The following is a 288,199-nucleotide window of genomic DNA, read 5'->3' as shown; positions in this document are numbered from 1 at the left end:
GGAGAACATATACAGTGAGGGGGGAAAGTATTTGATCCCCTGCTGAATTTGCCCACTTGCCCTCTGACGAAGAAATGACCAGTCCATAATTTTAATGGTAGGTTTATTGTAGCTGTGAGAGACAGAATAACAACAGGAAAAACCCCAGAAACCCAGAAGACAAAAGTCAGAGATTGATGTGCATTATAATGAGTGAAATAAGTATTTGATCCCCTATCAACCAGCCAGATTAGGGTTAGGGTTAGGGTTCTGCTGTCGACAGAAGCAATCAATCCATCAGATTCCAAACTAGCCACCATGACCAAGACCAAAGAGCTGTCCAAGGATGTCAGGGACAAGATTGTAGACCTGCACAAGGCTGGTCTGGGCTACAAGACTATTGCCAAGCAGCTTGGTGAGAAGGTGACAACGCTAACCCTAACTGTCAACCTCCCTCGGTCTGGGGCTCCAGGCAAGAACTCATCTCGTGGAGTTGCAATGATCATGAGAACGGTGATGAAGCAGCCCAGAACTACACGGGGGAAACTTGTCAATGATCTCAGGGCAGCTGGGACCATAGTCACCATGAAAACAGTTGGTAACACACTACGCCATGAAGGACTGAGATCTTGCAGAGCCCACAAGGTCCCCTTGCTCAAGACAGCACATGTACAGGCCCGTCTGCAGTTTGCCAATGCACATCTGAATGACCCAGAGGAGAACTCAGTGAAAGTGTTGTGGTCAGATGAGACCAAAATCGAGCTCTTTGGCATCAACTCAACACGCCGTGTTTGGAGGAGGAGGAATGCTGCCTACGACCCCAAGAACACCATCCCCACCGTCAAACATGGAGGGGGACATATTCTGCTTTGGGGGTGTTTTTCTGCTAAGGGGACAGGACACCTTCACCGCATCAAAGGGACGATGGACAGGACCATGTATCGTCAAATTTTGGGTGAGCACCTCCTTCCCTCAGCCAGGGCATTGAAAATGGGTCGAGGATGAGTATTCCAGCATGACAATGACCCAAAACACACTGCCAAGGCAACAAAGGAGTGGCTCAAGAAGAAGCACATTAAGGTCCTGGAATGGCCTAGCCAGTCACCAGACCTTAATCCCATCAAAAATCTGTGGAGGGAGCTGAAGGTTCGAGTAGCTACACATCAGCCTCGAAATCTTACTGACTTGGAGAGGATCTGCAAAGAAGAGTGGGACAAAATACCTCCTGAGATGTGTGCAAACCTGGTGGCCACCTACAAGAAACATCTGACCTCTGTAATTGCCAACAAGGGTTTTGCCACCAAGTACTAAGTCATCCTTTGCAAAGGGATCAAATACTTATTTCACTCATTATAATGCACATCAATCTCTGACTTTTGTCTTCTGGGTTTCTGGGGGTTTTTCTGTTGTTATTCTGTCTCTCACAGCTACAATAAACCTACCGGTACCATTAAAATTATGGACTGGTCATTTCTTCGTCAGAGGGCAAACGGGATCAAATTCAGCAGGGGATCAAATACTTTTTCCCCTCACTGTAAAGCTGAAAACATGATATTAGCTTTATTAACTGTAGTTGTTTAATACAGTTGTTATACTATACTTATTGTAACCGTAGTTCTTAAAGTATTAAGTTGCTAGTAGAATTAAATGTTTTACATAGATTGAATTACTAATACAACTGAATGTTGTAATAATATGTCAATTATGGTACTGAGACAGTAAAGTGAACTCAGTGAGAGTTACTAAGAAGTGTTTTAATGAAGCAGCTTTGACTGTGCAACCTTGACTGTTGCAGCAGCTGAACTGCAGCAGTAATTTCTGGTCCCATATTATTTAATTAATATTGAAGACATAAATATAGGTGTAGAAACACAGGAAAGTTAGATCTCTCCAGTCTTTGCGTAGACTGGAGGTTCTCAGTAGATACTGGATTTGGTGTGTATATCTATTTACTTGTATGCTATTCTAGATATTGTGAATCAGATTCTTTTAACTAAATCAGATCTGTTTAACTGTTATATTTTAAGTTTTGGATTTTAAGACTACTTAGTATATAGCATTTGCTTGTATTCTTGTATTCATTTTTAAGACTTTACATACATGCATATACACATATTCTGTTTGAAGCTATACAATAAAAAGAGCTTACTTGCGTACGTTAAATAAGGTGTCCTGCTTATTAGGTGATTATCTCAATAAGATAACAAACCACTTCTTAGGAAGGGGTCGCTTTTAAGAGAATAATCACTGAAAGGCACTGACCTGCTTCAATTGGACCTCAAAAAGTATAATTCTGTTACAATTGCCCCATGACATAAATTATGTTGCCAGACAAAAAAATGGGAAGTTAACTGCATTTCAGAGAAAAGATTGATTACTATGCAGATATCACTGAGGCTGGAAGTGCACACACATGCAAGTTAGTTCAATCAAGTTCAAGGGGATTTCTTTCCAGATAAATGTGCTCAGCATTGGGGTGTTAGATCATAAGTTTGGAGCCTAATTCATATTTTTTTTAACATATGAGACGCAGGACGTGTTGATTTGACAAGAGGTGCAGCCTGTAATTCTGTCCCCACCCCCCACCCCAGTTGTATGTTTGAAGATACTAAAATCATTGCTTCCTGCCAGGTCAACTTTCCATATGCAAGGAGCTTTTGAGGTGGCATCAACTTCAAATGAATGATCCTTCATGTACTTTCTGAGGTCTACTAATAGGCCCCAAAAATCATATATTGCTTCAGAACCACTGAATGTCCTCTTGGGATCAAATTATATCAGATTCCGTGGGGAGTGGGGGACTAACATATTAAATTACTAAAATGTAGTAATGAGTGAATTCCAAGATTCAGCACTGATCCAAATAAATATGATGGAAACTGGCAATCCTCAGAACTGTAGTAAGCTTTACCTTTTAGTGGATATTCCTTTAAAGCCTGTAGTCATGCTGCTTATACTCATATTTTAAATTCTGCATACAATAAATAGCTCCCCTAAAAATCAATGTGATAACACATGTGCCTTGTTTCACCTATTGTAACTATACTATCAACAAACCACACTGCCATTATTTAAACATTTATGGCTACAAATTAACACACTGTTATAACTCATTAAATCTCACTGTATAAAACAAACATTAAACTTGCAACTATACATTAGATGACTGACTGTATAATCTTACATATATAACTGAAATTGTTATTTTAAGATGGAGTGAACATAACTGTAGAATTTCAGCCTGAATCTGATAGTGATAATTTTTTGATCAGGTTAATACCAGTTTTTCAAAGATTGTATTAATATAGGTTCCATATCTACTAAAATGGTTTATTTGCTTTCCTGGTCTTCTGTCTTTTATTAGTTGTTCATTTTCTACCATTTACTGAACAATTGGGTCACTTTTGAGGGATTCTTATGGAGACCCCAGAGAGAAAGTTGCTTTAAGCTTCTTAATAAAAGACAGACTGCCTTGCATAGCATTTATGGAGTTGCCATAAGTCAGATGTGACTTAACGGCATTCAACCTTGTTCTCCATACTTAATTGTATATGTTACAATGAGTTGTGTCCTCCAGGCTTCATTTAGGACAAATCCCTATGGCTAAACTAGTTTTCAGTTCTGGTGCATATATATCCTCCAAAGGTTATACTCTTGTGTCTAATTTTTAGAGGCCATTTCTGGGTTTATGAAAATTGGTAATTCTCCAAAACAACCTATACCAAAAATGTGCCATATTTAGGCTATATGTCAGGCTTTTGTTCATTTGCTCCCTTTTAAAAAAAAATATCTCCACCCACCACCACACCCAGGAAAAGTCCACATGGCAAGCCAAGTGGATGATTTATTACTGCAAGTCTCCACCTGTGATCTGCAATTCACTTGACACACCTGTGATGTAAAATTAACGAAAATCTGCATTAGTAAGCACAGTATACACACACATAAACACACTGAGAAGAGAACTGGGCACAGGGCCAGAATAATAGCTAGAAGCTGCAGGATGCAACTGCAAATGAAAAGGGTTCAAACTACATTTTTTGAAGTTTCTTACAGTGCATTCCTATGCAGTTACTCCAGTCTACGCCCATTCATTTCAGTGGACTTAGACTGGAGTAAACTTGCATAAGATTGTGCTGTTTCATCATAAACTCGTTTTCAGAAACCATCTTAACACTCCATGTAAAAGTGCACACAGAATGATGAGGAAAAATCAATTGAACTACATAATACCAAAATTAAGAATTCTCGTGCAACTTCGATCCAGCTCACTTGAACATGGCAGGAAGGGTGCATTTTGTTTTCAGGACTACATGCACAGGCAGCCAGGGTTTTATGCCACAAGTGAAAGTCTAGATAGAAATACCTTAGTAAATAAATTTACATGCTGATGGACCCAGATCTCACCATAGGCCAATCCAGTTAAGAGATGAAAGGGATAGGAAAGAGCCATGCCTGGTACCTGAGAATGCTACTGTCAGAGCACACAGTACATACATGTGCCATGCCATCAAGTAGCAACCACGTTATGGTGACCCCAGCAAGGGGCTCTCAAAGTCAAGTGACAACAAGAAGTGGTTTGCCATTGCCTCGCTCTGCACAGCTTTCCTTGGTGGTTTCTCATCCAAGTTCCAACCCTGCTTAGCTTCCAAAGTCAGGCTTTACCATGCTACCTTCCCTTCCTGAGCAGACAGTACTAGGAGTTAGATGAACAGTAATCTACCTAGGGTTTCCAACCTTCAGGAGGTAGCTGGAGATCTCCCGCTATTACAACTGATCTCCAGGCAACAGAGATCAGTTCACCTGGAGAAAGTGGCTGCTTCGGAGGACGGTCTCTATGGCATTATACCCCATTGAAGTCCCTTCCCTCCCCAAACCCCTCCATCCTCAGGCTCCACCCCCAGAATCTCCAGGTATTTCCTAACCTAGAGCTGGCAACCCTAGATCTGTGTGCATGTGTAAAGTGCCATCAAGTCACAGCTGACTTATGGTGACCCTGTAGGGTTTTCAAGGGAAGAGACTTTGGAGGTTGTTTGCCATTGCCTGCCTCCGCATGGGTTGAGAGAATTTGGAGAGAACTGTGACTGGCCCAAGGTCACCCAGCAGGCTTCATGTGGAGGAGTGGGGAATCGAACCCGGTTCTCCAGATTAGAGTCTGCTGCTTTTAACCACTACACCACACTGGATCTACCCCCACTGTAAAATATTTTCAGATGCTGCTATAAAACTGGCCACCTGAAGTAGTTCTTACCAGTTAATAGCAAGGTTAATAGAAAATCATAATAAGAATTTTTTAAAAAAATACAGGATAGCCTTATTAATAAGCTAGCTAGGACAGAACAATGGAAGGAACTTTTGCTTGATGCAATTCATTAACAGAGGGGGATAAAAAAAATAGAGGACCTGAAGCTGTGTGTGTTAAATGCCATCAAGTCTCTTCTGACTCATGGCGACCCTATTAATCTTCCAAAACCTCCTATAGTTAACAGCCTTGCGCTACCAGGAAGCAAACAAAGATCAACAACAGGAAAACGGGCAACAGCAGTTGTTGGCAACATCCATTGACAAAGAATTCAGCTGCCTCAGGGCTGTATGTGTTATACTGATGGGGAAGATAGCAGCAAATCCTCATGGCCCCAAACACCCTAGAAACTGTCCTACACGGATGGATCAAGCCAGGGAACAAGAATGACAAAACATGGCCAGGTAGAAAAGCATAAGAAATGGACACTAGTTTATTTAATGTACTTTATTTAACACATTTAATGCCCCTCCTTATGGCTGCAAACTCAAAGTGGCTAACAAAGCAGCAAAAGCTGTAGGGCACGGACATCATAAGCATCCAATCAGTAAAAACCAGCACTGAATTAAAACACAGAGTTAAAAGCTACTACACAGAATGAGCACAGCTAAAACCGTTTACCCTCCACCAAATGTCCTCTGGATCAGAACAGTCTTGCATGGTTCCCTGAATGTGGTAAGTGAAGGTGCCAACCCCACAAAACTGGCAAGTGATTCCACAGGAATGAACCTACCACAGAGGTTGCCAATGGCCAGATTGTTGCCAAACACATCATCCTTAGGTGAAGGTACTACCAGAAGAAGGCTGTCTGGGGAACAAAACTGGCATGTGGGTGTATACTGGGGTAGACCAAGTGCTTCCTTACCAAAACTTCATCCCCATGTTTTGTTAGAGGCTTCAGACTGACTGGAAACAAAGCTGGAAAACGGCTACCTAGTAGGGACCCTGCTTTAGAATCTGGCTCAGCTACTTGTTTTGTTGGATCTGAGGGAAGAACAGGAGTAATGAAGGCCGCTGAGAACTAAAAACGACTGTACAGAAGAAGCATAACCACCTTCCTTGCGTAAGTAGGCGAGAGCAAAGGATGGGAAAGTATGGGGATTTTCTGACGCAGATATGTGGGTAAGGCTCTGCTTATCTATCCTGCTGTGTCAAACAAGGTCCAAAAATGATCAGCCATATTTTCTCCCTTGCACCCAGTCCTGGAACATCAAAGGAGCAGAAACTGATCTTGTAGTAGCAAGAAAAACGGCTACAACTGGACCCACAAGTTGACACATACAAGCCTGCTGTTAATTATGCCGAACTGTATACACAACCAGGGGTGTTATCATCTTACGTGGTGGTGGTGGAAAGTGCAGTCAAGTTGCAGCCAGCTTATAGCGACCCCTTAGGGCAGGGGTCTCAAAACTGCGGCTCCAGAGCCGCATGCGGCTCTTTGGCCCGCTTAGTGCGGCTCTCCGAACTTGGTTCGGAGCCCCTGCTCTTGCGCCTGCTCGTGCCGGCAGCCGGGCTGCGGAGCTGGCGCGCCTGAGAGAGAGCGGGCCAGCGGGCGGAGCACTGTCTCTCCTCCCCGCCGCCGTGGAGAATGGCCGGGTCCCCCTTTCCCTTGCCCTCAATGGTTGGGAGGCTAAAGCCTCCCCTCCCCTCTAGCCGCGTGATTGCCGGGCGGGCGGCTCGGTGGTTCCTGCCCCCCCCCCGCCTATCAGCTGTTGGGCGGGGCGGGCTTCCTTTGGTAGACCTGGTCTCCAGCTGAGTCCCATTGGGAGGCCATGTCTACCCACTGGCTTTCTTGGCGGTAGACCTGGACTCCGAGGAGGGGAAAAAGTTCCCCTTCAGAGGCCAGGTCTACCCATTGGCTTCTAAGGGCCTCCGGAGGCCAGGTCTACTGCCAAGAAAACCAATGGGTAGACCTGGCCTCCCAATGGGACTCAGCCGGAGGCCAGGTCTACCAATAGGCTTTTATGGCGGTAGACCAGGCCTCCAGACGAGGACTACGGACGGGGAGGGGGAAATGGCAGGGACTTACAATTTATTTTTTATCAATAAATAAGATCACTATTAAGTATGATATCAAGTTTTAGTCAGTGTACCTATAGTTTAATTAAGACTTAAAACTTTAATTAAAGTTTATTAAGTTAATAAACAGTGTACCTACCTATATAGTTTAAGTTTAAGAAATTTGGCTCTCAAAAGAAATCTCAATCGTTATATTGTTGATATTTGGCTCTTTTGACTAATGAGTTTGCCGACCCCTGCCTTAGGATTTTCAAGGCAAGAGATGCTCAGAGCTGAGTTACCGTTGCCTGCCTCTGCGTAGCAACCCTGGCCTTTTTTGGTGGTCTCCCATCAAAATACTAACCAGAGACAACCCTTCTTGGCTTCCGAGATCAAGCTAGCCTGGGCCATCCAGGTCAGAGCTATCATCTTATAGGTGCTCCAAACATCTAAGCAGTCTTTGCTACAGATATATCATTTTTAAAAACCTGCTTAACTATCATGGCTTCATCCAAAGTATCCTGCGGCTAGGTGTGAGTGTTGATGATGCTCCATTAAAGATACCACCACCTTTCATAAAATGCAAGGTTAGCTGGATAATGTCCATTGAGCTTTGTAGTGTTAAGCCTTAAAGTTCCACCGCCACCCTTGTTCCCTTCCAGCATTAACCACTGCATTTTTGTGCATGCCCAATCTGTAATTATCAACTATATTGGCGGGAGGGGGGGTGCTATTTTCCAAGTGCATATGGTTTTTTTTTTTGCAATTTTCCAAGTCTCTGAACTGTTCAGAGATGACAGCTGCTAATGCTGTAACATCTCTTCATTCAAGCCTCATCTGAATGTCAATTCTAAGCCTACATGGAAACAAAAACAGTTGCCCTTTTGTGTACCAAGCACCCACCACCTGGACAGAGTGACCCACACACAGGGAACCTGACCCACCCACTGAAATAGTATTTCCTTGTTAACAAAAGAAGCAGTTGAAGCATGTTTTATATTTTCAGCTTAGCAGTTAAATGAGTCACACACTTGATGTCAGAAAGCTGCTATTTTCTTGGTTTCAGCAAAAGGGTGTATCATTACTAGCATTAGCAGACAGTATTGTTGGAAGTTGGGCAGGGAACATAATGAATGCCCCCAGTGTGTACAGCTTTTAAACCATCTAGAATTAAATGCACTAGCAAAGCAGTCTGCAAAGAAGCTGCATGCGCAAGCTGCTTAGGTTCAAAAATAAGCCCTTAAGAGGAGAACGGTGATTTTTTTTAAGGAAAAAGAAGAACAAAGCTTAGTATTAATTTTCTCCATCGGGAAACTACATGCATTCAAGGGCTGTACTATTTCTCATCAGGATTTGAGAGTGTTTGTTTCCTTAGTGAACCTGCAATTGAACTACCGAAAAATCATGAATACTGGAGAGGCCCTCTCTTTGTACACAGTAGAAGAAGAGTTGGTTTTTATATGTCGATTTTCTTTTAAGGAGAATCAAACCAGCTTACAATCTTCTTCCCTTCCTCTCCCCACATACACCATGTTAGGTAGGAGAGGCTGAGAGTTCAAAGAGAACTGTGACTAACCCAAGGTCACCCAGCTGGCTTCATGTGGAAGAGTGGGGCATCAAACCCAGTTCTCCAGATTAGAGTCCACCACTCCTAACCACACCACCACGCTGGCTCTCAATTTACAGGTAGGCAACCTTTTTTGCCAGAGTGCTCAGAAATCTACCTGCAGAGATATTGATGTATTGGTTAAAAAAAAATGAGGGGAGGTGACACGGGGTATATTCAGACACAAACACTGAGAGCAAACAGGACCCCAGTGGCACTCCCACTGATGTGTGCCTGCATGCCCATGTGTTGCCTAGCCCTGCTGTAACGTATTGTTAAAACAGATACCATTTGCCACCTCTATCTGAAGCCTCGATTCTCATTATATAGCTTAGCTGCCTGCAGCCACCCTTTATACGCTTTTTATACATTTGTAGGGGATGCCAACCTGCTGCTGAGTACCATCAAAAGTATCTTCATCTCCCTGGGCTTCACATTCATGTCATGCATCAAAATGCAAAAATTACCTTGGTTGTACCCATCATTAACAAAGTAGCCTAAAGTGTCTGTGAAACGTATTTTGAAATTGCAAAGTTCTTCTTTCCTTGGCACCCCATTAAATTACTGAAATCAGCTTTTGGACTGACACATTCACGTACATTTTCCTCTTCTGCTGTCTGACTATATCTGTTTGTATACTGGCCAAGCATCAATGAAAACTGAGAAACAAACTTGAGTGCTCTTCTTCTGATCTGAACACGCAGTGTCACCCCAACTCTTCTCCAAGCAGGGGAATGGACAGTAGCTGCAACAGGAAACCACAGAGATGGAGCCTACCCGTCCTACCCTTCCACTGAACAAAGTGTACTATTTAAACATTGGCTCAAGTTTGAAGCCTTCCTTCAACCTAAGGGGCCTTCCTCCAACTTAAGTGTAAGTTGAATTGCTACTTCGAGGATGACTGGATCCACCCCACTATAAATGTGCCAGTCATCAATCATGAGAAGCCTGTGTGCGCGCAGCGGTCTAGTTTACAGCCATTACACAGGAGTTCCACCTCACCAACTGGAAGGTACTTCAGTGCTGTTACCCCAGTCCAGAAATGAGGATCCCCATACAGAAATGTGCAGTATAGTGCTCTCCCAAGTCCTCACTGAAGTGGACTGTTGCAACTAATGTGGATATGCACATTCATCTGGAGACACTGGTCACATATAATGGGTTCTTGCATTTGGCAGTGGCTTCTTATGGAGATTGTTATAAATACTGTAGGGCCAGACAACTGCACAAAGAACAACACAACTGAGGGCCCACACTTGTCATCTGGACAAAGCACAATCCACTTTTGGAGAGGGCAAGGCGAGTGTTATTTTAATACTAAATCATTCGTGCAAAGCAGTACTGGGACAATGAGCTGCAATACAACAAAGCTGTCTGTAGGGTGCAAAGGCACCTGCGCATGTAACTGGTGCTCTCTGTGGCATCAACAGCCACACACTAGGACAGCAAGTCACTAACTAGTTCTAAATCCAGCTTGCTTCTTTAGCTGTAGAAATTCCACCAGCGGACAATGACGAAATCTCCAAGTGTACATACATGTGAGCATTCCAGCTGCTGGAATCTACAAGACATTGGGCACTCCTGCTGTCATCTGCTTAAGGTGCATTCAGAACACAGAGAGGTGAGTCTTGATGTTCTGCCTAGGAGGCTCCGAAGCGCTGGCAATGGCTCCAAGCCGTGGCTTACTGGCTCCCAGTGCAGTTACTTATATGATAAAAATTTTACTTGGTGATGCATACCTTTGGGCTAGTGCTAATCTATTTCACAGATTCTCTGATGATGATAAAACGGGACAGTACTACCCTGAGCTCTTGGATGATACAAATAAGAAATTATTGTTAATAACAATAAAAATAAGAAGGAAAAGATGGAAATATAGGGTTATAGTTTTCCTAAAGGATACTGCACAACCACTGAAGAAACTTTATTCTTAAATTTGAAATAAGCACAGACAAAATGATCTCAATTATTTTAATACAGATAAATCACAACCAAAAAACTTACCACACAAAAATGGCATCATAACCAATTATTTTAAATTTTATCAACACTCATTTGCTATGTACATATTCTCTCCTCTGCAAAAGTGCAATCCAAACCTTTTTTCTTTCTTTTTTTTAAACAAAAGGCTTTTTCTGACAAATGTAGTGGGGCAGGCTTCAAATGTAACCTCACAACACTTTGCCCTTGAGTATCTTGTGCAATAAAATTAGAGATAAATGAAAATAAATTTAGTACATGTCTTCCTATCAACAAAACACACTGACAGAATCACATGTTGCCTTAAACCTTGCTCTCAAAACCCCATACATTTAGATGCTAGTTATCAATAGACCAGTGCCCCAATCCCACAAACAGGTTCTTAAAAGGTTTAAACTCCCATGTTGGATTGTGGCTACAAAATGCAATCTTAGAGGGCACCAAGTTGCCCAGGCTCCACTATTTCAGGTTAACTAGTGCTTATTAGTTTCATTCCACTTTTTCCTCAAAAGGAACTGCATTGTTTATTTGTTTGCATTTTAAATATACCATTCCTTTTTGCTAGGAAGCGTATGTCACCCTATTAGCTTTAAAAGTCTCTTGATAAATAAAAACAATAAATGCCTTGATAAATAAAAGCATCAGTGTCTGTAGAAAAAGGGACCTGAGAGAATTTAAAAGTTCTGTTGTTGTTTTTCTGCTATACGCTAAAATGAATAAATGGGAGAGCAGAAAGACTTCTGGGAGAGGGGCCTGGCTCAGGCACCAGCACTGCCCATATCATGATGCCTGGGATCCTCGCTGTGAACTACATCCATTCCAAAGGGGCTTGGCTAGAATAAGACCACACCTCCAGGCTAAGGAACCTGCATATAACCACCACACCCACACCTGGAAAACTGCAGATCAGCCTAGAGGCCTCTGAACCCTAGGAGAGTTACAGAATGACTACTTCCTACTAGAAGTAGTCTTGCTAGGCAAAAGCAGTACACAACTCTATTGTGTGCTTTTTTCACCTTAGTGGCATTGCCTCCCACACACACAAAAATGCTCAGGAAGCAGCACTGCTAAGGCCAAAGGCATCATGTGAAGAGCCTGTCATTTACCTGACGGGTCTCTTTTTCATCAAGGAATTAGATGTTGAATGAAGACAGAGATAAGACACTACTATCATGCCAAGTGCTGGATGCAGTTCACAGGCTACTAGCTGGACATCCCTGCCTAAGTATTACATGAAGCAATATAATTTGAAAGCCAGCTGAATTCAAATAGGTACAGATCGAGGGTGATTTTCTTTGGAAACCCATTTATGTTTTAAAGCTCAGCTGATTTCAAAGCAAAACTTTGTGTTTTAATCTTGATGCTAACACAATAGAATGCTACATACATTTTAAAAATCAATATAATGAAAAATGGAATTAAGCAACTGCATATATATTTTTTTTCTTTAGAAAATAATGGAATACTTTAGGTGCAATGTTATTTCTTATATCTGTTGTACACAAAGCCCCTATACATTTTTTTTGCAGAAAAAAAATTAATGTTCTTTGCTGTATAATACTCTTGGTTAGGTCTCTATCTTTTTATAATGCATCCTTTACGAATCACTGGAATTCTGCCAATACTCTTTATATGCAGACATACCAACATAATTATGCAGAGATATCTTGGCTATTATATGAGCACCCTAACCCACAGGCTATAACATGCCAGCTCCAGGGCATATATAGAGCTCCACATTAACAGGATTTCTCCACTTTCTTCAACCCCATCAATGTTTGAATTCTAGGCCATAACCATATATATGTCTTTTAATAAAGGCAAAATAAACTCAGACAATACCTCAACCCTGGCCTGAATCTCCCTTACCAATTACATTTGTAGCTTTAGAAGCAGAGTGCAGTTCTACTACCCTGATTTACACTGCCATTCTAAGAAGGGTCTTATACCCTTCTAAGCCCAATGGTCTTAGAAGAGTGCAACTCTGTTTAGGGTTCAAATTACTTTAAAGTAATTCGCTTCTAGAGGCTCTACAGCTAAGTCTGATGCCAACTCTGAAACACCACAAGTGTTCAGGTGGCTACCACAACAGGACCTAAGGTCTGCTTTGGAGCACGAGAGGGCAAGTTTGGCCACCAGTTCTCATATGGCATTCCCAGGAAGGTGGTTGCCTACCAGCCTTGAACGTTCAAGCTGCAGTGTGTGTGTGTGTGTGGGGGGAGACATCTGCAGTGCATGTGATTGCGAATGCACCATAAATATTTGTGAAACTAATGTTTAAACACACAAGTGCTTAAGAAGACCACCTTAATAAACGAGATGCAAACCCAGAAGGAACTGCAGACGACAAGCAATGAAAAGTATGGATCTAGGACTTCCCAGAACTTCTCTCCTCCTATGTTAAAAACATGAATGCAACATGATTTGAAATTCATGCACAATGCCTAATTGTGTGCAGTAAGAAATTAGAAGATCAAGGAAACCTAAAAATGCTTTTGCATAAATATCTACTTCAGCTGAACTCAACTAAATATATAGCTGCTGAGTGTACAGGTGACCCCTTTTGAACATTTTAAAACAGCATTTTAGAAGTTTAGGAGATAAAATTCTAAGCAGCTGTATTTTCATTGCAAACACATGGTGCTTTATAAGCTTAGCAAGCAGTTAAAGATCTTGCAGGGATGGGACTCTAACATTAAACGTAAGTGCTCTGTGAGTTTCGCATTATTGTTGTTGTTGTTTTTGCATTCTTTTGAGAATGTACAACTCATTTTAAATCCCTACTTGCAATAAGTACAATGGAGTATTCTCCTTTTAGCAAATGATGTTTTGCCAAGCTACACAGTGGGCATGATTCAGCAGCGAGCTAGGGACAATTAAACCTAATCATTTCAATGTGGCTTAAATGCACGTACATTGGATTGTGGCCAGTGTTGTACTCTACTTTATAGAAAATAATTTAAATCATTCCCCTCAAAGAGTCATTTTAATGGCTCTGGCCCTCCAAAACTGAAATCGCTCTCTAAACAGATCTCTCATCTCCTAATGCCAAGGGATCTGTGCTGGAATATACTTAGGTCCACCAAGATAGTATGGTTTGCCTCCCCCTAGGTTTATTTTAGTTTCATGCATGTAAATATTGATAAGGAAACTATTTAAGAAAGGAGTACAACCAAAACCATCCTAGATTTCTTGGGAACACAAAAATCTATTTGTTCAATCATTTTAAGTCTACCAACCCAAAGTTAAATGTGATGATTTACAACAAGTAAAAAAGGGTCATTTCAAAACAGGTATAGGAAAGGAGGAGCCTACTGTTTTAAAATAACTCCGCAACTTTCTTGAGATTACCTAAAACTAAAAAAAAAAAAAAAAAGCACCACCCTACATGTACCAACTCTGATGAGACCAAGGGGAATTCTGACCCTTTTGCTCCAAGCAGCAGCCCTCCCCACACCTCTCAGGCTGCACAGCAAAACTGCTTTGAGAGCCAGGGGAGGGGGATTTCAACAGCAGGATGCAATGTGGTGTTAGAAGAAAAAGAGTTCTACAAATCCACTGGATTAATACAAGTCTTCCAAAAATGTAAACAACCCCATGGATCCCGGTCCATCACTTTAAACTGCAGGTTTTTAAGGGAGGTTTATAGTTTATAAATCATATATTTCTTCACAGAGATGGGCAGCCCATTCCTGGGGGGGGATGGCTGGCCGTGGCACAGCCATGCTGCTGCCAAAGAGGCTTCCCAGCTGCCACGGAGACAAAAATCCCATTTTTAAATAATAAAAAATAGAAGAAGGGCGAAAAAGCCACAGCGCCTTTAGCAGGGCTATACCACCAAAAAAGGTGGCATAGCCATGCCACCGCACCAAGGGGCTTCCCTGGGCTGAAAGGGGTGAGAAAGCTGCCTAAAGGCAGCTTTGCCCCTGGGAACGCCACCCCCATGCTGGTGTATTCTGCCTCTTCCAGGATTTAGTTCCCAGAGTGGCAGCGCTGGCAGGGGAGGCCAGCGCAGCTCTGCTCCATCCAGGCACCAGTGTTAATGCCCTCTGCACCGGTGTGAGTGCTGCTCATCATTGGATAAGTGGGCGCTGGCGCAGGGTCATGCTGGCTCCTAAGGCGCTTAGCCCCCCCCCCCCACTCAGGAATGCTTTCTAATTCAGATGTTACTATTTAATGATAACAGGATTACGTTATTAGTTGAAAAATGTTTGTCGGCAGTAACTGAACATAAATGGGGGTAATAAAGTAATTCAAAATAAATGGGGGTGATGCAGCTTGTGGCCAGTTGGCCGTTAAAGCAATATCATTTAAGTGAGTTTTATTCTTTAAAAGGTTTGTTCTCTGGACTAGTACTCACATGTGATAAAGAAATTATCTCCCCCTTTTGCAAGTGACACAGCGGCATTCCGAACAACAAGTAAATCTATTCACTCCAGGGAGCCACTTGAAAGATAATCCATTTGCTTTGAACACTGCTTACTGCAATGAGAGACAAGGGTCACCCAAACACATAGGGATGCAACAGAGGTTCTCCAATTCAGGTGCCCCTTAACAGCTGGTCTGAAATGAGCTTACATGGTCCTTCTGAGCTTCAACAACACCTACAAAGCATCTGAAATTACATAGTTCTCAAGCTTGTTTTGGTAGAAGCACCTTTCCTGCTAGGATTAAAATATTAGTGGAAACAGTATGATCTGTCAGTGAGGATAGCTCTAATTATCAAATATATATTCCAGGAAGACGCTATGCAAAAATAAGTTCTTTAGGGAAAAAACAGTGCATTTTCTGACATAGCATTACATTCATTTGTCATAATGGTTAGGCTTACCTCCACAGACAGACTTTCAATGTATATCTGCTACTACTACTTATACTGCCAAGACCTGACTTTGTTCCCAAGTGATGACAATGGCAAATTCATAAAAGAATAATGCTTTGGGGTTTTATCATACAAGGGAGGCCAAACCAAGGCTTGCTGAAAAGCAGCGATGCCAATACAACTGCTGGCACCACAACCACCCAGTGCGATCCCTTATACCTCATCCAAGCACTACACGAATGCACGGAAAGGTTCTCAGCATGAATTGTAAGACCAGCTTGTGGATCCAACAGTTGAAAGATCACTGCAGCTTACATCCTAGAACATCTCATCCCCTCACTAACCCCACATTATACCAAATTGTAGGATCAACTTTTGTGGATCAAGGGCAAACATAGCGATGAATGTTCTTAAGTGGGGAGACAATCAACACATTCCACTGAGATGCCATCTTCCTGGTCAGGCTGCAAGAGATCCCATCCAGCTGTGCTGAGCTATTTATGAAGGTTTATCCTCTGTCCATGACATTTTCTATTTCAAACCAGGTATTAGTTTGGCCATAGCCTCCCCATATCTTGCAGTTTCTCTGTCCTAAATAAAATTTTAAACAAGGACAGAATGGAATTTTCTTTGTTGCTTGGGCAAATGTTGGCTGCCTCAACCCCCGCCTTCACTGAAACTGTGGCAAGAGGACCATGGTCTTAATGACATGCATCTACATAGGAACACATGTACACAAACACACAAAGCTGCTGCACTTCCTTTCAATTAAAAAATAGTTTTTTCCCCTCCCTCCCATCACAGAACAGATTTTATAAAAGATATGTAAAATAAAGAAACAATACTCATAAAATAGCTATTACTATGGCAAAGCTTTTGTCAATAAGCCTCCAAAACTTTAAACGAAGAGAATGGCTTCACAAAATGGTAGTCCAAGTTTCCACAGTGCGGACACTGTTGAACGTTGCTGTATTCTGAGAAATACTGCATCCCAATACGTACATCTATAACAGGTTTCCCACAGTGTTTACAGTTCAGTCGTGCCTGTAAAGGGGGAGGAGGGGAGGGGTGAGAGAAAACAGACTTCATCCTCATTTGCTTCTGTTGCTCATCATACTGTACCACAGACATTGTAGGTCACTCTCACATGTAGCATGCAGTTAACCAGGAAATGGACGCTGAATTCTCACTTTGCATTTTGCACTTGGGAATGCATTCCTGAACATGTAACACGTACATACTGCACCAAGTGTGATGGACATCCAAGGACATTAGGAATGTATCTCTTTTTAAAATTAAAAAGCAACTCTCCAAATAAATTGGATGTTGGCTTCTTGAGTGTTTTTGTTTGTTTTAAAAATAATCAACAATCCTGCTTCAATCCATGTGAATCATAGCTGCATACAATCTGTCCACACATATTCGTCCCCAAGGTCCCAAAAGTAAAAGGATAATAAGACCCACAGACTCTCAAGGTGTTTTATGTATATTTCATCTTAAATTTGGTCCAATTTCAACCAAGGCAAATATGTGCCTGATCAGAACCCTTGTCCTCAGCATCTAGTTTTCTATATGGAAGGGTTATTTGTACGAAGGAACATTCAATTATGTGAGTTTGATCTGCAGTGATAAAGCCCAGACAGGTTTACACCTCAGTGAGAACTAGACCTCTGAAAGTGGTAACAGACAGACACACACGTTTCTTTGTAAACATATCCTCACACCAAAGACAATCCACCCACTCTGGGATAAACTGGGTGCTAAAGTAACTGCTGGTACACAGCAAGTTCTCTTATTTAGCACTAATGTAAATGAATTAGCAGCAAACAGATTAGTAGCAAACTGACACCCATTTGGCTCTGACAGCAGCATCAATTATGGGAACTGCTGGCTAATTGAAATGGTAAATTCTATTAATCACAAATGCTAATTGTTGATTTAGAGCAGAAAGGGCCCAATCCTGAACAGAGTTACACCATGGAATCCTGTTTAGGAACGCACTGACAGTTGCACAATGCTCCAAACCTCTGGATCCCTAAAACAGATACCGAAAAAGATGGGCAGTGGTGCAATTCCCATTCCAAATCCAATGCCCATTCCTAACAAGCAACCTGCAACAGGATTTCATACTTATTGAATCAGGAAGTCAAGACATCACAGTTTAGGAAACTGTCCATCCCTCAAACAGTGATATGTTCCCTCATATGCTGGAATTCAGACACTAACCTGTGAGAGGGCATCAAGTTTGGAGTACAACAACATGATGCCCAACGATTTTCTGACACATCCCTCACAGGGTAGGGTGCACATTGCTGTGGGGAAGTGTCTAATGGTTTTTGGTCAGCCCAAGAGTCTGATCATGAGTTTCCAGTATCTTATTTAGCTGTGTCCTAAATCCATTTGATTTTAAAAGTATTTCCAGGTAAGTAATTTAAGATTACATTTGCAATCAGCAGGTCTCTTTTTCCAATAAATTGATTTTGAATGTAGCCTACTAAATTTCAGTGGTGTCCACGTGCCCTACAGTCCTTATGTTCATCATTCTGCACCATTTTGGTGTCACAGGACAGGCACTTTTTAAATAACGCCATGGCTGGGAGAAAAATTTCCGAAATATGTTGACTCACTTTTCTCTCGTCAAAAACCAATCTCCAGATATGAACTCTGTTGTAAAGACCTCACCGTTTTCTCCTGAGGGAGAAAACTTTGAGATTATTCAACCCACATCCTTCCTCCAAGGCGGCAAAGAAAGAATTAAGGGAAGTGCGCTTCCCCCCCCCCCCCCCCGTCTCATCACAGGCTCAGGCATGGAGCGGAGTGGGGAAAGAACACTTAAAGCAACAGACCTCGCTGGAAGCTCGCTAGAAGTCTCTGTGGCAGGCCTGCGCAAGTACAGTTGCCATGTGGGACTGCACAGAAGCCACGAAGATGAACATACAGATTTCATGGATTAACCAGCAGGTTTGGTGGAAGCACAACAAAAATTCACAACAGCTAACAGGTCAAATACCAACTACTGGTAATAGCCTAATGGTATAATAACTTTTACCTTTTGAGACAATTTTTGCTAACTTAGGTCACTAGCAATGCAACCCCAAACAGTATTACACCTTTTCTATGTCCATGGGCATAGTATTACACAGTATTACACCTTTTCTAAGTCAATGGGCTTAGAAGGGTGTAACTCTGCATAGGGCTGCACTGTAAAAAATGTAAGAAATGAAATATTATGTATCTATGAAGTACAATGTGTTGTTGCTAAGAGATTCTGTATTTAAATATTTTAACTTCACACTGCAAGCCGTGAAAATTCTGGCTAGTGCAATTCAATTTTTACTATCACAGTTTCTCAGTAAAATATGACATAATGCCATAAACACAGCTTTAAAACTTTTGCAATAAAAACACATTTATAATATTTATAACATTTTCCGAAACATCTTCAAAGGGTTACATATCATTAATAAACGTTATCAACCACCATCACCTCAGCAATTTTACTGGCACCAGTATAATAGAAGGCTAGGGTGAGAGGTTATGGCTGTACAATGAAAGCACCCTTAAACTGAGGAGCTGTTACTAACGGTAGCCAAATAAAACCAGGATTTTGCTTCTAAATTTTGAAGAAAGTAACATCAGCACTTGAGAGAACTCTGACAGGCAACTCAATCCTTAGGGACTCCCAATTAAGTTCATGGGCAACAGGTACAAGACATTTCTTTACTCAACAAGTAATTAAGATTGTGAAATCCACTGCCAGTGAAGGACATGATGGCCATGAGCACAGACAACTTTAAAAGGGGGTTAGACATATTCAAGGAGGGTAGGTCCATCAATTACTAGCCATGGTAACTGAAGGGAGCCTCAATCTATAGAAATCTTTTTGTAACAGAACTGCTACTCTTAAGTCAGCAACTGATGTCCTGGAAGGTTAAAATGATCCCCCACTGGTTTTTGAATATTGACATCAGAAACAACAACATTCAAAAACCAGTAGGGGGACATTTTAACCTACCAGGACATTCAGTTGCTGATTTAAGAGCAGCAGTATTCTTACAAAGGGATTGCAAAGGGAGATTACAACTAATAATGAAACTCAAGAAAATGCATTCTCCTGGACTGAATCGAGACCAAAGATTCCTGTCTCCATTATTTCTCCATGCCTACAACCCCTCTGCATATCACATCTAATCTAATTATGCTTCTTATTGTCATTTACCTGCTATTGACATTTACATGCTATTGCCCTTGGGTGTCTTAACTACTCTTCTCTAGTTAAGGACAGATGGACTCACATTCCAGCTGTATCTGAAGAAGTAAGCTGTGACACAGGAAAGCTCACACCCTGCCAGAAATTTTGTTAGTCTTTAAGGTGCTATTGGACTCTTGCTCTTATTGATCAATAATCATTTCACTACATTTGATACTTTCCGGATGTTATTAAAATTATTCTGTCTGCACGCATCATAAAATGTTTAGCTTAGTAATAACGAGATCGTATTTAGTTGATACTGTATTAGATATTAATAATCCTAAATTAACTAACTGAAAGGTACTTTTGTGATTATTCATTCATTGCAGAAATCATATTCCAGTACTTCTGCATATTAATGTACCCAGCTACCATTACAAAATTAGCATTTTATATTAGCTCTGATAAATCTTGAATTTTCCAAGAGGAAAATTATGTTACTATGTTAACATCTTGAAACAGCTCTCTCTAAAATTAAACATGGGGAAATTTGAAAATTTCTGGTGAAGGGAAGTTCAAATTACTCCCATTTTATCAAAGAACTTTCATACCAGTCATGTTTCAGCATAAGTAAAAGACGCTAAAGTTCTGAGATTTATTTCCTCTGCTGTAAATTTTCACTTCCTATTTAATATACTGGCAACAGAGCAATCCAGTTATACAAATGGTATAATTCTTCCATAAAATTATTACTAACAACTATCATTGCATTCCTGAGCGGAATGCCTGCATCGGGTTAGGAGGCAACATGGCTGCGCTGCCTCCAAAGGAGGCTTCGGCCCCGCCAAAACCTCCTCCCGGAGCAAAAAATCCATGCGACCCTCATAGGCTTGCACGGGAAATATGCCACCTAAAAGGTGCCCTGGATGCTGGCGCAGCTCAGGAATGCACTGAAAGCCCCTTATACCTGACAATTCCATATTTTCCCCATATACTTTCCTCTGTTGAGCTCAACTCTGTATCTCTGACTACTGGGGATACCAACAGGACACATATCTGGTGCCAACTTAGATCTACATTTATCCCATGTTATTCATACTGAAATGGTAATATATTTATCATTATGTATTGTTTTAAGCATAAAGGGACCCTAAATTCAATTAGCAATAAGGATTTTTTTCTACTGTATGCAAACCGATATTATAATAATAATACTGATTAGATGCACAATGGTATAATACAATAATACAAAGCTTAATACAGTCTTCTATCTATATTTGATTTGTATCCTACTTCTGGATCACAGTTCTCAAAGGAGTTCATAATATTCACAAATGCATTGGTCCATCTTACATGCAAGATATAAGTTCGATCTATTATTTTTCTCTCCACTTGGCAGTTACATACTGGTATGTGTTTCCTTCCTCCCCCCATATCTTTGCTATTATAAAATGTGACATATATAGCTAAGAACATAGAAAGCATCCATTAGCCATGTATCAAAAACATGAAACTATCAGTCAGACGTTTCAAGTTCCTCTTTTTGAGTAAAGTAATTGGTGACAAATCAGATAAAGGCTGAAATTCTGAGTCATTAACCTCGATCTCTGTTTTCTCTGGATTGCATACGTTACCATATTGCTCAACTTGAATAGTCCCAAACTGACCATAATTTTCTTTCGCTATTTTCTTACTTCACTGCACTTCTCAATGGATTTCATTTGAAGTACCAGTTAAAATCGATTTGTCTGAATAAGAACTCATTCGTAATACTAACCTGACAACAGGGAGAAGCGGCTAATATATCGTAAGTGTACATGGTGCCTAGTTGATGCCAGCTTCCATCCCACCGAGACTTGCACTTTATGCAGATAATTTTGTGGACCCCTTCCAAACAGTCTACACAAACTGCGTAGAGGTGCATAAGCCTTCCTGCAGAGAAGAAAACAAGCATTATTAAAAGGAGAAATTACTTAAAATTATATTATGCAGTAAGTGGCAGAACATTATAACACTATTAGAAATGTTGTAACCGACTTTAGTTAGAACACTGAAGAAATACAGCATCCATATTGAAAAGCAAAGATGCATTCTTGATGATCTCCTACATTTGTATAGATCATTTTTAAAAGATTTATGAAAGTTCGTCTATGAATGGCCGGCAAGGTAGAGTGGTCAGAGTGTCACACTAGGATCGGGGCGATGGTTTGAATCCCCAGCATGCCATGGAACTTGCTGGGTAAGCTTGGGCAAGTCGCACCCTCAGCATAACCTACTTCACAGGGTTGTTATGAGGTTAGCATGGAGAAAACTATGCAGGCCATCTCTGCACTACTTGGAAGAACAGTAGGATAAAAATGTACTAGATAGGTAGATACTAATTAACGCAGCTAAAAATTAAACTTCTATATTCAGACCCAGCATGCCTACTTCTCACTGGCAATCCCTTACTTTACAACTACACCCCATCCTTGTTCTAGGGTTGCCAATCTCCAAGTGGGGCCTGGAGATCTCCTGGAATCACAACTTATCTGTCATGAGTGAGTCTGAGCCACACCTGCCTAAGGTTGCCAGTTCCAGACTGGGAAATTTCTGGAGATTTTGCAGTGTAGTTTGAGGAGGGCAGGGTTTGGCGAGGGGAGAGGCCTCCGCCAAATATAATGCCATAGAGTCCTCCAAAGCAGTCATTTTCTCCAGGAGAACAGATCTGTCGCCTGGAGTTCAGTTGTAATTATGGGAGATCTACAGTTACCCCCTGGAGGCTGACAACCCTAGGCCTGCCAGCAACTACTGGATGACTTGATACTACTTCACTTGCATGACTCAACTATGCCTAGCTGCTTGCTACTGTTCAACAGCAGCCACTCTGCAAACGCCAGTGTGATAAGCGCTTCAGAGTAGGGTCTGGAAGATTCAGGTTCAAAACCCCATCTTGTGGAAGGTCACTGGGTCCAGTCATGTACTTTCAGCCTAACCAGCCTTTGCTCCCCACTGTGGAGAAAGGTGCTGTATAAATGAAGTGAATACTTAATAAATACAGCTGAAGATGCAAGGCAGATAAAAGGTTAGTGAATGGCTGAGAAGATGTGAATGAAGCAGGGAAAGGGGAGAGGATGGGGGTTGACAGGAGGGAAAGAGGAAATGGTGTAGGGAGTGGGATATAGGGAAAAGTGAGGTCCTGCCCCACAAGTCCTCAAGGGATCCCTACCATGCAAGAGGGCCTGCCCCAGTGGCCAGCACCACAAAACCGGGCCAGTTTTCCTAGGTAAAGGCTGATGGGGAGGGGAGAGAAGCTGAAGAAAAAGGGAAAGATAAATGTAGGTTGGCTGTTGGGTGGGAAGAAGAGACGGAAGCAGGAAAAAGGGAGAGGCTATGGGGGCTTTCAGCAAAGGGAAAGAATAGTGGGAGAGGGAAAATGAGATGCCTTCCACAATTCCTTGTGGGTTCCCACTTCTATAGTCTAATAGCGAAGTCGGCCAAATCTGAGGATACTTAAAATCCGGTGACTGGAGAAGTGAACAGGCAAGAAAGATCTCTCTACCAACCTGGAAAACGCCCCAGATTTGCAGAAAAATCTGAAATCTTTAAAAAAAAATACATTGGGGTTTAAAAAACTCCAAAATGATCAAAGGAGTGACTGGAGCTTTAACAAACAGATTCCTACAGTAGCCACTGCTAGGCAACCACAGTATTCCAAGGCTTGGTTTCTGTGAGTAAAAAGCAAGGGGAGGAGACAGGGTCCTTTCTAGGGAGGACTCATTGGAGCCAGACCCACCTGGCAGCAACCACTGGGTGACTTGATACCACCTAACTTGCATGACTCACCTAGGCCTGGCTGCTTGCTACTGTAACAGCAGTCACCTTATGAAAGCCAGTGTGGGGTAGCTTCAGAGCAGGATCTGGGAGACCAGGGTTTGAATCCCCATCTTGCTGTGGCAGCTGATTGATTTTGGGCCAGTCACATACTTTCAGCCTAACCTACCTCACATGGTTATTGTGCAGATAAAAAGGAGGACAGAAGAAGGGTGCAGTATAAATCAAGTAAATAAGAAATATAGTCTAAGATGGAAGGCTGATAAAAGGTAGGTTGGTGAATGGGTGAGAAGGAAAGAAGCAGGGAAAGGGGAGAGGATATGAGTGTTGCCAGGCAAAGGGAGAGAAGAAATAGTACAGGAAGGGTATACGGGAGAAAGTGAGGTGCCCCCTCCCAAATCATTGAGGGTTCCCTACCATGGAATTAGGCCTGGCCCAGTGGCCAGCACTATACAACTGGGCCATAGTTTTCCTGGGTAGAGTCCACTGGGGGGGGGGGAGAGGAAAAGCTGAAGACAAAGGGGCAGATAAATGTAGGCTGGCTGTTGGTTGGGAAACAGAGAAGGAAGCAGAAGGGGAGATGCTATGGGGGCTTTCAGAGAAAAGTAAGAGGAAATAGTGGTGGAGGGGAAAATAAGATGTCTCTTGCAAGTCATTGTGGGTTTTCCCTTGTTTATGTAATTTACTGCATTTTTATACCATCAAGGAGCTCAGGGAAGCATACACCTATTTCTCCTTCTCCATTTCATCCTCACAACATCCCTCGGAGGTAGGTTATACTAAAAAAACTGTGACCGGCCCAAGGTCACCCAGCAAGCTTTATAGCAGAGTGGGGATCCGAATTTGGGTCCCTTAGGCTCCAGTCCAACCTATACAATAAGCTGGCTCTCCAACAGAGCTGAATTTTGTGCCACTCACCTAAGAGTTGGGGAGTGTCATTTTGCCTGAATTTCCACTCCTTACTACAGTCTTCCCATGCCATGCCGCATATTGTTCAGGAAGAACACCCCTTCCAACCCTGAGCAGTGACTTTATGGAGGGCATAGGGGCCTGCCAGAAGAACTGGAAAGCAGTGAAGCAGTTTCTGCAAACTGTTTCTGTTCAGAGGGGTTTGCATTAAATCCATTGATTGGTTTGCTGTATCCAGTGTGGGTGTGCATGCATCTACATGCATGTGTGTGATTCTTCCCCCCATCAAGTCATTGCTGACTTATGGCGACCCCATAGGGTTCTCAAGGTAAGTGACATACAGAAGTGGTTTGCCACTGCCTGCCTCTGCATAGCGCCTCTGGTATTCCTTAGTGGTCTCCCATCCAAATATTGACCAAGGCCGATCCTGCTTAGCTTCCGAGATCGGGCTAACCTGGACTATCCAGGTCAAGGCTTACCCAATGTATAGTGGAGTGTATTAAATATATTTTAATAATATCTTGCTCCATTTACCTTCTAATTATTAATCTTACTTTAGCTTAGTTGACTTTGAAAATAGTTTTGCCTTCCTGGAATGGTATTAGGCATTAATTAATGTCATATGAGCACAGCTAAAAAGAAGAGATTAGCAGTAAATGTACGAACGCAGAAATGACAGATATTGAAATCATCTGCCAGACGACTATGTTTTTACCTTTTAACTCTCACTGGATAGCAGATTAATGAGGTAAAAATTATACTTTTTTGAATTCATTTAAAACATTTTTATGCCACCCAAATTGGGTCACCAAGGCTGGCGGGTTGTGAATCTATCATAATGTTCACTGGGAAACTTTAAAGCTATGTTCTGACATAACTATAAATGGTAAAATAGGAATACTTTTTTGCAATAGGCACAATGGTAAACTCATAAAGGACAATTCATGCCTCACTGACGACAGCAGAAATTCACAGAGGCCCAGTCAGTACAACTTTTACCTTCTATAGGCGCCTCTCACCTCACTTGGTGTCTTCCTTCCCCAAATGCCTCAACTGTGTGCAAATAGCTTTCTTGAGGCAGGTATACCATGATTAATCCAGAAAGATGCATTTCCACAACCCTTGTGGGCTTACCAGTTACTACTGTCAGCAAAGAGGCCTCTTCAATGCAACTATCAAAAAAGTTGCAAGACCGGCTCTTTTTGCTATAAAATATTAAGACATTTCTCTGACAGACAGATTTATGACACACAACAAGTCTCTGCAAGCATACTGCACTGCAGACTACAATCTTTCTCCTTATGTTCCACTATCCATGTGGAAAGCCTCACTAGCATAGAACACACAAGATAAAGTCAATTTTTAGACTTTCCAAGAGACTTAAATATGTCAAAACTTGTTTCAACAGGGTTTTGGGGTTTTTTGCCCAGTGATAATCTTGTCTATGCAAAGAAATGTATCATGGGTTGAACTACATTCAAAACCATGCCAAAAAAAAATTCCCTCTAACAGCCATTTCTTCTTACAAATGACCTTTTCCTCATCTGCTTCTTTCCCCAGTTGTTTCTCCTCCTCCAAAAGGTTTGAAATATATGTTTGCAAAAGTAAACTTATCTGGAATCTCATGGAAGGAAAAATGGAGGGAAGGATGAAACAAAGGGGGGAAGTGGAGGGCAAATGCTCAAGCACCCCATATCCCCACCCTCCACACATAAACTGCTTCCCAGTCTCACCCAACTTAGTTTTTCCTAAATTAAACAGCCATGAAGATTTAGCTACATGAGTTTGCAAGTAATATATAGTTCTACCTTCAAAAGCGTGGGAGGCAAAACGTAGGACAGTTGTTTAAAAACCAACAAGATCCATAATTAACCTGTACCTTGAAGGTGACAGGGAACATCATATTCAATTTCATCATGCCGTGATGGGCTAAGAAACAGGGTTCCATCCACCAATGGAAACTGTTCAAACACTGGCAGTGCCCTGTGGCATAACGCACAGTTGACAACATTTCGATGACTGGCACTGAGTGCTGCAAGGATGAATTTCCGCAGATCTTCTCCTTGACCCACTTGGGCATCATCTTCCATCCGAACGTGGAAAGTGTTCAATTTATGCCGTGGTATATGAGCAAGGAGTTCAGAGAGATCAAGCCTCCTCAAAAACTGTACAGGGGCATCAAAATGTCCTGACCTATGTGTTTGTAACCCAGACGTCCCATAATCAAAGTGAGCATTTCTAAACATGCCGCTATTGGCTATGTTCTTCCTGTGGGGTTCTAGGTGTACGGCATTCTTCAAAAATTCTCCTAAATATCGCGAAGAACGGGGCCCACTGAAGTGTGCGGGGGCAAGAACAGAGTAACCAGCTGGAGGGGACTGGCCAGGAGAACCACAGGGAGAACGGACTGCATAACTACCACTAGAGGTGCTTTTCTCTTGAGAGTTCTGTCTATCCATTGAATGCCGTCGCTGGATATCATGATTTAAACCTTTTTGTGGCTTGTTTGCAGGCCTGCACTTTTTAACATCTTCTGTGGATTCTGATGCTGATCTTCCTGTACTCTTTTCGGACAAAGACTTTTTCTTCTTTTCATCTTGCATCCGTTTTACCTGATACCAATCAGTGTCTTTCTTTAAATGGCCCTGTCCACACCGGCAGGAGCAAAAACGAAAGGCAAGATCATATCCCTTCTTGGTCCACATGTTTTGTCTGCACTGTTTCTCGTTCCAACTTCTTGCTCTCCCAATGCAGTTAAACTGGGCCAAAATGCTGCTCTCCCACTCATAAAAACACTGTAGGTGCATCCAAGTGCTATAGGGACAATGTTCATTGTTGCATACCACTTTCTGATAGTCATCTTTTTCTAGGTCAACAGGCCGTCCAAAGCTACATATCAGTGGAGTTGCACAAGGTGCTTCTGTGGGACACAGAACAGATAAGTTAATCAGCTGTATTACGGACAACCCAACATGTGCTATTTTTATTTTATTTTTCTACTACTGTATAGGAGAAGAATCCTGAGGAATCAGCCATGAATACAAACCAGAAGTTCTGATATGCATATGACTTCCACGTACACATGAACTTACTTTTTTCTGTATGTTCACAATTTTAAGGCGATCATTTTAATCATGGGATGTTTTTATTGATCTTATACCTTCGCCTATACAAGTATTCTGTAATTTTACTGTACAATACTATTGAGCTTAGATGTCTGACATATTAATATGTGATTGCTCATTTGACCATATTAATAAAACTTGAAACTTGACTTCTGTAATCTGAAGAAAGGTACAGAAGGGCAACAGGGAATCTCTTCAAAGGAAAAAAAGCCACTTTCCTTATAGGATTTTGTATTGCATTGCATTGTGTCCAAATTAGACCAGGAAGTCATACAGATCTGTCACTGAAAAAATGTTGATTAAGACACCAATTCTATGTTGAACATTATTAATTAAATACTGCTTTCATCCAACTGGTATCTCAAATACTGTAATGGGTTTTCATGTAAATCGCTGCCAGAAATCTGAACAAGTCTTAACAAAGGTTACATCTCATTACTGCAAAAAGATCCTCACCCCTACATATTTCTCCATTATGAAAAAGAAAAAAATGATTAATCTCCATTTCCTACAAACTGAACATGCCACAAAGAATTTACTAGCTTGTCCATTTGAATAAGTCCACCTGAATAAAACATTTACTCCTGTCTTTAGATACAGCTAAGCCAGTGTGTTTATACTTTTCAAACTTCCAGATATTAAAAAAAGTTCTAAATTCCAGTGTCAGAATTTCCCATGGCTTTTAATACTTTTAAACCTTTGAGCAGCTAACTTCTGCGGCTCAGAAACACACATCTAATTAATACTGATTTCTAATATTAAAGACTTAACAAATTAGCTTTCAGAAATGACACCTTTTGATGTGAAGAAAGTGGTACCTTCAGGGAGGCCTAAAGGATCAAGAAATAGTTTGGGTTTTTATTCTAAACATAACATAGCTCAGACAAAAGTAATTCTCTTCACCCCAGCTGACAAAAATGGAAGCCTCTGAGCACCTAAGAAGGCTCAGAAAGAATTCAGGTGTGTTTATAGTGGTCCCCAAACTAGGCATCTACGGCCGCAGTAATGAGGTACTGTAAGGCATCACTGAACACTAGGGATGTGCATTCAGCAAAGCCGAACCGGAAAAAAATGGTTTTTTAAACTGCAGCTGGTAATCCTGATCCCAAAAAGGGCAGAAACATTCAGCTTTTTCCCAGGATCATTTTGGGATCACTGGCTACAGCAGTAGAAAGGGAAGAAACCCCTTTTAGAAGAAAAAAACTCTCTGGCACATTTGCGCCAAACTCCACAGGGAATCTTTCTGCAGCTCTGGGGGTCTGTTTAAGGTAGAGACACCATATTTTCAGCATAGCTTCTGGTGACTCTTCTTAGAAGAATCACCAAGTTTGGTAAAGATTGGGTCAGGAGGTTTAATTTTATGGGGCCCCATTTTTCCTCCATTGGAAACAATGGAGGGTGGATGGAGAACCCTCTTTGGGGGCCCATAAAATTGAACCCCCTGACCCAATCTTCAACAAACTTGAGAATTCTTCAAAGAAGAGTCACCAGAAGCTATGCTGAAAATTTGGTGCTTCTACCTTAAAAAAACAGCCCACCTTAGAGCCTCAGAAAGATTCTCCATAGGCTATAATGGAGCTTTCCCCCCTCCCCAGATATTTTTTAAAAAACAACGGCGTGGGGTTTCAGTTTTTTCCCCAGAAATACTGAAAATTTTTGGGTTCAATATACCTAAATCTGAATCTGACTAGAGGCGCAAGATCATCCTGCCATGATGAGAAAGGAGACATGTCAGAAGGAACCGATTATGGAATAATTCAAATAAATGTTGCTGAAAAATAGTCAGTCATGTTTATAACGTAGATGAGATAACAGTCCATAAAATAGGAACTGAACATCTTATTCCAGACCTGGTAAACTTATTAACTGTGCCTTCTGTGGTGCTGTATGACAATTAAAGATATGTGTGCAACAAATTTGGCCCAGTGTAAATTATTTTGTCACTGGCAAGGCCACTAAAACACACATAGGGTTCATTCACCAATGCATAAACATCACTTGATGACTCCAAGTTGTGCATGTGAATGAGCCATCCTAGATCCCACAACACAGAAATAACTTGTCAACACCTCTATGCTCATTAAAAAGGAGTCAGTTCACACATTCAGGCGAATAACCAGACATTTAGTAATGCAATAAGATGTGAAATGCTCCATATTGTCACTAACTTCCATATTGTCACTAACTTCAACAGACTGGTATATATATTTTTATATATATATATATATATACACACACACACACACACACACACACACAACTGGACACAATACACGTGTTCTTCTGAGGAACAGGAGGAAAAACATTTTAGAAAATGTAAGATTACATGGAAACAAATCCTGTGTACATCAGAGGTTAACAGCTTCTTCATACTTTGAAAATGTATCCTCAGCTGAAAGGCTTGCAGCCAATTTCCACATTGATCTGCTTGTAATTATGCACAATGGGCACATTTTCATAAACAATGGGTGTCCAACTTTATTCTGTAATTCTTAACCAACATCAGCCCCACAAAATCTTGATATAAAATCCAGGCATCAACAAAAATCATAAGACAGATACTCACGCTCTCTATGATTCTTTTTAATCTTTTCATTATACCAGTGACTATAAAATCCCAAACTACGTTTTAAACACAGGGAGCTTAACACAGTTTGTCCAAGTGGATTCCGATAGTAAACACAGACATGTTCTAGTTCATAATGTTAAAAGTCAAAGAGCAAATACATCTGGGTCTCTTAATTTGCATCCACTCATTCCAAGCTTTTTGATAGAATACTTTAAAGCTTCTCTCTGCTACTAAGGGAATTCAGTCCTAAGGACATTTCCACAGAAATTAGCTCCACTGGATAATGGATGACTTATTTCTGAGTATACCTGCTTAAAATTGCTACCCCAGGGACCAGAACGCCTCATATATACAAACTGGGATTCTTTGAACTGTCACAAGAGCCTGCAACAGTGCCCCCTCCCCAATATTTTGATGCCCCCCAAGCAACCTGAAGGCTACTGTTGGGAGTTCGATCCAATGTTTCTAGAAACAAGCACAGTTCTAGCATCACAGCAGCTGGTATTCTATCACAACAAGCGCTATCAGAAAGAAACCAGCTTCTTTTGAAAACACATTGGTTTGGCACCAGTGCTTGAGACTGGAGGTTGGAAGAGGGCAAAGGGCCACAGCATCCATCTGATTTCTTTTACAGATATTTACTACAAAGAGTATATAAACCGTGGAGACAACCTAACCCTCTGCTGCCCCTCTCATTCTCAAATCCTCTGCCTGCTTTTTTTGGAGCCATTCTATTTGGTAACGTACTCAGGTGCAAAAATAGCTATTCATCTACACTTACAGTATCAGGCCACAACCAAATGCGCTGAACATCAGCATCCATGTCCTAAATTTAGTACAAACTATCCGATTGCTGCGTTTTGTCAGTCAGGGCATTGTGCCGATAGCGACTCCTGGATGAAAGCAGAATTTAAACCGAGATCTGCTGACGAACTGTATTCATAAACTGGATCTTTTTGGGGATGAGCCTGCCGCATCATGTAAGAAACAGAGTGTGTGTTTTGCCCATTTCTTTTGAACGTTTGCAAACGTTCTCAAACCAGGACCTGGAATAAAAACACCCGTGATCTGCTAGAAAATTCCTGCAGCCACGATTCCTATGTTTTTATGCATGGAGCTCACAAAAAGAAATCTGTTTATCGCGGCCACTCTTGCACACCAGAGTGTGCACACAAGGGTGTGCAAGGGTCCAAAGCATTTATCACTCGGCCCCTGCTGCCTTGCCAAAAAATACAGACTTCTGTGAGGTCCGTTTCAACCCAAGGCATCCTTTTTGTAAACAGCTGGGCCTGGGTGTCCTCCTCCAAAACAGCACCAGGAGGCAAGGGAAAGGACACACGAACACACGGTGCCAGCAGGGATCCCGTTTTCCCCTCCCTCCAGCATGCACGCAGGTATTGGGGGGGGGGGCGCTGAAGTCAGGTGAGGAAACCAAGAGGAAGACATCCTCGACGCGCTTCATTATGGGTGGAAGCGGCGAGGCTGGACCCACGGGCGTCTCGAGCGGCTTCCCGCCCCCGCCCCCCCCCCGCCCACGGGCCGCTCGGCTGGGTGCCTGCGGGGGGTTGGGGCGCGGCCCGCACTAACCGGGGGGGTGGGGGCAGAGGGGCTTCCTGCCCCGGCCCAGCCCCGGGAGGGAGGGAGGGAGGGAGGCCCGGCGCCTCCCCGCGCCCTCAGGCGCCTCCCCCGGGCTGCTGCGCCATCGGGAGGCCCGAGGGGGCCGCCCGCCCCGGCCCGTCCCTCCCTTTCCCGCGCTCGCCTCACCGTTCCTGGCCTCGCCCGGAGCCGACGAGGCCGCCGCCGCCGCCGCTCCGCCGCCGCTCCCCGCCGCCGCCGCCGGGCCGCTCCCTCCCGCGCAGGCGGCGGCGGCGGCGGCGGCGGCGGCCCCCGCGGCCAGGCCTCCTCCTCCTCCTCCTCCGGCGCCTCCGCCGCCCGCCGCCCCCGCCGCGGCCAGGCCGCCATTCTCCTGCTCGTCGCCGCTGCTGTTGGCGCGCCTGTTCTTCTTGCCCCGGCTGCTCTTCTGGTTCGGCATCGCCCGGGGACCGGAGGGGGGGGAGGGGGAGCGGCCCGCCCGCAGCAGCAGCACGAAGCTGCGGATGCCGCCGCCAAGCGCGGCTTAGTGCAGCCCCATTGTCATTGGCGGGCCCGGCCGGCCTGCCTGCCGCGGGAACGAGGCGCGCCCCGCTTGTTTTGATTCCGCTTCTCGCCCTCGCCGCGCCCCGCCCCCCCCGCCCCCCCCCGCCTCCTCTCCTCTCCTCTCCTCTCCTCTCCTCAGGCCGCGGCGGCGGCGGCGGCGGAAGCCCAGAGCGAGCGGAGGGAGGAAGTGAGGGACGGAGGCCGCCGGGGGGGGGGAGGGGGGGAGAAGAGGAGGCTTCTGGGACCTGGAACCCCGGGGGGTGGGGGGAGATCATACAGGGAGGGGGGACTAGATGACCCCGGGGGTCCCTCCCAACCCCGTGATTCTCTGGACTCCCCCGTTTGCGGGGTGGGGCGCGAGCCCCACCCCGCAAACGGGGGAGTCCAGAGAATCACGGGGTTGGGAGGGACCCCCGGGGTCATCTAGTCCCCCCCTCCTGCACAAGGCAGGGAATTCACAACTACCTCCCCCCACCCCCCACCCCCCCACACACCCAGCGACCCCCACAACATGGCCAAGAGGCCCTCCGCCCCGCCCACCACCCGCTTGAAGTCATACAGTCAGCCGTGCTGACAGATGGCCGCGTAGCCGCTGCTTAGAAACCTTGCGCAGGACCCTTGGGCGTAGCCCTGCTTGTAATGCCCAGGACCATTCAATAGGAGTCTGGCGGCACCGGCCAAAATCTGTCCCAGCATGAGCCTTCACGAATCGAGATTTATTTGGTGCGTCTACCACTAAGCCATGGTTTAGCGGAAGAGCCTCTGCGGGGCATGCAGATGGTCCCAGGTTCAATCCCCGGCATCTCCAGTTAAAAGGGTCTAGGCAAGGAGGTGATGGGAAAGACCTCCGCCTGAGACCCCAGAGAGCCATGGGGACGGGCCGTGGCTCAGTGGTAGAGCCTCTGCTGGGCATGCAGAAGGTCCCACGCTCAATCCCCGGCATCTCCAGTTAAAAGGGACTAGGCAAGTAGGTGATGGGAAAGACCTCCGCCTGAGACCCCTTGAGCCATGGGGAGGGGCTGTGGCTCAGTGGCAGAGCCTCTGCTGGGCATGCAGAAGGTCCCACGCTCAATCCCCGGCATCTCCAGTTAAAGGGACTAGGCAGTTAGGTGGTGTCAAAGGTCTCCGCCTGAGACCCTGGAGAGCCGCTGCCAGTCTTAGACAATACTGCCTTTGATGGACCAAGGGTCTGATTCAGTAGAAGGCAGCTTCATGTGTCCCGCAAAAGGTTATGCTGGAACAAGTGGCTACTACTTTAACCTCTTCAACCAGTTCTTCCCTGTTGGTGAGAATCAAGTGTAAGAGAGCAGACCCCCTTGTTTCCCTGTCCACTTTCTGGAATAGGAAGTTGTCAGCAAGACAAGTCAGGAATTTGTTGGACCTTGCATTTTTAGCAGAGTTGGACTTCCAACAGATATCCGGGTAATTAAAATCTCCCGTGCCCACCATGCCCCGTCTCTTTGAGAACTTTGTAATCTGGTCTAGGAGTGTCTCATCCAAGTCCTCTGCCTGGTTTGGTGGTCGATAACAGACCCCCACCATAATTTCACAATTATTTCTTACTCCTTTTATTTTTACCCATAGACTCTTGACTGAACTGCTATGCTCAGATTCATGTACTTCTTCACAAATGTACACATCTTTGACATACAATGCTACTCCTCCCCCCTTCCTTATCTGTCTATCCCTTCTAAAAAAAGTTCTACCCCTCAAACTTATCATCCCAGTCATGAGTGACATCCCACCAAGTTTCAGTAATGCCAATTAGGTCAAAGTCCCCTTCCAAATAGGACTGCCAGTAATAAAAGCTAAATTAATCAAATTCAGTCCTAAATAAAACTGTCTTCAACTGCCTCCTGAATATCAACAATGAGGGGACCAGGTGCACCTCCCGGGGAAGGTTGTTCCATAATTGTGGGGCTGCCACAGAAAAGACCCTCTGTCACAGGCGTAAACTAGGGGGGGGGGTCTGAGGGGCTCAAGCCCCCCCAAAAAAACTTGGCCAAGGGGGGGCTGTGCCCCCCCTGGGCAACCAGTACCCATATGAGGGGCTCAGTTACAATGGCAGCTGAAGCATAGTCCTGTCCTACTTTCCTGTTGTATCATATTACAATTTCCATGATTCTTTGGGGCTTTGTTCCTGTTTGCTAGTATGTATTTGTGTGTTTATTAAGAATGTATATATTGCCTTAAACAAAGGCCCAAACAAAGGCTCTTGCCACTGAACTCTGTAGGTTTGGTCTCACCCACAACTACTTCAGGTTTGGCGAGGAGTTATACCTTCAAATCAGACTGGTTTTTAGCATGCAACCCCAAACACAAGTTTTCAAACATTTTCTGTGGTGTTCAAAAACTGATCAGGGAGGCTCCAGTGTGTGCAGTTAGAATTCACGTTGCCAACACAAGGCAGCTAGGAGTCAGCAGATGCTGGCTGAAAACTGCAGCGAAAAATTCCACATGCTGAAACAGCCATGAGAACAGCCTGGGAGAAAACCTTTCTGTGATCTCTCTGCAGTGAATCTTGGGGCTGGGAAGTTTCAGCCGAGGAAGGCTTCTGCAAGATATCTTCAGATCTACAAAGAGAAGAGAAGGTTCTGTTGTTATTGTAAGCTTCTGAAAAGTTTCTTTTTCCGATAAAATACCTTGGGAGGCAACAGTACAGAAAATGAAAATGAAAAACGTTGCAAGTTTAACCATGAGAAACACTTCTGTTATCCTTCCCAAGTACCACATGTTTTTACTACCTATAAGGCAGAGATTAGTGGAAAACCCCTAGAAGCTGTACAAAGGTTTGAATGGCATGCACTCATTAAACCTAAATTAAGAAAATAAAATGAATTATATATAACTTAGCATTTATTAAACATAGTTGTACTGTCCATTTTGTATTTTTTTCATAAGTAAATAGGAAGAAAAAATAAAAGCTGAAAATAGAAAAAATGAAAACTATGGTGAACCATAAAGACTGTGTTGCCCTTTTAAATAGCATGTGGAGTTTAACAGATGGTGTTAAGAGTTTAACTATAGACGCTGAAGAGAAAGAAATAGAAAGCTTTTATGCAAGTGCCCAGGAAGTAGGGTTGCCAACCTCCAGGTACCAGCTGGAGATCTCCTGCTATTACAACTGATTTCCAGCCGATAGAGATCAGTTTGCCTGGAGAAAACGGCCACTTTGGCCATTGGACACTGGCATTGAAGCCCCTCCCCAAACCCCGCCCTCCCCAGGCTGTGCCCCAAAAACCTCACGTCAGTGGCGGAGAGGGACCTGGCAACCCTACCAGGAAGAAATTGATCTCACACCTCAACAAGACGTGCTGACTGGGATGCAAAAATAGGAAACAAAGCAGAAGCAAATGTTATCTGAAGATTTGGGCTAGGAGCATGAAATGAAGCAGGAGAGCAACTCACAGAATTCTGTGAAGGCAACAAGTTATTTGTTGTGAATACGTTTCAGGCAACCAGACAGACTATTGTATACATCACCGGATGGCCAATACAGAAATCAAATAGATTACATAACTGGAAGCAGATGGAAAAGTTCTGTTCTCTCCACAAAAACAAGACCAGGACCTGATTGTGGTACAGAACATGAATTGTTAATATCAAAAATTAGAATAAAGCTGAAGAAAAACGCCAAAACATTCATAGTGCCAAAATACAATCTAAACAACATTCCTGAAGAACAGATTTGCATTACTAAATTAAAGGGAATACGAGCTGGAAGAACTATAGGTTGAAACCAGAGATATTATCAAGGAAGAATGTACAAAAACTATTCCTATAGCCAAAAGGCATGAAAAGCCTCGATGGATGACTGGTGAAAGCCAGCCTGAAGGAAAGATTTGGTGAAACTATCCTTCCATTAACCAACCCAGGTCCCCAAATTTCTTCCCTTAACTGGGCGTGGTGAGAGAAAGTAGTATTACATTTAGAGGCATAGCTGAGATTATTCTAGGTTTGTGAGCGGGGTACACAGTGTGGCCTTTACAATGTGTGTGTTTTTTTTTTAACAGCTAGCCTTGATCAACAAGTATTTTAATTTCCTCCCACCCTCCTTAATTTACTTATTTAATTATGCTAACAACTAGGTTGATTAGGCAGAGAGAGTGGGAGAATCTTGATCTCACTTAGGGTTGGATCCAGGCTAAATTGGCAGTTTCCACCAGTTCCCCATTTCTGCTGCAGACCCCTCGTGTCATTTTTCAAGATCCCCAGAAACATCATTTCATGGAACTGGAGTGGAGGAGGCAGGAAAGTTCCATTCTGCCACTGAAAAATTTGGACCCAGCCCAAATATAATCAGGACCGTAGCTATAGGAGGCATTTGACAGCAACACCCCCTGTTGAAATATGTCATGCCCCACCTCCAAATTTCTAGCTTTCATTAACAATTTGTCTACCCCTTTTTGTTGTGGAGATAGAAGGAGAAACATACAAACAATTTTGTAGCGATTGCAATTTTGGAACGGAGTCAGTTAATCTCTTCATGTTCAAATTAATTCTCTCACCTTCCCTCCCTGGTCTTTTGCTTCTTTCATGTTTGTTTCTCCTCTCTTTAATGACCACAGAGACAAGTGAGAATATTGGGTAGAAAACTGGAGTGACAGTTATACCATTACAACTGGGAATGTGCGAGGCAGAACAGCAAAGCCTTTCCTACCATTTTCTTATTAAACTTACTCATACTCACAATATTTAAAGCATATTTTATTGTGTGGTTGTTAAAATTAATGAAAATAACTAAAAATGGTACACAACTTCTCATTTCCCCCCTCTGGTTTTGTGTCTAATTCCCATATTTATTGTGTTGAAAATCCTGATTACTGCTCTCTGACAGATGAGAAAACCAAAAGTTAAAATTACTAATATATAAATTTTAATAAGGTGCACATGTAGATTAAAAGCATAAAATTCCTAGTAAAAGCTAAAACTTACACATTCAGTATATACAAACATAAACAACTGCGATGTACAATCTTTCTTTGACCAATATGAGATCCAAAAAGGACCAGACGCGTTTCGGCCTGGATAGGCCTTCCTCAGTGGTCAATATAAAATTATAACTTATCACACATCCTAATATTATAATCATAACATAATGGGCAGTAAGAAATATCTAAAAACCCTTCTAGTACAGTGAAGCTCCCTGTGAATTCCTTTATTTCTTATATGTTAAAACCTGGCTTCACTGTTTCACCTTCTGGTGTATGCCGGCCGGGTTCTTAAGGATGTGGCTGCATCAAGCAGTGTATAAGGTCAAATTAGGTCCATTTGACCTAATACGCTGCTTGATGCATCCACATCCAGGCCGAAACGCGTCTGGTCCTTTTTGGATCTCATATTGGTCAAAGAAAGATTGTACATCGCAGTTGTTTTATGTTTGTATATACTGAATGTGTAAGATTTAGCCTTTACTAGGAGTTTTATGCTTTTAATCTACATGTGCATCTTATTAAAATTTATATATTTGTAATGTTAACTTTTTCCAGCTCAACCTCTTTGGTTTGCAATCAGTATTTTGGACCATGGTTGCTGTGCAGAGGAAGGCACTGGCAAACCACCTCTGTTAGTCTCTTGCCATGAAAACCCCAAAAGGAGTCGCCATAAGTCGGCTGCGACTTGACGGCACTTTGCACACAGAGCACAGCCATGTTAAAATCATCTAGGCCTCTCTGCCTTTCCTAGAAGCACAGAGACAGCCTGTCCAGAAAGAAGAGTATCTTATTGTGTCAGCAAGAGATAGCCAGGAGACTGACTTATCGCTTTCGAAGGTCACTTGTTTGTTACAGAGGAGTAGGACCCTCTGGAGACCTGCCCCAGGAGAACATACAGTGCCAAGAGCCCAGATAAAAACCCAGAAGGGTCTGCCCTGTTCTGTCCTCCCAAATAGAGTTGCCATCCTCCAGATGGGGGCTGGAGATTTCCAGGAATTCCAACTGATCTCAAGACTACATTTTTTTTAATATACATTTTTATTGGAGAACCACAATAACAATAAACAATAGCAGCAACTAAAAGAAGCAAAAAAATGACAATCTTCATGATTTAAAAAACAATATATCTATATACACAATAAGATAACAACAGGATTTCTATGCTACAGCTTATTTCTTTGTCTTCATATTAATCTTTCCGTCCTGACTAAGCACAGCACATTCCCCTTTTTCGCCCTTGTTTATAAAATTCTCTATTTTATTTATAGTTTGTGACCATAACTCATCTAAACTTATTGTATCTCCATTTTTCTGATATGTTGTTAGCTTAATTAAAACATATATTTCTTTAACTTTAACCAGCCATTCCTCTATCTTTGGAGTCGATTTTTGTTTCCAATGTCTGGCAAAGGTCGTTCTAGCAGCAGTTATCATATGTAACCCCATACAAAGTTGGTCTTTGGTTAGATTAGGTACCAGATTTAACAGGAATATCTCGGGTTTACATGGGATATCCATCTCCATTCCAACAGCTAAGCATTGATCTCCAGATTACATAAACCACTTATTTATTTATTTATTGGTTTGTTTGGTTCAAACATTTTTTCCATGACTCCTGAAGAAAATGGCTACTTTGGAAGGTGGACTGCATGGCATTATACCCTACCAAGGTCCCTCCCTCTCTAAACCTCACCTTCCCAGGCTCCACTCTCAAATCTCCAGGTATTGCTGAACCCGAAGTTGGCAACCCTACTTCCAAAACAACTGCAACATGCACTGAACATGCAAAATATACAGATACGCACATGTTCATCATAACCAGGGTGATGTGATGTAGGTGTGAGGGTTCATTAGTTTGAACACCCTACAAAAGGGGAACCTCCTCTGGCTAAGGGGAGTTGCTGCCAGCCTACCCTCTGACCCTGGGGCATCAAAGCCCTGATCTGATCTAACAGGAGAGGTATACCTTGCTTGTGGGGGTTGGGGCTCTGTGGCAGACACTTTCCTGCCTCGGGAGGCCAGGCAGGGGCTAACCTCGCTCTGATAGATGCTGCCATGTAATTTGATCTCTAACTGAATTCCCCTTGGGCAGCAATGTTAATTGCTGGGTCTATCCACTGCAAGGTGGGACAGCTCCGAGAAACATTCAGACCCCAATTTTCCTCTAACACCTCCAGCTGTGAGGGGAATAGAAACCCATTAACATCTCCATTATATCTCTTATCCTAAGTCGCTAGATGACTAGAAATGCATTGTTGTTTAATATTCCCCAATTTTTTTTTGTGTATGAAATGGAGAACTTCAACTTTGAAAAGAAAAAAAAAATGTAGAGCAACCGTGACGTGATCTGTAAGCCTATCTGCAAGCACACTTTTGCAACAGTTGTATAGTTTTGCTTGCTCTAAGCCACACTGCATACTGTGTTCCACTTTTATTGTACCTGTGTATTAAAGCCAGCTGGTTATCATGCCCAACAAACACAGCTAACCACTTGGTATACCTGGCTGTCACTAAGTTCATCATGTCCCTCCCCTCTTTCCTCTTCTGTTTTTGCCTTTCTCACTTGTCTTGTTCCTCTTTACAGTTGTTTTGGATTCTGTCATGCTGTTCTGTCCAGTGGCAGCCCCACTGCAACTACACCACTTCCCAGTAAGGAAAGACATTGCTCTCAGGTCAGGGAATAGCCATCCTGGGAACAGAGAGCAATATGGTGGTGCAACCCTCTCTTCCTTTTCTGAAGCCTATAGTCAGCAAAAGGCCAGAAATGAGAAGCATCCCACTTGGACCAGAAATGGGACGCATCCCATGTTCTCTGACTGGATTTGCCTTCCTTTCTCTGCAAGCCACTTCCTTCTAACCTAGAAACAGGCAATAGTGACCCAAGAACTTAGATTGTTACCCAGAGATGTCCTTTCTGACCAGTATATTTAATTACCCTAACTTGTTATGGACATCAGCTGCTTTCTCACATGGGAGGCAACATATACAATCTGAGGCTTCTTCAAACTCTTCCTTGCCGCTACAAACAACTCCAGAGGTTTTGTCAGAGTTCTCCCCATAGCTCCTCAGCTGCCAATTCCCATTCAAGATAAGAGCTAGGCAAATGCAGATACCTTTGCTTGCTATGTGTGGATGTGTTGGTGGCCAGAATTAGTTATTTCATGGTTTGCTTAAAACATGAGGATCGTTTTATGTATGCAATTTTTAAACTGTTGTTTTATGCTATTTTTATACCCCAGCTTGTTTTTAATGACTTTTTTTACGGTTCATCTTTTTGTGCTGACCGGGTGGAATATAAACTTTCTAAATAAATAAATAAACGCCAGTTTTGCAGAACCATTATTTGTTTAATGCCCGTTCCAGGCCATTCTGGGGTGTTCCGGAATCTTACACCCTCCTAAATTATTAGCCCGTGTGGCGACTCCATTTTAAGATCAGCCTAACCACAGACTCCATTTTAAGATCAGCCCAGATCACAGGCCACGCACTGGTCTTTGGGTTATATCTTCTGATTTATGTATCAGTGCATCAATATATAGTTACATTGATATTCCGACAAATCTGGGAGTGATAATACAGGCCTCAGGATCTAACTTGGCCCATTACAATTATATTGCTGATCGTGCTGAGAGCGCAGCCCATGCTATAATAAAAAATTTCTATTCCAAAGGAGGTCGATATATCCCGGCTGCCCTAAAGTTGTATCAGGCAAAGGTTTTGGCACAACTACTGTATGGTACATACTTGGGGTTTGTGGGCCCAGGCCTGAAGGTCTTGGAAAAAGTGCAGTCAAAATTCTTACGTGCTATTTTACAAGTACCGAGGTGTGTCTCCAATTCTATGATCCGATTGGAGACAGGCAGGATGAGAACTGAAGCCAAAATCCATCTCATGTCTTTACGTGTGGGCTAAACGAAGTATACAAAAACCTGACCTCCTTGCAATGATTAGTCTGGATGCACATCAGTCCAAATGGTCCGAGGAGGTGCAATCAAACCTAAGAAAACTAGGGTTTTCACCTCAGGCCCTACTGACACTGAGCAGAGATCAGTTTAAACAAGTAGTAAGGCATAGAGTGGAAGACACTGAGACAGCATGACCTCGCAAGGTCGCCTGGTTTCATAGCCTCAGACACCTGATGACGGCAGCCCCATATCAGATGACACTGGAGGTGAATAAATTTAGAAGGGCTTTCATGTTAGCCAGATGTGGAGCTTTGCCATCGGCCATCTTAGAAGGCAGATATTTAAAAAATCCTCTTTCTGAGAGAATCTGCCCGTGCAATGGTGAAGAAATTGAGACCCGCGAACATGTCTTCTTATACTGCCTTCTCCATCATGAGTCAAGAGCTAAGAGTATCCAATAAATGTTAAGAAATAATACAGGACTACCTGATAAAATTTGTATCCAACGACTACTGGAGGATAGCCACCCTCAAACTTCGAGATGTGTGGCCAAATTTTGTGTTGCTATATATAAGGCCCCAAAGGATGCAATTTATAGATAAAATCTGATAAACATTTTAGAAGCTAGTGTATTTGCCTCTTTAGATATGGGATTTTATTGATATATTTTACTTTATGGATTCTCTGACTGATTGATACAGTTTTTATTGTAAATTTATGTTACTTCTGATTAGATCTGTTCTTTTTTTGGTCAAATGACCGTAAAATAAATGATTGATTGATATTCCGACGAGAAAGAAATTAAAGGAAAAAAGGAAGTGTTCAATTATGATCTGCTGCCAGGGAGATTAATCCCTTTCCATTTACACGTTTATTTAACAATGCCACACTTGAATGTTTCCTCAAGCTGAGCAGTACTATATAAATGAGAATATTAATTTACTATGTAAATGAGAAGCATATTTTCGGCAACCGTAGCACCTACAGCCCCGGAACCGTCGTACATACAAAGAAGGGGGGGGTCGTCATAGTGAGTGTACCTGGGTGGGGAAATGGCTTCCAACAGCGTACGTTTTGCTCGTCGGCAAGGAGAGGGAGGGGAGACAACAGTGGGCGGGAGAAGGGCAGAATCACAGAACCCTGCGACTGTGATTCTTCATGATCTCGTGGGTGGCTGCTGCACGCTGGGGCCGGAGCAAAATAAAAAGGTAGCATTTAAAGAGCTCCCTGGAAATGGAAGACAACAGCACCCTGGCTTCGACGTGAAGTGAGGAGAAATCATGAAGAACTCCAAAAAAAGATGCAGGCCACTTCAGCCTGGAACGTGCAGGTAATTGCCAAGCATAAATGACCTAAGAAACATCCTAGATCTTCTGAAACTTTAACATAACTTTATTGTAAATTATATCTTGAAACAAACTGATGTGTTTTTATTGGGCCACTTCTGCTGGTGAGAATGTACAAAGCTGTTCTTTCCCTCCCCCCCCTGCACCCCAAATAAACTAGATAAAAATAACTTTCAGATTTGTGTTTGTTTAGCAAGGGAGTTCTCTCATAAAACAAGTTTGACTTTGATTCAATTGGAGGCAAAATGAAAAGACAAACCAAATCAAATGTCAGTTTCAATGGCACCTTTGCACCTTACCTTAAAGTTCTGAAATCTGGACTTTTTATTGTATTGTCACTTCATCAATGTAGCTGATGTTCCAAATTCCCAAATATTAGGATAGGCATGTTAGACTATTTCACTGAATGATTGACATGAACATGAAAAGCACCACCATTAATCTGAGCAGAGAACCAGATGCTCAGGACATGTACTTGCAGACAGCATTGGTTTGACCAGTAGAGCATTACCATATCAACTTCCTTCTTGAAGGAGATACTTTCACCCTTCCCAAATTTATGTCATCTCCTGTTATGGCCTCATCACCCTAGCTTTGCCTGTGCATGTTAGAAAGTATAGACCTTGCTCCATTCTCACTATTTGACTGACATAAACAGGCAACACCAAGTGGTACTGAGCATGCCTACATGCAACCTTTCTAGCCCAAGTGTGAAAAAACATGACACTGACCTGTGAAGATGTTGGCATGCCAGCAAACAAAATGGGGAGGGGGAAGTGAGCATTGTAAAGGTAAAGGTCCCCTGTGCAAGCACCGGGTCATTCCTGACCCATGGGGTGACACCACGGTTCCTAGGCAGACTTTTGTTTTACGGGGTGGTTTGCCAGTGCCTTCCCCAGTCATCTTCCCTTTACCCCCAGCAAGCTGGGTACTCATTTTACTGACCTCAGAAAGATGGAAGTCTGAGTCGACCTTGAGCCGGCTACCTGAAGCCAACTTCCGTCGGCATCGGACTCGGGTCGTGAGCAGAGCTTGGACTGCAGTACTGCAGCTTACTACTCTGCGCCACGGGGCTCATAAGTGAGCGTTGTACTTGGACAGAAACACTGCATGTGCTGGTTATAGATTTGTTAAAAAGATTAAGAGTGCTTCAGAAATGCCTATAGAAAACATCAGTGATTTTCACTTTAATGCACATATTTATCAATGTGATTGCAGTGGATCAAAACAATACTGTGTAATTTCTGTTTTGTGAGCTTAGTGGAGTACAAGGGGACCAGTGAGAGAGCTGACACCCAAACTTTCACAGTCAGAGCTAACCCATAGCTAGTAAATGGTAGCTCCTACAACTCCCTTGGAAAGAACAAAGTAGGGCTTCCCACTTTGTTCTCCTAAATGTGTCAGTACAGCCAAGTTCTGAATATTAAACTTCACATTAACTGGAATACATGGTCAAGGATAGGCCACCACAAGTTGTTTAAAATGGGGTGCTTCTCTCTCCAGTCTCATTCCTGAGTCTGAAATGGGGGTTATACATGTCCACAGTCCCTCGTGACTAATGAGCAGTTGCGACAGGGCAGGTTTCTACCTAGTGAAGTTAGAGGTTTCCCCAGTTTTCAAAGCATTGGTGGGTCCAGGTGAGAATGACATCATTACACAACAAAGAAGCCACACGGTGTAGTCTGTAGTCCTATGGTCCAGGTATGTCACATGAACCTGCGAACATCATACACTCCATGGTTGCATAAAGTTGTACATAGTTTTAGAGGTGGCCCCCTTGAATTTTAAGCACATGTACTAATCTTCACCCTCAAATCAAACTTCTGCTGACTTCTGTTTTCAGTAGAAGCCAGACTTGCACACAGCTGATAGGCTGTGCCCTTTTGCCGGTCATGAAGCACTGAAGTAAGCATCATGCCCCTGTGGGAAGAGCTGCTCGGCTGGCAAAGGCACGCCCCCCCCCCCCGACTGCTCAGAACTCGTTGTAAAGAATTTTTAATCCTTTTTTGAAAGAAGGCCAAATGCACATTTAAGCAGGTAAAATATGCAAAGCAATTTGAAAACAAAACAGAGCAACCCGCTCGCTGTGGGAAGAAGCCAGCACACGTGTTTAAAAAGCAATTACTGCCTTTGAGCTTTATATGTTTCTCTCTCTCCAGTTCTCTTTTACTACATTCATTTTGCCTACAAATTGAGAACAGCTCTATCACCAGCAGGAAGATAAATAAAAGCAAGACAAAAATATAAATAGAATTATGTGTTTTTATACCTTTGTACCAGACATTAGCTTGCAAGCTCTGATAATTTATTAGAAAGATCAGACAATACTTCAGACATTTAAAACAGTTACCTGAGAAGAACAGGAGATTGGCATATCTTGGTCCCAACAGTCATTTTGCAAACAATTTAGTCACAAAAGTTTAGTTTCCCAAAAGAGGAAAGTCTCATTTTGGCTAGAAAGATGTAAAGGAAGCTACACCTTCATGCATATTCACCTTGATCTGAGAATTCTCTGTTCATTTACCTGAAAAACAATGCAATAAAGACAAGAAACCTGAACTAATCTTGCAGTAACAAAATTTCAACATTGTCATGAACTCCTTGCAGAAGCAGCTCTCCAGGATAACTAACAATCTTTCTTCGTTTTGCAGCTTTAAGAGTACCCACTAATGCTTCAAAAAGGTTGGCACATTTTTCATCAGCAAAGAGTACCCCAAATGTCACACTCAATATCCCGTCAGCATCTAAAGAAAAGAAAGAGTATTAAAGTACAAAAACCATCCTTATCATGCAAAATAATTTGATTTTTTTTTAAATATCACTACCAGAAATCATTAGGCCTCAATCAAGATAAAGTTATTCATGACCGGCTGACAGGGTGATCCTATCCTGGAGTTATGACAGCTGGGTGGGGCAGGATCCCTGTTAAACCGGCAGCGCTTAAAAATATTCCACAGTAGAGAATTCACACCACTGCTGGGTGGTTGCTAATGAAGCCATTTTACCAGAAGGTTACTGGCAGCATAAGTTGTGTGTTGCTTTCTTTTTTGTTTTTACAAGGAGTTCCTGTGTCTTATTGTAGCACATGGCATGTGGCAATGTAACAGTTACAGCTGCCCTCAACCAAGAAGATACAATTACCGTAGCAGACGATTATGTCAGCTTTGCTCTGACCTGGATGGCCCAGGTTAGCCTGATCTCGTCAGATCTGAGAAGCTAAGCAGGGTCAGCCCTGGCTAGTGCTAGGATGGGAGGAATACCACCAAGGAATACCAGGGTCCCTATGCAGAGGAAGGCAATGGCAAACCACCTCTATTAGTCTCTTGCCTTGAAAAACCTACTGGGCTGGCATAAGTCGGCTGTGATTTGATGGCACTTTACGCACACATGTCAGCTGTTCCCAAAGGAAGACCACAAATCTTAGAATTCCTTCGTTGGTGAACACCAGATACTTTCAGGTGAGACAACAAAGCAGCATCCAATATTAACGGTACATGTCCGTATTTATTTATTTTATTTGCCAAGGCACCCACTCTCCCTAATCCAGATCTGGGCTGGTGAGTCAGCTGTGGGCTCACCAGCCAAGGCAGCCGCCACCCCCCACCCCCCAGTTTAAAAATTGTTTTCAAAAAATTAATGCGAAGGACTAGAGATCCTAACTTTATAGAAGACACAGGCATTTTATGGTATTTATTTATTTGGTACACAGTCGGCCCGACCAAGTGACATTTATGTTATCTCCGGCCCTCCTCACAAATGAGTTTGACACCCCTGATGTAAGGCTTTAAAGGTCAAAACCAGCTCCTTGAACCTGATCCGATGCTTCAGCTGGAGCCAGTGCAGTTGTTTCAGCACTGGAGCTATGTGCTGTCGTAGTGATGCCCCCAAAGGGAACCTCGCCACAGCATTTTGCACCAGCTGGAGCCTCCTGATCAGTCCCAAGGGCAGCCCTGCATAGAGCGAGTTACACTAGTCTAGCCTAGAAGTGACTGTCGCATGGATCACTGTGGCTAGATGGGAGTGGGAGAGATAAGGCACCAGCTGCCAGACCTGGCGGAGATGGAAAAAGGCTGCCTTAACCACGGCTATGACCTGGGCCTCCATAGATAAGGAGGCATCCAGAATCACACCCAGACTCCTGATGGCAGGCAAAGGTGTTAAACTCACACCGTCAAGAGCTAGGAGCCGGAACCCCATGCCCAGGCTGCCCCAGCCGAGCCACAGGACCTCCGTCTTCGATGGGTTTAGTTTCAGCCTCACCCAGAAACGAAAGATTCGAAACTGGGTGGTAGTTGGCTAGATCTTTAGGATCTAGTGATGGCTTTTTAAAGTGCTGTCATACCACAACATTCTTTAACACCTCTGGGAAGGTTCCAGAACTAAGGGACAAGTTAATGATTTCTCCCAGAGGGCCCCACACCGCCTCCCAACTGGCCTTAACCAACCAAGAAGGGCATGGGTCAAGGAGGTATGTGGGAGGCCTAACAGCCAACAACATCCTGTCAACATCAGCTTGAGAAAACTGGCTGAAATGGTCCATGGACCAGAATACGGGCAGGGGGGCTATAGTTCCCTAACTCTATCAAAGTTGGCAGGGAGGTCATGGGGGAGCAACAAGCCCTTATCCGCAAAAAAAGGCTCACAAATGTTTCACAGCTATGTGCCGAATTAGTAGTTAAATTTGGTTGTTCTTTCAAAACATCAAGGACCCAATTACTCCACATAATTTTGCTGGGTGAGAGCAAGCGGACGCGATTTCAGCAGCATAGTATTCTTTCTTAGCAGCCTTCACCACCATCTCATAGGCTTTCACAAACATCCTACAAGACGTTCTTGCAGCCTCATCATGAGTTCAACGCCAGACTCGCTCTAACCGTCTAAGCTCCTGCTTCATCACAAGGAGACCCTCAGTGTACCAAGGGACCTGGGTTCGGCAGGGGTGAAGAGGGCATCTAGGTGTGATTTCATCAATGACTACAGAGAGCCGGCTTTGCCAACCATCCACCAACGCATCGAGAGAATCGCCAGGGGGAACAGGATCCCACAGAGCCCTCTGGAGTCCCATTGGATCCATGAGTCTCTGCGGGCGAGTATAAACTGGCTCAGCACCCAAACGGAGGAAACGGAAAGTCAATCCAAGCCTTCAGGACTATGTGGTCTGACCATGAAGCGTCCTCTTTTGCCATCAGACCCAGACCTGCCCCTGCCACGAAGATCAGATCTAGCTTGTGGCCTCAGATCATGTGATGTAGATGCTTTCAGTGGCAAATATTCAGCAATGCTGAAATTGCTGATAACCTTTCTCTATGACGTATGAAAATTAAACATGTGGAAAAATCTTTACCAATATGTAAAGAAAATATAGTTTGAGAATGAGGCGGATATTTGTCTGAAATCTTGCTGCTATTGGTAACTATAAAAATCTTACTACTTACTTTTGGTCCCCAGTCGTTGAATCTCTTCAACTAAAAGACTGATTTCATGTTCAATGTTCATGGTTGCCTACAAAGGAATTATTATTTAATTAGTTATGACTTGCTCTGCTCAATTTTCTTTAATCTCTGTTCTATCCCAGCTGAGCCTGAAATCCAAAGAAATGATTTACACATATGTAACAGGGCACGCAGGGCTTCCTTTGAAGTTTTCTTTGAAGTGGCTCCCTCTCCCAAAGAGGCAAGCCACCATTCAGTTTCCTAAGCAGCTTGCCTCTTTAGGAGCCACTGAGAAAACTGCAAAGGAAACACTGATTAAGCATGTAGTCCATTCATTCACACATAAATTGATTCTTTGTACTGCAACCCATCATTAAACACACACACACACACACATTATAATATACAGTAGCCTTGCATATCTTGTTAACATGATGGTTAACTTCTTTCATATAATTCATCAACTCTTCAGAATATTTACCAAAAACATGATGGTTTTTAATATTTAAAAACTGAAGTGGTCTGAGAATGCAATGTAAAAATGTTTTCTACAGTAGTACATCCACATTTGTTTTCTACAATATCACCTCTATTGAAAGTGACTTAGTCCTGTCAAATATTTGGTATGCACGCACACAAATTTTTAAGGATCGCCTCTTCCTGGGGGGGGGTGATAACTGACCAGTTTCCAGGGTGTATAAAGGTTATTTATTATAATATCACTTGTACTTGGGTAGACATACAGTATATGTATGTTTAAATCGCCACTTTTCTTGGCAAACCCAGTAGCTCCTACTTTTTTCAGTAACTACTTCTACTTAGTTTGTACAAAAGCAGCCATTTAAACACATGTATGTACATGATTGAAGTGGATGCAGGGCATGTACATTTTGGTACCCCAGTACAGGCCTTGGCACCCAAGTATAAAATATATTGTAAATATTGTAAATACCAATAGAAAAGCTAGAAAATATTTTGAAGTGTAAGGATGTGTCACTGGCCACCAAGACTAGATTAGTTCATGCCATCGTATTCCCTATTACTATGTATGGGTGTGAAAGCTGGACAGTGAGGAAAGCTGATAGGAAGAAAATAGATTCCTTTGAAATGGGGTGTTGGAGGAGAGTGGTACGGATTCCGTGGACTGCCAAAAAAACAAATCAGTGGGTTATAGATCAAATCAAGCCTGAACTGACCCTAGAAGTTAAAATGACTAAACTGAGCCTATTGTATTTTGGTCACGTCATGAGATGACAAGAGTCACTGGAAAAGACAGTCATGCTAGGAAACGTTGAGGGCAGCAGGAAAAGAGGAAGACCCAACAAGAGATGGATGGACTCAATAAAGGCAGCGGCAGCCTTCAATTTGCAAGATCTGAGCAAGGCTGTCAAAGATAGGACATTTTGGAGGACTTTCATTCATAGGGTCGCCACGAATCGGAAGCAACTTGATGGCACTTAACACACACACACACACACAAATACCAACTACAAATCTGAGGCTAGAAATGGTTTCTTTCTTCAGGCCTGGTCTACATTACAGGCAAGAGTCATGATGAGAGTACTGGACTAGTATTTGGAAGACCCAGGTTCAAATCACCACACATGCCATGGAAGCTCACTGGGTGATCTTGGGGCCGGTCACACTCTCAGCCTAACCTACGGCACAGGGTTAGTATGGAGATAAAATGGAAGAGAAGAGAATGATGTAAGCAGCTTTAGATTGCCTTTGGGGAAAATGAATAAATCAGTTAAATAGGTGTAACAGTTGTATACATGTTACATTCGTATTTTCATGCAACATGTACAGCTTTCCGAAGTCTGAGAGTTTAGATTTTAAGACCACTATTTCAAAGTAGATTTAAATTAAAGTAGATTTAAATATAACTTTGTTGTAACAATGTGGTCATACTGTGCATTTCACCATGCAGTTGATGATGAAGATGTTGATGAAGAAGAAGAGAGTTGGTTTTTATATGCCGATTTTCAAGGAAGAATCAAACCAGTTTACAACCACCTTTTCACCATGTTGCCACTACAAATGTTTATGATCATTTATTCTGAGATGGAGAAATTGACCTATTTGCGAACTGAGTTTCTTCACACATATCGCTCACAACATGGAGATAACAATGACCTCATGGAGCAGTGTAAAAGCTGTGTAAACTAGTCTTTACTTTCAGGTAGGGGCAGGGAAAGAACATGTTCTTTTTTCAAGTATAGTAAGTTATAGTTGGTGAAACATGAAAATTGGTACCCTACATACATAATGTGGCAATAATTCTGCATTGGACATTGAATGTATACTCAATAAGGAGCTGTAGCTATTGGTGGCTCTCCGATTAGTGTACTATAGTATTTGTCTCATTTGTACACTACATGTTTAAAAAGTCATGTGTTGGGTACCCACTTGGAACAGTACAATGAAAAGAACAGATAATGATTTACCATAATCAGACAATAGGTTAACAAAATAGTAACACAGCACTGATAGCACATGCTTCAGCACTGCCGCCTCTTCAAAATGTGCCTGAGCCAAAAGGCAACACCAGAATCCCAGCTTTATTAACTTGTGGAATCAAATTATCTCTCTGCCAGTTGATAGCTTGTTTCTAATTAGCATGTTAATGAAATTATTATTACTGCACATGAAATCATATATATTTTCATAACAACCCATAAAAAGAACTTAGAAGAAGAAGAAGAGTTGGTTTTTATATGTCGACTTTCTCTGCCACTTAAGGGAGACTCAAACCGGCTTACAATCACCTTCCCTTCCCCTCCCTACTACAGACACCCTGTGAGGTAGGTGGGGCAGAGAGAGCTCAAAGAGAGCTGTAACTTGCCCAACATCACCCAGCTAGCTTTGTTTGTAGGAGTGGGGAAACAAATCCAGTTCACCAGATTAGCCTCCATCGCTCATGTGGAGGAGTGGGGAATCAAATCCAGTTCTCCAGACCAGAGTCCACCGCTCCAAACCACTGCTCTTAACCACTATGACCACGCTGGCTCTCTTAACAGGCATCTAAGACCTACTTTAAAGATCAAGCCACAAAATATTACATAGATACATCCCATCTGATCACCTTAAAATTCAGAACACTGCATGGGAAGCAGTTTCAGTAGACTGAAAATGTAGAGACCACCATTTCTTCAAATAACAAGAGAGATTCTAAGGCCATTTATGCATGAGAGGTTTTGCCTTGGATTTGCCACTCTTTAGATGCACGTTTTTCCCATCTGAATTCTCAAAACTAAAACATAAGCCCCCATGCACAGTTTTGAGAATTCAGATGGGAAAAACGTGCATCTAGAAAGCTGCAAATCCAAGGCAAAACCTCCCATGCAAAAGTGGCCTCAGAGTGCTAAATTCTATGCCAGAAAGATTCCTGTCTCCTGTTACAATAGTCATGCCATAAACATAAATATATTCCTCATCACAGGAGGGAACAATTAAAATAGAAAATTTCACAAATATACTTTAACTGTCAAATTAATCCAGTGTGAAATGGGCTTTCTAATGTGTGTGCAAAGTGCCATCAAGTAGCAGCCGACTTATGGCAACCCAGTAGGGTTTTCAAGGCAAGAGACTAACAGAGGTGGATTGCCATTGCCTTCCTCTGCACAGCAACCGTGGTATTCCTTGGTGGTCTCCCATCCTAGCACTAGCCAGGATGCTTAGCTTCCCTGCTTAGCTTCTGATTGCTGACAAGGTCAAGCTAACCTAGGCCTATCCAGGTCAGGGAGGAATTGCTAATATGTTTTAGCAAATGTGAGCATGGATCCTGACATAGGATGATGGTAGTCCAACCCTGCTACGAAAGAACTGGAAACTTGGCGGAGTTAGACAGAAACCTAACACATGCTCAGGTTCCTATCAAAGGTAAGAAGGGAAATCTGGCCTTTGCATTACAGGTTTATAGCTGCCTTTAGTGCACCACTCTGCAAATGAGTAGGAAGGGTGCATGAGTAACTTCCTTCCTGTACTACACCAAACCTAATTTGGTCATGGTGCTTCAAGGCACAGAAATTTCGTAAGCCAAACAAGCCTCACTTGGTGGTCTTTTTTTCCTCCCCTGCTTTCTGGAGTTCCCCATTTTGCTTACAGGCTGCTCCACGGTATTCACAAATAGCTTTGGTCTCTGGGACTCCTGCAAGCCACCCATTTCTCACGACACACAAGCCGGGTGTCTGGAGTACGATAAGCAAGCCAGTCTTGGGTACTTGCAGAGGAGATGGTGAGGGGTCTGGAGACTAAGTCCTATGAGGAAAGGTTGAAGGAGCTGGGTATGTTTAGCCTGAAGAGGAGAAGACTGAGAGGGGATGTGATAACCATCTTCAAGTACTTGAAGGGCTGCCATATAGAGAGTGGTGTTGAGTTGTTTTCTGTTGCTCCAGAAGGTCGGGCCAGAACCAACGGGTTGAAATTAAATCAAAAGAGTTTCCGTCTAGACATTAGGAAGAATTTTCTAACAGTTAGAGCAGTTCCTCAGTGGAACAGAGACTTCCTCGGGAGGTGGTGAGCTCTCCTTCCCTGGAGGTTTTGAAGCAGAGGTTAGATGGCCATCTGTCAGCAATGCTGATTCTGTGACCTTAGGCAGATGATGAGAGGGAGGGCCTCTTGGCCATCTTCTGGTCACTAGGGGCGTGGAGGGGGGAGGTCGTTGTGAATTCCCTGCATTGTGCAGGGGGTTTGTCAGGCTTCAGCACCCCATTGCGTCTCAGCAATAAACTTTACTCCAGATGTACAGAGCGTTTAAAGATTTATTAAGAAAAGCTAACGGGTCAGTAGGTCTAACGAACGTAAGGTCGGAATGCAGGCATGGGGAATACAGGGCATCTTTATAGGGAACAGACAATACATTTGGTGACGTCACTGGCAGGCCATGAAAGGGTAAGCTACATCAAAGGAGGAGTATTTGTCACCTTGAGAGCAGTGTTACCATCGGAAGGCTTACTTCGCAGTGGAGATGGCTGCCTCCCACGGGAAGGGAAGTGGCTTTGATACGAAGCATAGGCTTATCCCGGGGTGCGAATGGCTGCCCTGGCGGAGAGGGTTGGACTAGATGGCCTTGGCGGTCCCTCCCCACCCTGGGATGCGAGGGTTGTAGTCTATGCGGAGACGCGTGACTTGCTGCCCGGGCAACCCCCCAGAGAGAGAGAGAGGGGGGGGAGAGAGACCCGCTGCCCACCCACCCACCGACCCACCCACCCGCTGGGATGCCAGGCTCCTGCCTTTGGGGCCGCTCCGCCGGGTCCCCCCGCGTGCCAAGCGCGTGCGGCGTCACATGCAGCCCAGGACGGAAGGGCCGGGTGGGAATCCCCCCGAAGGAGACTGAGCCGGCTTAGCCGGCTCAGTCTCCTTCGGGGGGATTCCCACCCGGCCCTTCCGTCCTGGGCTGCATGCACCTGGAGCCCCCCCCCCCCTGGGGGCGCGCGCCCACCCACCCACCTCTCCCGGCGCGGGCGAGTCCACGAGGCGGCGGCGGCGGCGGCGTCCAGGCGCAAAGCGCAGGAAGAGGCGCGGCGGGAGGCGAGGCGGGGCGGGGCGGTGGGTAGGTGGGCGGCGGGGGCAGGAGGGAGCCGGGCTCGCCTCGGCCGGGGGGGGGGGTGCGGCTCCAGCCACCCGCTCCCGCTGGGGCCGGGGACGCGCAGGGCGGCGGGAGAAGCGCCGCTTCCCGGGCCGCCGGCACCGGCTCCAAGAGCGCGGAGGGCGCCTCGGCGACCCTCTCCCCCCACCCACTTACCCACCCCCCACGGGTAGCTGGCACCTTCAGCTGAGCGAGCTCGAGATGGACCTGCAGCTTCCGTTTTCTGTTGAGGCAGCAGGGTAGACTTCCCCTGACTAGGGGAGATCCACTGATGCAGCAATTTGCAATAATCTCTTTTCCTTTCTGTAAAATGTATTAGGACATGCAGGGAATAGCTTGTTGCTGGGCAGGATATCTCTCTCTCTCTCTCTCTCTCTCTGTGTGTGTGTGTGTGTGTGTGTGCTAAGGAATTGGGGCAAGAGTCACGGAGGGTCACAATGAACCATAACAGGAACTGGGTGAAACTGTTACTCTGCTGCCGCCTCCATGTCTGTAGTGCTATCAGCTTTACCCTGACTGTTGATGGGTCGTCATATCTTGAATTTGGATAAATATCCCTTCCTCAGTATGAGCGGGGCTCAGAGAAATTGAAATTGTTCAAGACTTTCTATTCCTTGGCTTCACCATCAACCAAAAGGGAGACTGCAGCCAAGAAATCAGAAGGAGATTGAGACTGGGAAGGGCAGCCATGAAGGAGCTAGAAAAGATTCTTAAGTGTAAGGATGTGACTCTGGCCACCAAGACTAGATTAATTCATGCCATCATATTCCCTATTACTATGTATGGGTGTGAAAGCTGGACAATGAAGAAAGCTGATAGGAAGAAAATAGATTCCTTTGAAATGTGGTGTTGGAGGAAAGTGTTGCGAATTCCGTGGACTGCCAAAAAAACAAATCAGTGGGTTATAGATCAAATCAAGCCTGAACTGACCCTAGAAGCTAAAATGACTAAACTGAGGCTGTCGTATTTTGGTCACGTCATGAGACGACGGCAAGACCTGAGCAAGGCTGTCAAAGATAGGACATTTTGGAGGACTTTCATTCATAGGGTCGCCATGAGTCGGAAGCGACTTGACGGCACTTAACACACACACACACAGAGATTTTTACTCGGTAGAGTGCTCTGGGTAGCAGCTGCTCTGAATAAATAACTGCTTTCCTGCAAACAACAGTCTCGGGTCTCCTTCTCCCCCACGAACCTTGTTTGCCATCAAGTCCGGGGCCATCTCAACGCGTGGGCCGGATGGGCACTTGCCCCGGGGCCCCCACAAGCATAGGGGCCCTATGCCGATCTGTGTATGTGAAGTGACTTGCCATAAATAAATACTACTAAACTATAGTCTAGACTATACTAAACTATAAAATAATATTTGCTGCAATGTTATAGAGGGTTGGACTTGATGGCCCTGGTGGTCCCTTCCAACTCTATGATTCTATTGTGTTACAAATGGTCATTGTGATTTGTCTCTGATTTTGTATCCCTGGGTTAGTATTGCAGTTTTGTTGAAGTGCCAATAAAATAAATATATGTTTAATATTATCAACCATTTACTTTTTTGCCAAGCTTCCATGGCACGGGTGGGGATTTGAACCTGGGTCTTTACCTTTACCTTACCTCCCAGGTCTTAGTCCGACACCTTAACCATTATACCAACTGTTACTCTTTAAGATGTCACAGGACTCTTGCTTGTACATGCATGTACATTCCAGCCAGCTTGGTGTAGTGGTTAAGAGCAGTGGACTGGGTTTGAGTCCCCACTCTTCCACATGAGTGGCAGACTCTAATCTGGTGAACCAGGTTGGTTTCCCCACTCCTACTCATGAAGCCTGCTGGGTGACCTTGGCCTAGTCAGTTCCTTCCAGACTCTCTCAGCCCCACCCACCTCACAAGGTGTCTGTTGTGGGGAGCGGAGGGGGAGGCAATTAATTGTAAACCTCTTTGAGACTCCTTAAAGGTAAAGAAAATCAGGGTATAAAACCCAACTCTTCTTCCATAAAAGGTGTTCTCTCCTAACACAAAGGGCCTTTTCGGATACATCTCTGTGGTTTATCTACATAAAACATTTTTATGCTGCCTTTTCACCCAATCAGGGTCCCCAAGGCAACACACATGAAAACATTAGATCAAAACCATTGATAAACATTCAATAAAATCACATAAACAAACAATACCAGACCCAGGGAGGAGGGCCAATAACCCTTACTGTGGGTATGCCAAATAAAACAAAAAAAGTCTTCACTGGCAGAAGACACCCAATAGAGGGAGTGAGTTCCAATGTTTTGGTGCCACGACCAAGAAAGTCCATTCTCAAGTCATACCCCATCCACCCATCTAGCTTCAGATGGTGGGGTAAATGAAACAGGGCCTTCAAAGATGACCTTAGTGAACTGGTAGGTACATGTGGAAGAAGGCAGTCCTTGAAATATGTTGGCCAACCAGCATCTTGAATTGAGCCCGGAAGCAAATTGGAAGCCACTGTAGATGGAACAAAATTGGAGTGATATGGATCCTACGATCCATTCCGGTCAATACTCTGGCCACAGCATTCTGTACCAGTTGCAGCTTCTGGACAGTCTTCAAGAGCAACGTCATACAGAGAGCAACACAGTAATCTAATCTAGATGCTACCAGGGCATGCACCTCAGTGCTAAGATCTTTTTCACCCAGGAAGGGTGGGGAAAGTATTATGGCTGCAATCCTAAACACAGTTATTTGGGCACAAGTTCTACTGTACTTAATGCTTCCAGGGGGCTAATACTGGGCACTGTGTCTCAGCAAGCCAGAAGAGGAAAACCAGATTAGTGCATTTTCTCAGATGACACATACTACTAAGCAACACTGTGCATTAATATAATGTTCTATTGCTGTACAGCAGGCTCAGAGATTAGAATCAGTCTGTAACGATGCTTAGCAGTTGGCTGTCACGCTGTGTGCATAACCACAGAATGTGATTACCTATGAAAGATATGTATATTAGCTCAGTGTGATGGGACAAATGTTTGTGCTTCTGATTAATGATAAATAAAAATAAAAGGCGAGGGGGGATGTGATGTTGCCATTATCAATTCCAATCTACGGGGGAGGTTGCAAGTCAGAAAGCTCCCCACATCAAAACAAACCAACAAAAACCCTATTATTTGGAAAACTATATACTCAGAAGAGCTTTTGCCTAGCTGTTCACCTGACATACCAGTTGTGTACAGGCAAGTTTTTTTGTTTTTGTTTTTTAATGTGGGGGTACATAACTGTATGATTCTTTACACCAGGAGTGGTTCAGCCCAAGGAGGACATAATTGATCTAAACTCTTAGAGCCAAGCTACAAGCATATTTTGGCTTCTTTTGTGCGCATGTGCCATGCAGTTCTCGCTATCCAAAAATCTCCTTTCAAAACCAGTTGTAGCTGAATTGCAAAAGTACGCTATCCTAGATATTCTTTCTATATATTCTTTCTTGTCTTCTTCCATGATGATCTTTATATCAAAAGAAACCTCACTTGTGAGGCAAAGGAAGTGGTGGTGACATCAATTAAGATTAATGGGTGATTATCATTTTTTAAGCCTCAGCGTGGCCAGAGGCATTTCTGACAGGCGAGGAAGTTGGGAAGAGCTTGCTAGCATCTAGTCTGACTTAGTTTTCTCCTCTCCTTGCAGATACATAAGCCTGAGCATAGTAAAAGGACAGGAGCCAAAGAGCTTATGGCCCTTGGCTTGCAACCTACAATAGCAAACCCAGAACAAGGAACCACCCAGGATGTTTGTTTTCTTTGTTGTCTTGTTTACTTATAGTGTTTAAACTGGTTGTTTTGGAAATTTCTATAAGCCCCTGCAGGTCAAAAAGCATGATAGGAATGCCCTGATAACATCCAAAAAGACGAAGCAGAAAAAAGATTAAACAAACCAAAGAAATGGGGTCTTCAGGACTCTCTTCACTGCTGAATTTGCATAGTTGGAGGCTGTCATCATCATCATAAGAGTTGGTTTTTATATGCCGACTTTCTCTACCACTTAAGGGAGAATCAAACCGGCCTACAATCACCTTCCTTTCCCCTCCCGACAACAGACACCCTGTAAGGGAGGTGGGGCTGAGAGAGCTGTGATAGCCCAAGGTCACCTAGCTGACTTCATGTGTAGGAGTGGGGAAACCAACCCGGTTTACCAGATTAGCATCCACCGCTCATGTGGAGACGTTGGGAATCAAACCCGGTTCTCCAGGGTTCTCTATTGCTCCAAACCACTGCTGTTACCCACCTCAACCCACCTCAACACGCTGGCTCAGAAGCTGCAGTCAAGTCTGTCTTTCTTGTAAAGTAAACAAGAGTATTTAAAAGCAAAGAAGTTTTTATTCTAGCAAAAGCTTTTGTAGGCCGGACGCCACTTCTTCAGATACAAAGCAGGAGGAAAGAGCAGCCAGCCTCTTAAGATTGCAGCTTTAAGCAACAAAGGAAGGGAAGATAGCCTTTAAAGGCAGTAGTAATGCTTCTTCTTCAGGCAGTGTTTGTGATATATGGATCTGGATTAATAGTTTGCCATGAACACTGTATCATTTCATAAGAAGTTATAAGGCCTATTAAACTGATATCTGGAAGAAGGACTACTAACCTTACTTTTGAGTAAACATGCAAAGCATTAGACTGCTGGGTTATAAATACACAACTGACAGTCTCTAGGTGTTCAGCCACTGGCTACCCCGCTATCAATGTCACCTAATAATCCCAAACACTTCCCTGTTATGCACATTATTTGCATGTTATTTCCTGAGCCAAGCAGGTTCTCCAGGATGAACAGCAACAGATAGGGCTTCATGATATCAAAGCAGACACAACTTGTAAACAACAACTGCACAGAAGACATGATGTAGCTTTCCCAGTCTTTGCATGTCAATTTGTCTCCCTAAGAAAACTGTTTATTCTATAGGATTGTTAAAGGTACAGAAACCCCATGCTCCTACTAGCAGGAGGAGGGAATTATGGAAAGATGGCTGCCAGCTTATAACATCTAGTCTGAGAGTTTGTCTCATTCCTGTCCAGGTGCTTAAGGCCAGGACATGACTGCAAGTTCAAGCCCTTAGGTGAAAGTGAGGTCTGCTCTGCATTTAGAAGGCTCCCTGGCTCCTTTCTCCTGTGTTTTTGTATTGTTGTAATTTTGTTGTTTTGAGCCTCTTTGAGTCCCTATTTGGGGAGAAAGGTAGTATACAAATGCATTGAAGTGTGGAGACAGATGCTTTGGCACAACATTTCCCTGACAAACACTAGAGGCACAAGCCAAATCTCTTTGCTTTTACCCTCATTCCTGCATTGAGAATGGTAACAGGCTATAAGCTGGGGGTGAGAGGGCAGAACTTTGCCAAAGCCCTTTGTTGCTATTCATAGGGGTGGTGAGTTTAAAAGATTCCTTTCAGAGTGCCTTTGAGAGAATGTGCAGATACCTCATTGCAGATCAGGAACGAACTACAAGATAGCTGTAAAATGGGATTTTAAAAAAGTAGCTGGGGGGAGGGAAGGTTTTATGCAAGGAAGCGGACAGAAATGACACTTTTGGTGGAAATGTGTAATTAGAGAGATGCGTCAGTGTCAATGTGACTCGCTTTCCAATTCAGGCCCAAACCCATACTAAAACAGCTGAAGCATAGAGAAGAAACTTTCCTTCCATAGCCTCTCACTTTTCAACCAAAAGAGCTTCTAGCGTAGATTCTGCACAAAGCTTAAAGATGCTCTCCAGTCCAGAATGTGGCCCACACTGTCAGTAAAGGACTTTTGACAGTGGTGGGGCACCAATGTAAGCATGGAAGGAATGCTGAGATCTGGATGGCATGCAAACAGAAGTAAAGTTTACTGACAGGAACAGTACACACATATCTGAAACGTGAAACTAACAAACTCAAGCTGTCAAATTTGTATCAAGCAATCAATAACAACACCCAATATTAGAAGCCCATATAAAGTGGTCCCAGCATCCAAACAGGGTGGAAATTACTCCACTTAGGAGAGGCAAGGGACCAAAGGTATGGGGGAGGCAGAGAAAATAGAGATGGCTGAAGCAACCAATCTATGAAGCTCCTAGTAGGGGGCACTGAATCATTCTAAAGGGGGAGAGGCAAAACATGTGTGAAAGCAGCCTTGGTCCCAAGTATGTACAGGACTTCAGGCTTAGAAAGCATCTGTGAAGCTGGAGTATAAGAAATTGAATGATAAATGAGTAGAGGTTATCAGCAGACCAGAGGAATCCCGAAGAACTATACAGAAGAGATGAAAGGATGACAGATTCCTTCCAAGAAGAATCTTTTGAAGAAGAACCTACTGTTACAGTCTTGTATCTATGGATCATATAGAAGCTTATGGGAACACATAGAATGGAAGAGTTTGTAGAATTTTCCTATTTAAAGTTCATAGTACAGCCTTTTAGAGGCTTGTCTTTCATTTAAAAGTGGATAAGCCTAAACATTCTCTTGCCAAAGACTTGTGTGCCAGAATTAGTATTACTGCATTCCCATTTATCTTTGTCCTTGAAGGACTACACTTTCAGGAATATATTTTTCTTTGGCCTTTCTCCGTGTACTCTGGGGATTTTTTATCCGGTAGCATTTTGACCCGGTGGTATTTTTGCTATTACCTAATGATGTAATGTGATATTATATTGGGTTTTAAGGTTTTAACATGAAAGAATGGTCTTAGAAAGTTAAAAAAATATTCATTTTTATCATGTTCCTTAGAAGATGGGAATGCTGGTAAAATCAACCATTATAGAAACATAACAAAGACACAAACTGACTATTTAGTATATATGGTCATGATCAACAGGTGACCTACTGGAAAAAGGAACTCCTTATATGGTAATGTCCAGAAAAACTGCTACCACATGGAACATACAGCAGTTGTGTGCAAACTCAGAGTATATTTCTCAAGATCAGATAAAATAAAGCCGTAAAATTAAATCCTGCCAAAGGCAGAGAGATCTTGAAATGATATAAAAGAGGGGGCACAACAGCAGTAGAGAGAGTTCCTAACAGGCCTAAATGGATCTCTCCATCCCTTGCGTGGGAAGTAAGCTCTCAGACTTTGATCCTTGCGTGGATTGAGACGCTTAGAACTTTTCAGTCATGGACTGGAGGAGCGTAGATCTTTCCAAGTCTTTGCGTAGACATGGAAGTTCTAAGAGCTCCCTAGCTCCCTTCTTATAGATCTCTCCATCTCTTGTATGGAGACACTGAAATCTCCTTAAGCCTAGTAAGGATTAAGGAGTTTTCACTAAGATCTATCTAACCCTTACATGGACACTCCAGTCCTTGCAGACATGGAAGTTCTTAGACTTCCCTTAGACTAAGGTCTCACACAGAACTCTTTAATCTTTGCATGGATTAAAGGTTCATGAAGCTTTCTAGTTCTTGCATGAACTAGGGGTTCACACACAGATCTCTCTGATCTTTGCATAGATCAGAGGCCTCTCAAAAAAATGGAGGAACTCATAGACTCAGTCCTCGCATGGGCTGAGAGTATTCTCTGTAGGCTCATGAATTCAATCCTAACATGCACTGAGAATGCTCAGAGATTTCTCTAGCCATTGCATATACTAGAGATTCTCAGAGACTCCAATAACAAATAGAGGACCTTAGAGGTCTACCCATCCTAAGCATGGCCTGGAGAATTCTACAGATGACATGATTGGATAAAGTATGCCTACTTATTCTTATGAAAATATTTTGAATTAAGATGCTTTTAACTAAATCAGATCTTATTAACTGAACTAACCATTTTTACAAGATTCATGTAACTATCATGTTTTCTGAATGAAATATTACTGAGTTAAGGTTTGAAACTCTCATATAAAGGTATAGAGATTGTTTAAGATTGCTTGCATCCATGAACATGTTTAAGACTCATAATGTCTAAACTTTGTAACATTTTAAAGACTTTGTAACCATCTACATGCATACATATTAAGACTGTACATACATATATATATTCTACATGTTTTTGAGGCAATTCAATAAAAAGCTTACTTCGGTAAGAAAGCAGTTGAGTTCTGTTTATTAGGTGTCTAACTGAATAAGATAACATACTTCTTCTCAGGAAGGGGTTGATTCTAAGAGCATAGGCACTGAAACGCACTGACCCGCTTCACTACAGTATTAGAAAGTGAAGTGAAAGCCGCACTGAGAGCAATTGGGAGAAACAAAGCACCAGGAGCAGATGGGATATCAATAGAGCTATTCCAATTGGTTTCCAATTGGCAAAGGTGTTAGACAAGGATGTATTTTATCTACCTACCTCTTCAATCTGTATGCAGAACATATCATTAGGAAAGCTGGATTAGATTTAGAGGAAGGTGGAGTGAAAATTGGGGGGAGGAACATTAACAATTTGTGATATGCTGATGAAACTACATTACTGGCAGAAAATAGCGAAGACTTGAAACGACTACTGCTGAAAGTTAAAAGAGAAAGCAGGACTGCAGCTGAACATCAAGAAGACAAAAAGTAATGACTACAGAAGAATTACACAACTTTAAGGTTGACAATGAGGAAAATGAAATTGTTGAAGACTTTCTATTCCTTGGTTCCATCATCAACCAAAAGGGAGACTGCAGCCAAGAAATCAGAAGGAGATGGAGACTGGGAAGGGCAGTCATGAAGGAGCTAGAAAAGATTCTTAAGTGTAAGGATGTGTCACTGGCCACCAAGACTAGATTAATTGATGCCATCGTATTCCCTATTACTATGTATGGGTGTGAAAGCTGGACAGTGAAGAAAGCTGATAGGAAGAAAGTCAATTCCTTTGAAATGTGGTGTTGGAGGGGAGTGTTACAGATACCCTGGACCGCCAAAAAAACAAAAGTGGGTTTTAGATCAAATCAAGCCTGAACTGACCCTAGAGGCTAAAATAACTAAACTGAGGCTGTCGTACTTTGGACATATTATGAGAAGACAAGAGTCACTGGAAAAGACCGTCATGCTAGGAAGAGTTGAGGGCAGCAGGAAAAGAGGAAGACCCAACAAGAGATGGATTGACTCTATAAAGGAAGCCACGGCCTTCAATTTGCAAGATCTGAGCAAGGCTGTCAAAGACAGGGCACTTCGGAGGACATTGATTCATAGGGTCGCCATGAGTCGGAAGCGACTTGACGGCACTTAACAGACACGCACATGAGGTGACCACTTATAAAAGGAACCCTGCAGGACCCCAGAAACATGAATGCACTCTGGCCCATCACCATTCTGTGGGTCTGGCCTCCCTGCCAGGAGAGCGAAGGAACAATACAACTTCTGATGGAAGTATTGTCGAAGGCTTTCACGGTCAGAGTTCATTGGTTCTTGTAGGTTATCCGGGCTGTGTAACCGTGGCCTTGGAATTTTCTTTCCAAGAAGGAAAGAAAATTCTGATGGAAGCTTTTGCAACTTTAGCCTTGCAAGTACGGAGTTTTAGAGCTTCCGTGCGCGACGTCTTTTGCCTGCCCGGCCCCCGCCCCGGTCCGACCACAATGCCCTTGAGCGGATGCCAGGTGCCGGGAGTGCTGCAGCTGGCAAGTCTCGCCCTGACGAAGAAGGTTCTCTTTGCTACCTGTTAAGCAAATGAAGGTGGAGTGAAAATTTAGATGAAGGTGGAGTGAAAATTGGAGGGAGGAACATTAATAATTTGAGATATGCTGATGACACTACATTATTGGCAGAAAATAGTGAAGATTTGAAACAACTATTGCTGAAAGTTAAAAGAGAAAGTGCCAAAGCAGGACTACAGCTGAACATCAAGAAAACAAAAGTAATGACTACAGGAGAATTACACAACTTTAAGGTTGACAATGAGGACATTGAAATTGTTCAAGACTTTCTATTCCTTGGCTCCACCATCAACCAAAAGGGAGACTGCAGCCAAGAAATCAGAAGGAGATTGAGACTGGGAAGGACAGCCATGAAGGAGCTAGAAAAGATTTTGAAGTGTAAGGATGTGACTCTGGCCACCAAGACTAGATTAATTCATGCCATCATATTCCCTATTACTATGTATGGGTGTGAAAGCTGGACAATGAAGAAAGCTGATAGGAAGAAAATAGATTCCTTTGAAATGTGGTGTTGGAGGAGAGGGTTACGGATACTGTGGACTGCTAAAAAAACAAATCAGTGGGTTATAGATCAAATCAAGCCTGAACTGACCCTGGAAGCTAAAATGACTAAACTGAGGCTGTCGTATTTTGGTCACGTCATGAGACGACAAGAGTCACTGGAAAAGACCGTCATGATAGGAAAAGTTGAGGGCAGCAGGAAAAGAGGAAGACCCAACAAGAGATGGACGGACTCAATAAAGGAAGCCACAGCCTTCAATTTGCAAGACCTGAGCAAGGCTGTCAAAGATAGGACATTTTGGAGGACTTTCATTCATAGGGTCGCCATGAGTCGGAAGCGACTTGACGGCACTTAACACACACACAAGCAGGTAACCCGAACCGGTCTTCCACGCCTCTAGGGGGCGATGCAGAAGGCGCCCCTATTCAGAGGAACACGGGCTCTACGTCATCCTAAGCTTCGCATCCGGGTCCCCCGCAAGCAAGCGCGTGCGCGCCTCCTCGGCGACGACTTCCCTCTCTTCCGGGGACAGAGTTAGCCGGAGAGAGCGCCTGTTTCCAGGGGAGTGGGCGTGGCCAGAGCCGGAGCAGGGAGGGAGACGCACAGAAACTTTTATCAGAAAGCCCTCGCGGGCGCGCGCGCGCGCGGTCACGCCCCCCGCCCCCTCTCTGAGGGAGGGCGCCGCGAGAGCAACCAGCGGCCGCTGAGGCGGCGCGCCCGGGAGAGGCCCCGCGCAGGCGCGCTGCGGAGGGCCCCCTCGAGCCGCTGCCGGCGCGAGGCGGTGGCGGCTCCGCGCGCGCGCTCGCCCCCCCGCCCCGCCCCTCGGCCCACCCCGCCCGGCCTCGGGATCGATTCCCCGGGTCGGTGTGAAAAAAAAATGGAGGGCCTGACCCTGAGCGAGGCGGAGCAGCGCTACTACTGCGACCTCTTCGCCTACTGCGACCCCGAGAGCACGAAGAAAGTGGCGTCCAACGGGCGGGTCCTCGAGCTCTTCCGCGCCGCGCAGCTCCCCAGCGAGGTGGTCATGCAGGTAGTCCGTCCGCGCCCCACCCCCACCCCCACCCCGGTACTCTCCTTGGACCCGACCAGCTCCCCTCACCTGCCAGGCCAGCCTCTGCCCACCCGGGGCGGACCCTCCTCCCCCCCCCGCCGCCCAGGAGGAGCCTCGAGGTGCCTGAGGGGAGGGGGAGGGGGAGGGGGAGGGGGGTCGTCGCCCTTCGACGGCAACGTCTCCTCAGAGCCGGGCACGGGGGGGGGCCTAGCAGTGGCAGCTGGAGGGCCGGGGCGGGGCTGGTCTTCTCTGTTCCCCCCCCCCCCCAGAAGCCCCTAACGCTTGATAGTATAACCTTACGCTTTCTTCTGAAATAGCAACTGGCTAAAACAGCAACACGAGTTGGTAGCTGGTAGCTGCTGTGAAATGATATTTGCTTGTCTTCCCTCTTCTTGCCCTGGAGTTGTGGAGGCAGTTTGGGCGCCCAAGAGGATAGGTTTATAAACCTTGAGAGGAAGGATTACGTCTCTGAAGAAGGGAGCTGTGGCTCACGAAAGCTCACACCCTACCGGAAAATATGTTTGTTAGTCTTTAAGGTGCTACTGGACTCTTGCCCTTTTTGACTACTGCAGACAGGCTAACACGGCGACCCTCTGTGAATTATAGACCCTTGGTTGAATTAAGCATGGATTAATTTTGGCCAGTGCAGTCCTGTTACAAGCACACGGCTACCTACTGAGTTAGAGGACTGTTGTACCAGCTTCGTGGAAAGGATGAGAGGCACAAATTGTCGGAAACACTGCTGTTTGGAGAAGTTAACTGGAGTGGAGCCGTTGATTTATCAGTGGTATCCCCAATGTGATTTTGTGGTTCTTACATCCTAATCGCACTTCTAGATCGTACAGTTGTGTGGTTGCCATGTTTCCATATGGCTGTTTCTGAATTTATAGATATTTATTATTTACAAAATGTGTATCCTGCCTTTCTGCCCTGACAAGGGCCACCAACGTGGCTGACAAAATGTGATTTTTGAGGGTGAATGTTGCTGCTTCTATGTCACTAGTTCACTTCAATGGCTTGCAGTTTTCTGTCCTGTTGCGTGAGAACCCCAAGGTACCACACAGCTCCTCAATTTCTGCAAGTGTGTGGACTTGAACGTGGAACTTGGTCATTGTGCTGATGCTGGGTCAGCAACCGAAGCAGCATATCCAATAAAAGAGTATGACATCAAGTAGTTTAATATCATTTTGTAATATTCATTTTCACACATTTGTTTAAAAGTTATGATAAAAACTTTAAGGGACCTAGCATGTTCTCGTGAACAGAAACTAGCAACTTCTAGTTGTTGGGTATGGCTGGGAAGTAAAAAACTGTATTACATTGTTCTAGTGTATGGTAAGCCTGAACTTGTTACTAAGCTATTGCTAAAATACACATACAGAGGAACTGCACTAGTACTGCCTTATTAGTAGCAATGTAGCTAGTGTAATGTGGAATGGCCTTGAAGCTTGACGTAACTGGGCTTCATGTAAAAGATGGCACCTTAGGCTGCCATTGACACCTTGGGCTATTTGCCTGTGAAAACAACATGTACAAAGAGGTTCAGGCTGCAGTTACAATGGTATAAGACCTAACATCTGTTTTTAAGCATAAAATCAGTCCAAGGTTTGTTTAATCTTTGTAATAAAAAAAAAGGATTGAGTTTATTAGGAAGTTTGAAGTGTTTGTCCATTGTGTCCAACAGAAGCAATAAATTGAAAGCGAAAATAACATAAATGCCTTCTGTTATGAACCCGAATAGTTTCTTCTTGCCATTGCTGGGTTGTTGTTGTTTTTTTAATTTGATTTGTCGTTGTTTGGGGTAATGCCTGTCATCAGTGTTACTAAAATTTCAGACAGTTTTTTTTCCCCAGAGCAATTTTCACCAGCAGTTAAGATCCATTCAACTTCCATTTGAATGTGGTGTTGGATAACTGTAAACCTGTTCACCAAAAGAATTTCAAGCTGCTTTGAAAGTCAAGCTCTGGATAGCCCAGGCCAGCCTGATCTTGTCAGATCTCAAAGGATAAGCAGAGTCGACCCTGACAAGTATTTGGATCGGAGACATCCAAGCAATACCAGGGTTGTGACATGGAGGCAGGCAATGGCAAACCCTCTCTAAATGTGTCTTGCCTTGAAAATCCAACCAGGGGTCGCCATAAGTCAGATATGACTTGACGGCAAAACCCCCCAACTGTTCTATGAAACAGAAACATTGGCACATTTCACATAAACTGGTACATTTTTCATTAGCAGCTACTTGATGGCTGTTTAGCTCAGTGGAAAGGAAGTGTGGCAGAAAGAGTTTCAAGACAAAGTTTCCTACATTGTTTGGGTCTTCCCAGGTCTAATGCTTGTCTATATAGCTCATGGTCTTAAGAACCATGTTTCCTTTCCTAAATGCATATTCATAGCTCTGTGTGTAAGCTGGTATTACCCGTTGTTGTGTGTCTTAAAGCCACCTTTTTATTATGTTGGATGAAACCCATAATCTGTTGTAGTATGCTGTCTAGTTCTTTATCCTTTCTGAAACTAACACATTTTGCAAAGTAGGATCTAGGATGCTTTGAATTCAAAACATTAACTTGTTTGGGTGCATAAGAAATCTTTGCCTTTGAGCCTGCTGATTGATCAGCCATGCTTTAGAATAAGTGCATAACTATGCTAAAAGAAGTGGTAGTACATTTAGTTCACTTTAGACATTTCCAACTAAGAGTTTGGTCTGTTTATATCTCCTGCTCCTACCTGTGATTTCTGGGCTGGTTGACAAAATGTCTAACCACATTTTAATGTGTAAACATGAAAGTATCTATTTACCATATAAAAGCTACTGGACATTCAGTGCTTTGTATATACAACATAATGGTCTTATGATTTTCACACACTGTGTCCATTTGTGCTAGGTCAGAAAAATGGTAGATGTGAAGTAGCCTTTAGACATAGCAAGACATATGGGGAAAGTCATGGAGAATCATGTATGGGAAGTCCCAGGATGGTCACTATACAAAGCGCCTGTTTTATTTCGTAGTCTAGATATTCTGGCTCAGTGTCTGTGATTTGTCCATTGTACAGATCATCTGACCAACATTCAGCTAATGCTGATTAATTTTACTGGATATCTGTTAATTCAAGTTGACTTAGACTCTGTCTCCAGAGTGAAGTAAAATCTGATATCAAGGCACAGTCAAATGACAGCCAGTGTTGCAACCCAGACTGAATGAAAGTTCATCAGAGCAGCATGAGAGCTCCAATGAACAGCAAAAGTTTCATCCAGTAGAGCTTTATAGCTGTCCCAGCAAGTGTAAATTTCTGTTGTTAAGTATAAGGCTCAAGGGAAATAGGCAGACATGGGAATTTTGGCTTCTGTTCAGTCCAGGAGAGTTTGTAGAAACCCTCTTAGGGTCACAGCTGAGCAGTATGAAGGTTAGGAAGTTGAGCTCAGCAGGTGTGTGGCCTGGTGCGACTGAAATTATTCTGGTGAGGTACATGGGCACATAATGGTGGTGGAAAGTGCCGTCAGGTTGGAGCAGACTTATCGCAACCCCTCATGGAGTTTTCAAGGCAAGAGACTTTCAGAGATAGTTTGCCATTGCCTGCTTCTGCGTAGTGACCCTAGACTTCCTTGGGGGGTCTCCCATCAAAATACTAACTAGGGCTGACCCTACTTACCTTCTGAGTTCTGGCAAGATCGGGCTAGCCTGTGCCATCCAGGTTAGGGCAGATACATAATAACAGATAGTAAAATAGACACACAACATTTCATTTATAATGTGTAACAGTGTGGTCCCAAACAGAGTTACTCCAGTCTAAACCCATTGAAATGAATGGGCTTAGACTGGAGTAGCTCTCTTTAGGATTGCACTATAAAGCAGTAAATGTTCTACATTTAAATAAGTTTATGTGAATTTAACCTTACATTCATTCAAAACTGAAGAATTTAGCTGAGTATTTTTAGAAAGTTACAACTCAAGTAGAGAGATGGATTGTGAGTGCATCAGATAAAGGAAGTAGTTTTTAAAAGTTCTGGGTCATGTTTATTTGCTCCTCATCAAACTGGAACTTTGTTATCTGTACATCAAAACATAGGTGGCACAGAAAGCTCACTAGGTATAGTTTCCAATTTTTGTCAAGCCACTGAAAATAAAATGTTAAAAAACCCTCAGGAATGTCATTATACTTTTAACATGGGTGCGTACTTTATATACCTACAGACAAAACAAGAACATAAAAATGGAGCTTTCCAATACACTCTTACAGAAGCTACTATTATTTTGCCACTTCACAGTTCTAATTGTATTGATTTTAACTGTGCAATCTGCCTTGAGTCTCAGTAAGAAAGGTGGACTGTAAATGAAGTAAACGAATACTGTACAGTACGGATTATAGTTTTGAGCTTTGGTTATTCCTTTCCTTTTATCCCTTAGAAGCTCCTTGATCAATTGATCTTGAGCAGCATATATCTAGTGTTGGAGGGATATAAGGACTGAAACAAATCTTGCCACTGACAATGTAGCCTTGGGGTCCCTGTCACTTAGTAAAAAAGGCATTATGTCAGTCACAGAGGCATTGGATTTGTATATTAAAAGGGGGGAAATATAGTGCGATCGAAGTTCCTCGTAAAAGCGGCATTCCAAAAGGGCATGGGCTAATGTGTCAATAGAGCCAGAAGAGCAAGGGCAGATCCTGTCTGAGTATGGTATATTCAGAATTTTGCCCTGCATTACCATAGAAGGATTAGCATTCAATCTAGCCAAGCAAAAAGCTCTACAGAGACGAGGAGTTGTCAGATAATATGTATAGGCAGGCAGACCACGTGGAGTGGGTATTCCGAAGAACTGGGATGAACAGACGCAACGAACACGGAAAGTAGTGCTGTTATAATCGAGCTCTTTAATGCGCTTTTGCTTTGGTTATTCATCTAAGTGAAATGTAGTAGAATAGTTAATCTAATTTAGTAATTGTGTTACAATGTGTGTCAAAGACCTTGTGGAGACACTTATGGATTCCTTTCTTGAGAATAAATGTTTCAGAGGTTTATGTTTAGGGCATTTTAATGCCGCTTTATCCCCCAAAGAGATCCAAATGATTGACAAGTGATTTCCAAAACAACATAATTTTAACAAGATAGATCACACACATCCTGGGTGGCTTCTCATTCACTGAGCTGCCTATTGTATGCTCCAGGCTGAAAACCAAGGGCCATGAGCCCTTGGGCTTGTGCCCAAGGCCATGCCCAGGCTTTTAAAATACTTGTGCTGACTTTGTTTCACCTTCTTCTTCCAAGTGGTATTCAGCTGCTATTGGCCAGCTAGCAGGTGTTTCCCAAATACTCCCCCATGCTTGAATGGGTGTAAGATCCTACTAATTGTATCTTTGCTATGGGTGTCTGTACTGGTGATTTATTGCACAGATATGGAACAGCCATGATAAATATTATGAAGTAGGTGCAACAGCAATGGCAAAATCTGTATTTTATGGTGGGGATATTTAACATGTTTTCTCCTTTTGGGTGAAGTTTTGAACAAGCTTAGGTAGGTCACTGGGTGTAGATTTGTTCTGTGGACAGTTGACCATCCCTGAACCTAAGCATCCCTTTTGTACTGCATGTTAAAGGCCATAAGCCATCACAGTTATAATGCGGGAGAGAGGAAGCGGAACTAAGCACAAAAGAACTAGAAACAAAAGAGCAAACAAATTATAAGGAAAAAATGTAGATAGGTAGTATTAAGAATAAAAGCCAGTAAAATTAAGGATAAATTACAAAAGAGGATGGGATTCTTTTCCACCACACAGTGCAGTTAGGGTAAAAGAAGTACAGATGTGGAATAATTAAATATAAAATAATGTATGCACAATTCTCATACATGGTGGTTGCTGGTGGCTGAGATAAAATTGATGAGATACAGTGCTCCACCAAAGTGCAGGTAGATATAGAATACAGTGAGTGGCTCAGGGCTTGCACATTGTGTAGTGTTACTTCAGTTTGGCTTAATAAAAGGTATTTGTATGGCTTGATAATGACTTAAAAGTTTAATCTCTTCAAACCTTTTACAAGCGGACATCACTAGTGGTCGTGGTGGAAAGTGCTGTCAAGTCACAGCTGACTTACGGCAACCCGGTAGTGTTTTCAAGGCAAGAGACTTTTGGAGGTGGTTTCTCATTGCCTGGGATTCTAAATCCAACTTTTTCTTTGAAACACTAGACTGCACATTTAGAACTTCTAATTGTCCATTATGTACACACAGACATTAGTATAGCATTTGTACAGAGCTGCAGAAAAACTATCCACAGTAATGGAAGAAAATGCAAACCCAGAAGTTGCAACTGATTTTATTACAAATATTATCAGTGGTACTGTGATGCTGTTGGTTTTGGTGAAAGAGCTTGAAGAATACCAAGCTCCATGCAAAAATATAATTTCATTTTAGACATTTTTGGTTTTCACCAGATCATGGAACTTTGTGGAGCAACAAGACTGGGATACTTTGGAAGAAGCCAATTCTACATTGCTCTGAAACTTATTGCAGTAGCTCAGTCTGGGCTTCCTCTACGAATGGAAAGCTTAAATACAGGTAAGCTTTGAAATCGTATTAAAACGTAATTTCTGGGTTATTAAAATGTGGCTGTTTTGCGACTTTGTCCAGTATATTCCATCTGTATTTGTGATCTCCATCTATATCAGCTCATACCTGTGAGGGTCTCTGTGTCTCTGACTCTGTGTCTCTGCTTTCTATCACCTGCTTTGTTATCAGTGAACTCGTAAAAGCAGTTCACACCTTCTGGTCCCAGGCGCCTGGCCTGATTGCCCCAAGTATCTCCCCCCCGCTGTTCTTCCTGTCAGTACTCCCTCAGGCCGATGCGGCCTTGGAAGTGTGATAGCTTCAGCAGACTTCCTGGGACTCGTTTGATGTTTTGTATTATGCCAAGCTTGTAACTTCCCATAACAATAAGTGTGAACCCCAGTGCCCCAGTGCCCTGGAGTCAATATATTCTGTAAACCCGATATGCCCCTCACTTGCAACTTTCTACCTGTGCCTGTCTCATCTCCTGATGTCTTCAATAAATCCTTTGTTTCTGTATCAACGTCTGAGCAATTGATTTGGAGAATTGGACTCAGAGAGAGGGAACTCTCACATTAAGTTGCAAGTCCTTGCCTCTCGGACTGCAGCTGTACCTAGTGGGACAGAATGTCAGCCGACGAGGAAACCACCCCTACCCCAGATGTACCGGAGGAACCAGAGGTGCCGGACAAACCGGACCCCAAGGAGGAGGGCGCCAAGCCAAAGAAACCTAGGGGTCCCATCCCCGACCAGGGCCGAGAAGGACGCCCCCGGGGATTCTTCAACAACTGGCTGGACTCTCCCAAAGGTTGGTCTCTCTCACGGACTGCGGCGAAGGAACGCCGGTTGGCCTTCCCCAGTACGGGACTCGAGGGGGATCCGGCACGCAAGGAGGCTGTTATGGAGGAGGAACGGCGGCAGTGGCAGGAGGACCGCCAAGCCATGCAAGAGCAGATGGAGACCATGCAGCGTGTGATGGGTGAGATGGCAGCGGCCCTCGATGCACTGAAAGTGCAACCGCCCGCCGGCAATCTCCCGGATGGGGCGCCGGCAGCTCCTCCCGCACCTCCTAGCCTCCCGTCCCGTCGGGACCTGAAAGTCACGTATGACGGTTCAGGGGATCAGTTGACCTTTTTTATGGTCCAAGTAGACATTTTTATGCGGGAACAAGGTCGGACCTTCACCTCCGAGGAGTCCCGGGTGCAGTATGTGGCTTCCTTACTGCAAGGGGAGGCGGCCGCCTGGATGGTGTTGCAGTATGAACTCCGCTCGCCGGTGCTGCGAACCCTGGACGAGTTTATGGTAGCACTCCGAAACCGCTTTGAGGACCCGACTCTGGGCGAGCGGGCTAAAGCCTCCCTGATGCAACTGCGCCAAGGGACCAAGTCGGTGGCGCAGTATGCAAGTGAGTTCCAGTCGCTGGCTAGCCGTATTCTGGACTGGAGTGAGGCCACTCTGGTACAGTGTTTCAGGGAGGGTCTCAACCCGGACCTCCAACATTGGGCCTTCATGCAAGGGAACCCCCCGGATGTGGAAGGCTGGGTTCGCCATGCTGCGGACATTGAGAATCGTAAACAACTTCTGAATTTGTCTAAGCAGCGCATCGGACGAGACCCGAGACCCCGGAGTGACCGGGGCCGAGACTTCCGACCGGGAGGGAGCGGGGGTCCCTCGGCCGCTGAACGCCGCAAGCGTTTTGAGACCGGTGTCTGCCTGACCTGCGGGGGAAAGGGACACTTTGCGTCGCAATGCCCCTCTCGTTCGGGTCGTCCCAACCCCCCTCGCCAAGCCCCGACCGAACCGCAGAAGGCGGCTGCCGAGGACCAGCCCCGCCGCAGGAGCGGACCACCGGGCCGACGTTCCGGCGCACCCTCCGCCCTCCATGCGCGCCCCCAGGATGTGATCTCCACCTCTACAGGCCCAACGGGGTCCCGGATTACAAATACTACTTTTGATTCGGACGGATCCCCGAGCGCCACCACTCCGTCCCCCTCTTCCAGCGAGGAGGAAGAGTGGGAACAGCCGGCAAAAAACGCCGTCGGTCTGCTGTAGAGGGGGCTCCGCAGCAGACCGCCCCTGTCGTTGTGCAAGGAGCTCCACCGATGGTAAGCGCCCAAGAGGACAATGTGTATGTGCGTGTTCACCTGTCCCTACCCATAGGGGGTCCCAGTTTAGAATTCCCCGCTTTGGTTGACTCGGGGTGTGCCCGCACCATGATTAGTGAGGAAGCTGCCAAGAAACTGGGAGTCCGGCGCAAGCGGCTTCCGGGACCCCTCCGCTTCTCCCAAATGGACGGGAGCGATTTTAAACGGGGCCCAGTGACCCACAGAACTGCAGCCGTGATTATGTCTGTGGGGGAACATTGGGAACGCTTGTATTTTACCATCGCCCCTATTGTAGCCCCAGTGGTGTTAGGGATGAACTGGCTACGGGGACACAACCCCTCCATCGACTGGGTTAAACGGGTGCTCTCGTTTCCCGAAAACCCCTGTGGGTTACATGACAAGGAACGGGTACTCAGGACTCCGGCCGCCGCATTGGTAGGGTCCCCCACCCCAGCCTCCGTTCCTTCTCAACTGCCCACCGAATACTCGCAGTTTGCGGATGTCTTTGATGTAAGAGAATGTGACGAACTACCTCCTCACAGAGAGACGGACTGTGCCATTGAAATTGTGGGGGAAGGCAAGCTGTCTAAAGGGAAGGTCTATCCCATGAGCCCTAGTGAGAAGGCGGTGTTACGGGACTATCTGGATGCCAACTTGGCGAGGGGTTTCATACGCCCTTCCAAGGCTCCTTATTCGGCCCCAGCCTTCTTTGTGAAGAAAAAGACGGGAGATCTAAGACTGTGTATTGACTTTCGTAGGCTAAACGCAGTCACCCAGTCTAACGCTTACCCTCTCCCTCTTATTCCCGACCTTCTAGCACAATTAAAGGAGGGCCGAATCTTCACCAAACTGGACTTGGTGGAAGCATACCACCGCATTCGCATTAAAGAAGGAGACGAACCCAAAACGGCCTTTCCCAGCTGTTTTGGAATGTTTGAATACCTAGTCATGCCGTTCGGACTTTCGGGGGCTCCCAGTGTTTTTATGCAATTGATTAATGAGGTTTTACATGATTTGCTGTTTCGGGGGGTGGTGGTATTTCTCGATGACATCCTTATTTACTCTGAAACCATGGAAGAACATGTGCGTCTGGTTTGAGACGTGCTCCAGCGGCTGCGGGAGCACAAACTGTATGCTAAAGTGTCCAAATGTGAATTCCACCAACCTTCCATTACTTTCCTTGGGTACGTGATCTCCCACCAGGGTTTGGAAATGGACCCCGCTAAGGTCCAAGCAGTACGGGATTGGGAAACCCCCACTACCCGCCGCCAACTCCAGCAGTTTTTGGGGTTCGCCAACTTTTACCGCAACTTCATTCCTAACTTTGCCCAAGTTGCGCTTCCCCTCACTGCCCTGTTACGTACCAAAGACAAGGGGGCTAGCGCCGCGCTTCCCTCGGCCCGTTTGCAATGGTCCCCCCAATGCCAGCAGGCTTTTGAACGTTTAAAGCTACTTTTTTCGTCCGAGCCCGTTTTGGCTCACCCGGATTGCACCAAGCCTTTTGTGGTGCAAGTGGATGCCTCGGATGTGGCCATGGGCGGGGCCCTATTGCAAAGGGATGAAGGGGGGCGGTTGCGACCATGCGCCTACTTCTCCAAGAAGTTTTCCCAGTCCGAAATCAACTGGGCTATTTGGGAGAAGGAGGCGGCAGCGGTCAAACATGCCCTCACCATATGGAGGCACTTTTTAGAAGGAGCCGAACTGCCATTTGAGGTGTGTACCGATCACAAAAATCTTGAGGCTCTCAAGGGAGCTAGAAAGCTCAACGCCAAACAGATTCGGTGGGCTCAATTTTTCGCCAAATTCCGGTTCACCCTCAAACATGTCCCTGGCAAAGAAAACGCCCTAGCCGATGCTCTGTCACGACTTCCCCAGTATCGCAACGATTTCGATCGCCCGGTCGACTCCCTGTTCACTCCCGAGCAGCGGGGGGAGGTCCCAAGCTTAGCCGTCACTACCCGGTCCCAAGCCCATCAACCAGGAACCCCCCCTACTCTCAAGGGTATCCCGGAAGCTTTCCAACAACGGCTCCAGAACGCCTCCTTACAGGAGGAGGAGCACCATCTCCTCCCCACTGGCATGGAACGAACAAACACCTGGTGGGTACAAGGGGGAAAGCTATATGTCCCATCTTCCCTTCGCAAAGAGGTGTTGGGACTCGTACATGGTGCCAGGTTGGCGGGTCATTTTGGCTTCATAAAGACTCTTCACCTAGTAAGGAGGCAATTCTGGTGGCCCGGTATGAGATCCGATGTGGAATTGTATGTGCGCAGCTGCCCCACTTGCGCCACAGCCAAGAAACGGATGGGAAAACCCCCCGGGCTTCTCAAACCGCTTGAGAACCCCTCCCGTCCCTGGGAAGTCATAGCCATGGATTTTATCACCGACCTACCCCCCAGTCGGGGAAAGACGGTTCTTTGGGTAATCACGGACCTTTTTTCCAAACAGGTCCATTTCGTTCCATGTGCGGGTCTTCCTTCGGCCCAGGGCTTGGCCAAACTATTTGTCACGCACGTCCTCAGACTACACTCGATCCCGAGGAAGGTCCTCTCCGACCGGGGGGTCCAGTTTGTAGCCAAATTCTGGCGAGCCTTCCTAAAATTGATGGGGGTGGAGGAACAGGGCCTCTCTTCCGCCTATCACCCCCAAACTGATGGTCAAACTGAACGTGTAAACGCGGTGGTAGAATGTTATTTGCGTTGCTATGTAAATTTTCACCAGGACGACTGGGTGGACCTGCTGCCATTTGCCGAATATGCGTACAACAACGCGCCCCATTCCTCTACCGGCTTTAGTCCCTTCCAAGTAATATACGGGACGGAATTCGGTCCTTTCGGTTCCGCCCCCGTCACGCCAGATCTCCAGTCCACCCCTGATCTTCAGGAGTGGATTCAGGTAGTTCAATCTACCTGGCCGTGGCTGCTCAAAAACCTTGAGAGGGCAAAAAGCAAGTACAAGGAACAGGCGGACAAACACCGGTCTCCGGGATGGGAACTTAAGGTGGGGGAGCAAGTTTATCTGTCCACCAAAAACCTCCGCTCTCTTCGTCCCTGCAAAAAACTCAGCGACCGTTATGTGGGACCTTTCCCCATTACCAGAGTGATCAACGAGGTTACCGTGGAACTAGACCTCCCAAAGACCCTCAAGGGAGTCCATCCCGTCTTTCATATAAGCCTCCTCAAACCCTATGTGGCAGCTCCCCAGTTCCACCCCCCTCCCGAACACGAGATTCCTACCGTGGTGGGAGGGGATACCCATTTGGAAGTGTCCAAGGTTTTAGATTCCAAATGGAAGAAGGGAAAACTGTATTACTTTGTTCGTTGGAAAAACCTTGGGTCCGCGCACGACGAGTGGGTGGCCGCACCCCACATGGCGGCCCCTCGCTTGGTCCGAGAATTCCACCTCGCTTATCCCGATAAGCCTCGTCCTCCCGAGGACGCGGGAGAGGGGCCTTAAGGGGGGCAGAATGTGAGGGTCTCTGTGTCTCTGACTCTGTGTCTCTGCTTTCTATCACCTGCTTTGTTATCAGTGAACTCGTAAAAGCAGTTCACACCTTCTGGTCCCAGGCGCCTGGCCTGATTGCCCCAAGTATCTCCCCCCCGCTGTTCTTCCTGTCAGTACTCCCTCAGGCCGATGCGGCCTTGGAAGTGTGATAGCTTCAGCAGACTTCCTGGGACTCGTTTGATGTTTTGTATTATGCCAAGCTTGTAACTTCCCATAACAATAAGTGTGAACCCCAGTGCCCTGGAGTCAATATATTCTGTAAACCCGATATGCCCCTCACTTGCAACTTTCTACCTGTGCCTGTCTCATCTCCTGATGTCTTCAATAAATCCTTTGTTTCTGTATCAACGTCTGAGCAATTGATTTGGAGAATTGGACTCAGAGAGAGGGAACTCTCACAATACCATAGATTTAGCAGCTTTTCATGAATAATTCTCTTATAAGGAGAACTTGTGAGAAACGTTTCTCATAATATGGCTGATTCCAAAACAATAAAAATTGTCCCATGCCAGTTTCTAACATGCTTAGGCCTGCTTCTATTTTATTTTTTACTTATTTACTTAATTTATAACTCGTCTTATTCCCCAGTAGGGACCCAAGGCAGCTTACATCATTTTCTCCTCCTTTATTTCCTCACAACAACCTCATGCGGTAGACTAGGCAAGCCCAAAGTCACCCAGCAAGCTTCTATGGCGGAGTGGAGATTGAAACCTGGGTCTCCCAGATCCTGGTTTGATACTATAATCACTATATGACACTCATGTAGAAAATTCAAGATGCTGTTATCTGTTTCTAAAAATATGATTACCACTAATTTTAATTACATCTCAATCTTTAAATATGATTTTCACTACCAACATAATATAAAAGTTTATGGGGACATTAAAATTAAGTGTCTTAACAGCAACTCTGAATAAAATCATATTTTTGGGTTATCTAAGCATTTTGTAATTTAAACATATAATAATTTTTATCATTATTTTAACAGTCAAGGACCTTCCCCTGCCCAGATTTGTCATGTCAAAGAATGAACAGGAACTGAGGCATTCGTCCTTGTATTCTTCAGATGCTGATAATTCCTCCTCCTATTCAGGTGCAATTCCCCCTCCTCCTCCAGGCAGAATACAAGTGAAAAAAGGCTCTGTGAGCCATGATGTAGTCCAACAACGTCCATCAACAGATCAACAGGTAATTAAATGAAGACCAGCTCTAGATTTTTTGAATTGTATTCTATATAGTAAAATACAAAGAACTATACTGCAAGCTAGGATCATAGAAACATAGAGTTAGAAGGGACCTCCAGGGTCATCTAGTCCAGCCCTCTAGGTTAAGTCTGTTTTATAGCATTCTAGAAATTTATGCCAAAACATAGCAGAAGTGTTGGATATTACCCTTGAAATAATTTCATTCATTTACTTCTAGTCTATTATTATTCTAGGTGTAAAGTTGTAATTGCTTTAATACTTCTGGTTAAACTAATATTCCTGTCCTTTTTTCTTTTTCTTTTAGTTGGCCTAGATGATTACACAATTGCATGAGTTGGAAATAGTATCTCTGTGTATTTTTTTAAACAGGAAATGTACTAAAATTGTTTCAGACTACTGCAGTTAGATTACCAGTAAACTTCCTTGAGGCATCTTGCTTAGTGCTTTAGATCTGTTTTTCTAAATGTTCTTAGATCTAAATATGTTCAAAGAACATAGGGGTATTTCTTATGTCAAATGTATAAATAAGCAGTTCTGTTCTTTACATATGTGTTTAGCTTTTTGCATTAAAATATCACTGTGGTATGATCTTTTCTGAGACATTTATCTGAAGAGCAGAGACAAATGGAATAATTGCAGATGCTTTTAGCCTTGAGTAAGGTATTTTCCGCATGGGGACAGGCTTGTGTAGTTTTTCTGTTGCTGATTGTGGCTCCTAGGACAGTACAGTGGTGATGGGGCTACTACACAGCAGGTTTCTTTGGCAGTTTTTGTTTAAATTGGAGATTGAATGACATTATATCAGTATACCAATATATATGTCTCAAGTTCTCTGAATTCTCAGCTTTCATTTTAAAAAAGTCTCTAGCTCCTTTTGTTGCAGAAATATTTCTGCAAGAGAGATTTTTTTAAAATGAAAGCTTGAGAATTCAGGGAGCCCACTACATAGATGGTTGCTGTTTGGGTGGGACTCGGAAATCTGTACTTTCCCACTCACATGGTAGTCATCCAGGTTTTGCTGCAATTTTACCCAAAACGTCTGAGAAAAGCAGGTTTGCGAAAGATCAGAGAAGAGCTGGGGAAATCCCAGAGGTTTTGTGGGTTTTGTGACTGCGTCACAATGCTGAGGGAAAGCAGGAAAAAATCTCACTTCTTATAGGTTCAGTGTCTGTGACACAGCAGGTAGCTTTCTATCGGTGATGTTGCTGGGATGCAGTTGTCAAGGCCCCAGGATTTGAGAGGTGTGACTGGTGTTTGTTGGGCTTAGGGGAAGGCATAGGTATTTTACCAGAAATTCAGAAAGCAAACCTTACAAAATTGTTGGCAAAGGTTTTTGAGGACTGAGGAGTCAGCCTGTCCTGGAGGGGGTTGCGCTGGCACTGAAGGTACAGGCTTCTGGGCGGGGGGTTCTGCTGGATTCTGGCCTAGGCCAAGATCTCCTATGTGACACATAGTGGCTCTTATCAGCATGGGTGATATGCTGGCAATGATAGTCCCTCAGAAAGCATGGTGTGGCCACAGTGATCTATGCTCTTATAACATCCAGGTTAGAATACTATAACGTGCTTTATGTGTGGCTGCCTCTGAAAATGGTCTGGAAAATTCAACTTGTTGCAAATACAGCAGCCAGACTATTGTCAGGGGCAGGTTACGGGGATTAGATAACACACACACCCCATGCTGAAAAATCTGCACTGGCTATTTGTTTCTGGACATAATTCAAAGTCTGGGTTCATATCTTTAATGCCCTTAATGACTTGGGGTCACGGTACTTGAAGGACAGCCTCCTCCCATAATGTACCACCTGCCAGTTAAGATCTACTTTTCAAGCCCTGCTTTCTGTGCCCCTTCCTTCAGAAGTGAGTAGGGTCTTAATGCCAAATAAAGGTGTGATTTGATTTGATTTGAAGTGAGTAGGGTGGCAACCAGAGGCAGGGCTCTTCCAGTAGCAGCATCTCATTTGTGGAATGCTTTTCCCCTTGAGGCTGTCTGGGTGCTGACATTTTTTTTTTTTTAAGCACCAGGCCAAACCATTTCTCTTCACCTAGGTTTTTAATTAAAGGGCTGATTTTTAACACTATTTTAGTCTGGAAATAGTTATTTTAAGCTGTCAGTGGTCTGTTTTTATTATTTGTGTTTTTCTGTTGGGTTGGTTTTTATAATGCTGGATTTTAATAGTGTGTTGTGTTATGTTCACTCAAGTTGCTTGTGACTTATGGTGACCCTATGAATTAATGACCTCCAGAATGTCCTATCATTAACAGCCTTGCTTAGGTTTTCCAAACTGGTGGCTGTGGCTTTCTTTATTGAGTCAACCAATCTCATGTTGGGTCTTCCTCTTTTCCTACTGCCTTCAACGTTACCTAGCATTATTGTCTTTTCCAGTTACTCTTGTTTTCTCATCTTAATGTTTTGTTTTTTTATTTGGTAAGCCTCCTTGGGCAGGTTCCTGGAGAGGTGGTATAAAAATGTTCTCAGTAAAATATATAGATAAATCTAGATGAAGACAATAAATTCCTAATTAGCAGTTACATGATCATGAGTCAGATTTTGCTTCTAAGCATATTCTTTAAGCATGGTTTTAACTTACGGTTGAGTAATATGCAGTGCAATCCTATGTAGTTACTCCAGTCTAAGCTCATTGAAATAATGAGTTTAAATGTGAATAAATTTGTATAGGATTACACTGTTAATTTACTATTAATATGGATATTTTTACCATTAACATAGACAATATAAAATGTGGTTTATACTGTAAGCCAGGAACTGTCTTAAATATTGCAATATTATGTGTCATTAAGGTATGGCTTCAGATTTTTTGGATGTGGGTACAGAACTGCTATTTATACAAAAGAGCTTCCACCTGTTGAGAGATGGGTTCTGATAAGCTTGTATGTGCCACAAGTGAAGATGAGTAGAATAACTCCTTTGGTGAGAAGTGCATACTCATGCTGTTCCTCCTGGTTTAATCAAAGTGGGTGAAAAATTCTGATCTCTGCTTGTTATTATAATTCCTTCATTGTTAGCAGGATTGTACATGTTCAAACAAACTGTTTACATTATTGTAAGCACAGTAAGTCTTCATAGAAAATTTATTTTATTAAATAGTGTATGGTATTTTTAAAAGTTCTTTTGTTTTATTAGGAGTCCACATCTCCAGTTGTTTCGCCACAGCAATCCCCACCAACGTCTCCACATTCATGGAGGAAGCACAGCCGCCATCCTAGTGGAGGGAATAATGAGCGACCTCTTGCTGGACCAGGGCCTTTTTGGGCTCCGTTTAGTGAAGCACAATCAGGTATAAATAAATACCTTGTTAATACTTCAACTGTTGCCTTAAAGTGTGGGCTTCTTTAACAAGGAGAGAGAAAACATTATGAAGCCCAGAGATTACAGACTTCTTCCAGGGGAAGTACAACCATAATCAGTGACAACTGCACTTCATCCTAGTCAGTGCAAAGTCAGTTTCAAGAAAAGTGCCCCGTTTTTTGCATTGATCTTCAGGAAAGCCCTTAATTTTACTGATGGCTGTTGACTTCCACAGAATGTTTCCCTGTGTGGCACCATGTTGCTCTGGCTCTGCATTTTATAAAATCTATGTGTCCAGTACCTTAACCTGTTGTAAAGCTGAATCATCTATCTTTTTGGTCATTTTTGTTGATACTGATAACAATTGAGCCAGTGACTTCTGAGTTGTGGTCCTATAGAACCAGTTTGAGATGAGACCTAACCATTGAGCCATGTACACACAATGTAAAATTTTTTACTTTAAAAACAATTTTAAGTGTCGCTGATGTGATTGTCACTGCATTGTTCTGAGTGCTCTGGAAGAACAAGGCTTTGGTGGTGTGTACAGAGATGGCTGTTTAAAAGGAGACTGTCTGGCATATGGTGATCCCTGGTAGGAGAGGACTTAGGAGATCTGCAAAAAAACAAAACAGTGGTCCCTGGGTTGCTAAAGTTTGAGAATCACTATTCTAAGAAATAGCATGGTAATATTTATTTCCCCCCCTGTTTTATCCTCCCCTTTCTTCTCAGTGCTCAGGGTGGTGTAGAAAGTTTCTCCTTTTCTGTTTTGGTCTCACAAATGGTGTTTTGAGTAGGTTTCTGACACTCTAACCCAGTGGTTCCCAAACTTTTCGGGCCACCTCCTCCTTGGTTCCACAAACTCAGCCCCAGCGTCCCCTACCCTATCCTATAAAAAGCATTATTCAAAATAGGGGTTTGCATGACTCACTAAAGAAGATAATAACAATAAAATTTCAAAACAATAACAATTAATTGCACATCTATTCAGAATCTAATTAAAACTTTTTAGTTGAAATTTATTCAAATAAACTGATGAACTTGATCCAGTGGTACCAGCTCTTCAAAGTCTGGAAAAAAATTCTGATAGTTTCCACCAAATTTGCCAGCATGGTGCCATAGCTTGATCTAGTCTAAATTAGTGAACAACACAGTTGAAGGGCCCCACCTCTAGTACCCCACTGCTGCCCCCTTGCCTCTTAGTGCCCCCCTTGGTAATCCCACTGCGCCCCAAGGTGTGGTACTGCCTGCTGTAGGGTTTTCAAGGGGAGAAATGAACAGAGGTGGTTTGCAATTGCCTGCCTCTGTGTAGCAATCCTGGACTTCCTGGATGGTCTCCCATCCAAATTCTAACCAAGGCTTAGCTCGCAGAACCTGATGGAATCAAGCTTGCCTGGGCCATTCAGGGCTGGCCGCTCTTAACCACTATGCAGGACATTATCTGGTAATACAGGGTTCCCATTTGAGGGTCTCTTGCTGATTGGCTTCAAACCTAATGCATTTAGAGTCCTCTTAAGGCCTAGCAGGAAATAGCAACTCCTAATTAAGAATGTGTTAAGCAGGACAAGGAGCCCCGTGGCGCAGAGTGGTAAGCTGCAGTACTGTAGTCCAAGCTCTGCTCATGACCTGAGCTCGATCCCGATGGAAATCGGTTTCAGGTAGCCGGTTCAAGGTTGACTCAGCCTTCCATCCTTCCGAGGTCGGTAAAACGAGTACCCAGCTTGCTGGGGGTAAAGGGAAGATGACTGGGGAAGGCATGGGCAAACCACCCCGTAAACAAAAGTCTGCCTAGGAAACGTCAGGATATGACGTCACCCCATGGTGGGATCTTGCCAGGTGGGATCAGGATGATTCCCCTCCAACAATTAATGATCAGATTTAGTCACTGCTTAAGCATCTAAGATTTCAGCAGCTGTTGTTCACATTATTCAAGCCTATCTTAGCAGATGTACGGCTAGAAATTTGCTTCATTAAAAAAAAAGAACTTACCATGTGAAAACTGAGAACTTTGCATCTAATATCGCATCTCAATATCACATTTGCTCTTGTGGATTCATGTGGGCTCCCAGAACTGGAATTAGGCTTCTGGATTAGCCTAGTACTGGGAATCTGATCTCCATCCTCCTCTGGGTCCTATGAAGCGGGTCAGTGCATTTCAGTGCCTGTGCTCTTAGAATCAACCCCTTCCTGAGAAGAAGTATGTTATCTTATTCAGTTAGACACCTAATAAGCAGAACTCAACTAATTTCTTACAAGAAGTAAGCTTTTTATTGAATTGCCTCAAAATATGTAAAATATGTATATGGATGTACAGTCTTAACATAATGTAGTATGTATGTGCCCTGACCTGGATGGCCCAGGCTAGCCTGATCTCGTCAGATCTCAGAAGCTAAGCAGGGTCAGCCCTGGTTAGTATTTGGATGGGAGACCACCAAGGAATACCAGGGTTGCTGTGCAGAGGAAGGCACTGGCAAAACCACCTCTGTTAGTCTCTTGCCTTGAAAACTCCAAAAAAAGGGGTCGCCATAAGTCGGCTGCGACTTGACGGCACTTTACACACACAGTATGTATGTATGTATGTAGATGGTTACAAAGTCTTAAAATGTTACAAAAGTTCAGACATTATGAGTCTTAAACATGTTTCATATTACAAGCAATCTTAAACAATCTCTATTTTATACCTCTATATGAGAGTTAAAACCTTAAAACAGTAATAATATTTCATTCAGAAAATACAACAGTTACAGAAATCTGTAAAAATGGTTAGTTCAGTAAATAATATCTGATTTAGTTAAAAGTATTTTAAATCAAAGTATCTAGAATATCATAAGAATAAGTAGGCATACTTTACCCAATCATGTCATCTGTGAAACTCTCCAGTCCATCAGGACTAGAGAGATCTGAGAGTCCCCAGTCCATGCGAAGGATGGGTAGAGACCTCTAAGGCCCTCTATTCTCAACCCATGTAAGGACTTAATAGATTTTAGTGAAAGCTTCCTAATCCAAGCAAGGATTAAGGAGATTTCAGTGTCTCCATATAAGGGATGGAGAGATTTATAAGAAGGGAGCGAGGGAGCTCTTAGAACTTCCATGTCTACTCAAAGACTTGGAAAGATCTAAGCTCCTCCAGTCCATGAGGACTGAAAAGTTCTAAGAGCCTCAATCCACGCAAGGTTCAAGGTCTGAGAGCTTACATCCCACGCAAGGAATGGAGAGATCCATGAGCATCCAACCTACACAAAGGTTGGAGATCTGGAAGCTCTAAGAACCTCTGACTGTAGACTAGAAAGCTCCTTCTTTTATATGTTTTTAAGATCAGTTTTTTCTGACTATCTGATCTTTGAGATGCACTCTGAGGTTGCGCACAACTGCTGTATTCCTTTGGCCCCAAATTTCCTGGATACTACTATATAAGAAGTTCCTCTTCCAGCAGCACATATACTAAACAGTCAGTTTGTGTCTTTGTTATACCTCTATAATGATTAGTTTTTACCAACATCTTCATCTCCTAAAGAACACGATCAAAATGAATATATTTTCAACATAATACTATAACTCTTTCATATTTAAACTTAAAAACCCAATATAACATTATACAACACCATTAGGTAATGTTTTTAGACAGCTGTTGCTGACTAGTCATTGTTAGGTAACAGTTTGGAAAAATACAAAAGCGTAAAACGACGGAAGCGTAATAATCCAGAAACATAATTTTCCAGAGATGTAATCAGAAGGAGTCTCTTGACCAGACATGCCTAGGCTTGTCCAGCTAAAAGGGAATCAAACCTATAAATGGCTTTACAGTGAAACTTTAAATAGGAAAATTCTACAAATCCATCTGCTCCATATGTTCCTATAAACTTCTGTATGGCATATAGGTACAGGCCCATAACTCCTACTTGAGAATCTAACTTCGCTGCTTAATTTCTATCCTCTTCCATCTCCATTATTCCCCTTTCAGCCACTGTTGTGTTTCTGTCTGCATGGCTCCAGGACTTCTCCCCCCCACCCCCTCCACCAGAGTGAACCTTAGAGAGGCCACGTAGAGCTCAAACCTGGCCTTGGCAGAGAGCTTGAAGAATAGATGTATTATTAACCTTTGGTTTTGCATGCTGTAGGATATAAAATCACTTGCCGGAATCACTGTTTATCTCATAGAAAGTGTTCTCATAGCTTCTAGTTTAACTGGTCAGCAACTAGGCTTCACCAGGGAGGCACAAAGAGGTAACAAAGAAAATCCATAGCTTGTTTGCCCTCGTGGCCAGATCTCAGAAGCTAAGCTGGGTCAGCCCTGGTTAGTCCTTTGAGGGGAAACCACTAAGGATGTCCAGTCACTATGCCGAGGCAGGCAATGGCAAATCACTTCTGTCTCTTGCCTTGAAAACTGTATAGGATCACCAAAAGTTGGCTGCGACTTGAAAGCGAAAAACAAACAGACCAAATACTGTGCACAAAAGTGCTATGGAAAAGTTATAGAGAAATGAGCAGGGTGGATAAAACTCAATGATTTTTTAAAATAAAAAAACCGTTTCTGATTTAAATCAGGTTTTTTTTAATTTAAATTGGATTTTTTAAAATAAAATGCTTTTTGAGGAAAAATCTATCTAAAGATAGTTTAAATAATGTCGAAGGCTTTCACGGTCAGAGTTCATCGGTTCTTGTAGGTTCCTACAAGAACCGATAGTTTAAATAGTTTGCTATTTAAGATACAGTATAGTCCAGAGGTTATTCATCTTGAAATAAGGATTAGTTTTTAATTATGTAGCATGAGGCTGTATATTCATGCGATGTCTAACTTCTTTGGTACATGAATTCCATTAATCCATTCACAATGTCATGCTCTTCCAGAGGTTTCTGTAAGACTATTTTGGGCATTTTTTCTATCTAGGAGACATCACAGATGCTTGGTTTTGCAATTCTCAAAACTGAATTTGTATCTGCAAAGATAACTTGCCTCTTTTTCACAGCAAAAATGTTATAAAATAAACATACAGAGTTGAGGAAAAAACCTTAATCCCATTGCTCCTTTGCAAATCTATATACACTTAATTAACCTCTTAAGTGCTAAGTTTCAAGAAATCCAGTGAACAGAAGATTGTTTGGAGTGGAATAGATCTGCGCAAGGACTATGTGAGAGGAGGGAGGGGCAAGCAGTAAGAATGAAAATGAAATCTTTAGAGCAGATTACTCCACAACTCTTGGGATCTTAGTGTGTATCGCTTGAGGTGTATCTATAATGGCAGCATTCTGTAAAAGAGACCCTGTTTGGGAATATTTTAATGAAGGTTCCTCTACCTGTGGGTAAGGCCGGCATACATGCAAAATTCGAACACTGCAACAAAGAAATGCAAGGCCTGGTGGCCCAAATGAAACTGGAGATAGTTCACCTCACAATAATTCCATAATTATTTATGTATTTCTAATAGTATAACTAAATCAGTAATTTCTGATATAACTGTAAAACTATTCTGAAAATTTATTATTAAGGGTGTGTATTCAGCAAAGCCGAACCAACACCCCCCCCCCCTTGAAAAATACCTTATTGGCATTTTTCCGGGAGGGGGGTGTTACCCAAAAAAAAGGTGGCAATTTAAAGGGAGCTGAAAAGTGGATTCCAGATCATGTCAATTTTTTTCAGCATGATTTGGGCCTCTTCGGCCCCACCGCCTTTTTTTTATCCCCTCTTTCCCCCTCCCCTCACTTACCTGCTAGTTGGCTCCACCTCAGCCTTCAGCTTTCATGTGGGACTCAGAGCCCGTGGTGGGTGCAGAGCTGCAAGCCCAGCCAAGCCAGACTTGCGGCTCTGCGCAGAGCTCCACCACCACGGCCTTCAGCTTCTACATGGGAATCAGAGGCACCCCCGCTGCCAGAGTTGAGGTAAGTGAGGGGAGGGGGAGATAGGGGCTACAGATGGGGAGTACATTCAAATTTGGGTTTAATAGTCCTGAATTTATTCCGTAATCCTGGATTTTCTGATATGGTGGTTTGGAAATATCCGGGATTCCCGAAAAAAAAATCAGGTCCATTAGATCTGAATTTTACTGGGCTTTTTTTGTGGGGTGGGGGGAACACCCCTAGTTATTATTCTAAAAATGAAAATTTAATCTGGTTGTAAATATTAAGATTATGCCAGCAAGAATGAATCTTTATGTTGAAAACCATGATTAAAATCTAGTCTTACTGACTAGTGATTTAAATCAAATCCACGCAGGAATTGAGCCAAACACTTTACAACAAACTAAGAAGGGAAGTATTCACTGTTTGTAGAGCTTGTGGACTTGGGAGACGCAAATTGTAATCTGGTTTCCAAGGATATTGTTTGTCCCAGTAGCTGGAAAACAAGACAGCACCTCGTTATTCACTTTTTGTTCCATGGTACTCTCATTCTTTCCACTGCCTAGAAGCAGATTTGTTTCTGCTATACATGTATGTGTGCATATGCTCACGTACACATGCACATAATGTGAGTATGTGGTTCGGATTTATGTACATACTGCTCCATAAATCGTCTCTCTGTAGGCCCTTGAAGTATGCTGAGTTTTAAACAATAGTCATGGTTCAGGGAGCAAAATGAATGGGAGGAAAGGATGGGGAAACAACAGGAAGGAAGGGAGGTGTGAGAAAACTGGTAACAGGTCACATTGGCCTACTGTACCTTCCTGACTCTTTAAGTACACTTAGAATAGAAGTTGTTTTGTGTTATTAAAAACCTAGAGATGCATAAGGGAAGTACAGGAAGAGAACTATTTGGAAATCCCTCCCACTCTGAAAGTCTCATCCTTGGGGATTTTTTTAAGACTGCAGGGACTTGAGCAGGCTGATTTCCCCTTCCCCCATCCCAATCACAGATACTCAACTTTTCTCAGCATTCTATAATCCAGGAACAAACTCAGTCCCCATCAGTCTGCTCTTTTTTGAAAGATGTCTTTTTTCTTTTGGTTACCAAGTCACATTTTTCTGCCCCTGAATCTGTAGAACTCCCTTATCTTGTTTGAGAGTGGTATGGCTGCACAGTTGATATAAGCTACTCAGTTTACTATTAGATACAGTGATTACAAGTAAGGGGAAGGGGGAAGTGAGAAAGATGTGTGGGCAGTCTCAAATTGTGGTTAATTGTTTCCAAACTATTGAAATTTAGATCTTATAAGTTGATAGTAAATATATATGAACTTCCGTTCCAGTGTCAGTCACAGAAAATTAAAACAAAGTTTAGATGCCTCTATTGCTGAATGAAAGGGTTTGTGATCAGTATTTTAGTCTGTTTCAAGCCTTGGTGGAATACTTTCACATATTAGGCAATGCTGTATCGCTGCTTTTTAGGTTTTTATTTTAGCAAATTGTTTTAAATGATTTGAGTTGCCTTGAATATCTGTTTGGATAAAGGGGTTTTTTAATTAGAAAGAATAAAGAAATCACTTATCTACATTGGCAGCAAGAATTATCATATCACTGTACAGGTATATCTTCAGGCCAAAGTGAAGAACAAGGTTGGCTACCTCTTAAATTAATAGTACCTTGATCTTGCCTGTATATAATCCAGGCGTGTAAAATATTTAAAGTATCTTCACTTAATTTACTGTTTTTGCATAACTCATTCATTTCTACAGGTTGGGTTCTAGTATTGTGTGTGAAGTGTGTATTAATGCTAAGATTTTAAACTGTAGACTCAATAGAAACTGAAACTGTTAATTACAAGGTGAGTATTAGGCTTGGCTTGTAGATCCAAGGTGCCTAAAACACTAACGCTGGTCCCCATTATACAGGTAATACTGGGAAGTTTTATGATAAGGTGACTTCTGCTCAGTTCTCTGTATTCTAGATCTAAGGAGAAAAGAGCTTTATATCTTTTACTTCCCCTGTTCAAATAGAGACTCTTACCAGAGGAGGATTAGTTTTCTTCTGTCATCAGGTGTCAAAATGCAGGTGCCTGTGTACAAAAACCTACTAAGAGTCATTGTGAAAGTTCTAAACTATTTCATCTGTAACATAAACATTAAAAACCTGAATCACTGGTCTTTCTGGCAAATATGCCACAAGTCCAAAGTGCAAGATAGTGCCACTGTAATGTGCAAATGTAGCCTCTTCTTCCGTGCTTTGGTATGCTTTGCCTTCAGCTTATTAGAAATAAGGCCATGGGCACAGAGGCAAGCCATATTGGAGGCCTTGTCAGGCCCATGAGCCCTTCTATCCAAAACTGCAGCAAGTTTACTGATTGGCCATTCATAGAATAAATGTAATGAGATTATACAAGCTTGCTGTAACCTAGAGGAACTTTTCCTTTTTTTTCTTGGAACATGCTTCATGCTGTTCCAAATGTTTAGTGTGGGAGTGCTGTTTGGGGATAAACAAGTCTAACGATGCTGTGAGTTCTTATAACCAGTTTCATTTGTTGTTGTTGTTGTTTTGATCCTGGTCAAATCATTTAAGAAAATCTTTATGTAGCAGTTGCATGTCCCTAGATGGGTTACTTCTTCATGGTCTCTGTGCATCACACTGGTGGGTTTTGTGCATACACAGAACATAATCCCAGAATTTTTTAGAGCTACAAAATAGGCACCCCAGCTGCCTTCCGTGCACACCAGCGTGCAAAGGTCTTCCACGTATAGTCATAAATCCTGTTAGTGGATGGTTTTCTGGCCTTTAGAATAGTAGCAGCGACCTCTCTGGACAGACCAAGGTCTAGGAGTCTTGTCCTCTCAATCTCCAGGCGGTCAACTGAAACCAGGCCGGGTCTGGATGAACGATGGGCCCTTGAAGAAGGAGATCCGGTCGTGTTGGCAACTGCCACAGTGGAGATATGGACATTTCCATTAGGGCTGGAAACCATGGCCTGCGGGGCCAGTTTGGAGCGATTAGGATGATGTCCGCTCTCTCGGTCTGAATCTTCCGGATGACCTTCGGGAGGGTCGGAAGAGGAGGGAAGGCGTACAGAAGGCCCGTGGGCCAGGAGGGCGTCCGCTTGTTCGGCTCTCTGGTGGTAGAATCTGGAGAAGAAGCGGGGTACTTGATGGTTCCGCTCCGAGGCGAAGAGGTCCACCTCCGGGACTCCAAATTGGTCCATCAATGTTCGGAATGTCAGTGGGTTGAGTGACCATTCCCCTTCTTGGATGGTTGGTCGGCTCAGCCAATCCGCCTCTAGATTGTGAATGCCTCTGATATGTTCCGCCCTCAAGGAGAGTAGGTGTTTTTCCGCCCATGTCAGGATGATGTTGGCCTCCTGACTCAGGGCTTTGGATCTGGATCCTCCATGTCTGTTGATGTAGGCCTTAGAGGTCACGTTGTCTGTTCGAATGAGTTTGTGGTGATTCCGCAGGATGTGCTGGAACTTGAGCAGTGCTAGTCTGATCGCTTTCAGTTCGATTAGATTGATGTGAAGCTTGGCTTCCGAAGGAGTCCATGATCCATGGGCGAACGTTCCCGGGGCTGTCGCGCCCCACCCTTCGAGGCTGGAGTCTGTGAAGACCTGAATTGGATCCTCGTGAAGGTAGAGCTGGCCCGAGGTTAGGTTGGTTGACTTGGTCCACCAAGATAGGCTGGTTCGACCCTTGGGCTGTAAGGTAATGCGTTTATCTATCTTGTGTGAGATTAGAAGTTGAAAGGGTTGAAGCGCTGTTTGAAGGGGCCTGGAGTGGAATCGCATCCAGGGACCCAAGCCGATGCAAGAAATCATTAAACCAAGAAGTCTTGTCATGGCCATGAGTCGATGATGATTTGATCTGAGGGCCGACCTGGCCACTGCGGCAAGCTTCAGGGCCTTGGACAGGGGGAGCGAGACCCTGTTTTGATTGGAGTCGATGACAGCTCCTAAGTGGACGATCTGTTGTGCCGGTGATAAGGAGCTTTTTGCTCGATTGATGAGGTAACCGTGAGCTTGTAGTGCCTGGATTACTCGGTTGGTGTGTGTTGTTGCAAGCGCCGGAGACGGAGCGCATATAAGAAGATCGTCGAGGTAAGGGTGGAGTTGGATGCCCACCCTCCTCAGCGACGCTACGAGGGTCACCAGGATTTTTGAAAAGACGCGGGGGGCAGATGTGAGGCCGAAGTGTAGGGCTCTGTATTGAAAGTGCCGGTCCGCATAATGGAAATGGAGGAAGCGTCGGTGCGATGGATGAATGGGGACATGGAGGTAGGCCTCCATGAGGTCGATGGAGGTCATGTATGTGCCCGGGTGAATGGCCTCTAAGACTGACCTAATGGTCTCCATCCAAAAGTGCTTCTTTAGGACGAAGCGATTGACAAATTTTAAGTCCAAAATCACTCTCCATTGTCCGTTCTTTTTTGGCACAGTAAAAAATACGGAGTAAACTCCGGTGGACTGCTCTTTGAAGGGGACCTCCTCTATGGCTCCTATCGTTATGAGATGTGAGATGGCCTCCATGGCTATTTGGTGCTTGGTGAGGGTGCGATACCTTGGAGATGTCATGAATCGATCTGGGGGTAGTTGGCGAAACTCGATTAAGTAGCCCTGTTCGATGGACTGCAGAACCCAGGCATCTGCCTGGGAACTGCGCCATTGTGGGAGAAAGTGCTGGAGTCTTCCCCCCACCGCCATGGATATGGCGTCACTGTTTGTTCCCCTTGGGGAACTTGTAAAATTTGTCCCCTCTGAATGGCTGGGATGGGGGGGGCGAATTTGTTAAATCTACGAAAGGAGCCTCGTTGGGATGACCAGGAGGGGCGCCTTTGGTCCTGTCTAAAGTGAGACAGTGTGTGTGAGGAACAAAAAGTTTGGGGAAAGTGGTTGTTTTTAAAATCTTTTCTTTGATTTCTGAGCATATATTCATTTTTGTCTTTGGCATCAGTTAGCATCTGATCCAATCTTTCCCCAAAAAGTTTTCCCCCTTTAGAGGGATGAGCTAAAAGAATGGCTTTAGAATGATAGTCAACTTGCCATGGTCTCAGCCAGAGGGCTCTTCTGATGGCGGTGTTAGAGGCTACAGCCCTAGAAGCAAAGGTTAGAGTATCTAGAGAGGCATCTGCCATGAATGACGACGCCTGCAATACCCTGGACAGGCCTTCAGCGACTCTTTTATCTGCTTCGGGTAGTAGTTTTATGATTTTCTTGGTCCAAGCATTTGTAGCTCTAGCAACGAGAGCAATGGCAATGGAGGCCTGGATGGACAGGGCCGAGGCTTCGTGAACCTTTCTAGAAAGGGAGTCCATTTTCCTATCTAGTATGTCCTTAATAGAACACACACACACCCATCCTCTGTGAAAAAATCAGTGGACTGAAGTGCGGTGATGGGGGCATCCACCACAGGTAATTGTAGCATGCTCATGGCATCAGGGGCCATGTCGTACAACTTTTTGGCCAGGCCTGAGAACTGTTTGTGATGTAAGGGTTTGTCCCATTTGGTTCTGATTATATTCTCAAAGTGTTCTGGCATAGGAACCTTCAGTACGTGGGAGTCCCCTTGGGGAAAATAATCCTTAGATCCCCTACGTTTTGCTTTGGGTTTAGGCTCTTCAGAGGGATTGGGCTCATCCAGGAGGTCTAGAGCAAAGAGAGCCTTGGCCAGAAAGGACTGGTAATCGTCAGGACTGAACAATCTGGGTTGTTGTTCCTGAACTACTGGGAGTTCTTCATCAGATATGAATTCTCCTTCCTCTAATTCATCAGCCACTGAGCCCCTGTTGTCTAAAGATACATCATCTCCCAAGTCTAAGGCATGAGTATTGGGAGCAGCTTTCAAAGCAGCTTTCGTTAGCCACTGCTTATTCCCTATGGACTGGGAGCAGCAAGGATCTACAGAAAACAGGGAAGACGTTTCTGAAGCAAGGGATTCCCCCCCCCCCCCGTTTCTGGACAGATAAAACCAGAGCTTGGAGCTTTTGGAAGTGGCTAGAGAAGGTGTGCTCAATTAAGGCATTCACCTTTTCCTCAGTTAGAGTCTGGGAAGGGGCCCCACTCTCTTTCGAAGGTGGGGTTACTTTACCCTCTGACGTCTTGTTAGAGTGCTTGGAGCTGTGTCGATCCGAGGAACCGGCAGAGACCTTGGAGGTCGAGGCGGCACTCAGTTTGGTATGGCGCCTGCGGCTTGTCCTTTTCCTGCTCTTTTTGCCGCCATTCGCGCCTGCCTTCTCCGATCCCTTTTTTCCCCTTTCCTTCTCAGTCGATAGGGAGGGCGGCGGCACTTTAACTAATTCCCCGTCTGAAAGACCGCCGGGGCAGCTAATGGGGGCTCGCTCGGGGCTGATTGCTGAAGGCAGCATCGTGATCGTTGTCAGAAAGGAGCTCCACTTCTTCCTGACGCGAAGCGGCGGCAGCCATTTTCCGTGCTCGCGCCCTTCCCACTCTTTCTCTCCCTGATCGGTGCAAGCTGGCAGAAGCCGCCAAAAAAGGCGAACGGGAGACCAAAAACAGTAACGCGGACCGAGACAAAAGGGAGGACGGGAGGGGAACAGGTTGAAAGGTCAAAAAAGGTATCTAAATCTCCTCAGCAGTCTTCTATCTAGGTCCCAGCTAGGGCTGGGCACGTCCTCTCTCCGACAAAGGCAGGAGAATAACTGGAAGTAGGTGGGCGTTCCTCGCCCCGAGACAGGAAGCTGTTTTAAAATTAGTCCTGCCTCTCCTAGCAAATGGGACGAGAAACACCCAACGCTGCAAGATGACCTTCGTTCAGAGTGGGAAATTCCAGATAGTTACATTCTGCTTCTACTACTGCCTTGGAAGTAGGGGGATGTTTGCATTCACAGACTTCAAGAATGCCAACTTCTATATCACAGTCATGCCCCAGCATTTCTGTTTCTTGCTGTTTGTGGTAGGTAATCATCACTGCCCTTTGGTTTTTCAACCACAAGGGTCTTCACCTAGTGCATGGCAGCAGTTGTGGCTCACTTGAGGAGCCAAGAAATAACTGTCTTCCTATACACTGATGACTGGCTGCTCACTGCCCCTTCCTTCCTTCCTTCCTTCCTGCCTTCCTTCCTGCCTTCCTTCCTTCCTTCCTTCCTTCCTTCCTTCCTTCCTTCCTTCCTTCCTTCCTTCCTTCCTTCCATCCATCCATCCATCCATCCATCCATCCATCCATCCATCCATCCATCCATCCATCCATCCAAAATGCTTTATACGTACTAGCCTCTCTAGGCCTGTATGTCAGTTGAGAGAAGTTATGTTTCAAACCATCCCATTAATACAATTCGTTGGAGTGATTCTCAACTCCACTACAACAAGAGCTTATCTCCTATTAGACAGAACAACTCCAGGTAGGTCAACTTGCTATTATACACCCATCAGTGTGATGCACAAAGACTACGAAGAAGTAAAGACAGGTTGCTTACCTGTAACTGTTGTTTTTTGAGTGGCCATCTGTGCTTTTATACAGCCTGTCCTCCTTCCCCACTGCAGATGTTTTGCTTGAAAGCAGTGTCCTCAAATGTTTGGAAAGAACTGGGGGAGGGGGAGGCACTCCTCCTCCTCAACTGTAGATGGTCCCTCTCCATGGGGGGGGGGGGCTTCATACCTAGCTGTAGAATTTTCCAAGTTTGTGTTTTGCCCAGGCCCAAAACCCATCAGTGTAAATGCATAGATGATCATTCGAAGAACAGTTACAGGTAAGCATTCATCTTTTCAAGTCATGCTTTTCTTGAAGTGGTTGTGTGGCAGTCTTGAAACTGAACTTTTCTGATTTCAGGCTCCTGTAATACTGGTGATCCAATGTGGTCTGGCCATTCTCCACCACCCCATCAAGAAAACTGGGTCAGTTTTGCAGATAACACACCAACCAGTACTATTTTACCCATGCATCCTGCTTCTGTCCAGGTGTGACATTTTATTGGTATTATTTTGATTTGCTTCATTGCTGTTGCATTTTTGTTATCACCAAACACTCATGCTATGAATGTGAACATGTTAAGTTCAGACTCTGATCCATTTTTCTTTATTTAAAGATGTGATTTCTCTTACTGAGCCAAAGTCACTGAAGATTCCAGACCAAGGACACTTGCATTAAAATCTGCTAGCATGTCCAAAATTAAAGCTTTTCTTTTTGCTTAGATGTTAAAAAATATATTATCTGCATAACTTTATGTTGCGTACATGAATGTTGCCATTTCTATCACTTAAATGTTCAGATTATATTTTTGGTTTCTTTATAGCCCTACCTAACTATATCATCACTCAGAGGTTTTTAAAAACTGCTTCAATAAACAACTGTCTTTTCCTTTTCATAGGCAAACATAGAAACTATAGGGCATCTGGTAAATTTAGATAATGCTGAAGAACAATATTTCATTACAGGATCAGACAACAGTACGAACTGTAGCATCAGCTACAACAGCTAATGAAATTCGTAGGCAATCGAGTAGTTATGATGATCCTTGGAAAATAACAGATGAACAAAGGCAGTATTATGTAAATCAGTTTAAAACCATTCAACCTGATCTAAACGGATATATTCCAGGTGAGTTCTTTCAATACAAGTTAACAGAATTGCAACAGGTACTCATTTCAATTTTCTTCTTATGAAGACAGTATTAGGGGGTCTGTAATGAGTGCTGCAGCATTACCTTTGGATTCCACAGTAATTTGCCTCCCATTTGCTGTCCTCTTTGTATACTGGTTAAGCATTTCTGCAGTGTATTAAGATGCATAAGACTATTTCAGGAAATCCTTTTAAACACCACTTTTAATATTTCAGGGTCTGCAGCTAAAGAATTTTTTACAAAATCAAAACTCCCTATTCTTGAGCTTTCGCATATTTGGTAAGTGTGTATAACTAAATAGTCCCTTCTTACGTGTTACAGTTCTTTAAGAGAAGTTGAAGTGTTCAGCAGGTCAGTACAGATTACAAAACATTATATTGCGGTATCTTGCATCTGAATTGTCAGTTACTTGGAGGCTTAGTCTTGGATTCAGCTGGCTTTTCAGTCAGCAAAAAAGGAAGATAGGAATCCCCCTTGATCACCCAAAAAGGCTTCATTGTGGATCAGGGAACTTGGATGTACAAGTCATGTGAAATGGGGGCTAAGGTAATGTGGGAAATTGGGCAAAATAACATGAAAAAACTGGCTGGGTCCAACCCTTAATTCTGTTCCCATTTAGGGCAAGCAATAAACTTCCCTTTTGACCTTATTTTGAGCACTAAAATTTTAACTGTATAGTAAACTAAACCCAGGAGTATTGTCTAGCACTGTCATGGTTGAAATTTCATGAAGTATGACGATTTGGGTCATGCAAAGGTTTCATTTTAGTCATCCATGCTTGAGAGATACTTAAGATAAAGCCCAATAACTTTGCTTTCTTTCTCTACTTCTCTGACCTACGGGTCTTGATTAGTATCAATCAATCCCAACTAGGAATAAGAGGAAGAAAGGAAGAATTCAAGCCAGAGAGGTTACTCTATACCATATTAGAGAAGATGTCTTGTCACAAACTGCCTGAACAAGGCAATTTAGCTAAAACAATTTAGCTAAAAAGAGTATTTTCTGGCTTAAAACCCATTAAAAGATTAATAACTAAAATATCTAGGGGAAGCTCATTTTGCTGGCACATAAGTAGTTTGATCCATTTCTCTCTAGCCTCTTTAAACTATGGACATTCAAATAAAACAACTTTCACAGATTCTGTGATCCCTAAACCACAACTACAATATCTATCCGAGAACGGTATACATATACAGCATTCAGAGATATACTACTGTATACATATTATACAGTAGTACATTTAGTCTTGTCAGCATACTTGTCTGTATCTTGGAACTAAAGGTTAAACAAGTATTTTGGGATTGTAAAGAGCGATGGGATACCCATATGGAAAGTAAAGCAAACGTGCCTAGCCCGGCAGATGGTTCTATTGATTTCAGTCTTCGTATTAAACTTACATAGTCTTACATCCCGATAACTACTTAAACACAGTGCTTTATTTTTGCTTAGTATTCCACTGCTACGTTGGGTACCTTGTCCACAAGAGATGTTATCTCTTTCAGAATTCTCAAATCAAGAGTGTCTAAAATAAATTTGTCTTACAGAATCTAGACCAATGTTGCTTGATAAGCAGATCTCTGTGCATATAGGTACACACTTACTGCTACAATTACGGTGGCTTCAGATGAAGCTACTTTATGGTATCAGGTGATCACCAGGCTCAGATTTGTCTCCTCTGATTGGCAGTCTTAGAGAAAAACGGTCTTGGATAGAGAAAGATATTTGCCACTTAAGATGATTTTTTAAAGCTGGCTATGCCAGGGATTGAAGCTAGAGCCTTCTGTACGCAAAACATGTGTTCTGCCATTAAGCCACTGCCCTGGGAGTAATCATGATTCACTTTTGCCAAGAGGTACCATTATACATGCAAAGGAATATACAGTTGGACCTGACACCTCTGTTAAAGTGAATGGAGAAACTGGCAAATTAGAAATGCTGGTTTGAGTTAGCTACTAGGAAATACAGCCTGCTGACTATAGTCAAGGTTGCTTCTGCATAATAAGCAGAATATGGACAAAGTTAATAGTGACTAAATTCTACTAAAACAAAATAACATATAAAAGTGTAAATGCCCATATCAGTTCTATTAATCTAGACGGAGCTACATCATGACTTGGACACAGAACGGATAAACAGCAGCTTCCAACCACAAATGGGAAACTTGATGTGTCCCTCATATAAAATATTATTTATTTGGGATATTTCTGTACAGTCTGTTCAGAATCCTTCTCAAGGTGGCTTGCAATTGAAATGTAGCAATGTTAAAAATCATTAAAAACAAGTCATTGGACACAAATATGTTAAGTCATATTTTTAACAAATATGTTAAAAAGTTATTGGACACAAATAGCATAAAAAACCTATCCAGAAAACCAAAGTAAACCATGTTAAGATAAAACTCCTAATTAAATGTAACGGTAAAAATATGTTTTAGCTTGGTACATAAAAGAAAGTAAAGTAGATGGCAGGAGAGCCTCAGGGGGGAGGGTGTTCTAGAGGCGAGGTACCACCATAGAAAATGTCCCATCTCTAGTTGCCCCTTAACTCTGAAGGCAGGGCACAGAGAGCAGCGCTGATCTTAAAATGTTCTTGTAACTAAAGCTGTAATGCGTCAGATACTTAAGAGTTTACCCTCCTCTGTGTTATACTAGTTTGTATTGTGCAGAGAGAATTTAAATATTCAACTTTCTACCTTCATTGTGAAGTGGTACATTCCATTAGAAAATGCATCATGTGGGGAACTGCTTACTTATTTTGCCTCCCAGCTTTTACAAGTGTGAACATAAGTTTAGAATCAGGGTGGCAGACTATCCAACAGTAGTGACTTAATGTTTTCATAGTTAAACAATTTGTTGTAAAACCTGGTCTTGACTAGAACTTTTCAAAGTATTCAGCATGTTCAAAGGATGTAATAAAAGAAACATTATTTTTCCAAGTTCAGAAATAATGTTTTTCCCCCCTTAGGGAACTATCAGATTTTGACAAAGATGGTGCATTAACGCTGGATGAGTTCTGTGCAGCTTTTCATCTGGTAGTTGCAAGAAAGAATGGCTATGATTTACCTGAAAAGCTGCCTGAAAGTTTAATGCCTAAACTGATTGATTTGGAGGACTCAGCAGGTATTTTTCTTCCAGAAATGTTTGTTTCCCTTTGCAAATATTGCTAGTGGCAAGGTATTAGCATATATTTAGCAAACTCAAAAATTAGTACTACTTGCTCATTTATTAGAATCTGCATTGTTTTCCTCTTTAAGACAGGAATTCCTCCCTTTTCATATATAAATCAATCATTAAAACAGCTGTGGGTCTGATCAGCTCGCAAGTACAGGTACAGGGCTCACGTAAATAGAATTCCTACAGGGTTCAGCGGAGCCCTTTTTCCTGTTCTCATTGCTCACTCACTCTGACAAACCTCTGCAGCATGAGAGCCTTTGCTGTCCATTTGTATTTCCTTATCCTCATATAGTCCTCCATTTGCTCTGAAGTGAATATCATGCACAGTAAGGGTTGACGTGTGTTCTCCAGTTGCTATTTGTATGGCCTGTGGTGTGGAAAGGGGCAGGGAATATAGAACCCTGTGTATGTTGTGCATCACTATGCTTGGACTAGATTGACCACTGGAAATATGCTGTCACTTTACAATGCATTTAAAACCTTGCTGTGTTCAGGAGTAAGAGATGGATATTTCTTGGTAGTTCTGTATGTTCTTTTCATTTTCAGCTGGTTGCAAATATGACGGCAATATAGTGAGAATACTCAGGCTAGGGAATATAAGTAGAAATGCATATAAAGTGCATTTAAGCTAGTAGTTTTCCTCTGTAACCAAGAACAATTCTGCCATTCTGGATAGTATAACTGAGTGGATCCTGTGAAAACTTGTAGTGCCACACAAAAAAGCAAAGGAAAAGTATATTGTTGAATCTGTATAATGAGCAGGTGCCCTGGAAGGTATGGAATATTCTGCAAGGTGCTGCTGCCAAGAGAGAAAACTGGCATCATTCCCACCCACCCCAGAAGTACTCTGCACATAGATACACCTCTTTGGATTCTGGCCATGAGCTGTGGCTGAATAGCCATCAAGTGAAATTAAAATAGGAAGCATCTGAATTTTTTACAATCCCCAGTATTTTATTTGGAGAGGCTGGTTGTTTTAACATCCGTGAAACATCAAATTGCAATAATGAAACTGCTAGAAAAAATGTTTGGAAACAGTATATGAAACAGTGATATGATAACCATCTTCAAGTACTTGAAGGGCTGTCATATAGAGGATGGTGCCAAGTTGTTTTCTGTTGCCCCAGAAGGTCGGACCAGAACCAACAGGTTGAAATTAAATCAAAAGAGTTTCCGTCTAGACATTAGGAAGAACTTTCCAACAGAGCAGTTGAAGAGGCTTCCTTGGGAGGTTCACAAGTTCACCAGGTTGGAAGAGACCACAAGGGCCATCCAGTCCAACCCCCTGCCATGCAGGATCCACAATCAAAGCACTCCCGACAGATGGCCATCCAGCCTCTGCTTAAAGACCTCTACTTAAAACCTCTCCTTTCCTGGAGGTTTTTAAGAAGAGGTTAGATGGCCATCTGTCAGCAGTGCTGATTCTGTGACCCCTGCATTGTACAGGGGGTTGGACTAGATGACCCTGGTGGTCCCTTCCAACTATGATTCTATGATTCTCTATTATTCTAGTACGCTTATGTTATCTTCCTTGTATCATGTAATTACAAAATCTCTACAGTGCCTGTTTGTATCAAATAAACATAATATCTTGTCTTCCAAAAAAACCCTTCCATAATGGTTAAATTAGGTTCATTTTACACAAAACTAATGATGAGTAAAACTTAAGTCTATGTTGAAAAGTTGTAAGACAATTCTCATAACACTGTGTTTTGCCTTTGTAGTGGTGCCTGTTTCAGAAGTGGGGGATCAGTCTGGTGAGGTAGGTTATGCAAGTTCACCAGCAGAAGCTCCTCCAAGCAAATCGCCATCTATGCCATCGTTAAATCAGAACTGGCCAGAACTAAATCAAAGCAGTGAGGTTAGCAAAAAACTTCTCACTACCTAATTTTAAGATCTACTGTGCACCATGGCCTAGGTCTGTGGACAATGTTTTGAGTTAGTCAGCAAATGTCTCTTAACTAAATGAGAATTTAGATTTCTTTTCACAAAATGGCTTACTTTTATAAATCAAGAGACAATCAGGGTATTCTATACTGAATTTAGCAGCTGGCTCATTGCTGGCTCATTTAGCTAGCTGGCTCATTGTAGTATCCTTTCTAGGTGTGACTTCGCAAATGTGATATGAAAGTCAAAAAGACATTGCCTGTGCCTGTACAAGTAATTCTGGAAGATTACTTGGGCTTAACTGTGTGTGTGTGTGTGTGTGTGTGTGTGTGTAAGTAAGTGCTGTCAAGTCACTTCCGACTAATGCGGCCCTATGTATTAACGGCCTCCAAAACATCCTATTGTTAACAGCCTTGCTCAGGTCTTGCCAACTGAGGGCTGTGGCTTCCTTGATTCAGTCAATCCATCTCATGTATATTACTTAACAATAGACTATCCCTTTTGGGTTGCTTACTGCAGAAAGCATATGGAGGTTTAACAGTGCTATGATCTGCTGCAAGAAATGATAATGGATAACAGCTTTAATGTTAGACAAATTCAGTAACTGTTAGTCATAATGACTTGACATGGGAATTGGATTGGGCATGCCACACTGCAGGAGAGGAACATAACCGTCTGTCCCCCCCAAAGCTGTTTTCCTGGTTGAAATCACTTCCAAAGCTGTTTTTAGCTGCACTAGGAGGGAAAAAGGCAGGTATCTGCATTGAGCCGGTCTCCCCCCTCCCTTGCAACAGTTAAATAGCAACTGGGATGAGGAGCTCGTTTTGTTTGGGGAAACGATGTTGGCCAAGCATTAATGTCCCCAGCATCCAAACCATGATCCTACTCCATCATCCTATGTGGCTGCATTGAAGGCTTTGCATTTTACATGAGCCCAATAGAGTTTTTTGTTTAAGTAGTGGTGCCCCCCCCACAGGCCATATGGCATACTGCTGTTAGGTCTGTTCACAGTTTCACAAGAAGTTTGACATGTAGAAGAAACACAATTCTGTAAAACTAGTTCCGTGGTTCTTTGGATCCTGACCATTAATCAGATGATCCTTTGGTTCCAACAGTATTTTTAGCTTCATGTAGACATAGAACACTTTTCTAAATGGAACACTAATGTATAATCTCTTTAATATTTGTCTTTCTACTTCCTCCTCTATATCTGTAAATACTCTCAGGATACAAATACTTAATTGTACAGTTGTTACTAGCAAAGATTTATTGCAAATTATTGCTAGTATCCATGGTATCTTTTACATGTGCTCTCAGCCATGAGGGAGTGACTATTTCTGTAGGAAAGACCTATGTGGTAGGGTTCACTTAAACAATTTCCAAGCTACTAACAAATAGGCAAATTCCAAATGGCTGGGAGAACATAGAGAGGAGAGGCTGTGGCTCCGTGGAAGAGCCTCTGCTTTGCCTGCAGAAAGTCCCAGGTTCAATCCCCACCTTTTCTATTCAAAGTGGTCAGGTAGTAGGTGATGTGAAAGATCTCCACCAGAAACTCTGGAGAGCCACTGCCAGTCTAAGTAGACAGTACTGACCTTGATGGACCAATGGTCTGATTCAATATTAAGCAGCTTCATGTGTGTTCATATGAAAGACATCTTAGAAGTTGTCTAGTGTTTTGAACATTTGACTAATAGTTACTTACTATTCTACTAACTGAGAAATATTAACAATCTTCATCTGAGAAGTAATCTGACTTTCAAATACTAGGCCAAATCCTTTCTTGCTTTGATGCTTGATTATTCCTGTTGTGTCTGAACTTTTGTTTTCTGAGCATGAGAAACTCATTTTGCAGTTATGACAAAGCATGTCCTGTATCCTGTTGAAATGATTGCAAAGGCAGACTTCCCTGTTGATTTACAGAGTTTGTACTTCTAATCTGTTACCTTGATTCAATTATAAATTAAATATTCTACACTTGTATAAAATGGGGTTCAACTAGTAACCTTCAGATATTGCACTGGCATTGAATTTTATCCCATTTGCAGATTTTGTAATCCAAAAGATATGTTCAAATGGTACTTTATAAAGAAAACTTCTCTGTTTTTTGAATAATAGATTGAGGTGCAATTTTCCCCCCAAATAGTTAAAAAACAAGGAACCGTCTTTATTTACACTGATCATCAGCAGCATTTTTAAAAGTTGTATTTCTATTTGTTTTATTCTGTTATATAAACTCTAAATTTGCTCATGCTGGTTTCTTAAACCAGTCAGTTCTTGAGACAATTTAATATACCTGGCTGTGCTGAAAGACAGCAAAACCCTTAAGCTTTCAGAATGAAGGGAACTTTGTCTCTCGAAAGCTTATACCCCAAAAATCTTGTAGGTCTCTAAGGTGCTACTGGACTTGAATCTACCTTAAACTTTTAGTGTACTTTTAAAATACGTATTGGCCAATTTTCATAAAACATCTGCCAGTGCAACCTCTGAACTCTTCCCCGGGGGAAAAAAAACCTTTTATTCCATCTCTTGTGCTGACTTGTCTCTCCTCTGTCTGTTCAGCAGTGGGAGACATTTAGTGAACGCTCCTCAAGCTCACAAACTCTGACCCAATTTGATTCTAACATTGCACCAGCTGATCCTGTAAGTCAATCACTTAGCTTGCTTGTTTGAAATTAATTTTATTAACTCTGATTTTTTGTTAATTGTGTTTTGCCTGTTAATGCATGATCCTGCTATGCTTGGTGGGGAGTGGTAGTAAGCTTGATAATTTTTATCTGTTTTTAAGTTAACCGAAATTTTGTATGTAGGAGCATAGAATATTGTATGAATTCAGTAGTGATATGGCAGTCATTTCTATAGTACTTTCAGTATATCACAGACATTGTGATACTTCTGCATTGTTCAGGTTGCTTTAAGAATAAATATTTTTAATTATGGTTGTTAACTGCCTGAGGCCAAAAATGAGATAGAAATGAAAATACAAATACAGCCTCTTTGTAAGTACCAGGGACAGCTAGGTTTTCCAGCTCTAGCCCTCTATCCATTGCATGCTACTGACACACACAGAAGTCTTTGTATTCGTGCTCATAATCATATGACCTAGCTATTTATCACCATTGCTCCTTCCTTCCATGTGTAACATCACATGGAAGTATCTAGCGTGCAGCCCTTCTATGGATGTGGTGTCATTAAGAGCAATCATGTACGCAAAATGAATGGATGGCTTGCACGTGAAAATTGGTCCTAAGAGCCTGTAGTTCATCTTCCATTTCCTTCTAGAGCAGAATTTCTCAAACGTCTTGAATTCAGGCATGGTTACAAACTGACTGTAACTCACTAGCAGCCCTCACTTTGACATGTTACCACATAAAATCATTGCACACAGTTTTATGTATGTAGGTCAATGCTGGGGGTGACAGGATAGGAACTCCTAATGCTGGATAGGAACTCCTAATGCTGGCATAAGACAAGAACTAGGACAGGGCTTCTCCTTCGTAAAACCAGCTAGCTGGGAAAGGAGTTGTTGTGGCCAAAAGGCAGTTACAGGTGACTGAAGCTGACCAAGGCTCAAGATTATGAAAGGCACTATTAAAATAATTTATGAAGTTTAATACTTAAGCTTAGCTTGCAAGTGTTCTGTTGGCTCACAGACAACCCCACATTCACTGTGGAATTGAAGATTCTTTCATTATGTACAAAGGTGAATCTGACTCACCATAATGTAGCTTCACAGTTCTTCTGTTTGTCAATACAACCCAAATCCCCTTTTTGGCAGCACTATATATGGTAGCATGGAGTTAAAGATTGAACCTGTTTGCCTCTTTGCATGGTGGGTGCACGACACAGACAACAAAAATGAAGGGTAAACCTCAGCATTGAGTAATTGGTTTAAACAATAAAAATATAATTCTTCTCTATCTTAGGATACCGCTATTGTTCACCCTGTTCCGATTCGAATGACGCCAAGCAAAATTCACATGCAGGAAATGGAACTTAAAAGAACTGGAAATGGTGAGTTTAATTGCTAGAAGTTGTTACTGTACTGTAATAAACAGGGGTCTGGTGGCACCTTAAAGACAACAACATTTTATTCCAGCGTAAGCTTTTGTGGACTAGAACCAATTCTGCAGATGTGGATACTCACTGGGATCTCATTTTAAGTAGTATGGAAGAAAAGCAAACAGTAGTAGGGTCGGGGGCCATGAAATGCATGAAGTACTGGATGAAATTTAATTACTCAAATGCATACCTAATAAAGAAAAACCCAAAGGCTAAACTGGTCAACATCTGTACTGGGTGAGAAAGTCCCAGGTTTTGCTTAGATATTTATAATGAGATGAAAAACCCCAATCCCTGTTGAATCCAAGGAGAGAAGTAGTGTTCATGCTTGTTTCTTCCCCCTCTTAAAGATACAGGAACAGTGGCAGCTTCCATCGTATTACATACAAGCAGTCAAAAGAAGATTTTCTTGGTTCACTACCCAAAGCATGGATGTGGTGAGGCAATTCTGACAGGTGGGTCACCCTCCCACATCCCTGTCTGGAGCTGTCTCACTGCTATTGAGGTACAAGACAGTCTCTCCCAACCTGTGGTAATGCAGGTCTGAGAAGCATGCTTCTCCTGCACCTGTGCTGATATTACCTGGCTGGGCTTCAAGATGGGCTGTAGAGGTGTGGCTTCTGCAGTGCAAGTTGAGAAAGTAATCTGTTGACATAGCAAAACTTTCCCACATTGGGATAGCACCCATGAGAGCAAGAAACCTCTGAAACCAAGATTTCTCAGTGCAGGATAGGACTGAGTGCCAGCTGAGTCAAATTCTAGTTGGTTAAAATAAACCAAAGTTTTCAGTTGTGTTTGAAATGAGCTCAAGCATCAGATTTCCATCATTAGCCAAGGCGTACTATCAGAATGGGAGTAGGGGGAGATGTATTATCATGCTCAAAATATTTTTTCCTTCTTTTTTAGATCCCACAAATCCCACAAGTCCTTTACTTGTGAAATCACCTGATCTTGCAGAAGAAAATAAAATGAGTTCATCTGTAAAATTTGTAGGGGGAAATACAGTTGGTAAGGACTTATCTTGATTTTCCTACTAGCACAGTGGTAATTGACAGTAATGGTTCGTTTACCTGTCAACTTATTACAGCATGAAGTTTTCAGAAAGCAACTATTTTGTAATGTTTGAATGCCATGTATGTGGCTTTATCTATAATATATACAAGATTTGAGAAGTTAGTACTTGGCAGCAGCTTCTCAATCATGAATATGCAGTAGGAAAAAACACTTTCTGCTAATTCAAACATTATACATCTGTTCTCACAGATTAATGTTTATGCTGGAAAAAATTAAATGTGTGAAGTAGCCCTCCGAGCATACTCAAGATGGAGGTGAACTGCCCATCACCACACTCTACCTTCCTTGTACATTCTTGGACTTAACATAATCCCAGGGTACGATTATACCAGTGCCTTCTATCCATGTAGTTGAACACATATGAAGCTGGCTTATACCAAGTCAAATCATGGTATATCAAGGTCAGTACTGTGTTCGCTGACTGGCAGTGGCTCTCCAGGGTCCCAGGGAGAGGTCTTTCACAACACCTGCTACATAATACTTTTAACTGGAAATGCCAGGGATTGCATTTGGAACCTGCTGCATCTAAAGCAGAGGCTTTATCACTGAGCCATGGCCCTCCCTGTGGGTTTCTTCCACTAAACAATGTATTTAGCTTATCACACAAGTAATATCCATCCCATTGGGAGTGTGTCTCACACATGTTATGCTAAACGCACTTTTAGAAAAGCCATGTCTTTGCGCGGAACTCAGCCACCATAGGAGCAGGAATGGAGGAAACAACAGCCAGGCCCCCTGGGATATGCATAAAGTGGACACTATGGTCGGTCTGATGAAAGTAATTAAAATGCGTTTTTTACTTGTCCAGTAGTGGTCAGGCTCATAATAGGAAATTGTTCTTCTAATAAGGCTGATCAAGTGTGTGTCAGTTACGTCCAGTATACTTTTATTTGTTGACCTTGTAAGCTTTATCTTGGTGGAATAATCCATATCTGTTGAATTGTGAAGTATTATGGCTTATTTTTTTTTCTTCTCACAGCAGATGGTTATAGCAGCTCAGATTCCTTTACTTCAGATCCAGAACACATTGGAAGCACTGTAACTAGGCAACGGTAATTCATTGATAAATATTAAAAGATGTTGAAATAGAATGCAGTGACCCCACTTCACAGACAGTACTACCCACCACCACCTCTGTCACACAGGTTTAGGGATACCAGGTAGGTCAGGCAGTCACCGTTCGCCACCTGTCTTGTCTCTTTTTAGCATACAGGGCGCCCTTACCCTTCTACACACCGGATCCCCTCTTTCGGTCAACATTTCTTAACATTTGAACTCTGTTCATTCTTCAAAGCATCTTTGTCACAAGTTATCTTCCTCTCAGCCAGCGTCAGGCTCCTGTTCTCTCCCTCCTGGCTCTAGCTGTTCTCTCTTCTCCCCAGCTGTAGCCCTCCCTTCAACTGCCTTAACGGTTCTAACTGCCAACTATCCTCCCAACATTCTGTTTGCTCCCATTGTTTTCTTTTACAGAGAGGCGCAGAACTGGACCTGTCCATCACATGGGCCCTTCCCTCAGCATCCATCTAACACTTAACATGCATTGGTGCACTTATATACACTATCCCCAAACATTATATGCCTTGACTCTCCAAAAACAAGTTGAATATCTGTTCATAAAATGTGTGTGCCTCCTCGCCAGAGAACAGCTTGAAACCACTCATTTTTTCACATATACTCTGAGATTATAATTCAAGGGAATACATAGTTCTGGAAAGAGACCTTTGCTAGCAATCTGATGGTTAAACACAAGCAAGTTATGCTGTGATGTGAAACAGGTGTTCCGCATGTAGAGTCACAGTTTTGTTATTTTGAATTTCTTTTTTACAAGCAGAGAGGAAAAAAGGGTGATCATATGCAAAGGAGGACCAAGTTCTGTTATCTTCAGTAGCTATTGTGTCCTAGATATTTTTAGGTCCGTGCTTTTCAATTTTTGAGGGACAATAACAGTAGATATAGTAATGGTGTGGGGTTGGCACATATTGCTCAGTGTAGCATTTATTAGGATTGAAAAGGCAAGGTCCAGATGTTAAAATGATTTTGTAAGGTGGATTTGAGTAATGTGGTCACTGGGTTCCCAGAAAAGCAAGTTGGAAAAAGCCAGGTCCAGTGATGGGAAAATCTCAATTATGACTTTGGACTAAATTTATTTCCTTAGAGTATTTATATCCTGTCTTTCCTTGTGGCTCAAGGTGGTTTAAATTACAAATGTAAATGTACAGAGCAAAATGAAACCCAGATTCCTCCACCTCCCGCATGCTTGCATTCTGTTCTCCATTAAAAGCCCTGGCAAATAAAATGGCCTTTTAGCACCTTCCAAAAACTGTTAAGAGATGGCACCCCTCCACACACATACCTCTTTAGGGATACTGTTGCACAGAGTGGGAGCTACAATAGAAAAAAACATGGCCTCTAGTTGTTGCCAGGTGGGGTACCTTAAGTGCATCGTAGTTGATGCACAGGGACCTATCGGTAGAGACGGTCCTTTAGATAAGCAAATCCAAACCTTGAAGAGTTTTAATGATCATATCTAGCATTATTAGACATGTTTTTCCCCCTGGGTTCTGAGAGTTATACTCACTATGCTTAAGTATTTTTGCAACCTGTACATCACTTATCAACACTGTTTGACGTTCATAGAATAAGATAGATTTCCTTTCGTCCAGCCTGGAATGTGAATGGACAGTATGCAGTCTTTGGGTCAGAGCAAGGGTGGCTGTAAGATTTTTTTTGTTTTTAATGCTAACTGGTAGAAAACCTTTGTCATATGTACTAGAAAACACTTTTGCTTTTTGTGGCAGTTTGACAGCTTGTTAATGAACCCACATCACAGTGAAACCCTGCAGTCTGAATAAGGTGGCTGTTTTCCAGCCTAGCAGACCTTAACCCTGGAGATCAGCCACCTTCATTGCATTGTGGCTGGCAGGTCACATAATTCAACACAATGTGTGTAAGTTATCTTTGATTCTCAGATTTCTGCACAAGCTTTAGCAGTAAGGAATCTGTCGCTGTTGCAGTCTAACAGAGGAGCACGTAGGAGTGGTGAGTTTGCAGCTGAATTTATATAGTGCCCATTTGCTTTTCAGGTCACATTCAGGGACATCTCCAGATAATGCAGCTCCACCTCCTCCACCACCAAGGCCTCATCCCTCCCACTCACGGTCATCATCATTAGATATGAATAGGACCTTCGCAATTACTCCAGGTATCTGTTTTCAGAAGCTCATGTTGTAAAATATAATGGCAATTCAGTATATTTTTCTGATGTGGGTTGAGAAACACTTGTATTGGTTTGCGATCTTTTTAAAAAAACCTGTTTTTCTGAATTATAACCACCAATTCCAGAGCACTACATGACTCATAAGGTAGACTTAACCTTTTTGAAAACTTATGCCACAATAAATGTGAATTTCATTTTCCCTTCTAAGTGGCCCCCAACATGGCTCCTTTTATGGAACCTGTTAGAAAGCGCTTAACTTATAAACCTTATAAAAATCTTTTCTGTTTTCAGATTTTAGGCTTTGCGGTTCAGAGGAAGCTGAGTGAAATGCTTTTTTTTTTAAAGGGGCCTTTGCTAAAAGGAATTTGCAGCTGAATCCGTCACATTTACTTGGAAGTATAAGTCAGTGGGATTTTCTTCCAAGGGCTGTAGCCTTAGGAATTTAATTCTTTCCATGCATTGACAAGTTTGACAGAGCAGGGTGTGTAATCTTAGAGTAGAATGTATTTGCGCAAATAGGCCTTCTGGTCCGATGGCAAATTACTTGTTTTTCAAACTTCGAAAATCATAGAAATGTTATCAAAATTTTCTAAATAAGCATGGCATATGCAGACTGGCTGTAGAGCGTGTGCCGGTTTATGCAGATTGTGGCTGGAGTTTTCATGCAGTTTTTAGCTATGCTTTTGTGTAGTACATTTTTAAGAAGACTGTTGAATAGGAAGTTAGTGAGCAGGGGATTGTTCTGTGGGACCAGCAGGCTTTGTGTCCTGTTAAACCTGTGACTGCATGAAAATATAATGGAGAAATACTGCCAAAGTTTGTATCTACATGACTATAATGGTTTAGAGAATATCTACAAGAGTAGCAGTCATATTTCAGCAAGCCACGAGCTACTATTTAGATTTAAATTTTCCACCCTCCAGGCCTTCCCTTTGCTGGGCAGTGCTTTCTGAAAGCATGTGCCACATATGCCCCATGCTTCAGTCCTCTCACATTCACAAAACAGTAAAGTAATACCCTTATTGGCTACACTGGAAAAGCAACCGTAAGAAAATGTTTTGTTGTCTTTACATAACCTTAAAGGTCTGATCTTGGAGGTTGCTGATTCTGTAGGGCCTTGACTCAAGTTACTATCACTCCTGCGCTTGACTAGACTTTGTACCAGAGTCAAGCAAAAAACTTCTTTCTTGATAGCTGAACAATAGGGAAGAGCGCTAGAAATACTTTCAGAGCTGCTCATAGAAAGCGATCAGTGTGAGGTATTTCAGTATTTGTCTGAAAACTACCATTGATGTTGTCTGTTACATCTGTTTGCTGAAATATTTTTTGTTGGATTATAAAGTGACAACCAGTCCAGGTTTACCAGAAGTAACTCTGATATCTGCATTAAAACTGTATCTTGTGGTCACTCAACTAGTTAGGACTGAGCTATTGATTATTAGCAACCACTCAGTACATTTTCTAGCTAATGGTCTAAGGTAATGTGGAAACTAGATAATTGCAGGCATGGAAGCTCTATGAGCTTTCCACCCTTTGAAAGAGGGGAGAAGCAGGTTCTGTCCCTTCCCCTGAAGTGGGGAGTCCCTGCCTGCACATCTGAAAAAGCAGAAAGCTCTCCATTTTCACTCTAACCAGATGAGCATGAGGTTTGCCCTTTGTAAAGACAAAGAACTCGTGGGTTTCCTAGCATATACCCTCAGAGACCCCAGTTTGAGAAACTTATCTAAAAGATAATGTGGTTGGCACACTTAGCTTTTCTCATCTAAATTTTATTATCTTACAGGTCAACAGCAAACTGGAGTGATTGCCTATCCCCCTGCAGTGCCTCCAAGACCTCAACCCTCACAGGTAATTATAGCAGTTTCTTCTAAGGTGCCATCAGTTCATAAGTTTAGTAGCTGTGTCTCTTACATGAGCCTTTTCGCTGTATTCTGAAGAGATCCAGGGTGGTGTAGTGGTTAGAACGTTGAGCTAGAACCAGGAAGACAGGAGTTCAGAACTCCACTCTGCTGTTGAAGCTTACTGGATAGCCTCTCACCCTTCCTTTGAAAAACTTTTTATCCTTGACAAGGTAATGAGGTGGGTTAAACTAAGAGATGAGCAATCCAAGGTTCTCTTAAGATAACTTCATGGCTGAAAAGGTGTAATTTGTACCCTAATCCAACACTTTATCCATGAAACTACTGAATTTGACCTGTATTGCTTTCATATAGAACTATTTGTGTGGAGAACTGTTTCAGTTGAAGCTCAGTTTGGCCTTTTTGTGATAGGATGAGGGTATAGCTATGGGATTTTTTTCTAGATTCTTTAAAACCTATAAAAAGGATAGGCAAAAGTACATTTAAATGAATACCCTTGATAACTTTTATTGGGCCAAATACAATATTACAGGCCAATAGTTAGACTTGTAACTGTGAGGCAGTTGAAGCATTCAGCAATGGTACGAGATAAAGTCCTCATGGACATATGACCTCAAAAGATCATAATTGTGTGTCCCATACTGAAGTATCTTTGCATGTGGCAAGCTGTCTTGTTGAAGATCACCACTGTCCCTTGTGAGCGCTGGTTTTCACCCTGTGGACAGTTTTTGATAAGGGATGCACTGAAGCAATCAGCCATATGTCTCAGGAGGCTGTTTAGACTATAAACATTGGTAGGATAGGTTGGATCCACACTGCTGTATGATATGCCCTTGTTGAACAGCAATCAGGTCTCCCAGAAGTGAGTCTTCGGCTTGGTCTACATATGCAGCACAGTGAGGTGGCAAACTACTGAAGTAGTAGAATAGGCTGTACCATGTGAGATTACAGGGGAGGAATCATATCTTTCAACAGCCACTTGCATTAATAATGCCCAATAAGTGGGAAAGCATTTATCTTTGATATGCTATTTTTTAATATGAAAGGCGTGAACATTAAAAATGTCATTTTTCCTACCTGCTGTTGAAAACAGTACATTTTATCTATTCTATCGCTTCAGAATTCTAGCACCACATTATACTGCATGTGTAGTCCTCATTTGTGTATGTGTGCCATTGAGTCACAGCTGACTTATGGTGACCCTGTAGGGTTTTCAAGGCAAGAGAAGTTCAGAGGTGGTTGCCTGCTTCTGTGTGGGCTGAGAGGGTTCTGAGAGAAGTATGACTGGCCCAAGGTCACCCAGCAGGCTTCATGTGGAGAAGTGGGGAATTGAACCTGGTTCTCCAGATTAGAGTCTGCCGCTCTTAACCACTACACCATGCTGGCTCTCAATCCTCATTTAGACTTCTGTGTTTATTAGGGGTGTGCATTTGGATATGCCGAACCAAAAAAGAGACACCAATATAATGGAGCAAAAAAGGCAAAGCCAAAAAGGTCCATTATCTTTGCAGGGCAGTTTTTTGAGGTAGAGGCACCAAATTTTCAGCAGAGCTGCAGGTGGCTCTCTTTTTGAGAACCCCCACATTTGGTGAAGATTGGGTCAGGGGGTCTAATTTTATAGGCCCCCAAATGGAGGAAAACTGGGTGCGTATAAAATTAGGCCCCCTGACCCAAACCTAACCACACTCGGGGGCTCTCATAAGGAGAGGCACCTGCAGCTACACTGAAAATTTGGTGCCTCTCCTTAAAAAAGCAGCTCTCCTCCCCAGAGCCCTACAAAAACTCCCTAAAGAGTGCATTGTTGCTTTAAAATTTTCCTACCATTGTGAGAATAGTGGGAAAAATTGTCTCAGCTTGATTCTCTGGTCTAAAGTTGCTTGAGAAAAACTAAGTGCTGGTATGGGGACTTGGCTTTTTTTGTATGTTCTGAAAATTTTGGGGTCAATTAAACCCGAATATGAAAAATACAGAAAGAAAATTGGTACGCACCCTTTCTGCTGGGAGACAGCTCACCAGTCACCACCCAGATCGCAAAATACTGTGCAGTAGCAATGAAACTACGTCGCCTTAATGGACATCCTTAATCTGTGGAAATGTAAAATTGGGTGATTCCTAATTTTGTTGGCCTTGGTTGTAAACATCTACTCTGTATGGTCAGTTTCTGTTTTACCTGTTTTATCTGACATACTAGCCACAAATAAAATTTGGTTATTATTATTATAAATTTATTTATTATTATTGGTGCAAACCCCTAATGTATACAGAGAAGAGGAAATGCAAATGCAAACATATGCCATCTACAGGTTGAAAAAAGGTGATTTCCTTTTTTTCCGATGCACTTGCTTAGTTTGGGTGTTCTTTAAATACTTGGTTTGAGAAATATTTTCAAGGGCAGATGGAATGCTTTCAACCACAGACTAGAACGAAGTAAAAGAAAAAGAGCTGTACAATAAGAAAAAAGTTCTTCGTTATCTTTGTCCGTCAGGCAAATGAGCTCAGCACCTGCACATCCTGAACTGTGAACCTTTTTAGCCTGAAATCCTCTGTGTTCATTATGTATGCTCAGGGGGAGGGTCAGCTCTCTTACTCAGGACGTAACTGTAACTGATGATCTTTGAGTGGTCATCTGTGCAATCACACAGCTTTCCCTCCTTTGCTGCAGCAGGCACCTTTTTTAACTTGTTCTCTTCAAAAGAAATGAGAGGAAATGAAGACTCCTGCCCTCTAGGCATGCGCCATGAGCGTAGACTCAGAAAAGTAGGAAGATGTTGCACCGCCAATGTTAGTTCTGGAAGTCTCAGAGTTCAGGCTGTGCACAGAGCCTGTTTGCGGGCCTGCACATACTACCACTCAAGGAACATCAGTTATAGCCAAAGACCTCCCCCCCTTTGCTTAGAATCTAAACAAGATTTTCAGAATAACTAAATTACTCTTCTTTTTTTTTTTTACTTTAGGCTGGAGGTCATGTTCATCGTCCATCAGATTCTGAAGGTTTAATAGCTCATACCAGTACCTCACCTCAACAAATACCAGAACAGCCAAACTTTGCAGATTTTAGCCAGTTTGAGGTTTTTGCTGCATCAGGTGTGAATGAAGAAGAGGATGAAGAAATTGAGAGAAATGCAGAGGTTTTGCAAGTCAGTATAAGCACTGATGTATAGCTCTTGATGTATAGCCCTTGAAATTATTATGTACTTGTCTCTTATGTACTGCCTGGCATTGCTGATATAGTAGTTGGTATTGACAGCCCCATAGATCTTGTTTTCACTCGTCTGCCAAAGTACTCCTTAACTATATAGCCACTGAAAGGAATACTGACAGTGTTAGTGGTAGTGTAATAGACACAGGCCAGGATCCAGAGAGTTATTTCAGTAAGCCAAAGGGTTTGGCTATGTACAACAAGGTAGTGGATTTCTTTAAGCAGCTGACTCCTGTGCTATACAGACTGTTCCTGGCAATCCTCTGAGTTTCAAAAGCAGCTTGCCATGTGACATGGAGGCTATTTGAGAAGCAGAAGCCCGAACTTCCTTAGATGTATGGAATTAGTTGGATGGTACTTTGGATTCCAGACTTCGTAAATATTGAATATCTCAAGCACAGTCTAATAAGCATTTGGTGTCATTTTTACCCTTAACCAGGTGGCAACGAGTTATTCTGTGGTCAAGCTATCATTTTGGAAGTGCATTTTTCATTTATTTCTATACATTTTTCATGTCACCTGGTTAAGGTGCAATGCAATGATTAACTTTGTAATCTTATGGCCTCTCTGTTTTCTTGATAGTGTTCTGGGGATCAGAAGTGGTTGGTTCCATAAAAGTTGGCGTCTTCTAGTAATAGTTGACAGTTATGGAGTACATCTGTATACCTGACTACCAGTGCCATTAACTAGTGCTGAACCACCTTCGCTGACTTTAGTTTGTTTCCAGGCACAATTTGAAGCGCTGGTTTTTGACCTAAGTTCTAAATGGACTGGGGCCAAAGTATCTGAAAGTGTTCTGTTCCTGTATATATATATGCCTGAGGATTGTCAGCTGAAGCCCAATTCCAGGTGTCTTAACCTTTGTAAGGTAGATGAGATGGTCCCAGTAAAAGGGTAGTGGAGCCACTACATTTGTTCTTAAGGTTCCAAGTGAAAACCCTGTTCTGAGCTTTGTAGAATCATGGAATGTTTGGGATTTTTACCTGTTGATTTAGACTGCTTTGTTTTGAGTTTTATTCTTGCATTGCTTTAATTTTATATGAAAGCTGCCTTGAGGGCAGAAATTGGAAAGGTGGACAAATTTATAAATATAAATGTATAGAAGTAATGTTGCGTACAAAATCACAAAGAGAGATAGAGTGGGGAAAATATCTTTGCAACTTGAAAATGTTGATGGGAGAATTACTAACAACAGAAAGTTGGCCATTCCTAACCTGCTGTCGAGGTAGAAGCACTCCAAACTAGTGATGGGAAGATTGTAGCAGCAGCCAGCTAGTGCAGTCGTGCTTTATAATGCAGCCTTTAGATAACTGCCTGGTAGAACAGAAGAGCATTTTAATTGTTGCTAACAAAATGCTTGTCCCTGCATTTCTGAATTATTTCTTTTGTAGGCAGAAAAACCCTCTGATTCTGTAGGAACTATTAGAGTTGCCAAAGTTGATGGAAGATTAGAGGACAAGGCAGCTTCTAGTACCCCTGCAAATGCGGTATGCAAAATAAGAATATAGTAACAACTTAAACAAATACATTTATTGTGTCATGGCCCATTTTATCATAAGATGCATGAGTTGTTTGACTCAGTGGGCAGAAGTGTTTATATGTGCACCAAGATAAGAACAGAAGCATTGTTGATACAAACTACTAAAATTTTTGAGATCAAATATTTATGGTTTGGGGAAACTTTGCTGTACTTTATCATGCTTTTGAAAAAAATATAAACTAGATGCTGCTGTTCCACATTGTCTCACAGTCCCTGTTGACTCTTACCGTGAGATTTAGAGAAAATAATTTATAGCAATATAACAAGCAGTATGTGTCAATGCCACATTTATTTTTCTAGAGCAAAGGCACCACACCTCTAGCTCCACCACCAAAACCCATACGCAGAAGGCCAAAATCAGAGGATGAGCTGAGACCTGAAGCTGAGGAGCATACACAGAAAACAGGTGTCATAGCTGCTGTTCTTGCTTCACAGCCATCTATTCCTAGGTAACCCAAGATGTGTATCAATATTGCTAATGGATATACTTGTTAATGAAAATGTCTTGCTATCATAGAAAGAAGTAGATGTCTATAATATTTTAATCGTGTTGCTAAATAAAGAGAGCAAACGATTGAATCCTAAACACAAGTACAATGGATTTTAGTGAATAGAAGTACAAACATAACTTGGTTAATATTGTGTGTGTGTGTGCGTGTGTGAGAGACACACACACAACTAACAGACTAACAGGTGGTTTGCCAGTGCTTTCCTCTGCACAGCAACCCTGGTATTACTTGGTGGTCTCCCATCCAAATACTAACCAGGGCTGACCCTGCTTAGCTTCCGAGATCTGACGAGATCGGGCTGTACCATGCTGTCTTCCCTCGTTTAATATCAAAAAGGTAAAGGTCCTCTGTGCAAGCACCGGGTCATTCCTGATCCATGGGGTGACATCACATCCCAACGTTTCCTAGGCAGACTTTGTTTACGGGGTGGTTTGCCAGTGCCTTCCCCAGTCATCTTCCCTTTACCCCCAGCAAGCTGGGTACTCGTTTTACCACCCTCGGAAGGATGGAAGGCTGAGTCAACCTTGAGCCGGCTACCTGAAACCAACTTCCGTTGGGATCGAACTCAGGTCGTGAGCAGAGCTTTTGACTGCAGTACTGCAGCTTACCACTCTGCGGCATGGGGTTCCTTGTTTAATATTACACTCTATGAATATTAGAATTTCAAATCAAATTGTTTAAAATTGTACTACGCCAAATTTAAGTACTAAGTGTACAGCTTATTCTATCACTCTTCCCTTGCTTGTTACAAGATTTGCTGCATGCCTTTGCATCCATGGGTTCACCAAGTAAACATTATTTACATTGGATTGGAATTTTTGAAATTCCCGGCAGCAACCTAAAGGGGATTAGTCAGAGTCTTTGATCTCCCTTGCTCTTTCAGAAAGTTACGTTCCAGTTGTTCTTATTTCCAAGCTGGTCACGTGTCTTCCTGTTGTGCTCCACAGAGAAACATATGGCAGATACAATTACTAGAAAACTCTGAACTCTGAAAAATTTGCAAAGTAAATAGATGTGTATATGTTTCATATAGTTGAGTACCAGCCCTCAGCCTTTCTCTGCTTTGAACCTGGATTATTTTGGCAAAAGGTTTTGGATATCAATTTGTAGTTATCAGTACAGAAAGTCATTTTTTATGACAGTATAATTCAGTACAACATTCTTATGCTAGAAACATGCTTATTATCTGTCTATGTATAACCAAATCAGTAATTTTTTATATAACTGTAAAAACTACTCTGAAAATTTATTATTCCAAAAATGAAACTAATCTGGTTGTAAATATTATTATACCAGCAAGAATGAGTTTTCTGGGGGGAAAATGATTTAAATCAAGTCTTACTGACTAGTGATTTAAATCTATTTGATTTAAATCAAATCCACCCTGTATACAATTTAGTGTATATACCAGCACTTTGACTTTTCAAAAGAGCTTTGAAGCATAATAAATTTTCCAAGGCAGTTTGAGGTGTCTTTTGGAAAGTTAGTCTACAGGCTGGCCATAGTAATGTGTAGTCAGTGGTCACTGACAGGAGAGGATGCCAAACATACCAAATCAATTCAACTAGAAAATATTAGAAGGCTAATAATAAAGCCATAATTTCAGAATAGCTACTTAATTGAGTCATTTGTAAACAAAATCAGCTATTTCTGATAACTGTTTTGTGATATGTCCCCTCAGATCGGTGGGTAAGGACAAGAAAGCAATTCAGGCATCAATCAGACGCAATAAGGAGACAAATACTGTTTTGGCCAGACTGAATAGTGAATTACAGCAACAGTTAAAGGTAAATAATATTTTGGAAATATTTTAAGAGAACAAGAGATTATTTGGAGACCTTATGAACATGCAATTTTCTTTTATGCTAGACCTTTGGGGGGAAGGTTTTTTGAAGGGGTCAGCTTCATTATCTTTGAAGGCTGAAAATATGAATGCTTTCCAAATGGGAAAACCCTGTTTGCAACATGGATCATATTTTTAGTCTTTGCCAGCTTTCTCATGTTCATTCTACTCCTTCATGTAGTGCAGGGGTGGGGAACGTCAGGCCCGGGGGCCGTTTAAGGCCCTCGAAATCATTTGGTCTGGCCCTTTGTGGGTCCTGGCAGATCTCTAGCTGAGAAGGATCTAAGACTGGTGATCCGCCCCCTCCCACGTATAGGAATAGCCTCTATTCAAGGTGGATGTGAGTTTGTTTTGCCGAGAATAATAACCCTTCCCCCCCCCCCTTGCAGAAGAGTCATTAGCTATGGAGCTGTTAGGACAGCCCAAGAAACTGTGTTAACCCTTTCCCACCCAAGCCATGGAAAAACGTATTCCCTCTGTACTACAAGAGGGCTGACGCCCGGCTGGTGCATCAGACCATCCTGTGTCACCAGGTGGGCGAGTGCGCCACCTGTTGGATGCCTTCCTGCTTGCCCATGCTGGGGGGGTCATCTGGGGCAGCTGCTTGCTTGGGGCTTGGTCGACTAATTTTTAAGTTGATAATTTTGTATGGCCCGCGAATGATGTTATAAATATCCAAATGGCTCTTGGCGGGAAAAAGGTTCCCCACCCTTGATGTAGTGTAACCAAGCTTTTGCATTGGTTAGCAATGCACAAGGGCCTGCCACCAGCTATTTTAGATTTCTCCTTTCCCATATATGTGTGACATAACATTGGTTAAAATAAGTAGTAGTAGTAAAATGTAATAGGTTGCATCAAAAGATCTAGACCGAAATAAGAACTTTGCATGATGAACGTTGATGCCTATAATTGTATCTTTAAAAATGTTCTAGTGTTCTTTCACTCTAGAGTATTAAAAAATCTTTCTTTCCAGGATGTTCTTGAAGAGAGAATTTCACTGGAGGTTCAACTGGAACAGCTTCGACCTTTCTCTCACTTATAAGCCGATTGCCGTTAACTGTGAACTAATTAACCTTTGAAAGGGGAAACTGGGTAAAAGGCGTAATTAAATACCCATATGGTCAGCTCAGTGCACTCTAACATTCTGTGATTGTTTTATCCTCTGTCCACAGTTGTATTTAAGTAGCTTTTATAATTTTAATACAAAGAATTGGAATCAATGTTTCCTTGAATATTCTATATATTGGCACTGCCATCCCTCCCATTTCTTGGGAACACACAGTCTAAGTTGAAGCCAGGTTTTTACAATTTCAGTGGCCTAAATCCCAAACTGGAATTAATTACCTGATGGATGTTTTTGTATTTCACATCATGAATAAAAATATTCCAGGTATCCAAATGGATACCTTTGTTACCAGTTACCTTAACTAAACACAAAAGTACATTTTTATCATAAATGTGTACTATACATGTGAAAGTGAGATTTACCTGCTGTGGTCATCAGTCAGTTTCCTCTCACCATTTATTGTTAACTACAATTTCAAACAGCCTTCCATTTTGAATAAACCAACTCCTTCAAGTGCCACACACTTGCATACTATGTTGCCATGCCAAATAGATTTGGTTATTCTTTTGTTTAGGTATCTTGTACAACATGACCACAGCTTCACAGTGGTTTTAATTCATGACCCTGATTTTGCAGCATGCACGTATACATCCCTTTTGTGAAAGGAACGGGTGTTCCTCTCAGTCAGGCCTATTTCCTGAACACCTGTAGTTGCATGATTTGCACATTGCCTTTTTTATTAATTGACACATTCACCAGACTCTCTTGTAAAAGAATCCATGGTCAAGAAATGTGTCAGCACGTCAGTTCTTTTTTTTCCCTTCCCCTCAAAATATGTGGTTTAAGAGGTTTGAGCTACACTTTCTCTTCATGTCTCCAAGCCTTATTCCTCTGGCTTATAGACAAGTTGCATTATTAACAGAAAGTTCCCTGACTGTATCCTGCTCTTCAGGTTGATGTACTGTATTAGGGTTTGTTGTATATTGTATAATACACACCTTTTGATCTCATATGTAAATTTGTATTAATGCTGACTAACAGCAGATATACTATTTAATGGCTTATTCTGGCTGTGGGATCATAGATGTTAAACTGCATGAATGTATCTCAGCAGAATCAGAACTAGCAATTGTGTGATTTTTACACCAATAAAACAGCACAATATTTTAACTTGGTGAATCCTTTCTAACTTTGGCTTAATGTAACAGGAATATACTGTCTTTTGTTGTTCTGTGAATACAATTATTCTGTGAAGTATTTTGGTGGCAGGAGAACAGCTGCTTCAGAAGTAGTTGGTCACCTTTTGAATGATGATCAGACCAGAAGCAATATCTGAATGCAAACCGTGCTCTTTATTAGACAATAAACATGTATTGTTTTACAAAAAGAGAACAAAGTGAGATAATAATACATATACTTCATATATCAAGCAAGAAAAGTAAAAACTTTAAATGGTATAATTAAGAATTGCTAAGTTTGGTAGTGATTCTTAATTATACTATTTACTGGTCTGATCATAATTAAGAATTGCTAAGTTTGGTAGAGAGCCAATGTGGTGTAGTGGTTAAGAGCGGTGGACTCTAATCTGGAGAACTGGGTTAGATTCCCCACTCCTGCACATGAAGCCTGCTGGGCGACCCTGGGCCAGTCACAGTTCTTTCAGAACTCTCTCAGCCCACAGCAGTCAATGGCAAAACGCCTCTTCCCTTGAAAACCCTACGGGGTCGCCATAAATTAGCTGTGACGTGATGGCACACACACACAAGAATGGTAAGTGCATTAATTGATACATATTTGTACATATTGTTTGACAGGAAAAGGAATATTAGTCACAGTAAATGTACTGTATTGTTGATAATGAAAAAATCCATTCTGTTCGTATTGTGTGAGTAATGTATATTCGGTCATGCATATGACAGGGATGCAGAGTTAGTCATGCAGAGCTTGCTTTGCACTGCCATAGTATAGAACACCCCCCTGTTTGCTGGGGTGGAGCAGGGGTGTGTAATTTGTATGACTGTTTTTGGAAGACTGTGGAAGGCAACGATGATACTAATCACCCAGCTGCCCCTTGCTTCAATACTGCTAGCACAATGAAGATTTTCTCCAGCATCATCAATATTAGGGGTGAGGTGAGGCCATCTTTCCAGCACTGACCCAAGGATAGGTGTCAGTCTAATATTTAAAAGACTTCTTCCTTGTTCTATATTCAGAATTAATAAACTTCTTGGAAGGAAGTTTTAGTTAGCAGAAGTTAGTAGAATTCCTATACGTACACAACTTTTTCATGTCATCTACTTAAAGCTAATTGTTAAAAGTGGATTTGAGCAAAGTATTTAGAAATAGGCTCATTTTCTGTGTCAAAGTTAGTAAGCATGAAATCATGTTGCTGGCTAATATAAATCTTAAAAGATGCTTCCATTCTCTTCAATGTTACAGATAATTGCTCTTTGCAGTGCAGAAAGCCATGGGAATTTGTCCGCTTCCTCTGTAGAACAAATCCACTGATGCCTGGGTCCTTGTAGAAGAAAAGCATTCTTTATATCTGTTAAATAGAAATGGTTGATTTCTTTTTCAGGATAACGTACTGCAGTTATTCATTTAGTTATTCAAGGATAGTAATAGGGTGACTCCTAAAGGTTTTCCTCTAGCCAAACTAGAAGTCAAATATGTGGTTATGACAAGCTACTTGACTTCCCTGGGTCGCAGTTATTCTCTAACCCAGCAATCCTGAATGTGGTACCTATGGTTGCCATGGAAACTGCCAGTGTGTTCCCTTGCATCCACTTGTTTCACCCCTAAAGCAAAGAGCCAGTCCTGGCTTGGAGTGGGAGGTGATTCATAAAAGTACGGGAAGTATCATCTTTGTGTGTGTGCGTGGAGCACTGATTTGAAATGGCAGCTTCCATCATAGGAGAATTGCTTGGCTTAGTATCTCCTAACATGATGTGATTAGACCCAGCCCCCTGGCAGCCATATTGTGGCAACAGCTATCTGCTCTCAGAATTGTGAAAGTGTGGGAACTTTTATTAAGCTTGTGGACCCCTTCTACTTAGAAATACCTAAGATGATTATAAACACTTTAGCTTTTACAATAGCACAGCTCTTCCATGCTAGTACTCATTGTCATCCTTCATTTTCTTCATCCTAGTCTTATCTCACTGATGTATATTTCTGCATTACTATTCTCCTATGCAGTGCCCACCACCCTTAATGCTGTGTAAGTTGTAAACCAGCAGTAGTTCCTCTACAAAGGAATGAATCCTACCGAAATCTATTCTCAGAATTATGTACACTGTTCACATATACATGTTCAGACATACAGAAATCTATTCTCAGAATTATGCACACTGTTCAGATATACATGACTGGAAATGACTTCACTTTTGCCTCTGATGCATTAAGATCACATGACTGGCTTAAGTAGGCCACTCGTTTCTGGGGTCTACAGTTCTTGTAGTTCAAAACCCCTTTTCTGTGGAACTGCTGTACAGCCATTTGCTGCATTTGTAGTTGGACATTCTCAAAGAACCCAGCTGTGCATAATGTGCAGGGGTGTTACATTTGCATTGACCCTAAACTCAAAAAAGCTAGTGCATGCCATATGATCATTTTTGAGGTTAACCTCTGCACAGTTTGCAAAAGTGATATCTACACATGGCTGTCTAGGCCTAAAGTGGGGAATAGAGACTTAGCCATCTTTGGTGGCTATAAACGACAGTTTCCCATTGTTTTAAATGTTATAATGCTTGTACTCTATGGTTAGTTATAGGATAATGCTGAATGCACCGAAACCATGCCATAGCACTTATTGGGAGGGAGCATCAGGTGAAAGCAAACCAAGGAGGCCATTCTTAAAAAGCAACCACTTGGGTATGATATGCTGCAAGACTAGTCTGCACTTTATATGGACAGGAAAGCTAAAATAAATTAATCTGAGGCACCTTCTAATGAAGGAAGAATAATCGGGATCCAAAGAACTGCACAACTAGTTCTGCATGCTTAAGGAAGTTTTAGACATGTTTCTTAAACAGCAGTACAGCATACATAGATTGGTTTTACATGTTTATATCAGTTGATGACACTGAAAAACGTACATTTGGACTCCGGAATATCTTCAACAAAGAGCTGATGAAGTGCCACCATCTCCAAGAACTGGTGAGTCATCTTTGAGCTCCGTTCAAAAGGCTTGTGAGAGATGCTACGTCGAGTGATAACAAGTATATCGTTGAAAAGGAAAAGGCTAAGGTCATGGGTGTGTTCATAGAGCCTGTAAAAATGAAAGCAAATAATCCATCTTCCAAATTATTTAAGCACAAGGGTATTAATGCAAGACTTCTTTGAGTACTTTTTAAAAGAGTAAAAATAATTAAAAGACAAACATACAGTAAGAAAAACCCAGAAGTGCCAGCACGATTGGTTACATTAGGATGCTGCTGTTTAAGATCACCATTCTAATATTCTATTTGTTCTCTAGTTAAGTATTAGAATTGGTTCAATATGGTGGCTTATATCTTTAAAGTGCCAGTGTCTGCATTTTACCTGTGTTCCTGTTCCCCTATCCTGGCAGTTCCTTTCTGTCCCTTGGAAGACTGTTTCGGGGGGGGGGGCGCAGTCAGGAGGAGCAAGGGCATGAAATCAGCCTCTTCTCTCCACTCAGTGCAGCTGTGCTGACACAGCAGCTTCACACTTTCTTCTCCCTGCAGCCCCTGAGGCATGCCGCCGATACACATTAAGTTGCCTTAGAGTGAGTTACATCACTGGTCTATCAAGGACAGAATAGTCTGTTCTGACTGGCTGTGGCTATCTGGGATCTTTCACATCACCTACTATCAGATCATTTTAAGTGAAGATGCCAAGTATTGAACCTGGGGCCTTCTGCATGCAACACAGATGCTGTGTTACTAAGCCATGGTTCCTCCCCTGGGGCCACATAGGTTGTACAGCCCCAGGAATAACCTTTCCAAGGGACTCCGGTGAGGTGGGATCCACCTGCCTTTTTAAATACCTAACAGGATACAAGGGGGGGATTAAGTAGTGTAAAAGAAATTTGAAACTAAGGGCAGCTACATGAGGGTCAGCGTGGTGTAGAAGTTAAGAGTGGTAGACTCTAATCTGGAGAACCGGGTTTGATTCCCCACTCATCACATTTCTCTCAGAACTGTGTCAACCCCACCTACCTCACAAGGTGCCTGTTGGGGGTGGGGAGTGATTGTAAGTTACTTTGAGACTCCTTAAAACGGGTGGGGAACGTCAGGCCCGGGGGCAGTTTAAGGCCCGCGAAATCATTTGGTCTGGCCCTTCGTGGGTCCTGGCAGATCTCTATCTCAAAAGGATCTAAGACTGGTGATCCACACCCTCCTGCAGACAGGAATAGCCTCTATTCAAGGCAGATGTGAGTTTGTTTTGCCAAGAAAAAGAACCCTTTTCCCCCTTGCAGAAGAGTCGTTAGCTATGGAGCTGCTAGGACCACCCAAGAAACAGTGTTAACCCTTCCCCCCCCCCCAGGCCATGGAGAAACGTATTGGTCAGCTAATTTTTAAGTTGATAATTTTGTATGGCCTGAGAATGATGTTATAAATATCCAAATGGCCCTTGGTGGAAAAAAGGTTTCCCACCCCTGCCTTAAAAGATAGAGAAAAGTGGGGCAAAAAAACCAACTCTTCTTTTTCTTGTGATTAATCAACAATTATCAGTAAGCAAATGAATATTTCTGTTTTTAACTGGAAAGAATTATCCTTGGGCTACTGATATAGCTCTACAACTTCAACCCAGATATAGAGGATATATTGACAATGAAATTTAGACCCCAGATCTGATTATTCCTTTTAATGTTTGCTAAAAGAAAATATATCCATCTCAAACATGAGATACCAGAAAACAGCATAAATGGCCAATAAATTGTCAGACACTGCAATGACCTTTGAAGCACTCATAGTGAATGTGGTCTCCCCACATTCATCATAATCGAACTATGCAATTTTAAAAGAACAAAACAACATTACAGCCCATCTGTTACAATTTCAGAAATGTGTGAATTGTGCACCTCAGCTGAAAATCACATACAGATACTTCCCTTTTTCATTTTTATTCTCCTTCTATATCCAAGGGAAAAAATATTAACAATTCATCAAGAACACCACCAGCTTTCTCCAGAAAGATTAAAGCTTTTATTACCCCAACTAATACTTACATAGATCCACTTACCTGAATGGAGCGCTGACTCTCTTAGAACAGCAGCGTAGCTGGGCTACATCTTGTGTCCTCATTAGATACCTGTTGGCTTTCAATAACTGCTGTAGGTTAAACAATAAAATATAAATCATGAAAACCAAATCTGATACCTGGTGGTTGAGCTCACACAGTTCATCACACAGTTCTGTGGTGCAATGCTTAAACATCCACAGGAAACATATAGTTGGCATGAATTTTCATCTCAAATACACAACTGTCATTTTTGCTCAAATATTTTTGGTTATACCTTTATTAATGTGTGGTTTAATGTAAAACAAAACAATAAAATTGGTGATCAGTGGACAGTATCCTAGCTTTTCTACTAGCTAAAGCAGAAGGATGCCATTTTCATCAAAAAGAGTGTACTGTATGACCCATGTGAACCATAAGGGGCAGCCACAACACTGAAACAAGAAAAGTGGAAAAGCTGATAGGATCCAACCCAGTTGTTTTTAATCTGTTCTGAAGTAGGACCCACTTTTAATTTGCGAGCTAATTTTAGTCTTTTATAAATTTTATTATACATGTGTACAGGCACACCTTCCCTTTGTTATATTAAACTGTTAGTATCAATGACATACCACCTTTGTACCATACTGTCCTGTGTTAACATATAGATATTTCCTTTACTACTTTTTATTGTGCTCTCAGTATCACTTTACTCCAACAGAATATGCTACAGTCCTACCTTTTATCACTATTGTATTTTTTCTGTTAATGAGTACTCCCATCACTATGAGCTGAATTGCCACAAAGCACTCATGGAGTGCGCTTGCTAACATGGATCTTGCCCCCAGTCTCTAAGATCTCTGACAAGCTGATGCTGGAGGTCAAGGGACCCCATATAGACAAAAAGCATCCAACCTGAGGACCTATGGTGAAGAGCAAAAGCCAAGGCAAATTGCTCCCACCTCACTTGCACCAACAAAAGCTCCACTGCTGGAAGAAGAAGAGTTGGTTTTTATATGCCAAATTTCTGTACCACTTAAGGAAGAATCAAACCAACTTACAATCACCTTCCCTTCCCCTCCCCCAACAGACACGCTGCAAGGTAGGTGGGGCTGAGAGCTGTGACTAGCCCAAGGTCACCCAGCTGGCTTCATGTGGAGAAGTGGGGAATCAAACCCGGTTCTCCAGATTAGAGTCCACCGCTCCTAACCACTACACCACGCTGGCTCTGGGGTGGATGGTTGCCCCGGTCCCACTTGTCTCCATAGTCTCCAAGGCTGCCTGGTTTTTTTCCACAAAGAAAGGTTTACAAGGAGTTGTGCTCCCCAACACTGTGTTCTTCCACACAAAACTGCCACTGTTGTACATTTGTTATCTTAGGATCAACCGTACAACAGATGCATTTGTTTGTATATTTCTCCTGGTGATACCACCTTGTGCCATATTCCACCTTCCTCATAGGCGTGCATGCACTTCCTTTGCAGTGCCTTCTTATCTACAAAATGTGAATACTTACAGGACATCCTTGGATGAGTCTTTGTGTAGTTAATATCCGATCATCCCTGTCCACGTTTTGCTTTAGCTAAAGATTTAAAACAATGAACGTAACCATGCAAGCTTCCCAGGATGGGGAAAAAACATCTGTATTCACAGACCATTCAAGGAAATAATCATGCAATCCTACAAGAACACTTTCTTGGGAATAAGCCCCAATGGATAGACTGGAGCAGGATTCTGAGTAGACCTGCCTAAGACTGCTCTCTTCATTTCTCAGTTTTTAAAGGATTAATATAGTCATTTGTAGGTAACTTCTAAAGAGATGGTGTTTACATTTAAATGTAGGTACATTTTATTTAAGGTTTTAACATATGTGTCAGTGATACATATTTGAACTCAATTTGATGGTGTGCAGGCTCTGCTCTCTGACCTACAAAAACTCTTCATTCTGAAAAAGAAAGGCCAACTTAAAGAGTCCTCTCGTGCAGAGTCACCTCAGGTGTCATGTGGGGAGTTGCATGTTTTGTTTGAAGGTACTTTTAACATAAAATTCAGACTCCATGTCAAAACTCATTCTATGAGACAGAAGATTGGTTCACTCAGTAGTGAGAAGGTTTGATAATGAGCAAGAGTTTTATGTGATTAGCAGATTTAGATAAGTGACTTCCCATGTGAAAACAGAAGTGCTAAAATTGCATAGCTGCTATCTCAGCAACTGAAAAAGCATATTTTCTTGAAAATCATGCCCAGTTGACATAGGTTCGTCCCTGAGCTTTCAACACTGAAATCCACATACTTTGAATAATAATGTGTAAACTTTGACATTCTGTAAAGCAGACAGTGGCAATATGGAATGACAGTTGGTTTCCAGTTCACCTTGGGGTGGATCCTGCGACCATCTTCCACGAAGTCTTCCTCTAACAAAAAAAAAAATCCTTTCTTTATCAGAGGAAGACTTCCTGTATCAGAAAATGTCATTTTCCTTTAAAGGAAGGCCCAGCAGAAAAGAATCATAGGATCCAGCCCACTGTTTCCAGTATGGGGACCTTAGTGATCCTTGCAACATCATCAGATTGAAAGGAACATGTGACAGACCTGATCGATGTAATCTTTGTATTGGTGCATTTGCTTAATTGCAGAAGTCAAGTCTTCACGGTCAGTGTGTTCTGTTGGAGTGTGAAGCCTCAAAGCATACAGGAGCACAGTGTACTCTTCAAATCTCTTAGATGGCCACAGCAGAAGTTCCTGTAGGCTACATAGCTCACACATAAATCATGCTTTAAGTACAAAAGTGGCAGATTCACATTCTACGTACTCTAGCATTTCTCCCTAGAGATGGACTTGGACATTCCGCTTGCATTCCTTTTTGTCTAGTGTGGAGGTGGTTCTCTGCCGAGTGTTTTCTCTGGCGCTAGGCACTTCTTGGCTCCTTGAGCACCACTGGGTCTTTCAGCAGTACCTAATACCAGAGGAATGTGCACCATAGCAGAAGAGTGGAAACCAGGTACAGGATCCAAGCCCATAGCCTTTAGGTCGGGTAGGCAGATAAGTCCTTGTTTAGATTGACTTGCAAGCACTGTTTTAATGTGCTTTGACCTGCAAAGCAGTACAACTGAAAGCCTTAAATTAAGACAGGGCAAAGCAATATTTTGTGACTCTACTTATTTATGATCAATATACCATATTCCCCCTGAGACCAGCTGCCCAGTAGAGGATTCCACCCCTAAAATCTGCCATCATGTAGGACAATGTGTTCTTGAAACTGGGCAGAATATTTCAAGTATCTTCACAAGGACGACGCGAGGCACTGCTGCGCTATCAACCACTACCATATTCTGAACGATGAGCAACTTCAGAGGACCTCAGCACAGAACTTGAGAACAGTCGCTTAAGTCTGCCTTGGTAAGTGTTGAGCTAACCATGCATCATTCAGTTAGTTCATGTACTATGAGGCTATTTATTTAGCACGGATAGTGCTGGAGTGATTATTTGTGGGGGAAGGGTAGTCAAGTTCTTTCCCCAAAAACCATGTGGGGTGGGAGCCCAATAATAAATGTATTCTAACCTATATTACAGAAGAATTATGGGCAGTTCAGGCTAAACTACAGGGCTGGAAAACGGCTCTGGCAGCTAAAAGGGGGGGCAACAGTGTTCCCTCAGCCTCTACGCTATGCTACTTTTCACGGGAATTGGCAGGCCAGCATGGTATAGTGGTTAAAAGCAGTGGTTTGGAGTGGTGGACTCTAATCTGGATTTGACTCCCCACTCCTCCACATGAAGCCAGCTGGGTGACCTTGCGCTAGTCACAGTTCTCTCAGAACTCTCTCAGCCTCACCTACCTCCCAGGGTGTCTGTTGTGGGGAGGGGAAGGGAAGGTGATTATAAGCCGATTTCATTCTTCCTTAAGAGGTAGAGAAAGTCGGCATGTAAAAACCAATTCTTCTTCTCTTTTCTGAATTAATGTAGCTTCTGAAAACAAGCTGTAGTTACCCAGATCCCTCTTGCCCTGGTGCCAGCGCTGTTACTGTCTGTTACAAAATATTTCTTGGTGCCGACTACAAGTCTGCATATAGTGGTATCTCAGTTGTAGAATGCCCTTCCCCTTGAGGCTTGCCTGGTGCCTGTGTTTCTTTCTTTCATGCACCCGGCCAAAGTGTTTTTGCTCACCCAGGCTTTTAATTAAGGGGTTGATTTTTTCAAAACACTATTTTAGATTGTTACATTAAGCTCTCCTTATGATCTACATGTTTATGCTTAGCTGGAGCTTTTTTTTAATGCTGGATTCTGATTAATTTGTTTTTGTTTTGTAAGGCACTTGGAGCAGCTTCCTGGAGGAAGGAGCATATACGAGGGCACAAGAGGATAAAACTTTGCGCAGGACTTCCTTCTTGACTCCCAAGGATTGACGTTGCTACAAAAGCAAGCTAGAGTTGTGTTCCAATGATATCTGCACACCTCTAAAACAGATACGTGCAATACTGGATAAAGTGGATAAAATGCTGGGACTTGCAAATACACCCCTAGGGGGGGTCTGTTTACTATTTGTGTTATATAAAAAACTGATTGAGAGGGCAAGCAAGCAGACTAAGTTGTCTGGCGTAAAAGGGGGGTTTCAGTTTACCTCCCCAACTATGTAGCATACGTTTCAAGCCTCGAGGTATGTCTTCAGGGAGCTAGCCTAGCATGTGTATCAAGTAGTTTATAGGCAGCCTGGTCAGATTGTCTGGATTTTGTTCCCATGTTTTGGCAGTATACTTTTTCTCCTTTTTTATTCTACCTCCTCATGCCGGTAACAACAGCTTTATCGTGCCTCTTCAAGAAAGCGCGGAATAGTGGAATCGTCTCCCTGCACTGCAAAAGGAAGAAATGAAAAGACATACCTTTCATCACTTCAAGCTGTTTTTCCCCTAAGGAAGCAAGATGTTAGCACATTTCAGTTTCTCTAATGAGAGTAGATTGTCTCAATCTCTAAACCCTGATCAATTTAGTGTCACCTCCCACACAGCATAAATGCTCCATCTCCTGTGCAGGATAATTTACAAATGCTAAGACATAGGTGATACATTTTTAATGCTTTTAAAGGCATTATGTCGATACCTAATATTCTGTTCTATCACCATCATTATGTTCTCAGTCTGTGTCTGCAGTAGGTTTCCAGAACAAGAATACTGGAATGTTTTCATAGAAAAGAAAAAAATTCCTCCAACAAATGTATTTTGACAAAAGGAAATAGAACTGGGAGTAGGCCTTAAGGTTTTTAGCACAGTTGTTTTCAAATGACATAGTGAGCCATTAGGAGAACATTCTTCAAATTTCTTTTCTGTAACTAAAACAAAAATGTTGCAGGAAAGGGAATTGAGAGGAGCCAGTTTTGTAATCCATGCAAGCCCCATGGAGTGCTTACTCCAGAATCCTGGACTTTCAGACGAACTTTGTGAGAAGGGGGGGAGCTAGAAAAACTGCTCAACCGTGCTGTTTCTCATCATCCTGGCCATTTCTTTAAGCATTCAGAAGATTTCCAAAGAAGCAAAAAGTGTATATGCCAACAAATAAAAATCTTGTGCCACTGACCATTCACCTTATAAGCCATTTGGTAAGTGGGAATATAAAAAGGTAAAGGTCCCCTGTGCAAGCACTGGGTCATTCCTGACCCTTGGGGTGACATCACATCCCGACGTTTACTAGGCAGACTTTGTTTACAGGGTGATTTGCCAGTGCCTTCCCCAGTAAGTGGAAATATAAACCACATTAATTCGGAGGAAGTTGTTTTAATTTCAAGATAGAGAATTCAGGAATAAAGAATCCTCCAGCTCTCTTGAGTCCTGTAAGGATGAAGCTTCCAGCCAGTTCCATAGAAAACATACCTGGTCAATTGTTTTCAGAATTACTGCATAATTGTTGTAGAAGTTTGCGTATGTTTGAAACTGCTGGCCAAATTTAATGAGTATGTCTCCTAAATTTTGGGCTGGGTTCCATTCCTTAAGTCTTTGTGTTAGCGCTGCAAAAAACCACCTGCATTTGAAAACAGAAAAGTGTGTTTCTCAGTATCTGGTTCCGGGCAAGTTTCAACAGCTGATGATAACAAGTTTGCATATTTAAGAACACTGTCGTCCCATCTGAGAAACACATGTGTTAAGGTAGTGACTGTGAACAAGGTACCTATGGAGGCCATGCTGCCTGCCTGCCTGCCTGCCTGCCTGCCTGTGTGCTTCCTGGCCTCCACTTGCTTCTTCCCCAGAGTAAAGGGCCAACATTGCCTTTTCTCCATAGCATTGCAACAGGATGTGCTACAGAAGACCTCAGGAGACATAATCTCTCAGGCTATGGAGAGAATGCATTTGGAAATAGCTGCCTAATCGTAGGAGGATACTTACAAAATCCCAGCCTTTGTTATTTGCCTCCCTATGATAGCAAGTCAGCAGCAGCCAGATTGCATCTGGCCTGTTTGTCTTCCTTTCACTGCACATACTGTAAAGCTGAGGTGTGAGCTGAAGGGCTCTTGACCCTTGACCTCTCAGTTTGTAAATGGTACTCGTGGATAAACCAGCAATATATTCCCCACACACACTTTTGTTGTTTTTTGTAAATTGTAGGTGTAAGCTGGTTTGGGTCCCTTCAGGGAGAAACGTAGGCTATAAATACTTAAATAAATGTTGTAACTGGTCCCCTCTCTCAAAGTTGCACACTACTCTTTTTCAAAACAACAGCGTTGGGAACCCCTGCATTAGGGCTTGTATCAGTCAGAGGACTCTTGACCAAAAGGTAACCATCACCAGGTATACACAGATAACATCTTCCACCTGAGTGTTTGGCTCCTCTCCTCATCCCCATGTGCTGCCTCACTCATTTCAGCTGAAGCATTATGTGTACATGACATCCATTCGTTGAAAGTGATGGAGTAGCAGTTTGGCACCCACAAAGTGCACACCTGGAGCTCCTAACTGGACCAAACCTTTTTACTAGTCATGAATATAATTCATACAGGAACGAGGTTAGCCTGCATGGAATTGTATTCATCATTAATTTTCTGTAAATTCTTGAAGGATTGCATACAGTAGCCTATACACAACATAATCTCCTTTCTTATGAAGACGATTATTGTTTTAGTCATGCTCTAGTGAAGTTGTTTTGTTCTAGTTAGGTGAAAATTAGGATTTTCAAGGGCCAAACCAGATGTTATACAGTGTGTACATACTCAGGTAGAAATCAGACCCATTTCTAATGAACAATTTTCCTCACAAAATTGCTTTCCCCCCCCCCCCTGGTTTTTCTCTCACAGGTGAAAAAGACAATTTTAAGAAGAAAAACAGGTAAATGACGGAGTTAAGAAGCCCCATTTTCACCACCCCAGTGAGAGAGAGACAGCTTTAACAGAAAGTGTTTTAAGAGTACTACATTTCTGTTGTGTAATCGGTTTTTTGATTCTCAATATCCAGCTTAGCAAGAAATTTCTTATATCACAGTTACACAAACTGTTCTTTCCCCGAATTACCAGACAGACTGGAAGTCTATAGGTTTGAAACCTTAGTAAAGTTGTATTTTAACGTATTTCAGAACCGTCTCTAGAAAGTACCTATTTAGTTCTAAGATGTCCAAAATATCAGAGAAGATTATCTGAACGTTGGCATAGCTTAGGATGGGTCGATTGGATGCTAACGCTGCTTTCAGTGGTTTAGTGTAAACATCTCTTATAATTTCCAGTATATGGACATAATTCTTCTCACTGATCAGGAGTTCTCTGGCAAATCTCTCTCGTCTCTCTGGTGTGTTCTCCTGAAGTTTCCCATTCTGAAAGTCAAACCATTTGAGAAATCAGTCAGCATTTCTGTTTGAATATTTTTTGTGTCAACCGCCTGGGATATTAATGGTTATGGGATGGGACTTGGGAAATTATTTGAAAAAGATACTACATTATTTTAATTACTCTTCTGTTCTATGTTCTGAACCTTCAGAATTAGGCTAGGTTTATAATGTAAATAAGAAAACTGAGATAAAGAATGATATGTCAAAGAATGGGAATACCATAGTTTAGATATTGCCTCAAAATAGGCAATATCCTATTTCTCCTTACCCCCACTTTCAACATACCATGTGAAGAGTGGGTAACCGAGAATCACATTCTGCACCCACACCAAGCAGGATTCAGAAAGGGATTTGGCACAGTAGATCGTTGCCAAACACTTTACCAACTTGCTTTTTCAGGCATAAATGGCCCAACAAAAGCACTATTCGTAGCATTTGTAGACCTGGCCGCTGCATTTGATTCCATCGATGGGGATCATCTCTGGCTAAAATTAATAAGGAAAAACATTGATAAACGGCTACTCTTCTTGTTGCGTGAGTTACATACGGACATAGACACCCAAATTAGAGTGGGTATAACTGGCTCTTTAACCAACTAAATTCCAATCCGTAAGGGAGTAAAACAGGTGTGTTTTTGGCCCCCTTGTTATTCAACTTGTTTATAAATGACATTGTTGAGAGGTGGTCAGGTCCACATTTTGTTCCACACTCACTTAGACATCAAAAAATCTCGGTCCTATTATATGCAGATGATATGGCCTTAATCTCTCTTACTAAAGTTGGCTTAAGAAGGTTGCTGCAACAACTGGGAATGTACTGCAAGGAAGAGGCCCTTAATATTAATTACGAGAAGACAAAAGTGATGGTCTTCAGGGAAAAGCCCAAAATATCATACTGGAGTATACTTGGCAACCCAATCAAGCAGTGTAGCTCCTTTAAGTACCTTGGAGTCACTTTCAAGGACAGCCTAAATTGGAGTGTGCACCTAGCAACACCTAGGGCCTCTGCATTAAGGATAGTGGGGTCCTTTTTACATTTTTTCTACACTAAGGGAGGTTTCCTTATAGACCCTCTCCTAAAACTATACAAAAGTAAGGTCATACCACATCTTCTTTATGGAATGGAAGTATGGGGCTGGAAAGATGACATTCTTATTAGTTTAGAATCAATTCAAAATTATTTTCTCAGGCATATTTTGGCTCTCCCCAAGGGGACTCCCACTGCCCTGATGAGGGCCAAAACAGGTCTTCTCAGAGCGTGTGTATACCTAGCGGTATTAAAATTATGGGGGGGGGGGGGAACAGAACACCTAAAGCAAAATCGTGTAGCAGACAATAATTTAATATCATGCTAATGAAAGATCCACTACGCCTTAGCTCAGAATTGAATATCTCAGTATTCAATTCCAGACAACCTTTTAGGGCTATCAGCAGATCATTCCCAACTTAAAGACTGGGTCTACAAATTCAATGCCCTGATGGACAGAACACAGATTCTGAAATCAGGAACTGCTCCTTGGTTTAAACTTTTCAAAACTGACCATCTTATAGCTTCTTATTTAGCCAGTATACCAAATCCAAAGTGTAGAGCAGCCTTTACGTCGGGGGTGGGGAATCTTTTTCATGCCAAGGGCCATTTCCATATTTATAACATCATTCGAGGGCCATACCAGTTGTAGGTATCCGGGGGGGAGAGGCTAGGGTTGCCAGGTCTCCAGCCACCACCTGGAGAAATTATGCAGAGAAGGAAGGGGAAGGAGGGAAAGAAGGAAGGAAAGGAAGAAAAGAGAGGGAGAGAAAGAGAGAGAGAAAGGGAGGGGTTCCCAGCTTCCTCCCTCACACACATACAGGCCCACTAGGGTTGCCAGGTCTCCAACCACCACCTGGAGAAACTATGCAGAGAAGGAAGGGGAAGGAGGGAAAGAAGGAAGGAAAGGAAGAAAAGAGAGGGAGAGCGCCCCCCCCCCAAGCACGAGCAGCCGGGAGCGATCGAGGAGAAGCCTCCGCGGCTTCCCCCGCCTTCGCGGGCGCACACACACACACATGCAAGCCAGCCAGCCCCCAACCAAATGAGCGGCTGGGCGTGATCAGTGAGAAGCCTCTGCAGCTCCCCCCTGCTTCGCGCATGTGTGCACGCGCACACACACACAAAAGCCAGCCAGCCAGCCATCCCCCAGCTGCACGGGTGGCCGGGAGCAAAGGGGAGAAACCTCCGCGGCTTCCCCCGCACACACACACACAAAAGCCAGCCAGCCCGCCCCCAGCTGCACGGGTGGCTGGGAGCAATGGAAGAGAAACCTCCGCGGCTTCCCCTGCCTTTGCGCACACGCACGTAACTTGGCCTCAGGGGAGAGTGAGGGGAAAGCTGCGTAGGAGCCCACCGAGCCAGCGGAGGGTGCAGCGCAGCCATCGGCAGGGCAATGAGAGTGGGGGAGAGGGGCAGGAGATTCGGGTGCCCCCAACAACTTTCTCTCCAGGAACAGGAAGCCGGGAGACTTGGGGGAAACGCCCCCACAGTCACCCAATCAGCTTTTAGTTTCGTTAGCACGCTCTCCTGCCTCCCTGCAAAGCCCAAAGCGCTGGGATAAGGGCCTGGCTAGCAATAGCTAGCTCCCAGTCTCGGAAGGTGGGCCATGGAGCTCCCGGCCTCGGCAGGCGGGCCGGGGGCTGGACAAAATGGCCTCGCGGGCCGGATGCGGCCCGTGGGCCGGAGGTTCCCCACCTCTGCTTTACGTCCCTACGGTTTCAAACAATGCCAACAGCTGCATTGACTGGGCGTTATTGTCGAATTCCAAAAGATAAACTTTTTTGCATCTGTGGAATATCTGTTCTGGAGGACTTATACCACTACTTATTTGAATGCCCCCTATATGTGGAACCCAGGGCTAAATTTCTTACCCGATTGGCTTCTGGCCTTAACACTTTGTCCTAGTGCTGAGAAATTAGTATTTTTGTTAAAACACACCGATGTTTTTTTTTTTTTTAATAGGACTTCCCTGTATGCTCTGGTGGAAAAGAAAATAAGGTCCAATATGGTTGCTAAGACAGCTGATCCTTCAAGTTGATTTTAATAGTTGCTAGGTCCCATTGGCTGATTGGGACACCACTGCAACTTTTAATTATAATTATTTCTCTGTATCCATCAATTTAGCATAGTTTTATTATGTATCTCTATTAATCCAGCATTTTATTAACCTCGTATTTCCTATTATTACATATCTGTGGTATCCTGGACATGTTTGTAATGGCCTATGGATAAATGCAAATAAAGCTATTACTTACTTAAAAACATACAATGTAAGGCACAGTTTCAATTCCACTCTGTCTAGAAAGGGCTGCCACTTTCTGGGTTGTAACCTATGACTCTATTCTGCTATTAGCAGGGACCACTAGAACTTTTTTGTTCGGTGCAGGGACCCCAAGGTTCAAAATAAAAATTCCGAGTGCCAATGCGGCAATTTAACCTGAATACTGAGGTTTTAGTTTAGAAAAAACAAGTCATATGTTAACATCTTTTGCCTTAAAAGGAAAACACAATAGCAGAGCTTTCAATGATACAAACAACTTTTTATTGAAAGGCAAATCCAAGGCAAAACCTCCCATTCACAGATGGCCAATAACCCCCCATGCAGTTTTTTGAGAATCTGGATGAGGAAAACGTGCATCTGAGTGGCAAATCCAAGGCAAAACCTCCCATTCACAAATGGCCAATAACCCCCCATGCACAGTTTTGAGAATCTGGATGGGGAAAACGTGCATCTGAGTGGCAAATCCAAGGCAAAACCTACCATTCACAAATGGCCAATAACCCCCCATGCACAGTTTTGAGAATCTGGATGGGGAAAACGTGCATCTGAGTGGCAAATCCAAGGCAAAACCTACCATTCACAAATGGCCAATAACCCCGTCCCGCGACGGCTGTTAGCCCTTCCGTCGCGGGCCCTCTACAACGCTGCATACTTACCGCACAGGGGGGCAACCCATGCCTGGAGGCTAGCTGGGGGGCCGTCTTCCGTCCCCGACGGAGGGAGCCGGGAGGGCAGCACGCGTGCCAACAAGCGCCCCTTCGGTCGCGTCTCCGACGAGGAAGGATGGTGGCCATGTGAGTGGCCTGGGGGCCGGGGGGAACTGAGGCCCAACCAGTCCCTTGCCAATACTTCCCCTCTCCTCTAGGAAGCCGTCACGAGAGAGGAGCACAGCGAGGGACCTCCCCACAAACGGCTGGGAGATAGGAGGACGAGCGAGGGGGAGAAGACACGGCCCTATAAAGAGGGAATGGGGTGGAGGCCGAGGAGGATCGCCACGGGAAGGCAAATCCAAGACCACCTCCTCCTCGCTGCCGCCGCCTGGGCTCCTTCCTACCTTCCCTCCCCGGGGAGCCTGCCATCCGCCCGTCCTCAGCGCCTCGGCCTCCTCCGCCAGCCAAAACCAGCGGGAAAATCCTGCCCGCTGATTGGCTGTTGCCGCCGCCTGCCTTGGTGCCGCAGGCCCTCGAGCGCCGCGTGCAAAACCCGGCCGCGCTGTGAGGAGAGGGAAAGGGGGGAGGAGGAGGAGGAGGAGGAGGGCACTTTACCTCACACACGGCCCCTGAGCCGCAGCCGCAGCTCAACTGAGAGAGAGGGAGAGAGCTGCGTGCCGAAGCCCTAGTGGTAAACTTTGTTTCGCGGACCCCTGGTTTAGTTCTTGCGGACCCCTGGGGGTTCGCGGACCACCGGTTGGGAACCACTGCTCTAGCTTAAGGAGACTGCTACTGATGCATTGGAGCAAAATGTTACTGTTAGCAGAACAGAGTCATAGGATCCAACCATATATACAATTCTGTTTGCACTAGTACATGGTTAATCTGGCAATATTTCTAATCTGAAGCTCTTACTGAATTTTTTTTATTATGGAGATACAGAAATGTAACATATTTAATATAGCAAGAGGTTCAGTTGGTTTGGCCTTATTCGAGTGGTGGCCATCTTGACAGTTAGTTTCCATAGTGCCAGTTTATACTTTACACATTTAATTAGATTTAGAGAGTGAACATACCTTTGAATTTGCCTTTCATTAAGTCAGACCATTGGTCTATCAAGGTCAGTATTGTCTACTGTCCAGGGTCTCAGGCAGAGATCTCAGCTTCTTCCTGATCCTTTTAAGTGGAGATGCTGAGGGCTGAACCTGCAACCTTCTGCATTGAAAACAGATATTCTACCACAGCCCTTCCCCACTTACAGAGCAGAAAGGTAGTGTGAAATATAGTCCTGGACCACTGAAGTGTTACTGTATCACTTCTCTGATTAAATTGCCCCAACCCTGCCTGAGAGTTATACAACAAAATTAAATGAGGAGGCATCAGATAACTACAGTGGTCGCTTCAGCTAGCAAACTGAGGGTACCTTAACTGATTCTCCAAAACCTCCTTCTGGATTGCATTCAGTCAAAAAAACCTGGCTTCTGAAGTCCTTGTTTTTATTATGTTTCTTTAACAGGAAATGTGATAAAAATTCCAAAGGGTTTTCCTAAAAAAACATAATGATAATTATTCAAAATAAAGTATCTATCATTCCTTTTCCAAGCAGAGACAATTAACATCTTGTCCAACAACAGATTTGCAGTACACTGTAATCAGACTAGTTTTCTAATTCCAGGTACAGCTGCATAAGAACCAGTCCCTTGGGAATACAGACTGCACAAGAACAGTATTTTATGGTTTGGTTTATATTCTATGTATATCCTAAACATGTGAGGTTGCTAGATATTATTCTGTAAGAATATCTCCGTATTGGAATCAAAGTTTGAAACTGAGTCCTCATGTGGATTGCTCCTTCACGTAACCTCACATGCTTGTGCTGCTGGCAGGAGAAAAAAGGAGCATTAGCATGGAAGAGTTCAGGGAAATCCATGTTGGGAGCTTTTTGAATGTTATGCCCCTTAAAAAAGACACCACTGACCTGAAGTGTTTAGACTGGCCTCCTTATGCTCTAAGAGCAATAAAAACACCCTTTCAAATGAAGAAGTTTGTACAAGAAGGGTATATACCGAAGCATGTTAGGTGGTTGCCCCACAAGAATGATATCCTTGCTCCAAGGAGGCTTGTTGGTACCCATTATTCTTGTATCAGAAAACTCTATTGCTGTCACACCTGTTTGCTTACCAAAAGTCCAATTGAGACATCCCCCATTTGCCATATTTTATACTGTCAGAGAAGAGTGGGTATGCTGGCTAATCACCATTTCAGGGCCTGGGTCATCGGGACTTTCCATGAGTTGGGTTGGGGATGTTTCAGTGACAAGATTCATCCTTCCCAATCGTCTTATGTTCCTTTAAATTGGTTCTGTTGGATCTGTTCATGATTGTTCATATTGTTTTATTTTCTAGTTGCTTTGCATATTGGTATGAAAACACACAATGTATATAAATCAAATAAAATGAAAACAGCACTACAGTCCCCAGTGGAATGTAAACTGATTTTAAAAAAATAACCCTATACTCAGAGAGTATAGCAATTCCATTTATAAACACAACAAACTTAGCTTACATAGTTTCCTCTTGAGAGTTCAATTAATCCATCAGACAAAACCTCGGCTATTTCCTGGTTGTCTTGAACTTCAGACCAGCTCATGGCATCAAACATAATCTGACCTGCACGTATGGTGAATATTACATTAGTCACTTTAAATTACAACAAAGGAGGGCTTCAGTGGAGGATCAATACTTCTCCTGCTTCCAAAACTATCTCCCGCTATGTGTAATTTACAACAAACTAGACTATAGGGTCCAATGTGCAAATTACTGTAAGGCCATCTCACTTTCCCCGCAGCTAATCATGAACTCCAAAGTTATCAGCTACTTCCTCGAATGGACCCTACACCTGACCATTGGGCCTCACCAGTAAAACGCAATTGAATGAGGACAAATTTGATAATCTCTTTTTATAAGGCTCAAGGTTGGTAAAACGAGTACCCAGCTCGCTGGGGGTAAAGGGACGATGACTGGGGTAGGCACTGGCAAACCACCCCATAAACAAAGTCTGCCTAGTAAACGTCGGGATGTGACATCACCCCATGGGTCAGGAATGACCCGGTCCTTGCACAGGGGACCTTTACCTTTACCTTTAATTAGGCCCTTAGTCACTGTTGAGGAGCACAAGTCAGGAGCCCCATCTCATCACTTCCAAGGGGGCCATGAATCTTCTTAATTGGCCAAAATGCTTTGAGGAATATAGTCGTGCAACAAGTAACCTCATGATTTTGCCACCAGACCAATATTTGCTGCATTATGTTGCATTTCAGTGAACAAAACAGACAGCAGGAAGGGCACATAAACTAATATCGGGGTGGGGGGCTTGTCAAGGCTTGACGTTAGCTATTACTACATGATACAAAAACAATTTTAGGTTTATACAGTGCACTGAGGGCTGATTCACTCAACCCCAAAACCTTTTTCTACACAAATGCAGCCACTGGAGACACATTCATGTGAAAAATGCAATATGCAATCCACATACTCCAGATATGCAATGAGAGTTCAGACATCACTTATGCCGTTTTTATATAACTATGAGGTGAAAATAATATTCCTTCTTGTGAATGTAGATTCATGCATTACATACATGGCAGCCCAATATGCTCTGGCTGCCAAGAAAATATGTGCAAAAGTGGTGTCGGAAACTTAAAATCTGTAACTTTGTAATCTGTTTTGAGTGGCATCTTATCTTGATGATTTTCTTAATTCCTCCTGTGTTTCATCTATGTTTTATTTAGACCAACTTTGGCTGCATACATTAAACATTTACTACTATAAGTATGTAATCTTCATGTCTGGCAGTGCAGGCATATATATTAAGAGTGCAGTCCTGAAGGGGGGCCAAATTGGCACAGGAGCCAGCGTGCCCCCATGCCGGTGTTAAGTGCCCATTTATCCTGGGATAAGGGACACTTACGCCAGCATGGGGGGCATTCACTCCAGCCCCGGGATGCCCTGCCACTGTGCTCTGCCACCAGCGCTGCCTCCTCGCTTTACTTTTTCTTTGTGGTGGCCAGGAAGCCTCCCTGGAGGCGCTGTGGCCGCACTGCTCCCAGCCGCCGTGCATCCACCCTGCCTTCAGGAATGGGCTGCCCGTATGCATACTTGATAATAAAAATAAAGAATACAAACATTACACATTTATGGAGCCAGTGTAGTGTTTACAATTTTGGATTAGGATCTAGGAGACAAGGGTTCAAATTCCCATCCAGCCACAAAGCACTTTGGGTGACCTTAGGCCAGTCAGTCTCACTAACCTATTTTACAGGGTTGTTGTGAGGATGAAATGGGGAAGGCAAAACCCAGATATATCATCCTAATCTTCTTAGTGAAAAGGAGGGATACAATGTAGTAGATAGTCCATTTCCAGGAACTGGAACTGACCTTCAGCTACTTTATACAAATCTACATTTTAGAAACACTGTACGGCCTTTTAACTTAGTGTTCTGTGTTCAAAGTTATTTTGAAGGTTAAAAAAGTGAGAAGTCACCGATAATCTTGCCAGTCACTTTCTTCTGCAAATCATACAAGTACGGTCTCAGCTGTATCCTGATAGTCTTCAGTGTATCTTCTAAGAATTCTGTCAGTCTCAGCCACATCTGCAGTTTTACTTCAGTGAAGTACAGTGAAGGTGGAGCGTTGTCTTTCTCATTTCCCAGCCATTCACTGAGGACTTTAAATGACATAGCAAAGGATTTTTTTTTCTTGGATTATTTTGCCAATCAGTTTCAGATACTTCTTATCACTAGCAAATATAAGGTCAACTAAATTGTCAATAATATCATAAGAGGCATGCCTATTATTTTGGGTGCGGTGGAACACAGGCAGGGTGGTGCTGCTGCACTCGTCTTGTTAGTGGCTTCCTAGAGGCACGTGGTTGGCCACTGTGTGAACAGACTGCTGGACTTGATGGGCCTGGGTCTGATCCAGCAAGGCCTTATGTTCTTATGTTCTTATGAGCAGTTGTCTGGTATTGTGCACTGTAAAACTCAGTCCAAAAATAGATGTATAAGCTATAATAGCATAATAAAAACCTAATAAATTTATTAGACTGTTTAAATAACAGCTAGATGTGTCGTTGCAAGAATAAAAAAAGCAGTAGAATATCTACATAGAAAGGTGTTGACTGAGTGTTTGCTTTTGCCTTTTCTCTTTTTATTCGGACTCCTAGCTTTCCATAATTTTAAACAGAGGAATTTCCCTGTCTTGCAACTATCAAAGTGGTCCCTGTTTCCCAAGGCCCACATCATGCTGGAAAAAGAGTATAGTAAGAATGCTTACAGACTGCTGTAGCAATTATAGTCAGTTATGGATCCAAATGTAACTGATTTTTAATATAGCTTGAAATTAGCCATTTCACATGAACTCTAAGTAGATTTTATTAAAACAATTATGCCTTTTGGGAAACCCCTGTATTTTTTTACCTACTTACTGTGCTGATATGATCCAGTTGCTATGCCTGTGGGAGTTCTGAAGAATGCTCCAGTTAGACTGGACAGCTGGGTAAGAAGCTCCATTCCTTCCTCTGGACAAATTAAACAATGTACTTTATAATGCGATGATTAGACATCACTAAAAGCAGCAAGCAATAAGGATTTTTACTAACGCAGGGGCCACATTAACCTACATTTCGTTAAAAATCTGGGGAAATTCTTTGCACATTTCTGAATCAATAATCTCTAGGGTATTTGTTCTTGCACTGCATATTTTAAGAAAGAAGGCCCAGGGGTATGATTTGCTAATCATTCACAGCCATCTCCTCTTGTCCTCTAACAGTAATGTGATCAACATTCATGAAGTACAGAAGGCGTTATAGCCCAATAGTAATGAAAGCCTCGAAATTGCCAGCAGAAAACCCATTGCTGGGTAGACAATAAAGGCATTGGATAATAACAGTTCTTAGTGAGGCCATCTTATAATGAGGGGGTGGGGAGACAAACAGCAATGCTGATCTGAGAATTTCTATGCCAGTGATGATTTTTAAAAAGAATGGAGGAAGATATATCAACTGTGCTCCTGATTTTTGGGACTTAAGAAACTGTTCTGACCATAGGACTGCATTCAGACATCACACAACCCAGCCTTGTTGCTTCACTTGCCTGTCTCACTTCTCTCCCTTCCCTTCTCATGCAGAGAATTGTGGTTAAAAATTAACTCTGGTTATCTGTGACATAAGAATGTAGGAACAGGTTAACCAGAATTAGTTTTCTCCCCCACTAAGCAGGATTTGCCCCAACCTGGATGGCCCAGGCTAGCCTGATCTCAGAAGCTTAAGCAGGGTCGGCCCTAATTAGTACTTGGATGAGAGACCACCCAGGAATACCAAGGTTGCTACGCAGAGGCAGGCAATGGTAAACCAACTCTGTTCTTCTCTTGCTTGAAAACCCTATGCAGTCGTCCTAAGTCAGCTGTGATTTCATGACAGTTTCCACCACCAAGCAGAATCTTATCTGGTTATGTTAAGCTATGTGCCTGCATTTGTATGTTTCTGGTAACTCAGGTTACCTTTTAACCACTCGTCTCTGCATAAGAAGATAGGGAGAAAGGAGCAAGAAGTACACATCAGCCCGGCAACAAACCTGGTGTGTACCCATTTCTACTTAGCCATACGTAAGTGCAACATCTGAATGCAGCCTAATTGTACCAAAACATCTGGCTTTACAGGGGAATGAATGGCTATAGCGGTGGAATATCAAAAGCATGTACTGGTACTGTGAGAACATCATGCGTTAGCAGGATATGTGTCTGTTGACTTCAATGGTTAATAGGAGAAATCATCTGAAGGAGAAGGTTGTGTTTTTCATTGCCACCTCATCCCAGAAGGCACGGGGTTACTAGAGACTCAAATAACTCTAGACTAGTCTTGGCTTCGCTGGAAAAGATACTGAGATCTTGTATCTCAGACATAGAAAAAAAACTGGGAATAGCACAATATAGAGCAGTGATGGCGAATCTTTTAGAGACCGAGTACCCAAACTGCAACCCATAACCCACTCATTTATCGCAAAGTGCCAATATGACAATTTAACCTGAATACTGAGGTTTTAGTTTAGAAAAAACAACCCATACATTAACATCCCCACTTCATCTCATGCTAGCAGAGTCGCTCTGCACAGGATCGCACGGCTGGACGGTCTCCGGGGGGCATGCCCCTCACCTTATAGAGCGTGTAGTGCAGGTACAGGTAAGGGGTGCGTCACTGGAAGTCGCGCAGGGTCTCGGCCAGCTGGTAGCAGAGCTGGAAGACGGGCAGGCCATGCTTGCAGAGCCCCAGGCAGGAGGCATGCCGCAGGATGCGCCCAAAGAGCTCCAGCTCAGCCAGCCCCTCATCTGGCGCGGCACCGGGGCCTGGCTCTCCAAAGGCCAGCTCCCCAAGCCAGGGCTCCCCCAGCGCCTCGCCGCCACCGCCGGCGCACTCCTGGTAGCAGTGCACCTCGCTGTCGCGCAGCAGGTGGTGGAGGCGCAGGCTGGCCTCCAGGGCTCAGATGCTCTCCTTCCAGCCCTTGCCCTCTTACTGCTCCAGCACGTAGGTGTAGGCATGCTGCAGCGGTGGCAGCTTGGCCGCCGGGAAGCCGCAGAAGCTGTACTTCTAGTACTGCGCACCAGCCAGGGCGGCCAGCAGCAGTGGCAGCAGCAGCCTCCTGCTTTGCCACTCCATGCCCGCCTCGCTGCTGCCTGCTGCTGCTGCTCCGGGGCCGCTCAGAGGCCCATTGGGAGGCTCCGGGAAGCAGGGGGGAAAGGAAGGCGGGAGGCAGGCCCAGGCGGATCCCTCAGGGTCTTAGCGCGGCCAGTGGGCGAGGGGAGGGACCAAATGACCAAAACGCATGGGAGGTTTTGCCTTGGATTTGCAACTCTCTAGATGTGCTGGGCCCTGACCTGGATGGCCCAGGCTAGCCTGATCTCCTCAGATCTCAGAAGCTAAGCAGGGTCGGCCCTGGTTAGTATTTGGATGGGAGACCACCAAGGAATACCAGGGTTGCTGTGCAGAGGAAGGCACTGGCCAACCACCTCTGTTAGTCTCTTGCCATGAAAACCCCAAAAAGGGTCGCCATAAGTCAGCTGCGACTTGAAGGCACTTTACACACACAGAGATGTGCTGGGCGACTGTGCGCGTGCCCACGGAGAGGGTTCTGCATGCCCCCTCTGGCACGCATGCCATAGGTTCGCCACCACTGATATAGAGTGTGTGTCAACCTCTTTTAGTAAAGCAAACATCTTCACAATAAACTTGTTTCAAGGCCCAGTCAGGTCAGTGGATTGGACGGCAAACCAACAGAGACTAGCCATTGTAGCAAATGTTAAAATTGAACTGACCTGATGCTGCCACGGGAAGAAAAATGTCTATATAGCCACCTTCTCGTTGTGAGGTGACACAGCTTCCTAGCTTCTTCCAGAATTCTCTCACCTCAGGATTAAGAAGGACCTTGGTGCTGATTCTATAGCCTGAATAAAATTAAACTCGTCAGCAAGGAGGGCCAACAAATTAAGGTTGGTTTTTTTTTTCATTCTAGCAGATCTATGATAAGAACATGCTTTCTCCTGGCTGAAAGAAACTCTGAGAAGTAAGGGTTAGTGATGCCCAGTCAAGAAGCCTTAAGGACAAATTAGGCATTGCACCAAAGATGCATGTAAGAGCAAGTATCCTTTTTTCTTTTCAATGAGAAGAAGCCACAAGACACTTGAGTTTATGTGGAGGAACAGTAGGAGAGGGAGCGCTTGAACTTTCCCCCTCTACTTGTTTTCAGCTTAAAATCACCCAGCCCCTTTGCCACTGGTGGGAGAAGGGGCCTCTTTTCAGCTGCTGGTGAAAAAGCAGTTCAGTGGGGGTGTGGGGAATGCAAGAATCCAGGAAGTTGTTCTGGCTTAGGAGCCAGCTGATTGACAGCTAAGGAATTCTGGAAGTGGCCAATGAAATGGTAACATTCAGAACTCAGTTCAGCACCGGAGTTCCATATGGACAGAGCTCTAAGCAGCTAGGGAGAGCCGTGGCTGTCTGAGGAGGATTTGTCCTCAGGAGTAGGGTTGTGCAAAAAAAAAAAAAATCAGTAAATTTTGGGTTGGGGTTGGGCCTGATTTTTTTCCTGGTAAACCCAGAATAAGCCAAATACCCATACCGGTAAATTTGTATTTCAGGTTTATTTCTGGGGTTACCCAAAAATTCAGGTCCATTATAGTCTACAGGGATTTTTTCAAAGCTCCTGTGGGGGCCTTTTTGGAGGTAGAATTTCCGATTTTTCATGGAAACTTCAAGGGACTCTCCTTGCATGAACCCCAAAGTTTGGTGAAGATTGGGTCAGGGGGTTTGATTTTATGGGGTCCAGAAAGGGTCACCCCCCTCCATGCATGGTAAACTTTACAGTGTTTTTGTATGGGGAATGGGGTTCATGCAAGGAGAGTCCCCTGCGCAATTGTACAGGATCATTGCAATGATTCATGGGAGACTTGAGTTTTCAAGCAGGTGGCCATTACCAACTGTGAAAAGGTAAGTGGTTTTTAAAATTCTCCTGGGAGGGCATTTTTCGAGATAGAGTCACCAAATTCACATGAACCCCAAAGTTTGGGGCAGGGGGTCCGATTTTATGGGGTCCAGAAGGGGTAGACCCCACTCCCCATAGAAAAACATTGTAAACTTTACCATGCATGGAGGAGTGGGGCAACCCCTTCCGGACCCCATAAAATCGGAATCCCTGACCCAATCTTCACCAAACTATTCAGCTGAGTCGGCAATCGGCTATTCAGCTTCAGCTTTATTCCCAAGTTTCGGTATGTGGTAAAACTGAAACCTGAATATTGCCGAAATGGCTAATTTTTGGTTTATTTTTGGTTCGAGTTTATCAATATGCACAACCCTACTCAGGAGTTAAAATAAAAGGAACACTATTTAAGTTGTTTGACCAAGACAGGGTCTTCAACTGATTCATATGGATGTTAACTCTGAAAGCATAGAGTGCATCTTGGTACTGAAATTGGGAGATAGCTCTGAAGGAAAGAGTTCTCAGAACCAGGGAGAGGGAAGTCAACTCACGTGTATTGAGGGATCCCTAAAGGGGTGAGGAGAATTATTCTCTGGAGTCCAGAGTGAACCCAGTGAAGTGATTCATGTAGCTCCTTACTCCAAAAAAACTGAAACAACCTTGTGTTTTAAGTAAACTCAAGCGAAATCTGAACAAGTAACTGATAAACTAAAGCAAGCCTCTCAGTGAAAACAAGTATCCAGCATTTTGAAGTGACTTTAGTGTTACCATCCGAAAACAACTAATCCTCTCTTGTACATATATTTAAGCATGAAGTGCTTACTCTTTATTGGTTTATGACCAACCTATTGTCGTTCTGAAAGCAAGTTTGCCTGTTTAAATCCTTACCAAGCCTTAGTGTGCCATCAATTTCTGACAGGCATAATTTCATTGAGAGAGAATTCTCCCCCTCGATCCGTGACAGGGGGAAGGACAGCAGGGGGAAAAACAGGTGTCAAAAGAGAAAGAATTAAACAAATACTTTGGAAAATCCTGAGAATTGAATGATTATGGGCTGGTTGCTTGCCCTCCAAGTGATGAGCAGGTGGCAGCTATATAACTCTAGGTGGGATGAAATGGATTATCTAAGCCCATTTCTATTAGGTTTCAGACACAACTTCACACCTACAACAGCAGCATTTCGTTTTTCAAAAAAGCTATTATGAGGTTATAGCATCCACCTTCTGTGTGGGGAATATATTGCTGGTTTATCCACAAGTACCATTTACAAGCTAAGAGGTCAAGGGTCAAGAGCCCTTCAGCTCACACCTCAGCTTTACAGTATGTGCAGTAAAAGAAAGACAAACAGGCCAGATGAAATCTGGCTGCTGCTGACTTGCTATCATAGGGAGGCAAATCATAAAAGGCTGTTAAAGTTGCCCTGCACATTTGGCTAGAAAAGAGGTGAATCATAAAAACAGGCAGGTTTCTCTTCTAGTATATTTTTATCCCACCTTTTCTCCCAGGAATGTACATGGTATTCCCCCACCCTTATTTTACTTTTACAACAAAATTGCAAGGTACGCAATGGTTTAGAACCTATTACTGTTAGGTGGATCTGTACCTGGTTGGCAGATCGTACCCAAAGAGTGCCTGTAAATGGTTCCTCATCCACTTGGAGAGGAGTGACTAGTGGAGTGCCTCAGGGATCTGTCCTGGGCCCTGTGTTGTTCAACATCTTTATAAAAGATTTGGATAAAGGAAAAGAGGGGATGCTTATTAAATTTGCAGATGATACTAAATTGGGAGGGGTAGCAAATAAAGTAGAAGACAGAGCCAGGATACAAGATGATCCTGACAGACTGGAGAACTGGGCTAAAACTAATAAAATGCACTTCAACACGATAAATGTAAAGTTCTACATTTAGGCAGGAAAAATCAAATGCATAATTATAGGATGGTTGAGACTTGCCTGAGCAGTAGTGTGTGTGAAAAGGATTTTGGGGTCTTAGTAGACCAAACACTGAACATGAGTCAGCAGTGTGAGGCGGTAGCTGACAAGGCAAATGAGATATTGGGCTGAATCAACCGAAGTATAGTGTCCAGATACTGCTGGTATCGTTTTACTCTGCTCTGGTTAGACCTCACCTAGAGTACTGTGTTCAGTTTTGGGCACCACAATTTAAGAAAGATGTAGACAAGCTGGAACGTGTCCAGAGGAGGGCAACAAAGATGGAGACCAAATCATATGAGGAAAGGTTGAAGGAGCTGGGTATGTTTAGCCTGAAGAGGAGAACACTGAGAGGGGATATGATAACCATCTTCAAATACTTGAAGGGCTGTCACATAGAGGAGGATGCCAAGTTGTTTTCTGTTGCCCCAGAAGGTTGGACCAGAAGCAATGGGTTGAAATTAAATCAAAAGAGTTTCCATCTAGACATTAGGAAGAATTTTCTGACAGTTAGAACAGTTCCACAGTGGAACAGGTTTCCTCGGGAGGTGGTAAGCTCTCCTTCCCTGGAGGGAGGTTTTTAAGAAGAGGTTAGATGGCCATCGGTCAGCAATGCTGATTCTATAACCTTAAGCAGATAATGAAAGGGAACGCATCTTAGTCATCTTCTGGGCATGTAGTGGGGGTCACTGGGGGTGTGGGGGGAGGGCAGTTGTAAATTTCCTGCATTGTGCAGGGGGTTGGACTAGATGACCCTGGTGGTCCCTTCCAACTCTATGATTCTATACAATGTTGAGGGAAAGCAACTGACCCCTGGGTTAGTAATTTTGTGAGCTTCACAGCCAAGTGGGGATTAGAACCTGCACGACCCTGATCCTTAGCTGACCACTATGCCACACACTGTGCGAGCAAGAGCAGAATCCTGAAGACAAAAGCTTAATACAGGAATCAAAGTTGTGATGCACATTCATCTCCTTAAAATGTTTGTTACTGAACGGTAAGAAGAAGAAGAGTTGATTTTTATATGCCGACTTTCTCTACCACTTAAGGGAGAATCAAGTGGGCTTACAATCACCTTCCCCTCCCCACAACAGATACCCTGTGAGGTAGGTGGGGCTGAGAGAGTGTGACTAGCCCAAGGTCACCCAGCTGGCTTCATGTAGAGGAGCAGGGAAACAAATCCAGTTCACCAGATTAGCCTCCGCCGCTCATTTGGAGGAGTGGGGAATCAAACCTGGTTCTCCAGATAAGACTCCACTGCTCTTAACCACTACACCACGCTGGCTCTCAATACCACTCTGGCTCTATTAATGAATGACTAGTTTAAAAGTGTCTTGCTATTTCAAGTTGAACCCCACCTTGAAGTAAATTAATCCCTCTGGAATCTCCATCACTAACAATCCCGATACTCATTGCTGTTTGGCCATCCAACTCTTTTTCTACACAATAAAAGAGGTTTTCCAATGTGTCACAATGTTCATATACTAGAGGGATTACTCCAGGCTTAACACTGTCCACAAGCATCTGAAATAAAACAAGGTAAAGAGAAGCAACAGTGAATGGAAAAGTAGCTGTACTGTTTGCAAAATAAGAGACAAAATTCTGACAATGTGAGATGTTTGAAACCCTCTGCAACTGGTTATAATTGATTTGATCAATTGACTCAAAATGAAAGGAGTTTCAATTACAATGATAATATGAATAATTTGGAACAAAAATCGGTTGGGAAGGAGATGCTGACAGGTATCAACGTGATTATGTGCCACATAATACACCTGTCAGTACATGCAAGAATTTCCAAAATACATAGACATTTCTGACTTCTCCACACTGATTTTTTCAGTTCAGGAAGTTCACATATAGCCAAAAAACAGTTTAATGAAACTTTTATCTATTTCCAGCACAATCTTAAAATTGCTGCAGAATCAAATTGGGTCATGTGTAGGATTGACCCAAATCTGGGCTATTTCTGTGATAATCTGTGCCCAAACCCAGGATAGCATGGGCAGTTTTACCTATCTTTGGCAAGGATAGTAATTTATCAGGACAAGAATGTGTGTGTGCGTGTGTGCTTGTGCACACATGTGTGTCTAACTTGCTTACAGCAATATAAATCCCTCATCAAACATCCTGGAAAGTAATGACACCTCTGTCCCACTGCTTTGTATTATTGCCATGACCCATTTTATCTTTCATGGATTGAATCCTATAGTTTCCTTCTGCTAAGCAAGCAATTTTCCACTGGAGGGAAGAATCCTTCCATTCTTTCTCCAACAGAAGATTCCATGCTGAGTGGAAGAGAATCGTTGTATTCAATCCAAAATACATAGAAACTATGTGACTGGAAAATCTGCATTCTCTTTTAATATTTTCATATTGCCCCAATTATTCTTGGTCTGGTAAGCTTCTCTGTTGTTTCCTAACTAATTTATCTCTATTCTTCCCCACAAAGAGATAAAAGACAAGACTCCATATCAACAGTTCTACCTCATAAGCTGGAATTTGGGATGATATCAAGACCAGGTGTATATGAAGTTGTGCCATATCGGCATATCTTCGGGAAACAGTCAGGTGATGTTTGTGAATTAAGACGGGGTAACAGTCACTCCCAGCAACATTTTTTCTATAAGAAAGTGAAAGACTGAGGATTGAAATGAATATGGCAAATTTACAGTTCTTAGATTCTCCTGCCATATTGGTTACAGAGGAAAGAGAACAGCATAAGGACAGATCCTAAACTACCGTACATTTCAAACGCACTTCAATGCACAGAAATTATTATTATTAAAATGTTCCCACACATCAACGAAGACTAGTATTGAGAGAATCTCTTCTAGGATTAGCTCAAGTTGACCCACAGACCCCACAACCAGAGAGGGACCAAGTTAATGCTTTCTTGGAAGTGGCAAAACCATTCGTTTCGCCAGACACCCTGTTGGAGATTGCAAGAGAAGAAAAGAGGCAGGCAGAAATACTAGCTTCAGGAGGTTCATTACTTGAAGAAGAAGAAGTTCTAGAAGAACTAAAACTAGACAAAGCGTCGGGAACGAGCTAAGATGGACAATTTAAAAATATTGTCCATAAATGTCAATGGACTTAACTCACCTGCAAAAAGAAAGAAAATATTTCATAAGTTGATTAAAGAATATTGTGATATAATTTGTATTCAAGAAACACACATCAAAAATGCCCATGGGAAATTTTTGGAATGTAAGAAATTGGGAAAAGTTTATTTTTCATCATCACCAAAAAAGAAGAAAGGTGTAGCAACTTACTTCAAGGGAAATAAGTTGACCATCATAGATACTCTTGAAGATAAAAAAAGAAAGATACCAAATTGCAGTGACACAAGGAGCAAAGGGGAAAATATTAACAATAGCAAATGTATATGCTCCAAATCACACTAAAGAGAATTTTTTTGATATTTTCTTCAAAGACCTAGTGGCTATTCATCAAGGAGAAATTTTGATCATAGGCGACTTGAATGGAGTGATGGACCCTGGAACAGACAAATAATCTCAATTCAAAGGGAGTAAACTGCCCAAGATAGTTTTTCAGTTTATGGAAGATTGGGGCCTATCGGATGCTTGGCGATTCAAACACCCTAAAGACAGAGATTATACTTTATTTTCCAACAGACTTAACTCCTATTCCAGAATTGACCTAACATTTATATCCAAGGCGTTATTGAATTACATCGAAGAAGTTTCTATTTTACCTTCAACATATGCAGATCACAATCCTTTGAAATTAAAGTTCTGGAGTGAGAGAAAAGGACTAAGAAGATGGCGCATGAATGACACCATACTGTTAAGAAAAGATATAACCAAGCAATGTCAAGAAGAAATCAAAGAATTGTTTGTTCAAAACTCAACACTTGAAGTGGAAGTGAATTCAGTGTGGGATGCAAGCAAAGCCTATGTGAGAGGAAGACTGATAGCTATAACATCAAAAATAAAAAAGATCAAAAGCAACAACTAGATCAATTATATTTACAACTACAACAATTAGAGGAAGACCACAAGAAGTCAGGTAAAAAACAAATATTGAGCTAAAACACAAAATCGGCAAACTTGAAGTAGAGGAAATGCAAAAAAACCTAAAATTTGCCGAGCAAAAATACTTTGAACAGTCAAACAAGCCTGGCAGATTATTATCAAACATATTAAAGAAAGAATCAGAGAAAAGGATTCTTTTCACAGGATGGTCAAATGACAAACAAAGAAGAGGATATTCTTGAAGTTTTTATGAACTATTACAAAAAGCTGTATCAGAACAATGATACCGAACAAATTGGCTTAGATTTGAATATACAATCAGCATGTTTGAACAAGTTTTCTGATGAAGACCGACACTCATTAAACCAGATCATCATTACTCAAGAGATTTCAGATGCTATCAGAAGGTTGAAACCAGATAAAGCACCAGGCCCAGATGGACTTTCAGCTAACTAATACAAATTGATGGCACACATTTTGACCCCATACCTACAGAAAACTTTCAATGAAGTGTTACAAGAAGGCAAATTACCAGACTCATGGAAAGAAGCACACATCTCATAAATCCCAAAAGTCGAACGAGAATATTACTCTCCAAGAGCTTACAGACCGATTTCCTTATTAAATGTGGATTATAAATTATTGGCGGCGATACTGACAGAAAGACTGCAGAGACATATTTTGAAAATAATACATCCTGATCAAATGGGATTTATGCCTAAAAGACAACTAAAGGACAATTTAAGAGTAGTTTTGGCAGCCATTCATCACACCAAAATCAACAAAAAGAAAACTGCAATGCTATTCCTTGATTCAGAGAAGGCATTTGACATGTGTCATGGTCTTTTCTTAAGAATATGATGAAGCAATTGAATTGCGGAGAAAAGTTCCTGAATGCAGTAGACACAATCTATCCTACACAAAAAGCCAGATTGCTAATAAATGGAATGTTGACGGCACAATTTGATATTGAAAAAGGCACAAGAAAGGCTGCCCCTTGTCACCTCTATTATTTAATCTAGCAATGGAAGTACTGGCAAATAAAATCAGAATGGATCCAGAAATTCAAGGATTAAAATTTGAAGATCAGGAATATAAAATCAGAAGTTATGCAGATGATGTAGTACTAATCTGTCAACAACACAAGAAGTCAGTAGAGAGAATCATCTACCAAATTGATACCTTTAGTTATTTTGCTAGATATAAACTAAACAAGCAAAAAACAAACCTACCAACGTTCAATTTGATGCCAGAAGAAAAAGAAGAAATTCAAAATATTTTGCAATGTGCTACTCCAAAGAAAAGCTTGCAATATTTGGGCATAAAAATTCCTACAGGGCTGGATACGCTGTTTGATTTAAATTATAAAGAACTTTGGGGAAATATAGAAGACTTTGAAAGATGGAACAGACTGCAAATATCTTGGCTTGGAAGAATCGCGGTAATAAAAATGAACGTATTTCCAAGAATAATTTTTCTTTTCTTTTTTACTTTACCAATCCAAATTCCAAAGACAACTCTTGAAAAATAGCAACGAGTTATTAACAAATTTATTTGGAACGGGGGAAAACCCAGAGTTAGATTCGCAGTGCTTCAAGACAAGAAGAAGAGAGGTGGTCAAGCAGTACCAAATTTGAAAATATACTACCAAGCCGCTGCTCTAGTTGCGATAACAGATTGGATACAAAAACCAGAAGACCGTATGATAAGACTCGAGAAATCATGTTTGACTGGTGGATTTCATCACTGGTTGTGGCCAGGAGAGAAAATGACAATCCCAAAAGAAACCAATCAAGAGAACCTGACGTTCCAACTATTAAAAACTTGGCAAGAGCTAAAAGAAACCATTAGTCATCACCACCAGAGATGATGTCTCCTATGGAAGTGTATTGGGACTGGAAAACTAGGCTAAAATACAACTTCCTAACTTTCAAAGACCTCATCAATAAACAAGGTCAAGTGAAAACCTTCCAAGAGCTAATCGATGAGAAGATCAAGCTATCATGGTTTCCATATATGCAAATCATTCATGCATTAAAAACTGATTATTTACAGAAAGGAAAAATGAGAAAACAGACTGAATTTGAACTCATTATAAATAAGTCTACTTTCAAAAATTTACAAAATGTTATTCGCAATAGAAACAGCTTCAGAGCAAGTAAAAGTCTGCATGGTGAAATGGGTGCAGAATTTTGGAGAAATGATACCTCTGCAATCATGGGGAAAAATGTGGCAGCAAGACATTAAATTTTCAAGTTCCCAAACAGTTAGAGAAAATTGGTATAAGATGTTCTACAGGTGGCATTTTGCTCCAAAAGATCTTCAAAAAATGTGCAAATCTAATCAAGCCAATTGCTGGAAATGCTCAGAGACAGACGGTACCTTTTTTCACCAATGGTAGAACTGCTGAAAGGCACAGAAATACTGGAAAGAAATACATGGAGAATTACAAGTGATTCTCCAAGTGAACTTTGATTTACAACCTAAATACTTTTTGCTAGGAATGGCTCCTTCACAACTAAAATCATCAGATAAAGAACTCTTTTTATATGGGATGACTGCAGCAAGAACACTTTATGCCAGATACTGGAAGGGCAAAAAAATACCATCATTAAATGAATGGATTACACAAACGTGTGAATATGCAGACATGGCCAGACTCTCTAAATGGATGAAGAAGAAACCACCGGAAGAACACGAAAAGAAATGGAAATCGTTCTTTGAAAGATATACTGTGAATTTAAGATAGAAACAAAGTGTAAATGATTGCAATTTAAGACAAGAATTAGAATAGTTAAAAGTGAGAAATGTCAGAATAATTGTTCAATCTTCATGAATTATATAATGACTATAGAAGAAATAATATAGAAATTAGATTAGAATAGAAATTTGATTGTTACGAAAAAAGCAAGAACAGAGAAGACCTGTCCTAGACGCTAACCCAATAAGACATGTTAAGATGATTGTTCTTATCCCCCTTTCCCCTTCTTTCTATGTGCCTTCAGGATATCCACAAGCAGGACTTGACCCAAAAACCCAATAAAATATATATTTTTATAAGTTCCCATACATGTTTTGGGCCATTTTCTTATTACTGTCTCACATGTTCCACTTATTGTTCCTTAAATTTAAACAGTGTTTGTTAATATTTCCTTATCAAGGCTAAGCACAAAAAAAGTTCCACATAAAAATCCCATTTATGATAGCACTATTGCTGAACTATTTTGTCCTATATACATATTGGGTGGGTTTTCTATTGTCTTACCTGTGATGTTGGCTTATTTGCAGCTTGAGACAACTTCAAACAGATTACATTTGTCCTTCTCCTGAACTTAGTGTACCTTCTGAGTTCTCCCTCCCACGAGCCATCAGCAGACATTTATTTGCCAAGCAATCACATGGAATCTTTGCATATAGTCATATTTAAGTATCTTGATGCCATACATGTCTGGGTCTGTGGATTGGAACACTACTCCCGACACTAGCACATTACAGAACTAAAACTTGCCAGCATCGTAAAGAAGAAGAAGAGAGAGTGGTTGCGGACAGAAGTTCCCAAAAGTTCTTACTTCTCTGCAACTTCCATTTTGGCGCTAAACTGAGAGATAAGTGTCCCTAGCTCTATTCCTGCAAATTCTCTTCCTCTCTGGAACTCCATGCTTCCTTTCCATATAACATGTGTCCTCTAGTGAGGGCTTCTCCACACTGCGAACTACTGGCTTAACCACCAGTTTGGACACCCATATTTCTGAAAATGGCATCTAGAGGCTCCAATTGGCCAAGTCCTGCTTGTGGATATCCTGAAGGCACATTTGCCATGGTGGAAACTAGGATGCTGAACTAGTCTTTGGGTTGATCCCAAAGGGTTCTTAATGAGGGGGAGAAAAATACAGTATTTAGTTACATTTGGTTACAAACTATGAATGCTTTTCCCAGATAAATTGAAACTGCTATTCCAATCCTTAAACTTGCTGTACTAAGGAAGAAGCATTCAGAAAAGAATATTGTGCCAGTGGCCACATCAGGTGAAGACAAAGATCCCCAGATGTGCCATGATCAAAGTAACTACTTTTTCTTAGACTGGGGATTGTTTAAAAATAGTATCTGTAAGAGCTCAGGGGAGAGGGCTAGAAGTCAGGCAGTACCAGGACAGAGATTTTTTTTGTCCCCTCTGCTTTCCTCCAAATTCCCTATATGAGGGAATCTGCTTTCCTCCAAATTCCCTATATGAGTTCACTGTATGAGGTCCAGCTAGCCCTCTACTCTCTGACCTAGGCTGCATCCACATATTGTTGGAAGTAAAGATGGTGGGAGTAAAAGGAGGTCTGGAAATCATAAAATGGAATGAAGTGATGGGGTTCCTTCTCCCCCCCGATTCCTCAACCAAGCCTCAGTTGTGCTATAGCAATCATTTCCAACTGAGCTTTCCTATGATAAGACAATCCAGGAGACGAATGACTGCAATAGTATGTCAATAGTACAATATCCAGAGTTGCATAGATGTAGCTTGAAGCTGGTTCTCCTAGATTTCGGGCCAAGGTATGTTCCGGGCTTGTCAATACAGAACTGTCACTTGGTGATGCCAGGATCTTCTGTGTGCAAAAGATATGGTTTCCTGTTAAGGGGCCCCATGGGAGGTCAGATCTGCAGAGTATCCTAAATGACACGCCAGACCTCCTCCTCCTGTCTTTCAAGAGATCTCAGAACACAGCACTGGATTTCCTTGGAGTCTCCTTGAATAGGTTGCAAAATGAATCTGGAGCCAAAGGATGGTTCTCAACTTCTCAACTTCCACCCAGAAAGCATAGTGTAGATGCAAGTCTCATTCATTCCCTGAACATAAAGCATTTTAATGCCCCCCTCCTTTGGACTTGAGCCCATCACAACTTTTGCTGGGCTTCTTCCCTTCAGTTACCCAAACCTGAAGCCTTACCCTGTGCCTACATGATGCTTTCTGAACCCCATAGCAGTTTGGGGGGGGGGGTCTTTTGGCAGTGATCCTCATCAGCCATGCACTCTCCCCCACCCCTAATTCCTGATCTTTCACATTTTCACATACAAAAAGTAAGTTGCAAATAAATAAACTATTCTCTAGGGAATTTGAAATCATGCATCTCGCTTACCTTTTTGGCAAAGATTTTAAGGAGGCTAATACAAGATGCTTCTCAGTTGCCAAACTGAAGTTTGGTACAGATTTGACTTCTTTGGAAACTTGTTCTGAAAGCATGTAGTTTGAGGACACTCTCTTCTGAAAACATTTAATAAATATATTAAGAAATATTTCCCAGAAGCCTGATGCACAGGGGGGAAAGGGGTCAAAATGCCAGGTTTTCAGGAGGCACTGAGATCTGGCTGTGGAGGGGCGAGGTAGAACAATTAAGGGGACACCATTCTCAGAAATAAATACAATATATATAACATCCTGCCCTCATCTCTTCCTCCAACGTTCCCCCCCCTATTGATTTTCAACCAGCCAGGGACCATGGGAACAGATGACTGGGATGAAAGGTGAGCAATTCAACCTCATCACCAACCTCAAGGCTGGGCCTAGGGTTGCCAGCTCTGGGTTGGGAAATACCTGGAGATTTTGGGGGTGGAGTCTGAGGGTGGGGTTTGGGAGGAGAAGGACTTCAATGGGGTATAATGCCATAGTGGTATAATTCCATGGAGACCATTTTCTCCAGGTGAACTGATCTCTGTCACCTGGAGATCAGTTGTAATAGCAGGAGATCTCCAGCCACCACCTGGAGGTTGGCAACCCTATCATGGCCTGGAGTTCTCCTGGAATTACTGAGATCAGTTCCCCTGGAGGAATTTCCCCAGGAGGGAAAGCTTGAACTGCAGCCATAAACAGCTGTTATGATTGACAGCTGCCTATCATCAGCAGGGCTTGTTAGCCACCTGGTACATGGCCAAGCAGGGGACTTCTAGGGGCCTAGGCAAACCAAACCCAGCTGTCAAAAGATGTAGTTCTAAAGATGAGAGCTTGTGATGGATGCTACCTGTTAATGTACTACTCCATGTAACTGCAAAACATTAACAGTTCCATTCCTAAATGCTTACACCGTTCTGACGCAAAGGCACTCGCCACAAGCTCAGATGCATGCTTCACATGCCCTAGTATTACACCCCATTATTAAAAATGGCTTCTTGGGCTAAGACCATGCACAAAGTTGAACTTCTACAGTGAGTCAGTAACAATGTGGAAAAAGAATACCTTCACCAGTAACAATGCTTCTGGTGATCCAACTAGGTCATGGATAGTTTGAGACAAGTATGGTCGAAATCCCGACCTGAAAAATCTGGAATTCTGTGTTCCACTTAGCCAACGTGGACGAGTTTTCAACAACTCCTCTGAAAAATAAGAACTGTTTTAAAAAACAACATTTAATCCAATACATTTCAAATAGGATGAATCTGTCATCTCTCTGGTCACCCAGTTTATTCTCAGTAAAAATAGTCCATATTCTAAATATTGTCGAAGGCTTTCACGGTCAGAGTTCATTGGTTCTTGTAGGTTATCCGGGCTGTGTGACCGTGGTCTTGGTATTTTTTGTCCTGACGTTTCGCCAGCAGCTGTGGCAGGCATCTTCAGAGGAGTAACACTGAAGGACAGTGTCTCTCTGTCCTTCAGTGTTACTCCTCTGAAGATGCCTGCCACAGCTGCTGGCGAAACGTCAGGAAAGAAAATACCAAGACCACGGTAACACAGCCCGGATAACCTACAAGAACCAGTCCATATTCTGTTTAAAAACGTGCTTCTACACAGCTGACTGTAGGTTAAGGTGAGGGGCACTGTGCATGTTACATAACTCCCACACAGAAGGTTCATGTATAGGTAGGAATCCATGTGTACATTTCGCCTGCACTTTTTCACTTCACATACATGCTGAGAAACTGTGTATAATCAAAATAGACCTCATATGTTCATATTGCACTTTATATATTTCAATTACACCTTCAGTGAGTTGTAGCCAAAGTTGAAGTTCTACAAGAGGAAGGCATTTCTGTTTGTACAAGTAAGGGAAGTCCTTTATTTCCATGCTGTTTCTCATAATTCCCCAACCAGCACTCAAAAATGCAAAAAACAGAAGGTAGAAAATATCCATTCTGCAAGCAGAGCTCCACATAGTAATTTGGAACCTACCCAATATTTTTAAATTGATATTATACTACTAGTTCTCCTCTTTCTTTTTTGCAGACTGCCTCTATTACTGTACCACAGGGGTGGTACATGTTTCCTCACCTACGTCACTATGTAGATCCAATCTCCCTTCTGTCTGGAAGTAGCCACCCAGAGGGCTCCCCCCCCCCCAATGTTCATGAGTGTTCCTAACACATAACTGCAATGTCTCAGCAGCAGGCCTCACCCAACATCAGGGAACCACTGCAGTTGCCCCCATACCTCTGAAAGAAAGAAGTGTGAGAAACAGTTCTTGGAACGCTATTAAAAATGAAGGAACAATACCCTGGAATGTCTCCTGCACAATACCCATGGGGTGAATGGGAGCACTTCAGGAATACATTCATCCACTTGCGCAGCTCCCAATTATTATACTGAGGCTTATTACAGAAGACATTTTCTGGGACAGGGCTCTGCCCTTCTGCCCACTATGCTCCCCAACAGGTGAGGAAACATGATCCCACATCCAATAAATATTCATAGGTGTCATATTTTTCTCTGCAAATAATTAAACACAAATCTCTCTCTCTCTCTCTACATACACACACAGAGGAAAAATATTTTAGATGTTTTGGACTTCTTATCTATCCCCTTTTACCAATAACTGAATCAAGTCACAGTTTTTTCCAACTTACTCTTGTGTAGTGCCAGTCTCTCTTGAATAATTTTTTGTTCCCATTTTTCACATGCTCTCTCTTTTTGCTCCTCATTTTCTGTTGGAGGCCCATTGAGAGCCTCATACATTGCAATGGCTTCCCTGGAGGCTAAGCTATTCAGGTGGGTTGCACAGGCAATATAATGTTGTTTCCAAGCACTGTATTCATTTTGTGCAGGACTGTAGGGAAGAAACCATCCCAACCGAATGCATTTTGGCATCCACAGACAATCCTTTAGCAAAGAAAATAAATACAACATTTTGAATCATACTTCCTTTTAACAATGAATGATAGCAAAATGAGATTTCACTTATTATGAAGTCTCCTAAATTGACTTGGTTCAGACCTACTTGTGAAGTGAGGGATCAGTTTCAGTTGAAGGATCGGGCCATTGGCCTGTACACTCTCCTGGACCAGGTTTCAAAGTTACAGACGACCAACTCAGATAAAAACAAAACTGAGTAACTTCTTAATTTAGAGGACCCTGGTTAAATCAGGGTTCTCTGACCAAGTCGAAAAGTATAGCCAGTTTCATTTAAACCCACAATAGTAGTAGTCAAAGGTCATGCCTAAGTACATATGCATACAGCGTGGGAGTAGGATTTTCCAGAAAATCACTGGAAAAGTGAAAGAGTGGGGAAGAATGTGCAAACCAGGCCACAGAATGTTAATCACATTACAGCCTGTGGATTGTTTTATTCAACAATGGCTACCCTTCTAAAGCAGACATGTTGGTCTATGTAAAATCTAAAAACAGGAACAAACTCTGTATACCACTTTTCATTAGGACCAACCAAATTGACACCAATGTTTTGTGTCAGTTTAGTTGGTCCTAATAAAAGGGATTACTTACATGGGTCCCCCCCCCTTATTTTACCTTCTGAAAACCTTTGTGATGAAACCTCTTGTATGAGTCAATCTCTGCTTACAGAACACAATAATCTTATTGTAGAATTGGAGATATTAACATTTGGAGACATTTATCAGTACGTTCTCTCACAAATATAGGCCTAAGTACATGCGCTGACCTGGATATCCCAGGCTAGCCTGATCTGATCAAATATTGGAAGCTAAGCAAGGTTGGCCCTGGTCAGTACTCGGATGGGAGACGACCAAGGAAGTCCAGGGTTGCCATGCAGAACCAGGCAATGGCAAACCACCTCTGAACATCTCTTGCCTTGAAAACCCTAAGGGGTCTCTCCAAGTTGGCTGCAACTTGAGGGCAAAGCCCCCCCAACCCAAACAAACAAACAAACAAACAAACAAACCCCATGCTACATAAAATACACAGACCTTTGCAGGGGCACAAGATAGAACAAGTCTCTAACTTCAAATATCTCGGGGTTGTGTTGCATGCCTCAGGTGCAAAAATGGTCCATCATAATATGGTGGCAGCTTCAAGTGCAAGATCAGCAACAAGCATATTAAAATTTCATAGATCCAAAGGGTTTTTTTATATACCTGCGGCCCTTAAGCTGTTCAAAGCTAAAACGTTATCTCAATTAGTTTATGGTTCATATTGAGGACCACCAACTTCTTCATTTAACTTTCTTGAGAGAGCCCAGTCCGTATAAATAAACAGTATAAATAAAGGCACAGAAGGGCTAGAATCTCAGACCTCTCTCAGAGGGTCTCAGAACATTGGCTATTGGGTATGTATGGATTTAAATATATTATTCTAGATATTGTGAATCAGAATTTTTGAACTAAATCAGACTTTTAACTGTTATATTATAAGTACTGGATTTTAAAACTGAATAGTATGTAGAACTTGCTTGCTTTATAGTATACATTGTTACTGAATTTTAAGACTTTGTAATACTTGCATATACACATATATACATTAAATTACATTGAAGCAATTCAATAAAAAGACTCATTTTTATGTGAGTAAAGTAGTTGAGTCCTGCTTAGTGGGTGACAAACTGAATATCTGAAGAAGTGAGCTGTGGCTCACAAAAGCTCATACCCTGTCAGAAAATATTTTTGTTAGTCTTTAAGGTGCTACTGGACTCTTGCTCTTTTCTACCTCTGCAGACAGACTAACACGGCTACCCACTGGGAATTACCTGCAGTTTGTGTTTGGTATATACCATGTTTGTTGGCAGTTGATACATGAGTTTGGTTGTATACTGATCTTATTCCTTTTGTTTATTCCCCGTACCTGTTTTGTGCTGGTTGTGGACCGTAATAAAGTTTTAATGTAAATGTACACAGACCAAAAGCCCAATATTGGCAGGGATGCAATTAGAACAGAGAAGTCAGCAGGGGAATTAGGTACTTAACCCTTTTCACTGTCTAACCCCCACCCCCAGTGTTCAGGAAGAAACTGATCATACACCTAAACAATATATGATGATAATCATAGGTGATTGGAATGCAAAAGTAGGAAACAAAGCAGAATCAAATGTTGTTGGCAGATATGGGCTAGGAGCATGGAATGAAGCAGGAGAACGCCTCGTAGAATTCTGTGAAGACAACAATCTGTTCATTGCAAACACATGTTTCAGGCAACCACATAGATGGTTGTATACATGGACATCACCAGACAGCCAGTATAGAAATCAAATAGATTATATAATTGGAAGCAGAAGACGGAGAAGCTCTATTCTCTCGGCCAAAACAAGACCAGGAGCCGACTGCGGTACAGATCATGAATTGTTAATATCGAAAATCAAGATAAAGCTTAAGAAAAACACCAAAACATTCATAGCACCAAAATACAATCTAAGCAATATTCCAGAAGAGTTTAAAGACCATGTAAGGATAGATTTGCATTACTGAGTTCAAGTGAATGTAAACCTGAAGAACTATGGGTGGAAACTAGAGATATTATCAAGGAAGAATGTGCAAAGACTATTCCTGTAGCCAAAGAAAAGAAAAACCTCGGTGGATGTCTGAGGAAACTCTTAAAATTGCCAGAGATAGATGAGAAGCAAAAGTAGAAAGTGACAGAAATAGAATCAAAAGTCTAAGTGCAACGTTCCAGCGACTCACACGTAGAGACAAAGAGACCTATTATAATAATCAGTGTAAAGAAATAGAAGAGAACAACAAAAAAGGAAGAACAAGAGATCTGTTCCACAAGATCCAAGAAATCAAAGGGAAATTTAAAGCACGGTTAGGCATGCTGAATGATCAGCATGGAAATACATTAACTGAACAGGACGAAATAAAGAAAAGGTGGGAACAATACACTGAAGAACTATACAGAAGAGATGAAAGAATAAAAGATTCTTTCCAAGAAGAATCTTTTGAAGAAGAACCTACAATTTTAGAAAGTGAAGTGAAAGCTGCATTGAGAGCAATCGGGAGAAACAAATCAACAGGAGCAGATGGGATATCAATAGAGCTATTCCAAGCCACAGAAACGGAGTCCATCAAAATCTTGACTAAGAATATGCCAACAGATATGGAAAACAAAAAAATGGCCCACAGACTGGAAACGATCCATTTACATTCCAATTCCCAAGAAAGGAGACATCAAAGATTGCAGCAACTATCGGACCATTGCATTAATTTCTCATGCAAGTAAAGTGATGCTCAAAATCTTACAGCAAAGGCTGTTACTATATATGGAACGAGAAATGCCTGATGTTCAAGCTGGTTTCAGAAAGGGAAGAGGCACTAGAGATCATATTGCAAATATACGCTGGTTACTGGAGCATACGAGATAATTTCAGAAGAAAATCAGCTTGTGTTTCATAGATTACAGCAAAGCTTTTGACTGTGTGGATCATGAAAAGCTATGGCTGGGTTTAAAGGAAATGAGTGTGCCACTACATCTGATCGTTTTAATGCGCAACCTGTACTCTGGACAAGAGGCCACAGTTAGAACAGAATATGGAGAAACAGAATGGTTTCCAATTGGCAAAGGTGTCAGACAAGGGTGTATTTTATCTCCCTATCTCTTCAATTTTTATGCAGAACATATAATTAGGAAAGCTGGATTAGATTTAGATGAAGGTGGAGTGAAAATTGGAGGGAGGAACATTAATAATTTAAGATATGCTGATGACACTACATTATTGGCAGAAAATAGTGAAGATTTGAAACGACTACTACTGAAAGTTAAAAGAGAAAGTGCCAAAGCAGGACTACAGCTGAACATCAAGAAAACAAAAGTAATGACTACAGGAGAATTACACAACTTTAAGGTTGACACTGAGGAAAATTAAATTGTTCAAGACTTTCTATTCCTTGGCTCCACCATCAACCAAAAGGGAGACTGCAGCCAAGAAAGCGATTGAGACTGGGAAGGGCAGCCATGAAGGAGATAGAAAAGATTTTGAAGTGTAAGGATGTGTCATTGGCCACCAAGACTAGGTTAATTCATGCCATTGTATTCCCTATTACTATGTATGGGTGTGAAAGCTGGACAGTGAAGAAAGCTAACAGGGAGAAAATAGATTCCTTTGAAATCCACACAAACACACACACAGCCTTTCCACACCACAAGCTTCTCTTATTTTGCAAAATGTAGTACCACAACTTTAGACATTTATGAGGCTTAGGGCATTCCACGGACCTCAGGTTATGTAAAAAGGTAATGGTAGGCCCCTTTGTAAGCACCGGGTCATTACTAACCCATGGGGTGATGTCACATCACAGTGTTTATGCACTGCATGGTTATATTGCAAGAGATAAACCAAAGCACTCTCAAAATGCAGAGCGGATTAGAGAAAGTCTGATTATAGCACTTCCCATTTTAATTCATTCCATTCTAAATGCTGCCTTTGCATTCTCACCTGGCCAGCTTCCCATCCCTAAACTATTTATTTAAACTATTTATACATATAAGAGTACCATATTTAATTGATCAAGGGCTGTTCTCTTACAGAGAACATCCTGTGAACAAGGGCTGTTCTCTTATCAGATAACACAGCATTAGTGGAAATAAAATACTGAAAATATATTATCATAGAATCCATTTTTTCTTTACATCAGAAATACATTTTGTTTGCAATATTAGTATTTGACAGAGTTAGACGGAAGTGGGTTATAATTATCCACTTATCACTGTTTTGCAGAATAATGCTCAATTTAACAAATTGCTTCACAATTTATCATACAGAATTGAACTGTTTGATACTGTAAATATTGCCAGTTATATGTCTAGTTCATCACAGCATATAAAGATGCACATTTGAAGTTACAATTTTTGAATTATGCTACACAGACTAGCCAGGACACAGTGCAGAGTAAGTGTGGGTTAAGCCCACTGAGATCAATGGCCTTAAAACAGCTAAATCTGTGCTGGATTGTGATCACCATATTTTTGACACTATTTAAGATTTGATTTCCAGGCCCAGTCTAAACACTAATCAGAGTGAGGAAGCAGGTGACAGATTTGGTGCAATATTAAAAAGCACAAAATAAGTGGTTAAATGTATGATATGAGAGGAGAGACAGGCAAGTGGGAGTAGGGGGAGATTTGCAATCACAGCAATTTTGTCTTTTCTTCAGCAGTTTCTTAAGGCTGCTTATAGCCCTATTGGTTTCATTAACACACTGTGGCTTGAAAGTACATCAATTTTCTGTTCTTGTACTAACCAAACAATTCTTATTTCTAGTGAACATCATATTCATTCTGAGCTTACCTGTTCTGTTAAAAACTTCCAGTGCCAGTTTACTTGGGCTCCCGCACATAGATCCTTGGGGCTCAGAAAGGAGAATATGTACAAAGATATGAAACGTGGTAGCAAGGTCGTGAAGTCCACTTTGATCACTGGGGTATTTTCTAGAAACCATTTCCCAACAAACCTGTGAAACAGACAGAAGAATGAAGTTGTCCCAAGCGGACAGAGGCCTGTTGGTGGGTTTACTACGGAGCCCTGTTTGCTGGTCTGTTGGTTGGTTGGCTGGTTGCTTGTCTCCCTTCAGAAATGGTGATGGGCTTCCAAGGACTGTCATGAGGAAGCCTACAAGGGTATCTATGAGTGTGACCATGTGGTTCACAGCATTCAACTAGAAACACTAATTTGTAAACTACAGATACTCTTTGCTCAATTATTCACTCAAAAAATTGCTGCTCTCTTGAGGCGGAGCAAAAAAACCCCGAACTTAAAAGGTTATTCATGGAATCGAATCTAATTCTTAAAGCCTGATGTAGCTTGGATTACTCATGAGAAAAAGGTAGCGGCATTTGACAGCGGTTGTGTCTGCCCCTGACCTTTCAGCCCTCCTCCTGCCGACCTCACTGTTGAGGCCCGCCCCCACCTCTGTCACAACTCCGCCAATCGCAGCTCCGTAGAGGGGAGGCATTCAAAGGAGAGGGGGAAGGAGAAGTCCTATCGGGCTCCAAACCGCTCAACTCCACTTTCATGCAACCGAATGCATGGGGAGTTCTGTCTTGGATTTGCCGCTCTCTGGATGCACATTTTCCCCATCCAAATTCTCAAAACTCAACAATAAGCCCCCAATGCAGAGTTTTCAGAATTTGGATGGGGAAAATGTGCATCTAGAGAGAGTGGCAAATCCAAGGCAAAACCTCCCCTGCGTAAACGGCCCTTGTCTCCTTTTCTGCTTTGACTCGGCATAGTTCCCCCTCCCCACACCTTCCCTTTCAGCTTTGGATTCGTTTTCCCGTTGACTTCTGTTTTCTGCTTCTGTCTGCTTTCCTTGTTTCTCTTTTAGTTCCCCCCCCCCTTTTTTGATGGTGTGTCCTGACTTGTTGCTTCGTCCCCCTTTGGAATAGTTCTTTTTACTTCTCCCCTTGTGATTTACGCTCGCGCACCTTTTTTCTTCTTCACCTCCACCTCTTTGTTTCCCCCTTATTTTTTCTTTCTTCATTAGTGCAGCAGCCAAAGCGCCCAGGGCCATTTATGCATGGGAGGCCACACATCTCTTGTAATCTTGCCGTAGAGATTTAGATTTGGTATGGCACTCAAGCGCGGATCTAGTGGCCGCGCAAAGCGCACAAGGGGCGGGCTTCTGGTCAGAACAAAAAAAGAACCCTTGACCAATACCTGCCCCTGTGGGTGGGGAGATGTAGGAGAGGGAGGAGACATTTGCCAGGATGGGCGGGGAGAAGAAATCCGACTCCAGGAGTTTTTCATGGGACCCTCCGGCAGAAAGGGCGAGGCAAAGGGAAAGATCGTAGCCAAACAGGTTTGAGTTGCTGCTGGGATGCTGCGAATTTTATGGGCTATCTCGCGGCAGCTGTGAAAAATCGAAAATAAGGTCCGGAGCAACAAAGCATCAAAACCGCAGCAAACAGCCATGAATAAATGACCTTTCTTTGAAAGCTCAGAACAACTTCTATACATATTGACAGCTATGTAAATTCAAGGCTGGTTCACAAGTCTGATCAGCTCCATATTATTGACATAGGATCAATTCTGGAAATGATATTTGAAGCATGAATGACGATCCAGGCAGACAATGGTTTGGATCCCATGGATCCTTTCTATGAATGGAAGTAATTCCTATCATTGGATTAATGCCTCCCCAAATGCTCCTCCTAGGGGAGTGGGAACCCCCAGGAAGAGGGAGGATTCTGCGGTAATGCAAATAATATTGATAGCTCAGCTTCCTGATCAGCTCCATGTTGCTATGCCTGAAGGCACCCTTTGGTTTGGAATTTTCATTGTATTTTATAATATCTGATTTTATTTTTCACAAACCACCTTGTGTGTGTATTCTGGGCAGAACAGTGCTGATGTAAATAAAATATATAAAAGCAAATAAGCATAGTTACTTGGAAGTAGCTTCCATTGAAATAAATGGGGTATACCTACTTCCAAGAATGGAAGGAACTATTTCTTCCCCCTCCTGAAAGTCTGTAGTGATTAGCATGCACACCTCCTCTCTTAAGAGAAGCAGATTCTCTGACCAGCCTTGCAGAAGTGAACGAAATCAGTCCCCCTCATCTTGGAAGGCCAGCAACATAATAATGGAGGATAGTGCTGTCCATGGCTACTAGTCAAAATGAATACTAGTCATGATGCATACCTATTCTTTCTCGTATCAGAGGAGCATGCCTATTATATTAGGTTCTGTGGAACACAGTCAGGATTCAGCTGCAGTCATCTTGTTTGTGGGCTTCCTAGAGGCACCTGGTTGGCCACTGTGTGAACAAACTGCTGGACTTGATGGGCCTGGGTCAGATCCAGCAGGGCTTTTATTATGTTCTGATCCTATGCATTAGGGTTTCTCTCTCCCAACTGGCCCATGTTGCTGTATCTTCAAGGCTGCAATCATAGGTATGCACAGGATGAAAACCATAAGAGGTACTATAGCATGGGACTGGATGGGAAACCCTAATGTGTGTAGCTCCTTAAATACCTGTTTGTCTTTAAGCTAGAGACAACTAGTTCAACTTCATTTAAAGTATTGTGCAAATACCTGTTGGGCCACGGAATTAATTGCTGCATTGACAAAGCATATTCTCAGAAAGTTAGCTACGCAAGGCTTCACATCAACACCCAGATTTGAGCTACTGCACACCTGCTTTTTCTCGAGCATGTATTATGTTACACTTCCAGCTGGGCGTCTTCCCGTTCTCACATTTTTCTTGGCAAAAGTGTTACATCTTTAGTACCTTGTGACAAGCAGAGAAGGAATAGGTACCATTTTTCCTGGCATGTTGGCAAGGCAATGATGGGAAAAGCTTCACTTGTTGAATTTACACTTCTCAGTTAAGTAGACATAAAGAGAATCTATCAGGGTAAAAAAGATCACAGTCATCCTGTCCGTGTTGGCCATTTTATCTTCACTTTCAGATTTCATTGGATTATGGCAAAGAAATCTATTCATGTCAATGTTGCTTTATCTTCAAGCAGTCATATCTTGAGTGATGAGCTCACTGTGGGTATACGCTGACTCCTTTTCAGACAGATGTACAATCCTCCTCAGAGAACCAAGTTCAGGAGTCCTTCGTTTTGCCCACATAAGCCAAATGTATAGTACAGAGTCCTAAATGGCTGCTTGTTTGGCAATTGTGGAGCTATCCCCCCCTTCCCTGTTGGTGGAAAACAGACTTTTAAAAGTGTAAAATGGGCATATAACCAGATCAGCATGCTAAGCATCTGAGAAATAGGCTGCTCGAAGCACGTGGGAATCCTGTCAGACACGTGACAGAAGAGGAGTTACTAGGTGCTGTTTTTGACCTTTAAAGCCTTACACGGTCTGGGACCCTCATATCTTTGGGACCACCTCTTCTGGGATACCCCCCGAAGGACATTACAATCTTCCAATGATAATTTGCTGGTGGTCCCCAGTCCTAAGAGTATGCAGCTGTCCTTGACAAGAGCCAGGACATTTATCGGCCTTGGCTCCAGCCTGGTGGAATGCTCTGCCAGGTAACATCAAGGCCCTGTGGGACCTTAAAGAGTTCCGCAGGGCCTGCAAGACAGAGCTTTTTTTGCCAGGCCTATAGTTAAGGACAGCTGTGGGTATCGTCTTTACTTGCCTCCCCCCTCCTCCCCCCTTCTCATATGCTGAACTTTATATGGATCTGGAGGGGTGGCCTGCTTGTCTGTCTCAGCCAGTACAATGGAACTTGTGCGACATCTGATTTTAATTATTTGAGTTATAGGGTTTCATTGTTGATTGTTGATTGATACTGATGCCATTGATGTATGGTTTTAAGTGTTGTTACCTGTCCTAAACTGGCTGCAGCCAGGGAGGGCGGGTTAGGAATTGAAAAAAAAAAAAAAAAAAGGAGTATGGGGGGAATTAACTTTTTTTACAATAGAAACAAATTAATTCTTTTTATTAAAACTTCACTTCACATGGCTTTGCTAAATAGGTTTTAAACGCTCGTTTTACAAGACTACAAAAAAGGTTATCACCCCTGCACTTGATTCTGCGGGGGACGGTGTTTGTTTTGCTGTAAGCAGCAATTGATTACAGTGCTGAACCCTGCAGTTGCAGGCATTGGCTTGGGTGAAAGATTCATGTGCTGGAAGGGAGTCCTCGTGTCATCTATACTTGTGTGTGGTAAGTGCCCTTAAGTCGCTTCTGACTCATGGCGACTCTATGAATCAATGTCCTCCAAAATGTCCTATCTTTGACAGCCTTGCTCAGGTCTTGCAAATTGAGGGCTGTGGCTTCCTTTTTAGAGTCCATTCATCTCTTGTTGGGTCTTCCTCTTTTCCTGCTGCCTTTGACTTTTCCTAGCATTAGTGCCTTTTCCAGCCACTCTTGTCTTCTCATACTGTGACCAAAGTACGATAGCTTCAGTTTAGTCATTTTAACTTCCAGGGGCAGTTCAGGCTTGATTTGATCTAGAACCCACTTATTTGTTTTTTGGTGGTCCTCAGTATCTGTAACACTCTCTTCCAACACCACATTTCAAAGGAATCTACTTTCTTCCCGTCAGCTTCCTTCATTGTCCAGTTTTCACACCCATACTATGGCATGAATTAACTTGATCTTTGTTGCCAGTGATACATCCTTACACTTACGAATCAACTCCCGAGATGCGTGTCAAATTCCCTGATCTGATTGGAAACTGGTATGATGAGGGTAGAGGCAAAGGTCTGATTATCCTCTCTCTACATATGGTTTAGGATGAATCTTAATCCTAGGGGTCTTTTGCCACTGGTACTGAGTGACTCCTTTAGGTCAAGATGGATCATTGCTATAGGGGATAAACTAAATAGTTTGGGACTTGCTCCGTCAGCACTTTTGCAAATGGGTATGGACCAAGATAGACTAACAATAACTGAAAGAGTCAAAGATACTGAGCATCAAAGGGATCTCTTGAGATCCCCTGCATTTATAGCACCTCAACTTTCCAAGTATATTGTAGCACCAGCTGCATATTTATACTCCCTGGAAAGGAACACACATAGTAGGGCCTATACACTGGCCAGATGTACAGCCCTACCATGTGCCATATTAGAAGGGAGATTTAAGAAGATCCCCAGGGTGGAGAGACTTTGCCTGTGTAACACAGGGGAGCTGGAAACCATTGAGCATGTATTTTTTAGATGTCCCCTCTACAAGTCAGCCCACTTCAATATTATTGACCCTTTGATTAGGGAAATGGGGTCTGGTGATGAGGGTGAATGGATGAAAAGGTTTCTGCTGGGAGACAATTCACCAATCACCACCCAGGTTGCAAAATATTGTGCAGTAGTGATGAAGCTACGTCGCCTTAATGGACATCCTTAATCTGTGGAAATGTAAAATTGGGTGATTCCTAATTTTGTTGGCCTTGGCTGTAAACATCTACTCTGTATGGTCAGTTTCTGTTTTGCCTGTTTTATCTGGCATACTAGCCGTAAATAAAATTTATTTATTTATTCACTTAATAATCTTTTTAGCTCCCTCATGGCTGCCCTTCCCAGTCTCAGTCTCCTTCTGATTTCTATTTTTACCTTTTCACAAAAACCATACATGTGTGGAAAGAACCTGTGACTCACTTACTTCAGCTGCGATGTGCTGCATTTCCAGAGTATCCAGTGGAGAAACTGCTTACGCTGCTTGTCAGTCCACATGTCAAACCAGTGGCTTATAAGCCTGACTCTTTCCTGAAAGAGCTGAATCAAACCATACGTTGGTCTCAGCACACACCTCAGACACAAATAGGATACCATGCTAATACACCACTGAGACTACCAGGGCCTTCCACGAAGCACCAGTGTTCTGTGGTATCAGAACCATTTCATAACTTTTCCCTTAGAGCATTCATTGACAAGCCACAGACTGTCTGGGCTGATCATACTCTTAAAATGGGTATGCTGATAGCTTATTTTGCACTTTTTATTTTGCACTTTTCAGAAATTCACAGTTCATTATAATTAAAAACAGTGAAAGCCATTTTAAGAAAAAACAGTCATCAGATTTTTACACTGGATCCTATGCAACTTTTTTGCCAATTGTGTAAGTTTTCTTTGGTGCAAGGAACCATGCGCTAGCACAAAAGGCTCCTTCCTTCACAAGCTTATGCTGGAGGAAATTATTGCCGTTGGCAGAAAGCATCTGTAAGATCCAGTCCTCAATTTTTGACTAATTATATCTTTCATCTCTTTTCTCTTTCAAAGGCTGCTTTCTTAAGCATGCTAACCAGGAAGTAACCAGAATTAAAAAAAAAGGTAGGGAAATAAAAAACAAACTTCTGCAGAGAGTCTATAAAAGCCCACACTTTAAGCTAACACTTGTAACAGGAAATGCAGATCTTAAACCCATAAAACCGTTTAAGTCCTAACTGTAGTATGTATTGGGATAAAAGGGACTCCACATGCCTCAGCATACATGTCAAAGAGTCCACCCCTCCAAAGCAGTCATTTTCTCCAGGGGAACTGATCTCTAACATCTGGAGATCAACTGAAATACTCCAGGCCCCATCTGGAGGTTAGCAACCCTAAATAAAAAGGATGGGGCATCCAGTAAACAGTGCAATAGGGTTTGGATTGCAGAAATCTGAAAATGAACTGAAACAAACCTGAAACAAAGCATAAGCATTTAAACATGAAACATTAAACAATGCAGAAATTACATAATAGGATTATTCCTAACCACAACGACAGAACAGTCCCTGTCCCTTTACCAAAACCTCTTTCATTAAGCCTCAGTTAAAGGGACAGGACATCTTCTATCCAGGCAGTTGTATGGGAACTTTGAGGTTGTCAACAGAATGTCTTGGGAAAGTGAAATATTCTCCCACTGGTTTCTGGATGTTGTCTTTGTTGTGGCAGATTCGTATCTGTGTTTTTGCCATGCTTCAGTAGGGAGGTTCCAGGGTGACACAGGTCAGCTTAAATTTAATCCGCAAATTTTATTTTCTTCCCAGTTTGGACTTAATCAAGATTCTGCATCTCATACCCACTACAAGGGATTTGCTGGGTTAATTTGAAAACATTACCACACAGTGATTGTTGCTGTAGATGGGTCACACTGTTCTTAACCTACACATCCATTCAATTTCAAGGTCTTTTGGACCCATTGTTTTACATTCATTTCCTCTGTCCCATGAATGTACATCTGCCAAGTGAAGATAAAACTTCATGTATCTGACAAAGTGAGCTCTAGTCCATGAAAACTTATGTTGCAATAAATCTATTAGCCTGTTGCAGCACAAACAAAGAAACTTATAACATCATTAGAGATTAACCTAACTGCCTCCTCAGAAAGAAAAAAAATAACATTTTATTGCACACAAAAACTCTTGGTAGTTCACACCATTTTTCTGTTTTTCTTTTAGTAGAGGACCATTCCAGCTTTACAACAGAGATGGCTTCTTAACATCTCCCCTGATTGACTGTGGGGTACTCCTACCTTTTGTAACCAAAGGGTTTTTTACTAAAGTAAACAGTGTGTCCTCTGGCGTTTATCTTTCACACCCCCTGTGCAGACCTATCTTTTGTACGGTTCCCTCCCTTGAGAAAGTGCTGCTCTTTGGGCAGGAAAAGGCTGTGTTACTGTTCCCATTGTCTTAACTCTAAGCAGCAACCCATCTCTCTTTTTTTTTTACAACTTTCAGAGGAACATGCTCCCCAATTTAGAAAGAGGTGTGTTCTGGTGATTGGGGATTCCCTACTGAGAGGGGTAGAGTCTAAACTGTGCCAACGGACTTGTCATCTCAAGAGGTCTGCTGTCTACCAGGTGCACGCCAGGGTTGGTACACAGAGGCAGGCAATGGCAAACCACCTCTGAACGTCTCTTCCCTTGAAAACACCATGGTGTCGCCATAAGTCAGCGGTGACTTAATGGTGTACACACACACACACACACACACACACACACACAAAGTAGACTAGCTTCCCAGCTTTGAAACTGAAATGTAAGTATTTAAATACCACTTCTGATATGAGTGTATTTCCTATTCCCTTCCTCCTTACCACAGATTAAGTATATAATGATTTTAAATATATATCAATATATTCATGCTATAGATCAAAAGGAAAACAAAATAATAACTTATACAACTGCATTTCCTACTTGTGTGTCAATTGAATGTTGGAGAAGCCTGCATAGTTGGAACAAATGGAAAAGCAGTGTAGTCAAAGCAGCAGTTATCCAAATATTTTTATGCACTGGAAATGAACACAATTTTAGTTGGTACACTGAATTTCGTTGCAGTATCTGTTGGCTGAATGTAATGAAACAGTTCAAAATTAAAGGTTCTTAGCCATCTCTACTAAAAGTTGAATTACATCTGGCCTCCACTTGAGGCAATGATGTTGGCTCACAGGAGGCTTAGCAATGATTTCCAGTTGCCTTGCTCTCTACAGATTTTAAAAATTAATGTAGTTCTAATACCAAACCCTTCCCACGAAGACTCAACAGTAATGACTCAACAGTATTTCATGCTTAAAGTTATAATGATTGCTATTCAAATATATTTTGCAATATGTGGCACACTACAACATGAAACAGCTTGCCACGTCATATCACTAGGGCTACCTTTATTCCCAGATGTTCTACATATCAGTGATACCAGGTAGATGTTTGCTATACAATGTAAACAACCGCAGGTCAAGTTTCCTTCTGGTCAACCCTGACCTGCAGTAGCCAAAACAGTGCAGTAGCCAAAACGGTGACTAGTGTAATGCAGGTTTTGCAGTTAGTATTTGGGACAGAGGCTGGCATCTTCTTGAGCAAATGCAATAGAAGCCAGGCATGAATGGAGCTTGCAGACAAAATTCCTGTCACGCTAGATTTTTAAGATACCATCAGGCTCAGACGCACAATTACCCCACTATTTGTGCTGCAGTGATGCTGACAAACAGGATTCACTTAATCTGAAAACACTGAAGTTCTTCCAGTTTAAATTATGAAAGAATTAATGCCTATGCATTTGCGGAGGAAAAGCCATATGCAGTGGGGAAGTAATTACTATAATATGCAGCAAAAGCACAGCAATTCGAACAAAGGGCTGGACTTCAGACCTTTGAGTTACCTGCTCGTTAAGAGGTTTGTTTTCAACAGGTGTCCAAGAGCTGAATCGTGTCTGCAACATTGCTGTGGTCTGATTTGGGCTGGGGCTTGTGGTCCCTAAGCTCTCCAAATGCCGCTGCTTGACACGGTGCGGAACAGGTATCATGCTTGCTACAGTCACGAAAGAAGTAGAGGCAGTTCCCTCAAGTAACAGTTGTGCTCCACGCTTCACACTGACTGACTGACAGCTATTAGAGGCCTCCTAGAAACAGAAAAGAAGTGTGACGGTTTTTCATAGAGAATAAATTTGGGTTTCAGAATTTGATTTGGGTCTGCATCTAGACACGACTGCTCTGAAAAACAAGAAGCCATTAAACTCTGCACTGCATCTGTCCTCAACCCAAGGACACTCAGATTGTTCCTGCTTTCCTTTCTGTTCATCTTTTTAAAGGTTTTTTTTAATTGCTTATGGGATTGCAGTGAACTGGAGAACCGGGTTTGATTCCTCACTCCTCCACATGACTGGCGGACTCTTATCTAGAGAAGCGTGTTGGTTTCCCCATTCCTCCACATGCAGCCTGCTGGGTGACCTTAGGCTAGTCACAGCTCTCTCAGAACCCTCTCAGCCTCACCTACCTCACAAGGTGCCTGTTGTGAGGAGGGAAGAGAAGGAAATTGTAAGCTGCTTTGAGACTCCTTATGATAGAGAGAAGTGGGGTAAAACCAGCTCTTCTGGTTAAAATGGGAGGGAGATATTAAAAAGGGCAGTTTTTACAATTATGCCTCTAAATGTGTGGGTGATCTCTGTGGCAAGTGAATTTCATAGCTATTAGTATATTTTTCCAAACGTCATCTTATAGTGAATGAATCTCTACTTCTCTTCCTTCATAATTTTAACTTAGTACCTGGGCATTGAACCTCTTAGGTTTTGCAAATATCTATTAAACAATTTGACAACTCATATCACTGTAACCAGGCAGTGAGAATTATGGTAGAGAGATGTGCTAGGTTAATGTTACAGAAATTAACTACTAGAGCTATGATTCTCTGCTGTATTTGTGCATATCTACCTGTGTAGCTACATTTCAAACAATCACATCTTCTATTCTAGGAAATTGTTCCCGTCACCCTGCTCACGTTGCTAAATATGTGACAAATTAATCCTTATGGGCATTGTTCTAGAGGTTATTACAGTGAAACACACACTTAATTTTGATTCTGATCCTTTTCTTACCTGAGCCTGCTTTGTTTTAGTCCTTTGGGTCCAAGAGAGGATTAGAGACCATAACCTTTATTAAACACATTGTAAAAAGCACAATGGTATTTATTTCCCCCCCTCCCCTTTGAACAAAAAAGGAAGTGAGAAGAATGTTGGTCACTTTACCTTAGGGGAGAACTGCAGACATCTTCTGAGAGCCAGAGTTGCTACTGGATTGGTTGAAGGTCAATACATCGCAGCAGCTCCATAGAAACCAAACTTCACAACAAATGCTCTCTGGGCTTACAGCCAATGGAGAGGAAAGAATCTCTTGTCACCCCTGGCTGAGAAGCTAGTTTATTTATTCACAAACCTTTATAAAATGCTTTTCATATTTTTCAAACCAATGTGTACATTAAAAAAAAATCAACCCATCAATAAAATAGCAATATAACAATTTAACTATCTCAAATAATACCAGAAACCAAAATAAAAATAATAGATCAGGAAAGGTCATTTACAGTGGCATCCTAAGCAGACATACACCCTTTGGAGTCCATTGAAGTGGAAAAAAATCTGCAATAGGTGTGCCTGTTGTTTTCAGGTGAAGGCATTCCAAAGCTCTAGGACCACCACAGAAAAGGCCCTGCCATATGTAGAAACTTGTGGTATTTGAAACAGGGACCCTTCCGGTGATCTTAAACTGGCATAGTCCCTTGGACTTCGGAGGCTTTAGAATGTGTTTCACTCTACATTTCCTTAACTGTGTCCTTATTTCTTGCTAGGCTCCTACATTAAGAGAAATCAGAAACAGGCAGGTGAAGCTTTTCCTGGAATGCAGATTCAGCAACAGGAAGTTTCCCCTGTTTTTTGCAGTCTTTGCAGCTCCCATAAAGGTAAAGGTCCCCTGTGAAAGCACCGGGTCATTTCTGACCCATGGGGTGATGTCACATCCCGACATTACCTAGGCAGACTTTTGTTTTACTGGGTGGTTTGCCAGTGCCTTCCCCAGTCATCTTCCCTTTACTCCCAGCAAGCTGGGTACTCATTTTACCGACCTCGGAAGGATGGAAGGCGGAGTCAACCTTGAGCCCGGCTACCTGAAACCAACTTCCATCGGGATCGAACTCAGGTCGTGAGCAGAGCTTGGACTGCAGTACTGCAGCTTGCCACTCTGCGCCTGATATATATTGACAAAGCTACATTTAATTCACTTACAGCTCAATCCTAAAAAGGACTGGTTATGAGACTGAAACAGTCTTGGTCATTGGTTCATGTAGGTTATCCGGGCTATGTGACCGTGGTCTTGGTATTTTCTTTCCTGACGTTTCGCCAGCAGCTGTGGCAGGCATCTTCAGAGGAGTAACACTGAAGGATAGTGTCTCTCAGTGTCAAGTATGTAGGAAGAGTAATATATAGTCAGAAAGGAGTTGGGTTTGAGATGAATCATTGTCCTGCAAAAAGTATCCAAGGTAATGTGCTAATCATTGTCCTGTAAATATCCAGATAATGTGCTAATGAAGGTGTGGTATGTTAATATGGAACCATTGTATCCTGAAGTGATCTGTTAACATGACTAGTCTTGGTCATCCTGGTAGATGACCTGTGCTGGGAGACAGAGGGAGGGGGCTGCAGCAGTGGAAAAGACAAACACTATGTTAGGGATTATTAGGAAAGAAACTGAAACTAAAATGGCTGAGATTATCACACCCCTGTACTAGTCTATGGTGCAGCCTCATTTGGAACACAGTTCTGGTCACCATATCTCAAAAAGGTCACCAGAGGGCAACCAAGATGGTTAGAGGGTAGCAGCCCCTCCCCCATGAGGAAAGGCTCCAGAGTCTGGGACTTTTCAGTTTAGAAAAGAGATGACTAAGGGGGGACCTGATGGAGGTTTATACAATTACGCATGGGATGGAAAGAGTTGACAAAGAGAACTTTTTCTCCCTCTCTCAAAATACTAAAATCGGAGGGCATCCAGTGAAGCTGATGGGCAGTCGATTCAGGACGGACAAAGGAAAAGACTTCACACGGCGAGGGATTAAAATGTGGAATTCGCTGCCAGAGGATGTCGTGACGGCCACAGGCATAGACAGCTTTAAAAGGGGATTAGATACATTTGTGGAGGATACTAGCCATGGTGACTAAAGGGAACCTCCACATCCGGAGGCAGTAAACCTCTGAATGCCAGTGCCAGGAGGCAACATCAGGAGAAAGCCTCAGCCTTTATGCCCTCTTGTTGGAACTGGTTGGCCACTGTGAAAGACTTGGGTTCGGGACTAGATGGACCACTGGTCTGACCCATCAGGGCTCTTGTGTTTTTATGAGTACAACTCTGTTGGTTCTCCGGGGCCTCACAGCGGCTTTTGATACCAACAAACAGGGTATCCTTCTGGACTACCTTTCCAGGCTGAGATTGTGAGGCACCATTTTGCAGTGATTCCTTTTGTCTGGACGGTAGGTCTCAGAAGGTGCTGCTCAGCCCCTTGGCCTATGGGTCCTTTAGGCCTCCACCCTATGCTCTTTAATATCTACAAGAAACTGCTGGATGAGAACTGTGAACCAGTGTGGTGAAGTGATTAAGAGTATCTGGGAGACATGGGTTCGAATTTCCACTTGTGCCATGGAAGCTTGCTGGGTGACCTAGGGCAAGTCACACTCTCTCAGCCCAACCTACCTCACAAAGTTGTTGTGAGGGTAAAATGGAGGGGAGGAGAACAATGTCAGCTGCTTTGGGTCTCCATTGGGGAGAAAGGTCATCAGTACACATGAATTAAATAAATCAGTACACATGAATTAAATAAATAAATCTTCCAGAGATTTAGGCTGGGTAGTCACCAATATCCAGCCTATGGATCTATTCCTTCAAGTGGAGAACAACCCCATCCAGAATGGTTGACTCCTTAAATCCCAGGTCAGACCACTGACCAGTACCACTTCCATCTAGAGAACCAGAGTGGGGTAGTGGTTAAGAGCAGCGAACTCTGATCTGGAGAACCGGGTTCGATTCCCCGCTTCTCCACATGAGTGGTGGACTCTAATCTGGAGAACTGGGTTTGATTCTCTGCTCCTCCACATGAAACCTGCTGGGTGACCTTGGGCTAGTCACAATTCTCTCTGAACTCTCTCAGCCCCACCTACCTCACAAGGTGTCTGTAGTGGGAAGGGGAAGGGAAGGCGATTGTAATCCGCTTTAAGACTCCTTAAAGGTAGAGAAAAGTGGGGTATAAAAACCAACTCTTCTTGTTGGGATTAGGTTTCAGTTTATTTGGCCTCATCCACTCCAAAGTTGCTTCCTTACACTGGCTCATGGTTCTACAGCCTCCTTAGGATCAGCTGGAAGTGTGAGATAGAGCTGAATGTTATCTGTATATTGGTGACTACCCAGCCTAAATCTCTGGAAAATTTATTTATTTAATTCATGTGTACTGATGACCTATCTCCCCAATGGAGACCCAAAGCAGCTGACATTGTTCTCCTCCCCTCCATTTTACCCTCACAACAACTTTGTGAGGTAGGTTGGGCTGAGAGAGTGACTTGCCCTAGGTCACCCAGCAAGCTTCCATGGCACAAGTGGAAATTCGAACCCATGTCTCCCAGATACTCTTAATCACTTCACCATACTGGTTCACAGTTCTCATCCAGCAGTTTCTTGTAGATATTAAAGAGGATAGGGTGGAGGCCTAAAGGACCCATAGGCCAAGGGGCTGAGCAGCACCTTCTGAGACCTACCATCCAGACAAAACAAATCACTGCAAAATGGTGCCTCACAATCTCAGCCTGGAAAGGTAGTCCAGAAGGATACCATGTTTCTTGGAACCAGGCCTACTCCTGGATAAGCAAGTGGCAGATGTCACCAGGGTTGCCTTTGACCATCTTTGACTGGTCAGCCAGCTGTGGCCTTGGGAAGAGGGGATCTGGCCACTGTGCTGCATGCTCTGGTTACACCTAGATTACTGCAATGGACTCTGTGGGGTTGTCCTTTAGAAGTGTTCACTTGGTGCAGAATGCTGCATGATGTTTACTGGAGTGGATCGTATAGAACATATCATACCAGTATTGGCCTATCTACACAGGTGCCGAACCTGTTTCCAGACACAACTCAAGGTCCTGTTGTTGATCTTTAAAGCCCTTTATGGTATGGGACCAATGTATCTGAAGAAATAGAGGTGTGCATTCCAAAATTTCCAAGCTGAACATGTACACAAAATTTCTTACTATGCTTTTCTGGAATGGTAACACAAATCTAGGATTCTTAGGCAAGAAGCCCTCTCCGAAAAAATCTATGTTGCTCTTTGTGTTTGAATGCTTACCATCAGCAACAGAAGGTTCCTTATTTTTCTTTGATTCTTCTGATTTCCCAGCCAAAGGCATTTCTTCCTTCCAATCCGATCCTTGCAAGGGATCAGAAGGTGGCTGCTGCCAGCCAGTCACCTTCAGAAACAAGTCCCAGAGAAGGAATTTCCATAGAGGAGTCTGTGTCAAGCGGTGAGTGTTCGGCAGCTCCAAATTAATGCAAATAACTTCCCACTGGTGATTCTTTAGAATCGGGAAAAAGGCTGGGAGGGGGGCGAAGCAAGATCCCTGTCCTCTTCCACCATGCTGCCCCTTTGTCAGCAAAACCAGTTTTTTGGCTTTTAAAATGGCATTCTTGAAAATGACATGTGACTAATCAAAGCTGTTAACCTGGAGACAACTCTTAAATATATTACGTAGCTCAGCCCTTACATTGTCATGCCCCAGACCTTCATCACTACCTCCTCCTTCTCCAGAAATTCCTTAATTGTAGTAGTGTCTATAAAATTAAACCCCTTTTTCCACTCTGCTTAAGGCAGGGGTCTTTAGATTAGAGAGAAGACTGTTCTGTGCAAATTTGGTGTCATTATCTTTAAAAACAGCTGCCTCAGACCCTTGACTTGGTTCCCTATTTAAAATAACGGTTCCAAAATTCCAGAACGTGAATAAACAAAACACGGAGTTGAAGCCTGAACCAATAATGTCCTACCTGAAAACCAGAAATCACAGTGAAAAGTCTTCCCCTTGAATCCCAGATCCAAAATTATAACAATTTTTTTCTCAGCACATACCCCTACAGAGGAATGCCTACTCCCTTTATGAATCTACCTGAATATTGTGGACATCTTCTGAGACCCCTTCTTTGGCTGTTCCTCCACCTTCTGAGATTAGGGGCATGGCAACCCAGGAGAGGGCATTCTCAGTCATGGCACCAAAACTCTGGAACTCTCTCCCCAGGGAGACTTGTCTGTTCCCTTCTGTTACTGAATTCTGCCAGCAGCTGAAGATTTTAATGTTTTTTAAGATGTGATTTTATTATGTATGTTTTAATTTGTTAGCCACCTTGGTAGCCCTTATCAAGGCAGAATGCGGGGTACAAATTTTGTAAAATGAAAAATAAATTTTCTGAAGAAACAAGTCATACTCATCTTTAAAACAATTTTAATTGCAAAAATAAATTAAACATTCATTAAATGGACAGTATCACTGTCCAAACCCCCCCCCACTAAGCTGTGTTGATTTTCTGCACTGTGTGAAAGAGACAGCTACATCTATAACTAACTTAAGCAAGTCGAGCCAGTGTTATTAGAACTTAAATTTTATATGAAATTCCAGCTGATTTGAACAATGAGCATACAAATGTACTTTCAAGTATTCTCAACATTCTGTGTCGGATAAGGCAGTAATACAAAGCATAGCAGCAAGACATGGCCATTTAGTACTCTATACTCCAACCCTGGCACAGTTGCAGCATTCACATCTGCCAAGAGGAATGTATGCACAGATTCAGTTGCACTGGCTGCAGGAGACAGAGGAAGAGTGCACTGCAAATGAAGGTGACACCCAGAAACTGGTTTTAGCTTGTGCTGGTATTTGGAACTTCTTGAGCATCTGCTAAATGAAGTTTTTGTCTGCAATGAACAGTTAAGGAAACAGATTTCAAAGGGTTGAACTATACAAGCCCTTCTAACTTTTTAATATTACATGTACAGTGGGAGCAACTAGATTCAAGAGGCTGGTCAGGATTTTAGAGACATGGGAAAGCTCTACAGAAGATTGGCAGAGGCTGAGGCTCAGTGGTTAAGAACTGACAGGTGAAGGTTGTTGGTAAAAAGAGCTTATGTTTTGAAGGGGTTAGGTTTTGACAGTTACAGGAGAGTGAATTAAAGATCTGTGAGGAGATATCAGACCTTTGGGTCAAATTTCTTTGTTGAGGGAACGGAGTGTTACAGCATGTAACTCAGTTGAAACAGAGTACAGGTTGAGTATCCCCTAACCGAAATGCTTGGGATCGGTATTTTGGTATATTTACATAAACATAATTAGATACCTTGGTGATAGGACCCAAGTCTAAACACAAAGTTCTTTTACGTTTTATATATACTTTATATACTTAGCCTGAAGGTAATGTTATACAGTATTTTAAATAATTTTCTGCATGTGGAGCACCATGGGGAACCTGCCGTTGATGCGACTAGCCTGCACATGTGCTATTTTATTACCCTTTGTGGGCGCTCAAAAAGTTTTGGATATTGGATTTCCGGATAAGGTATACTCAACCTGTACTTTGTTGATATGTTATACCTGAAAGAGTTTTCTTGATGCATGTACAGTTTAAAATCTAACATCCTGCAACTCCTTGTTAATATTTACCCCAGTTTGTGTGTTTTTTCCTGTTCTTTGATTGTTTGCTTGCTTGTTCCTGTTTACTTTAAAAAGCAAACCATCTCATACCTCAATCATCAATCCAGGCTTGAGTGGACCTATCCCCTCAAATCCAGTTTTCTCTTTTTAATTACTGGATAATCTTACTGTGATGGGAAGGAAGATTCCAGTGGGGTAGTAACTAGCCCCCAGAAAATCCATCACACACATGTTCTCTCAATATTAATAAAATAATAAGAAATACTAAAACTCCCTTTCAGAACTACTGAGAGCATATGAGGTCTAAGGCATAAAGCAATGTTACCCATGCTCTTGAGCAGAGTAGGTAACACTGCCATTTGGACAAAGAGGAACTGAGGAGAGCCCACTTTATATTGATGCATACATAAAACTGAAGACAAATGGGGGGAGTGCAAGGGTGTTTGCAGAGAAGGAAAAATATTGAGAGGGAGGACAGAAAGTGAGAATACACATGACATCAGGATAAACACACTGCTTGAAGAAAACAGGATGTTATGAAAAGGTTTTGTGTATATTAAGACGGGAAAAGTACAAGACAAATTTAGGGGGCAGGGAAGTTTGAGAAAGAAATGGCAAGAAAAGAACTAAAATTAAAGAAAATACATTAATCAGCATTAGTATCCCAACATAAGTATCTTATCAAAGGTCTTTGAACATAAATACCTTATCAAGGGTCTTAGTATCCCAACATAAATATCTTATCAAAGGTCTCTGATTTACATTTGGTATTTGTAAAGTAGTTTATTCATAAAAAGCAAATTAGAGAAATATTTGGTTAATTATTTCTCACCTATTTCCCCTATTAATCTTTTTCACACAACTACTACGTATTTTCTCTCCTTACTGTGGCAGGCATTTAAATAATTTTATTGTTAACAAAACATTGTCACAGATGGGAGACCTCTGCACTGAGAACAAAGACATATTTCGTTTTTATCAAAGGCCACCTGCTCCCTGTGCTAAAAATAACCCATACTTCCCAAAGCCTCACATGACATTTTTTTCCTGACCATCCACTGCCACCACCTTGAGAACCCATAAATGCAGTCCTCAGATGAGTCATTTGTTTTGGCAATTGCTAATGCAAAGTTATTTCTAAAAAGGGGGAAATGTTTCAGATCTGAAGGCTGGAAATACTTTCTCAAGAGTTTTGAGCTGCTAAACTCATGCCCAGTTGTTTATTCTGTGTGAAAACTGCAGTTCACATTAAGTAAGATGTACAATTTGAGCAACTAACAGTGCAGTCCTAAGCAGGCCTGGTCAAAAAACCATCCATTGGGACTAACTCCCAGGAAAGTGTTTTAGGATGGCACTATAACATCCAACACACTTCTAAGTTCGTTGAAGTCAAAGGGCCTGCTTAGGATGGCATTGTAATACCTCTTTTGTCCATTTCAGAAAAAGGATACATAGAAGAATTCAGTTCTTCCAGCTGCAATACAAAGAAAGAGAAAAATACACATAGGCTAATACAGAAAATTGTGAATTTTCAGTGGCAGATATTTGTGACCATTGCAGAATTAAACCAGTGATGAGAGCCAAAGTTAATACTACCATACTAGATTCGGAACACTCCTGATTAAATCACAACTCATAAAGTCAGCATTGAAACATTTCCTCAAATTAGACATGGACAACACTAGACTCTGTTTCATAACTTTGTCCAGACGGCCAGATGTAGCAAAGTCTCAGCTGATCTACAATGGCTCCCAGTGTGCTTCTGGGCCCAATTCAAGGTGCTGGTGTTGATCTTCAAGGCCCTTTACAGCTTAGGACCAGAATACCAACTGCCTAACCACTAAGGTAATCTTTCAGGGCCCTGCTTTTGTGTGCCCCCACCTTCTGAGATTGGGTGGATGGCAATCCAAGAGAGGGCCTTTAGCCATGGAACCCAAACTAGGGAATTCCAGTTTGTCACGGTTTTCTAACCCAAAAACACTTTTTAGTTTTGTCTGGTGGTCCTTCAATGATCCCTTCTTCCTGACCTATACCTTAATTATTGTTTTATGTGCTTTTAATATATATTTTTGTTTTAGTAGTTTGTTTTTATAATGTTTAGTTTAACTGTTAGTTGTCTTGTCGGCCCCGAAGGGGCAGAAAGGCAGCACACAAATGTTGCAAAAAAAATAATTTAATGTAATTACTCCAGAACTGACCAGCGTTGAATGTTACAACTTTTTTGCCAACCTTTCCGTTTCTGCCTGATTTTTTTGCATGCAGATCTAGCTGTGTAGGGCAGTCAGTCTTCCTTCTATATTGATACTTACATCTGACAGCAATCTATCCAGGTTGGAATCACTAGCTACTTTTCTCTTGTCTTCAGGGAGTTCTTCCAACTCTCCATAAAGTTCCAGATTCAAACGTGCCAGCTTCTCCTGCATCCCTCGCACATGCTCCATTTGCTCAATGGAACATTCATTTCCTGAAGAAATCAAAGGGCCAGAGTTACTCTAAAGTCTGTTAGCGATAAAAGAAACCAATTCTGCCACTTGCATCAAAGAGCAAGAGTAGTGGCTCAGAAAAATCACATCAATGTATCCACTAAGGCTCCTCATTAACCATAAAATGAATATAGGTAATACAGTATCTTAATGCAAAACAGGCCTTCTGCCTTTCTATTAATTCCTGATACTATTCCAAATTGTTGGTGATCGTTACACAATTAGTGATTAAGTTCAGGCAGAAGGATTTTGTATAGCCACAGTTGTTGGATATTCCAACTTCATCCCATCCCCCACCGTTTACATTTGCATTAAGACTGTCTTCTAAAGCTTTCCACGATCATCCTAACCCTCCTCCCTAAACTTGTACTTCCTTAGGAGCGGCTAAGTGATCCTTCCACTCTGACAATCCCTATATCTTCTTACACTTTTGGGCTTTAAAGTTGAAGGGAAGACATGAACGCTGTGTCTTGATTTGTGAGAGATCAACTCTAACTTTCTGAGTGATCTTCCAGGTTTATTACACAGCAAAGTCAATTAGTAACAGGATCAATAAGTAACAAGGCAATGCAACATTCCATTCTTACATCAGAGTTTCGGGAAAGACATACAATCAGGTAAAAGGATTAGCTTTGGCTAGCACTAATTATTGACAGCAGAGTTTAGGCAAGCATCCTATCTAATAAACAAGATTAGCTTAGCAGTAATGATTTACAAGACTACGTGCCCAGTATCCAAAACTGGACTTTGACCAGGATGTATCAAGAGGTGAGATGCAGAAAGTTATTGCAAACAATGTCTTAGTGGCAAGGGTCTGCCCAGCTGCCACACAATGTCTGCAAGAATCTCTACATCTCACCTTTTTTATATTGCGAAAGCAATTTATATGCATATGGAAGGTGGTCCCTGGTTAGGTAGAGGACCTGGGGAGCAGGAAAAATAAATGCTTGCCTTGCTGAAATAAAGTAGGGATACATTGTAGAAAACAACAACTGATCACGCAAAGAAATAAGAAACAAAGGTCATACATATTAAAGCAACACATATTTTGTACTGATTCACAGCCTAATGATGCCTAAGAAGTCCAGAATGGCTGAATGAAATTCTTGCTGTTCATGATTTAACGCAGCAAGAGCGGTAGAGGTTGTATTAAGTGTTTTTGCTAAAGAACACGCAATGGCTGAGATTTGATGATAATTGTAAGTAGCTAAACCAGGCACACCTGCCAATGAGGTGGCCAGAGCAACATATTCAGTTTTTTATCAGGAAGTAAAATGGAAAATCGGCTAAGACAACATTGTACTGTCAATAAATTAGAAGGAACATAATTAAATGTTTGCTATCTACGTGTAAAAAATCATTCAGATGGCAAAGGAATATGGGCCTAATTAAAAGATACATTTTGAGGTTTATAACAGTTCCATTAAGCTTGCTTAAGATGGACACATCCTCCAGAAACCTTAGAGGAGGTACAATTTACCATGTGAACACAGAAAATGTTTTCATGTGAGGCAACAAAAGGAATATATAAAGACCAGGCATCTGCAAGGAATTTATAAGTAGGTGTTCCCCAATTAGCTTAGGGTAAGATATTGAATAGATCATTATGTTCAAACAAGTAAAAATGTGATACATTAGATACTATCATTAACATGATACACAAGATTGTCATTGAATTAGCAGTGAGCTAAGCAAACACAACAGCTACTAAATTTTCCAGGGTTTGTTCACAATCCTGGGGTTACAATGTCTTTTGAGCCTTATTGGTGAGAGTTCACATCCCCCCACGTCACTGGCAGAATGGGATTTTGTAGGCTCTGGTGCCATGCCATCTCGTGCTGGTTTCACACACCTGGACGGAACCCAAAGCTTACCCCCTGTGGGGATAAGCACAGTAGCATATCCTCGTTCCCATGTAGTTAAAGGGACAGGACCATGCCAGACAGGGTTAGACAACTGTTTATTAAAAAACCAATGGTTAAAGCAATTTCCGGGAAGAGCCAAAATGAAGCTCAACAGGTGTAAAATTCTGAAAATTAACAGTCAAATGATTAAGAGCAAATAAAACGTTGTTCAGTTGTGATTGTATCCACTTCTGATGTGAAGGCCCACATTTCATCCTTTTTAATTGTTTTTGTAGAACGATTTTTGGAGTGCAAAGGGGTACCACTAAATCTCCCGAATAAAACTGCCGATGGAAAGGCGTTTAGTCTAGCTAGCATAAAGGCTCTGCGGAGGGAAGGATCACTTAGAAAGTAGAAGTAATCCTGGAGGAGTCCAAAATTGGCAGAAAGACCCAATTTGGATGAAGAACAAGATAAAGGAGTTGCAGGCAGGATTGTTTGTCTTTCATGGTCAAGTAGTCTTTGCTTAATAACTCGGAAAATGGTTTGGCTGTCCAGCATCAATAAGTTGTCTATATCTAATCCCAAGGTTTTCAGTTTGTGTGGGATAAGCGTGAACCACTCTGTATCTGCAGCTTCTTTTAATAAAAAGGGAGTAAGACGATTTTCATTTGGAGAAAAATGAATCTTAATCCAGTATTTAAAAGTTGAGAGCCAAGCTTTGGTCTCTAAAGTCATCATTCCAGTTTCACTAAGGATAGATTGGAATGGGACGCAACTAGGAAGTCCTAGTATTTGGCGGAGGAAGGAAGTCTGTACAGTTCCAAATTTTTATTCAATGCTTCTATCCAGACAGGTATTCCATACAGTAGTTGCGCCAAAATCTTAACTGTAAAAACATGAATAGCTGCAGGTACATATTGGTTCCCTTTTAAGTAAAAAAATCGTTTAATCTGTGATGCTGAATATTTAGCTAAGTTGATGACATTATTTCTGTGATTTGTCCAAGTTAAATTGTAGTTAAAAGTGAGACCCAAATATTTAAAAGTCTTGACCTGCTCTATTGGTACATTGTCAGTGGACCATTTTGAAAGATGCCAGCTTTTGGTGAAAACTAGAATTTTTGTTTTGGCATAATTAATTTGCAATTTGTTATGTTTACAATAATCAGCGAACAGTTGTATAATAGCTGCTATTCCGTTTACTTGTAGACACTAGTTTTCTATATATACCTTATATATAGAAAACTAGTAGTTGCGGTAGTCCGAGAGCAGACACCTGAATGCTTAGAGATAGAACTTAGACACATTAGCGGCTAGAGGGGGGCACTCGATGAGAGCAGTGCCTTGAGGCATGGCAGAAAATAAAATCATTTAGGTGGAGAGAGCTGAACGCAGTCAGCCCTTCAAGTAGAAAGGACCTTGCAGGGAGAAAGCTAGCCAGAAGGGGCTGGCAGGGCATGCCAGGGCATGCATAGTACCATTAACTGAAGCCTGACTAAAAACTTTTACTTTTCTACCTTCCTTGCTTCCCAAAGAATGAGAGGTACTTTTTGGTTGCTAAGAACCAGGCAGAAGACTAAATGATAAAAACCAGTTACAGTTGGCAGGATCGGCATCCTAAAGTAGGTTGACATAATTAATCAAGGCTACATATTATAAAACAAATCGAAAAAGGTGTCTCTCTCACACACTGCTAGAGGAGAGAAAGCAAGATTACTGAGGGGTTCTTTAGAGGAACCCCAGCATATGTGAAGTTAAAACAAAGGTGTATTCAAAAGGGAAAGAAAACAAGAAATAAACTGATGTGGTAAACAAGGGTTCGTGGGAGGAGAGAGAGACCTGAGATCGTTATTTCAAGAAAACAGTTTATTTGCAGCTGCTGACTCAGAGGCCCTAATGGGCAGAAATCTCTGAGCCCCGATTATACTGAGGGAGAGATATTTATCCAAATTCAAGGTGTGACAACCCATCAACATTCAGGGTAGGCTGATAGCACTCCAGCCATCGAGGCGGCAGTAGAGTAACAGTTTCACCCAGTTCTTGTTATGGTTTACTGTAACCCTCTGTGACTCTTGCCCCAGTTACTAGCACACAGACACACACAGAGAGAGATATCCTGCCCAGCAACAAGCTATTCCCTTGCTGTCCTAATACATTTCAATACATTTACAGAAAGGAAAAGAGATTATTACCAATTGCTAAATCAGTGGATCTTCCATAGTCAGGGGAGTCTACCTTGCTGTCTCAAACAAAGAAAAATTCAAATGGGGTTGCCTCCCCCCCCCCATATCCCGGATGGCCTTTTTGGGATGGCACATGAAGGAATGAAGGGGTAGGGTCAAGGCAGTTTATAGCAATAGCCTATGGTTAAAAAAAACACTTAAAACAAGTAAAAATACTTACCAAGAAGGACAGAGTGTACAAACTTGACAATAGCTTTCCAAAATAGAAAAGGGCAGATTAAAAAAAAACTTGTGTTGCCGGTTGGCTGAACATGACAAAGAGGCATGGTGCCCATGAGCATGTACAGAGTGCCATATGGTAAGGCAGCCACAACTGTGGTAATAAAACAAAACCCAATTTGACACCTTTCCAAAATAGAACAAAAATTTCCAAAATAAAGCTCTTCCTTAGGCGTCATGTGTAATTTGCAAGCAAACGTGAAAGGTTCCTATAGGAGAAGGAATGGGGCTGAGAGCAACAAAAAGAGTGCAAAGAGACTGCATCTCTGTGCATGTGCAGAGTGCAGTTGAGGACAGTGAGCGGCACAAACAAAAGACTGCTGAGGGCTTGTGATTGGAGCTTGTGTCTGAGAGGTGGGGGCTGTGTGCATTTAAATTCCAAGGCTCCTGCTCGCCAAAGCCTGTGGACCGTGACTGGAGATCTGTAGGTGAGTATAAAATCTTTTTATCTTAGAAGAGTAACTCTCTCCATCCGGTTGGAGTACTGAGCAACTTGAATATCTATGTGAATTAGCAGCAGGTAGCTGCAGGGCAAGGAACTTCGGCACTCAGTTCTTATTTGGTATAGGAAGAGTGCAAGAGAGTAAAGGGCAGGGTTACAACACCAAAGAATAATATAATAAATTAATTAATAAAATACCAGTTATGAAGGAAGAAAGCCAGCAGGGGTCGGGGGGCTATCCAGTGTACTGCATGGAGTGTCACATGTATGATTATCTGCCTGCTGGACAGAAGTCGTGGGTGTGCGCTAGGTCCAGGGAGCTCCTGGCTCCCAGGAAGCGAGTTCACTTCCTCGAGGCCAAGGTAGCTCAACTGGATGAGCTGAGGCAGGCAGAGAGAGAGGTGACTAAGGACTCCGGGGATGAAATAGTCACATCCCAGTCCCAAGGTGACGGCAACCTGCCAGTCACGGATGATGGAGCTCTTGGGGAAGGAGGCCATCTCACGGAGGTAGGGGAATGTGGTACCTTAGAAGGGACCTCTTCCTTGGTGGATGAACAGATATCCTCTCGTACCGAGGATATGCCTCAGAGGGGAGGGGGGCTTCTTGTAGTGGGGGATTCAATCCTTAGGAATGTAGATAGCTGGGTTTCTGGTGGGTGCATGGACAGCAGGGTGACTTGCCTGCCTGGTGCGAAGGTTGCGGACATTACCCGTCATATAGGTAGTCTGGTAGGTAGTGCTGGGGAGGAGCTAGTAGTTGTGGTGCATGTTGGCACCAACGACGTGGGGAAATGTAGTCCAGAGGTCTTGGAATCCAAATTTAGGTTGCTAGGCAGGAGACTAAAAGCCAGGACCTCCAAGGTAGCTTTCTCAGAAATGATACCTGTTCCACATGCAGGACCAGCTAGGCAGGCACAGTTGGTGAGTCTCAATGCGTGGATGAGACGGTGGTACAGGGAAGAGGGCTTTAGATTTGTAAGGAACTGGGCAACATTTTGGGACAAGCCGGGCCTATACAAAAGGGATGGGTTCCACTTGAACCAGGATGGAACCAGACTGCTGGCACGTAATATAAAAAAGGTGGCAGAGCAGTTTTTAAACTGAACCTGGGGGGAAAGCCGACAGGAGCTGAGAAGCATCTGCTTCGGGCAAACTCAGTGCACATGGACAAAGGGAAAATTTCTTCAGATTGCCCACATGGAAATTACTTGGACATGAAAGGGAATGGGGAAAAATGATGGATAGCCACTTAAAGATGCCCAAAGGCACATGCCAGGCAAGTCGAAAGAGAAACAATGTGGAGGTGTTTCTATGCTAATGCTAGAAGCCTCCAAGCAAAAATGGGGGAGTTAGAGTGCATGGTTTTAAGGGAAAACATAGATATAGTGAGCATTACAGAAACCTGGTGGAGGGGAGAGAACCAGTGGGATACAGTCATCCCTGGTTACAAACTGTATAGAAATGACAGGGAAGGCTGTATTGGAGGGGGTGTTGCTATGTATATCAACAATATCAAGGAAGGCATAGTGTCTAATAAGCTAGAGACCATAAAAGGGGCAGACTCGTCCACAGAATCCTTATGGGTGACGATTCCGGGCCCCAAAGGAGATTTAGTACTGGGCAAGTTCTATCGGCCCCCTGACCAAATGGCTCAGAGTGATCTTCAGATGGAGAATGAAATTAGGGAAGCATGTAAAGGTAATGAAGTAGTAATAATGGGAGACTTCAACTTCCCTTATTGATTGGATAAATGTATGCTCCAGTCAAGCCAAAGAGATAAATTTTTTAGACATCCTAAATGACTGTGCCCTCGAACAGTTGGTCATAGACCCAACCAGAGGGGAGGCGATCCTGGATTTAATACTCTGTGGTGCTGCCAGTGATTTAGTGCGGGATGTGGATGTAGTTGAGCCAGTTGGCAATAGTGATCACAATGGCATCAAATTTAATTTATATGTAAGTGGGAAAGTGACTGGGAAATCTCACACAATTACCTTTGACTTTAAAAGAGGGAACTTCTCTAAAATGAGAACTGGTAAAGAGGAAGTTGAAAGGAACAGTTAGGAGGGTTAAATCTCTTGAAAAGGCTTGGGGGTTACTCAAGTCCACATTACTAGAGGCTCAGCTAGCTTGTATACCGCAGGTCAGGAAAGGTAGTAATAAGTCCAAGAGGTCACCACTATGGCTAACAGGCAAGGTGAAGGATGTGGTGATGGCTGCCAGCTTGGAGGGCTTTAAGAGGGGAGTGGACATATTCATGGAGGAGAGGGGTATTCATGGCTGTTAGTTGGAATGGATATTAGTCATGCTGCATACCTATTCTCTCTAGTATCAGAGGAGCATGCCTATTATTTTGGGTGCGGTGGAACACAGGCAGGATGGTGCTGCTGCATTCGTCTTGTTAGTGGCTTCCTAGAGGCACCTGGTTGGCCACTGTGTGAACAGACAGCTGGACTTTTTTTTTCCCCATACTAATTAAACAGTATTCAACAATCAATGTAAGTAAGCATCAAGGTGTAGATTCCAGTAAAAAATTGTTGAAAATACATATATATAGATAAAATATGAGGACTTCCCCTACACCTCCCTCAATCTTGTCATTTATTTGTAATCTCCTTTGTTTAAAATTCTAATCTTAATATTACAAACATTTATAAGAGATTGTTCTTTATTTAATATTACTCATAATCTTAGTGGTCACTATTTCGATTATAACAATTTTCTATATTCAAGTGCAGAGGGGAAAAAGAGAGAGAAAGAATAGAAAACACTATTTTATAATAAAAAATGGATTCGATAATAGGTATCATTTTTTAAATTCCTTTAAGAATAAGTATCATTAACTCCTCCATTTCTCCCAGACATCTGATAGATATCTATTATGTTAATGTCATTAATTATTCTGTCAAAGCCAAGCCATTAATCAGTCCGTTTTAGTTAAATCCCAAGAAATCTAGACCCTTTGAACCAACCTCTTTATTCTGAATTTCGAAGAGCATCCTTGGAAATTGTTAGTACAGTTCTCTCTGCAGAAATTGACGAGTGATAGTTGATCTGCGGTTTAGTTTCTTCCATCCCTAAGGTGAAAAGAAAAATCCCGGTGTTTCCAGCTTTTCGCCCTTTTAAGTTCTCCCAGTTAACATTGAAGAGTTCATCTGGTAGATTACAGAAACAAAAGTCAAAGTCTCTTACATTCATATCCATTGTTGTCAGCTGAATTGGTTCAATTTCTTCTTGCAGATGTATATCCTTTGGTTGTCCATTGTAGCGCTCCAGCTCCTTAGCAGAATTTAATTCTTCTTTTGATGGTTTGTCATTTGGAGAGCTTTCTTCTCCCATCTCCGATCTCAATGTAGTAACTTGGTCTTTTATATCCTTGAGATCTTCCAAAATTACATCCAGTTTCCGGTTGAAAAGTTTGTATATGTTGTTTGTCAGAGAGAGTAGTCGATCCATCTGTTTAATCACACTTTCCATGGTTGCTGCTTCTAATAGCTCTGTTGAAATTTAATTGGTAAAGTTCAGACAGGTATATCACCAGTTCCTGTGTTGTGGGTAGTAAAGAAATGTTGCGGGGGGCAGGATGTAAAGTCGCAAGCCTGCCGTTACTTCCTTTTGCCCAGGAACTTGGGAGATATTTGCCAGTTACACAGTAATGCCACACTTCCAGTCTCAAATTCCGTGGTGTTCTCGTGATAGCAGACAGTAGCAGATGCTTCCGGATAAGATGTGGCTTGAAGACTTGTTTACTCAGAAAGCGTCTTCCCGGAAATGGGGGGGAAATCTCCTCCTCCCTCCCCTTTGCACATCTCAGTATCTGATTGGTGGCTGTAACGTCATTCAAAGAGTCCCGATTGTTTTGTCTACCCACCGATCAGTTTAATAAAAATCCTGCCAGTTTATCCAGTGTTTTTAATTTTTAAAGAGTAATCCAAAGATCAGATGGGGAGATACAGATTCAGTAGGTATTTTTTCCTCCTTCAAGACTTCCAGATCCAGGTAAAACAAAAGGATTCTTGTAACTTACTCAGATTTTAGAAGAGTAGGTATTCTTGCTTCTGTATTGTTGCTTAGATGGTAGTAGATAGGGGAGATCTGAGCCTGATTCCAAAGAGACGTTCGAGGCAATGGTTTCCCCTCAGGCCAGGCGGGACCTCGTCCAGGATTCAGAGAGTCGTCAGAAGGCTCTCTCAGCAAAACTGGGGGTCAAACCGCACTTAATAGGCAGCAGGGGTAGTCCTGCTTCCCGGTCCACTATTTAGGATCGGGTAGGGGTGCAGGATTGCACCCCAGATTCGAACGATTCTTGATTCCCTCAGGAGCTCCCAAGAGACGTGGTGCTCAGATCAGCATCCCTAGCGGAAGTCAACAGACTGCTGGACTTGATGGGCCTTGGTCTAATCCAGCAGGGCCTTTCTTATGTTCTTAGAAGCTCAGAGGCTGTTTCCTCCCTCACAATTCTTGACAACTGGAAATGCATGCCGAGTGCCAATTAATTTTAGAATTAAAAAAAACCTTTCATCAACATTCCTATCAAAAAATCCTTCAATTTTTACTTTCCCAAATACCTTCTTCTGCATACATAATTTTTACACACTGTACCCCTTGATTTTTATCAGAATATAGGCAAGAGGGGGTGGAGAGCAGAACTTACTGGACTCTCCCCTGCCCCTTTTAATTTTCTTAACTAAGAAAAGATGGCAAGGGCCACCTCCAACACAATTTCTAAAAATGCAATCAACAGTTTTCAATATATGCAAAATGAAACAGAATGGGGTAATCATATTACTGCGCAGTAATATACACAAAAAGTAAATAAAGAGCATAACTTATATTCTATACTTAAACTATAATGCAAAATAAGCAGGTTAAAAGAGACTGAGATAACTTTCCTAAAATTAATATCACACAAGAACTGTAGCAAGACTGTTAATCCATGGTACCTTAAGGATTAACAAAACCTACTTAGGAATGCAAGAATTTTTTCTTCTTCCAATTTTGTTACTTTTCTACGCAAAACGCGTTATTAATTTTCTTTGTGACTGACATTAAAAAGCTGGCCAGGCCTTTGAAATGCCATTCACTCATTTTGTTCCAAATTAGCATTCTAGATGCTACAGATGCATATGTGGTTTTCCTGGTTGAATATATGTAATACTATTTTCCTGCAAGGAGAAAACACATTACATAACTATTTCCTTTGTGCCAGATAGACTTCTCTGAACCAGGGAGGTTTCACTACAACTGTAAACCATGACTAAACTCTACACATTTTGAACATTAGACAAAAGTTAGATTAGAAAGGACAAAAACAAACTTCCTCACTGAGGAGGCGGCTCAATTTCCTTTATGAACCTGTAAAGAAAGGATTAAACACTGGCTGGTTTTGGTATAAATCCTCCTTCTACAGAGGAGGCGAAACGGCTTTTCTTTTCTATTTTCCTGGGTGCTCTTCCCTAGCTTAGGGAGGCAGTATTCTCTCAGAACATAGCTAAAAACTAAACATTAACTTCTTAATCATTAATCAGAACATAGGGTTTCATTTCCTTCCAGTTTGCTATGAGCGGTTTGAAGCAAAGAGGAATGGAGAAAAAACAAAAGAAAAAGAGGGGGGAAACATACACACACGCATTCACTCATGCAAAGGGAGAAGACGAGGGACATTTCAAAAATTGAGAATATCCCAAGTTAGTTCCAGCATGAGGCTTGGAACAACATTTTTGCTTAGAATGGATTCCAATGGTGTTTGACTGTACTTTTAAAGTTACTTTAGTTCAATCTCGCATTCTGGCGCTCGTGGGGTTATAGGAGGTCAGGTATTAGTAAGCTTGCATCGAGCTCTTCTCCGTTGGGGAAGACGCTGCTGGTTCCTTTTGTCAATTGAGGGAACTGGGATCCTCTGTTGTCCGGTCATTTGGGGGCAGACAGTAGAGTTCCATATGATTTTTGTCCTGAACCATGATTTGCTCATGTAAAGACCGGATTGTGGCCTTTGAATTGTTTAGTTCCTGCTGCAGGGAACCGATTCTGCCTAGGGCAGCCACCATTGCTCCTTTTACCTGATTTAATTCTTTTTGTGTTTCAAGGAGAGCGTGAGACAATTCACTCCTATCCTTTACTAGTTCACTTTCTACTGATTTTTGTCCCTCATTTTCACATATGCTGTCTTCTGATTTCTCACACATTTCCTGGCACTTAGGTTGAGAGGTTTCACAGTGCTTATTGAAAGCACCAGTTGCCCGGGATCTAACTGGGTCACTTTTGCCAATATTGTACCCTGAAAGACCATCGGGGAATCGACCCAACTTCGGCAGCCATTTCTTTAATTTACTGTGGCTGGGGCCACTGTTCAATTTCTTTGCCATGGTAAACTATAGCACAGGGAAAGGCGGGATCGTTCTGGCTGATCCGTGTAAGGCAAAAATGTTTCTCAATGAAGAAAAAAGGAAGGAGTTTGAGCCTGAGCTGCACTCTTTGGACTAAAAACGCTACCTGTGGGTATTTCAGAGCGGCAGGGGAAGAGATGTTGCCCTGTTTATTTTCACAGCAAAGGAGGGGGGTATGAGGCAATCAGGGCTCTTTGGATCTCTAAATTGCTGGCTGTGGGTTAGCAGCTCAGCGTGGAAGGAGGTTCAAGGATTCAAACTGAGCTATAATCACTACAATTCCAAATTAGATACTTTTGCAAGCACTCTTCTTTTCTCTGGGTGTCGTTACAACCCAGGGCCCGTTTAACTTAGGAGGGAGAGAGAGAGCGCGTACTGCCCCTTCTCCTCTCCTCTCCTTCTAGTTCTTAGGATACCGTAGTGGCGTGCTCTCGGTTCCTTTTTCCCAGTCTCCCAATCTTAAGGATCCTTGCTCGGGGTACCAAGGACACTGCTCCCTTGCTTCTTGAACCAGCCAAGAAATCTGTGAGCATGAAGCTCAATTCTTCCCTATGCCTCCATTGTGCAGCTGCTTCCATTGTGCAGCAGACACGGAGGAGCTCATACTTACCTGGGATTCTGTAAACAGAATGAAAAGGTGCACCTTGAAGCCCTCGTCAGGCGTGGTAAGTAGGCTTGCAGAAGGTCCCTGTTCGCGACGCCAGATGAAGGGAAGACAAACTCTGTGTCTTGATTTGTGAGAGATCAACTCTAACTTCCTGAGTGATCTTCCAGGTTTATTATACAGCAAAGTCAATTAGTAACAGGATCAATAAGTAACAAGACAATGCAACATTCCATTCTTAAATCAGAGTTTCGGGAAAGACATACAATCAGGTAAAAGGATTTGCTTTGGCTAGCACTAATTATTGACAGCAGAGTTTAGGCAAGCATCCTATCGAATAAACAAGATGATTAGTTTAGCAGTAATGATTTATAAGACTACGTGCCCAGTATCCAAAAGTGGACTTTGACCAGGATGTATCAAGAGGTGAGATGCAGAAAGTTATTGCAAACAATGTCTTAGTGGCAAGGGTCTGCCCAGCTGCCACACAATGCCTGCAAGAATCTCTACATAAAGTGATTCATGTAAACTGTCTCGACTGATGGATTAAAATCTGACACAAGGACAAACCAGGAGGAAAGCTATTTAAGTCTCTCTCTGTCTGTATAAAGACCAGCTATAATACAGTTTTTCTCTGAGATAATTCACAGTGGGTAGCCATGTTAGTCTGTCTGCAGTAGTAGAAAAGAGCAAGAGTCCAGTAGCACCTTAAAGACTAACAAAAATATTTTCTGGCAGGGTATGAGCTTTCGTGAGCCATGAAGTGAAGAAGTGAGCTGTGGCTCACGAAAGCTCATACCCTGCCAGAAAATATTTTTGTTAGTCTTTAAGGTGCTACTGGACTCTTGTTTTTTTCTCTGAGAGGGAGAGTTTAAAAAAACCCCTAAATATAGCCTAGAGACTGGATACTGTGGAATATCTGTGTTAGGGTGTAGGCTGTCTTAAACTTGATTCCTATTATAAGGATCTGCAAAAACCCAAGCACAGCAAAACAATAGAGTATTCTGACAGTCCGGAAAGAGTTCAGATCAACTCAAGACAATTCTACTATGCCACATAATCAACTAATCTCAGAAGTTACACAGCTCTCAGAAGTTACACAGGTATTATTACTAGTATTTACACAGTTATGATAGATGCCATAACCAGCATGAGTAACCACGCTAGAAACCCAATATAGCACATTTGCTCCCATGTTACAGGGTCATTAATTAATTCGTTTAGAAAATTTATATGCTGCCTCTCTGGAAAGCTTGAAATACGACAATAAGTATGCAAATATGAAAGACTCATTCATGTCATCAGTTAATTTGATAACGCACAATCCTCTACAACTATGTGAATACACTGAATACAACCTGGTACTCACACATCTGTCCTGGTATGAACCCATGAGCCAGCTTTGCTCTTCTCAGTGCCTGTTACCATCCCATCCCTCTATGCTGCACTAAGATCTTTCAATACTATTGTAACCAAGGTCCACCAACTTATTCTGTCTTCAGAGATTACCACCTCAGGTGTGTGTTCTTTCAGAGAACTGGGTGAAATACATATTTGTACTGGGAAGAACAAGTTGCTTGGGAGAAAAGGAAGTGGGCCACAAAATTACCAAATGCTTGAAGTTTTCCAGAGTGGAAGTCATTCAGAAGATTCAGAAGCCCTTTCTCCATCTCTTGAACATCTGATACATCTGTAAGAAATGAGTGCTGGATTGGAGCCGACTGTGCGCCTTTGCATTCTGCTCCAAGTGGTTTAGCTCTCTCTTTTATGCCTCTGAGGAGAAGATTGATATTTAAAATTATGATGAAAACATAGGTTTTCCAGCTTGTTGTTAAATTGAATAATCATTGTATTCAAAAAGACTTTAAAACGAATCACCTCACATGGTCGAGGATGCATTTCCCACAACCAACCTGGGGAGGAGTCAGGGCTAAGCCCTGCCTTCACAACGACATAGCCAGGTAATGCCCCCCATCATGGGCTTCTCAGCTGTGCCTTCGTCCAATTTTGAACCACTGCTCAGCTTTGAAGAATGAAAAGGGAGGCTTCCAGGTTGTGTGGGGGGGGGGGCGGCTGGTGTGATCATCAAAGCCTTTGTGTGGACACACAGGGGTGGGGCAGCAGAAAGCAGTATAGGGAATGCTGATGCTGTCCCTGACTGCCTCCACCTTGCTTGCTGCTGGTTACACAGAGGGGATTAATCTTCCTGCCCCCTCATGGGCCAGTATTCTTCCAGAGAATAATCAAAATGGTTGGTACAGACCACCTCAGAAATTCTGAAAATGTGTAGCATCTGCAGCTAAACAAGTGCACACAGATCTAATCAAAATCATATTCTTCATATAAGATACACAGGTTTTGTTGGGGGAAAATATTGATTTTGGGTATTATTAACTTTACCAGTAGAATTTAGGCACAGGATTAAAACATTTCTATTTACTCAGGTATTTTAGATTAATATTGTACTATTCTATGCCTTTCTTTTTTAAACATTCCAGGTTGGGAATAAGATTGCTTCTGTTACTGTTATTTTAGAGGTTTTAAGATTGTATGCTTGCATATATCCTTGGCAGCCCTGCTGCAGAAATGTAATAGATCATTGCAGTAGTGCTGCTCTAATGAAGTATATTATTTACAACTCTTCTCAATGAGTAACCTGTTATTCCATCCCTCCTTGAAAATTGCAGCCCTCAGATTTGTAGGTTTGCCATCTGTTCCTTAGTTCAACGAACTATTCCTTGTTTAACTATTTCAGAAATACTCTTGGAAAAAGAAGCAGAGCTCCCAAACTGCAAAAGCAACTTTAGAATATACCATCCTTATACTATATTAATAAAGTACCGCTAATATTCTGATACCTGTGAAAGGTCATTTTCTTATGGGTTCCCAATGTGTGTTTTTTTTATACTGGAGCTTTTTGAATGACAGCCCTGTGTCAATTTTGTAGGCTTTGATTGCAGGCAACATATGAGCCTCTTACCTTTTCAGCTTTGGTTTCTGCAAAGGTGGCTGTGGTGCAGGGTTTGAAAAGGCAGTACTTTTACTAGGAGGCAAAGAACTTTTCTTACTGCTGACCAACTGAGTGACATGAGTGGTGGATGTTTTGGGACTCCTCCTCTTGGTTTTTCTTTCTTCCATTCCAGAGTAACAGTTGGTAATATAGCATATGCTTTTCTTTGTTATGTGGGGGGGGGGGGAGAGAGAGAGAGATGAAAGAATATTTGTGCCAATGAAAAGGAAAGTTAAATAACAAGATATAAATATAAAAAAACAAAAGTGTTTCAAAAACTCCAAGGATACTTTGAAAGCTCACTCAATCAGCACTTTATAGTCTGAAATTCTATGTTCACCCAGAAATAGTCTCTACAAGTTCAAATAGTTTTACTCGCCAGTAAGCATGGACAAAATTGCAGGTTTAGCATTGCAAACTCTGGGTAATTAAGACCTCTATTGGGAGTTCCTGATTCATAGGGTCGCCATGAGTCAGAAACGACTTGAGGGCACTTAACACAAACATACAAATTAAAATAATCAAAGCACTGCAGAAAATATACAACATCAAAAAGCAACTTAATAGCACTCCCCATGTTAGCTATCCATTCTGGCTAATTTACAACTGATTAACAGTTAACATTGCATTTTTGAGATCTTATCAAAGTTAATTTGTAGAAGTAACTAGCTGCAAATAAAAATTCCACAACTTGATAACAATGAGCTGTCAATGCCTGATAACTGTGTACAGTCAAACTGCTGGTTTCAGGTAAGATTATAAGGGAGCAGAGGGGGGGGGAATGATAAAATTGACACAGATTTTCTCAAAAATCTAATTTGATTTACAGTTTATACTTATAATTAACAGAATTACATCCTTTCAATAAGAGTGACACATCAGAGGATGCTCAAATTCTCTTTTGCTGCCTTCAAACTATTTAATTACCAAACATAGTTTACTGATGTTGGGGGGTTGTTGCTACCCATTTAAGTTTGCAGGCAGTAGGTTCAGGGCAGACAAAAGAAATAATTTCTTCACACAACCACATGGTTTTAAGGATTAGCATGTTGGACTAGGATCTGAGACCCCACTCAGCCATGGAAACATGCTGGGTGACCTTAGGCCAGTCATGCGCTCTTTGCCTACCTCACAAAGTTGTTGTGAGGACACAGCGGAGGAGAATGATGTAAACTGCTTTGGATCCCCACTGGCAAGAGAGGTCAGGTATCAATGAATGAATAAACAAACACATGGAATTCACTGTCACAAAATGTAGCGACGGTTAGCAGAATGGGTGGATTTAAAAGGGGATGAGATGTGTTCATGGAGGTGCCGTAATTCAAACAGCTATTCATTCATTATACCTGGCAATCAAATACTGTCAAAGAGAGTCTGAGAATACTCTGATATGCCATTTCTTAAAACGAATTAATAAAAAAAACAAGCTTTAATCAGATTCGCAGCTATTTATTAACAGCAATAAGCCATCATGATTAAATGGAACTTCCATGATCAGTGGCAGTGTAGGTTTCTGAATGCGAGACGCCAGGGGACTTTCAGGGTGGGCCACTGCAGGAAACAGGGTGTTGGAGTAGGTGGATCTGAGGTCTGGTTCAGAAAGACCCCATCCCCCCCCCTTCTCATGCTGTTAGGTAACACAACTGACAGACGGTCGGTCCGCCCAGCGCTCCTCTCTAGCAAACCGCTGTTCTTTCCAAGGGGGGAAACAATCTTAACGATTAACAACAACAACAACAGAAACCGCGGGAAATCCAACCCACCTTTACCTGCGGCCTCCCATTTGCCCGGCCTGCAGCGCCCGCGTTGACGGAAGCAGGGACACCTTCGTCACGTGCCTATTTGGAAGGCCTCGTGAGTACACGTCAGGATCACGTGACACGCAGGAGGGGGCTTGTGGGGCTTGTAGTGCGACTGCGGCTTCGACCGGGAAAGGGCTTCTCGCAGGGACGAATAAAAAAAAATACAACTCCCACAATCCTCCGCGGAAAGGGAGCGGAACAAGAGGCGGGTTTTTTGTGTGAACGAACTGAGAGGAGGAGGAGGAAATGGAGAAGCGCCGCCCGCCTACCCAGGATCAGCCCCCCCCCTCTGCAAGCTGCGCTGATAGGGCGCTTCGTTTGTCCTCGTGCTAACTGATTGGTGCGGAATTTGCATCGGCGCCAAATATGGAGAGGAGGGGCGGGCCTAGATATGAATTCCAGCTGAATGAATGGACAAAGCGCGCAGTGGAAGCGAACGTCAGGTGACGTAGCTACGCTTCTTAAAACATTTTTGCATTCACTTAAAAACCAGAAAGCGTTTCGTTAATAAGCCTGAGAAATATTCTAATATATTTCCTGGTAGCTAGGGTTGCCAACCTCCAGGTGGTGGATGGAGACCTCCTGCTATTGCGACTGATCCCCAGGCGACAGAGATCAGTTCACCTGGAGAAAAGGGCCGCTTTGGAAGGCGGGCTCTCTGGCACTATAACCCACTGAAGCCCCAAACCCCACCTCCCGCAGGCTCCACCCCCAAAATCTCCAGGTATTTCCCAACCTGGAGCTGGCAACCCTACTGGTAGCTGAACGCCAGCTAATAATTAATTAATTAACAAGTCATTATTGCTGCTATTAATATTTAAAACGCTTTATGTTGTTTAGTTAGTTGTATATTAACAGGACACTAGAAAGTGTTTAGCCTAATAATATTATGCACTCCTTTCCTAAGCCAGGCAAGAATCTTAATGAGGCAAGAGCGGCTGACAAGAGGACGCTCCAGAGGCCAGGTGATCCCCTCCAACCTTCGGTGCTCAGTCCTGCCTGGAAGGAAAGACTGGGAAGAGCATGACTAGGGCTGAAACACCTGCAGAAATGGAGAAAAACTGAACCATGACTGGGAAGAGACAGAGGCTGCATCCCTCACCACCTTTCCTGTAGGACATTCTTGCCCCTTCCAGTGTCTCAGCCTCAACCTGGCTCCATTGGCTGCAGACTGACACTTGTAAGGAAATCATATCTCTGACCATCACACACCCCAAGTCCTAATATAAAGTCTGGCCTACATCTGTGACAGAATGAGATGGTAGATTGGATTGTTTCCCTTCAGACTTCAAGAAAAGGAATCACTTTTTAAAAAATGGTCCTCTGCATATACAATTTGCATAGTAAGTCGTGTCAACGCTAGTACATTTCTTTCCTGTGTATTCTAGCGTGTAGATCATCACAAGGAATTTCTGCTCTACTTTGCCACATAATCTACTAATCCTCATACGCTTCTCCTGATAACATCCAGGTTTCAATAGTCACACAGATATTATTACTAGTAGTTATTATTTGACTTCAACTACCATCTCATTCAATACTGTACTGTATAGTTGTTTGAGGGTTGGTGGATGGAGTTCCTTAGGATTATTTTGCATGACCAGTGGCCTAGCACACTGCTGCTTTGGCTGACTCCCTTCTTTTAAAAATGTAAAGCTTTTTCCCCCGTGATGTTTTGACAATATTTTTTTTGTTGCTTTACGCTGGCTCTGTGTTTTCAATCTTGCATGTCTTGCTCACGTCTTTGGGACGTGCAGCACTGGAAACTTGTGTGACCAGTTTGATGACTGCTGTAGGATAGGTTGCGAAAGACAGGCAACCTTTTTGTCCCAAGTGCCCCAAAAATTCAACATCTACCTGTGCAGACATTGATGTGCTGGCAAACAAATGAGGAGGGAGAAATGGGTTGTGGTTGACCAGGCATGGTGGGATCAAGCCGAGTCTCAGCAGTACTGCCATAAAACCTGGGGCTGGTCTTGGACCCTGTAAAAGTTGTGTGAGTCTGGGAGGTGATACCAGGTACAAGCCATACCTGTTGCCTTACCCAGTGCTGCCAACCCCATGGGCACACCCAGTGCCTCAGGGACTCACCTTACTTGCTTGGGTGGAAAACTGGCCCTTGGTGCCACAGAAAATGGACTGTTGTGTCACTGTTCAGCATGTGTACTCACCTGTACTCTAAAGCAAGGCTGTGTGAAAATGCACTGGAGACATTTCTGCTACACTGGTTGAACAGTAATTTCTCTAAAGAGAAAACAGCGAGTGTTACAAGATTATCTGATGCATAAATAGGAATTCTCATTAATAATATTCTTAATAAATGTTATGTTACAGGTTGTGCTTTACAGCATTCTGTTTGTTTACAATCAAAATATTGATGGTGGGATGACAAAGGAGAGTAAGGCAGAGGGAAGAAGGATGTCAAGGGATGAAAGCCAAAAGGCAGTTATACTTATAATCAGGGTGTAGATAAGGGGTTAAACTAAAGTATGAATGGATAAGATTTATTTGTTTACTTGTGTAAAAGGTTCTTACCTTACCTTTCCACTATTTAGGTCTTCAAAACAATTTACAAATCAGACTTAACACAGTTGCCTTTGGCCTGAGCAAAACAGACTTTCACTTGTAGATTTCCCAATCTGGAACAGACTTATTGCTCTGTACCTGATATCCACACGATAGGGTAAGCTGGAGCCTGGCATTCTTCTGGAGTTACAACTGATCTCCAGACTTCACAGATCAGTTTCCCTGGAGAAAATAGCAGATTTGGAGGGGAGACACTATGGCCTCCCATGCTTGCAGAGTTCACTTCCTTTCCCTCCACAAGCACTGCCCAAATCTCCAGGAATTTCCCAGGCTGGGCATGTACTACTAGAAGACAAGTGACATCAGGACAAAGTGCAAGCAATTCCCAGAAGCATATACTCTTTGAACCAAACTGGGAGGGCAGATGAAAACATGCAGGTTGGGTTTGGGTGGGTCAAGACTGTTCCTGTCACACAGTTCTACCCAGAAATACTTGATTTGACAGCAGTTACAATCCCTACAGGATAGATCTTGTTGGAATTGCTCTCCTTCTTCTATCAGTGGCAATCCTGGCTGTCGGGCTAGGGTAGTGACAGAGCAGGTAGCAACATCCAGATGGGAAGAGGGGGAAAGGTGTCAGGACTGTTCCAAAGACAGCTGCCTAATTAGGGGGGGGGGGTTAAGGCATCTGAAATGGAGACAGAGGGGGTGTCAAAGAGCTCCAACCAGCCTCCACCAGCTGGAGCTGCTTTGGTTTGGTCAAAAGTTTCCCAAAAAGACAAAACATTAAACTCCGGGTCTCCACCCCCAGTTTAATCAGTAGCTGCCACCAACTCTGGACCAAAAGTTAAGCCTCCAGGCATGGTGTCTAGAGTAACCCCTGCCAAGCTTCAAAAGTTAAGTGCAACGCTTACCCTGCAAGGTAGAGGCCTGCCAGGGAAAGATTACACTCCCAAAATGTCTTAGGTTCTTTTGGTAGGTGGTTTTTACACTCAAACAAGGCACTTAGAATTTAGGCTTGGAATCCCAAAATCAAAAGACACAGTCCATTTAAAGGCTAACAATTTATTTATCAAAGTTATGCTGGTTTACAGGAAAGAAAAAGTCATGAAGTTTTAAGCAAGAAAATAATAAACTATTTAGCATAGCTAACTAATACATTCAAAAGCCTTTTTGGTTCAAAAGGATTGGCAAAGGTTTCTTGCATCAAATTTATAGTTACCAAGTTCCAAAGATGCTTCCAGCATTCAAAAGTTTCAAAAGATTGTCCAAGGGTTTCTCCAAGCAGGTCAGCTTGACCAGAGTTTCTCCCTCAAGGGCCAAAATCAAATGGGTTGTGATGCTGCCAGCACAGCTCTCCTGCTGTACCCCAAAGCATGCATGGTTTGCTCAGGACTGGCCTGTCCTTATATCCGTTTTCTCAAAAGGATGAGCTCATAGAAGCCAATTGAGAAAACGAAAGCAATTAGCTGGTAATTAATTGCTTGGTCAGAAATGCTGACTCACTAAGAGGTGTTCAGGTGATGAAGTCTGTAGAACCCCCGGGACCTGAACATCGTCATGATGGCTGACCGATTAGTTACTATGGCAATGCACGGCCTTGCATTCCAGAACGGGGAGAGAAGGCTTTAACAAGCACCAGCTGGGGCCCACCTCACTCCCTCCACAGAAGCAGTTTTCAAAAGGAAACTTATTTTGCTGGTCTAAAATCCCAACCACATAATTCATAGGCTTCTAGGCCTGAACCCAAAAGAAATAATACAATCCAAGAAATTGAGGGACCTCAACTTCTTGACAGGGGGCACGCTACATTCGTGGTCATGGAAAGACTTCCAGAAATGAGGAACAGCGTACCATCTTATCTTAGCATGCTCTGTTGTTCCTCCTTTATAATATGAATGGGGCAGACACATGAACAATAAACATGGCTGTCTGTCCCACCTAGTTTGGGCATTGATTTGCAGTCTCTGTACTGTAAATAGAGAAATTGCTGATGCCAAGCTATCTGCTGGTCAGAATTTTTTAAAAATATATTGCTTGTTTCATGTTTACTCTGTTAGTGGGAAAAGATTTGTAATATCTAATATGTAATTTTGTTTGAAGCTGCGGAAGTGTATGAAAATGTTTACTTAGAATTTTCAGCACGGTTCTGGAAATTTGACTTGTGACAGACCAGTGAACAAATAGGCTCTTCATTGCAATCACAAATCCATGTACGTCACCCTGCATTCGACCTGCACTAAACTGTAGTTTTGCTCTTTTCTGTTTATGAGTTTGCAAAGCCATTTTGCTAAAATATTTTACAAGGGGTAAGGGTGGGAATGAAAAAAAAAGTTGTTTGCAGAGGAATGGTGACTTTTAGATCAAAAACCGAATGTCCTGATTGAAGTGTTCTCCCTTTAGTTTATGAAGAATGCCACATTCAGTCATTCTCTCTGAGGAATTAACCATCTGTAGAAAACAGCATCTAATCAGCTCATCTCCAGATATAGTTACTGCTTGCTGGTGGTAATTTGCACAAATGCAGTGGCAGATTTTTAAAAAAAAAAGATGTATCCTGGAAAGCGGAAAGCCAGAGAATGTTTCCTCCACATGGTTGCATTCACAGAATAGTTGGTATTTTCTGTTTTCAACAAGTTTGAGACTTATGTCCACGGTAGCACTTTAAAAGGTCCCCATGAGTGGTTTCCATCCTATGACAAAGTCATTGTATTCATCCTCAACCACACCAAAGATTTCAGTCCAACATAAACTAAAAGCCACAGTTGCCTCCCTCCTTGTCATTGGCTTCTGTACACAGGCTTTTCAAGTGCCCAGTTGTTTTCTAAAGAGGCCTTAAGAAAATTGTGGATTTGGAACAACTTATTATACTCTTCAGAGAGCAGCGCGCTTGCATTTATGTTTGCGGACTTGTTTGCTCCTTGCTAGTTGAATATACGGGGGGGGGGGGAATCTTCAAAAATGCTGATACAGAAAAACAGAAGATGTTGCAGTTGATGCTGTTTAATTTGGATTTGGAACATCACAGAATTTCTGTATGACCCCTGAGAAACAGATTTATCTCAAGATTTGTTGGGAGTCATTCCATTCTTCTTTGGACAATGACTGTTTATCAGCTTTTTGTTTTGGTGTTTACGCTGGACCTGCTGATGTTTTTGCAATCTATTTGCTTCACTCAGTATCAGAATATGTTGTTTTAAACAGTGCTGTTTAAAACAGCCTGGTACTGAACATCCTTCATTACTAATGGCTTAAATGAGAAACAGAAATCTTCAGGGCAGTGAACCTGAGATACTAGAAAATAATGTTAGACATCCAGAAATCACAGGATATGCTTTCATGAATTCCAGGCTGGCCCAGTCTCATCAGATCTTGGACGCTAAGTGGGGTTGGCCCTGGTTAGTAATGGGATAGGAGACTACCAAGAAAGGCCAGGGTTGCTACACAGAAGCAGGCAATGGCAAACCACCTCTGTTCGTCTTTTCCTTTAAAACTCTTAAGTGGGTGCCATAAGTAGTCTATGGCTTGACAGCACTTTCCACTTCCAGCCATGTTAGTCTGTTACAGAAAATTTTAGCATCTAAAGAACTGAGCTTTAGTCCATAAAACCTTATGGTGGAATAAAATTGTGTTAGTCTTTCAGGTGCTACAAGACTTCTGCATATAATCTTTATTAAATTCCTCTAAAACCCCTACTGATCCATATCCATAGCACATTTATGCTTTTTATGTGTCAAACAATTTATTAGTCAATCAAGCAGTAACAATGTCATAAAACAGATTAACCAACTGCATCAGCAGAAACTACGGCACTTGTAAAATACTTCAGTATCATTATAGTACAGTGATGGCGAACCTTTTAGAGACCAAGTGCCCAAACTGCAACCCCAAACCCACTTATTTATCGCCAAGTGCCAACACGGAAATTTAACCTGAATACTGAGGTTTTAATTAGCTTAAATGATTAACAATTTCCTGGTTGTTCTCCAGCATGATATAGTGGTTAAGGTGTCAGACTAGGATCTGAGAAACCCAGGTTCAAATCCCTACTCTACCATGGAAACCACACTTACACACACACACGGTGTCTCTTGCTATCTCTGAGGAGTGCTGTATGGATAAAACTAAGGCTAAATAAATGAGCCACCCTTAGCTTCATGGAGAAAGAGTAGCAAAAACAATGTGGAATGGATTTTCCAGTAAGGTTTCTGAGCCTAGCTACATTATTCTGGGACTGGAATGACAGCCCCAAAAATGCAATGATAGCCTCTGGGACTACCAGAAGTATTCTGGGACTGGAATGACCGGGCTGTCATTCCACTCTGTGGGCTGTCATTCCAGTCCCAGAACACTTCTGCTAGTCCCAGAGGCTGTCATTGCACTCCTGGGGCTGTCACTGCAGTTGCAGAATCATTCTCCTAATCTCAGGGGCTGTCATTCCTCTCCAAGGCTAGTCATTCCAGTCGCAGAACACTTCTACTAGTCCTGGCAGCTGTCATTCCAGTCGCAGAGTAATGTAGCTAGGCCCAGAGACCTTAATGGAATATCCACGCCACATTTTCTTTGCAATTTTTTGTGCTGTAAACTATTTCAAAGGAGCGCATGCAAGTCAATGGGCAATCCTGGCTCCCATTATCTTCAATGGGCTGTGCAGCCTCTCCCACTGTTTCAAATGGGCAATCCTCTCATTCATTTTAATACATCCCTTTTCCCAAGCCAGCCAAGGCCAGTGCCTGCCTCTCCTGCGGGTGAGTAAAGGGCAGCTCCTGCCTCTTGCCCAGCCCAGGCTGGGTGGAAAGAAAAGGGAGAACTCTCCCCCCCTCACCGCCGCCAGGCTGGAGGGTGAGAGACTCAAAACGGATAAAAGGAAGTATTTCTTTAAACAACACACAGTTAAATTGTGGAACTCCCTTCCCCAGGGTGTGGTGATGGCTGCCAACTTGGAAGGTTTTAAGAGGGGAGTGGACATGTTCATGGAGGAGAAGGGTATTCATGACTACTAGTCAAAATGGATACTAGTCATGATGCATCCCTATTCTCTCCAGGATCAGAGGAGAGAATTCAGGCCCAGGCTGGGAGGAAAGAAAATGGGGGGGGGGGAGAGAAGAGATACACTTGGAAACACCGCAGGCTCCAGGTCAGGAAAACTACCCTCTCCCTCCAACTAAGGAATTAGCATCTTCTTTCCAGCCCAGGCTGGGAGGAAAGAAACGGGGGGGGGAGAGAAGAGATGCACTTGGACACACCGCAGCTCCAGGTCGGGAGAACTACCCGCCCCCTCCAACTAAGGAAAGTTGCTGCTTCGTTTCCAGCCCAGGCTGGGAGGAAAGGAAAAGGGGGCGGGGGAAGAGATGCACTTGGAAACCCAGCAGACTCCAGTCCAGGTCGGGAGAACTACCCGACTCGGGGAGGGAGGCGGACTCAGGTTAGGAGGAGCAACGTACCAACCTACCTCCTCCTCTAGCGACTAGCAAGCCAACAGTGGAGGCCAGCATGTGCGGACGCTTTTAAGGAGGCGCCGCCGCTCTGTGTTGGCCTCCTTAGTCTGCAAAGGGATTTTTGGCCGGGGAGGGGGGGAGGGAGAAGGGGGCTGGAGGGCAGCGGCTGCCTCGTGCGCCCGCAAAGGGGTTTTTGGCGGGGGGGGAGGGAGAGGGAGAAGGGGGCTGGAGGGCGGCAGCCGCCTCGTGCGCCCTGCAAAGGGGTTTTTGGCCGGGGAGGAGGGGAGGGGGAGGGGGAGGAGAGGGAGAAAGGGGCTGGAGGGCGGCAGCCGCCTCGTGCGCCCTGCAAAGGGGTTTTTGGCCGGGCAGGAGGGGAGGGAGAGGAGAGGGAGAAAGGGGCTGGAGGGCGGCAGCCGCCTCATGCGCCCTGCAAAGGGTTTTTTGGGGAGGGGGGGAGAGGGGAAAGGCTGGGCGGCGGAGAGTCCAGGGAAGGGGGCGGGGCCTTTGAACCGCTCCGCGCTGCCTGCAGGCAGCACAGAGCAGTTCAAAGCTGGAGGCTGGGAGGGCAGGGGCCCCGCCGCCCAGCTGAGCCGAGCGTGCCAGCAGAGAGGGCGACGCGTGCCGGAGTCGGCACGCGTGCCATAGGTTCGCCAACACGGTTATAGTATGTTCAAAGCAAAAGGCTCTGCATGTGAAACTTTCAACCTGGAAACTTCTCAAATGAAAATAATTATTGGTTCTTGTAGGTTATCCGGGCTGTGTGACCGTGGTCTTGGTATTTTCTTTCCTGACGTTTAGCCAGCAACTGTTGCAGGCATCTTCAGAGGAGTAACACTGAAGGACAGCGTCTCTCAGTGTCAAGTGTGTAGGAAACGTCAGGAAAGAAAATACCAAGACCACGGTCACACAGCCCGGATAACCTACAAGAACCAATGAACTCTGACCGTGAAAGCCTTCGACGAGAAAATAATTATCTTTGTTCTGAGTAACAGTTCTTGGACTAGGACAGGGGTCTGCAAACTGCGGCTCCCGAGCCGCATGCGGCTCTTTGGCCCGTTGAGTGCGGCTCTCCAAACTTGGTTCGAAGCCCCTGCTCTCGCGCCCGCTCGCGCCGGCACCTGAGAGAGAGAGCGTGAGAGAGAGAGAGCAGGTGAGCAGGCGCGCTGTCTCCCCCCGCCGCCGCCGTGGAGAATGGCCAAGTCCCCCTTTCCCTTGCCCTCAATGGTTGGGAGGCTAAAGCCTCCCTTCCCCTCCAGCCGCGCGATTGCTGGGCGGGCGGCTTGGCGGTTCCTGCCCCCCCCCACCTATCAGCTGTTGGGCGGGGCGGGCTTCCTTTGGTAGACCTGGCCTCCGGCTGAGTCCCATTGGGAGGCCATGTCTACCCACTGGCTTTCTTGGCGGTAGACCTGGACAAGGAGGGGGGAAAGTCCCCCTTCAGAGGCCAGGTCTAACAATTGGCTTCTATGGGCCTCCGGGGGCCAGGTCTACTGCCAAGAAAGCCAATGGGTAGACCTGGCCTCCCAATGGGACTCAGCTGGAGGCCAGGTCTACCAATAGGCTTTTATGGCGGTAGACCAGGCCTCCAGACGAGGACTCCGGACAGGGAGGGGGAAATGGCAGGGACTTACAATTTAATTTTTATCAATAAATAAGATCACTATTAAGTATGATATCAAGTTTTATTCAGTGTACCTATAGTTTAATTAAGACTTAAAACTTTAATTAAAGTTTATTAAGTTAATAAACATTGTACCTACCTATATAGTTTAAGTTTAAGAAATTTGGCTCTCAAAAGAAATCTCAATGGTTGTACTGTTGATATTTTGCTCTTTTGACTAATGAGTTTGCCGACCCCTGGACTAGGAGGACTCCAGTGCCCAGGGTTCCATTTGGATCAGTGCTAGGATTTAATTGTGCTCAGTGAACATCTCAACAATGTGGAATCCTTAAAAATACAAAATTCCCATGTGGGTGAATATCTGGCAAGCCTATAGGAGGCCACTGTGATATTGTATTTATCTAGTTAGAACAGTTGAAAGAGGAAAAGCATGTGGACATTCTACAAGGTAAACATTCAGTTAGAAAGCTGAAGTAACATTACTTATTTTTATGGATTCTTTCAGAGATTTGTGCAGTAGCATAGGCCCAACAACAGGGTTTTAGGAGAAAGGTTTGCCCTGTATAAAAGCAATGACCAGAGGACAATTGTGTGATTTGGGTGTAATCAGATGTCTCAATCACTTTGATAAAATAACAAGTAGATAGTCACTCAGCATCCATCCAGTCATTTCCAAGATCTTCCTTGTCTGGTTGATTTTGTGACCATGATTATCATAGCCACCTTTTAATATTAACTAGGCCTCTAAACAGTCATATTTTTATTATCTGCATGAGGCAGATTGGGGTTGTGGCTGAGGCTGAAATAGAGTAACATGCCTAAGGATATTAATTAAGCAATCCTAACCACAGGTACGTGTTTCTAAGCCCATTGACATCAATTGAGTTAGAAAGGTATAATTATGCTCAGGATCACACTGCTAAAGACTCCATGGTAGAGGCCAGTTTCAAGCCCCATTGTAAAAGGCGCAGCGGTGCCTCATCTCCGCCATCGCCAGCCGCCGAAAGCTCAGGAATGGGCTGTTAGTCACAATGCCAGCTCCTAAACAGAAAGTTAAAAAAATTAAGTCATATATATTATTTCTATATTAACTCTTATGTGTTACAGATTTAAGTCTGGCTATTGCATTGTGCTATTGTTTGGCGAGTCAGTGTGTACAGTCTGAGGTTTATACAATATTGCATCTGTATGGAAAATAAGTGGCCAGCCATGTACTGTATGGATCGTGTGAATGTGCACTGAATACCTACTTTTTGATCTTTTAATTGAGCTCAGTTTTTTCATCGTTAAACTGATATCTGGAATAAATGCCTGTCTACAACAATAAAATGTAATAGTCAATGAGCAGAGAAAAGACTTTCCACTCATCTTTTGTTGATACACAGAGCCCATTCTTTATAGCTTAAATTATTTATCCCGAATAACATTTATGGAATAAGAGCCCCTTAAAAAGTAAAACAGAGCTTCAAGCTTGCATTTATCACAAAACATTTATGTACAATGTAATCCTGTCCTCTTCTAAGCACCTCTGAGTGACCTGGATTAGTTTGCATTTGAACCTTTTTGCACTAGTCAGTGCTGTGGTTCTAATCTGGACATTGCAAAGCTTCAGCTAACTGGAAACTGCATCAATCCATAGCCCAACATCACCTATTCCTATCTGGATGATAATTTGGTTACATACCCTGGGTCACAAGGGAGATATTTTCAAATTTCTCAACCCTGTCGTTATGCCTTGAAAATCCCAATTTTTTTTTGCTTCTGTCTTGTGTGAATTGATCCTTGAAATCCTTTATTTTAATTACATTGTACTCTTTCCTTGCACCCTTTCCCCCATAAAAGTATATATTTTCCAACAATATTCACATGGATTGTGTGAATGTGCACCGAATATGTAAGTCAAGGTTATAAGACATTATATATAACATTGTATATTAACAAGGTTATAAGACGTATATAGTTAAATACCATATGTATCTTATATACCCCTGACCTGGATAGCCCCAGGCTAGCCTGATCGTGTCAGATTTCAGAAGCTAAGCAAGGTCAGCCCTGGTTATTATTTGGATGGGCAACCTCCAAGGAACACCACAGTCGAGACATGAAGGCAGGCAATGGCAAACCACCTCTGAACGTCTCTTGCCTTAAAAATCCTACAGGGTCACCATAAATCAGCTGCTACTTGATGGCACACACACAAAAATCATACATATATAAACCATATGCAACTTTTTAAAAATACAAATAAATCTACAAAATCAACCGTGAAAAAGCAGAGAAACCATTCATGAATATATAAGATAACACAAAATGGCTGAAAGTGGACCCACGGACACACCAAGGACACAGCATTCAGAGATTATAATAGAGGGAGCACCTGAAGCTAGATCTGGGCCACCCTCCAGGACATAACCACCAGCAGTCTTGCTTTATAAGAAACAGTGTCTTTTATTTGCAGTGCACAGATAAAACATACCATCACGTACACTTCTCCACTACTACTTCCAGGCTGTAATTGGTATAACTGGTGTTACAGAAGCACAGTTACACAGCCTTATATACACTCACTGCAGCTGATCTGAATTAGGCCACCTGTGGACCTGTGCAAAGCATTGCATCAGCAAACTGCCCAGATCCGGATTCCTGCAGTTCCCTTTGGTACCAGCAAGGCTATTGCTTCTGCTGACATCATCTTTTACCTCTCAGATCTCTCAGATCTGACAGCTATCACACAGCTGTTTCTGTCAGATTATTACAATCAACTTGATACTCTGACACTCCTTCTCAAGTTGTTATAATAATTGGACCAGTTGTTTAAATCTGTCACTACTCACTGCTTTAGTGAACAGATCAGCCACGTTTCTTTCACCTGCACACTTTACAATATATACATCCTTTCTGTTTATTGCATCAGCCACATTTTGATATCTTATTTTTATGTGCTTGCTCTTGCTTCTGAAACATTGCTCGTTTCCCAAGCTCATTGCTGCAGCATTGTCAGTAAATACTTTAACAGGTGAATTTACAGTTACATACAGTTCTTTCAACAGGTACATGAAACACTTCAACTGCATTACTGTTTCGCTTATTGCACTGTACTCAGCCTCACAAGTACTCATTGCAACGAATGACTGAGTCACTGACTTCCAGTGAATGGGAGCCTTGCCCAGATATAACACTGGTGGACTTTGCTTTGACTGGTCTGCCCATGAAGCGTCAGAATAGGCAACCAGTTCTCCATCATAAGCATCAAGGCACAGCTTCCTGTGCATAGATCCTTTCAGGTATCTTAGCACCCTTTTTGCTGCCTTCCAGTCAGTTACTGTTGGTGACATGAATTGTTTATTCAGGCAGTGCACAGCCTGATATATGTCTGGTCTAGACCAGGTTGTGAGATACAGCAGGCTTCCTACCAGAGTTTGATACATCGTTCTATCACACTCTGCCTGTCCCTCTGTTTCTCCATTCACATAACCTGTTACCATGGGAGAGTCTACAACATTAGCTTCTAACATCTTAAACTTCTCCAGAAGCTGTTGTATTTTATCTGGCTGAGATAAAGAAAACATTCCATCTTCACCTCTGCTTATTTGCACTCCCAGGTAGTTACTTATTCTGCCTAGACATTTTTAGCTTAAAACGTTCACCAAGTAGCTTCTCAAAATGCTCTTTGTCACCTTTATTATTAGTCATTAAACACAGGTCATCTACCCAAGACATTACAAAGCACTCTTTCTGTCCTGAACATTTGGAAAACAAACAGGAATCAGACACACTCTGCTTGAATCCCAATTTCTTGATAGCATCAGTCAAACAATGGTTCCACTCTCCAGCAGATTGATTGAGACCATACAAAGCTTTGTTTAATTTTAGGACCATGCTTTCCTGCTTTAATTCAAAACCAGGTATTTGCTTCATGAATATTTCTTCCTTTAAAGGTGCATTCAAATACGCTGTTTGCACATCATAATGGTACACATCTAGACCCTTCAACCCTGCCACAGCCAGAGCTGTTTTGATTGTGGTAGAATAAACCGTGGGACTGAAGGTCAGATTGTAATGCAGATATTTGCACTGGGTGAACCCCTTGCAAACTATCCTTGCCTTACATTTCACAGTACCATCTGCCAGCTGCTTCAGTTTAAAGACCCAACGACAACCTATTGCAGACTGGTCTCTGGGTAATGTAGCAAGAGTAATAACATTATATTCATTCAAAGCATTCATCTCCTCCTGCATTGCCTTTACCCACATGTCTCTTTCTCTCCTTTCCAGAGAAATAACCTCCTCATAACAAGTTGGCTCAATTGCAGACACATTATATATACAGTCACAATCCTCAAAACCAAACTTCACCGGTGGCACACCTTTGGTGCTTCTCTCAGATCTCCTGACTGCAGCTTTTCCCCCTGAAGTGTCAGAACTTTCTCCCTCTGAGCTGTCTGAACTTTTTACACTCTCCCTTCTGGGAGTACTAGCCGGAGAACCACCGTTACCTCTGGCTCCTTGCTGCTCTTTAGAGGGCATAAACACTGTGTCAGGGATCTCATCTGAGCCATGCAATTTTGCCCAATTAAATGACTCACCGAAGTTGGCAGATCTGCTTATCGTAATTTTGTTATTGGTATCAGCAAAACGGTAGGATTTTGCAGCATTCTGATACCCGAGGAATAAAAGCGGCTTGGACTTTTTTCCTCCCCCCCTCCTTAGCTTTAAAGGTATATTAACCCATGCCTTGGCACCAAACACTCTCAGATGCTTTAGGGATGGTTTTCTCTTATACAAAGCTGCACAGGGGATGTTATCTATGCTGGATGTCCATAGACGGTTGATGAGGTAATTTGAGACCTTAATTGCCTCTGCCCAGAACCTTGGCTTTAGATTAGCGTCCTCTAACAGAGATTGCAGCATGGATTTCAAATAGCCTATCCTTCGTTCTGCAACTCCATTTTCCTGGGGGACACATGGGTTAGCAAGTCTGTGCTGTATTCCCTTGCTGTCTAACCACTGGGCTAACTCATTAGAGAGGAATTCTCCCCCCTGTCACTCTGGAGGCTGGCAAGCGGCAAATCTAGCTGCCTTTCCACTCTTTTCACCCAGTATTTGATTGTCTTACAAGCTTCACTTTTATGCTTGAGCAAATAAATCCAGCCGAACCTAGTAAAATCATCGATCAGAACCAGAGCCCATCTGTTCCCAGACACACTTTCTTGGAATGGGCCACAGATATCCACATGGACAAGTCTTAAGGGTCTGTCTGTCACTCTTTGGCTTACTTTGGCTACTGGGGCCCTCCTGCTTTTTACAGATTTACACACTGAACAATCAAGATAGGTGTTACACTTGTTAAGCTTTACCTCATTTTCCCCTAACAAGCTCAGGGTTTTCTGTATTGTAGAAAAAGAGGCATGGCCTAAACGCCGGTGTAACAAATGTAGGCACTCAGAATGAGGATTAACATTTGAAGTTCCCACTGTGCTTGTGGCTTCCCCAGCCCCTCTGCGCACCACATAAACGTCCTGCTTTAACTGCCCTTGTAACAGCGTCTTTCCCTCTCTGCTTATCTGGCAGGTGTTTCCTGTAAAACTCACAGAGAAACCAGCCCTCGTCAAGGCAGATACGCTTAGCAGATTATTCTCCAGGCGAGGCACGCAGAGCGCATTTTGGAACATATGGCTTAACTCAGGGAAGTTTAAACTGCCCTGACATTGGACCTCTAAATGCTTCCCGTCTGCCAAGCTTACATGCGTTCTTGCAGACTCATGTTTATTTGATAGTAAGGAGCTGTCTTTAACAAAAACCTTACTTGCACCACTATCAACCAGCCATACATCCTCACCCTTAGCAGTCCCAGCCAGCACAACCGCTGTGTGTGTGGCATTTTTGTCCTGTTGCATAGCCGTCTTCTTCTTTAACTGGGGGCAGTTCCGTCTGAGGTGCTGGGTGCTCCCACAAGAATAACATTTTTTCACATAGAGCACACAGTCCTCCCCCTCTTGATTGAAGACTCGTGTTGCGTACAGGCAGGGACCAGGCAGAGGTGCTTGGCTTCTGACTCCACTCCCAGCAATGGAGAGTACTGGAGGGAGCAGAACCTGTCGCGGTTTACTCTTCCCGGTAGTGTGGGTGGACTGAGTGTGTAACCAAGGCAGCACTCTAAACAAGGAACAGGTCTACTCACCAGAACGAGCTCCTTTGAATCAAGGACTAGGCTCGGTCCTCCCAGGTTCTGCAGGGATACCAGAAGGGCAGGAGCTGGTAGCTGGCACCTAAGCAAGATAATACTGTGCGCAGAGATCTCAGCACGAGCAGCAGAGCTTGTAGTAATTAGCAAAGTTGTTCCCACACTGACTGACTGGCCAGCCTAAGACTTATGGCTGTTCCTCCTCACTCCCTTCCCGGGCCAGCTGTTCTGCATCACTCGCTGGTGTCGGCTCCTGCAAACACCTTTGACCAATTGCCTGCAATCTCGCGCTGCGACGCCTCTCCTGCAAACTGAGCCGAACCTTTGATATTTGACGGCTAACTGAGCTGGGTGGGTCTGGAGGTGATAACCTTCTCTGTTCCTCTGCTCCTTCCCAATATGTACCACCTTCTGCAACTGCCGTCTTTGCTGGTTCAGACCTATGGTCCAATCGCCCTGGTAAGACTTCCACTGGTGCATCACCCTGCTCTGCCACTCCTTCCTCCTCTTCTTCCGAGGAGAGTTCAGGCTGACTCATGACAACTCCACTCCTCCGGCCCGCTCCAAAGCCTTGCTTCTCCTAAGTCTGCGCTGAGTAGGTTTCATTCCCACTTACAGGCTGTCTCCGCTGCGGGGCTGAGGTCAACGGCGTTGGCTGTGACGAACCTCTCTGCCGGGGATGGAATTCTGGGGTGTAAGATTCATGGGCTGTTGTCTCCGCAGATGGACGAGGCGCTGCTCTATCCATCAAGGGATGTCTGGTTCCCAGCGGGGCTGCAGTCATCTGAAAACGTCCCTCCTGCCGACGCTCCTCGTCTTCCAGGATCTTTCCAGTCACATAATCGTATGTGAGCTGCTGCACGGCCATGCATTCCAGTGAGGCCACTAACACATCAAAGCTTGCATCAAGGGAACCCAGCATAACGTAAACTTTATCCTCATCTGCAATTACTTTCCCTTTCAGTTCCAGCTGCCGAAACAAGTCAGCCAGACCTCTCAAATGCTCTGAGACAGGAATGTGAGGTGATTTATAAGTCCGGTATAATCGCCTCATTAGTGTTAGTATTGAGCCAGCAGTGTCTCTGTGATAAACTCCTTGCAAGGTCTCCCACGCAGATTTTGCTGTGAGTTTACTGGCAATGTAAACTAATTGGCCACCCCCCACCGTCAATATTATGTTGGCAAGTGCCTTCTTATCTTTCTCTTGCCCTTCATCATCATCAGCAGCGGGGGTCCAGGCCACAACATCCCATAAACCTTCTCTCTTAAGGTAATGCTCAATTCTCACCGACCATATAGAATAGTTGTCAGCGTTGAGCCGCTCCACCGGGATTGCAGATTGAGCCATCACTCCCACTCAATCTCACTGTTTCAAAAAAGCCTCTGGATGTCCTGGAAACTCAGCCGAGCTCTCACCACACGATTCCCGCGCAGTGAAGCAAATTCTGGGCCCAGAGCCCTGACGTGGAAGCAAGTGGATTAGGAGTTCCTCCAGGACATAACCACCAGCAGTCTTGCTTTATAAGAAACAGTGTCTTTTATTTACAGTGCACAGATAAAACATACGTACAATTCTCCACTACTACTTCCAGGCTGTAATTGGTATAACTGGTGTTACAGAAGCACAGTTACACAGCCTTATATACACTCACTGCAGCTGATCTGAATTAGGCCACCTGTGGACCTGTGCAAAGCATTGCATCAGCAAACTGCCCAGATCCGGATTCCTGCAGTTCCCTTTGGTACCAGCAAGGCTATTGCTTCTGCTGACATCATCTTTTACCTCTCAGATCTGACAGCTATCACACAGCTGTTTCTGTCAGATTACAATCAACTTGATACTCTGACAAGGGTGCCCTCACCTGGCCTGCAGCCCGGGAGCGGTGGCGGTGGCCTTCCCCCCCCCATTCCAGAGCCATCTTAAAAGCATTTTGGGCCCCTGGGCAAACCAGTGAGCTGGGGCTCCTATGACAACCACTCACAGGAATAAAAAGTAAATGTTGTCGAAGGCTTTCACGGTCAGAGTTCATCGGTTCTTGTAGGTTATCCGGGTTGTGTGACCGTGGTCTTGGCATTTTCTTTCCCGACGTTTTGCCAGCAGCTGCTGGCAAAGAAAATACCAAGACCACGGTCACACAGCCCGGATAACCTACAAGAACCGAAAAAGTAAATGGTCGATAATATTAAACATATATTTACTTTATTGGCACTTTAACAAAACTGCAGTACTAACCCAGGGATACTAAATCAGAGACAAGTCACAATGTCCATTTGTAACACAATAACATTGCAGCAAATATTATTTTATAGTTTAGTACGGTCTAGACCAGTGGTCGGCAAACTGCGACTTGTGGGCCGCATGCAGCTCTTAGGCCCCTTGAGTGCGGCTCTGGAAAGCGCCTTCCTCCTCCTCCCCCCCTTTCCCTCCCCTCACAGCACGGCTGGGTTTTGCATGCGGCGCTCGAGGCGGAGGAGACCGAGGCTGAGGGCGGACGGGCGGATGGCATGCTGGCTGGGGCGGGAAGGAAGGAGCCCAGGCTGTGGCGGTGAGGAGGAGGAGGATGTTGGGGCCTGGGGGGCGAAGCCATGTTTGATTCATTTGTACTCTCTTTTTGGGATTTGTACTCTCTACATGATTTGCCACTCAGATGCACATTTCCCCCCATCCACATTCTCAAAACTCAACAATAAGCCCCCCTGTAGAGTTCTGAGAATGCAGATGGGGAAAATGCGCCTCCAGAGAGCGGCAAATCCGAGGCAAAACCTCCCGTGCGTGAATGGCTGTCCAAAGGCGTTTGGGCTCTCAAAAGAAACCTCCATCGTTGTACTGTCGCTATTTGGCTCCGCTGACTAAGGAGTTTGCCGACCCCCGGGCTAGACTACTGCGTAGTAGTATTCCTTGAGGGCAAGTCACTGAACACACACACAGCTTGGCATAGGGCCCCTAGGCTGGTGGGGGCCCTGGGCAAGTGCCCATTCGGCCCATATGCGTTGAGACGGCCCTGCCCCATTCCCTCCCCAGGTCCGGAGCGCCGCTGAGAGCGGGGCGAGGGGCGTCCCAGGTGTGGGGCAGGCGCCTCCCGGCCCCCTCCTCCTGCTCCTCCTCCGCTCGGCTTGGGGAGCGACTCTTTCCCTGTTCCCGCCAGCCTCGGAGCAGGGCGGCGGCTGCCACGGGGGTCTCCCACTCCCCCCCCCACCGCTGCTCCTCCCCCCTCCCCCTGCTGGCCCGGGACAGCCGCCGAGGGCCCCGCCCCCTCTGTACCTGTGGCGCCTCCTCTCCTCCCCTCGACGGCTGCCCTCCTGTGCGCGCTGGCTGCTTGGAGCCCGGGCGGCGGCTGAGCCGGCCCGAGGGGGCCCCCGCGATGCCTTTCCCCCTGAGGACGGTGGGGCCGCGCCGTCGGGAGGAGGGGGTGGAGGGGGTGGAGAGCCCCCCACCCGCCGCCCCCGCCGCCCCCGCCGCCCCCTGCCCGGGCTCGCTGTCGGAGGTGGGCTCGCGCGCGCTGGCCTCGCTGCTGCGGCAGCTCTCCGACGTGTCCCGCGGCGCCGGCGGCGTCTTCGGCGGGGTGGAGGAGGAAGCCGCCCGCCTGCAGCGCCGCCTCGGACGCCTCGCGCCCCTCGCCGCCCGCCTCGACCACCGCGCCCTCCCCGTCCGTGAGTGAGCCCCCCCCGCGCCCCGCTTTCCCCCCTGCCCACCGCGAGAGGGGCTCCTCGGGAAGGGGGGGGGCTCTTGGGCATCTTCTGGGCACTGGGGGTGTTGGGGGGGAGGTCGTTGTGAATTCCCTGCATGGGGCAGGGGGTTGGACTAGATGACCCCGGTGGACCCCTCCAGCCCTGTGATTCTATGGCCACACAAAGCTTGTCGGGGAAGGGGGCCTCAGCACCCCCTCCCCCCATCTCATCCTGGCCAGGCGGGGAGGGTCAGGGAGGTCAGTCGCCCCGCTAGCTTGACCTCCAGCTGGGTTGCAAGGGGAGCGCTTGCAGGGGGCGCGGGCGCCACGGGTTTGCTCACGTTGCTGAGCTGCCTCTCCCAGATAGAGACCCAGCAACGAAACGTTACCCCCCCCCCCAATAAAAGAAGGGAAAAAAGAGGGGCAGGGGTGTTCACCAATGAGAGCAGGATGGGTGAGACTATAGTAGCTTCACGCGTTACCCCCAAGCGTGTGTTTATTGCTTTGTGGGTACCTGGTGAAATGTTTAGTTTTTGCCAATGCGGATGGACTTGTGGATTATATGCTCTCCCCCCCCACCCACCCACACACCCAATGTGTAAGTTCCTTCTTTTTGGAAACAAACGTGATATGAAAAGCATCACAGAGATGGTCTTACTGATGAAACATTTCTACTAAAAAGAGATATTGGGCCACCGTCGCCTCAGTGACTCTAGAGCACTGGTTCCCAACCAGGGGTCCATGGACCCCCAGGGGTCCGCAAGAACTAAATTAAGGTCCGCGAAACAAAGTTATAAACCCATAATAAATTAATATTTTCAATTAAAAGTTCTCTATTATAATATATATATATTCAAATATAATTCTAAGTTTAATGTTTAACTAACAGTTATGATTAAAGTTTATTTTCAAATTCCCGGAATTTTTATTTTGAACCTTGGGGTCCCTGCACCGAACAAAAAAGTCCTAGTGGTCCCTGGTCAAAAAAAGGTTGGGAACCACTGCTCTAGAGAGACAAGGGTTGAATGAAACAGACCATCTCAAGTTCAAATACAATTTGTGATTCTCTTTCCGGGGAGCCTCCAAGGGTGCTCCTAGTGATTCGGGGCAGGGGGGGGGGGTGGGAGTCCAGGATGGCACACTCGAATCACCTCCATGGCCAAACAAAGGGGCCCTCGCCCTGTGCGAGGTGGGTGGGCACTGATCCTGGAAGCCAGGTGGAGGCAGGTGAAAGTGGCGGCAGGAGCCTGCTTTTCCTGCCCCCCTCCGCTGCTTTAAGTGGGCGGGGCTGTGGGCAGTCAGGGAAGCAGAACCTGTTTCCCATTGGCTAAGACCGCCCCTGGGAGTCAGTAATGATGGAGCTGGATCGCTGGATCCTTGGTCCTTAAAACTCTTATTTTTTTAATCAAATTGTTCAGAGGTTTTTCAGTTGATCATGAACATGTGGTTAAAGGGTGTTTTAACTATTGTCGAAGGCTTTCACGGTCAGAGGTCATTGGTTCTTGTAGGTTATCTGGGCTGTGTGACCATGGTCTTGGTATTTTCTTTCCTGACGTTTCGCCAGCAGCTGCTCAGGGATCATAGACTATTCCTGTCCTGAGCACTACTTTTGCATTTCTTTGGAAAAACCTGGAAGTTTACGGCAGCTGAAACCTCTTAGAACATGATTGACTATATCCCAGAGAAAGCTATTTATTCATTTACTTCATTTATACCCTACTTTTCTCCCCAAAGTGTCTTACAGCATTCTTCCCTCCTCCATTTTATCCTCACAACAACTCACTGAAATAGAATACATTTTAGTCCAGTGGTACTTTAGGGACCCTTGAGGAGATTTGATTCTTGAAAGCATATACCGCGAAAATCTTGTTGATCTCTAAGATGCTGCTGGATCCAGATCTAGTTGTTCTACTGCAGACCAACACAGCTACCCTCCTGAAGTAGTTTAGGCTGAGAGTGTGAGAATGGCCCCAGGGCAGGCAGCAAGTTTCAGTGGCAAAGTGGAAATGTGTACCTGGGTCTCCTAGATCCCAGTATGGCTGTTTAAGCTCCACTGGAACAACTGGGAATTAAACGGTGCGTTTTTCCCCCTTTGTATTGTGTCTGATATTTACTAAATCATGCCTATTGGTGTTTTCATAAATGAGTCTAAAGTCAATATTTCAGTTTTCCATGTGTGAGTGGCACTGATTAGAACTCCCAGTTGTGAACAATCTGCACAGCTGGGCTCTGGCAGTAACTGTGAACTCTCCAGTGAGAATACTTTGAAAAGATGGGTAACTCAAGTAAGATGTCAGCCTTAAGAATGTTGATTGCTTAAATAAAAAAAGTCTTTGTACTGCATTTACAATATTCAGAAAGGATTGAACCATGCCCTTTAACCCCACTCAACCTTTTGTGTTATATTTCACCTGCTGCTCACAAGCTTTCGTAATAGAGCGCCTTGTGCTGTATATGTATATTTTGGGGAGTTAATGAATTCCAAAGCAGTAGTTGTTCATTGCTAAAAGTGCTTTGTGTTTAGAGAGAAGCCTTGTATAGAAAAATTATGCAGGCACCAATAATAATACTTTGCATGTATATTTAACATATCCTGAGCCCAGCTTTGACTATTCAGGATATGTGCAAGCCAACCCAAGCCATGCCATGCTTCCTTTGTATTATCGAATACTCTGTCATCCAAAGTTCACAGATGGAGCATGACAGGGTTTTCCCTCTGTAAGCGCCAACCTCATTCCATAAACGTCGTTGTTAGCTCCTGTGTGCAGAGTAGGGTTTGGAATTTCCTGCTGGCTCGGTGTATTGAAACTTTCAATCTGTGTATATGTATGCATGTGTCCTTTCTACCCCTCCCCCCTTTTCAGTTTGCCATTTGTCCCGTAGAGTGAAAAACAAGGCTACCAATGGGTGAAAGATAGTTCGGGAAAGCAGAGAAGCTTGTTTGTCAGCATTCTGATGGATATCTTTTTTCAGCTTTAATTTGGTAATTAGCCTAAGGAGGATTTGTGGCTTTCTTGCTTTACACTGGGTTTTGTATGTCCATTTCTTTTAATATAACTGTATTTCAACTAAGTTGTACATAATTAATTGTTCCCAATCAAGAATATTAATTAAACAAAAATGAACACAACCCATTGCTATATTTTAAAATTATCAGTAATGTGCTGAAGAATCATCTAGCACTTTCTTACAGCTAATGTCAGTTTGTTTCTGTCCAGATCAGTTTACAGCATTGATACTGCTTTCCTGGAAAAATACAAATAAACACATTTCTAGTACATTTTCCAGTACATCAAGTAGATCATGATTGAGCTATATTTACTTCAACATATTTAATAACTTTTAAGGATGGCTTCATGTTAATTTTATGCCCCACGGGTAGTTAGTATTTAAACTGAAACATCTGATTAGGAGAATAGTAAATCAAACTTACTTTTAATATCATATTCAAATACATATGAAGCTTTATGCAGGAATTAGGAGAGGGGGATGAGCCCCATGGCGCAGAGTGGTAAATTGCAGTACTGCAGTCAAAAGCTCTGCTCATGACTTGAGTTCAGTCCCGACGGAAGTTGTTTTCAGGTAGCCGGCTCAAGGTTGACTCTGCCTTCCATCCTTCCGTGGTTGGTAAAATGAGTACCCAGCTTGCTGGGGGTAAAGAGAAGACGACTGGGGAAGGCAATAGCAGACCACCCTGTAAACATAGTCCGCCTAGTAAACGTCGGGATGTGACGTCACTCCATGGGTTAGGAATGACCTGGTGCTTACTCAGGGGACTACCTTTACCTTTATGGCTACATGGAAGAACATCTGCTTTGCATGCAGAAGGTCCCTGTTTCATTCCCCAGCACCTCCAGTTAAAAGGATCAGGAAGTAGGTGATGTGAAAGGCCACATTTTCCACAGAGAAATCAATACTAGAAAATTTGCTGCCTCACATTTCTGGTTTTGGTGTTGTGTATCCTCCAACCAAACTGATTAGCAGTGCAATCCTAAGGAGAGTTACTCCAGTCTAAGCCCATTCATTTCAATGGTTTTTGTTTTGTTTTTTGCAGTCAAGTCACAACTGACTGATGGCTACTCCACAGGGTTTTCAAGGCAAGAGTCGTTCAGAGGTGGTTTGCCTCCCTGCCACAACCCTGGTATTCCTTGGTGGTCTCCCATCCAAGTACTAACCAGAGCCGACCCCACTTAGCTTCTGAGATTTGACAAGATCAGGCTAGCCTGGGGATATCCAGGTCAGACCTTAAACTGGAGTAACTCTTCATAGGATTGCACTGTTAATCAGGAACTATTTCTGTTTCCTCCACATTGGCTCTCTGAAGCTTGAGTCTCAACTATGTGAAAGTCTTGTACTCATCTGTATCTTGAGCAATGCTTGCAGTTATTGCAGTATTTCAAGTTTGTATCAATGCCTTTTGCTGGCTACAAATCATGAGAGAGGAGCAACTGTATTTAGATGAAATTGCCTACGTGCAAGTTTAAGAAGATGGTTGCTGCTGTATGATGTTTGGTTTGTATTTCAAGAGAAGATTCACACAACGTATTATATAAATAGTAGCAATTCTTAGCATGTACATATTGCATTTTGGCTGTTCAAAGGATTTTACACGATCTCATAATTCTTATATCATCCGTACAAAATAAGTGTAAGGTAGGCCAGTGAATTATCCCTACAATTGTTTAATTGTGGATTTTCAAGAGGAAATATGCAGGCTGAGCATTGCCTCTTTAACTCTGTAATGACAAGGGCCAGAGACTTACTCTTTAAACAAAAAAGAAGGTTGGGAGCTAATGCATTGTTGTAACAGATCCTTATAACATTATGACTATCTAGCAATTCCTGATTTTTTTTAACCCTCTGGTAGAAATGCAGGAAATTATGGCTGATACAATGATACATGATACAATGAAAGTATAGGGAAAACTGCTGTGTAGATGGTCAGTTGCCCTGTGAATGCTATTGCATTCATAGCAACAATGAGAGTTACAGTAACCAGATATTTGTCTCTGTGTGGAAGCAGCACTGGAGAGATAGTGGGTTGGATCCTCTAAATTAATTGGTGCAGTTAGTGAATTTTAGACTCGACTCCATGGTGTTATGCCTCTCCCTTAGTTGGTAATGTATACTTCAAATGCAAAGCTATTGCCAGCTTATGTCATTGCCCCCCCAGGTCTTTGGACTCCCACTCCAAAGTCCAGTGCTGAGAGCACCATTGTATCATTCTGTTCTGGTAACACTGGGGCCTTCCTTTAAAAATAACTGGTAGAGAATGAGCTTTTGTGAGTCCACGTCTCACTTCCTCAGATACAGCTAGAATGTGAATCCAACTTGTCCTTAATTAGAGAAGAGTGAATGCAGACACCCAATGGGAATAGCATGTAAATGTCCATAGAAGGTAAATGACAGTAGCAGGTGTGATTGGATTAGGGGTGATATGCAGAGGGGACTGGCCTGTTTGTCCATTGTAGAGGGTAGAAGGGCACTTTCTGGCATGTGGTGGCATAAATCACATTAGAAGATGAGCAGTAGTATGAACCTGATATAGTATGGCTGACGTTGCTGGGCCCAGTGATGGTGTTGCTAGGATCTATATGAGAGCAAAGTTGGCACCTTGGTTTGTTGCAGGCCTTGGTACCAAAGTCCATGCTCCTGTTAAGTAGTTTATCATTGCAGGTGAGAAGTTGTTTTAGGTTATCAGGTGGTCTGTAAGGCAGAAAGTGTCCCCCCCACCCGTGCCTTAGCAAGAGAAGTGTCACCATCCAGTATTGGTTGTAGGTCGTTAATAATATGTTGGACTGGCTTGAGTTGTGAGCTGTACATGACCACCAGAGGTGTTCTGTTGTCATTTTCCTTGGGCTTGTCTTGTAGCAAGCTGTGGTATCATTCTGGCTTTTCCAGTCATCTTTCCTACAATATCAGCAGGATATTGTAGTTGCAAAAATGCTTGCTGTAGGTCCTTCAAGTGAGTATCTCTGTCTGAGGGGTTAGAGCAGATGCAGGTTATAGACAATGGACTGTTTGGTATAGTTGGGGTGGTAGCTGGAGGCATATAGATAGGTTTGCTGATCTGTCGGTTTCCGATTAATGTGGTGTTTGTGTGGCCCTCATGTATCTGTACTGTCATGTCCACACAGATCAACAAACATATCTACTGACAGATTGGCCTTTGTTCATACTTGGGAAAATACTTTTGTGGGCACCATTAAAAATTATATAGGCATAAGGATAACTACTGTTTTGTTATATGTTTATCGATGCATGGAGTGACTGCAAGATTCCCATTGCATTTATACAGAAAAAGGACAGAAGATCTTAGGAAGGACTGCAAGAATAAATATATTTATTAGTAGAAATTATAATTTTATCATGAAATTGTTATTGCTTGTGTACGATATCAAGGAAAAATGTCGTTGCTTGTGATGAAAGTTAGTTGTCATTTTATATGAATCTGTGGTTGTGACTAAGGTAGCGTGGCATCTGCTTATAGAACGTATAAATTGAATAGGGGGTAATTTCTTTCATTTTCAGATTGACACGTTTTATACAAGTTGGTTGTTGGAAGGTTCGTTGTCTACTTTTATGTTTACAAGAATGGTTGGCTCCTAGATTTCTTATAAAGAAAAACATAATTTTAAAAGCTTTTAGCACCACCCTGTGTTTTTGTGACACTTCTAAGAGAGAATTCTAGCTGCTTTCATTATTCCGCCAGATGCTGGCCATGTGCTTGCTTGCTGTTCTTGTGTCAACAGTATAGTTATCGCTCCACTCTATTCTTTGATGGGGTCTTGTTTTGAATGGAAAACAAAGGGAAGGCTAATAGTTTTCTTACTTTTTCCCCCACCAGAGATGATGACTGTTCAGTGTTCTGTGTGGAGGAGCTTCTTTGTTGGAATGAATGCTTCCTTTCCCATTTTCTCTAGTGATTCACACAATTAGACAACTAGAGCTCATGTCTCCTCCATAGTCCTTGTTAGGAAGGAAATGCTGTGCAGTGCAATCTGTAACTGTTTTTTGTTTTGTTTTGGATCAGCTGTTTCCGCAGGGAAGATCACATTTGGCCCTTTACTCTTCCTGCTGTAATGAAAACAATTACTGTGATGGTGGGTATCCTGTGAACTAAATGCATTGCAAAAATAAGAACAGGAATGGAGAAGGAGTTTGCTGTTTCATGTCCATCCTATAGAGTACCTCTGTTCTTTTGTTGATTTGTTTGTGAAAATACTTGCCTGTTGCTGAAGTGCGATTCTGTAGATTGTGATCCATGATAAAATTTACCCAGCTATTCAATTATTTTCTTCTATATCTATGTTTCCCCCTTTCAACTTTGTCTTACCTATTTTCTTTTGGAAGTATCAGCACCTGTTGACGTGGTTGTTGGGCATTTGCTAGAAGCGGGCCAAATAATAATGGGCCATTGAAGACTTTGCAAGAATATTGGTATGAAGCCTGATATGTCCTGTAGGGCTAAGCTTTGCCCCTCCCTTTAAAAAAAAAACCCCAATTCCCTGATGTGAATATCCTCACTTCTCTGAAGATGCCAAGTTTTCTACTCTGACTATAAACTGTATGTCTCTCTAATGCACTATAAAATCACCTGGGGAATGTTGTGCATAGTTCAAATTACATTAAATGCTTTATTATAAAATATCCTTAGAAACTAAGTTAATCAGACTCACCAATCTGCTGCATACCCCTAATTATACAGAAGAATGCCTAGGAGCGATCTGTCAAGTGTAACAAACAGTCCAGGACTTATTATCTGTCAAAATTCTGCTTTTACCATTGAAAATACTATTAGAACTAAGAATATGGTCTTTGTTTGAATGCAAATTAAAAACAAATCCTGCAGACTCTTTCCAACTATAGAGAACTGTGATAAATCCATACAGCACTGAAGTAAGCCTTCATTTGTGTGCATACATATCTTTACATTTCAGTCAGAATTTTGCTTTTCCCTGAGATATATATATTTGTATTATGGAGCCTGAAGACAGATTTTTAAAAACTATTCTCTTGCCTTCTGATGTTCTAGTTATCTCCAAAAGGCTAATTTTACTTGAAGAAGTAGTCATACAGTGAATGGGCAGGTGTGTTTGTTTACTGAAATAGCTCCTTCCCTTCTAGCCAACAGTTCTTAATTTTTCAGTACTCGAATAGTTTCCCTACATTTCGTTTAATTAACGGTTGCCCCAGTTGTATTCTGGAGGAGCCATGGCAGATAACACTGGACACCGCCTGCACTGTAAGGTGGCATATGGCATTCCACTGAACTGAATTGACCTACTTTTCTGCACCCACCATGGAAAATATGAAGTATAGAAAGAAGTGATCTTTTGTGAAAAACAAAATAAAACATGACAGAATTAACAAAGGAAAGCTTCCCCCCCCCCTCTTTATTTTGTATCACGCCTATCCAGCAATTCTGTGAAGTAGGGTCTGAAGTAGATAGTGGTTCAAAGTCACCCAGTGAGCTTCATGATTGAGTGGGTATTTGAAAATGGCTCTCAACCTGGCCTATGTCCAGCACGCTGTCCACTGTACCCTTTGGACACTTTGACTAATTTGGATATATAATTGTAATAGCCTTTTGCAATGAATGGGCTCATGCATATCTAACTTTTGCTGCATTGTGGCCAAGGAAAGTGTATTTTTCTCTAGGGGTAACTTGCTGCAGTTTGAGTGGTAAACTGAAAATATTTATACTATCCCCACCCACTCATTCCTTATATAAAAATACAGAAATGGAAGAAAGATCCCAAAATGTGTGTTTGAAACTCCTAGTAATATAACTAGTACTATTAAAAGTCCCCAGTCCCCTTGTTTAATTGGTAAGTAGTTATTGGCAGCCTGTCCTGATCTGGATGGCTCAGTCTAGCCTGATCAGGTTAAGATCTTGGAAACTAAGCAGGGTTGGCCCTGGATAGTATTTGGATGGGAGACCACCAAAAAAGGAATACCAGGGTTGCTAGTCAGAGGCAGGAAATGACAAACCACCTCTGAATGTCTCTTGAAAATCCTACGGGGTCACCATAAGTTGGGTGTGACTTGATGGCACTTTCTACCACCACTTATTGGCAATATGTGATCGAGCTATGCTCTTGGCAACTATTGACAAATCATACCTAACTGCTAATTACATTAATTATTGGATGCATTAATCAATGGGTGTAGTGAGGGAACAAATATTTACCTTGGTTGCTAGGCACTTGCTACTTGGAATATTGGAGAAGATTCCCTTTAAAAGGGGCTGGTTGAGTTTGTGAATTTTTGCCATCGTTTGGGAAGGGGATATATTTCTGAATTTGTGATTTGTCAAAATTAGTTTTGAAAATACATGGTGACATTAGGCAATATTTGAAACACCTTCATCCATGAGAAAAGGTGAATAAATGTTTTAAATAAAAAAAATACTTGCAGTTGGTCTGGCTGTCTGAAGAAGATAGCTACACAGATACTATAGTGTTGGACCATTGGTTGTCTTTTCAGTAAACAGTTTTTAGTTTTGTCAGTTGGAAGTTGGTAACCATTGCACAGATAGAAGTGTTCTGCTTTCTCAAGACCAACAAAAGTGGAGGGTCCTTGTCTTTGTGACCTGGCCGCATCTTATTCTCCCATTCCTTTAAAAGGGGGGAGAGGAGAATAGCAGAGATTTTTTCTTTTCATATTACTTCAGAATCTTGCTTTTATTTACTTGTACTGCAGTTTCAAGCCTTAGGACTTGTGCAAAATCTACTGTGACCAATATATCTGAAAACTGAGCTGTCTGAATCAGTGGTGGTGGACAAAGCATTGCCCAGTGCCAGCTAAATGCTGATTTACTTTCAAAGAGTTACATTTTTTTTCTGGTTTGCATATTTATTTAATTTATCCCGTATTACAAATGTAACAATTTAATGCTTTTTATCATTTTCAACAACAGTTATTTAAGAGAAAGTGTAGCTGTTGTCTTTTAGCAGAGAAATCTTCTGTCATTTCCTCATCATACCAGGTCTAATTGATTTTGTATTGATTTACTTATTGATTAGCTGGCTTGAATGAAAACATACACCTTTCTAGTGCTTATAACAATTTGGCACCTGCCCCATGTTTTCTATTTGGATTAGCAAAGGCTTGCGTAACAGATGGAGTCTTTCAAAGGAAGCTCAGCAGGACTTGGAATCATTTGCAGCTATTGTTTTGGTTACATGGTGGAGAAAAGTGTTCAGGTTAGACGAAGAGAAGCCAGTGCACACTTATATGGACTGGAGTTGAGCAAAATCTGTTGGCTGGTAAAATAATTTGCAATTGTAATGCTTTTTGGTGATGAGGCCTTTTTGGGTTAGTGTGGTGTAGTGGTTGGAGTGGCATACTAGGATATGGAAGACTCAGGTTCAAATCCCCATTGCTGTGGAAGTTTTCTAGGTGACCTTGGGCCAGTCGTATACTCTCAGCCTAATCTACTTCACAGGGTTGGTTTGAGGATAAAATGAGGAGAACAATGTAAGTTGCTTTGGGTCCTCATAGATTAGAAAGGTGAGGTATAAATGAACTAAATATGTAAGCCCCAAAGACTTGTTTTTCACAGGTTCCCTTCCCTGTATTTTCATCATAATGTATAATACACCATTTTTCCTTTGGTCATCTGATTCCAGGTTTCTGCTTTTCTCAGTTGGTGTAATGAAACATATTTTTGTATTCCAACTGCATTTTTGTTGGAATAGGTTATCTCTCTCTCTTTTTTTTTTTTTGCTGAGTACTGTTTCCAGGTTTTCAAAATTATAACGTTTTAAACTCAGAAAATGTAGCATAATTTAAAGTACTATGTTAGTAATCGTTCCGTAGGAAGTACTCCACGCTGTGTGTGGGTGCACTGCCATTGTGCAGAGAGGATCATGGGACTTACTGAGATAAAACCCTCTTTTTCCACCCCACCCACCAAAATGAATGCACCGGCACTCCTAGGCAGCATAAAGGGGTGTTGCAGGGAATGGAGGTTCATATCCACATTCGTCTTTCCATATAAGAACATAAGAAAAGACCAAGGCCCATCAAGTCCAGCAGTCTGTTCACACAGTGGCCAACCAGGTGCCTCTAGACCTGGGCTTAAACTTTTTCCACTCGCGACCCCTTTTCGCCTGAGAATTTTTTACGCGACCCTGGGTATACAGGTATACAAAATAGGTATACAAATCAAACATTTAATGATAATAAATCATAAAGAAATTTATTTTTAAAAAAAATCCCATGACCCCCACATTCAGTTACGCGACCCCATATGGGGTTGCAACCCACAGTTTAAGAAGCTTTGCTCTAGACGACTGCAGCAACATTATCCTGCCTGTGTTCCACAGGACCTAATATATTAGGCATTCTCCTCTGATCCTGGAGAGAATAGGTATGCATCATGACTAGTATCCATTTTTACTAGTAGCCATGAATACCCCTCTCCTCCATGAACATGCCCACTCCCCTCTTAAAGCCTTCTAAGTTGGCAGCCATCACCACATCCTGGGGCAGGGAGTTCCACAATTTAATTATGCGTTGTATGAAGAAATACTTCCTTTTATCAATTTTGAATCTCTCACCCTCCAGCTTCAGCAGATGACCCACGTTCTTTAAATTTTAAACCTAAAGGAAATTACAAGATTTGGATTTAAGAGATTACAAAGGGTGAATGGTAAATACAATCAGTAAAATAATTCCTGCTGATCTCTTATCCCCTACATTTTCTCAGCTATGTTTCTTTGTGTGTGTGTGTGTTATTGCAGTCAGCACAAGCAATAGAGGACTGGGTGGGGGAATATACAAATGAGGACCAAATAGATACATGGGAACCTGATGAAAGGCAAGATAGTAAAAACAGGCTAGAGCAGCAGATCTTCATATAACAGGACCAGTGCTCCACCCGCTTTCTCCAGGTATTAGCATCAGACTCATTAGTGCACACACAAAGAAACCTGTCAGGCAGGCTTTGTCAGAGTAATTCTCATAGCGAATAGTTAGGCTGGGCCCTCTGTTGCCCCTGAAATTGCAGGCGTGTCGGGTATCTTCTGTCTTCTAATCATGTTAATCATTGTCCATCAACAAACATTACAATAATACAAAAGATACTTAAAAAGCAGCATAGCTTTCTGGCTTTTTCTTAAAAAATCATGTAAACATGAGTTAATTATGTAATGTTAAATCTTGTTTGCTACCTGGACTAAATCATCTCTGTTAATCACACAGTAAGCATCCATTGTCTTCTTACTTTAAAACAAATTAACTTTGGAGTCTTTGGGGGCATTCTGGCATGAAATTCAGTTATTCTAAAGGCAGATGCTTTACTATGTAAGGCTCCTACAAGGGGAAAAATCTCAAGGTAAACATAGTTGTAAATGTAGCTGTGGCAGTTTTCCACCATGTTAATGGTGTCTGGTTCAGAATTTTGTCCTCTGGATTTCAATTGTATTGGCACAACATTTAAAGTAAACAAAAGTCCCACAGAAAAATAAACAGTGCTGGGAAGATCCTGGGAATCTGAGAGTAGAGAAATTTATACTTTTGATTTGGGAACATTGAAAATCAAGTTGTTGTTTTAAAGCTCTGTGTATGACTGACACGTGAACATGTCAAATTTCCAGGCTTCAATATTTGAAATTGCAGCCTGGAAATTTGACATGTGGTACTAAAGAAAATAGAGTGCGGTAGTAGTAGACTTAAAGGAGGAAGCAATGGGTGAGAGAGGCAAGAGTTGGAGAATGTAGGTACAACAGAGAATATAGGTAACTGCAAGGAGCCTAGAAACAGGAACAGCTCTGCATTGTGGTCAGAGCATACAGACAAGGAAACGTTAGAGGGACAGGGACATTTTTCTATGGTGAACCAAGCAAGAATTTCTCTGGGCATACAAACAGATTTCACACATCAGCAACACATCACGTTTTTTGTAATCTGAAAATGTATAGTTTTTAGTGCTATTTCTCATCAGGTGTCTTCATAACTGAAACCATTATTTGTAGATGGTACAAATTTGATTATGATGCTGACTATTCCAGGGGCTGTACCACTGTCTGGTGAATAGAGGGGTCCTTATATCTACTATTCTTAGTCTGCAGCCTGGTGGGGTTGCTGTCCTTTTAAGAATGGTATAGAAGGGGGATTTTGCCAGTTAAGATTTCTGTTGCTATTATAGGATTGTAATTTGGAAAGCCTGTTCTGTGTGGTTAACAACCCAAGTCAAAGACGCCATAAAAGGCAAAAAAAAAAAAAAGGCTATGTTTAAACAGATTTACCCAAAGGAGGTGAACAGAAGAGAGCACAGGTTTTGGGAAAACAAATGCAAGGTGAGCCAAAAGAGAATTTGAGGAGCAAATTGCTAAAAACATTAGGACAGATGATAAGGATTTCTTCAAGTACAAAACCAGGGACAAAGGAATAAAATAATTCCTTAAAGAAAATGGATAGATGTCAGAGAAACTAAATTGATTTTTTTTTTTTTTTTTGCATCTTACGCTGTGGAAAATGTAGGGTGTGTATTCATGCTGGAGCTGCTGTTTTTGGGAAGTGTGTTTGAAGTAATGATTCAGATGGAGGTGGCGAGGGATAAGATTCTAGGACTGCTGGGCAAATTGAATGATTGTGGATGGCATATACACAAGGACTCAAGAGGGATACTGTCAGTCTGCTAATCACCTTGTGTAAATGGTGGAGACTGAGAGAGAAAGAGATCTTGGGGTGGTTCATTGAAAATGTTGAGTCAGTGTGCAGCAGCAGTGAAAAAGGCAAACTCCCACACTGGGGATTGCTAGGAAAGAGACAGAAAATAAAATTGTGAATATATAATATCCCTTTATAGATCTGTGGTATGGTCTTGTTTAGAATATGGTGTATAGGTCTGGTCACCGTACCTCAAAAAGGACATCACAGAGCGGAAAAAGTACAGAAGAGGGCAACCACGATGATTAAGGGGTTGGAGCAACTTTTCTAAATAAATACCTAATATAAATATATAATGCATAAATAATAATCATAAATTACTTTTCAGTTTAGGGCAGGGGTCGGCAAACTCATTAGTCAAAAGAGCAAAATATCAACAGTACAACCATTGAGATTTCTTTTGAGAGCCAAATTTCTTAAACTTAAACTATATAGGTAGGTACACTGTTTATTAACTTAATAAACTTTAATTAAAGTTTTATGTCTTAATTAAACTATAGGTACACTGAATAAAACTTGATATCATACTTAATAGTGATCTTATTTATTGATAAAAATTAAATTGTAAGTCCCTGCCATTTCCCCCTCCCTGTTCGGAGTCCTCGTCTGGAGGCCTGGTCTACCGCCATAAAAGCCTATTGGTAGACCTGGCCTCCGGCTGAGTCCCATTGGGAGGCTAGGTCTACCCATTGGCTTTCTTGGCAGTAGACCTGGCCTCCGGAGGCCCATAGAAGCCAATTGGTAGACCTGGCCTCTGAAAGGGGACTTTTCCCCTCCTCGGAGTCCAGGTCTACCGCCAAGAAAGCCAGTGGGTAGACGTGGTCTCCCAATGGGACTCAGCTGGAGGCCAGGTCTACCAAAGGAAGCCCGCCCCGCCCAACAGCTGATAGGCGGGCGGGGGGGGCAGGAACCACCAAGCCGCCCACCCAGCAATCGCACGGCTAGAGGGGAGGGAAGTCTTTAGCCTCCCAACCATTGAGGGCAAGGGAAAGGGGGACCTGGCCATTCTCCACGGCGGGGGGGGGGGAGAGACAGCGCGCCCGCTCGCCTGCTCTCTCGTGCTTGCTCGCTCTCTCAGGCGCGCCGGTGCGAGTGGGCGCGAGAGCAGGGGCTCCGAACCAAGTTCGGAGAGCCGCACTTAACGGGCCAAAGAGCCTCATGAGGCTCAGGAGCCGCAGTTTGCAGACCCCTGGTTTAGGGGGAAAAGACTAAGGGCATCTTCACAGAGATTTATAAAACTATGCAAGGTGTGGAGAAAGTGGATAGAGATAAAAAAAAATCTTCTTGCCCCTTAATCTAGTTCTTGGCGACACCCAATGAAATTCCTGGGCAATAGATTCAGGACAGAAAAAAGGAAATACTTCTTTAGTTGATGAATAATTACATTGTGGAATTCGCTGACAGTGGAGGTAGTGATGGTTGTGGGCATAGATGGCTTTAAAAGGAGGTCAGACAAATTCATGCAAGAGAATTCAATCAATTGCCACTAGCCATGGTGAGTAAAGGGAACCTCCATATACAGAGCCAGTAGATCTCTGAATATGAGACCTTGGCCTGTATGCCATGCTTATTGGCCCTTCAGGGCAACAGGTTCACCACTGTGTGAAATTGGATGATGGACTTGACGAACCTCTGGTCTGATCCAGCTGGGCTCTTATATTCTTAACAAGGACCAATAATTAAGGGATTGGGGCTGAATTTCACACACAAATTGATACTGTTTCTTTTGTTGTAGAAATGTAGTTGTCTTACAACTACTTCATCCAAACAAGTCTTTTTCATAGAGTTGCAAGAGGCCATACAGACCATCTAGTCCAACCCCCTGCTCAATGCAGGCACAGCCCAGAGCATCCCTGACAAGTGTTCATCCAGCCGCTGCTTGAAGACTGACAAAGTGTGGGAGCTCGCCACCTCCCTAAGCAGCAGATTCCACTTCTGAACTACTCCTACTGTGAAAAAATGTTTTCCCCTAATGTCTAGCCAGTACCTTTCCGCCCATATTTTATACCCATTATTGTGAGTCCTGTCCTCTGCTGGCCATGGGAACAGCTCCCTGCCCTCCTCTAAAGACTGCCTTTCAAATATTTTTCAAAGACTTGAAGAGAGCAATCATGCCCCCCTCAACCTCCTCTTCTCCAAACTGAACATATCCAAGTCCTTTTCCTTGTAGGGCTTGGTCTCCAGCCCCTGATCCTCATCTCTTTACCTGCTCTATTCTGTCCACATCCTTTTTGAAGTGAGGCTTCCAGAACTGCACCCAGTACTCCATGTGCAGCCTGACCAATGTGGTGTACAGCAGTACTATGACATATTGTGATTTGGATGTTATGCCGCTGTTGATACACCCCAAGACCGCATTAGCTTTTTTTGCCGCTGATTGCTCATATTCAGCTTACAGTCCATCCATACCCCTAGATCTTGTTCACACACAGTGTTACCTAGAAGTGTATCCCCCATCCAGTATGCGTGCATCTCATTTTGTTACCCAGATGTAGAACTCAATGCTTATCTTTGTTGAATTGCATTTTTTTCACCTCTGCCCACTTTTCCAGTGTGTTCTGATCTTGTTGAATTCTGTCTTTATTTTCTGGGGTGTTTGCTACTCCTCCCAGTTTGGTGTCATCTGCAAATGTATAAAAAATATTGAAAAGTAAAGGGCCCAGAATCGAGCCCTGTGGTACCTCACCGGACACCTCCCTCCAGTCAGATGATTATTGCCTTCTTCCTTGAAGCTTTAATTTTATATAATACTGTTTCTGACTCAGAACTTAAGAAATGAGAATATATTCTTATGTTGTTCTGTTAAGTGTTCCAGTGCCGTAGGACATATGATGAATTCCCTACATCTGGATACCTTGCTTTCCTTGTCTTGTCTAGAGTTGTTTGGTTAAATTAACCATCATAATTTGACATCATATCTTTAAATCTAGCCTGGGCACGAACATCTGTCATTGTACATCACATTTTAAGACATCAGCTAAAAAGGGCGGCAGAGCTTGCCTGACCTGTCCTGCTTGGAGAAGGTTTACCTTTGATCCTGCGCGAGGCAAATCAAATGCAGGTTTTTATTTTATTTTTTCCTTGGTCATTCCGTCCCAATAGGTGTGGTATGCATTTGACTCTTGGCTTATATCTAAAAATTCATGTGACTAAAAATAATAAGCTAAATACAGACTCTGCCCCAATCTCAAACTTCAAACACAGTTGTAGCCAAGCATAATTCCTTCAGGTAAAATCTTGGCTAATTTTATAAACCTTAATTGCTAAGGCTTCATGGTCAGCCTGAAAAATTCGAAGTACCTTTAAAGCAGCTGGTAATGCTTAATCATGGACTCAGGACCTTACTCTTTCTTGCTGTCCTTGGAGGAGAGGGGAAAGTGGCTAAAAACATTTTTTAAAATGTGGGGAGGGGCCGTGGCTCAGCGGTAGAGCATCTGCTTGACATGCAGCAGGTCCCAGGTTCAATCCCCGGCATCTCCAGTTAAAGGGTCTAGGCAGGTAGATGATGTGAAAGACCTCTGCCTGAGACCCTGGAGAGCCATGGAGAGGGGCCGTGGCTCAGTGGCAAAGCCTCTGCTTGGCATGCAGCAGGTCCCAGGTTCAATCCACGGCATCTCAAGTTAAAGGGACTAGGCAAGTAGGTGATGTGAAAGACCTCTGCCTGAGACCCTGGAGAGCCGCAGCCAGTCTGAGTAGACAATACTGACTTGGATGGACCAAGGGTCTGATTCAGTAGAAGGCAGCTTCATGTGTTCGAGTTATATTTATCTCTGTATCCTCACCCTGGCTGAATATCAGTCATGGATGGACTGGGAAGCTAAAATGGCCCTGGTGGTAAAAAAACAAAACAAAACAAAACAAAAAAGCATTGTAATGGTACCCAGTCTTTGTATTTCTTAGCCCAACATGGGGTTCCTGTAGTGCAATCCTATGCATGTCTACTTAGAAGTAAGTCCCACTGTTGTTTTGGGGCTTCTTAGATGTTTCAAAGCTCTATCTATATATTTTGTCTGGTCCTCTATTTTTTTTATATATTTTTTGTGGCGTCAAGTCACAGCTGAGTTATGGTGACCCCGTAGGGTTTTAAAGGCAAGAGATTTTCGGAGTTTGTTTGCCATTGGCTGCCTCCATGTCACGACTCTAGTGTTCTTTGGAGGTGGCTCATCCAAATCTAACCAGGGCTGACCCTGCTGACCTTCTGAGATCTGATGAGATCAGGCTAGCCTGGGGCTATCCAGCTCAGGGCCTGGTTCTCTTAAAAGAAGACCATGGGTTACATTCTTGGAGTTTTAGTATAAATTCAGGATCTAAGATCAAGCCCTACCATAAGCTACAAACCAAAGTAGGTGCAAAGTTTGAATTCTCTGGATAAGAGAGATTTAAGGGTGCAGTGTTATTTATCGTATTTGTTAGAGTTAGCCCCAGAGAAATCAATGGGATTTAATTCTGAGTAAACAAGTCCCATCAACACATAACAAGGCATATTTTAGTGTTGTTTTACATCTGCCATCTGTTGCCCACTTGAAAATAAATTCCACTTAATTTCTAATTAAATGTGCAAAGGACTGAGCTACGTGCAAACTTCCTGATCCCTTTTAGCAACCATGGGGATCTCAGGATTCACAAGATATTAGGGGCAGGAACAGGCTGTGATGGATACCCACCCACATAGAAGTTAAGATCCCACATAGAAGTTAAGATCCCCCCCTTCTCTGGGCCCTTCTTGCTCTCTGTCCTTCTCCCTTGCGTGCGCCCAGTCTCTCTCTCTCTCCTCTCCCTCTCCCTCTCCCTTCCACACAGTCTCTTAAGCAGGGCTGTGGGTGTGTATGGAAGACAGGTGGATCCTGGATAATCTCTCTCAAGTGCCGAAAGGTCTGCCTAGGTGTCTGGGCTGGAGCTGCCTCTTAGGCAGGGCCTTTAAGGCGTGATTGGTGTCTGATCAGGTAGCTCCAGCCCAGCTTCTTAGGCAGGGCTTTTGGCGCATGCAGGGGCCGACTGAATCCTGCTAGCTTACCTAGCTATCAAACCTCAAAAACCCTGTTGTAGCTCTCCAGGGCCAAAAGTGCTGCCTCAGAGTCTGGGCTGGAGCTGCCTCTTAGGACTTTTGAGGCTTGATTGCTCTCTCTGACCGGCCAGCTCCAGTTCAGATTCTTAGGCTGGGCTTTTGGCACATGCAGCCAACTCTCAAGCTGCCTGTGGTGGAGGTGGGGTTCCTCTGCCACTGGCCCTCAAGGGCAGTGGCCCTCTGGGAAATAATTCCTGGTGAGTTTAATGGCCAATCTTCCCCTGGAATTTTGGCAGTAGCTGCAAACCGAAGTCCCCATTCATTGAGAATAAAAATAATTACTGGAATCTATTTTTATTTAATATATCTCTAAACCAATGCGGTTTATCACAAAATAAATGGTTGTTAGAAGTCATTAAAATTCCTGAAAGACCAGTCACATCATACCCTAGCAATTAAAATACATCAGAATTAAAACTAAAATCATCAGTAATAAAACATCTCAGATTAACAGGATAAGGTGGTAGTTTATAATATTTATCATCAAAGTGAACCTCAAAACCTCATCACAAAAATTGTAAGAGTAGGGGACCTTAGACTGTAAGGGATATGAAATGCTTGGGAGAATAACAACATTTTAATGTGATGCTTAAAAAAATGTTAGCTTTGCACTAGCCAAGCATCTATGGGGAGGGAATTCCAAAGCACAGGTGCCACTACCAAAAAGGCCCCACGTCTGGTGCACTTGGCTTCAGAGCATGGAAATGTGCATGCGGCAGGCCTTCTGTTGATGACTCCAGTTGGTGGGCAGAGATATTTGGGAGAAGGTGGTTTTTCATACACTGTGGGCTTTGCAGTTCCACACCAGCACTTTGAGTTGAGCTCAAAAGCAAACAGAGAACCCAGCTGCTGCAATTTGAACCAGTTGGAGCTTCAAAACAATCTTCGAAGACAGCCCCAGTTAGAGCATATTGCAGTTGACAAACCTGTGTGCAGTCAGAATGTGGTTAACTGTGGTGAGATTCTGCTTCTAAAGATGCTTACATCAAAGTTCACTAAAAGATGTTAACATGCCACAGAGGAGATCTGCACTGTCATCTGTAGCTCTGGAAGGAAAAGCTCCACTGAACTGCTAACTTGATCCTTAAATTAAGGAAGGTGGTGCAGTGTAGACTTGAGAAATAGACGTCACAAATCTCAACTGGCTTATGTTGTGGATGGCTTTTGTCAAACCTGATTCAGGTATAGGCTTCTTAAGAATCCTTGGACATGTAGTTAGTTTTCGTATATCAGATAATCTACTAGCAAGAGCTACATCTGAGCAATGTTTATGGTTTGTTATGGGTATTACCATAAACATTGCTCAGATGTAGCTCTTGCTAGTAGATTATCTGATAAACGAAAACTAACTAAATGTCCAAGGATTCTTAAGAGTAGGCCTATACCTGAATCAGGCTTGACAAAAGTTGCCCAGAACATAAGCCAGTTGAGATTTGTGACGTCTATGGTTTGTTATGGGTATTATAAGAGCCCCGTGGCTCAGAGTAGTAAGCTGCAGTACTGCAGTCAAAAGCTCTGCTCACGACCTGAGTTCAATCCCGACGGAAGTCAGTTTCAGGTAGCCGGGCTCAAGGCTGACTCAGCCTTCCATCCTTCCGAGGTCGGTAAAATGAGTACCCAGCTTGCTGGGGGTAAAGTGTAGACGACTAGGGAAGGCACTGGCAAACCACCCCGTAAACATAGTCTGCCTAGCAAATATCAGGATGTGACGTCACCCCATGGGTCAGGAATGATCCGGTGCTTGCACAGGGGACTACCTTTACCTATGGGTATTACATACAAGTAAATAGTATTAGAGAATATCTGCTTCCGTTTATCCTTTATTAAAACATAACTATTAGCATCTTAACATTGACTTACTTGAAATAATGTGATAATACTATCCATTAATTATACAAAGCAGGATCACATGCAAAGAGCCTCTTCCAAGAAAAAGCTGGGAATTCAGCTTTATATTAACATTTATAGTCTTTAAACTTTGACAATAGCTAACTGTCTCGCTTGGTTGCACAGACTTGACTAACTATCTTGTAACTTCAAACACTGCTCAAAGTTATCTGTACTCATATGTCCTCTAAAATTATATAAACACAGTGTTAGTACAGTGTATTACAGTTAAGATCAGGAAAATGAGGTAGACAGACTGTGGTTTGTCCCCACACTGGTGACCTTGAAGTTTTAACTAGGAATTTAAAACATGATGGCTACAGTAGCTCTTCTACAGGTCAAACTTATGCAAAGTCAGGTAGTCAGTGATGGGGGTAAGCATATAATTTTTTTCTTCTCTAATTCATCTTAATTCTAGATATAATATTTGGGCAGTATGTGTTTTAAAAATTTAAAATAATATATTTGCAATCCAGCACCATCTTTTTTGTTAGTAAATATCTAAGTCAAACCAAATTTTGTTACTGTATTTCAAATTTATTTTATCAAATTAAACATTGGGGAACTTGTTTGTAGCTGAGAATGTATTTAGTAGCAGCTTGCGTCAAAAGCCTGCAATGTTGAAATTCTCTGAAACATAATTTCTTATGGCTATTTTCATTAAGATACTGTGACCCATTGCAGGATCACATTTATATAACTGGAAAAATGTGTTGTAATTGTGCATATACAGCAAGGAACATCACACTGGCTGTTCTGTGTGTGTGTGTTTGTGTGTGTGCTGTTCAGCTTGCTAGTGCAATCCTAAACAGAATTACACCCTTTTAAATCCATTGAATTCAGTGGGCTTGTGTGTGTGTGAAGTGCCATCAAGTCGCAGCTGACATACGGTGACCCTGTCGGGTTTTCAAGGTAAGAGACTAACAGAGACGATTTGCCATTGCCTTCCTCTGCATAACAACCCTGGGGTTCCTTGATAGTCTCCCATCCAAATACTAACCAGGGCCAATTCTGCTTAGCTTCCAAGATCTGACGAGTGCAGGCTAGCCATGGCTTAGGAGGGTTTAATTCTGCTTAAAGCTGCATTGCATAGCAGGGTTATTGTATTTTCCTAGGCCCATGTATACATGTTAGATTTGCAGGAAGTATAAAGGTAAATGTCTTAGAAGTTAATTGTAAATGTTGCAAAGATAATGTGTACTTTGAATGCACATTATCTTCTGACCAGTAGGTGCTATATCATCATCATAAACCTTTAATGGCATAAAAATTATTACAATTGTTACAAAAAGGGATCATGAAACATAAAATCAGTGAAATAAAACAAAGAACAATATAATCAAATATCAGAGCTTGCAAGTTTTTGCACTTTCATCACATCCACTAGAAAATTGGCAACACCCTCAGTAATCTCCGGTACTGAATCATTCAATAAAAAATGACATTTTACTTTATTAGACAGGGGATGTTTTGAATATAACCAAGTTTTTAACCATTTCCCACGGGATGTTTTGTATAGAGAACAGTCAAACAGTATGTGTTCAATTGTATCCAGGGAGTTGGAACCACAGGGACAAATCTGTTCCTGTATTGGCATCCTTGATAGAAAGGCATTGACCCTAGCAAGAGAGAATGCTCTACGGAGGATAGGGATATCCAGATTGTAAAAGTAGTGGGGGATACTGTCAATTTTATTCATAAGACCCAACATTGCTGAAGAGCAAACATAAGGTTGGATTGGGTGCATCTTTTGAAGCTCCATATCTAAGAGACGTTGTTTAATAATTTTAAAAATGTGGGCTTCAGTAGTTGGAGCCAAATCTTCCAAAGAAACTCCGATAGATCTTATTTTGGTCAAAATTATACAATCCCAGGAGGTATTGTGAAGTTCTTTTAACAACAGTGATAAAAGGGAACCACGCTCAGTTCTAAAATATAGTTTGAGCCAATTTCGAATACTTAATAACCAAACCTTGGTTTCACACACATTTTGGCCTAGTTCAGAGCAAATTGCATGATAAGAAACACATTTAGGTAGACCCAGAATTTGTCTAAATTTTTTTGCTTGAACAGATTCTAAATCACGATTAAAAGCATTGACCCAAATAGGAATACCGTACAAAGTCTGGGGTAAAATTTTGTAGTTGAATACCTTGACTGCTGCAGGAACAAATTGATTGCCCTTATAGAAGAAGAATGACTTCAGTTGACTTGAAGAGATTCTCCCTAGTTTGGCAGTCCTATTTCTGTGTACTGTCCATTTAAGGTTATAATTGAAGGTAATACCCAGATATTTGTAGCTCTTTACCTGTTGAATTTTGGCCTTTACAATGTGCCAACTAGAGGGCGACAAATTCTTTGAGAAAATTAAGACATTAGTCTTAGAGTAGTTAATTTTAAGAAGGTTTAGATGACAATATTTCTCAAAGGCCCCTAGATAACGTTTGAGTCCAAATTTAGAAAAGGATAAAATAGCGATGTCATTGGCATATAAAAGGATAGGTACTGCTTTACCTCCTAGTTTTGGAGGATGACCATTGATAGCTTCTAAAGCACAAGCCAAGTCTGAAAGAAATAAATTAAAAAGAAGGGGAGCAAGGATGCATCCTTGCTTCACTCCTTTATTAGATGGGATTTTCTCAGTAAGTCCGCCATTTGAGTAGTACTTTACTTGGCTTGTTGTGGATGAATGTAATTTTTTTAAAAGGAATAAAAGACGAAGATCAATTCCTAATCTAATCAGCTTAGACCAGAGTTTATCTCTGATGATTGAGTCAAAGGCACTCTTTAAATCAATGAAAGCGGCAAAGAGTTTATTACCCAGTTTCATATACTTTTCTGCAAGTGAGGCAAGAATCAGACAGTGATCCAAAGTTGATTTATTTTTGTAAAAGCCGATTTGCTCTGGGCCGACAATGGAGTTATCCTTTACCCATCTAAGGAGATGCTGTTCTAAGTTTTTCGCATACAATTTGCCCAAGACTGATAAAAGGCTAATGGGGCGGAAATTTTCAGGTAAAGTAGAATCACCCTTCTTATAAATAGGGATTATTATTGACTTAAGCCAGGAGTCTGGCAAAATGCCATACAAGTCAATAGAAGTAAATAATTTGGCAAGAAGTGGGGCCCACCAATCGATAAATTTCTTAAACAATTCAACAGGGAGACCGTCAGGACCTGGGGATTTGCCAGACTTCAGGCTACCTATTAGCTCAATAATTTCTTCCACTTCAACAGCTGGCCATCTAGGGTAAGTGGAAGGGATAATTTCATCAGGGTTGAGCATAATATTGATGTGAGAATTGAATAACTTAGAGAAATGTTCTACCCAAATTTGAGGTGGAATGCTAACTTCAGGTAGAGAGTTGTTATTAGCTGAGTTTGCAATTGCCCTCCAGAAAGTCTTGCCATCTCGAGACTTAAGGGACGAGAGCAACTGGGACCATCTATGTTGAAAATAAATTTTCTTCTTCTCCGTGATTAGATTTATGTACAGCTTTTTAGGTGTAAAGTAGTCGCCATACCTATCATGGGAACCATTCATGCTAGCTTTCCTAAAAAGGGTTCTTAGATGTCTTCTATATGCTAGGCATTCCTTGTCGAACCATGAAACAGACTTGGTGGAATTATTCTGTATAGGCTTGGCCAATGAAAAACAGTGTGTTTCAATCTGAGAAAGAGCAGATAATATCTCAGAATGCGAGTCAGAGTTCAAAATCATTGATATCTGATCAAGCATTTTCTTAGATTGAAGAAGAGTGGAAAAGGTATTCTCCAGAGAGTCAGACCACTTAATTCTTTTCAAGCTCATATTTGTCTGTTGTACAGCTACAAATTCATGCGAGGAAGAATTTTTAGTCAGACAGAGCCAGGAGATTAAAACCGGGAGGTGATCACTTTCAGTGCGAAAATCAATATTAATAGCTTTGACTAAGGGTAAAAATCTAGGGGAACAAATTCCATAATCAATAACACTTCTCCCTTGCCCCGAGTTAAATGTAAAATGCTGAGATACTGGAAATTGGAGCAGTCCGTTTAAGGTTATCATATCATGTTCTATACAGAATTCTATTAATTTACGGCCAGCTTTATTAAGACAGGAGTCTTGAGATTGGCGAGGAAAACCCAACTGCGGTGGTAAAGGCTTGGTGTCATCTAAATCCACAGAAAGGGCCCAATTCCGAGTATCGTAACCTATTTGTGCATTAAAATCCCCTAAAAGGATAATTGGAATCATTGGAAATTTTTGAATAATTTTCGAAACAAAGTTTGTAAGATTTAACCAATTTGATTCTAAAGATTTGTCATTTTCAGTAGAAGGAAGATAAATATTAATTAAAATGAAACAAGGAGAGGAATCAGAAAGTAAAACTGCTTGGGCAATGACAAGTACCTAGTAAGTCAATCCTAGGAAAGACATTTTGCTTAATTAAAATGAAGTAAATTTGAAGTAAATTTAGTGAATTTTAATGTAATTAACACAAATAGCCTCAGTAGCAGCTTTTAAAAATATTTGTCATGTAATAGTTTAAGCTAAAGTTCCATTACAAAAAACTCAGAGTTTTATAATGCATGAGAATTATAAAAAGAATTCAAGTGGATTCTGAAGTTATAAAATATTTTATTTAATATTTATTTATTAGATTTCTTGCCCGCCCTACCCACCAAGGCCAGGCTCAGTTATTTAGCCCCCCCACCAAAAGGCTGGAGATATATGTTGTAATATACATGATATAAAATATACATGGATGTGTACCTTGATATTTGCTTGGTTATAGTTAAGAACATTGCCTTTACTAATATGCAAATAGTGTTGGAAAGAATATAGGGGAAAATGCTGTATAAAAGCATTAAAGAGCATTTAAGTCACTTAAACTTCAGCAGCCTTGCTGTCCTTTTACTGACAGCCACACACGCTCACAAGGAAAATAATCAACAGGATATGGGCTTTGGATTAGCATGGGGAGTAGGATGGCTGGGTTTTATTCTTCTCAACTGAAGCTTTTATTGGTTTATGAGGTTTTCAAAAAATGCTGACACTACGAAGGATTGCAAGAGCAAGCTGTCTAAGTGTATAATTGCAAAAACAGGGAAGCTGACAAAGAAACAATAACTTTATTTTTGAAAGTTCCAGTAGATTTCTTCTTCTACTGAATTCGTCTATATCTCATTCAATTGGCATTTGAAGATTGCTGCCTGAAAATCTCTGCAGGTTGACTGGTTCCGAATGTTTTGAGACAAGAACATTAGCCTTTAAATGGGTACATAAGCTGCCTTTTAAAAATAAGTGAATAAGCTTGTGAAATAGCGTATTGGGAAGCTCAAAATAGGCCTTTGTGTTTTAGAGGCACATCTAATTCAGAGGGAGCATCAACATAATTGTCACGATTTTCATTTTAAAAAGAAAGCAAGAAATCTTGGCAAAAGTATAAACACTTTCTGTTGCTGCCTGGCTTGTGGCCTAGTACTAAATATTGGTTTCACGGAATCTTCACCAAAGACAGGAAACTGTGCAACCACTAAAATTCATTCAGGTTGTCTGTCAGGCACCGGAGACACCTTCACCTAGCTGGAAGGAAGAATAGATACAAAACAGGAAGAAAAACACACACCTTAAACTGGGATAACAGATGAGAAAAAAGTATTTTGTAGCATTTTAAAAAATTTGTTCAACCACTCAGCTACTTCAGAGTTGTCACATTAAAGCCCATATTCTTCTTTGCTCCCTTTTGCAAGCCACTGCCTATATTACTTGATGACTAGCATATTAATTGTTCTTGAAACACTTCTGAATTAAAACTCAACTACTACTTTGTTCTCTATGGCTTTCGTCCAACACAGTTGTATGCACCCACATGTGGTTAGTAGTTTTTGAAATTTCTGCTGTAGCAACTTATACTGCTGAAGAGGCAAACTGCTTGAGAGTTTAAAACTGAGAAAATGAAAAGATGTCTGGGAAAACAAAAGGTGAATTAGGTAAACAAGCTGCCTGGAGCTAAGCCTTTGTTTTCAGGCATTTAAAAGCACGAACACTTTTTATTGGTATTATTTTTAAAACACTTTGGGCAATGTCTTCAATTTTTTAGAGATCCCTGTCTCTGAAATGCACTTCTAGCAACAGGCTTTCCTAGTGCTGCTATACCCGCTTTATTAGAAAAGCTTGTAGAAAACAATGTGGATAACCCCCTGAACCCAGGAAGACTTAGAAGGATGCAGGTTTCTGCAAAGGATCTTGACTTTATTGTACATATGTGAGAAAGAATATGTAGGAAGGAAAAGAAAAAGCCCAGATACTTCAGTTTCCTTCCTACACAAGGGATGTAGCAGTTTCAGTGTCCATTCTGGATGTAGGAACAGACCTCAATTTGGATGTATTAAGAAATGGCTCTCTCTCCCCAACCCCCCCCCCGCCCCGCTTACAAGCAGTGTTAAGTAACTGAGATAATGCTCGCTTTTGGGGCCTTTGTTAACCATCAAGTTTAGAATTGAGTTTGTGATCAATACGGGATACCTTTTCAATAAGTGACTCATAGGGTTTTGATTTTAAAATCAAACAGAGTAGTCAAGGAATTACATTTTTTTGTTTACTAAAAGCTATTTTAAAGGGACAAATCAATAATCATTCGCCTCCCAGCAGCATTGTCCCCATGTTGACTGGTGACAGTTTTTCAACCAACAGATTCATCCCTTGGTTTTTATTCAGCTGAATAACAGGCTCCAGTCCAAAGCAGAAGCAAACACTTTTAGTCCAACATAAGATTATATACTTGCCATGATGTCAGTCATTACAAACGTTATGTTCTCCTCCTCTTTACATCATTCTTTCCCCACCTTAGACATACAAAGTCACACACTTGATCTTAGCCAAAAGGCCGAGAAGTGATGATATACAAAGTCATGTTAAGCCCACATCATATCTCTCCATGCGACCCATGATCAGAAAATGGAGGCGATTCTGCCTTTAGGGTGGGCAATTTACTATGCTGATGAAGCAACGCCTCTATACTCTGGCCTTGGCCGAAGCAACTACTTCATCAGCAGGCTAATAAAACAATCGGTGCTCAGAGCAGGGCACAGGGGAAACCGGATACACTTCTTATCTCTTGTCTCCTACAACCGCATCAGAAGTCCATGAATCTACAGCTCCGTTCATCTACTTCAGAAAGCTGCTCTCATTTTTTCCATTAACCCTGGGGCTGGGGGCGGCAATCCACGTTTGCAGGGCATGATGACGTCACTTCCTAGGTTTACCCCAGCAACGCATGGGATGCTCCAGCACTGTCCTCCAAAAACTTTATGGAAACCATAGAGTTTTGGCGGGGGGAGAATACTAGAGTGTCCCCGTCACAAAGCCAGTGCTTTGGGGTAAACCTGGAAGTGATGTCATCGCGCTGCTCACTGTGTGTGTGGATCGCTTCCCTCCCTTCAGCTGGCCTGCTTCTGCCCACTGACCAGCTGAGGGTTGGCGGGCAGCCTGGTTAATTGACTGGCAATTGGGAAGCCTACACATACATGAATGGAAAGGAATCCTGTTAGTCATTAAAGCTGGACAAGTGTTAGTAGCCAAGCATTCATGTATGGGTTAAAAAAACTCCTTCCTTACTATATTAGTTTCTAGTCTGTTTTCAGCAAAACATTACTGATTCTCCAGTCTCAACACCTTCAATACCAGATGAAGTTGCTGATTAATAAAAAAAAATACTGAAGTACCTGGATATGTTGGGTAACTTCCAGTTTGCTCTGCTCCATCAGTTAGCTGGCAAGTTTGTAGTGGTATTAATTTTTCACATATAGAAAATGTGGTGTATTATGAATACTCTATGTCTGTGTTTGCACATGTGTCTGTACTTTTGGGTGAGCATGAATGGATTGTGTAATATTTATCTTGTTTGGCAAAAAGACTTTGGTCTCTCCGTATTCATGGGAAGTGTAGAAAATGTCCCTGGCTTATTAATTTTGGAAAGATGGCACATAGAGTCCAATTGCCAAAGTGGCCATTTTCTCCAGGGGAATTAATCTCTAGATCTGCTGGAGGTCAGTTGTAATAGCAGGAGATCTCCAGCCACCACCTGGAGGTTGGCAACCCTAGCACATAGTAATTTTTTAGGTGTTATAGATGATAGACACACGCTATCATTGCCATTTACCTTTCCAGATGACTTGAGATTTTTTACTAATCTACTGATTTTTCACTGCTGTTCAAACTCAGTACTTTTAAAGGAGACAAACACAGGCTAAAATGCAATTGTACTGAAGCATCCTAATTTCATAAATCTACTCATTACTGAACATCCAGTTTGGGTAGTTTGGTAAGGTAATTTTCGGAGTGCTATGTCCCCAAGAATTACCATACCCATTAAAAGGGATGGAGAAATTCCAATTTTTTTTATTTTTGTGAAGCTAGATTTGACAGTTAAAATCAAAATGAAAATGGGGGCAAACATGGGGTTCCCAGACTTATGGTTCTAATTCAGGGGAGGAAGAAGCTTTTATGGGGGATGATTAATTTAGAGTGGCCTATAATCCAATGAGTACTTTCCAAGGAGTAAGCCCCATTTAATAAAAGAAGTTTACTTCTGAGCCAACCTACTTAAGATTGCTCTCTTATAGTGCACACCTAAAGGGTCTACTCAAAGTGGTCCTCAAGTCTATTTAATGGGGCTTTCTCCCATGAAATTGCATTATTAGTCTGCTCCCTTATATCAAATATTCCTTCCACAGCTCCTCTCCTGAAGTTGCTTTTCCTGTTTTTCCTTTAGCCAACTCAGGTGGGAATAAGTCAAGGGAAGGAGGTGTTTTCAGGGAGAATTGGTGGTGAAGAAAACCACTTACACTATGGTAAATATTTTTCTTCCTTTTCCTAGATTACCACTTGCTGCCAAACCTATGTTTGTGAAACACAGTTGTGTCAATATAACATGTGTTTCTCCTTTTAGTCTCTTTTGGAGCGAGAACCACTTGAATGCATTAATATACCCAACTCTGAAACTATGTAGGGTTTAGCCAATTTATCGCCCAGAAAAGTATGTAGAATCAACCAGGTTATAGCATTAAAAGCAGCTGGAAGTAGAGGTAACTTGAAAATCAAAGATGAATAAAGCATGGAATGTGACTAATTACCTGAAATAGTTTCTTAAATAGTGTTCAGTGGTACTTTTTTCAAAAGATACTCTCAAAGAGAGAGATTCCTGACTTAATTTTGTTAGAAAATAATGACTGTGTGGAGGAGGGAATAGGCAGGAAGATGCCAACTCTTATTGCTGAAAGCCCTCATGTATGCATTTCTGCTTTCTGTTGAAGTGCAATCCTAAAGAAAATTTATCTTCCCAAGCCTGTTGATTAACATTGTTTGGGATTCACTAAGGTTGCCAAGCCCAGCCCGGAAACCAGCAGGAGACCAGGTGGGAATGGGGGGTGGCAGTCAGTGATCGTGTGATGTCACTTTGCAGGAAAAGCAAGAATTTATGCCATATCTCTCTAGGAACAGCCAAAAACGTTATGGTAAAACCACAGAGTTTTTGGCAATTTCGTGAGAGCACTGATATCACTTCTGAGGAAAACCCACAGAGCTTTTACTACAGATTTTCCAGCAATTTCTAGAAAGAAATTCTAGGTTTCCCACAGTACTCACATCACACCATTTTTGTTCTAACAGTTCATCTGTTAAAACATAAATTACTTTCTCTTTTACAGGTAGTCATTTTCTGAAAATTATGTTAGATTGGTAAATCGCTCTGTCTTTTAATATATGGGTCAGTTACAGTAGTGTATGCAATAATTTCATCATAAACATCCATTGACATTAATGAGAATTCTGCCTTAGAAGCTGTAAAATAATTTCATAGCAGTCTTTAATGGACTCTAATGGTTTGAGGCATGGTGCGTCTGGGATGCTCCCGGTGCCACTGTTTATTTTAACAGAAACATTTGCAGTAGTAGGAATGATATGGAGAATAAAATAAGAACTTCATTTTAGCCACAAAGTGTTACTTTTAATGTTGAGTTTAAGCTCCCCTTAGCTCTTTTGATTTGTTTTGAACACTCTAAGGGCCATTTTCTTCCTTGTTAAACTTCCTGAACTGTTGGGGTGGCTTTTTTATTTCTTAGGATCACTAAGGTGTCTGTCACTAAATGGTATGTCAAGAAAAGTATTGGAAAGAGGCATTTACAAGTGGTGAAAGTATGAATAAACTTGTAAGTTTATTTTTAGTATGTGCTTTGTTCTTGTATTGGTTTTCCATTCCATACTTATTCCAATATTTTTGAACTTTGTACCTTCAGGGAACTTTTCTTGCAGATTTGTCTGCTGAAGAATCCCTGTGTATTGTAGAAGATTCTGGAAGATTGAACATTAGACCCCTAAACCTTTGGGTCTCATCTTTGAAAACATGAGCCCTATTCAGAAGTACCATTCAGAATGGGTCCGTTCCCCATTTCCCGGATTATTAATCCAGTGGCTGTGGAACTCTCCTTGCCCAGGTCTCTACGAAGAATCCATCCTGTGTTCCATGTCAGTCTTTTAAAACCGTATGTTCCTTCCCAAAAATGGCATCCTGAACCACAACCTGAAGTGCCTGAAATAGTGGGGGGGGGGAGCATTTTGAAGTAGCCAAAATACTGGATTCTCGCATTCGCTACGGTACCCTTCAGTACCTGGTCCGCTGGAAACATTTTAGTCCCACCCAGGATGAATGGGTGCGCGCCTGTGATGTCTCCGCCCCCGCTTAGTACAAGAATTTCATGCAGCCTACCCTCACAAACCCACGGTGGGAGGGTGAAGGTTTTTTTTTAGGGGGGCAGAATGTCAGGAGCAGGCCATGAGGATGGTATGCGGTAGTGCGATTGTGCTGCTTCCAGGTGGTGTTGTGCTATTCTTTCCAAGGCCAGTCTAAGCCCCGTGTTTGGTCTTCATAGATTCCCATACTGTGGGAATCGCCAAGTACTCCTTCCTGCCTCTTGGGGGGTGGGTTTGCCTGGGTAACCGGTTATCTCCTTCTGCTCTTCCATATATGCTATGTACCTTTCCTTTGACCCTTACTAGTGTCCTTTTGAATATAGCTTCTGAAACCTGTCGATTCTACCCAATAAAACTGCTTTTGTGGATTGGTTGTCTGCTGAAGTCTGTTTAAGGGGGCCGCAGGACTAGAGCTTACAGGAGTGCTGTACTCCAGGTGTGGCCTGACCAATGCGGTGTACAGCAGGACTGTGACATCTTGCGATTTGGATGTTAAGCCTCTGTTGATAACACCCCAAGACTGCATCAGCCTTATTTGCTGCTGTATCACACTGACTGCTCATATTTAGCGTTGCAGTCCGTCTATACCCCAAGATCTTGCTCACACACGCTGCTACTCAGAGGTGTATCTCCCATCCAGTATGCATGCTTCTCATTTTTGTTACCCAGATATAGAACTCTGCACTTATCCTTGTTGAATTGAAACTTGTTCACATCCGCCCACTTTTCCAGTGTGTTCAGATCTCATTAAATTTTATCTCTATCTTCCGATGTTCACTACTCCTTCCAATTTGGTGTTATTTGCAAATGTAATGAGTAGTCCCTCTACCCCCTTATTCAGATCATTTATAAAAATATTGAAAAGTACTGGGGCAAGAACATATCCCGGTAGCACAACACTGGAAACCTTCCTCCAATCAGATGAAATGCCATTGACAACTATTGTATGGGTGTGGTTCTTCAGTTCCCTATCCCCCTAACTATCCTAGAGTCCAGTTCTCAGTCCTCCAGTTTACCCATCAGAACATCATGAGGAGCCATGTCAAAAGCTTTACTGAAATCCAGGTAAACAACGTCGATTTTGTTCCCACCATCCAGTAAGTCTGTTACTTGATCAAAGAATGAAACAAGGTTGATCTGGCATGCTTACTTTCCCAGATCACCAAGTTGTCCTTCAGATGCTAGCAGATTGACCCCTTTAAAATCTGCTCCAGTATCTTCCCTGGGACAGAGGTTAGACTAACTGGCCTGTAGTTTCCTGGGTCATCCCTCTTCCCTTTTTTGAAGAATGGGATATCGTTCACCCTCCTCCAGTCTTGTGGCACATCTCCCATTCTTCAAGAGGTCTGGAAGATGATGGACAAAAGCTCTGCAAATTCTGTAGACAGTTCTTTGAGCGCTCTTGGGTGCATACCATCTGACCCAGGGCCTTTGTACTCATCCGATGTAGCCATGTTCCTCTCAGCAACCTCTCTGTCTATGTCAGCCAGCAGCCTGGATGCCATGCCTTGCCTATTACCATCTCTAGATGGGCCTGTTCTCTTGTTTACTAAATTGAGGCATAATTCACCCCAAGTTAAGTATACTTTAATCCAATTTGAAACCAACTTTAATCCAATTTGAAGCCAACTTAATAATAAAAAGCCCTTCCCAGGTATCAAATAGCTATGGAACCAGCTTATTGTTACTGCTTCCTGTAACTACCTGTAGCTGAACCTTCCATTGTCAGTGCCATCCTAAGCTGGTGAACTCAGAATCCAAGTCTATTCAATGGGGCTTATACCCAAGGAATTGTCCCTAGGATTTCACTTTGTGTCTGTTCAGCTCTCGTTGTGTCTTTTTATTAGTTTTCATTATTTAACCCATTAGTTGGTTTGGGTTTGCTGATTTTGGAATTCTGGATTAATTAATTATTTTAAAACCTTTTTAATGTTGCCTAACATTTGAACACTTAAAAACACTATTTGAAATGATAACATAATTAAATAAAACACATAAACAAGCAGTACAAGAACCAGGGTAGAGGAACAATAACAGTTATTGGGGTATGCCAAATTTAAAAAAGTTTACCCCACTGGGTAAAGTCACAAGTCCAGAGACCAGCTCCCATCTGGCTCTGGACAAGACAAAAACACAAAGACAACCATCTCTCACTTGGTTGAAGACAGACAACAGAAAGGCATATTCTGTCCTGTATAAAATGGTGGCCCAGGGCTCTGCTTCTCTCCACATGCAGGAAGCAGGATTCTCCAGTTCTCTGTAGCTTGTCACAGCCAGGGTTTGAATTTCATCCAGTCCCCAGGCTAGGAGCCGCAGGGCAAGAGCCCTTTGACTTGTGCTTCAGCCTGAGCACCTGACTAGGTAGGACCTGCTATCTGTGGAAGAGCGAAGAGCTCCAGTGAGCCAGCAGCTTAAAGGTTCAGGTGTGATCATCTTTCTTGTGTACTAACAACATATATAATGGGAATGTAGTTACAGGGTATCTTTAATGGATGCTTTTGATCTCACTGCATAAAATAGTGAAGTCACAACACATCAATAGTTCTAATTATGTGCACCTGAACTAGAACAAGATTTTCTTGTTCATATAGGCATCTTTTTCTGATGTTCAGATGACCAGATTGCACTATCTTTACCCTAATATCATTTAAAAGCATGACCTTCACAGTCACACTATGGAATAATGAGCATAATGTTAAATTTAGAATGGGGACGCCCAGCTTCAAATTCCCACTCAGCAACTAAGTTCACCAGGGTATCTTTGGGTCAGACTCTCTCATCTCCCTTAACCTAATATACTGGGCTGTTATGATGAAATGGGGGGAAAGCCTTGTATGGAGAACTGGGGAAATAGAAAAATAAATATATATTCCATACTTTTAAGGCATTTTTTCATTTCTTATTTAAAAGATCCAAACTTTTTGTCTTATTTTACACTCATGATTTCTTGTAGGTGTAATACAACCATTTTCATCATTTATTGGTAAAGACAGGTTTGTGCAGTTTTTGCATTTAACAGTCATACATGTTGTTTCTACTTTTGTCTTCACTTCAAATCTGCTGAGCTTATTTTTTCTTATGCAAGGCAAAGGCATATATTTTCCATCTTTACAAAACAAGAACTGACCTTCTCATTTAGTGATGTCTACTTTGATCATTTTAGAAATAGATCAGATATACTGGATGTATGCCAGGAATGTAGAAAATTGTATAAAGCCTGTGGGATTTCTAAAAAAGACTTTATGAAGACTAGAAGCTCTGGTTTCCATCAAAGCAATAAAATTCCATTAGACGGGAAAATGCCTGTCAGATTTGAGAGAAATGTTTTTCTCAAGCTATATGGTCCTTCTGGCTGCCATTCACAGAAGGGCGGACCCCAGGAGGCTCGTTCTAAAGGGTCTGGGGGGGGGATCTTCAGAATTAGATGGCTCATGAAAAACATCTAATTGAATGACACATGTTTGCCCAATGAGGCTTTTTGAATACCTTATGGGTGCTAATTGGATGGTCCCATAGACATTAAATGAATGAAGATAGAATACTACTTATGAGGTATAGAAAAAAGTATTAGTTTGATTCTATTTCTATAAATGTAGAATTTCCCGAGTTTGTCATCCATACTTTTTACAGTCTTTTTCAGATCTGAAAGCAGTAATCAAATTAAATAAAGTGCTTTCCACAAGGTTCACAAAAAGTTGGGAGAAAGTCCTTGAGTGCTGGTACAGAACAAATATTGATACAAATATTGATCAGGCGTTTTCTAGATGTAAATTACTAGACTTTCCCCCTTTAATTTAAAGTACAGAATAAAATGGGCATAGGAAGTAAGCACCCGTGTGAAGTGTTTTTGTATCTAATAACTTGCCACAACAATTGGAGATGCCTGCTGACTTTTTATTGCCTAACTTTATGCTATTTAATTTGGTAATGAGCCAAAATGTGAAGTGACAAATCCATGTGAATTCCATATTGTTTAATTATTTCCAGGAATTTGTAAAGGCCATTTCTTTTTCACCAGAGTAGCTCATTCTCTCTCTGGATTTTGTTTGCTCTTTTCAGTCTCGGTATGAGGCAGTGGGACATGATGGCTGTGTGAGTCAGTGAGCAGAATTCTTTTTTCAACCATGTCTACGCAGATGTATCTGGAAGGTGATAATGCCAGACCTTCTTTATTGTTTGCTCTCAGTAATTGGTAATTGAAGTTTTACCAACTTTGAACATAAGGCTTCAGTTCTTAGGTTTAGATACTGACTTGTTCTCTTTGAATTTGTCTAATCCTTTAAAAAAGTCTATCACATCATCATGAGACAATGGATTGTATCTGTATGTAAATTTAATATTGCCTCAGGAGTTTTAAACAACCACACAATGTCAGGGAGTGAAGTTATGCATAACTCTAATGGTAAATCTTCAACATTTCAAGCAGAAGGTATGTTGAATAGGATGCCTTTTAAAATGAACATATTGTTTAAAAATATTTTGTTGCATGCATTCACACAGCTTACCTTCAGTTATGCAGAGAAGATCCTTGTTCTGTGGTGGCAGCTGCAGCCAACCAACGGTTTTAAAAAGCTGCACAGCCAGTTAGAAGCTCTGATGGGCAATAGCCCCACTGGCCTTACCAACTTTCTAAAAAAAACCCATTTGGATCCCAGGAAAGATGTAGGTGGGTACAGTGGTGCCCACAGGTGCCACTTTGGGTCTGTCTTCCCCTGGTCTGTCTTGTGGAGTATTGTCTACTCTAATTGGCTGTGGTTCTGAAGGCTTTCAAGCATTTCCCCCCTAGCTCTGCTGCCCAAGACAGTTTTAACTGGAGACGCCAGTTCCCCTATTTTCCTTGGTTCTGTGTTAAAACTGTATCAAGTGTGAGGGTCTCTGTCTTTGTGTCTCTGCTTTCCATCACCTGCGGTGTTATCAGTGAACTCGTAAAAGCAGTTCACACCTTCTGGTCTCAGGCGCCAGGCCTGATGGCCCATGTATCTTCCCCCCCGCTGTTCTTCCTGCCAGTACTCCCTCAGGCCGGTGCGGCCTTGGAAGTGTGATAGCCGCACCAGACTTCCTGGGATCCGTCGGATGTTTTGTATTATGCCAAGCTTGTAACTTCCCATAACAATAAGTGTGAACCCCAGTGCCCCAGTGCCCTGGAGTCAATATATTCTGTAAACCCGTATAGCCCCTCACTTGCAACTTTCTACCTGTGCCTGTCTCATCTCCTGAAGGCTTCAATAAATCTATTGTTTCTGTATCAACGTCTGAGCAACTGATTTGGAGAAGCAAACTCAGAGAGGGGGGATCTCTCACATTAAGTTGCAAGTCCTTGCCTCTCGGACTGCAGCTGTACCGTTTTGGACAGAATGTCAGCCGACGAGGACACCACCCCTAACCCCGATGCCCCCAAGGAACCGGACGAGCCGGAGAAGCCGGACCCGAAGGAGGAGGGAGCCAAGCCAAAGAAACCGAAGGGTCGCGCACCCGACCAAGATCGGGACGGACGTCCCCGGGGGCTTACTTATTGGCTGGACTCTCCCAAGGGCTGGTCGCTCTCGCGGACTGCGGCGAAGGATCGCCGGTTGGCCTTCCCCAGCACGGGACTCGAAGGGGACCCGGCCCGCAAAGAGGCCCTCATGGAGGAAGAACGAAAGCAGTGGCAGGAAGACCGCCGGGCTATGCAGGAGCAGATGGAGATCATGCAACGCGTAATGGGTGAGATGGCCACGACCCTAGATGCGCTGAAGTTGCAACCTCCAGCCGGTGCTCCCCCAGACGGGGCGCCGGTAGTTCCGCCCGCAACCCCTGCCCCCCCGGCCCGTCGGGACCTGAAAGTCACGTATGACGGGTCGGGAGACCAGTTGACCTTTTTTATGGTCCAAGTAGACATTTTTATGCGGGAACAAGGCCGAACCTTCGTTTCTGAGGAGTCCCGGGTGCAGTACGTGGCTTCCTTACTGCAAGGGGAGGCGGCTGCCTGGATGGTGTTGCAGTATGAACTCCGCTCGCCGGTGCTGCGAACCCTGGACGAGTTCATGGTAGCACTCCGAAACCGTTTTGAGGACCCGACTCTGGGTGAGCGGGCTAAAGCCTCCCTGATGCAACTGCGCCAAGGGACTAAGTCGGTGGCGCAGTATGCAAGTGAGTTCCAGTCACTGGCTAGCCGAATTCTGGACTGGAGTGAAGCTACCTTGGTACAATGTTTCAGGGAGGGTCTCAACCCAGACCTCCAACATTGGGCCTTCATGCAAGGGAACCCCCCGGATGTGGAAGGTTGGGTTCGCCATGCTGCTGACATCGAGAATCGCAAACAACTCCTGAACTTGTCCAAGCAACGGCTTGGGCGAGACCCCAGGCCCCGAGGTGACCGTGGCCGGGAACTCCGGCAAGGGGGTGGCGGGGGTCTCTCGGCCGCGGAACGCCGCAAGCGGTTCGAGGCCGGCGTCTGCCTGATCTGCGGGGGAAAGGGTCACTTTGCATCGCAATGCCCCTCTCGCTCAGGCCGTCCGACCCCCCCCCGCCAAACCCAGGCCGAGCCGACGAAACCGGCCGCCGACAGCCAGCCTCGCCGCAGAAGTGGACCACTGAGCCGGCGCTCCGGCGCACCCTCCGCTCTCCACGCGCGCCCCCAGGATGGGGCATCCGACTCTACGGTCCCATCGGGGTCCCGGATTACAAATACCGTCTTTGATTCGGACGGCTCCCCGGAAGCCACCACCCCGTCCCCCTCTTCCAGCGAGGAGGAAGAGTGGGAACAGCCGGCAAAAAACGCCGTCGGTCTGCTGTAGAGGGGGCTCCGCAGCAGACCGTCCCTATCGTTGTGCAAGGAGCTCCACCGATGGTAAGCGCCCAAGAGGACAATGTATTTGTGCGTGTTCATCTGTCCCTACCCAAAGGGGGTCCCCCGTTAGAGGTCCCCGCGTTGGTCGACTCGGGGTGTGCCCGCACCATGATAAATGAGGAAACTGCCAAGAAGTTGGGTGTCCGGCGCAAGCGGCTTCCGGGACCCCTCCGTTTTTCCCAAATGGACGGGAGTGACTTTAAACGGGGCCCTGTGACCCACAGAACTGCAGCCGTGATTATGTCCGTGGGGGAACATTGGGAACGGTTGTATTTCACCATCGCCCCTATTGTAACCCCTGTGGTGTTAGGGATGAACTGGTTAAGGGGACACAATCCCTCCATTGATTGGGTTAAACGGGTGCTTTCCTTCCCCGAAAACCCCTGTGGGTTGCATGACAAGGAACGGGTACTCAGAACTCCAGCCGCCGCACTGGTAGGGTCCCCCGCCCCAGTCTCTCCTCAATTACCCTCTGAGTACTCGCAGTTTACTGATGTTTTCGATGTTAGAGAGTGCGACGAACTGCCTCCCCACAGAGAAACGGACTGTGCCATCGAGATTGTAGGGGAAGGCAAACTGTCTAAGGGAAAGGTTTACCCCATGAGCCCTAGTGAAAAGACTGTATTGCGAGACTATCTGGATGTCAATCTGGCGAGGGGTTTCATACGCCCCTCCAAGGCTCCTTATTCAGCCCCAGCTTTCTTTGTAAAGAAAAAGACGGGAGATTTAAGACTGTGTATTGACTTTCGCAGACTGAACGCAGTCACCCAGTCTAATGCTTACCCCCTCCCTCTTATTCCTGACCTTCTAGCACAATTAAAGGAGGGTCGAATCTTCACCAAACTGGACTTGGTAGAAGCCTACCACCGCATTCGCATCAAAGAAGGAGACGAACCCAAAACGGCCTTTTCCAGTTGTTTTGGGATGTTTGAGTACCTGGTCATGCCGTTCGGACTTTCGGGGGCTCCGAGTGTCTTTATGCAATTAATTAATGAAGTTTTGCATGATTTACTGTTTCGGGGGGTGGTGGTATTTCTCGATGACATTCTTATTTACTCTGAGACCATGGAAGAACATGTGCGCCTAGTGCGAGAAGTGCTCCAGCGGCTGCGGGAGCACAAACTGTATGCTAAGGTGTCCAAGTGTGAATTCCACCAACCTTCTATTACATTTCTGGGGTATGTGATTTCCCACCAAGGGTTGGAAATGGACCCCGCCAAGGTCCAGGCGGTGCGGGACTGGGAAACCCCCACTACCCGCCGCCAACTTCAACAGTTTTTGGGGTTTACCAACTTTTACCGGAATTTCATTCCCAACTTTGCCCAAGTTGCGCTTCCCCTCACTGCCCTGTTGCGTACCAAGGACAGGGGGGCTAGCGCCGCACTCCCCTCAGCCCGTCTGCAATGGTCTCCCCAGTGCCAGCAAGCTTTTGAACGTTTAAAGCTACTTTTTTCATCCGAACCCGTTTTGGCTCACCCGGATTGCACCAAGCCCTTCGTGGTGCAGGTGGATGCCTCGGATGTAGCCATGGGCGGGGCCCTATTGCAGAGGGATGAGGGGGGACGGTTGAGGCCATGCGCCTACTTCTCCAAGAAGTTTTCCCAGTCCGAAATCAACTGGGCCATTTGGGAGAAGGAGGCAGCAGCGGTCAAACATGCCCTTACCATATGGAGACACTTCTTAGAGGGGGCCGAGCTGCCGTTCGAAGTGTGCACAGATCACAAGAATCTTGAGGCTCTCAAGGGAGCTAGAAAACTCAATGCCAAACAAATTCGGTGGGCCCAATTTTTTGCAAAATTCCGGTTCACCCTCAAACATGTCCCTGGCAAAGAAAATGCCCTAGCTGATGCTTTGTCACGACTTCCCCAGTATCGCAACGATTTCGATCGCCCCGTCGACTCCCTGTTCACTCCCGAACAGCGAGGGGAAGTCCCTGGCTTGGCCGTCACCACCCGATCCCAAGCCCGCCAACCGGAGACCCCCCCTACGCTCAAAGGTATCCCGGAAGCATTCCAACAGCGACTCCGGGACGCCTCCTTACAGGAGGAGGAGCACCATCTCCTCCCCACTGGCTTGGAACGAACCAACACTTGGTGGGTGCAAGGGGGGAAACTATATGTCCCATCTTCCCTTCGCAAAGAAGTATTGGGACTTGTACATGGGGCCAGGCTAGCGGGTCATTTTGGTTTCATAAAAACGCTTCACCTGGTTCGAAGGCAATTCTGGTGGCCCGGTATGAGATCTGATGTAGAGTTGTATGTGCGCAGCTGCCCCACCTGCGCCACAGCCAAGAAACGGATGGGAAAACCCCCGGGGCTTCTCAAACCGCTTGAGAACCCCTCCCGTCCCTGGGAAGTCATCGCCATGGATTTTATCACCGACCTACCTCCAAGTCGGGGGAAAACGGTTCTCTGGGTTATCACAGACCTCTTTTCCAAACAGGTTCATTTCGTTCCATGTGCAGGTCTTCCTTCAGCCCAGGGCTTAGCTAAACTGTTCATCACGCACGTCCTCAGGCTACACTCGATCCCGAGGAAGGTCCTCTCCGACCGGGGGGTCCAGTTTGTTGCCAAATTCTGGCGGGCTTTCCTAAAGTTAATGGGAGTGGAGGAACAGGGCCTTTCTTCCGCCTATCACCCCCAAACGGATGGTCAAACGGAACGAGTAAATGCGGTAGTAGAATGTTATTTGCGTTGCTATGTAAATTTCCACCAGGACGACTGGGTCGACCTGCTGCCATTTGCCGAATATGCGTACAACAATGCGCCTCATTCCTCTACCGGCTTTAGTCCCTTCCAAGTTATATACGGGACGGATTTTGGCCCTTTCGGTTCTGCCCCCGTCTCGCCAGAGCTCCAGTCTACCCCTGATCTTCAGGAGTGGATTCAGGTGGTTAAATCCACCTGGCCATGGTTGCTCAAAAATCTGGAAAGGGCAAAAAGCAAGTACAAGGAACAAGCAGACAAACACCGGTCTCCGGGATGGGAACTCAAGGTGGGGGAGCAAGTCTATCTGTCCACCAAAAACCTCCGCTCTCTTCGCCCCTGCAAAAAACTGAGCGACCGTTATGTAGGACCTTTCCCCATTACCAGAGTAATCAACGAGGTTACCGTGGAACTGAGTCTCCCTAAGACTCTCAAGGGAGTTCATCCAGTCTTCCATATAAGCCTCCTCAAACCTTATGTAGCAGCTCCCCAGTTCCACCCCCCTCCCGCTCATGAGATTCCTACCGTAGTAGGAGGGGATACCCATTTGGAAATATCCAAGGTTTTAGATTCCAAATGGAAGAAAGGGAAACTGTTTTACTTTGTTCGCTGGAAAAACCTTGGCTCCGCTCATGACGAATGGGTGGCCGCACCCCACATGGCAGCTCCTCGCTTGGTCCGAGAATTCCACCTCGCTTATCCCGATAAGCCTCGTCCTCTCGGAGGGGGGCCTTAAGGGGGGCAGAATGTGAGGGTCTCTGTCTTTGTGTCTCTGCTTTCCATCACCTGCGGTGTTATCAGTGAACTCGTAAAAGCAGTTCACACCTTCTGGTCTCAGGCGCCAGGCCTGATGGCCCATGTATCTTCCCCCCCGCTGTTCTTCCTGCCAGTACTCCCTCAGGCCGGTGCGGCCTTGGAAGTGTGATAGCCGCACCAGACTTCCTGGGATCCGTCGGATGTTTTGTATTATGCCAAGCTTGTAACTTCCCATAACAATAAGTGTGAACCCCAGTGCCCCAGTGCCCTGGAGTCAATATATTCTGTAAACCCGTATAGCCCCTCACTTGCAACTTTCTACCTGTGCCTGTCTCATCTCCTGAAGGCTTCAATAAATCTATTGTTTCTGTATCAACGTCTGAGCAACTGATTTGGAGAAGCAAACTCAGAGAGGGGGGATCTCTCACATCAAGTTAACTTCAGACAAGTGGTCAGTCATTAGTTATCTTCTTTTAAATTAAAAATCCTCAACATTTTTCTTGATATGGAAGATGCTACACCCCAGATGTCTTCAACTGTCCTTTTTTTTTTTAGGTGAGGTTGCCAGTACTGCATACAGCCTTTATCCAAATGCCCTGTGTAAGTTGGTTGAAAGCATTGTTAAAATAATCATCTCTGTAGAAGAACAAGTCTTACTTAAGGCTGAATTTGCATGGCCTTTGTAGAGCAGCGTTCTATACAGCACAAACTTGTGGAAGTTCTTTGATTCATTATAAGGCAGCACCATGTGTTCATCATGACCTGTGCTGCCAGGGGATTTGGATAGAGAGTTATAGAGCTGAGTGTCATCAGCATATTGATGACATCCAATTCCAAAGCTATGAATGATTTCTTCTAAAGGCTTTACACAGAGGTTGAATAACATGGGAGGGATAAGTTTGTGCACTGTGAAACCCCACAGGATAACGCCCATAGTGAAGATCTCCAACAGCAACCTTTGGAGTCCAATCCGTTGGAATGATTCAAACCAGTTTAAGGCACATCCCCTGATACTTACTTCTGTGTGTAAATGCCTCAACAATGGGATGGCTTGATATGCTGTATCAAAGGCTGCAGATAGATCCAGTGGGAGCAACAAAGAAGCATGGCCTTGTTTTTGTACTTTTCTGAAGACCTGGGGTTTCCCCGGGGTTTGCCAAAACTTATGGAGCAGGTTTTTGATCTGCATGGTGGGGGCTCCCTGTGACTATTAGATACATGAAATATATCCCTATGGAAACATCAACAGTTCTCTCTCTCTCTATAATCAACAACTGTATTTTTTTTTTTTTTGCACGATATAAGGCATTGTACACGTTGGAATCAAAGAGATCAGAAAGTTTACAGTAATGTTAAAGTGGCTATACGTGTTGATCTCCCTTATTTGACTTCAGGCAAGACAGCTCAAAGTCTCTTCGGTTTCATCAGACAGTCGTTTTTACGGTTGCTGGTCATAGACATTGTAAGCATATAGCTTGTCACTTGTATTTGATAACAAACACTGCACTGATGAACATGACAGTATGTCCCCTAAGGAAACTTTGATCCGATTAGATCAAGGGGACATGGAAGCTTAGTACGTAGTAGACTGAATAGCTGTGTCAAGAGCTGCCAGTGTTGCAAACAAGAACCCAAGGATATGTGCTCTACTGTCCTTTGTGAAAAGCCGCTCAAAGCCGCAGATTACATGTTTCCTATGGCTATGATATCTTGGACTAGGGAGACCGCACTCATCCAGGCAGTCCGTTGTAGGGGTTACAGAAGCTTCTGGGTCAGGTTTGGCCCTTTCCTTGCCCGCAGTCTGCATTGCCCTTGCCTGACTAGCTTCACCCTTCACTCTTTTTACCTTGCCTACTGAATTTTCTTTAAGCACCAATCTCTGGGATGCAAACCTCCCCCCCCCCCCCCATTCATGAATGTGCCTTCTCTAGACTGCCTTTGGCATCACAACAATCTGCATATTCTCATTCACAGTTATAATGTCATAAGAATGAGAATATTTGTCAGACTATTTTAGATATGATGTATAGAAGAGGATGTAGAATGAAATTAACAAATATGAGGAAAAGGAATAAATGCTATGAGAATCCAGCACTTGTTTGCGTATCCAGGACTGCCATTATACACACTGAGCTCCCAGTATCTATTCTTTTCAGTCTCTATTCTTTTCAGAACTTGGTACAGTTGAGATTTGGATCCAGCTGTTTCCATTTTTTTCTTGGAGCTACATGCTTTTTTCTTGTTACATGCTTTTGTTTTGTTTTCCAAGATTGTTATGCAAATATTGGTTAATTCAATTTTTTTTTAGATCCAGGAAGAATTAGCAGGTGTGTCAATCATTGTCATTCATAAAAATACACAATTGTCATGAATATACATGAGCTGACATAACTGACTGGGAATGTATATCACTAGCAAAGTATCAAAGCAATATTTCCAGAGGTTTGAATTCTCTTGAAGATGGCAATAAAATTGTTTTTCTTAAAAAAAACAAAAAAAAACAAAAAACCAGCAGGCAGTTTTTTTTGAGCAGGCAGTTTAGATATTATGGGATCATTCTCTAGTCTCACCCCTCCCCCATTTCTGTTGTCTTGTGCACAGAACCTCAGTTTCCTACTGAAGTCTACATTTTTTGAAAACTATGGGGATAAGTAAGGAGAAAATTATGGCAGCAATCCTGTGATCGTTTACTAGGGAATAAACACAGTAGGAATGAAGTCCAAGTAAACATTGTTAGGACTGAGGTGTAAATCTTGGCAGTGGTGACGAGATACTCAGTTTTCTCTAGGCCTGATGTTATAACTAATGGTGTGTGAAATTAAACTTACCAGGGATTTTTATTTCCCTGTTGGTACAGACTTTTTTGTGTGCTGTCAAGTCACAGCTGAGAATGGTAACCCATAGGGTTTTCAAGGTAAGAGATGTTCAAAAGTGGTTTGCCATTGCCTGCCTCCGTGTCACGACCCTGGGATTCCTTGGAGGTCACTCATCCAAATACGAACCAGGGCTGACTCTGCTTAGCTTCTAAGATCTGATGAGATCAGGCTAGCCTGGGGCTACGCAAGTCAGGGCTTGATACTAAAATATAGTAAGGCCTTACATGTTTCTGGCTCTAGTAGCCAATAATGTGGTTGGTTTAGTAAGAGATGTTTCCAGGTAAGCACACTAGAACATTTTTGTAATTTGAAGAGAGTCCCTGTTTCTCCCCAGGTCATCAGAGTTCTCTCCAACTGCTTTATTTAGGTATGTGTGAGCATGAAGGTTAGTAAAAAAATGTGGGCTAGGATAACTTTTGTGGTTTTATTTGCATGGCTGCTATGCAATTATATTGTTATTTATTTGGGATAGTTGTATGCCAGCTTTTGATTTTAAAATGTTCATTTGTTCCTACGTGAATATGATTGGTGCCAGCCAGTCTTCACCTCTGTGATTTTGCAGCAGTTTTGCATCTTGGCATTTTTTTAATTTGGGAAACAATTTCTGGTGTGTTTGAAAAGGAACATGTTATTGCTTCCTTATCTTCCTTATCTGAAGTTACCCAGCCAGCTGAGTAGCCAAGATCCCTGGAAGTAGTTATTTGGGAGAAAGCCTTTCACTGGGTAAGAATTATTTGAAAATCTTAAGATTTACAATGCAATCACTTCTAGGCAGAATTACACGCTACTAAATCCAATGATATCAAAGGGCTTAGAAAGGTGTGATGCTGCTTAGGATTGCTCCACCACAAACATCATACATTTGGGTTTATTTTTAATGGTTCTGATTTCAGAGCCCTAGGCCCATACTATAGTCATGTTTTCTCAAACTTTGCTGCGTATTTTAAGATTTAAAAGACATCCACGATATTCTTAGAAATCTATTAAATGTTAGTGTTCTTCAGTCAAGTTCATTTTCGTAAATTAAATATTTGACTTTAGAAATTTTTTTGACTCCTCAAGTGATATTTCTGAACACTGACAGTTCTTTTACAAAAGAACAAGGCTGGCAGAGTACTGTTTTTTTAAATGGCCTTTGTTTGTTAGTATAGCTGATTTGAAGTATGGAAAGATAGTGCAAGTTTTGGATAATTGTATCATGTTACTCCCACATTCAGTTAAAGCTTTTTTGATCCAGCAGAACTTCAGTATTCTGTTGCCACCTGGAGATTAGTATGGACTGCTCAAGGCTAGTGCTGAGATCCCACTTGTGGAGCATGCATGATATGCATGTACATGACAAAGAAGGTGCTCTTCTTTGCCAAAGAACGGAATTCACTGGATTTCTCTTCTCTCCACCCCTTTTTTTATTCCCAGTGGAGTTGGTGTGATGGATAACCTTTAGTTCAGCCTTCATGTTCCCCCTCGAGGTGCAGCAGCAGATCCCTGCGTACAGGGGAGTATGCTAAGTCCCAGTGACATCAACCAAAGGGAGGCTGTGGAACCTGGGGGAGGTGGGAGAGGAGTTTTGGAGACAGAGAAAGATGATGAAGAGATACAGAGGTAGGCTTAACATGGAAAGGATAGGTTAAGGTATTCTGGGTTAAGCAAAGTAAGCTGTCTCAGGGAGCTAGGAGTTTAGGCTTTCGGTACTGGATTAGGGTAGGATCAAGAAGTTACATTCTATCTATGATCGAGTCCTAAGGTAAATTGAACTGGGTAAATGGGGGAATGAACAGAGTTAAATCACTTATTGAACGCTACCATTCTTCAATAATTTATGAGGGGGGACAGGCCCCTTTAAGAAGCCTTTGTGTCGTGTGGAGGAAAGTCACTAGACCCAAAAGGAAACTTACAAGGACTCTGGTTAAACTTACAAGGACTCAAAACTTACAAGGACTCTGGTTAATACATTTCCCCTGTAGGGTTACCAACTCTGGGTTGGGTAATTCCTAGATATCTGGTAGTAGAGCTTGGGGAGGATGTTTTTGGGGAGGGGAGGTACCTCAACAAGGTATGATGCCATACAGTCCACCTTCCAGAACAGCCATTTTCTCCAGCGTAAGCTAATCTCTGTAGTCTGGAGGTCAGTTGTAATTCAGCAAGATCTCTAAGCCCCACCTGGAGATTGGCAATTCTGTTCCCCTGCAAACACAGCTGTTAAAGGGGTCAAGTGCAATAAGTAGTCCCCTTCTCGGTAGTACATGGGAAAGAGGTGGTTCTTTTTTGACCAGTCAAAAATTGGCTCTTATACAAATGTTCCAGGCAGTACTGTGAGGCCATTAAACTATTCCCCCAGGATCATATGGATTTTTGCCCTCAGCACTGTCTGGTATGTTCAGAGCCAAGAGCAGGATACAGTGAGCATGAAGCTCTAGGTGTCAGATAGGAAGAGGTTTTCCCATTTAATTCCCCCCTCCCATCATTGACATTCTATTTTGACAGTCATCTAGGTGTCAAATACTGGTTCACTTGTCTCAGCTGCTGGAGTGGAGTTTTGTTCAGCTATGAACCCCGTATAAAACTGGACTTTCTGTCAGGTAAACGGTTTCTCCCTTACAGTCTGTAACGTGAGTATTTATTTACTATATTTATACCCCACCATTCTTCCCGACGGGGATCCATAGTGGCTTTCATCATTCTCATCTAGATTTTTCGCCCATCCTCAGTTCTTTCTTGATCACATTGAAGTCTTGATGGAAATGGTAAACTGGATCTATGAATGACCCTAGCCGCATACATATGCTCTGATTTCATATTTGATATATGAGCATAAAGAAAAAATGGGTGCCTGTTCTCTGTCCCTGGCCTCCCCGCAGTTGCTGGCTTATGGTCATATTGTTGGCACATGGAGGAAATGTATGCACATGGGGCACTATCTGGTGGTCAAGAGTGCTACTTTTCATATGCTCCCCATGATTGGGACTAACTTACATGTGTGTACTTCCTCTGCTCATAGACTCCATGTTCTTGAGCTGGTGACCACATGGAGTCCAGGAGGGGTGGGGCCTGCATGCTTGTACCCATTCCTCCTCTATGCCCATTGACTGAATGTGCAGTTTGAACATATGCAGGACAATCTCACTGCTGGAAAAGCAGTTGCTGTAGCAGTTTTTGTTTTGTTGCTGCAGATGACTGCAAGAATGTTAGGCAACAAGCTGTTGTTCAAATAGAAGTCATGACTACATTTTTTTTACCATTATTCTGTTCGGTTATATGAACATATACAAATAAATAAATAGAAACAATTGCTTTATTAATTATGGAATAAGGAGAAACCAGAAATACTAGTAGGATTTCATAGCCTCCATAATCCTCACAGACTTCAGTTAAGGCTTTTGTTAGGAGAGGTTTTAGTTTGAGAATTGAGCGGAGAGTCTCCGAGTAATGAGTTCAGATTTACAGCAGAGCCGAATTAGTTTCAGGATCATTGTATTAATTTACTCCAGATGTAGGAGATTATATTTGAGGCATGAGTAAGAGCTGTACAAAAATGGTTTTAAATTTGACTGCTTACAAGCACATGCCCTTTTGATTGAGTTTTGGCTTTTTCAGAACCAATTTGCATGGCATTTTAAGATAAAACACTTCACCTGCCCTTTCTTCTATTAGAAATGAGTGGCAATGAATCTTCTAAGTGATTTTGCACAAAAATCATTTATTTGGGAGGGAGGCTCAAATTACAGATTGCTTAACATGTTTTTGTGCACCTTTGTGTAGGATTAATGCAGCTTGTTAGCATGACAGATGTTCAGGAAAACACTTTGAAAGATAGAAACTATTTACTGTTTTGGTTGTGAAGTATACTGCAGCTATTTCAAGAATAAAATTATGGACTTTTTAGGCACCTGGGATATATTCAATAACTTGTAGGTAGCAGAATATGTAGGAATAAACTATCTTACATTTTAATCACAAAGTTGGCCAACTCTTTGGATACCTAAGAGTTTTTCTTAAGAGGAATACAAAATATATAGATGCTGGGATAGCAGTGGAGGAGAGGAGAAGGCAAGGTTTGCAGCTGGTTATCCGTGCTGTATGCAAATGCTTTTGGTTAAATAATACAACTTCTATTTCAGGCTTGTGTTATAAAGAAGTGGGTGAGGCATGGTCAAAAGAAAAGAAGCCGCGTCAACAACCTGATGTATTTCAGAAGTCTTTTGCACCCGTGAATTGCATTGTTTGAAGTGAGCACAATACTGTGGTAACTTACTTACTGAAATTGGTGGTTTCTATCTGTTGCCGATCATTAGGAGAACTTAGAGCATTTTGAGTTGCATAAAATATTATCTGTGTTCAGCCTCTCCGTTTTGTAATTAATTTTACATAATGTTTATGTATCTCCCTTCATATTGTTAATCTACTTTATTAACTATTCTCAGATGAAAGATGCTAAAATGAGGATCATATGTTTAGATAGGACCATATAGACATTACATGTTTTGTGTCGGCTTCTCCATCTTTATAGTCATCCAGAAAGCTTTGAACATATTGATGCCATTTAAAAGAGAACTGAAGCTGTCTGACAACAGATGTGTACAGAAATATTTAAGCTTTTCTTATGGCTTCCCAGAGCAAGCCTTTCAAACTCTGGGACAGACATTTCTGGCATCTAAGTGCAGAAGTCATATATCTCTCATGTGATTCCCATGATTAGGAATAGAACAGCTTTGCTAAATTAACACAGCACATTCCATAGTTTCTGTTTTCATTGTATCCATTACAAATGCTTTCCTGACCTAGTCTATTTTAGCAAACTTAATACTGTTCTGAGCTTTAAAAAATGATTTTTTTCCAGCACGACTGCATAGTCCTAACTATCATATCTGTTTTCTTTAAAGCCCTCTTCCCTTACTCTCTGACACATTATATACTATAATATTCCTAAATTTCCTGAGACCCTCTGGCCATGTTTTAGACTACAACTCTTAATTTATGTGTTGATAACCAAGAAATGTTATAAGTCAGCCAGGGAAGGGAGATTAAATTCTAATAGATATAGGATAATGGGAAAAGTGGGTGTGTAAATCGTATTTGTCTGTGTAGGGTTATGTTTTTGTGTGTGGATAGTTTCTGCCTTTAGGATAGGGATTGACTGGTGATGAATGTTTGTTAGTATGTGGTGAAAAATCATCATTATGCTCAAAAGAACACTCTGTCCACAGCTAAATTTTTGAAAACTTTAATTATACCTCTCATATAGCCAATTTGGCTGTGAACAGTGTATTTTTTAAAACCAAGGATTTTCTTTTGCTAAGAGTGAGGTGGCCAAGTTTGTGGAAAATACCAACTTATTCAGGACTGTTGAAACTTGAAGCGAACTGTAGAGAGGTTCAAAAAGGTTTCTCCCAATTGAGTCAGTGGGCAACAAATTGGCGAATGAGCTTCAATATAAGAGTAAAATAATGAATATTGTAATAAAAAATTATTAACTTTACATCTCTACTAATACTGAGCAGATGGTGAACAACTAGAAAAGAGGTCTTGGAATCATGATAAATAGTTAAAGTAGTGTACAAAGGCAGTGAAGAAAGCAAGTTCTATGTTGTAAATTATTATTATTATTGCATATATATCCCAAGGAGGTTAGGGCAGTGTACACTGTTCTTCTTGCTTCAGTTTTGTCTTAATAACAACCCTGTGAGGTAGGCTAGGCTGAGAGAAAACAACTGGCCCAGGATCACCCAGTGGAGTGATCTGAGTGGAGATGAGAATTTGGGTCTCCCGAACCTTAGTCTGGCACCCTAACTAGTGTGCCACATTTGTTCTCATTCATGAAAGGAATTGAAAATAATGCCTTATAGAAATCTGTCATAGAGGTCTGTGTGAGTCAGCTGAATTAGGAATACAGTTGACAATATATTGCAAAAAAGAAAGTAATGTGAAAGATGCAGAAAAGGGCAACCAAAATGATCAAGGAGTTTAGACACCTTGCCTATGAAGAAAGGCATAGGATTTGGTCTCTGTTTGTGTGTTTGAGGGTGTTCTGCCTTTTAGTTGGGTAATTTGGACCTCTTCAGCCCCTATAGAATTGAGAGAGTGGCTGAAGAGTGGAGTTCAGTGTTAGTGTTTGCTGTGTTCTGAGACGATAAACCTAATTATGAACCTCATTTCTTACCACTACCAGGTCCAGCACTTCTCAGATGAAATTATTTGGAAATAATTTGGTTTAGAAAAAATGATGATGATGTACATGGTGGAAGCTTATAAAATTACTACCATGTGGATTAAATAGACAGGTTTTTCTCTTCTCTTTGCATAATGGAGTCAGAACATTGAAAAGGAAATTCACTATTCATAATAATGAATTATGTAACACAATATAGGGCGTTGACTAGTAACTTTGTTGGCTGTAAAAGGGGATTAGACAACTTCCTGAAAGATAGGACTTTCAGTGGCTATAACCATCACAGCTAAGTGGAACTTCCAGGTTCAGAGGCAGAATACCAGTTTCAGGGGCGGGCAGAGCAAGTAATGCAGGAGTCTTATTTCCTTCAGTCATCTACTGCTGTTGGAAATAGGAAGTTGTACAAAGAGACACCTTTGGTTTGATCCAGCACAGTGTGTGCTGTCACTTTCTCCCCCTCTCTCTGGGGTAAAATGGTCATCATGGCCACCAGGGAAAATCTTGATGGGTCTGGGGGGGCACCTCTCCTGAGCAAACCATGGCAGAAGTGAAGTCTTGGCATGAAAGCTGTTTGGGTTCTCTACTGAAGGGAGGTTTAGACCCTTTTGGAACTTGCTGGTCCAGTGTTGCATTAATCATTGAACTGAAATCCAGCAAGTAATTTCAGAAGAAGAGTGTTGGTTAAGGATTGTACGGAACAAATTGCAGCAAGCCCTAATCACACTATAGACCTTCTTTCCTCCTTTATGTAGGAGGAAGGTTTGTTGTCAGTGTTCATTTTCTGTGTTAATTTGCACTATTAATCTGGAAAAATGTGGTGTTTCAGCAGTCTCTTTGGCAATTGCTTCCAGATGTGTTAGAGAACTAGAGAAGAGAAACCTGTCTATTTGCTTGAAATAGGGAGTGGAATCAAAAGCTGCATTGGGATTTGTTGTTACCTTCTTAGTATCCCCAAGAAAGATTCACCTCTTTTATCGCTTCCTGATTCCTTCCACTATGTTTATGCACACTACTCCTAAACAAAATCCATGCAATACCCTTTATTAGTAGGGTTGTCAGGTCCCCCCCTCCTCCGGCAGGAGGTTTTTGGGGCTCAGGTGAGGGAAAGATTGCATGTGGCCGCGCCAATGTGATTGCATCACTTCCAGTTTACCCCCGGAAGCGCCTCATCGCAAGGGGCCTTTTACCACTCAGACTGGCAGTTTGAGTGGTAAATGGCCCATTGCGATGTGGCGCTTCCGGGTAAACCAGAAGTGACATGGTTCGGCGGGCATGTGCATGCATTGCCTGCAGGCCCTCAGCTGGTCGGCGGGCAGCCAGGTGGATTGGCGGGCGTTTGCCCACCACCACCTGGCTCTTGGCAAACCTATTTATTAGGGTAAATCAAAATGATGTAAAACATTGTATGATCTTTTGAATTATTCAGATATCTTAATCAGGCTAATGTTAAAACACGACAAGGGAGAGGAAAAAAAATGTTTCTTTCCATGATCTTGAGTCCCTTGTTCTTCTCCTGTAGTAGGGGCAGGCAGGCCTGGGAAGCACAGGGGGGACAGGGTGGAATTGGTATTGGACACCCTTGACCTTGGGGAAGAAGATATTGGCAACAAAGACAGCCTCTGTTATGAAAATAAAAAACAGTGCGTTCCGTGGGAATTACTTTTGTTCAGTGTATAGATTGTAGCCACTGTTCTTCTGTAGATTCATATAGTCATGTATGACGGTTCAAAGTCTGCTTAAAGGTTTCCACAGTAGCCAACAATTACAGTTTGGCAAGTTAAAGATTTGTAAAATGAAATAGTTTCTGGAAGCTGGAAAGGAAATGCCTTTCCACTAAATTTCAAGAGACTGTTCTAGCGAATTGCAGTATCTAACTGCTGCCAACATACAAACCAAAAAAGAAATTTATCTTAGTTACAGTACTCTTCTGCAGTATTTGTCTTGGCTTCCTCATGCTCTATACTAGGAATCAGCCTAGCTGAGTGTTTCCCTCCTAGTGTTCACTTCTTGCTGGTATCTGGATACAAAGTAAGAGTTTGTTTAGTAGAAAGGATGTTCATTAGCACAATGTCTTGCCAAACCTTCTCAGAATTCCCCCCAAAGCAAAAGTTGTTCTTGTGTTTATTTTAAGGAAGTGTGGTTCAATGGAAATAAACATGGGTTTGGATATTAGTAGACACCTGTTAAGCTTATTTTTGTTTTTAAATTGTAGTACTTTGAAATGATTAATTCTGTTCTTTACATATGTGTTGCTGTCTTTCAAATGTACTTGGTATGGCCTTTTCAAACAGTGTTAAAATCTATAGAAAATATTTTGCACATGAAATAAAGAAATTTGAATTTTTCTGAATGTAACTGGAGACCCTGTCTATAAAGGGTCCCTTCCACGATAGTATTTATGCTTAGTCAGAAAATAGTTTCGACTTTGATGTGTATATGATGGCTATGGAAAATAAGTTATGAATGTTTCCAGGTCCCATGGAGGGGCTAGCTTTGCAGCAGAATATGGCTATCCTTTCATTGACTATGCATAGCATAGGGCCTATTCAGGAGAGAATTCTCCTTAGCCTGCTATTTTGGGACAGCAGGTAGCAAGTTTGTTTTTATTTCTGTTTTGTTTTATTTCTTTTTTTCTTGACTTCATACGTAGTGGGAACCCTAAGTGACTTGCAACACAAAAATGTACAACAATGTAGAAGAAACAAATGAACAGGAGAAGCGAAGGGGGAAGGCCTCTATGTGCAGAGCAGGTCTTCCTTTTTCTTCTTCTCTTCCAGGAGATCTTCTCGCTGGTTCTAGTCTACAATTCTCAGGGGAAATTGAAAAATTGCTGTTTTGTAATATTTTGGGTTGTACAAATTTTGAGTTGTATTTTACAGCTGTATTTAAAAAATATATCAAAATTTTATTCATACTGTAGCACTGCAATGAAAATATCAATAATATTTAAATAAAATGTCAAGCAAAAATTCAGCCGTTTTTGGAGTTCAAGAGAATCCCAGAATGAAATTTGCACATCATTTTTATGCTGATTAATATTTTGCAGGGATGTGAGAAAAGAACAACACTTAAAATAATTTAGGCACAAGGAAAGCAACCACTGTACTATTCAATATGTCTAATTCTCAACACATTGCCAGATCTGTGAATACTTAAATCGAGAGCCTTGAGCCTTGAAAAGACCAGTCAAATCTTTCTACAAACCTGAGAAAAGCTCCAGGTTTGCAGAAAATTCTGAAGAATACACTGGGGGTCAACCCCCCCCCAAAAAAATAAAAGTGGTGCCTGTAACGTTAAGAAACAAATGTCCTCTATGGTTATTGCTAGGCAATCACAGCAGTATGGACAGTTGAAGCCTTGGTTTCTGTCAGTGAAAAGCAGGGGAGAGGGCAGGACACTTTTGGCCATTGTGGGAGAACTCAGGGTTAGATCAGGCAGAAACCACTAGGTAACTCGCTACCACATGAGTTCCATGACTTGCTCAGGACCAGCTTCTCACTACTGTTCAACAGCAGCAACCCCATGGGAGCCAATGTGTTGTAGCAGTTAGTGTTTCAGACTAGCATGTAGGGAGACCCAGATTTGAATCCCTGCTGTACCATGAAAGATTGCAGGGTGACCTTGAGCCAGTCACACACACACACACAGCCTAATTTATAGGGTTTTCCAACCACCAGCTGGTGGCTGGAGATCTCCCGCTATTACAACTGATCTCTAGGCAACAGAGATCAGTTCCCCTGGAGAAAATGGCCGCTTTGGCAATTGGACTCTATGGCATTGAAGTCCCTCCCCTCTCTAAACCTCGCCCTCCTCAGACTCCATCCCCAAAATCTCCAGGTATTTCCCAACCGGGAGCTAGCAACCCTACTAAGTTACCTCACAGGGTTGTTGTGAAGATAAAATAGAAGAGAATGATGTAAGCTGCTTTGGGTTTTCATTGGGGAGAAAGATAGGGTATAAATATAGTAAATAAATACTAAATATAGCTGAAGATGTTGGTGGGGGGGGCAGATAACATTTAGGTTGGTTGTGTGGAAAGGTGAGGATGTGCGGGTTGCCAGGAGGAGGGAAGGGAAATGAGATGCCCTTCTCATGCCTGTTTGGATTTACCATCATGCAGCCAGGCAGCTGGCACTGTGAATCTCTGTCAGACTTTCCCCAGGAAGAGGTTGCCAGGGGTAGGGAAGGAAGGGAAACTGAATTTAGGGTGGTTGACTGGTGGGTAGGAAGGAGAGAAAGAAGCGAGAAAAGGGAGAGGTTGTGGTGGCTTTCAGGGAAAGAAAAGAGGAAATAATGTGGGAGGGAAAGATGAGACGCCTCCTGCAAGTTCCTGCTTGTTTGTATTCTAATTTCAATGAAGAAAAAGTAAGTCTGTCTTGAACTCTTAAGATTTAACAGCTTGCTGGATTTTGGGCAACTTGTAAAGGGAGAACAAAGAAGTGTCTGTGAATCAAAGCATGTAAACAGCTCCAATCACTATTTTATTACGATTAGATGGAGTGTTAAAGTAGAGACAGAAGACTGCTTGTTTCCTGAAGCCAGTAGGTATACAATCTACCTTGTCACATAGAAAACATGTGCAGGCCTTCTATTTTATTTGCCTGTGTATATGCTGCTGTGTAAACAGCTGTGTATCAGTTTATTTCTTGAGCATTCGATATTAGTTCTCTTGTGCAAAATTTTTGACTGCTTTTTGTGTGACACTTTTTAGTTTTCTTGTAGGCTACTCTTTTAAACAGAAATGTTTAATTTACATCCATGAACTATACATCCCTTCTTGTGAAAGCTGCACTCCATTTAACTGTCATCCATTTAATTATTTCAATATACAGTTGCAGTGCTGAAATCATCCCTGTGCCCCACTGAGCTTTCTGAACTTTTCAGCTGTGGTTGACTTAACATCAGAGAGTGTCCATGTGAAAATCTGTAGGATCTTTGGCTTCCTCAGTTGATTGGTTCTCGTACTCCATGTCCTTGTTGTTGGTACACATGAAGCTGCCTTAGGCTGCATCAGACCCCTTGGTCTGTCAAGGTCAGTATTGCCTACTCAGACTGGCAATGGCTCTCCAGCATTTCAGGTGGAGGTCTTTCACACCACGTAGTCTTTTTAGCTGGAGATGCCAGGGATTGAACCTGGGACCTTAAGCATGCCAAGCAGATGCTCTGCCACTGAGCCACAGACTCCCCAAGGGGATTAATTGCATATTCCCTGGGAGGGGCTCACTTGCTCCTCCCCTTCATCAGTTTCCCTAAATCTAGTGAGAGTTGTTTTTGCCTTGTTCTCATTTATAGTATAATGCTGTTGAAGCCCTGATATTGTGTGCAGATCCCCCAGGTCACAGAACTATACTATATTCTGTAACAACTACTATTATTTACAGTTACATTTTAAAACATACCTTTTCTGGGTTTCAGTTTTCCTGGTGAATGACCAGATTTCTTCAAGAGTTTGCATTGTCAACTTACGTTTCAAGGCTTCAAAAGAAGACTCCTGATTTTTTCATGTAACTATGCCTTGCATTTCCTGCTTCATCCCAGGCATAAGAATATTAAAGTGATAAAAATAAATGGACTTTCCTTCAATAACTTTTTAAAAGGATACTAGACTTTTCCTCTACTTTGCGTTTTATACAGAAGATGAAAATAAACAGAACTATTCAAATTATGTGAATCCCAGTGTGGTTTCATTTTGTTCGTGATGGATGTGAAAGCTTCCCAATATCTTCCCCCCCTTGTAAAGTCTTCCTTGTAAAGGAAGGGAGTAGTAATTTATGGTTCAAGTCTCTAGGGTATTTTGCCGCAGAAGATTTCTATATTATGTAGCCACAACCACATCCACACCCAGTCTTGAAGTACAAATGTGAAACATGAGATGCAGACTTGGCAGGCCCTTAGATGTGGTGCTTTCTCTTGGGACTGTTTGAGCAAAACCCATTTTTGAGTGCAACCCCCCCCCCAAAAAATTAGACTAGCTTCAGTTTTGGATTCAGTATCCTGCTGAAGACAAGATCACTGGCAGGGACAGCTTGTAAGAGTTAGAGCAGAACAACATGCTCTCTCCATAAATTCATGTGCCTAACCCTTCTTTGCTGAGATTGCTGGGGGCATTACCTTGCCTTTCTGTTCTGTCCTCCCTGCCCTTTTCCATCAGCCAGGCTTCAGGTTCACTAAGGGATGTCACAAGATGATGCCACGGGGAATTTTGAGGAGGCTCCTCTCCTAAAGAAATCCGGGCAGTGTCCTTTCCGGAGCAGCTAGCCATTCATTGCCATCTTGAGTCCCCTAGGACAGATGTTCTATTTTGCTGAAGAGGCTGGGTATTTGTAGATAATCAGAATGTTTTAGTCACCTAATGGAAGCATAGGGTTGAACAGAATTGGGGATAATGAAGCAGACAACTTTAAAGCTTATATATGAAATGCTTTTATGAGTGTTTCAGAAAGGAAAATTATAATATTAAAAGTAGAGTACGTATTTGTGTCTTTCCTCTCTTAAGATTGACACATACTCTGGTTCCTAGATGTGTCATCACAGTTCTTTTGTATATTCTTTTTCAGGATATAATTTCTGACTTCAAACATGGCACCTGTTGGCTTTTCTCTACCATTCAGTATAAATTATCCTCAACACCTACCACTTTACCCTAAAGCAAGCTTGGTTAGGCCTCTCTAGTTTCAAAGGCAGTTATTTGCATCTCTGTCTTTAATTTCCTTTTGTTACAGAGCTTTCTTTCCTTTTCCTTTGGAATATTGCCATGTGGAACATCTAGTCTTCCTGTGTTGCTACATTTGCAAAGGTACAAATTTGTGTGGCAAGGAAACGTGAATTGTTTCATGCTGCCATCTTGTGGTCATACCTGACATTTGTAATACTAGCATGCTTGGAGAATACTTTCCTGTATGCATACTGTAAAAAGTTGAGACGCTTATGGGACCTTAAAGACGGAGGTTTCAGAAGTTTCCCATTGGAAGCCGGATTTCAAAATGTTACCATTGTTTATGTCAAATTCGTGCCCATTTATTCTTCTGTGCAGAGACTACTCTGTCCTGGGTAAACTGCAGAAAGGCATTTTTCTTTTCTTTTTTGTTATAAAATATTTTTTTATAAATATAAACAGAACAGATGGAAAAGAAAAAAATAGAAACCATATCACAGCAGCAATTTGTGCCCATTTATTCTTCTACTCTGTCCTGGGTAAACTGCAGAAGGGCATTTTTCTTTTATTTTTTGTTATAAAAGATTTTATTTTTTATAAATATAAACAGAACAGAGGGAAAAGAAAAAATAGAAACCATATCACAGCAGCAACTACAATTACATCAATAGAAAAAGAGAAGAAAAAGTATCCATATAATATAATAAACAATGATATAATAAACAATAAATGATGATAGCAACAATAATGAGCAGAAAAAAGTGGTATAATATTAAGCATTGAATGGTGATGATCATAATAAATTTAAGCATAACTTTCATAGGATACCCTATACAATACTTGATAAATCTCATAATAATGTTAGACAATATGAAATGAATTGTGATGATATAGAATTTAAAAAAACTTGCAGTGGTGATTACTATTATAAATCTAAGCATAAATTTCTAAAAATACTTCCTGAATATTAAAAATTGAGTTCATCTATTATCATCTAGCCATAATATTTGTAGATGACAGAAGGGCATTTTTCTAGTTTCTATAGCTTGCTAATATGAACTTTTAGCTTGTGTATCCTAATAGAACACAAGGCTTCATTAAAAACAGTGTGTATCAGTGAAGAAATTAGAAGGGATGTTCTACGTTGTACCACTTTTAGGAATCCTCCTTGGCTTCCTATTATAACTACTTTATACTGTGGATAGGGAACCTTTTTTCCTAATGGAGCATTTCTCCCCCCCTTCTTCCTCATGTATACTTTTGTTCTGAAATACATGGGACAGTTCACATAATCTTGACCCAACTTCTTCCAGTTTGTTTGTACTTGGCTGGCAAGCTTTTATTAGCCAAGGATATGGATCCAATCTACAAGTGGTGGTTTTCCAGGACCTTTTCAACATCCATTAGGGAGAAGCCAACAGAATCCGTCCAGGAAAACACCAGACAGCACTCCTCTGCAGTTCCCAAACTACCAGTCTAGATGAAGAGGATCTGCGCAATTTTATCAGCAAAAATTGAGCAAAAGTGACAGCTAATTGCCAATTCCCTCTCATTTTTGAATGATTGAGCCATGTATGATTCTGCTGATGTAACGACATGGAAAAGTAACATCTGCTACTATCACTACCACCTCAGGCTTTCAGATGAGCTCTAAAGCATGCTCTGATTCTTCCACTAACAATGATCTAGCTGTCACCCTGTCCTCTTTAGATCACCCGTGCCCATAGTAAACCACATGGCTGGGTTCCTAAACAAGAGAGGGAGGGGCAAAGCTGGTTCATCCAGCTCGGTATTCTAGGCTTGCACAGGGGCATCAACAAAGCTGGTTGATTGGACTGGCAAAATCCCTCATGGCATCATGGGATCCAGCTGGATCCAGCAGTCTCAGAGTCTGAACTAAATCCCACCCTTTTCCCTTTGCTGCCTCCCCATAACAGTGCCACTGAATTCAGTCTACCATCAGCAGAGGTAACTTGCTCATCATTCTGAGTTACTATTTATCCTCACAACAATATAGGCTGTAAATGATTACTTATTCCCATTTTACAGAAGGTATATGGAGGCTAAAAGTGACTTATTTATTTCTTCATTTGAAGAAATGTGCAGAAGTGTGGAAACAGAGCGTTGTGGTTGTATCTCAGTCTGGTACATTAATGATTACCCAGTATTGCTTGGTTTAATTTTTCACAAGCACATAAAAAACAGTGTTTAATGTGTTCCATCTAGGTCAGTATGATCTGGGTTCAAATCCATGTTTGGCTATGTAACCTGCTTACTGGGTGATCCAAGTATGCCACACTGAGCATTTAGAGGAGGAGTAGAATAATAGTTCCCTGACCTGGATGGCCCAGGCTAGCCTGATCTCGTCAGATCTCAGAAGCTAAGCAGGGTCAGCCCTGGTTAGTATTTGGATGGGAGACCACCAAGGAATACCAGGGTTGCTGTGCAGAGGAAGGCACTGGCAAACCACCTCTGGTAGTCTCTTGCCTTGAAAACCTCATCAGGGGTCGCCATAAGTCGGCTGCGACTTGACGGCACTTTACACACACACACACACACACACAGAATAATAGTGTAAATATTAAAAATGGAAAAGTGACAAAATGTCTGTGGAATCATCCTATTTGTGTGGGCCTATAATACTTCGTAAATCTGAAAAACATATTTGTGTCGTGTTTTTCTTCTTGTTTTCAGATGATTTTTGTTTAACTGATACGTGAGGTAGGCTGTACTTTTAAGACATTGGAATGTAGACTGAGTGAGCTTGTGATGAGCAGTGTCTGAGTAAGCATGAGTAATGTTCATGGTGGACAGATTTCATGTTTACAGATGGCGTGGAAAGAGGTGCAACTACAAACAGGGCAACTTCTTTTGATTTTGGTTAACCTTGAATATGTCCCTTGGCTGGCTAAGCAAGGAATTCTGATACCTGAAAATAATTTTTTTCACCCTTAAGGAAATTTGTATTCTTCAAAATTACTTCAGAGAATCTTAAAATGGTACAACAGAGGTCTGTTTAAGTTAGTGTCAGAGCAGTGCCAGAAACATGCATCAGTCAGATGAGGGAAATGAATAGTACCATCTAAAGCAGAATTAAACCTTTGTAAGCCAATTCACTTCCATGAATTTTGAAGGGTGCTTAGGATGGCACTGTAGGAAATAAACTTAACGGAAATGTGCAGAACATCACTATACCTAATTCTGACATGGTAAAATCTGTGGCTGCTTAAATCCAGAGACTAGAGCCATGAAGGAATACAACATATTGGTACAAATCTGCAAACATCCTAGGTTTGCAAAAAAACAACAACCCAGAAATCTAAAACAAACAAAAACAAATAAAAGAAGCCGCACCTGTAGCTTTAAGAAATGAATGCCTTCTGTACAGTTCTTCAGAGTATTCTTCCCACCTTTTCTTTATTTTGTCCTGTTCAGTTAATGTATTTCCATGCTGATCATTCAGCATGCCTAACCGTGCTTTAAATTTCCCTTTGATTTCTTGGATCTTGTGGAACAGATCTCTTGTTCTTCCTTTTTTGTTCTCTTCTATTTCTTTACACTGATTATTATAATAGGTCTCTTTGTCTCCACGTGTGAGTCGCTGGAACGTTGCACTTAGACTTTTGATTCTATTTCTGTCACTTTCTACTTTTGCTTCTCATCTATCTCTGGCAATTTTAAGAGTTTCCTCAGACATCCACCGAGGTTTTTCTTTTCTTTGGCTACAGGAATAGTCTTTGCACATTCTTCCTTGATAATATCTCTAGTTTCCACCCGTAGTTCTTCAGGTTTACATTCACTTGAACTCAGTAATGCAAATCTATCCTTACATGGTCTTTAAACTCTTCTGGAATATTGCTTAGATTGTATTTTGGTGCTATGAATGTTTTGGTGTTTTTCTTAAGCTTTATCTTGATTCTCGATATTAACAATTCATGATCTGTACCACAGTCGGCTCCTGGTGTTGTTTTTGCTGAGAGAATAGAGCTTAATCCTCTGCTTCCAATTATGTCAGGGGTGGGGAACCTCAGGCCCGGGGGCCGTATGCGGCCCCCGAGGACATTTTTGTGGCCCTCGGGAGCTTCGGGGCCCTGCTGCAGAGGCGGGGCGCAGGGCGGCCGTCCCAGAGGGTGTTCCTGGTGCCAAGGCTTACAGCGGTGCTGCAGTGCCCTTTGGACCTCCTCTCGCCGACTGTCGGCTGTTGAGCAGCGAGAGGGAGGGGGAAAGAGGCTGGCGGCTCCCGGTGGCAGAGCATGCATGCAGGAGCCGATTGGGCTTCGGGGGGGGGGCCTTTTGTGGACTCTGGGGAGGAGAGGGCATGGAGACTGGGGCCCGGTCGCACGGGGCTCTGTGCGCCGCCGGGTGTGTGTGTGGGCAGGGGAGGCTGCGGCCATGTCGCGCGGGGCCAGTGTGTGTGTGTGTGGGGGGGGGGAAGGCTTTTCTCTCTTTTCTTCCTCTTTTTCTGTCACTCTTTCTCCTTTCTCTCCCTCTCTTTCTCCCTCTTTTTCTGTCTTTTTCTTTGTCTCCCTCCGTCCTTTTCTTTCTTTCTCCCTCTCTCTCCATTTCTTTCTCCCTTTCTCTCCCTTCCTCCCTTTTCCTCTTTCTCTGTTTTCCTTCCTCCCTTGCCGATCGACTGTGGGCTGTGCCCCCATAGCACCTCGTTTGCTCGGGCCCACTGCTGGCTACCCTTCGGCCTGGGAGGGGGGAGTGGGGGCACCCTGCAGGCATTCTCTGTGTGGCCTCCCCTGGGGTTGCCAACCTCCAGGTGGTGGCTGGAGACCTGGCAACCCTAGCCTCTTCCCCCCCCACCGGGAGATCTACACCTGGTATGGCCCCTGAATGATGTCATAAATGTGCAAATGGCCCTTGGCAGGAAAAAGGTTCCCCACCCCTGAATTATGTAATCTATTTGATTTCTATACTGGCCGTATGGTGATGTCCATGTATACAATCGTCCATTTGGTTGCCTGAAACATGTTTTTGCAATGAACAAATTGTTGTCTTCACAGAATTCTATGAGTTGTTCTCCTGCTTCATTCCGTGCTCCTAGCCCAAATCTGCCAATAACTTTTGATTCTGCTTTGTTTCCTACTTTTGCGTCCCAGTCACCTATGATTATCAGTGTATCTTGTTTAGGTGTGTGATCAATTTCTTCCTAAACACTTGCGTTAAAACATTCATTTTCTTCCTCATCAGCATCTGTAGTTGGGGCATAAACTTGAATGATGCTTATGTTGATAGGCTTTCCCTGAAGTCTGATTGATATTATTCGGTCAGAGTTTGCATTATAGCTCCTCACTGCCTTTGCTACATCTTGCCTCACTATTAAAGCAACTTAGTTTCTTCTGTTTTTGTCATTCCCTGAGCAAAACACTTTGTGATTTTGTGACTGAAAATGTCCTAATCCAGTCCACTTTAGTTCACTTACTCCCAGGATTGAAATGTTTAAATGTTCCATTTCTTGTTTTACAATTTCAAGCTTACCTTGATTCATGCTTCTCACATCCCATGTTCCTATTATATTTCGAACAGCTTTGGACTTTCCTTTTGCATCCATTCACTTCAACCACTGAATGTCCTTTCTGCTTTAGTCCAATTGCATCATTAAGAACAGTGCTACTTGTACTTGTCCTCTGCTCTTCCCCAGTAGCTGATTGAGTGCCATCCGACCTGGGGGTCCCATCTTCCAGCGCTAGCTAGGGAGACAAGGTAAAGGTTGCTCAGAAGTGGTTTACCAGTGTCTTCTTCTGCCCAGTACTAATCAGGGTTAGCCGTAGTGGCACTGCCATTGTCTATGAAAGATCCTCCGCCAGTGTCACCTTCCACTACTGCTGCTGCCCAGTAGCTAACCTTCAAGGATTCCTCTGCCCTCATCCCCATTGGAACTGCCTGTTCTCTTCTGCTGATGTGGTCATTGATTCCTTAAGGGGGTGGATATATCTTCGTCTGGTGTCTCAGCTGTGACCACTCCGTCTTGAGTGACTCTGCTAGGAGTTTAGTCTCTTGATAGAGTCTAGACCTCTTACGGTATTACTCTCAGCTTCCCTGACACACACAAACCTCTTCACCATGTTAAGGTGTGCATCCAAAAGGGGGAGATACATATACATATATGTATAAAGCTAAATAAAATACCATGATCATCCAGATGTGGTTAGTGGGTGATCTGGTGAGGTATCAGATGTTGTCTTCTGGATCCTGCCCATAATAATAAATATAATATGAACATTTGAAGTTGCCTGGTGCTAAGTCATACCTTTCTACTGAGCCCACCTTTCTTCTCTCACCAGAGGGAACTTAAACCTTTTCCAAAGCTTCCTACATGAGATTCTTTAACTGGAGAGTCCACAGTTTGAATCTGGAATCTTGTCTGTGTCATATATAATCTCATGTGTCATAATTTGAACACTTATATTTTCTGCTTCATTTAATTGATAAAGGGTTATGTAGTTTAGTGCATACGTGGATATGCGTGTTTGTATTACATTTAGACTTTGTTGCAATCCAGGTTATTTTTTTGAAAAACTATGGTATAATTAGCAGTTTTAAAAAGCCATATCACTTAGATTTTTTGCTATCATTTTTATTCAGCGTGGTTTGGTCCCAACAATGCATCAGTGGAAAGTGTTAACAGTCGCAGACCTCCTATATTCCCCTGTACACTTCAGATCCCTGAAAAGTTGATTCCTGGACTAATAGCCTTGTGGGTTGATGGGCTACATGGTGGGAAGGGATAGAAATTGATGTTCCACCTCTTGAATCAACAGAGCTGGTGCTTGCAAAGGGGAGGAGGGTTTCAGACACTTTCCCTTCCTCAGTGCAGCCCCCCTTCCCCAATATTGCTTAATCCATGGCAGGTCCCATGACAATGAGAATCAGCTCTCTCTGTATCAGAAATGACGGCTGGGGTGAGGTAATTTAGGAAGGATCCCTGCGCCTTGCACTCACTGATCATGGGATCTAGTCCTATGCTTTCAATCCACCTCCCCCAAGCTGATAAAGCAGTGGATGTTCTCTGAGTGAAAGTAGGTATGAGAGAAAATGTATATTTGTGCCTTTTTGTGTAGGATAGCGTATATGAATGTGTGTATATGAGTGAGTGTTTATCACAGTGCGCACTTTAGAATGAACAGTTTATCCAAATGAAAATGCTGTACCTCACGTGCATCTGTGAGTAATGTGTAATGCCAATAACTATTTTAATATACAATTTAACCAGGAAATCTACTGGGGTTTTTTTTTTTTCAGTGCATAAACTACACATCCTTCCAAAAATAAACAACACAAGGCTCATGACCCAGCAAATGATACTCCGTGATCCACCTGAGGGTCCTGACCCACAGGTTGAAGGCCACTGTTTTAGAATGTAGTCTCTTCTCTTACAACTTTGATTTTAGTACAGAGAGTCAACATTTTTCTGTTTCATCTTATTTGTTTAAGAAATAATATGCTAGACGCACAATCACTCCAGCAAATTAAACTTCTTCTCCTTCTGGTTGACTGCAAGGCACAAGGTTTTAGTGTGAGAAAATATGTGGTGTCAGGTTTACCAACTCTAACTGGACTGGTTGCGTCCCCGTATGAACAGGGACCTTATAGCGATATTGACCTTGTCACAATAAATTGGGCTATTTTCCTTCTCCTGCAGTAAAATACTGTGACATAATGACACCATGTTTTAAGTTAAATGTCACACCATTACTTCCATAGGATTGTAGAAATGGAAGAATTATCACTAGATTATTGTACAGTCAGTACAAGGCATGAGACGAAGATGGCATTGATGGCATAATTGCAGTGCTGGACCTCTGGAATTTAATTGTGGCGTTTAGGATTGTATTTGATTACCCATTTCTTTAATGATACGGTTCATATGGCTAATTCGGTTTTGAACAATGATTACCCATTTCTTATCATTTCTCTTACCATGCATTGGAAATTATTATTCTTACAATTCTTTTGACTTTATCTGTATCCATTAATTGCAGCAAAAGTATAGTTTTCTGAATTGTTCTGTTGACGTTACCTGAATATTGGCTGCAGTTAAATATAATTTCCATGTATTAGCTTTTAGTGGTGTCAGAAGTCTGTGAGTGCGTGTGTGGGTGTTTTCTCAAAGGAGGTTCAATATACATACAGCCTATTAAATTATTTACTGAAGACAGTTGGCCAAGCCATTGTTCAAGGAGCCAAAGGTCATTTTGGTGTGCCTTGCTGATTCATAGGTAATGTGATACAGTACTTAGCTATTTGCTTCCCAAGCAGAAGGTTAAACCTTATCCTTTCATTATGAATCACAGAACCATAATTTTCAGGGGAAGGAGTTATTTGCATGGTTTCTGAAGCTGCTGTTCAACCAGTTTTCAGAGAAAGTATGCCTAAGAATGTTGAACGATGGCTTGTGACAGCAGTTCTGACATAATTGGTGTCATTTTGCTGCTCGATGCAACTTATTTTAGTTGTCTTTTTCTGACATTACACAATTTTCACTATTGTTTTGAATCTAAAATGGTAATGACTGGGATTCGGGAAACAGTGGTGCACAAGTGAATTATTCACAGACTACTTGCATTGATGGGACTAAACTAGGGTAAGTGGCCTGTGGCATTTGTAGTGTGTATTGACCTAGAAATGTACAGTGAGGTTTGATTTGCCTTCAGTGGCTGCTCTTTTAATCTACAGATCTTCAGTTTAAAAGTATTGATGAAACTCCTTTAACATGACAGATATTAGCACCATGGCATGGTATTATTCTCAGAAGCAGCCAGTCAGTGTCCAAACTAAAGGACCATAGAAGAGTACTGAAGTTTGCAATCATCTACTATACTTTGTACCCTGCAATGCTTATTCTAACCTCCTGTATTGCATCTCTACTCCCTTTCTGTCAACAGAACTTTGGCAACAATTTGCAGAAAACTGCATACCAAATATTGGAATATAGTTTTCAATAAGATTGTTTGTTTTATTAATAGGTTTTTAATCTAATTTAAAACACATGGTAATTGTAATATCTTCCTCTTTCTAACTGAAAGTAAATGTGATTAAAACATAGCTGAATTTAGGTGAAACGTTACCATACTATAGTGGTAAGCAAAACACAATTGAAATCTTTGCAGCTGTGTACTGAAAACCTCCTGTTTGTTTACAGCTCTTGTTTTCACTGCCAATTAACCCAGCAGTGCTTGCAAGCTCATCAGTCTCC

General features: G+C 42.7%; 5 protein-coding genes across 11 annotated transcripts; 1 reads left to right on the top strand and 4 right to left on the bottom strand.

Moving 5' to 3' along the window:
• Positions 1–16,335: 16,335 nt before the first annotated feature.
• Positions 16,336–32,327, bottom strand: HECA (hdc homolog, cell cycle regulator). The gene is made up of 4 exons (XM_056852533.1): positions 32,225–32,327; positions 26,481–27,521; positions 21,657–21,811; positions 16,336–16,731 (listed from the first exon to the last, which is right to left on the bottom strand). Exons 1-4 carry the CDS (start codon positions 32,325–32,327, stop codon positions 16,567–16,569), a joined length of 1,464 nt encoding a protein of 487 aa, XP_056708511.1. The 3' UTR covers positions 16,336–16,566.
• A 12,795-nt stretch (positions 32,328–45,122) lies between these two features.
• ABRACL (ABRA C-terminal like) lies at positions 45,123–48,114 on the bottom strand. Its single transcript, XM_056853670.1, has 2 exons — positions 48,052–48,114; positions 45,123–45,360 (listed from the first exon to the last, which is right to left on the bottom strand). The coding sequence occupies exons 1-2, from the start codon at positions 48,110–48,112 to the stop codon at positions 45,176–45,178; spliced, it is 246 nt and encodes an 81-aa protein (XP_056709648.1). The 5' UTR covers positions 48,113–48,114; the 3' UTR covers positions 45,123–45,175.
• A 16,455-nt stretch (positions 48,115–64,569) lies between these two features.
• On the top strand, positions 64,570–119,628 carry REPS1 (RALBP1 associated Eps domain containing 1). 7 transcript variants are annotated; one of them, XM_056852914.1, is made up of 20 exons: positions 64,570–64,722; positions 71,171–71,294; positions 77,880–78,079; positions 81,241–81,394; positions 95,037–95,164; positions 95,642–95,804; positions 96,042–96,105; positions 98,791–98,945; positions 100,724–100,860; positions 103,446–103,526; positions 104,810–104,897; positions 105,852–105,953; positions 107,002–107,071; positions 109,103–109,221; positions 111,020–111,084; positions 114,050–114,232; positions 115,686–115,781; positions 116,135–116,283; positions 118,025–118,130; positions 119,160–119,628. In XM_056852914.1, the coding sequence occupies exons 1-20, from the start codon at positions 64,570–64,572 to the stop codon at positions 119,226–119,228; spliced, it is 2,406 nt and encodes an 801-aa protein (XP_056708892.1). In that variant the 3' UTR covers positions 119,229–119,628. The 7 variants fall into 7 exon arrangements, with proteins under 7 accessions (XP_056708892.1, XP_056708891.1, XP_056708894.1 ...); XM_056852913.1 differs by having other exon boundaries at positions 106,999–107,071; XM_056852920.1 differs by having other exon boundaries at positions 64,588–64,722; positions 77,985–78,079; positions 106,999–107,071.
• Positions 119,629–121,657: 2,029 nt separating this feature from the next.
• Positions 121,658–181,705, bottom strand: ECT2L (epithelial cell transforming 2 like). Its single transcript, XM_056852532.1, has 23 exons — positions 181,637–181,705; positions 180,731–180,946; positions 175,337–175,576; positions 171,862–171,974; positions 166,086–166,248; positions 160,465–160,717; positions 158,864–159,000; positions 157,770–157,894; positions 151,136–151,271; positions 150,007–150,172; positions 145,559–145,687; positions 142,677–142,769; positions 141,735–141,917; positions 139,758–139,861; positions 138,616–138,738; positions 133,006–133,220; positions 131,297–131,444; positions 130,210–130,283; positions 128,028–128,184; positions 126,952–127,017; positions 125,460–125,548; positions 123,350–123,522; positions 121,658–121,797 (listed from the first exon to the last, which is right to left on the bottom strand). Exons 1-23 carry the CDS (start codon positions 181,703–181,705, stop codon positions 121,658–121,660), a joined length of 3,312 nt encoding a protein of 1,103 aa, XP_056708510.1.
• Positions 181,706–182,116: 411 nt separating this feature from the next.
• CCDC28A (coiled-coil domain containing 28A) lies at positions 182,117–280,647 on the bottom strand. Its single transcript, XM_056852539.1, has 6 exons — positions 280,637–280,647; positions 200,378–200,538; positions 199,007–199,170; positions 185,482–185,636; positions 184,624–184,646; positions 182,117–182,439 (listed from the first exon to the last, which is right to left on the bottom strand). Exons 2-6 carry the CDS (start codon positions 200,533–200,535, stop codon positions 182,385–182,387), a joined length of 555 nt encoding a protein of 184 aa, XP_056708517.1. The 5' UTR covers positions 200,536–200,538; positions 280,637–280,647; the 3' UTR covers positions 182,117–182,384.
• Between the last annotated feature and the right edge of the window lie 7,552 nt (positions 280,648–288,199).

This window comes from Euleptes europaea, chromosome 7, assembly GCF_029931775.1.
Source record: "Euleptes europaea isolate rEulEur1 chromosome 7, rEulEur1.hap1, whole genome shotgun sequence".
In the NCBI taxonomy this organism is placed as follows: Eukaryota; Metazoa; Chordata; class Lepidosauria; order Squamata; family Sphaerodactylidae; genus Euleptes; species Euleptes europaea.
This window is presented reverse-complemented; position numbering and strand designations above follow the sequence as displayed.

Excerpts from the sequence above, each read along its gene's own strand:
- CCDC28A (XM_056852539.1), bottom strand. The coding sequence starts at position 200,535 with ATGGAAGAAAGAAAAACCAAGAGGAGGAGTCCCAAAACATCCACCACT. Across the intron at positions 184,647-185,481 it reads TGGATAGATTGCTGTCAGAT|CTGGAAGAACTGAATTCTTC; the intron begins GTAAGTATCAAT and ends TTTGTATTGCAG. Across the intron at positions 182,440-184,623 it reads GAAGAACTGAATTCTTCTAT|ACAAAAACTTCATTTAGCAG; the intron begins GTATCCTTTTTC and ends TGTTCATTGCAG.
- ECT2L (XM_056852532.1), bottom strand. The coding sequence starts at position 181,705 with ATGCCCCTAATCTCAGAAGGTGGAGGAACAGCCAAAGAAGGGGTCTCA. Across the intron at positions 175,577-180,730 it reads TACCATTCCAGAAAAGCATA|GAGGCCTCTAATAGCTGTCA; the intron begins GTAAGAAATTTT and ends TTCTGTTTCTAG. Across the intron at positions 127,018-128,027 it reads ACAAAGATTACATCGATCAG|CTAAAGCAAAACGTGGACAG; the intron begins GTCTGTCACATG and ends TTAAATCTTTAG.
- HECA (XM_056852533.1), bottom strand. The coding sequence starts at position 32,327 with ATGCCGAACCAGAAGAGCAGCCGGGGCAAGAAGAACAGGCGCGCCAAC. Across the intron at positions 21,812-26,480 it reads TGTTCCCTGTCACCTTCAAG|GAAGGCTTATGCACCTCTAC; the intron begins GTACAGGTTAAT and ends TCTTCTCTGCAG. Across the intron at positions 16,732-21,656 it reads CCGCTTCTCCCTGTTGTCAG|GCACGACTGAACTGTAAACA; the intron begins GTTAGTATTACG and ends CCCCCTTTACAG.
- ABRACL (XM_056853670.1), bottom strand. The coding sequence starts at position 48,112 with ATGAACATTGAACATGAAATCAGTCTTTTAGTTGAAGAGATTCAACGA. Across the intron at positions 45,361-48,051 it reads TCAACGACTGGGGACCAAAA|ATGCTGACGGGATATTGAGT; the intron begins GTAAGTAGTAAG and ends TCTTTTCTTTAG.
- REPS1 (XM_056852913.1), top strand. The coding sequence starts at position 64,570 with ATGGAGGGCCTGACCCTGAGCGAGGCGGAGCAGCGCTACTACTGCGAC. Across the intron at positions 81,395-95,036 it reads GTTTAGTGAAGCACAATCAG|GCTCCTGTAATACTGGTGAT; the intron begins GTATAAATAAAT and ends TTCTGATTTCAG. Across the intron at positions 95,165-95,641 it reads TGCATCCTGCTTCTGTCCAG|GATCAGACAACAGTACGAAC; the intron begins GTGTGACATTTT and ends ATTTCATTACAG.